Source organism: Aspergillus bombycis (genome assembly GCF_001792695.1).
Source record: "Aspergillus bombycis strain NRRL26010 chromosome Unknown contig00055, whole genome shotgun sequence".
NCBI lineage: Eukaryota > Fungi > Ascomycota > Eurotiomycetes > Eurotiales > Aspergillaceae > Aspergillus > Aspergillus bombycis.
The window spans coordinates 1-217091 of record NW_019170057.1 but is presented as its reverse complement, the minus strand read 5'-3'; the positions used below and the strand labels follow the sequence as shown (position 1 = coordinate 217091).

Below are 217091 nucleotides of genomic sequence, written 5' to 3'. Positions count from 1 at the left end.
GAGAGAAGAAGAGAGAGAGAAAGAGAGAGAGAGAGAGAGTGTGTGTGTGTGTCTTTAAATCTTGCTAGTCATTGTTGGTGGCTGGTTGTATAGAAAGCTAGTGAGTATTTTTATAGGATTATTTAATGCCATAAAACATATTGGTATCATTAGTTACTCTGGATATAACCAAATATAGCGCAGCAGCAAAGGGAAAGTTCAGTAGCAAAGAAGGGAAAAAAAAAAAAAGAAAAAACTTCTAGGATTGAATACTCTTAGATGTGGTTTGTATATAGCCGGTGTAAGGAATGAAGGGCGGATTGAATATGACTGAAATTGAACCCATTATCACATACTCTGTAAAATAGGCGCAAAAGCATGCTGAAGTACAGAGTACATTAATTTTTCGTAGCTTGTGGCCATGCAGACAGCGGTTGTTGACATATGTAGCAACATTCTACCATCGTTGGGTAGGTTGAATAACAGAAGAAAGCTTGCAGGGAAATTAACTGTCTGGTCCATATCAGTCGATGGAACATTCAATCTACCCAAGATCTGGTGTGGTAATTACCAGTATTAAACTAGACGGGCTTGATCATGACGAGGATCCGTTGAAATTTTAACATACCTACTGGATACTATGGTCAAGTTGCGTAGAGGGTAATATAGGGAATTGAAGTAAATGAACCTTCCTGCAATATGAAGCGCCTCAACTACTAGTACAGAGTAGTTTATACCTACATATATACCTAATTTACTACATCCGTACAGAATGTACATTCCTCGGAGGCCACAACAGGAGATAAGCAATTCCCGAATCCGCCTAGTCTACTTTACCGTAAGTAATGAAAATACACGTACCGCGACGAGCGTGTTTCGGATGAGCGCTTTAAGCAGTACAGCGGACGAACGACACGACGAAGACAAGACGAGACAGGCAAGAAGAGTTGGGCAAAGGGGGAAACGGACAGAAAGTGACCAGAGAGGAAAAATACTGGATCGGCCAACAACTATCCATCACCATCATCACCACCACCACCATCTCATCCGCCATCGTCACTCTTTCTTCCTTCCTCTCCTCCTCCTCCTCTTTCCCATCCTTTCCATCTCCATCTCCATCTCTCCGATCCATAACCAATCCGGAATCCCCATCTTCTCTTCCCCCAGCTCCATCCGCCGGCCCAGGCAAATTGATTACACCCACCACTCCTTGGCTGGGCCTGGCTTTTGGCGCATCCTCGCCTCATCGCCTCATCGCTTGACTGGTCTTCTTTTTCGGAAACCGCTGACCCGCTGCGAGGATTTGTCGGTTCACCACCAAGCACAAAGAGCCCTCTTAAGATTCCTGTGCACCCGGTAAGGCAATTTCCCCTTCCACTCCGTCTTCGTCCCTTTCCCTCATTCACCTTCGCAACTATAACACATCAGCGACCACCTACCTTCCTTTCCAACTCACCTCCCGATGCCTGAACACCTCGGATTAATTCTCAAAGCAGGTAGCGCCAAAAGCCTCAACCGGACAGACGCGTGATAGCTTCGCTTTTACATTTCGCAACACTACCTGGCCACTCGCGCATGGCCGGCGGTCGCCCATCGTGACAGTTTATGTTCATCTGACACGATCCTTCCTGCCTTCGTCTCTTCCACTCTTACCGTTGCCATTGTCAAGCGCTCGCCGCCGCGTTTTCGGCACACGCGGCCACCATGACGGGAGCTCCGCCATATAATCCCCAGTCCCCTACCCAGCAGCACCATTATCCTGGTTACTCTCCTCCAAACAAGAGCCGCCCCTTTTATCCCAACAATGACCAGTACCAGCAGCATCCTCCCCAGACGCCTCCTGCATTCCCTCCGCCGACCACCATGTCCCGGAGCCCTCACTATTCACATGCGTCTCCGTTACCGGCGACCCTCCCGCCATTGAACGGGAGTGCACCTCCGCCACATCCTCCGGATCCTTCGTCGCAGTTCCAGGCCCATTCGTCAGCCGGAACTCCCCAGTTTCCTCTTCCCCGGCCCTATTCTGGGTCCGTCTTATCGAGCAACGGCGCATCTCCTTACGGTCCCTCCACTCCGTCCCATGCCCATCCGACTGGCAGGCCCGAGGGCCATTTGCAACTCTCTCCAAACAAAGACACAGAATCATCCTATCTAGGCGGCACTGGTGTTGCTGGGTATCCGTCCTCTATCATGAGAGAACCAAAGCCGGCCTCCCCTCCAAAGGAAGCAGTACGTTTTTTTGTTCATATCGATTACACGTTCTACGCCGGATTAGAGAAGTCCTTTACTGATGTATGACCTTTTGCTGCTGCATGTAGAAGCCTGCCAGGGCTGCAGACCCCATGTCCTTCGCTAGTATTCTCTCAGGGCCGGCCGAAGAGCGCTCTCCTCCTAAACGACAATCCCCCCCACCAGAGACGACACCGGCACCTGTAACGTCAACACCACGAGAAGCAACGCAGCTTAGCCCGCCTCCGCCAGCTCATGTTCCTCCATCGCATCAGAGAGTGAAAGAGCAGGAGCAGGTATTACCCAGGCTGGAGAAAAAGCCGAGCTCGGAGAAACGCCGTCGCAACGCTGAGCAGGACAACAAAGCGCGTGAACCTTTGAGCGGTATTTCAACCAACGGTAGTCTTGAGCCAACCAAGGCGTCTACTCAACCATGGGCTTTCCTCAACCCCCGTAAGGCTCTGTCCGAACGGGAGACGGAAACCATCAACAAACTTATGGTGGAGATTGACAATGCGGAAAAGAGTGATGTGGAAGCCCCTGGGTTCGAAGAAGAGTACGAACAGTACAAATTGCAAAGTAAGAGACGGGCCTTGCATGCCTTGAAAGAGGAGGGCACAAAGCGCAAGGTACGCCGTTATTATTCACGTTTGCATGAAACACTCTACTTACGCAGGATGCAGCGTCGCCGAAATGTGTTCCTGACCAACCTTGGCAAATCTCTTGAGAAGCAGGCCTCTGCGGGAATGGACCGGTTTCGGATTGCCAACGAAGCCTCCGTCATCTCCGAAGTCCAAGCTAAAGAAATTCAGGATGAGAAGGAACGCAAGAAGGACATGCAGAGGAAGCGTCGTCGGGAAAATACGGTACGGTTGGAGATGCAGAAGAAGCTTGAGGCCGAGCGCAAAGCGAATAAGGCTCAGGACTCTGCCGAGAAAGCCAAGTTTTTGCGTGAAGCAGAACGAGCACAAAGGAAAATCAAGACCACCAAGCGAGCCCTGGAAGGTGTCACAGCGCCTGAAGAGATCGGTGAAGTCACACCGCTGGCACCAAACCTCGAAGGTGGCACGACCAGCTCCTTCCACATCGGCCGGAGCTCCCCCTCGAGGCGGAAATCGGGACGTGCAGGTCCTGTTACACGACCCAAGAAATCGAAGGAGCAAAAGCAAGCCGAGAAAGATGCAGCGGAGGCCGCCTATGCTGCCATGGAAAATGATGAGCCACTTCCTCTTGCGCCCAAAGAAGATCCGCGTAAGGAATCTCTCAAGAAGGAAGCTAAAGGCAGCCGCTCCAAGGAGAGTAGCCCTGCACCCCTGTCCGCCTACGAAACAAAAGGCTACAATCAGATTTATGAGCAAATCTGGCGAGATATTGCTCGTAAAGATATTCCCAAGGTCTACCGCATTAAAGCCCTCTCTCTCAGCACCCGCCAGGAGAATTTGCGCAAGACTGCTCAGCTAGCCAGTAAGCAGTCTCGTAAATGGCAGGAACGTACGAATAAGAGTATGAAGGATACCCAAGCCCGGGCCAAGCGGACAATGCGTGAGATGATGTCATTTTGGAAGCGCAACGAGCGTGAAGAGCGTGATCTACGCCGCCTTGCTGAAAGGCAGGAAATTGAGTCGGCCAAGAAAGCAGAAGCAGAGCGCGAAGCCAACCGCCAGAGACGCAAACTCAATTTCCTTATATCCCAAACCGAACTATACTCTCACTTCATTGGCCGCAAAATCAAGGGTGCCGAGGGAGACTCCGGTGAGGGATCGGATGAAACAATTCAATCCGGTAAAGATCAAGAACATGCTGTAGATCTGCCCCCCAGCGCTGCGGATGCTGGCGCTAAGGTGACCAACTTTGAGGACCTCGATTTTGACGCAGAAGATGAATCAGCTCTACGACAGGCAGCAATGGCCAACGCGCAGAATGCCGTTAAGGAGGCTCAAGACCGAGCGCGAGCCTTCAATGACGGACAAGATAATATGGCTGCTTTGGACGAGGGTGAATTGAACTTCCAGAACCCCACGAGTTTGGGTGACATTGAGATTTCGCAACCCTCCATGCTCACGGCGAAACTAAAGGAATATCAGCTGAAGGGTCTCAATTGGCTTGTCAACTTGTATGAACAAGGTATCAACGGTATCTTGGCCGATGAAATGGGTCTGGGAAAGACTATTCAATCTATCTCTGTTATGGCCTACCTCGCCGAAGTTCACAATATCTGGGGCCCATTTTTAGTTATTGCGCCCGCCTCGACCCTACACAATTGGCAGCAGGAAATTACCAAATTTGTTCCTGACATTAAAGTTCTTCCTTACTGGGGTTCAGCAAAAGACCGCAAGATTCTTCGCAAGTTCTGGGACCGCAAGCACATCACCTACACTAAGGAGTCCGAATTCCACGTGCTAGTGACATCCTACCAACTGGTGGTCCTCGATGCGCAGTACTTCCAAAAGGTTAAGTGGCAATATATGATTCTGGATGAAGCCCAGGCAATCAAATCTTCGCAAAGCTCCCGTTGGAAAAACCTCCTAGGGTTCCACTGTCGTAACCGTCTCCTCCTCACTGGTACGCCTATTCAGAATAACATGCAAGAGTTATGGGCTTTGCTCCACTTTATCATGCCCACTTTGTTTGATTCTCACGATGAGTTCAGCGAGTGGTTCTCCAAGGATATCGAGTCTCACGCTCAAAGTAACACCAAGTTGAATGAGGACCAGCTGAAGCGTCTCCATATGATCCTGAAACCCTTCATGCTTCGTCGTGTTAAGAAGCACGTTCAGCAGGAGCTTGGGGACAAGGTTGAGAAAGATGTCTTCTGCGATCTGACCTACCGTCAGCGAGCCTACTACACTAATCTGCGAAACCGCGTTAGCATCATGGATCTTATCGAGAAGGCTGCTATTGGCGATGAGGCCGACAGCACGACGTTGATGAACTTGGTCATGCAGTTCCGGAAGGTTTGTAATCATCCAGACCTGTTTGAACGCGCGGAAACGAAATCGCCCTTCTCTGTCGCACACTTTGCGGAAACGGCCTCCTTCGTCCGAGAAGGCCAAAACGTTGATGTCGGTTACTCGACACGTAACCTGATCGAATATCCTTTGCCACGCCTTCTATGCGGCTCTGACGGCCGTGTTGATGTAGCAGGACCCGGTAATCTACAGGCCGGTTTCCATGGCAAGTACCTGGCTCACTTGATGAACATCTTCGCCCCGGAGAATATCAAACATAGTGCCGCACACGATGGTACCTTCTCTTTCCTACGCTTTGTGGACACTTCCATAAATGAAGCGTACGAGCAGTCCCATCAGGGTATCTTTGAGCGGGCGATTCGCCAGCGCGGTAAATCCAACAGATTGTCTCGGCTCAACGTAGTCTATGATGACGATGAAACAACGATGGCATCCGTCCTTTCCCATACCATGTTCAACATCGTCCAACGTAACGACCAGCATGCTATTAACGATGTCACGACAGAGGGGCACATGCGGGAGCTAACGACCGTGGCGCAGTCCGTCTTTGAGCGTGAAGGTCTGGGCATTATTGAGCCTTGTGTCAGTCCCGCAGCGTCTGCGCCCCCGATTACCGTTTCGTCCTCCAGTCGAGCGCCTTTGAACGAAATGAATGATAGCCTATTCAATGTTTCAGTCCGCCATGCCTTATTCAGCACGCCTTCTAAACAGCTTGAACAACAGATTCTTGAAAGAAAGCTGGACCCTATTCCTTACTCACTTCCGCCGATGTTGCCGCAGCCAATATCCATCAAGGGGCGCTACACACACATTGAAGTGCCATCTATGCGTCGATTCGTTACAGATTCAGGTAAATTAGCCAAGCTGGACGAGCTCTTGCGAGAACTCAAAGCAGGCGGCCACCGTGTGCTACTCTACTTCCAAATGACACGCATGATTGATCTAATGGAAGAATACTTGACCTACCGCAATTATAAGTATTGTCGTCTGGACGGAAGTACGAAATTGGAAGACCGTCGCGACACGGTGGCAGATTTCCAGCAGCGTCCAGAGATCTTCGTCTTCCTTTTGTCTACTCGTGCCGGTGGTCTGGGTATCAACTTGACTGCAGCAGACACGGTTATCTTTTATGATTCGGACTGGAATCCTACCATTGACTCTCAAGCTATGGATCGCGCTCACCGTCTCGGCCAGACGAGACAGGTCACGGTATATCGTTTGATTACTCGCGGCACCATTGAGGAGCGTATTCGCAAGCGAGCTTTGCAGAAGGAGGAAGTGCAGCGTGTCGTCATCTCAGGCGGCGCAGCTGGTGGGGTTGACTTCAATACACGCAACCGCGAGAGCCGAACCAAGGACATTGCCATGTGGCTGGCAGATGATGAACAGGCGGAGCTTATTGAGCAAAAGGAGAAGGAAGCGCTGGATCGAGGCGAAGTGTTTGGCGCCAGTAAAGGCGGGAAGAAAGCTGCTCAGAAGAGAAAGAGAGATATCACGCTGGATGATATGTATCATGAAGGTATGTAGTAGATCTTAGAAAGGCTTTTGGTAAAGTTACTAACCGTGTCAATCTATAGGCGAAGGGAACTTTGACGATGCCAGTGCAAAGCCATCCGGAGCGGCCACTCCTGTGTCGACCGCGGAGAATTTAGGCACCCCATCATCTACGCCAGTTCCTAAGCGAGGACGTGGAAGGGGGACAGGGAAAGGCACGTCTAAAAGAGCCAAAACCACCAAGGAGCGATTACGTCTCATTGATGGTGACGGAGGCTTAGGGCCTAGCTGATTCAGTCTACATGATGCCTCAATAATTGACACGGCTGGTTATGGTCATGGCGTTCCGAGATTGCATTTCCTTCCTTCCCTTATTTTTCCTTTCTTTCGTTTTATTTCCCCTCCCCCCCCCCCCCCTAAAACCCTCTTTTTGATTCTTGTTATCGGACTCTTCTTGTGGGCAGCTTACGTTCTGCCTTGTATTAACAGCATATATTCCTGATTCCTGATGTACGAAGCGCTTTAAGAGACATTGAAGACGAGGGACGAAACCGGTGGTAATCAGCCAATAATAGCACCGAGAGGGAGACGAAAAAGTCCAGTACGAGTGTGTTGGAAATTGATGGCAAGATAGACATGTATTTGTTGTATTCGGGACTTATTCTTGGGCGGTGACGGTTGAGCCGGGTTACCTACTGCTGTGGCCACCTTGCGTCTGTATCTTATTAGGGCAATACTTCCCGTGATTGAAGGTTATCTCGGCGCAGGGCTCGTATCCGTACGCACTGGTACTGTCGTAAAGGCTGAAACGTAATGACCGAGTTAAGTCCGCCCGCCAATCACGGCGGAGGATATGGTAAGCCGAAAAGTCTCGCCGAAGTCCCCGTCTTGCTCTTACTGGAAGCGGCTTAGTCCCCAGCGCCCCCCTCGTCCTCAATCCATCAGCCCAGATTGACTCTTATTTCTCTCTCCCTCTTCGCCGCGGGTGACATATCCCTCTCCTTCTCTCTCTCTCTCTCTCTCTCTCAACATTTCCAACGTCGCTTCCTCTTGTGTATATCGTCAGTCTCGCTATCCATTGAAGCATCACTCATGGAGTCTCTTCTCCAGCAGTCTCGGGCGATGTGCCCGTTCCTCAAGCGCACATCTCCAACTTCTCTGCGTACCCTGGCAACCGCAACTCGGCCTAGCACTAGTTCCGGTGGAGGCACCATGTCTAACCTCCAGGTCATTGCCCGTCGCTGCCCTGTCATGAGCAAGGCTCTGGCCGTGCAGAGCGCTCGCATGGCCGGCACCAAAAGATTTACCTCATGCGCTGCCGGCATTACCGGTCTCGGCAACAAGCATTACCGGTCTCCTACTGGGAAGAGAGCATTGCACTCCACCTCCGGCAACGGCGCCAATGTGAGCGCTGAGATTTACAAGAACACCCAGCGTGATCCTACCGGTTTTTCGAAGATCAAAACCCCTTCCAATGCTACCGCCGCTACCGCTACTTCTGGCCCTCGTCCAGATGCCCCCGTGGCGAAGCCTTTCAACTACAATGCTTTCTACAATGCCGAATTGGAAAAGAAACACAAGGACAAATCATATCGCTATTTTAACAACATCAATCGTCTCGCTCAGGAGTTTCCCCGGGCTCACACTACATCTACCGAGGAACGTGTGACGGTATGGTGCTCGAATGATTATCTCGGTATGGGCCGCAACCCCGAGGTCCTGGCCACCATGCATAAAACGTTGGACACCTATGGAGCTGGTGCGGGAGGTACTCGCAACATCTCAGGTCATAATCAACATGCCGTGGGCCTGGAAAGCACCCTTGCTAAATTGCACGGCAAGGAGGGAGCATTAGTTTTCAGCTCATGCTTCGTGGCCAACGATGCTACCCTCGCAACCTTAGGTAGCAAGATGCCGGACTGCGTTATTCTGTCCGATAGCCTGAACCATGCATCGATGATTCAAGGCATTCGCCATTCAGGTGCCAAGAAAATGGTTTTCAAACATAATGATCTGGTCGACCTTGAGACCAAGTTAGCATCCCTACCTCTTCATGTCCCCAAGATCATTGCATTCGAATCAGTTTATAGCATGTGCGGATCTATTGCGCCAATTGAGAAGATATGTGATCTTGCAGACAAGTACGGTGCCATCACTTTCCTGGATGAAGTCCACGCTGTGGGAATGTACGGGCCTCATGGAGCAGGTGTGGCAGAACACCTTGACTATGACATCTATGCTTCCCAAGATACGACCAACCCGCGCAGTACGAAGGGAACCGTGATGGACCGTATCGATATCATCACCGGTACTCTGGGCAAGGCCTACGGATGTGTCGGGGGCTACATTGCTGGATCCGCTGCGATGATTGACACCATCCGCTCCCTCGCCCCCGGCTTCATCTTCACTACATCCTTGCCTCCCGCTACCATGGCTGGTGCAGACACTGCTATCCAGTACCAGGCTCGTCATCAGGGCGACCGCGTTCTGCAGCAGTTGCACACGCGCGCGGTCAAAGCAGCTTTCAAGGAGTTGGACATTCCTGTGATTCCAAACCCCTCTCATATCATTCCGCTCCTGGTTGGAGATGCCGAGGTTGCTAAGAAGGCCTCGGACAAGCTTCTGGAGGAGCATGGAATTTACGTACAAGCCATTAATTACCCAACCGTGCCTCGGGGTGAAGAGCGTCTCCGTATCACACCCACCCCTGGACACGTCAAGCAGCACCGCGACCACCTGGTGCAAGCCGTCCAAACCGTCTGGAACGAACTGGGCATCAAACGCACCAGCGATTGGGAAGCGCAAGGCGGTTTCGTCGGCGTGGGTGTCGAGAGCGCCGAGGCTGAGAACCAGCCCATTTGGAATGACGTTCAGCTGGGGCTGAAGGAAAACGAAGCCATTGAGGCTGCTGTGGAACGCGAGTTTGCCGAGGCCCCCATTCAGACCGCTACCCGTCCCGCCGCGGCTACCGCTTCAATCCCGGTGGGTGTGGCTGCCTGAAGTGGCTGCCCGCATGTGAGCTGAAATCGACGTGGAATCCTATATACACACACCATGATATAAATTCCACATCCACTCCTTTGCCCCTTGTTTGCCGCAGTGCGCAATATGGCTGGACGTAATTAGTATTTGGACTGTTAGTTAGAACCAGCCTGTCGTTACCGAGTGTCTTGGTTCGAAATGAAATCTGACATGCTGTCTATTCCTCATGCCACTTCATCCCATCCGTAACCTCAGGGCTTCATATACACTGCCCTGTTCTTGTAGTTGATATAGGTAGTCAGCCAAGCTTCGGGGATTTCGTAGTATTAACAAAAAGTACCCTAAACGCAGTGTCGAAGTATCACCTACTCCAATCTATATCCGAATCTCAGGCTACGTCAGGTCGCATCAATTGATTTCAACCTCTAGGTACCCTTAAAGATAACCTAGGATCATGATCCCGGCAAGACATCTAATTACAAGGTTTGAAGTAGAGGCATACATCATACGTATAACTCACAAGATGTCATGTTCCGACTCATGGTCTGGATAGCTACTTTCAAACAGGATGTAAAATCTTTGCTATTTTACGCATTTCTTATCGAGAATTGGTAAGAGTCACCTTTCCACGGATAGATAGATTCATTCACTTTACCAATACGTCACCATACTCTAACCTTCTCCATGTTACCTAAACCCTGGCATTGATCTTGACAGCATAAATTGATACTCAGTTTGTATGTATATTCATTTATATCGTAGGATGCTGGATAGAGACTTCGTGTATCCTTTGATTGATGTCCAAGTCGATATATATCGTTTGCGCATTGACAAGCCACACACCAATCAGATAGATCCAGTGAATAGCTACGCTCCTCGTCATTGAAAAAGGAAGCATGGGTTTGATACCTACTGGATTCGGTCCATTACAATCATAGTATCATAGAGTATACTATATGGGACAGAATCATGGTCGCGCAGATAACATCTGTAGAATCCGCTATCAATATAGTGTTTGGATAGTTCAACTTTGGACAATGGGGCGTGGACATAGGCAGACATATATATATGTATATGTATATAAAAAGAAACAAAAAAGACTTCCGTGTATTCCGCCAACTTACTCATTGATTGAACAAGATCACATTGTTTAGATTAGGGCTGGGTTCGCAGTTGAGTACAATATTTGCTTCCAGAGGGCGTTCATTCTATCGTTTCATTTCTCTATTACTATTTTCATCTTCTTGCTTTACTGATCTAAGGGAGTTTGGATTATGTTAGGGTGCGCATGGCTTTCTACAGGGAAACCATCTACGGGAGGTATACACAAACACCAATCAACTGAAAGAGTAGGTAGAAGAGGCACCTTTGGATAGTTCGTAATTTGATATTTATCCACAAAATAGTATGTACATATAGTACAACCTGAAACCGAACGCCAATCGCATCATGGGAAAGCTCAACGCAAATAGACTCTTTTGTGGTTTGTTCAATAGAAAAAAAAAGAGGCAATGGCCATTAGATTACCTCTTTCCACCACGGCTAACCCTGGGGAACTCAACGGGGACCCTCAATCTAGCCACGCGTCTAGCGTTGGCTTCGGCCTTACCGCCCTTGATACCCCATTTGGCGAATTCCGTTTCGCGTGGCTTGTCGACGCGACAGCCCAACTCGCGGAAATATTGCGTGATGACCGTGTTGTCCAGACGCAGATCGTCGCGCAGGTCGGACGGGTCCGTTGCCAGCTCGTTGGGGGCGTTTCCACCTTGAGAGCTGGAGCCGCCATCCTTGGCTGGCTGAGGTGGAATGTGTAGCGATAGGGCGCATATAGTGGTGTGCAGGAAGGTGATGTCGTTCTTGGTGAGGTGGGAGCTGTGGGGCGAATTTGCGGCGGATGGCGTCGATAACGGGGTCTGGGAGGGTTTCGACCGAGTCGGTTTTGGCACCAGTGGGGGAGGAGAGGATACGGCGAAGTTCATCGCGAGATGGAAGACGTTTGCTACCTGGCCCGGACGATTTGGAGTCCTTGCCCGAGCGGAGGGCGCGGGCAAGCTCGAGGAGGAGGAAGATAAAACGCAGGACTTGAAGCTGGGTGGCATTGGTTGAGTTGACGACTGCCTCCACCCGGCGAGACACATATCGTGAGGTGGTAGCCACGGCTTCTCCGGATTTCACGGTCTCCTGCCATTCGTTCACGCCCGGGAGCTGCTGGAGGGTGGACAGACCCCCTGGGACAAGCACATCTATCGGGTACACATCGGAAGGATGAGATGCTGCCAGACTGGCTTGAGGCAATGGTTTGTTGGCTTGAACCTGAGCCTGCACCGCAGCGGTCTTCGTAGCAATGTCGGTGGCGGAGTCGAGGGGCATGGACGAAAGAATAGCAGATTCTGCGGCGGAGGCAGCACCAGCAGGGGCATTGGACAGTTGGGCATTTTCGGCCATGGACTGCGCTGCCTTGCGAGATTGCTTGGTACCGAATGTATTGGTGAGTTCTGTGCGTTGGGCGCGCATCGTTTTCTGTTGGAATCTGTCAATAATCTATGCCCCGACGGTCATAGAGATAAGAACTTACCATCTCCTCGTTTTCACTCTCAATCTCCTCCTCCTCTTCATCTACAGCAGCCTTTGTTCTCCTCGCCGCTCCACGAAGAGTCACCTTCCGCACCTCAACAAATTGCCAGCTTTTCTTTTCGGGATCCACAACGGCGATGTAATGCTTCAGCTGTGAATCGGCGTCATCTTCGGCCTCGCGGCCCACGAAATCCATCTTAGGATGTTCCGAAGTCTGTAGAAGTAGTTCAGACGAGACAATGCCCTTGTTCCGTGTGGAGCGACCTGAATGAGAGCCATCTGCTCGGTCCCTGAGGTATGGTTTCAAATGAAGGTTTTGGGGCACGTTCACACCAGGGGTAGTTACTATAGCGGTGATTAATTTTCTGTACACCCTGATTGAGAGGGTAGTGCAGCAGCTGAAGAGCACATACTGATCACTGGAGCCAATTCACTATCGTCGCTGACCACGCTGGCCGCGAGAGGAGGCAGATCTTGAAATTCGAGAGCGGGCTTCTTACTCGGCCGTTCGTGGCCGTTCGAAGCGCGCTTGCGCTTCTTTTCTACCTTGTCAGAAGGCATGGCGATGTACTCAAAATTAAGCCTGCAGGGGGGCGAATAAAGTCAACTTTGCGTGGAGAACAGCTTCGTAAGACAATCAAATATAGATCAAGAAGCTCAAATAAAAAAAATTGCTGGGCGGGAACTAGGGGCAGAATGGGTCTCCGCACTCAAGGCGGAGAAGAAAGCATTGGATGATATCAAACGCACAAATCCACTGATAAAGTGGGATTTACATATCAAGAATTTACTGAGGATGAATCGCAAGAGAGCTACGCGAACACTTCATTTTCAAGATTCCAGGTGGCTTTGTGTCATTGCTTTCATTGCAAACTTTTTAATTTGTAATAAATTCTCGAGGACCTCTCCATGGCTCAGGGCTTGAACAGCAACTGTAGGCTACAGCACAAGCTCTAAGAAGAGCAATTGACCAGATCCCATAAGGAACCCAAAGGGTCAGTGGAGTAAAAACAAATAGTACATGAGAAACGTGACCATCAACTTCTTCCACGACCCCTCCAACCCCCACCAAACACATTCGCCCTCCGAGACGAAGGATACGCAGTGCGCATCCCTGTCTGGTCATCATTCGAAACCTTTAAATGAGCCCGAGAGATTGGATGTATGTTTTCGTTGAATGACGGACTCCAGATTCGAAAGGATATAGAGGATAGCAGACCAGCCAGGTCCCGTTAGAGTGGCTAAACCACGAAACGATCATAACAGGGAATCATCATCATGACGTCGTCGACTTTTGTCATGTTCAGCATTCAACTTGAGCACCGCATGGGGAACTGAGATGGATTGGGCGAGTCATTTATTTGCTGCGCACGTTGTTAGTCCAATTGTCCGGTAGGTCTAATCTCTTAGTTCGGAGATAACTCACCTGCGAGCACGCATCTTTCTGCGCTTACGCTTCAAACGACGAACGCGCTTCTTTCTCCACTTAGCTCTCATCTTCGTAGAGTGTTCGAGACTGTGAAGCGTTAGTTGATGTTCAAGGAAAGAGGCAACCAGGTGCCAGCCCGGGCTGTATACTCACACTTCTGCGAGGATGAGGAGATGGTTGAAAGAAAGACGGAGAGCAGCGGCCGGCCGAGCTTCTTGTGTGCGTCGTGGCTGACTCAGCATCCTGAGACGCTAAGGGTTCGCTAGTGCTGTCCCACCGTTGATTGGCTGGCCATCGGCTTACCGAGAGGGCATTATGTCATCTATCTATGGAATTTCATTTTCTCTCTGTTGCATATCCACTTTCAAATGTGATCAGTGGTTGTAAAAATATGAAAATTTTTCATTGTTCTTCAAAGAGAACAGAAGAAGATCACATATTTACCATCACCCACGCTTCTCTGTTATTTAGGTGCCTGACGTAGCCTTGCATCGATCCTGCCAATCGCTAAGAGCCATCTCAACATCTCTTTAGTATATTCAACTACTACCAAAGGACAACACTAATAGCTATAGCGATAGTTTAACGCCATATCGCCCAGTATCTCTTGTTCTTCGTCACTGTGTGTAGCCGTGCCATCGGCTATAGCCTGATCGCGGCGTCGATTGTCATACCAGACGGCTGCAAAGTAGCCTATGCAACAGGCCGCCGAAAAGCTAAGGAATGACACGCTGATGATATATCCTGGCCGGTATTCTGGTGCATCTTTTTTCAAGAAGGCATACGTCGATATGATACCACCAACTGCCGCCATGTTAGCTACGATGAACGAGATGAAGTCTCCCAGGTTCACTTACTATTTCCAAATCCAATTTGCCAAGCCGTTCCCACACTTCGCCTACGATGGCCTGATAGGTTCATCGCGAACCAGCAAACAATGACCGGCATTGCACTGTAACATCCACATGTAACCATGAACAAGGCGCCGTATTGAACATTTCGATAGGCCTGCCCGTGTACATTCAACAGGATTCCAAAGCCAGCCATGGCAATTAGCATGGGTACTATAGTAAAGGCAAAGCGATGTCTAGTTTTGTCCGAGAGAATGGCCACCAACATGGAAAATCCCCAAGCGGCTGCCCATGGTGGGATCGAATACAACTGAGTCTTGATTGCTAGAAACAAGGCTTAGTAGATTGCAAGGTGCACATAAATAGCAGGCAGACGTACCATCATAGCCATAACTTTTGATAATGGTTGGCGCGAAGTAGGCATATCCTGCGCATTGTTAGCAACCGTGCTCCTCATCAGTTGAAATACACGTTAGAAGCATATGTATCCGCCCTACCATATGCTGTGACAACCTGTCCGAAGTACATCAAACCACCGATGAATATCTTATCTGGAATACACGTTGAGCACCTCGAAGATTTTGGCATGCTCATAATGTCACTCACAGTCTTTGAAGACCTCCAATACTTCGCGCCAACCTATTTTAGCATCATGGCCGGCGCTCCCCGAGTCTCTGGCTAGTTTTGCCCGGATGAATTCGCGCTCTTCATCGGTGAGCCATTTGACCTCTTCGGGGAAGTCAGGGATAACAAAGAACCAGGCAAGCGAGACGACACAAGTAATCAGGCCTTCAACGATAAAGACCCAGCGCCAGCCTCGGTAGCCACGGATTCCATCCATCTTTCCAAGCCCGCTAGCCAGCAAGCCACCGAAGGCACCCGCAAGTGTGGTCGAACTAAAGAAGAAACTGAACCTCTTCTGTGCCTCACTCCGTTTGTACCACATTCCCAAGAGATAGAAACCTGCATACGACTGTTGGTCATCGTTATATCGAGGTGGAAATACGGAAATGACAGAACGTACAACCAGGGAACATGCCTGTCTCAAACATTCCTGAATAGGAGTTGTCAGGTGAGAAGTGTTATACTGACCAGAGGGTTGTCGACTCACCCAAAAACCACCGAGTCGTCATCAACCCGCCCCAATTAGAGACTAGGCCTTGACAGATCGTAACCAGACCGAATAAAAACATACATCCCGTCACTAAAGTAGCCATCAGCATTTCAGTCCATACCTCCTATCTACGGTATACCAAGAATACCTACACCATACATGGGGTCTCAGCTTCTTAAGCAAGATATTGGATGGGATTTCGAAAATGACATATGGAACGAAGAATATGGTCAGTGCAGTATTGTATTTTGTCCCGTCGACTATATTCAAGTCTTCCTGTAGACCGAGGACTGCCGCGTTGCTGATGTTCACGCTATTCGCAAAGGTTAAAGTAAGGTAGCTATGCAGTTGTGTTCATAGGGGAAGCCATCAGGCTCATACCGATCCAAGAATGCGAGCAGATACATAACACACAAACAAGGCATAAGGTGCCAATCTATTTTAGCCATAAGCTTGCGCTCCGTGGTATTCCTCAGCTGGGGAAGATCGGTCGGTTGCGCATCGACATGACCTTCGATCTTGTCCTCTTGTGGGGTGAGTTGCTCTGGTCGCGCGATTTGTAAGTCAGCATCATGATCATGGTAAGGTAAGCAGCTTTGCTCTCCATACCATTGAACCCCATGATCTATGTCTTTCAAGTACTCTTGAGTAACTGCTTATTGTGAATCCTTCTTCCTGGCCGGTTTCCCCAGGGAAGGATAGATAGAATACCGTTGTTCTCGCTTACCGCCGGGGGATAGAGCGGGCTGGCAAATGTGAACAAAGGGATACTCCTAGTATACAGTGACCTGTTGAAGTGCAGGAGAAAGGATTGAGAATATAAGCCACACATAATAGGAAAGAAACAAAAAGATGAAAGGGAAGGAGATTGAGAAAGTTTTGGCCAAGTCATTCGGTCCTGGTCATATCCGATAGACTAATCAAAGCCGGTCGATGCATATTTACTGCTCTTGTGCTCGGAAGGATTGTGAGTACGAGTCACTCGGTGGTCATGAGTACTACCTAACTACTACTACTACTAGTACTACTACCTTGAAAGCTCGAGTAAGCATGGCCAATTGAGATTGGCTGGATAAGTTCCTTGCATCCGGGGAGCTTAACTCTTCCATCTATGCCATGAGATCTATTACTAGGCCGAGCCACTTTGCGACCCCCGATCTCGGCCTGGATCGAATATGCATGTCAACCACATGGTACGAAATAATCTAAGATTTTCCTTCTTTCTTCCTCGATGGTATACGTTTTCATCCCTGAGACTACTGGAGATCGAGAAACCAACCCCAATATCACCCCCCATTGCCCTACTAAAGACACTAGACCCAAAGCTGCTTTCCCCGCAATTTAAAGGTCCGCTGGAGATAATTACATAAGCGACCTCCCCCACGCCAGTGAACTAACTAGCATCAGTAATCAAGGGGACTAGAACATCGGTGGAGTGAGTGTTCGGCATTTATAGGCATTATACGGAGTAGAGACTAAAATATTAACTAGGTATACTCCGCAGTAATCCGTATGTTACCGATGGAAAGTCTAAATGCTACTGTGGCCTTTGTTGCCCAGTGTTTAGTTTAAACTCTCGCGGCTGTAATTCCGCCATCCTGTTACTACCCGTACATATAGAGAGGAATTGCCTTACTTTCCTTGGCGATGGTATTGTCTGCTTCAGCTCACACTAAGTCTGTAGTTTGAGGGGATGTTCCCCCCCCCCCGCCTCCCCCCAACAATAGAGTCATATATTAGTCATTTGTATACTTAGCATGCCTATTCTACCATAACGTGGGTGCCACTGAAGTTAATAGGGACATCTCTAAAAACCATTCCCGGGGGTGAACACCACCGCCATAGAAAGCATAGCTTTCATGGAAATGCATGGAATATCATACAAGAACTACATCCACTCGGCATTATCCCAGACTGAGAAGGAGCACTCCGGATTGATAATGCCCGCCGCTATCGGAAAGAAAACTGCCTGCCTGGTTACGTAGCAGTCGATGGCTGCTCTTCCATTGCCTTTCCCCACGCCTTCTCAAATGCTGAATTCGCACCGGGCCCTGCGGTCGACGGCTGTTGAATCTGACTGCGGTCAAGTTCGTCATAATCCTCCTTCTCGATCACCACCGTGTCGGAACCGGGTGTCTCCTCTCCTGGAGACTCCATCTTCGTCCCGGACCCAACCAGCTCGAAATCAAAGTTAGAGCTATAAACCACAGCTGCGAAAGCTTCTAACTCTCGCACGCCTTGGTCCATCGCAGTTAGGTAAAGGTTTGGTGGGTTTGTACCATTACCAATCACATGTGCCTGCCGGGCTAAAACCGCCAAAACGTTGGCTAACTTTGCCTTTGGCTCAGAGCTATTAGCTCCCGGGACAACCGTGGCAACCGAAGTAAATGATTGGGGAACACTCCGTGAAGTTTGGGACGCCGACTTGAAGGCATCGGCGGTGCATTGCTGGATCAATGTCTGGAAGCATTCGTTATTTAAAAGCATTAAGACACGCGTAAAAGTTGGTGATTCGATCAGGTCGGCCGTCTCATCTAGTAGGTGTCGCAACGTAGTTGCAGTCTGGGAGTTGGCGAGCTCCGTCACTCCAAGGACACCGGACTCCTCTAGTAATTTATCCTCCTCTTCGCAAGGGGGGAGCAGATAAGACAGCCACTTCCTGTGTCTACAACAACGGTTAGCAAAAGTTCGGTTGGCTTTGGGTTGGGGAAGGAACGTGCTTTCTCTCCTCCTCAGTATGTCCCTCCACTCTCTTTCGGACCTCCAGGAATAGCTCAGACAACCTGGCCAACGAGACATCCTCCCGAGGGTTCAGGGGGCCAAAGACCTCTGTAACGGCAGTCTGTACCTCGTTCATCAACTGCTTCCAGCCTCGGTGAAGCAACCACCAACTAAAGGCAAGATATCGACGGTTGGTCTCAAAATCATTTCCTAAAGTCTGTGTGAGGTCATCATCGTCATGGTCCTCTAGTCTGATCGTCGAATCGTTGGCAGGGGGTGTCGCCATAGAGATTACGCTGGAAAGATAGTTCCGACGGCCGAGAAGGTTAAGTTGGATTCGCGTAAAGATTGTCAAAAGAGAAAGGGTATAGACTAGAGTGAAGGACCTGGTAATAGCTGTGACAAGCCAATGAGTTCCAAGTTCCGGGCGATAATGTGATTTGGGATGATGGCTTACAAGTGATTTTGACCTCGTTCCAAAGCTGTGTCTTATTCCGTTTCGGTCGCGCCTCGCCCTCGCCCTCAACGGAAGGTTCTCCCGTTTGGCTTGTGCGGACGAATCCATCACTCTGAAAGCTGGATAGGCTCCGACGGTCATCCTCCGGTAAGCTGGGGGATACAGAGCTTAGATCTGATCCGGTCCCTTCCCCGACGCTGAGCCGAGCTAACCTCTCTGCTCGCTTTCGTTGGAGCTCCTTCGTCAATTCCTCGACAGGAAGAGCGTCGACAATATCTTCTGCAGCAGTCGGTAAGAGAGCGAGAACGGTATAGGTGCAATCGGTTTGGTTTTGTTCGAAACGTCGCCGTAAACTGAAGATTGTAACATTCGAGCATGATACGTCAACTACCGTCTCCGAGCACACGAGCACACCCGACAAGCAAAGGGAGGTTACTCACTTCTCCCGAGCGATCCGGTCACTGCTCATACGTTCCCGTGCTTCTGAAATTTTGGAGAGCACATATTGTCCTGCGAGGTAACCGGCTCCGATCACGCCAGCCCCGATCGCGAGACCCTTGCGATTGCGCCGGAACCAGCGCCTAGTAGCACCGATCATGGTGGAGCGGTCGGAGGTAAGCGGATAATCTCTCTCAAGGATATAAGTCAATTCAGCTCATCATAAGGTATGAAGAGGTAAATAGCAAAGCAGGGGCAAGTTAATGTTGGAGAATATAAAAGGGGAGAGGAGGCGAAGAAGGACCGATCATCAATGACAACAACCGAGAGAGACGGTCGGGGAATGATAAAAGCATGGTCAACTGTCTGGCGCGGCCTCGGCTAAAGTTCGATAGCAACGTGAAATCATGGGGTGGTACAATGATAGGTTGTCGGGGACGTATTAAACTGGAGAAGAGTCTTGTTTTTCTTTGGATACCGCGTCAATATAATATGATACATATGAATGAATAAAATTATATAATCTATTATTTGGGAGGAACTTCATTTACTTTGATTGTATTCTCTGCCTTTTCTTGCAGACAAGTTCATTGTAGGTAGGGTCAACTTGACTCAGTAACGCTCAGGTACTCCAAAAGAGTTAAGGCACCGTTATCTTCCCGTCACTATCGGCGAGGGGCAACTCCTCCGCCGGAATGGTCACCGTCTCACTCCTGATCCACTGGTTCATTCTCTTCAACTCTTCTTCTGTCTACATACTCATATCCTACTCCTCGGCTGGTTGACGCACCTGAAATACCCCTAGAGAACCATGCATCCTCCGTGAACATCACAGTCAAGTATTTCATACAGCCCATGCCAATCTAGATAGCAACTCTTTACGTCCTTACGCCATCCGCATCCGACATCATCTTCTCCGCGCCACTCCTCGACTGCTCGAATCCCGGTGAGAAAGTGGTGACATCGCTCTGTGTTCACGGCCCAGCTCGCTGCGGTAGCTGGGTCGTCATCGGATACTCGCTATCATCAACGCATAGGGCAGCAAAAGGAGTACGGGATCCCCACCGTTCGTTTCAGATCCATCTCTCGCATCTCCAACACGAACGCGTTACGTTATGGAGCCCCGCAAAACCCCTCCGGAGTACTTCCTGGAGATCTTTGCAGACACCACCACCGTCCGGGACGTCTTAAAAGGTATATTAATTTCATTTGAGCATTTCTTGGATCTATCTTGTTGTTCGTTAATAACTCTTCTTGATATATGCGACTGACACCCCTTCTTCTCCTTCAGGTGTTCTCAACCTAATCTTCTTTCACCGTTACTTTCCCTCTATCCGACCGACTACCTTTGATGTCCTAGACTTTACTCTCCCCGCTATCAACGATGAAGATCTTGAGACGCTTATTGAGTCGCGCATCAGCGCCCTAGTCCGTCAGCACTCCTCGTCCGCTGCTAGCGCCCATGAAGGGGGCGGCGGTGTGCGCGGTCGGATCGCAGTAGAATTTTACGAGAAGAAGCGTAGGCGCTCCGGAATCTGGTTCGGCGGACTTGCTGGAAAAGGCGAGGAAGAGGTATGTTGGGAGGTGTGGAATCTGGATGTGACAATTGCCACTCCGCGGACAGAATCAGGTATGCATTTGCCACCTTAAAATCGGCCCATACATGCGCTCTGCAACTTGTACGAATGCATGTCAGTGCTAACTGCTCATACAGAACGCGCCAAGGTGCGCAAGGCAATGGAGAATATGCTTCAAAAAGCAGCCCTGAAGATTCTCGCCGTAGTGAACCGAGAAAAGGATCATATTCCGCCCATCACGACAAGTGATTCCAACCCATTCCCTTACAGGATTGTCCTAAACCCTCGGTCAGATGGCTGGCAGAATCGGTTTGGACTATACTGATACGAGAAACCATTACATCTGTAAGGTTTCGCTGGGTCACAATGCCCGCTCTCTTCTTTTTTCTTTCTTTTTTTCTCTCTTCTCAAAGCTACAAGCCGCTTGCATCCGTATCTGTACATCTGGAGTTGTGGAGTAACGGCTCGGTGCTAATTCAATGCCCCGACACTGGGAGTTTTCTGCAGCCTGTCTTCCCGTGTATTATTACGTTCCACTGGCTCATCGGGTTACTGGTCGAGATTCAACAAGCACAGATGCTAACATATCTTGCGGGGAAGAACCCAGTGTTGAAACAAATATAAATGGTGCTTTAGATTAACAAAGTGGCATCATCGCATCAAATACAACTATACCCGCATTCGTGGAAAGACGACGTGGTCCCCCCGTCTCACCTACTACGCAAAACAAAGCAAGCAATTCTACTAATCATGACAAAATACCAAGACAGCTAGAATGACCCAAAACCGTCTGACTCATGTCGAAGTGCCTTCTCACCTGACACTTTTCCTCGCCAGCGAATCTTCACTGGTTTCGTTATTTTCAAGTACCAAAACACCGAGGCCGACCTGGCTCATGGCAACGCAGAACACGCCGCGAATGCCGTATCACCTTGTACGGTCTGTTTACTGGGCCTTGGTAGCAGCATCAGCCTGGGCGCGGAGGTTGGCCGAGGTGTTTCCGCCAGCGAAGAAGCGGCCAAAGACAGGCTGGATGAAAGAGTGGAAGACGACTTGGGCACCGCTGGAAACTGGGTCAGCCCATATTCATAATCATGTTCATACAAGAAAATAATGAGGAGGCTTACTTGGTCTGGGGGAGAGCCATCCAGAGAACGAGGCCGAACTTGAAGATGTAGTAGAAGGCTAGGTAAATTGAAGATCAGCACATTGTTCCCAACAGTTGCGAAAGCCACCGTAATCGAAGAACAAAAAGGCACTACTTACGGAACCAGTAAGGAGCATAGACAGCACTCTCAATGACGGCGAAGAAGGCGTAAACAACCCAGTACTATCAGATTCACATGTCAATCAGTCACACTGATTCATAGAAGGAAACCCGTCACGTGCTCGGGACACGGCCTAGGTGCAAAGCGGTATAGATCAGAGGGAAAACAAGATCACAAGAACATACCGTCAACCACTACAGGAATCACGAAAGAGTCAGTATATTAGATCAGCGTCTAAGGTCGGGTGAGGAGTAAAATGTACCTGTGTGTCATCGGCCTTGCCAGCGGTGAACAATGCGTTGAGAGAGTAGTAGCCAGGGATGATGAAGCCAGCCAGGTTAACAAGGAATTCACCGGCGATGTTGAAGAAAACCAGGAAGGTGTAAACACCGACCAGACCCAGGATCACGTAGACCTTGGGGACGGAGGTCTGACGCTCAAGGTTGTTGAGGACAGGGTACTTGGAGAGCTGTGGAAAAACACACAAGAAATGTTTTGATTAGCCTTTCCTCGATCCAAATACAAAAAAAATAAAAATAAAAATAAAATAAAATAGGAAAACCATCAGCGGTCAATTCCCGCCAGTTCCACCAGATAAATTTAGTCAAAGAAGTCGGAAGCCAGGTTATCAACACAAAATCGTCGTTGACTCCGGACACAAGCAATCAATGCCGACGCATTTCTCTCATACGAATATCAACACGCACAAACAAGGACTCACCTCCTTGTCAAGCTGAGCAATAGCGTGCTGAGCACGATCCTGGAAGGTAGCCATTTTTGCTTGGGTTGAAAGAGTTGGACTGGTTCGTCGATTGAGGCTTACTCTCGGGGTGGGATGGAGGCTGACGGAAAGGTAGAAGAAGAGAAAAGACGGGTCGTCGTTATCAAGCTGAGGAAGTGAGACTTCGAGAGGACGATCTGGCGGTTACGGAGCGCAATGACCGCCATGACGACGGTGCGGTGTGTCACGTGATTGGTCATGACGTCGAGAAAACTGGAGGAGCTCTTCCGATACACGAATGACGTGACCAGGCTAAGCCACTAGGGTTTCATCTTTGCTCGTCGATTTGAGCAATAGTGCACATGTAAGTTCTGCTAATGCCAGAGACCGCATATTTGCACCTGCATCGTAGACGGTTTCTCAGAAACAATCTTCTCATCGCGTTAGTGATACACCTCGGTACTGTTACTGTACCTGTATTGTCATGTCACACTGTACATCTGCGATGACTAATACCGACAGCCTCAGGCTGTTGCCTTGAGCGCGAGATAAGCATTACAAAAAGCCCTAACGGAGTCGTAAACACGTAGTAGAATGTTCCAGTTACTACTCCATATAACTTTGAACTACTGCTGTGCCCTCCTAGTGCCGTTCTTCATCTGCACTGATTTATGGGTGAAACGTATACACAACCTTTTCAGGATGGAAGCGTACACCCATGGCCGAGCATATCTCAAGGAACTTAAAATCTCCTACATTCATCGAGCGTAAACTCAAACTCTTGGGAAGCGACACCCACACCCGGAAAGACAAGGTGGTCACTGTATCTGTATCGCTAACTTCACAAAGACAAAGTCCACCCCGACGCTCCTGTAAATGCCATCTACCGACCATTCCAGTCACACACGACTGGCTAAAGGGTCCATTTCCTCGCGAGGATCGCTGTGTGAGAACTCGGAATAACGACACGGGAAGGAATCCGCCTCTCAGTCAACAGCCCCGTAGGAAACAAATGAATGCTAACATCGGTCGACTCCGCCAGGCCGCAAGCTGCCATAGCCACGTCTGACACATTGTGTGAGTCAATGAGCTATTGCGCAACTTTCCGGCCTAGGCCGTCGTGTGATTTTAGTTGAACTCGCTCATCAGAGGGAGTAAAGTTCCCCCGAACTGTTTCCGTGCGTCTTTAGCTTAGCTACTTATTCAGGGCAGTAGCAATAGTTGCTACAATGATGCCAGTTTCCACCGTGGGGACACCGTGAGAATGGACGAGTACAGACCTATCGGCCCAAGGTTGGTGTAGAGATCAATCACGCGGCGCTCTGTAAGTGAGTATTCTCCTAAGCCACACCATATGAATAAGCTAGGAATGAAGTATGAGAGGTAGATTTCAGCGGTTTCTGTGTCAAAAATAGAGGGAAATGGGTGTTGTTTAAACTCGTACGACCAACGGCGGCTATATCCTTACTTTCGGACGAACAGATGCGACCGCCACTTACAAGTGATCGGTTTGCGTTGTACTGATGAACCAGATGACCACAGCGAGCACTTCTAGTGCTTCCTTGCGCCGATCTGATGTCGGCAGTATTGGGTGTTGCTTAGATACGTACGGTTTCTGTTACATGGATCCAATGATGAACCGCAAGGCAGGATATCGGTCACTGACAGCTGAGAAAACCTATTACACACAAGTTTAGATGTCCCCAATACGAGTCCCTAAATGTATCAATAGGATCGTTAGCTATGGGGAACCAGGGAAACTCATGGCATCAGGCTTTAACGTACATTACCTAGAGATTCCAAACAATTGGCTTGATCCTCTGTAATTTTCACTTTCTCTCAGCGCGCGTAGTAGTCAATGAGACCTCCCATCTCTGGTGCGTTACACTGACGATTGTTGGCTGCTCCTCACAGCTCAGGAACGTACTTAAGGACAGACCGGTGGAAGTGCACGTTGTCTTTTTCAATCAGGAAAAGGAATACAGTTGGTCAGCCCGTTGGTACCGAACATGGTATATCCATCGGCTATTCTTGTACTGGCCATAGCCTTTTGTATTCAATGGTGAAGTGTAGTAGAACTGAAATAATGAAGTCGGGTTTTGAACTGGGGATATCTGGAGGGCCATTGAGACCAGATAATCTTTAAGCACTGGATTTCAGGATCCAATGACAAAGAGAATATCCTTAATGAAGCGTATATGAGATCTATCTTTGGCTGCATTGAATTGTGGATTGTTAAGGACTGGTCGGGCAGTCACCTGCAGGGTAGGAGGGATATGAGGAGCGAACCATACATAGTCGCCAGCCAATTGAGAGTCTGTGATCGAATTGGCATCGGCAACTCTCGATAGCGAAGTATGCCAGCATTGCAGGTAGTATTCGTGTTTCGTGCCGCCTTGGCCGTCCCGGTTCGACGAAATATAGGCTAGGGTAACTAACTACCACTGGGCCCGTGTGGATAGGTGCATCTTCGTTTGTTAGGAGCTGGCCAGATAACCTCCATATAGTCAAATGTGAAGGCGTAAAGCGTCTGGAAACAAAACAGGGTTTGCAACTGGCTTAGGGATCCGTTTATCTTTCTAGAAAGAGCGGTCTGATTGCCAGCGCCAGATGGTCTTACCGCTTCTCATGCCACAACCCTACGACTCGGTGGTGCTTACTTAGTGCTTGGTGTAATGAGCGGGCGGTACTCGATAGTTAACACTAAGCGCATCGTGCCTGCGTCTGGTTTGTTCGCCTGTTGTCAAGCGGGGACTGGTCCTTTTTATGACGCCCAACTGATGTATGTGGTCCGCGTGTGCCAACCCCCGTCCACCCCATCGGGTTTCGACAGCAGTATAACCTGACACGGACTCTCCACAATCTCCTCAGGCAGTATTGGATCATATATGCGTTGCCGGTCTTCAGGTATTCTTTTCTCAATGGGCAAAGAGGATAGCTCGGCCTCTTCTGATTCCAGGACCAACTCTGCTACTTTGCAAAAGATCCCCATGTCCCACATCCCCTCCCTTCTACGATAATCTGATAAAATCTGTATGGCTTTCCGTCGAATGATGGGGTCACGACACTTCACCGCAGTGAACCACAATGGGGCGGTAATCCCAGATTCGAGGGAAAAACCAAACGCGGGAGAGGGCTTTTCCTGATCAGGGCCCAGGCGAACTACTTCCTCCGCAAGACGGATGATTGCTTCAAAATCTGAGCGGAAGTTGTCGAAGGCCATCTGATCTGTTGCGAAACAAGCTCGCAGCCATATCAGCGAGACTTGATGATGGAGTCGGAGTGTAAGGGGGGCACGCTTATCCAACGTTTTGGAGTTCCCCCGCCGCGCCATCAGCTTGTTTAATGCCATCGTCCAAGCATCGAACTCCTCCTTTATATCTTGCTGTTTCTGTCTCTGCTGTATTCTTGTAATTTCACTTGGTGTCGGGTTCTGAAGACTTAGACGCACGAATCTCAGGGCCTTATTCATCAGTCCGTCCAGGCAGAGTCTGGCTTCTTCAATGCTGGTGAATGAGATGTTCCCCTCTGTGGGAGGAGGAAGTGCGCTTTTATGACCAATGGTCAGGGGGACTAATGGTCGCCCAAAGAGAGATAGCTGCATATTTAACCGAAAGAATAAGTGGGATAGTTCTTGGTCAATATCCATGGACTGGAGAGTTGTATTGGCAAAATGCCCCCGTTTATGGAGGATGGTCACCCCTGCTGCTAGGTGGTTCAACGCCTGTTTATTGTTCCCTCGCACAATTTCTAGGCATACAAATATACCACATGTGACCAGCAATAAATCAACCGATTGGGATTTCGGTGTGGTGAGGTGCTTCATCAGATAATGAATGGCTTTATTGTACTGCTGGAGTACAAATTGCTCCGTAACTGCCGCGCTTTCCGCTGAGGGATTCAAGATGGTCCGCTCATGGGCAGCACTAAGTGCAGCGATAGCATGTCTAATAGTCGGTTCAGACTGGCTGAGCTGGGGTAGTTGAAAATTCCAAAGCTGAGGGCTGAAGAAGCCAGAAAGAGCCTGCGACGTCTGCGAGCAGAACAATTCTACATACTGCCGCTCTTCCCTGGTTCCCGGACGGAGGATCAGGCGATGGTCAGGACTCACCATTGACCAGGCGGGTCGCGATTGACGATGTACCACTTTCGTGGATAATTGGTACTGAGGAGAAGTGTTGTAGCCATCACACTTTCGGCCAGAGTTCTTACAATGGAGGCATTCCGGCTTCTCCTCGCCGCACTTGACATGCCGTATCCTAGGGTACGGTCAGTGGTGCATGAACGTGGGTGCAACGGACATATGCCCTCTTCGGTTGGGAGGAGAAACTAACTTGCAAGTTTGGCACCCTGTTCTTGACCTGGATGCTTTCGTTTTTCTATTCTGCATTGTCATAGTGTTGAGGGGACAGCAACTCAGACGGAGGGCTCGGGAACTGAAGTCATAGGTTGAAAGGGGGGCGGATGGATTCCAATGTAGCTGTTTATAGATGGGGCTAATGCATGGCTGTGCCACTATATAATTTAGGGTTGGCCACTCCCGGGCTGGTACATACATACGACAGAGTATTAATTATGGCTTGCAACCCGGTAAGATCGTTTTTACATTTCGCGCGCTCTTTTCATTCCAGTACGGTACATTCAATTGCCCATTAGTACAACTACATGTAGATGTACGACTACCATGGTCTCTGGTAGGATAAAAAACATGAAAGGTAAGGAAAAAAGAAGAAAAAGAAGAATCCAATTACAGCCGATCTCATCATCTGAGACAAATTTTGAAAGGGTAAGTCAAGTCTCTATAGTGATGGGAAGGTGATAACATCCCGGCACGACAGGCAAAGGTAATAGACAACAAAAAGTGAGATGACAAAATTTGTATCGGATCAGTTTATCGATCACCGGATACACAAGAGAAGAAGGCGGAGGTTAAATGTAAGGATAAACGAAAAGAAACCCATAAATGAAAACAAACGCTCGTCTTCAACAGAGCAGAGCATGCGCCATCAACCATCATCCATCACCAGGTCACATAACGCCGTCCAAAGCCGGATGGGTACATGTCAAGAAAAGATCAAAATAGCAAAGTGCGTTGTGGGGAAAAAGTTTCCCCCGTACGTAATGAACAGAGTCAAGCAAGCCAGGACGAAGGTTTATGCAAAGGTCACTCCTCAGTTATTCCGGTCTGTGGAGTTCCGTCGGCGGCTCCTGTGCTGTCCCGGTTACCACTGTTGAATGTAAGCTTTAGCTTTGGTTGACCAGGGGTTGTGACAGCGCTAGGAGTTTCGACGCTGGGGGTTGCCGCAAGAGACTGATCGAGACCAGCAGGCGCTCCCTGGTCATCATAGTTGGCAAATTGCGGGTAGCCCTCGGTCTCTCTCTTCAGTTCACTCAGGCATTTTGCCTACTCAACGTCAGTACTAGTCCATTCATATCACCGATCAACAGCGGCGACTTACCTCGATATCATTGGCATCTTGGAACAGGATGCTGCCATCTTCATTATAAGTTCGAGCATTTTGACAAAGGAGATGGATATCATTCCTGAAGTCCTTCAAATTCTGGTATTCGTCACGGTTGATCTTCTTTCGGATCATTTCCATAGCAATCGGGCTCTGGATGATCATGTAGTAGTCGGGGTATTGCGACTTCGGGGGCGGCTTCATGAATGGCTCAATTATAGACCGGGTCACTGGTCCATCTTCGCTATCGGAAGAGTCTGCTGGTAACTCCTGCTCCATGTCCATCAACGCTTGATATGTGTTGTTAAGTATGCGCTGCAGTATAGCGCGATCCTCTGGGTTCAAGGTCTCCACAGGCTTAGCCTGTCTACCCCTCTTACGTTTCGGCTGAGGAGTTTCTTCCACAAGCTCTTCTGCCTTGCGTTTCGGCGCAGGACCTCTGCGACCGCGTTTCTTAGGCTGTGGTGTTTCAGAGCTTTCACGAGACGGCTCAGGCGAAGAATCACCAACCTTCCGTTGACGTCGTTCCTTATTTACACGACGACGCTCGACTCTGGCCTCCTTTCTAGCGATGGCATCTTCGATTGTGTCATCGTCGGCATCCACGGCCATAAGCCATTGCTCCTCAGTGAGACCATCGTCGTACCGAGTAACCTTGCGCTCACGTGCGCCGCGACCTGCCATCTCAACCTCGACTTCATCAGTAACAGGATTCTCTTCAGAGACATAAATGTCTGGAAGTTCATCCTCTCCCATCAAGCGTGGCAGCGGGTGGCCAGGTCCGTAAGGGTCTCTTATTGGTCGTTCCTTGTCAAGACGCTGGAATACAACCAGTTCATCATCAGACCTTGCCATGATATCATTCAAATCATCATCATCCATTTCCTCCTGTTCATTAATCTGATCAGCAGCCTCGGCAGTTTCGAGGAGCGTCCGCAGTAAAGCTTCTCGTTCTTCATTGGTAGACTTGTTGTCGAACTTTCCTGCCTGAATGACCTTGCCATCCATGTCGAGCTTGAACTGTGCACGTTCAAGAATCTTCTCTTCCACAGAATTGGAACTAATCAAACGAAGGATACGAACTTCATTCTTTTGGCCAATACGATGCGCACGATCTTGAGCTTGCAGATCTTGGTGGGGGTTCCAGTCGGAATCGAAGATTATGACAGTGTCTGCAGATTGAAGGTTAAGACCGAGACCACCCGCACGTGTGGAGAGCAGGAAGCAGAAGTACTCCGAATTCTCTGCGTTGAAAAGTTTCAGGAGATCGGAACGGTCGTCAGACTTAGTGGAACCGTCAAGACGGAGATACTTCATTCCACGAAGGCGCAAGAAATCCTCCATAATGTTCATGATCTGAGTCATCTGGAAGAACATCAAGACGCGGTGACCAGTGGCCCGGAACTTGGGCAGGATCCTGTCCAGTAGTTCGAATTTACCTGACGTACGCCAAAGTAGATCATTGGTCCCTCGCCCAGGGTTCATTTGATCTTCTACAGGCTCAAAGACGAAAGGGTGGTTGCAAAGTTTCCTCAGCTGCATCAGCATGTTGCTCAGACCGCGCATGCCGGTCTTGCCTCCCTTTCCATCGCTAACAGCCATTTTGTTATGCGTAACAAGCTGCTTGTACAACTTGGCCTGCAAGGCAGAGAAACGGCACTTGATGACCCTTTCTTGTTTATCTGGTAGATCTTTCTCAACATCCTTCTTGAGACGCCTGAGCAAGAAGGGACGAAGGACCTTGTGCAGGCGGCGGATGACCAGCAACTGTTCTTCTTCGGACAACTCCATTCGATCCTGGCCTCCAGTGTTGGCGAATGGAGTATTAAACCACTCATCGAACGATTTCACAGATTTGAAGATGTTCGGCAGAACGAAATTCAGAAGTGCCCACAATTCTGGCAAATTGTTTTGCAAGGGAGTACCGGTCAGAATCAAACGATACCGGCTGGTGTAGTACTGTGAGAGAGTACTGCTCAGCTTTGACTGCGTGTTTTTCATGCGGTGGCCCTCATCGACGATCATGTGGTTCCACTTGACCTTACTCAAAATCGGTCGATCCTTGATAATGTATTCGTAGGTAGTCAATAAAACCTGGAAGTTACCCCAGCGAATCTGCTGCTGCTGCTGCTTACGCGCGTTCGGGGGGCCCTTGTAGACAATTCTCGCAACGGACGGGGCCCATTTCTCGAATTCCAAGTTCCAATTGGTGAGAGTACTGAGAGGCACAATGACAAGGAACGGGCCATTGTTCTTCTTCTTTTCAATGATGTACGTGATCAAACTAATGGTCTGAATGGTCTTTCCAAGACCCATCTCGTCTGCCAGGATACCATTGAGGTTGTTGTTATAAAGTGAGATCATCCATTGCAGTCCCTTCATCTGATATTCCTTGAGTGTGCCGCCAACAAGGATAGTAGGCTGCTCAAGGACAGCTTCTTTAATTCTATGGGCGACAGCATAGTAATCAATTTTGCGTCTTCCGCCAGCTTCGTCGTCAGTTCCGGACCCAACGTCTTCTTCCTCTTCTTCTTCTTCGTCGTAGAACTGATCATCCTCGCCATATCGTTCGGCCAGGCTACGTTGCTGTTCTCTAACCGAAGCGGCAAGCTGTTTAAGAAAATTGTCGGTCTGTTTGAGTAGGTGAGAGATACGTGAATCTTTGGCCTGTCCCAAAAGTTTCAAGTAGGTCTCCTCATCGTTAGCCTTAAGAGCCTGGAGACGTTGCTTGGCAGTTCGCTCGACACGCTTCTGCTCCTCACGCTCCATGTGCTGGTGGTGTTGAAGCATCATACGACCCAATTTCTGCATACGGGTGCGCTGTTGATTTGCAGCATTCTGAAGCTCAGCACCGTGGTTAAGGATGGCTTGGAGTTGATCGTATTGCTTCCTCTTCTCCCTGGTCTCACGAGCATCGCGCTGTTGTTTCTCTAACTTCTCAGTAATTCTAGCCTCGCGCAATGACTGCTTCTTCATACGGCGATGATTAGAGCGGTTCGCGGTCATTCCTAGATTATCGAAGTGAAACATCTCGTTCTGTATTTGTTTTCGGAACATCCGTTGCTTAGGAAGGAGATTGAGCATCTTGTATTCAATTAGGGCCTTCAACTTCAACGAATCATCACCTGTTGCGGTATCGCTCCGGCTTGTATCCCATACGCCGATATTAGCAGGCAGCTCAGCCAATTCCGCTTTCCGGGCGTTGATCTTATTATACAGAACCAGCTCTCTTTCCTCGCGCACCTGTTCCAAATCAATACCAGGTGGCATCAAGGCAGGGATGCGCGTACGATATGCGCGGGAAGCGTGGTCGGAAAAGCTAATGGTTTTGGGAACTGAATCATAAGGCGATTGAAATGTTTCATAGAAATCTTTGGATTGGGGGGAAGTCTCCGTCGTACTAGCAAGCTGTTCGGTCTTGTTTTGAGATACACTTTCCAGGACGTTCTCTGCTGCCGTCACATTGTCTGAGGGCGCGGGAGTTTGCTGTTTCTTAGATGCGAACAGCTGTTCCTGGACACGGGCTGGGATTGAGAGATTCTTCGACAGCCACTTGAAAGCGACGATCTGATTTCTAAGCGTAGCCAGCTGCTCAGCTGAAAAACTACCACTAGCAACAGGTGCTCCTTTCTGAGAGGCAGCCTGCCCTAGAGCTTGCTGCTGACTACCTGCTTGGGTAGAAGTGCCATCCTGAACGGCGCTGGTACCAGAAGACACTGAGTTCGTTCGACCTGCGTTGCCAATGACAAGGTTAGACTGTGATTCGAGCCAGTGCACGGATAAAGACTTAGGAGCGGCGGGCTTACCATTCACACCATTGGCGGCCACGGAGTCTGGACCGGTACCATTCATTTGCTGACGCTGTTGTGCCTGAAGCTGCTGTTGTGCGACTTGTCTCTGCTTCTGGAAAAACTGCTGTCGCTGAACGGCCGAAAGAAGGTGCTGGGCTTTCAAGAACTCGGGGTCATCATGACGGACACCTTGCTCTTGCATCTGCTTGTACTTCTATGCGAATGTCAGAGGGATCAATTGAAGTAGGCATTGCCAAACAATTGATAAGGGGGGGGAAAGAAGAAAACAAAACGAGAAGTAGGGGGTAGGAGCCTAGCGCGAAGGATTGACAAGACAACGTACCTGAAAAACCTCTTGAATATGCTGCTGCGTCAAATTTGGCGGCAGGCTCATGTTCCCAGTCGCCATGTTTGGTGCTGACTGAAGGGAAGCCATGTTTTAGCGCGTAGTTTTACTGTTCATAGGCGGAGTAAACACGTTGGGGTTGACCTAGATGCGACAAGATCCGCGACCAAGCAGCTAGGTAACACGTGGAAAGCGAGGGTAGTGATAGTGAACGATAATTCGCAGCTATAGGGCGATGAAGCGCGCCAATTTAGAGACGTGGAGGAGGAGCGGGAACCTTGTATCGATGGATGCGACTGATAGCGGCCTGTATCTGGACCTTGGCGACAAGTTTCGTGATGTTTTGGGATGGGAAGATACAGGGCGGTAGGCGACCGATCGGAAAGAATCAGTAATAAGGGAAGGGGGAGTTGCCCAACGCGATGCTAAATGGGTGATGGAGACCCCAAATGGAGGGGTCGCGCTGAAAAGGGCGCGTGGAAGGCCTGTATGGATGAAATGGAGATGGAGGGGACGGGGCTTTCGCGACTTTCCGTGCTGGTCGGGGAAACTGGCTGTGCTCAGCCTTTGCCTGTAACGAGGAGAGGTAGGCGGCGAGACGTTGGAAGAAGATTTCGTGCCGCCCGCACGTGATGTCGTGCTGACTCATCCGTCCGCCGGGTCGTATTCGGGTTTTGAGGAGGCAAATAGGAAGGCGCCGGTTAGTTGCTGGTTTGAGCTTCAGCTATCCTTAGTTTGGACTAGTTCATCACGTACCTAACAACAAACATATCAAGCTAACAGAGATGGCTTAGGTATTAGCAAGACCAGCAATAAAACAATTCTATACGGGAATAAAGTCGTGTATTTATATTACATGTTCATCCCTTGGTATACTTGCTAAATGGGCTTCTTGGCTCAATTTCAGAGTACTTCAGCTGCGGGCGTAACGCAGATTATATATAAAGTGAGACTTCCATTTGAATTCTTTTCTATGCTAGTCCAACCACATCTACAACACTCCATTACCAACTGAACCGAATGGCTATCAAACGAGCTCACGGGTGAGCAGCTAACTCGTAGATTAACTAGTTATCCAGAGGAATTCAATGCAAGCTAAGCTGTGATGTCGGGTCCTTGGGGTGAACTGATAACGATACCAACAGAGAAATATACTAGTATATATCACTCTTTCTGATCCCACTAGATCCCAGATGGATTCAACTCTCCCTTTACATCATATTGTTACCTCCTCACATTTATATACTAAAGCTTCGACATGGTTGGCACCGACAATCCGGTATATACGCTGAAGACATTTATGCACCAAATAGAGAATATAGTTTATCCTGAATATAAACAAAGGCTTCTTGAGAGCATCTCTGCACAAATACAAATACAAATGCCGCCGTATACTACTACATGCCAATGACTATCACGAATAGTAAACTGGTCATCTACTGCCACTCACCGCAGGCAAGCGGATGGCACCCATGATCTCAAAAGCCTCACATGATGAAATGCCGTGACACTCCATTGCGATATATCCCCCGCAACCCCCCAGAAGTCATAGGGATGATTAATGTGAGACGGCCCTATGCCTCGCCAGCACTGAGTATAGGTTTCTTCATAGGCGGCGGCGGTGGCGGCTTCTTCGCACGCGAAGGTGGAGGGGGTGGAGGTGCTTTTTTCTGTACCGCAGCCCCGTTCAATGTAGTCGAACTGCTTCTTCTCGTAACACCCCCGAATGATGATACTGGGGAATCAGATCGTCCCTGGTACATTCTATCGGGGCTAGTGCCAGATCGCGGGCTGGTGTCCTCAGACGGATCGGCGGCCATCCGAGTCAGGAGGCTGTTTCTGCCGGTAATAAAATTCTCGCTAGGCACTCTATATGGCCGAGGACTTGGGCTATACGCTTGTTCCTGTCGTAATTGTGCTGGACTTTCAAACGTCGAAGTCCTATTGAGGAAAGGTCTCTGCGGTACAGGCTCCGGGACATAGACTTCTCTCGGGTCCCCCACATCGGACGGAGACCTGCTTGACCGAATAATGGGGCGCAGATCTGCCGAGTTACTAAGTTCCTCATGCAGGGGTTCGTAGCGCTCCTGATACGAATGGGCTGTGCTAGCACGGGCACGACCAGGGCGCCGACCAGTCGAGCTTTGTATCTGTGATTGCCTGTCATAGAATAATTAACACAACTGAGAGACGTTTTCTTGCGTGGACAGTTACTCACCGGCCAGGCCATTCATTCTTGAGTTGGAGAAGCACTTCTCTGCACTTCTCGTGGTAGTTCAATTGCGCTTCCAAAAATGTTTCCAAATCTGCAATGCTCTCTACTTCGCCTTCTTTGATGTCCTGCATCCGCCGGTATACATCATCGTTGGCCTCCTCATATTTAGCCTTCTGGGTTCGAAGTTCTTCCTCTGCGCGAAAGTCCTCCTTCTTTGCCTTCTGCATTTTGGACAGCGAAGTGTCAAAAGCCAACCGCCGGCTGTCGAGTTTCCTACGAGCATTCTATATAATATATTAGACATGTCGTGGTGATATCTAAAAAAAAAAGAGTGAGGAATTTACCTGGTACTGTTTCATCTGCGCCAAGGACCGGTCCAGGGACTCAAGCCAGCTTGAGTTTGCCTCTGCGATATACGACTCCTGGAGGCGAGCAATGCGCTCCTCTGTCCGTCCGAACTCTGTGCAATAGAAATAAAATTGTTAGACACGTGGATTTCCGGTAGATCGAGGAAGGTCACGAGCGATAACGTACTTGTTAGGCAACGACCGTATTCGGAATTGGCGTCATAGTCCTCGCCATGGCTGACCATGCTAGTGCCCAAATGACCGATTGGCAATGTCTTCTCTTTGTCATCGCCTTCGCTGCGCTTCGAGACGGCTTTGACGTAGGCAATCATGGACTTATGAAGGCGATCAAGACCTTGTCGAAAAGTCAGCCATTTAACGAATCCTTTCGCCGTCGGTATATATCGGCGGACTCACCCTCGTTCCGCACGCCCATTTCTGTCTCCATGGCTTTGAAATCATCCGAGAGATTGGTTTTGACCTCACCACCCATCCTCTCCCCCGCCCATTGCTTGAAGCGATCAAACTTCCTGTTGACGTTCATGGTGACCGAATATAGTAGGTGATAGGATTAGACGATTGGAAGAGAGGCTTAAAAGAATTGGAGATAAAGCTAGATTGATCTGGCCAGCAGATTGGCAGAAAGAAAAGAAAAGAGAAAAGAGAAAAAAAAAAGACCGGCCGAGCGCAGATGGGCACGAGACGTTGAAAACGATCTTCCCTGAGGTGATCTATGAGTAGAATAGTGAAGAGAATATAGCAGGGTTCAATCGGTGCACAAAGACTTGGCCTGTAGTAGAAGAAAGGGGAAGGGAGACAGAGGGGGAAGGGGGGGAAGTGGAAGGTGGACAGAAAGGTTGCGAAACACCAAGTGGGTGATGCGCAGGTATTAAAGACCGATGGAATGTTAATACTACTATTTTACCAGTTATGACTCTCATGATTCAATGGCGGTAATTTATTTTTAGTTTGATCGATTTTGAATCCTCTATTTGTTTCAGTTCACCACCGACAAATTACAAAGAAATCGTTTTTTTTTTTACCCTTGATCGAGGACAACAATGCAAATAATCATGGTGAATCCGAGGGAGCAGAAACGCCACATGGATCACATTAGGTTGGCTTTGCCTTTACCGTACAATACCTTTCAGTCTCCACCGGGGTTCCCTCGTACTCGTATGTCTAGACCCTTGAGGGTAAAATAACATGGTAAGTGACTCTTGTATACTAATAAATTACATAGTCTCTTATTGTTATTAAAGGTGGGGACGTTTGTCCGTATGATTGGCGCCAATTGTTTAGCTTCAATGTTCATGTATCTGGCGAGGAAAGTTTGGTGTACCTGAAACCTTAGCCTGTTGGATGGATGGTTTGAAGTCTATTATTACATAGTATCTGCGACTAGAGTGTATCACACAATGAAGCCTCATAGGCCAGTTTTATTCAACTGCAACAAGTGACACGCGTTTTTGTGGGGCAAGGAGTGGAGATGTCGGGTACACAGTACTGCGTAGAATCTGCTGAGAGGGCCAGGCTTCAACCATGTTGCCACTGAACTATTTTCGGAACAGTGCAGAATCTCTGGTGTTTCTGCAGAACCTCTCTATACATGAAACTCCATTTGATGTTCTTCTGGGAAGAAGTCTAGAAGCCCTGGTGGGTTACACTTGCAGATCATAGTGCAAAAGTAATAAACAAGGCGAACTACTCCGTATTTGAGTGGGTAGATTTCATCTCAATACACAGTACACAAACTCCATACTTTTCAATACAACCTGCAATTCGCCTGTAATGTACATGTCGGGGTTGATGATCGGCGAAGCATATCAGTTCTCCAGAAGCACTGACACCATGGTGGCCCAGCTCTACCCATCGACTTCAGGTTGACCGTCTGACTCCTGAGGACACCTGGGAGAGTGGGTGGAGCGATTAGCCCATACTAAATCCAGGTTATTTAGTACATCTGTTCTCCTCCTACTTCAGTCTTTCTCCTTTTCCACGGATCAATGGACAGGTATTCGGCAGAACGAACATGGCCTAACCGCCGTCCTGGTTGCGCCAAGCGGGCTCCCTATGCAGGAGTTATCCAGTATCTCATGAGAGCCCTGCCCGTCAAGAAGCAAGCCACTAATTCAGGATGACATGACAGTTTCCACACCTGCGAGGTGAATGCCGCCGTCTAGGCGACTCGTTTGTTCGTGTTGCAATAGGGCATCACCAATATCTTGGCCTTGGTGTTCACCGGCACCAGCGGCATCTTCCTTGGGTAATGAGATGAAGTCGTCCATATATTGTACATCAAATTCAGACACATACTCAGCCTCCGCCGCTATCAAAGTATCAAAATCATTCCAGTTTATAGTATCTCCAGGATCAAACACATCATCACTCTCCAAGCCGCTGGATAAGAAAGGCTCATGGTCATCAGGGCCAACACCGCATGATTTCAACTCCGTAATATTTGTATTTCGGCTGCAGTCATCCAGGGGACCCAAAGAGGGGCCCTTGAGAATTGCAACAGCATACTGCCCGGGCGTGACGCCCACGAGCTTTTTGAACACCCGATGGAAGTGACTTGGTGTGAGGCATGCCTGACTAGCAAGCTCCCGCAGTGTCGGTTTGGAGCCGGTCGCTATCTCTGACTGGATGGTCTTACATGCCCTTTGTATCACTTGAACCTGAGGATTACCCGCCAGCAGGGATTGTGGTTTGCAGCGCTTACAGGGTCTGAAACCTGCGTTTTCGGCCTGCGAGGGCGTGTCGTAGAATCGGACATTTGCTCGCCGGGCGAGGCGAGCTGGACATGATGGCCGGCAATATATTTTGGTCGTTAACACAGCGTACACAAATGATTCGGCCGTGGAATCTCGGCGGACCACTGCCTGCCAGCGGGCAGTGGCGGACAGGGTCGGCGAGGCACAAGCGGGTAGACGAGGTAGCTTTAGGGGTAGACTCTCCTGATTCATCACGTATAATGTGTTATATGGCCCTGTCTAGGTTTATGGGAGGATGAGACAATTCATGGAGGACATTTGTTCGAAAAAAAGTCTGTCTCTGGGGAGGTACGGAGTACGCTTGGTTTATGAAGTGACATCCATATGGCGCCGCTGATTGGTCAATTTAATATCAATCCTTTTTTGCCTCAAGAAAGCTTCGGGCGTACAAACCATCCGCCATACTGAGTATAGCCGACGCCTCAAGGTACTTTATCGATTGGTTTCTGGGTTACAAGGTATTTTATATTGATTTTCTTCAGCTACGGCGGGAGGGGTAACATTGCTACAGATGTCGGCTTCTTTATGTCAAGGGAATACTCTGTACATTCCAACGAGATAACAAGAATTGGTCGAGCCATAATAATATATGTAGTGTATATATATAAGCACGCTTTTAGCCATTGGATATACCGAGGTACTCATTCGACACGCAAGTGCTAAAGACCAATGCGAAGTTATATACAATCCGGAATGCAGAGACCCCACGACTTGCTGTATCATTACCCCATGAATAACTACTCCGTAATAGCAGTGCCAAGGCCATACCATGGATGCACCTAATTGAATCTCGAACACAGCAATCATGGAACAACATGAACTACATAGTAGAAGCGCAACAAGTGGATCGTACCTAGTGCTCTCAGATAAACTGATGACAGATCCAACAAAGTGGAGCACTAGGCTGGCGGGTATATGAAACCTACAAGGATTGGACAAAGTATACAGAGTAAGCAATCAGTCCGCCATGAACAAACAAGGAAATATTCTTCATTTTTTGGTATTAACGAGTATTCATAATCTGTTTTTGGAAAAAGGCATGAGATGCACATAGAGACTCGACTTCTGCCCCCTCTTTTTGTTTTAATCATCAATGAAATTGTTGGCCACAACCTTATTTCGCTAAGGACGCGTGGTAGGTTATCCGCAGTCGCCTAAGTACATGTGCCTCATAGCAAAAGAGCATTTTGAACCCGTCACAAACAAAAAAACTCCACACCAGAAAACCCTTAGTCCTTGGTCTTCTGGGTACCACGGAGCAGACCAGTTCTCCGGGCAGCGATAAGACCGGCTTTTTGACCGTGGGCGGCGTAGCGGGAGATGGTAGAAGCCTTACCAATGTGCTGGTGGTTACCACCACCGTGAGGCTATAAAACAAATAGGTCAGAGAATAATGTTTTACAAGCAGAAGACAAGGATTCCTTACGTGATCAACGGGGTTCATGGCAACACCACGAGTCTTGGGCCAGGAGTTGCGCTTGACAGCGAACTTGTGCTTGGCACGAGAAGCCTCTGTAATGTGATATTAGCATTCCATTCCTATTTACCCCAATTTTTTTTGGCAAAATCGAGGTAATTAACAGGATCAAAGACATACTGAGCAAAGGCTTGTCGGTACGACCACCACCAGCAACGATACCGACCATACCACGAGAGGTGCTCTTCACAACCTTCTTGGCACCGCTGGGAAGCTTGATTCTGGTCTTGCCATCCTCAGGGTTGTGGCCAATGACGGTAACGTAGTTACCGGAGGTACGACCAAGAGCACCACGGTCACCAGACTTCTCCTCGACGTTGGTGACGACGGTACCCTCAGGGACGGAGGAAAGAGGGAGGACGTTGCCAACGGTCAGGGCGGCGTTCTTTCCGGCGTAGATGAACTGGCCAGTGTACATGCCCTCGTTGGCGATGAAGGTCTCGGTAACGTGCTTGAACTTGTAAGGGTGACGGAACTGGACCTTAGCGAGAGGAGCACCACGGCCGGGGTCGTGGATGATCTCCTTCACAACACCCCGGGTGTATCCATGGCGCTCAGCGAAGTCAAGGACACGGAACTGAGCAGGGGTCTTGTTGAGACGGGTGTTGGCCGCTGGAGGCGAAGTTGTTATCAGCAATTTTGATCTTGGGGAATTCGCTCAGAACTCTGCGGTCGCACTCACTGAAAATGGATCCACGACCCTTCCTCTGGTTGCGGATCACGCGACCCATGGCGACTTTCTAGATAGAGACCTGGAGGTTAGTATACAAGAAGAAAGACCCCTGCGACCCGGTGTGGGAGTTTATCAAGTGCTCGTACCTCAAATCGAAGATGGGCTTGTCGGGTTGGTGGTGAGAATTCGTCGGCGGAAGGGCTGTGTGGGCTTTAGGGCGCGGTCGCTAATCTAACCGAGCTGGGACTAGTGTCGCCGTGCGTCTCTCTCGCGCGGCTGTGGGTTTGGCGGCGCGGCTAACCGTCACATTAACCATGGACTTTAAGAAGAACCGAGCACCCTGACGGAGTAACAGTTCATGCGACCACCTAGGTGGTTGACTTGTTTGACAAGCGCAACTGGTACACAATCCAATATTCCAGTCAAAGGCTAGGCCTCCAATTTCTTAATTTGATCTTGTTTGGCTACTCTGTCAGCTGCACTCGGTAACCACTAAGCGTGTTGCAATCCACGACCTCCGCCAATCACATACCTACCTCTACGAGTATCTCGCGGTGAAACAGTCTTTTGATGATGGCTCTATCTACGGTGGTTCAGGATTCCTGTCATCGATTGACATTGCTGGGTAGTATTTCTGTTTGACTGCATTAATGGTCCCGACTTTTATTGCTTCATGCATGACTAAGTGAAGTCTAAATCGATAACTATGGTTTGACAAAAGCAATATACCCCTCAACAGTCTGAGAGGTTGTGAAAGAATACCATTCCCGAGTTTGGAGTACCACGCAGCCTTGGTTCAAAGCTACCACAACGCGGAAAGTTGTCTGATGATGCCCGAGACACTGCAACAGTGGTTGCTTGAATCAATCCTACACTGGCATCCGCTGCATAGGAAGAAAAAGCTATTGAACGAGTGGATCAATGAATCTGATATATCACTCGTGGTAATCGCTTTGATCCTTCCTCGGCATATCCCGGCCACAGTAAGGAACTAGCGCCGTGTTCATTGTCCAGCCTTCTGTACGGAGTAAACTAACGTTAGATGACAAGTTCTCAATGGGATCGCTCGTTGTTAGCTCTGTTTCAAAAAAAAAAAAAAACTGGTTCGTCATTTGGTCCTCCATAGTTCTCTATGAAATGATCATACGCTGTCTCATATAGCGTCTCAGGTTCGCATTATGAGGTCATCAATGCTCAATCCCCTGTTCAGTACTCTAGATGTAGCCCAGAATAAAATTGAATGTTAGAGAATACATTGCTGTGATCGGGTTGTGAGCATACCTTTATATTGGCGGCCATTGATGACGCCAGACAGGCCAGGCGCGTAAAAGCCGCGCTCCATTAATCGGCAGTAGTAGTGCAGTAGAACTTCTTGCGGCGCGCACTCGCCCACCGTTCCATTTCAACACAACCACTTCCAACTTCAGCAAACATGTCTAACATGTCACTTTCTGACTCAGATATCTCGTCGCTATCATCAGCGCCACCATCGGATGATGAATCTGCTCCCATGGCAGTTGATGAGCCTGTGGGCATCACCAAGTACTTCAAGAAGGAATCAGAATCTCCGCCGCCGAAACGGGCACCTTCACCACCACATGAATATGTTTTAGCAGATAATCCGGACATTGCAGTGAGTTCTCCATCAATTGCCAATCGTATAAAACCCCACACGTTTATATGACGCGTATATGGACTTGCGAACATGTTTGCTGACTAGTCGCAACCAAAAGTTCATTGTAATGTTCCGCGCGCGTTTTCATGATGTCTTCCCACGATCGACGCCACATTACGGACCACAAGACATTGAGAGAGGCGTTGCAGACTCGCCTCCCGGGGAGCACATTGAGAGGTTGCTGTGTGCATTGCTTGGCCTGGTGTTAAACAGGAAGAAGGACGTGGAGTATGGATACCACCTATCACGCAGTTCCCACTACACTACGAAGGGCGCATGCGAGCTCCCATTTATCTACAACCAGGATGTTCAAGGATAATGACAAAAGGCTGACTAGCTATCATAAATGCGCAGTCGACTTCATTACACACGCCCTCTGGAAGAAGCGATCCAAACACATGTGTCCCAGTGGCCCAAGGCTTGGCGGGGAAAGAACCCTCTTCACGGGGGTCGCACTTTCACAGGAATGGCCCTAGAAGAACGCGTACGTTCTGCGCAACTTTCATGAAATGCACTGGATAGCTAACACGCTTTAGTTACAATTACTGAAATCGCTGATCCTCTGGTCCCTTTCCTCCTCCGAAGCGGTTCAAGCAAAGATCAAAGAGTCATATAAGCAAGCACGACATGAAGACGACCTGAACCAACCACTTTCCGTTCAACCATGGGGTCGCGATGGCTTGAAACGTCGATATTGGCTTGTTGAAGGCTTAGATGACACCCACTTTAGGTTGTACCGTGAGAGCAACCCAGCGCTCAAGAATGTCACTTGGTGGAGCGTGGCAGGAACAATCCCCGAGTTGAAGGCCGTTGCGGACAAGCTAGACGAGGAGAAAAGCACGCATTCGAAGAAGCTCAGTGAGAAGATCAAGAATTCAGTTCCTCGCTTCGAGGGATCGGAAGAGGTAAGTTATGATCCTCCGCTGTTGTCTTACCCTTGCTCATTAGTTGTAAGAAACGTAAACGCAGAGACTACCGCATTGCGCGTAAAGCACAATTTTCTAGGCCCGAGCCTGGATTTTCCCTTTATGAAGGCCGTACCCGTGGAAAGAAACTGAAGTACACATACTCTGACGATGAGGATATCTTCTCCGATGGCTTGCCTTCGACTCGACGATCCACACGCAATACCTCAGGCATTTCTTCACCCGCAGAACCTGTGGGTCCCAGGTTTACAGCCAGTGGAAGGCAGATACGTTCGCGCGCAGGAGGACTGTATGGAGAAAGCTTGCTTAGTGGCCAGCGTGATGAGCAAGCTGATGCAGACGACTCGGGGAGGCCTCAGAGGATACGGTCTACCCGAGCAAATGGGTATACCGGCTACAACGTGGATGATGAAATGGATGAATCTGATGAGGGACACTCCAGCGGAAAGGAGTGGCGGGGCGGAGAGGAGGAAGAAGATAACGATTTCGAAGGCGACGATGAAGAAGAGTTGAGTGGTGACGAGTCGATAGTGAACGGAGAAAACCCGAGCCTGGTTGTGCAGCTCAGATACGGTAAGGGTAAGGTGCCGAGCAGCCCAAATGGCCCTAGTGACATGCTATCAGGGGGGAGCGTGGGGAGCAAACTGGAAATAGCGACTGAACCTGCGCCTCCGGAATATATACCATCCTCAGACGCAACGAAGCCAACCGTTTCTACGACAGGGGAGGATGAACCTCAGGGGAAAAAGACTGACCTCCGAAATGAGGCAAACGGCCAGCCCGAAGGAGGTGCTGAAGCTGTTCGGGTCACTATGAGCACCGGGTCGCATCCCTGTCAACCGGCGCCTGCTGCTGGTTCAAATGAGGGGGTTCAAAGCATTTGAAGCCATGTACGCCCAGGCGTTGAATGAGCGGCTATATTGATAGAGTTCATGCTGGAGCGTGTCTTCCCACTCAGGTTCTATTGTACACGCGGGCAAGACAATGAAGTCTCCTAAGGCGTTTATGTGGTGGTAATCTGTCTGGTTAGTCTCAGAGGAAAAGTCCGTGCTAGCTTGCAAGTACGTCGTGAGTTTTCGCGACTTCTAGATAGCAAGCTTGCCTTTATATGAATGTCCTACGATAATATCTTTACTAAGAGAAGAGCTCCATTGAAATGTCTACAAGAGTTTAACCAACTGTGCATAAATGTGCACCCGTGGGCTTAAGAAACATAAGATACAGATAGACCATCGAAGTGGTCTATATTCGTAACGCCGTGACCTGAACTCCCAAAATGCAACCAAAATACGGGAAAATCGCACTTTATTTTAATCAGTTACCGGCGTTTGAGAACTGAGTCTTATAGAACTGTAAAAACTCCGAGAATGTCAGCCTCAATCAGAATAGCTACGTTACCCGAGGCGAACACAGCTACACTATCAGATAACATGAATAGGGCAGGGAGTCACTCACGTCTTCTGCCTGCGCAGCAAGCTTACGGTCCTTCATTGACGGGAGGGGAGGGAGCTTCCAGTTATTTACTTCGTACCACCATCGTCGAATTCTGCTGCCCAATGTTTGGCCACTGAGAGACGCGTTGCGGTTCCAGAATCGCCAACCGGAGAGAGCGAGGGTCCAAAGGGTACCTTGGATCAGAGGGAGAAGAACCTAAAAAAGAACATAGGTGCATGAGCCTTGAGTTTTATGAGATCTTTCATTTCATTTCATTTCATTTTATTTTATTTTGTATTTATTTTAATAGTAGGTTGGATGGGGAGGTCATACCTGATCTCGAACGGTGATCCATGCAACACGACCCCAAGTCTCAGCACCACGTATGCTGGCCAGATAGCTTTGTTCGAAGCGCAAATCAGGCATTGGAGGAAGATTATGCCGTCTTGGAGCGGGTCTGATCATTCGATGGGGGTCCACGACGTCGGATGGGATGCTGCCAGCCTCGGATGGCGCATCTTCAACGACAGGCTTCTCCGAAGATGCGGTCGGAGGGTTGATGTCATGACTAGGGGATGGTTCCGGGTTGATGGAGGCCGTTTGAATGGCCTCAGCGATGCCTAAGGCTGGATCAGTCATTGTGGAAGGCGAATACTGTAAGTTATGTGATGATGACAGGAAAAGAGGCGTTTGCAGTATGGAGAGTTGTAGACGGACATCGGGGACTTCACTCTGCTGATGCGATGCAATACGCTCCGTACAGTACGGTACGGCATATGATCCAGATCTTCTTTCTGTTGCTGCCCCTCCGGACCATCATCCCCCACCTTTTCTTGCATTCTCACCCTCACCTTCTCCTCTTCTCCCTCCCCCTAGAGATTTTCTTTCTTGACCTTTTTATTTCTTCTCCACCCGTCTCTTCCACTCATCCTTTCTTTACAGGCACTTTCCCCAGTTGACATAAACGACAATGGCTGCCGCTCAAGGATACCCTTTTCTTTGCTTGGAGAACCCTCTCCTCGGTACGTGAGGACTATTATCCTACCTGGTTTGATAGAAACTGTGAAATTTGTGATTTGGGGGCAATGCTAATGCAAGGATTTTTCCGATTGTAATATACAGATATCCAAGCTGTTGGGTATGTTACAGATCTCGGCCAGTGAAAATATTGTTGAAATATAGTACAAGTACTGATACAGCATCATATAGTGATGCTGCTCTTCTCCAGAAGTATGGTCTGAAGGACAACGATGCTATTCTCGCTGAGGAGACGCACATGGGACTCTATGAGGAGCTGCTGCAGAATCATGATGCTAAGTTGATTGCCGGCGGTGCCGCCCAGAACACTGCCCGTGGCGCTCAGGTATGGTTTGAACTATATTTGGAATCTCTCTCTCTCTCTTCTTATTTCTTCTTCTTTTCTTCTTCTTTTTTTCTTTTTTTTGTTTTTCTTTTTTTGTTTTTGATACCCCGTATATTAACTATAATGTCACCCATTAGTACATTCTCCCCGACAACTCTGTTCTCTACATTGGATGTGTCGGCCGTGATAAGTATGCCGATATCCTGAAGGAGACTTGCACCAAGGCTGGTGTGCACACCGAGTACCGTGTGGATGATGCCCAGCCTACCGGCAAGTGCGGCGTGATCATCACTGGCCACAACCGTAGCATGTGCACCCACCTTGCTGCGGCTAATGAATACAAGCTTGAGCACCTTAAGCAGCCTCAAATTTGGTCTCTTGTTGAGAAGGCTCAGGTGTACTACGTTGGTGGCTATCACCTTACTGTGTGTGTGCCCGCTATCCAGGCTCTTGGCGAAGAGGCTGCTGCAAAGAACAAGGTATGCATTTGTGACGACTTACGGAATTCACCCTATGCAAATGTTCCTTTTCAATGGATTAGTACTAAATGTGCGCTCTTTCAGATCTTCATGCTCTCTCTTTCGGCCCCTTTCATCCCTGAGTTCTTCAAGGACCAGCTCGACAGTGTGCTGCCCTACACCGACTACACCTTCTGCAATGAGACTGAGGCTCGTGCTTACTCTAAGAGCCACCAATGGGGTACGGATGATGTCGTTGAGATCGCCAAGAAATTGGCTCAGCTGCCCAAGAAGAACACCAACCGCCCAAGAGTCGCCATTGTGACTCAGGGTACTCTGCCTACTGTAGCTGCTACCTTTAACTCCAACGGCGAAGTTGAGGTTAAGCAGTTCAGCGTCGTTGAGATTGCTAAGGACCGCATCAATGACACCAACGGTGCTGGGTAAGTGGGCCTTTTTCCATTGAAAACATACGCATGACTGATGTATCTTACAGTGATGCCTTCGCTGGTGGTTTCTGTGCTGGTGTTGTGCAAGGCAAGTCTCTTGAAGAGAGCATGGACATGGGCCAGTGGCTCGCCAGCCTTAGCATTCAAGAGTTGGGACCTTCGTAAGTAATTCCCTTATCACCCTTTGCGAGCCAATGCTTTTCACCAACACTAGCGGACGTCAATTACTGGCTAGTACATTCGGCGGATTGCACGTCACCTTTCTGAGAATATGGCTGTCTGACATAATGATTTAGTTTCCCCTTCCCCAAAAAGGCCTACGCTCCCACCAACCGGTCGTAAACTATTCACCTTTCTATCTATAACACTTGAACAGCGCTGCAAGGATAGCATGCAGCGACAAAGAACTCTCTTTCTCTTTAGGATTCAACCTTCTAATACCCACCTGTCTTTTGACTTAACGTCTTAGACTTCTTTCCATCAACATCTTCTTGAGAGTTGCGCTCCCATTACCTGATGATTTTACGTGATAGACAGGAGTTGCAGAGATGACGTTCTCAACAACGAGTTAATGATCCGCACATTCGGTTCGGTATACATATAAATAAATCTATTACCATCTTCAACGATCTATGCTTGAATTCAGCTCGCAAGACTGGACACCAAGTCTCGAGATATCGTTTCTAATGAATAGTCTCATTGGTACAGCTCTCTGACAGCTAAAAAGAAAGAGATAATCCAAATGAATCTGGGAACTGATAATTTGGCTCGTAATCCATATCCCGACTCTTCACCCCTATGACCAGAAGGCGATTTCACGAACCCATGAATCTGCAATATATGGTCTCCTTTCCGACTTCGCGAATAAGTTGTAGAGCGCTTATTGAATACAGCCTATCCCCAATATTTCTCTAGTGAACATGACTGTATCTTTAATACCAGTGGTCTAACAACAGCACGGCTAATGAGCCCACGCGGGAAATGTGATAGTGCACAAGCCTGCATACGAAAAGCAGGATTTGATATGCTATGAACTGGACTAACGGATGGGAGCAAAGGGAGATGCTGCATAATCTCGCCACTGCACTTCCGACGCTCACAAATCGGAGCCAGGGTACCAAAGCTCGCACCCGCGTTTCCTGCGCGTATGCCTCTGTCTCAAAAGACTCTCGGAGACTTGTTCCCCATACTCAGACCATCAAGAGATCGGTGTCACCCTCCATGTCCACAGGGAGGTGTTTGGCCAATAGCACCGTACTGGGTGGCAGATTTGCGACTGCCGCCAAATCCAGAGCTGGGGTAACCCGCGCCTGAGGAGAGCGTGTTAGCGAGGAACGCATCATTTGCCCACGAGGTATTTGCCAAGCCACTTGAAATGGGCTGGCTGGGTGCACCGAGGGGTGGCGGAGAGCTTGCAGCATCCAGTAGCCCTCTGTTGTCCCACCCCAAGCCAGAAAGACGGTGGTGCGAGGTGGGGTTTGACGAGGGTATCCACGAGGACATGGAACTGGATCCATTCAGAGGATTTTGCAGCTGAGATTGGTGCATTAGACTCTGACGAAGTATGAGATCGTTCACAGCTGAGTCCTGGGATAGGTGATGGCTTGGGTTACTGATGCTTCCTGGTATCAAATGACCGGAATGTTGAATTGGGTGTTTCCCAAGACCTGGTGGAGTCCTGGGAGAAGTTGCATCGCCAACTTCTGGTGAGAGGCCCATGTTCCATATGCTAGGGATACCAGGGAGGGAGGGTCGCGGTGCGTATGACTGTGATGATGGGACCCTGACTAGAGCAGCAGCATTTGCCATTGAGTGACCAAGCCCGGGTGGAGCGATGGGGGTCTGACGAACAGGAATGCTCTCTTCCCGGAATATTGAGTCCGCACTAGGATTGAAGATATGGTTGGAGCTGGGTTGCTCGTTGTTCCGTGGAAAGACGAGATGCTCCGGCAACGCTGGGGTATTTTCATAGCAGTCCGACTCAACCAAGCGCTCCACACCTTCAACAATGCGGTGCATACTGGCTGACATTGACGCTGACTGAGAACCCCCAAAAACACTTTTGGAATCGGTACCGGAAGTTGGATCTTGTGTTGTTCGTTGAATGTCCTCCCGTTCAATACTCGCCGAGGAAACCGTATGGTGATGGCCTGAGGGGCTGGCAAAGAATTGAGACGGAAGCCCTTCTTCCTTGTAAATGAATGTTTTTTTGTCACCATCGTCGACTAGAGCTATGGGAATTTTCTGAAGGTAGAGAACGTATTAGCAGCCGATTCTAATAGACAGAGGGAGCATATTGCTGCATACATTGCTCACAACCATATCTAACCCATCGATTACGAATTCTCGAATTCGATAAAGCATCTCCATGTTTGGGTGATTTCTCTCCACTCCTAGATCATTCATCAGAGGCTTTTGGCAACCACTTGTATCCAAATATCTACGCGATGTAGCCTCTTTATTTAGCGGCACAAAACACAGAGTCTCCTCATCTTCTTCCAAAAGGTAGTCTATCTCCGGAAGGAGGACTACATCGAACGTGGATGCGAGAAGAGTCAGGGTGTTGGCGTATATTTTCCAGAACTCTATTATTTGGACAGAAAGAGGAGTGTCTTTCTCCTCTTTATGAGCCACTAAAAGATGGTTCACTGTAAGTAGCCAAGAGCTGTAGTTTCGGAGAGCAGGCAAAACACGTCGTGCAACAGCGGTGATCTTGTCAGGACCATTCTTTCCATCTTTATTGTTTGATTCTTCGACCGCGAACCGCTCCACTTCAGCCAAAAGAATCTGAAGTAATGTAAAGAAGGTTTTCACATTGATACGCTGGAAAAAGAGGCGTGCATTTGACACGGACTCTTCTGAAACATAGGTTAAAAGCGGCTCTTGCAATCGTCATACTTGGAGACTTACCATTGGAGCGTGTCCTAGAAAAATCTTCTGCAGAGATATTGACTAGACAGAACTTCTGTAAGGTGCCCTCTAGGGAACGCTCCTTCAAATCAACAGCAAGTTGATTCAATACCTCATTTTCAAGCTCATCATGCTCGGGAAAATCCGTGCCTTTGTAACACTGAGCATGTAGATATACAAACCATGGAGCCAATGCTCTACCAGGAATACCAGCATCCTCGGGGCGAATCAGCTCTCTTTTAGCCCACAGGTTCCTAACCTTCCTAAACTCAATTTCTAGGTTGCCCTTAGCAGATGGATGAGGTTCCTGCGCGGCTAGTGCCCTGTAGAGGTGATAAGTAGCCCGCAAGTGGTTACCATCGGCGAGGGCAATGACAGCCAATTGATTGTGCGAGGCACCAGAGGCTGGATATATTACTGTGGCAAGGTCATAATAACCTATGGCCGGGCCCCAATTTCGGTCCTTGCCGACCAGTTCGGTTTCGCGGTAGCGTGAGAGATCGCCGAGACGGATAAGGGTCGCATGACATGACTGCAGAATACGTGTTCGAAGGTCCCCAGCCGGTTGTACCGTGGAATCCTCCGCAGATAAATCTAATACAAAGGTTTGACTGAGTAAGGGAGTTTACGAGGGAGAGGGCGGCATTGCTCACTGTCAAAGTTGAATTTTCTTGCAACGTTTTCAAGCTCCGGAATTCCCCCGAAATGCGACGACAATTGCTGGATGTATCCTCTATAGAACCGCTGACTTGTTTTGATAAATTCAAGATAATGTTTCTCAAGCTTTCGTCGCTCTACTGGTTTCTTCTTCTTTCCGTTTTGCTCGCGGAACTAAGTTGCATGTGTGGTAGGTTAGATGAGTCTGTTCGACAGAGATTCCCAAAGCCCGAGTACTCACGCGAGAGAGTAGTTTACGAAACCGATTGTTAATTTTGAGATGTGCATCCCAAAGGCGACTTTCCACGTCGATGGAGCGAGCGGCATCGAAGTCCCGGAGGATGGCATTCTGGCAAGCTGCGCGGAGTCTGCGATGGAGTGTTAGGATAATGCGCACGAGAGACGAATCATCTAGTAACTAGATGGAGATAAACTGACTCAGAGAGGTAATGCGAGATTTCAGCAAATGTAGGCTCCTTCTCGGCAAGGCTCTTCAGAAGCTCTCTTTCGATGTCGAGCGCAATCCTGTACATTGCGGTTCAGAAAGTCGGGTTCATTTCTTTTCTGAAGAATATATGAGAATACTGACTGCCACGTATTCTGAAACGCGGACGCCATGCTCAAGATGAGTGAAACGAAGCCCGTTGTCACTCCACCGTTGACTTCGCCCGTCAGATGGCTATGGCTGGCTGGAAGTCTGCGGGCGACGAGAGCAGTGAACGATCCATCAGTAGTATATACAGAACGGGTTGGTTGGCGCTGGTCGGAAGCAAAGGTCGTGAGTGACTGCACCGAGATGGGGGCGCCTAATGGGAATAGAACGAAGATAGGCTCCCACGCGCAGGAACGAAGGACGAGGGGTTGAAGCCGCTCGTTGCAAAGAAAATCCCAATATCACGGGAACTTCTGGACGGCGACCGAAAAAGACGGGCGTTGAATCGGATGAGATGTGGCTTTGTGGAGCGGTGATTGGCTTTGCTTGGCTGTGGCTGGTGTGTGTCCAGGAACCGATTACAGTACAATACAGGTCAAGACAGGACACAACGTAATGGTTCATTCATTACAGGCACTGTTTCGATGAGAGATTTCAATGAAATCAAGATCCTCTTCCTTCTTGAATGGTGACACCAGAAATCATACGAGCTTTGATTTATACAAACCAGAATAGAACTTATGATAATTACAATACGAATTAGGACGGAGATACTTGGCAGAGTTGGCGAGAACATCTCTTACATAGGTACCCAATGAGCCTTGCAGGAGACGCTTGCATAACATCCACCCAACCGGACGAGTGAACTATAAGAGCAATAGACAGCCAGCATGTCCAAGCGCTCCCGGAGCATCTCTAGATCCTCCTCTGTTGGCCAGCTTCCAGAGACCGGTTCAAGGCTCTCGTCGCCGGCATCTTCCATCACTTCTGTTGAACGACCCAGAAAACATCTATCCGACACCACCAATTCTGGGATAGAAGTAATGCATTGCTCACTGCCGCCGCATCGGGAGACACTCTCGTTCCCCTCATATGATGACTACGAAGTCCATTATAAACAAACGCATGTTAACAGATGCACAGCGTGTGGGAAGAACTTTCCCACTGACCGGTTCTTGAATCTGCATATCGAGGAGAACCATGATCCTTTGATTGCCGCAAAAAAAGACCGGGGAGAAAAGACTGTATGTTTCTATGATGTTGAGCAACTCGTTTTACAGCCCAAAGCTCTGGCTCACAATGCTCGGTCGGATATAGTACGGGTGTTTTATTGAAGATTGCGAGCGGAAATGCTCAACGCCGCAGAAACGCAGGATGCACTTGATAGATAAACATATGTTTCCCAAGGTAATTTGCTCGTGGGGAACTAAGTCGGTGTACAGTGTCTGACATGACCGAACCACAGACCTACAATTTTTACATAGTGAACGATGGTATAGACAAGCAGACCTCTATGCTGCGGCCTGTGAACTCGCACAGACGTCGAATTTCGGCAACTCCTACTTCCCCGCAGGAAGGTCGGCTTAGACACCGACAAAGCTCTCTATCTTATTCTAAACCGGTTCCTGGGCAGGACATGGTCCCTCAGCCACAAACGGGTGAATCGGAAATAGCTCAGCTCGAGAGGTCAATGTCTGCTTTGCGGTTTGTCCCAACGAGCGTTACAAAGGACCATGGTAGACGATCCAACTGATCAGAGGGGATCATATAACGAAGCAACGAATACGGGTCGCTAAAATATACGTGCTGAGACTAGTGAGTATATATAACAAGCCTATTTAATTCAAATTGAAAGACCTTCCGTAGCGTTACGCCATTATTGATAGAGACAAGCCTCTAAGGGCAGGCAAAAATAAACAAGGGAGAACATAAAGCGTGCAATCATCACTTTCTCAAGGGCGACTGAGGGCAAATGTAGGAGAAAGGGAAGCGAAAGGAAACAGATCATTGGTGTCAAAGCGTAATAATCATATCGCAACATTTTCAGCCTCTTTAACGAGAGAGCTTACATTTATATACATGATTAAGTGGTGAAGAGAATAAGTGATGAGGGGTATATAATAACATCACATATCATCCAAAGTATCACAAGGGTCAAGCTGCCATATCCCACTGGTACTGACTCGGGCAGCACCAACTCCTTTATTGCTGGCCAGGTTAGGAACAGGAGAAGGTATAATTGGCGAAGACAAGATGCCTTGTACTGGCTGGTATTCACCGAGAGACAACATCAGCCAATGGGCAAGTGGAGCAGGGAAACATGCGTTTTGTAGCTAACAGGGCATGTGCTATCGCGGATTAGCTACCAGCCCTGCTAAACGCTTGATTTCAACGCAAAATTCCCGAACGGCTAGCGCGTGTACTAAGCCAGATAGATCATCAGAGCTGCGTTTCCAGAAGATCTGCATAAGCTTCTAAGCTCGACCCGACCAGGTCCACTATCGCCCAGCTTGTATTCCCTTTGAAGGTCCTCGCCCATACTCGTACAATGGCAATGCTGAGTTGCTTTGCCTTGTAGGGATTAGCCAGAAATTCCACATCAGGTGCGCCTGGAGGATCAACGGCCATGTCAGTCTCATCCATCATACTCTTAATCCACAAGAGCAACTTCCGTTCATGCTCCGACAGTCTTTGTTCAGCCTGCGTCACCGGTATGGAAAGTAACCAACGACTTAGAAGAAATGCACATTCCAGGCTACAAAGGGAGTGCTGAATACTCCAGAAAAATGAATGGGTCCGCGCTACGAAGTCTATCCCGAGGCGAACCGGGATGGAAAGTGCGTGCGCAGAATGCAGTAAAGCCATGATGAGGCGCGGGCTCCGTGCTACAGGCGGAGATTCACCTAAAGCCCTGGCGATCTGAATCGGGTCTTGGGTAATGAGGCGGCGGCAGGGACCTAAATCAACGTGTAACCTGATATAGGCGAGCCCAAGAAGGGCAGTCGACGTGAATGCTATTGGGCCTGCCGGGTTTTGAGGGTCAATGCTCGATTCTGGAGTGCGCTTCCACAATGCTTTCCAAGCACTTAAAGAATTGTCCAAGGTGGGCAAGTCTTCCTGCCTCAGGCTAGTGCCTTGCATCATTGGTGCAGATAGACAAAGCTGGCGGGCAAAGAAAATTTGTTGGATAAGGGCATGTATGAGAATATAATTCCCAAGCGGTGATATGGGTGTCGATGAATTTGATAAATTGGACTTGACGAATAGCTTAGCGAAGGCTTCTTGGAATGAAACTTCCGGCCCATGTCGCGAACGCATGGCCCGCCGCCACTGGCTTGCATTGTTGGCTTTCCAAACGTCGTGTGAGCATGGCATGTTTAGTTTCAACTCTGCGTTCAGGATCAACGGGGGAATGTTGTACATGATAGAGTGTAAGTTAAAGAAGCAGTATACGATGAACTTTGTGCGCCTGTTGCCTTCTCTTCGTACCCAGTCTTCCCAGTTGTTGGGATCAGCACTAGGGGGTGGCTCAGTAAGTCCATGCTCTCTGATAAGTCGAGCCAGTGTGCTCTGAAGAGAAAGAATTTCCCGCAATAGTTCAGGATGTCTTTCCCAAGAAGCAAACACTGTGAGCAGCAAGAAGGTCCTGATTACTTCCATGTGAGCGTCCGAATCTTGGGGTGCGTAGCCCGAGGGCGAGTCGATCGGATGTGGGATGTGGTGTTGCTGAAACGGGCTATTGGCATTATTTGAAGCGGTAGAGGAGCCCCTCGAGTCGTGAAAACCGGATGGTGGAGAGACAAAATTCCACGAAGGGCATTGTACTTGCTTGCTGTCTCTTCTCTGGAGGCGTTGCAGAAGAATGGCTTTCGAGGCATGGAAAAGCTCGATCCCTCGATTGTTTTCAAACCGGTAATGAGATCCTGCGGCTGCTAATGCGAGAGTGAGCTCAGGGGAGCATTTTGCGACCGAGAGTGTCGGCACATGGAGGAATGGGAGGTGCTCATTTAGTCCGTTTATGTAGCCAGCAAAGAAGCGTGACAGAGCATGTCTCGATGGTGGAATGAAGCCCTTGGGGAGAATATAAGCAAATTCCTCAAGTTTTGAAAGAAAGACTTGGCGATCTGTATTCGAAATATCCCAAGCTGGACGCGGACCTTCATCACCAAATACAAGACGATCGTCAACGTCTTGCGGCTCTGGCTGTAGAGACGGTAGCCGAGATCCAAAATTAGAAAAGGACGGTGGCTCATCAACTGGGCCACGCGGGTCGCCCATCATATCTGCCCCAAGTCTTGCACTTTCGCGAATAGGTGGCTTTGAGTCAATTGGTATATTTGCCGTCAACATAGGCTCTTCCACCGACGAGAATACGCCAGAGTCCCAATCCGAGGAAAGGCCAACGCTTTCCAAGAAGACGGTAAAGTCTTGGACGGGGTCGCCTAGGTCTGTGAGATCCAGGAAAGAAGGCTCAACACCATAGTTGTCTGTGATTGCTCTCTCCGGAACCTGAGACAACGGCTGGGGAGGGCCTACGCTCTGTGAAGGCTTACGCATCGACTCGAGGCTTTCTTGCTGGCCCTCAAGAGCCACATGACTAGCAGCATGAGAGAGCAGATTTAGATCGTACCCCCAGGATGGGTTGAAATGAGTCGTTTCGACTATTGGAGGAGGTTGAACCTGCACCTCTGGTGGGGCCTGCGGAACTGGTTGTGTTTGTACTGGAACGGCATCTGCAAGCTCTAGCATGCGCGACTCTTGGTGGGTCGGTTGTATTATGGATGACGGGGTCTGAGGGACATCATGGTTGATATTGTTTCGATGTTCGCGATTGGCTGCTGCCTCTGCTGGATGAACTAGTCGCTCATGTCGTACGAGCAGATCGCTACAGACAAGTAAAGCCCGAGATTAGCGTTGATCAGTCGTGTTCGACAGGGAAAGTGTGTTCACCTTCTTGCAAAAGATTTGGAGCATATGTCACATGAAAAGGGTTTTTCTTTCGTATCTGTAGGTAAACAATTAACACAGTGCACATCGCAGAGGCAGATGCCAATTTGGGACGTCTTCAGGGTTACTCAACGTGTGCGGAGATGGCGTTGGAGATGCTCCAGACGCGCAAAAGACCTGCTGCAATATTCGCAAGACAGAGACTTCCGGTTGGCGGGAGTAGACTTCTTTCTCACTTTCCCAGGGGAAGTTTTCTCGTCCTCCATAGCGAATTGCCTTGGAATTGGAGCATTTGTCCTTTGATGGATAACCTGCGAGCGGGGAAGAAAAACTGTGGGGTTGTCATGAGGGGGTTTTGCGAGGGGGGTCACGTGGCTGCCGCGGACGTTGGACTCTTGTTGTCTGATCATCAAAGCCCTAAAGTCACCATTACCTTTTTAAGCTGTCTGGAAAGTAACTCGGTTAGGAGTCAGTGAAGTTTCCCGTGGGGGCTGGGATACATCACCAAATTGAGCTATAGATTCCGTGCGGTGGATTACGGAAGAATGAAGCCTTTGAACTATTTCGAGGACTGATTGAGGAGAGAGGAATAATACAATCGTGGTTGTCGGTACGTCTCTTGGGTAAGGATCGGAATACTAATGGACGCAGATACACTCCGCCCTCCCCACTGGTGCGGAGATATTTGCTTTTGATACAACCTTAGCATCATACACACAGTACGTCTCCTCACCAGTGACCAGAGGTACTCCTAACTATTTAAAGGAAAGAGGGGGTTTACTGGATCCAGTCAACGGGATTTATTCGACGTATACATTGTACATGTTGGCAAAATTAAAATAGTTTAATATCATACCATCCAACAATGGCTGGATTTTGATCATAGTTATAATAACGCAACGGGAGGGGGGGAAGTCCATTCTAGAGGAAATGTACGGTGTGCTGATCGTCTCATATAGAAACTCCAGTAGTAGTGTTAAAGAACGAAAAACGGGGAAGTACTGTAAAATAAATAAAAACAAGTTCCCAGTAAAAGAATCGGAAATTCGCATGCTTCGAAGGTGGAATGGGTGTTGGACTATTTTGTACACCAGTAAACGGATGATTGATCCATACTAGGTATTCATTTTCTTATCAAACAACTAAAACTATCTTTTGGCGTGCATTAGTTTGTCAAGCCGTTTTTTGGTTAAATACCTCCTGGACATGAACACTAGATCGTGCCCAATTTCTTAGTGTCGCTTTATTGCTCGCCACCTTTTCTATAAGCCACTCGGGGTTATAGCAAAGAAACTGGCCATGTCCGGTGTCAGCACTAAAACAAGTCCAAAATAATAGCAACAGCTTCCTGCTGGCTTTCGATTGTACACTGCTTTCAGCAGCATTTGCAATGCGATTTCGCCACTGCCTTAAATGCACCTCATTGTCCACTGCCCTGCCTATACGCCTGGCTCCCTGCCAATATTCTGCTTCTAATAGTATTTAGACTAATACGCAACTCATGTAGATTATACCTCAAGATCTTAGAGGTTCAGCGATTGAAGCTTTCTGGACCAGTACCTCCTTCCTGCTCACCAACCATGCCAGCTTACACTTTGGTCTTTGACGTAAACTTTTCGTCGCAAGAATCTTGTCATACTTTCTCTTGTCCTCTTTACTGTTGGATCAACTGTCGCTGTTGTATCGAAGAACCTTGCTACAGTATTCGTAGGACGAAATTTTCGGGGCTCTGTTGGTGGAGGTATCATCAGCTTAGCCGAGAACATCATTGCCGATCCCGTACCTTGACGTGAGCGAGGAGCATAGTTTGGTTGTCAAAGCGCCGTATGGACTATTGGATCAGTTACCGGACCAGTAATAGATGGCGCTTTCGTGGAGGCGGCTTCCTGGACTTAGATTCTCTGGATCAATCTTCTTACCCGTTGCATTGAATTGGTTACAGTTATCGCATTTTTAAACCTGAGGAAGATGCCTGGATATATTTTCTCAAGGATTTTCCAATTTGATTAGCTTGGCATTTTTCTTCCGACTGCTTCCAGTATGAGCTTTCTGTTGGCCATTTCTGGGGAACGTGACATCCCATGACCCTCTTGGTAAACTGTTGTACCTCTGGTGCTAGGAAGAGTTGGACTCACAAGCTTCATCCTCTACGAGGCTAAGATACCGCCGGACCCCATTCTTCGACTCGTTCATTTCCAGGCAGCATACAGCAATGATTAGTACCTGGGAACGTTTATTCACAGTGTTATACTATGGTGCCTCCTCCATTATCTTCTATTTTACTACAAGTACGCTTAAAGCTATAGTGCTATCACCCTAGGAGTCGCAACTTTCCGGGAGATATCCACTGTTGTCCCTGCGTGAAATGTGGTAGGTGGGGCATGTTAGCACGTCGGGTCGCTATCGATGGGCAATTTGGGGGGTTGGTTCATGAGGGTGCTTGGAATGGGCTTGCTCTATCTGCATAGTCCTCGCACAATGATACCTGAATGGATTTTCCTGAATCTGGTGCCGGGCTCAACCTGGGTATGCTCTACAGCAGTCTCGCTTGCTGGATACAAGCTGTGGTAGAGAAGGACAACACGTATGCAGCCTCGATATATATCTTCTCGTGCTCTTCTGAACAGAGTATAGGTGTCGCCATTAGGGGTGTGATCTTCGAGGTAAATTTTACATCAAATTGGCGGCCTACCCAGTACTTTGCGCAACAGGCCTCTAGCCTTGCACAAGAAGCGAACACGCTCGTTCAGATTATTAAATATATGAACTGACATTCCGGCAGCGTATCGTTATTACCGAGGACCAGTCTTAAGATGACTTGGGCGTTTATGACAGGGTCGGCATTTATTGGGCCCGTGACGAGCCTTTTCACAGAAGGACTGGATGCCAATGAGCAACAAGAACCGGAGCAATATATTGACGGAAAATGCGATCCGTTGCCATATTCTCCAGTGGTTTGAATGCGTTTGTACGGACACCTGGCATAATACTAGTATTATTGTTTCCTAACAAGGGAGTCGGCAGGGAACGTCCACACGTCCCGAAATCATGCAACTCTAAGACTAATTCGGTTTGACTCTCTTGGGGTTTATCTCGTTGTGGTGTCCGGCTCCGGAGTATATGCTGGCTTACACGAGGCAGCGAGTACCTCATGCTATTGCTGTGCTAATCTGCATATAAAACTACCTCACTGACATAGGTAAGGTGTCTAATTAGTAAGGCAAATCTAGATGATTATTACTACGACATGAAGGCCCTTTGAAATGGATGTTAATTTTTATCAGGTAATTACATACTCTGCACTAGATCGCTTCACTCGAAGCCAGAGATTAGAAGATAGCTATCAGTGTTGTAGGAATAAATGACGAAGTTCTCCGCATCTGCTGTTGGCTTGTTACAAAACCCCACCAAAAACAACACCAGACCAATTGTACCACACCCACCAGGATAGGAATACACTCTCTAACATCCAACCGATATTAAAGATTGCTTTAAAGGACGCGCCTTATAATGGAGCCAGCAGTCGTCAGCTGGTTTCACACTGCTTACTTTTAGATCAGTCGCCTCAGGTAAATCCCACTGAATCTGAACATATACCTGAGATAACTAGAGCTGACCTGCCTGAATGAGGAATCACATTGTTCTCTGCGGATAAATGTGTTACTACTAGTAGTTACTGTACTGTTTCTATTGTGTTTCTTTCTATCTGATGTGGTAGTGCCGCTTTTACAAATCAGGAGTAGCCCGAATTTGTGGGTAGACATAATTAGATACTGGTGTGTGCGCGGAGCAGTTGATGATGGAACCTACCAATGAACCCCAGGATCTGACCTACTGATGTATGGAATGTTGTTAGTATTGTAGTAATTAATCAATACTTTCTTGCCTGTCTATACAGTTACTAGAAGAATATTGGAAGAAGCAGCCAAACTTGTAACACATTCAGTCTCAACCAAAAGGGGTACACAAGAAAAAAAAATATAACGATAGACAATAATTAAGCAATTGCTCGGCTATTCACTGATTGAAGGGTCACAGAAACCATGGAACCAGAGTAGAAGCGACAGCGTAAACCACCTAAGAATAGTGCGAAAGTTGGATGCCGCCACTAAACCGGGAAAGGGTAAGAAGCCTAAGGCTCGGAAGGAGAACAGCTGATGGCCCGTTGTTTCAGATCGGGGCCCCTGACAGCCTATCATCCGGCGCGGCGTGTTTGAGGAGATCCCACACAGTACGCATGTCGGAGGAGCCCATCGTTCCCCCCCCCCCCTCCGATCGGGCCCAGACAGATACCAAGTCTGTAACGAGACTAGACGGTTTTAGATACCAGCAAAAACCTTAAGGTGAGCGAGCACGGCAACAGTTGTTGCTTTCCTCCCTCTCCACCACGTCCCCTTCGCCATCTGGTTCCCAAAGGGATCACCGGTTACTGTCCATCGCCCTTCTCTGACCCTCAAGCGCCATCCCACCTCCTCTCACCTTTTCTTCCCCTCTTATCATCCGTCCGTTAGCGGGAGCGTTATCGCTGATAACCTCCGATCGTGCACTCGGACGTAGGCTCGGACGAGAGTGTTGATCCCGTGTGTTTGGTTGCGATTCGCGGTACAGTCGCTGTTTTGTTGACCTTGGTACGAACCCATTTCCCGTGTTTGGACCCTCATCTCGTTTTCTTCTATATTTGGAAATCTATACTCGCTTGATCCTTATCTTCGTCTGTCATACCCCTTTTAGGAAATTGATGGAGCTAATATGTACCTGGAACCCTGCAGGCTGCTCTGTATCATGCATTAGACTATTCTGGATGTCTGTTGGGACTTGACGTTTCCACAACGCCGCACGAGCCAATTCCTCGCCAGTTACACAGGGGGAAAGGATAAGGGGTGACAGTTGCTTGCAGACGTGATCTATAGTTATCGCCGGACGGTTGGGACGAGGCTCCAAGGTTGCTTCCCCCCTTCAATCATGCTGGCAAAGACTACGTACTCTTCTCCACTGGGGATGTCCACATCCCAGACACCAACAACATCTTACCACTCTGGACCATCCCAGAAAGCAATCTTTACAACCCATCAGGATGGGATGTCATTCACGAGCCCCACGGAGTCGGAGTTCTCGGAGGCACAGGATGGACTTGAGGCAGTCAGGTACGTTGTTCATGCGCCGTTGAGAGAAGAAGATCGCAGGAAGCTGACTCCTCGATAGGTCTTGGGACGAGAAGCAGGTCATAACATGGTTACATAGCATCAAGTGTGGGCAATATGAATCCTTGTTCAAAGGTAGCTCTTGGATCCCACTTATGTTATAGTCACGCACTATAAACAGACGCTGACAGCATATAGCGAACAACTTCAATGGCAACAATCTTATCGAGTGTGACCAGAAGATTCTGCAAGAGATGGGTATTAAAAAAGTCGGTGATCGGGTACGCATATTCGTCGCTATCAAGCAGCTCAGGAACAAATCGGTTGCCAACCGAAAACAAAGGAACATTGTAGGTTACTGTATTGCGAGTTAGGAGCTTTTTGCTGATCCGATGTAGGATCAGTTGGCCGCGCTTGAGTCAGCATATACACCCGCCTCATCCCAATCTAGTCGTCCCTCCATTGGCCGCCAGCCGACTTTGAATAATCGTCGTTTCTCTCACACCGCCGATAATGCCCATGGCTACAAACCACCGTCACGGCCAGGATCGCCCTTGCGGGCCCAACGTTATGTCGCTAGCCCGATGGAGAGCACTCGTAAGGAACAAGGGCAAGGCTACTTCGGTCACAACTCCTCTGGTAGTTCCGGTGCCAGTCGAAACCCACCGACCCCTAACGAGGCGCAAAGGAGTCATTTGAGACAAAACCCTAGCATTGATGGTCTGACAATGGGGTCTCTTCCCCCAAACTCGCCTGTTATTAGAATAATCTATACTGGCGGACAAACCAAAGTATTGAACATCAAATATTGCAAGTCGGCTGATGATATCATAGCGTGTGTGCTCAAGAAGCTGCAACTTCCCGAGCATCAATATCGGAACTACTGCTTCTATGTGCTAGATGGCCTAGAGCCAGACCCGTCAAATTGCAGGAGGCTGGCGGATCATGAGCTTATGGAGATTTGCGAAAGCAACCACAAATCCGAGCGTGGCCGCCTAATACTACGGAAGATTCATGCTGGAGAGCCAGACACGGACGAGCTTCGGCGTGCCTCTCAACTCGCCATTGATGAAAGCCAAGCGACACATATCAATGCCCTGAATAGCTCAAATCCACGCACACAGTTCAAGATTCAACAACTCACCGGCGAACCGTGGCATAATATAAAACAACCGATTTCCCCCATGTCTGCTCGGCATCAGAATTCGAGTGAGCATGATTTGCAGCAAGTGCTGAATACGGAGCGACACGCCGTATCCAAATTACGCTCGTTCTTTGGTGCTCGACCACCTAGCGAGATGATTATCCACGAGATCACATCTTACTTCCCTAGTCACCACCGGGAAGATATTGAGAAGACCATGCGCATGTCAATTCGGAGGTCGCAGCGCTTGAGCCGTGCAGCAAGTCGATTGAGTGTCGTTAGCAATACAAGTTACGCATCCAGCTTAAGAGATGCACCCCCTATCCCCAGTATTGCAGATACCTGGCTTAATACTGGTGCTCAGCCCACTCGCGCTTCGAGGCCTCTTTCAGTTTCCAAGTTCAGCCTTCCTCAAGCAACGTATAGAGATTCTATCGCATCAAGCTCCCTTCAACCGCTTCAGGAAGAGTCCCCCATTGAGCCAAATCGCAAATCATACGTTTCTTTCGATAGTGGTTCCGATGATCCCAGTACATCTCGTCAGAGCCTCGTGGATGAGAATGCAAGTGTTGCTGCAACTGACGGAGGCTCACTGAATGAACGACTGAGCGTTCTAGTTGCTGAAGATGGTGAAGAGGAAGACGATGGTCTTAATGACTTCCTCGCTGGAAACAACTTCGCGCCTAAGAATTGGATGAAAGGCTCTTTGATTGGTGAAGGATCTTTTGGAAGTGTGTTTTTGGCCTTGCATGCGATCACTGGAGAGCTTATGGCGGTCAAACAAGTTGAGATACCATCGGCAACCAAAGGCACAGAATTCGACAAACGGAAGAACAGCATGGTTACCGCGCTTAAACATGAAATTGAACTCCTACAAGGGCTTCACCACCCAAATATTGTCCAGTATCTCGGTACCGCTGCTGATGACCAGTATTTGAACATTTTCCTGGAATACGTTCCCGGTGGATCTATTGCTACAATGCTCAAGCAATACAACACTTTCCAAGAACCTCTAATCAAGAATTTTGTACGACAGATACTGGCAGGTCTCTCGTACCTGCACAGCCGTGATATTATACATCGTGACATCAAGGGTGCAAACATTCTTGTGGACAACAAAGGTGGTATCAAGATCTCGGATTTCGGTATTTCCAAACGGGTGGAAGCTTCTACAGTCCTTGGTTCTCGGGCCAGTGGCACAGGAGGTGGTCATCTACACCGACCGTCGCTGCAGGGTAGCGTATATTGGATGGCACCTGAAGTTGTTCGACAGACCGCCCACACCAAGAAAGCAGACATTTGGAGCTTAGGGTGCCTGGTCGTGGAGATGTTTATAGGCGCTCACCCTTTCCCTGACTGCAGCCAGCTGCAGGCCATTTTCGCTATTGGCAGCAACAAAGCCAGACCGCCTGCGCCAGAGCATGCAAGCAAGGATGCTGTTGCATTCCTAGACATGACATTCCAAGTTGACTATGAGCAACGGCCGAGTGCTGACGAGCTTTTGAAGTGTCAGTTCCTCGCCACGCCAATTGCATGAAGCCAGTCCGGCTGGATGTGAAAAGCAAAAAAAAGAAAAGAAAAAAAATATTTTGCAATGTCTGATCGAGATTGAGGAATACCCCAGGCTTATATGCCGCTAAGCATTTTGAGATTTTAAGATCTATGAATTTTGAATGCTTGTGCTTTATTATCATTCTTTGGTTACTTCACCACTCCCCAGTATCACAGACTTTCTGGACATTCAATTCTCTGGGTTACCCCAACCAGCCCAGTTATAATTTCATTGTCGACATGATGAAATGATGTTGTATAGAACTGAACATAAAGTGTTCTCAATTCACGAACTTCAACTATTCTATTCTTGTGTTTTAATAAGCGGGGTTCTGTCCTGGCAGATCTGAGGGATCTTAATGATATACATATATATGTTCACTGTTTTAGAGATATCAAGGACGTTCAATCCAGTCCACAAGTGAGGAGGTAGGTGTCTAATACAATATTTGAATGGTCAAACGACCAACCAGAGCGGATGGGATAATGTGCAATAAAAGTTCTAATATTATAGAGCATATTTTACATGAATTTAACGAGTCAACAAAACTTCCATGTTACATATTCAATGCCAAGACAACGAAGATGAGAGTACAAACATTCGCTCGGGTGTACAGGGCTGGCCTTTGTCAAGCGTTGATTAAATCTTGTAGATTTCCCCAGAATATGGGTATCATTGAGGCTCCTTTAGTCAACCATCTTTCCGTAGAAAGGGATACCCATGGCACTGAGGAGAAGCCGGGCATCCTTGTCCGTCTTGGCTGAGGTGTGGATGGTAATATGACAACCGGGGATCATCTTCGGGGGATACCTAAAGATCGAACGTACGTTAGCCAAATGTCTTGCGCGGCCCTTCTCCGGTACTGGCGTCGTGGTAAGACTCACATATCATAGTTCACCTCGATCTCAGGGAACAGAGCCACGTTCTCAGGCTCAAGGCCAAAAGTGATGTTTCCACTGCTGTCACCACTGCTACCCTTGACACCCTCCCAATCCTTGATCCTGGGCATAACAACATCAACCAACTTTCCAAAGAAGTGCAACATATCTTCACCACGAAGCTCCGCCTTCACAGCAACGGTATCTCTGCCAGGTGCAATACTCCAGGTGGCCACGCTGGTCTTCGATTTGAAGGTTTCCACTCGAGCGTTGGAGATAGCCTGAACAGCCATTCCTGCAACATGCAACCATGACGAATTCTCCTGGGCTGCCTGCTTGACGTAACTGTGAATGGTAATGCGTTCTAGCTGGGGGACATTGTTGAAATTGATCGGCTTCCGGAGAAGGCGGAGGACATCACCTCCTCGGGGTCCACGGAGCGGCCTATTCTTGTGGTATGGAGAGCTATCATCCCATGAGCGAAGACGGGGGGCCTTAGTTGGTGGTTTAAAACCCGGGGGGTTGTGAACATAGCAGAGGGTGAGGATGTCGGACGCGACGGTGGACTGGTATGTTTGCTCTACTCGGGGAAGAGAGAAAGGGCCCGGAACGTAGAGTCGGGAAGAGGGATCGGATGGGGGAGGGGGCTGGTGAGGGTGTAGGGGACCGCGATCATATTTGGGAGAACGAAATTGATAACTGGAAGTTAATGGTTAGAGACGAGCGTTGACCGGAAGGTTCGATCCGGATCGCGATATGGTCGAGGTAAACTCACCGACTGCGTGGCAGTTGCTTCTTCCGTGCCTTGGTCCTTGCAATTGGATCGAATGACTTCACAGTAGCCCCAGAAAGCGTTGTCGAAGTCAGAGAAGTCACCGATTCAAGTTCATTGAGGTCGGCCGGCGCCGCCTTCGACGAGGCTTGGTCGGAGACATTGCGCCGCAAGTAGAAGCCCTGTGGGCGAGCGGTGGGCACAAATGCCCGTGGCAATGACCTTGCCAGGTATCTGGATGGCTCACTAGCAGCCATTGTGGTCTACAAAGGGACGTTGTCGCTGTAGACTAGTTCAGACCGGGCATCCCAAAAATTGTTTTCCGGATCGGAGACACATCGACTTCGGGACATGGTCACGTGAACACGATAAAGCTGCCTGAAGGGTCTGGCGGCCATGTCAGGCAACGAACAAAAGCTCCGCAGAAAGAAAGGCAGCGGGAGGATCCACATGTGATCAGCTTCAATCATCCCCGCGCCAAACCCAGCAAGCTAGGCATCCATAACTTTAGATCGCTGCCGATCCGGTGCCAAAGTCATGGGCTATTGACTTTAGGGCTTCGCAGCACTTTTGCTTCCCTAGACTGACCGCTGTCGCCTGCTGGATCTGGCGCTCTATTCGAATCGCTCTCGTGTCACCACATGTGATGTCACTGGACGATTTCAGCTGAAGCCTAGTATACGCAATTTCCTCGACTCACATCAGATCCCAGTCAGAAGAACTAGACACATGATATGTCTAGTAACCTTACTAAGAATTGCTCTCACACGCTTCATGGAAATATTAGAGCCTGAATTAATACTTTCCTCATGTCGACGTATATCTAACTCTCATTCCGCGACACCTGTCTCCTGCTCTGAACCCTAATCAGCAAAAGCCACATTATAGCGTACAAAATGAGCGGCATTCACAGGTTTCTCACTAGGCGCGAGCGAAATAGCAGATATGGAAAGAAAGACGAGGTACAGCGCAACCCAAGATCGCTTAGAAGAAGTCTTCGATAAGCCTAGTTTCGCTAATATTGCTTTCTTGCAGTCTTCGAATATTCTTTCTCGTCCCCTTTTCCGTGGCTTCTTTTCGTCGACCCAAGCACCGGTAGATGCAGACGAGGAAAAAAAGAAGGTGAGAAAGGTAGCCTCTAGGTGCATGACCTATGCAGTGGAGCTTATGAAAGCAGGTCAAGCTCCTTGAGCGTCGCATTGCGCAGCTCGGTATCACCAATCTTGAAGAGGAGCACTTTGGCTATGCTCTACAATCATCACATGCCCAGGGAGATGTAGACAGAGCATTTGACTTGCTGCTACTTCTCGAGGACTCTATAGAAGGAATCATAAGGGGTTATACGCCAAGGACGAAGCTTCTGGGAGCAGAGAATCGCCAAGGAGTTACCTGCTATCTAGATGCACTTCTTTTTGCGATGTTTGCTCGTTTAGATTGCTTTGAAGCTATCCTATACAAATCCTTCAATGACGAGCCTCGTCGAAAACTTGTCATACTGTTAAGGCTCTGGGTCAACATGCTGCGGTCAGGAAAACTTATAACAACGGATATTGTACGTGCGCTGTTTCTGGTTACACTGCAATGAGAAGAGACACTGACGGAATGCTTGAAGACCAAACACCTGCAGGATGCACTAGCTGAATGTGGCTGGGAAGATGCTGCCAAGCTACGCCAGCAGGATACATCGGAAGCGTTCACATTTATTACGGGAACGCTGGAGTTACCCCTTCTTACTCTAAAAATGGACATCTATCATACGGGAAAGGAAGATGCGAGCGATGACCACAAGTTTGTTAATGAAAGATTACTAGAGGTTGCGATACCGGAGCCTCATGATGGAAACACCGTCACACTCGAGGATTGTTTGGAATCATACTTCAACAATCGTATAGAAGTGAAACGACACCTTGAACGGCGTAACACTGTGGGGTCTACTAAATCAGTAGATTCACTATCGAAGGGTTTCACGACGCACGTTGAGACAGTGGAAATTAGTCCATCCCCTTCGACATCCCCGACAACCTTATCACCTCCTCGACTTGATGAAGTGACCCCAATCTCGTCAGTGACGGAATCAAGTGGCTCAAACACACCTAAGCCCAGACGAAGCAGCATCGTTCAAGAACGTTTTATTCCTGACTCAGAAGGCGATGGAAACGTGACATCACAACGAAGAGGCTCATATCGGAAAGAGGTCATGATGCCCGCATGGCAGTTCTTTAGTTTGATACGTAAGTCCTACTGTTAGTTCCTTATACTCGCGGGTGATAACATGGATCTAGCTTGGTATACGGATAATACGCCGACCAATGATGCACAGGTTGCAGCACATTTTTCATCAAAAAGACCAATACTGGGAATGTGCCTAAAGCGTTATTCTATGTTACCAAATGGTAAAGCCATCCGACTTAATACCTTCATTGATATACCAACCGAGATTGGACTGCCTCATTTTATCCAAGATGATAACTTGGATGAAGAGGGTCCGATATACGGGAATTTTAAGCTGTCCTTGCAGGCAATGATTTGCCATAGAGGCAACTCGGTTGACTCAGGGCATTACATTGCTATTGTCAGGGGCACTAGTGCTGGTGCTCCCCCGACCAGTTCTCATAGCTCGGAGACGGCTTTTTCAGATACGCCCCAATATTGGATGCGATTTGATGACTTGGCTGCGGAGCGTGTGACTTTAGTTGATATTGAACGAGCCTTGAAGCACGAGTCGCCGTATCTTCTGTTTTACCAAATCCTGCCGGTCAATGAAGATGCTGCGGCGGTCAATCTCCCAGACACGGCGCCTTCTTCTGAAATGTCAGATGATGCTCAGGAAATAGACCCTTCGGCAATATCCCAGAAACTAAGCACCTCGGGAAGTGATCTTCCTGAAAGCTGCCGTACGGAGGGATTCCGCTCGAACAGGCCAAGCTTTGAAATCACCGCTCCGGATAATGCAGAAATCCTGCCTCTGGAGCAGAATGACAGAAAACATAGTGTGGCTTTCTCCGACGCAGTTGAGTCGAATGCCTCTGGAGGACTTCAGGTACGAACGGTTCCATCGACGTCACCGAGACTTGCCCCAAAAGACGATGATAGAGGGAGGAACTCCTTCTCATTTTCTCGGCATACCTCGAGGAACCGGAGAAGCGCACCTGGCAGTCGTGCGGGGAGCCAAACGAGCGAAAGCAGAATTAGTGCTACATTCTCACGGTTCACCGGTCGACGCAGCAGGGATAAAGTCAACAGCGATGGCTTCTCGACTGAGGACGATGAATTTGCCGTTGAGAATATGCCGCCAGGCGAGGGGGCTATGTCGGCTATGTCCGTAAGCAGTGAAAGCAACGAGAAAAGTCCTACACGCGGAAAGGAAAGCACCAAAAACAAAGGGAAGTCCAAGGAGAAGAGGATTGGGCGAAAGCTGGAGCGGGAGTGCTCTGTAATGTGAACGATGCATCTTTGACAGTTCCATGATTAATGCTTTTCATGACCCTACACTTCTAGAGAGAGGCACTTGATACCCAGCCACTTGTCTTATTATTTATCTCAGCTACGCAAATCGGGGGGGAGGGGGGAGTTGTTACTGTGTATAGACTACGAGCAAATACATTAGAAATAGATGATAGGGGTGGGATTCTGTATAACAAGGAGCCTGTATGTTGTACGGTGCATTGAACTTATCTGTGGTAGACTGGTCTACAGTAGGTAACTGGTTGTGCTAGTTATAAGAAATGCTTCATTATGATAGAACAAAAATAGGATGTGTGCCTCAGGCAAGCGAAAGTCATGCCAAGGCATCAACAGCTGTCTAGCTTCCCCATCCCGCCCTATCGGTATCAATTGTCAGTCAACAGCTTGACACAAGCTCTTCTAGCAACTGCTCGACCCTCTTTCTCGGGGAACCCGCTATGATATAGCGCCTTTTGTCACTATTAGCGCATCATGGCGCTGGATGCATCAAACGGTTATGTTGCTCCCAGCAACTTAACTGAAACCCCCGACTCCGCACTCTTCGATGTCCGACGTGTCCAGCTTCAGTTCCCGCTCGCTGCGGATTTCGTCGCTGCGCAAGTTGCGAACAATGTACTCATTCTGGCTCTCGCAACCAATCGTATTCTTAGAATTGACCTGGAAGCTCCCGAAGATATAGACGGTATGTTGTGCCCTGTGACTCGCTGAATCTCCAAGTCCCCGCCTCGTTGCGATGTTAATACGACCTTTCTAGATATCGACCTTCCAAAGAAATCCTCGGAAATAGGAGTTATTCGTCGCATGTTCCTGGACCCTTCCGCATCCCACTTGATAATTACCACCACCCTTGGTGAGAACTACTATCTCCACACCCAGTCGAGGCAACCCAAGCCACTGTCGCGGTTGAAGGGAGTTTCAATTGAGAGTATTGCCTGGAACCCATCGCTTCCGACGGCTTCTACCAGGGAGATACTTCTAGGAACTACAGATGGCCATATCTATGAGGCTTATATCGAGCCCTCCACCGAGTTCTATCGCCGCGAGGAAAGATATGTCACCACTGTTTATAAAGTGCCGGAGGCTTCGCCGGTGACAGGACTTTGGGCGGAGTTGGTTCAAACTCAGTCGGAGCAGAGGCGCGTGCTGATAGCGACCCATAGCAAGTTAATATATGTCCTAGGGCGGACAGGAAGACATGGAAGAGAAGGTGGAGGCTCCATATACATCGATCTCTTCCAACGAGAAACACCCTTAGTGTATGAGGCACAAAAGGCTTCAAACGCTGCACCTTCAGCCCTGGCCATATCACCAAACGCTGCGGATGGTAACCATGCGAAGGAGTTTGCGTGGCTTAGCTCTCAAGGTGTATATCATGGCCAGCTTCCATACTCTTCTGAGAAAGTGAACCAACCATTTGAGACAGCGAATATGCTTCCGCGGTCATTTTTCCCAGCTACTGAGTCTGCACGAGGAGGTAAAAGGCTTATTCAGAATCCTATTACTGCTATGACGCTTTCGCAATGGCATATTCTAGCCCTCGTCGAGGGTAGGGTTATTGCCGTGAACCGCATGAACGAAGAGATTGTTTATGACCAGGCCGTACTGGAACCGGCACAGAGTACGCTGGGTCTCTTGGCAGACTCTACACAACATACCTACTGGTTATTCACCAATCAAGAAATCTTCGAGATCGCAGTCGAGGATGAGGACAGAGATATCTGGAAGGTGTTTCTGCAGAAGCAAATGTTTGATGAAGCCCTTCATTACGCACGCTCCAGCACACAAAAGGATGTGGTTTCCACTGCTTCAGGTGACTTTCTTGCTAGCAAAGGCCGATATCAGGAGGCGGCCAAAGTCTGGGGTAAGAGTAGCAAGGGGTTTGAGGAGGTCTGTTTGACTCTGATTAATGGCGGGGAGCACGACGCTTTGCGGAAGTACCTTCTTGGCCAATTATCAACCTACAAAAAATCGTCGTCAATGCAGCGGGTAATGGTTGCAAGCTGGTTGGTAGAGGTGTTCATGACCAAGCTGAACTCCTTGGACGATAACATCGCCACCAGCGCGGAAGTGACGGAGGGAACAAGCACTGAAGATATCAAAGGCCAACTCAGTGGTGTCCGTTCTGAGTTTCAGGAGTTCGTCACTAAGTATAAGTCGGACCTCGATAAAAAGACGGTGTATGGCATAATCAGTAGTCACGGTCGGGAAGAGGAGCTGCTATATTTCGCCACAGCCGTCAGCGACCACAATTATGTGCTTTCTTACTGGATCCAACGCGAGAAATGGCCAGAGGCTCTGAATGTTCTCCAGAGACAAAGTGACCCTGACGTGTTCTACAAATACAGCAGTGTGCTTATGACCCATGCAGCTACTGGTTTGGTTGATATCTTGATGCGGCAGACGAACCTTGACCCCGAGAAACTTATACCTGCTCTGTTGAACTACAATAAAATGTCAAATGTTCCGCTTAACCAGAACCAAGCTGTCCGATACCTCAATTTCATCATCGTCAACCACCCAAAACCCTCACCCGCAGTGCATAACACACTCATATCAATCCATGCTTTGAGTATCTCCTCCTCAGAAGCAGGGCTCTTAACCTATCTTCAGTCACAAGCATCATCTCCACCCCCTTATGATGCGGATTTTGCCCTTCGTCTTTGTATTCAACACCAGCGCTTTCAGTCATGCATCCATATCTACAGCGCTATGGGACAGTATCTCCAAGCAGTAGAGCTGGCTCTGCAGCATGAAGATATTGAGCTAGCAGCTATCATTGCTGACAGACCGGAGGGGAATGATAAGCTTCGGAAGAAATTATGGCTCCTCGTGGCCGAGAAGAAGATCCAACAACCTGGAACCGGCATTAAAGATGCCATTGAGTTCCTTCGTCGATGCGAACTCCTCCGCATCGAAGACTTGATTCCGTTCTTTCCAGACTTTGTTGTCATCGATGATTTCAAGGATGAGATATGCAGTGCTCTGGAAGATTACTCTCGGCATATTGATGCCTTGCGCCAGGAAATGGATAACTCAGCACATACAGCGCGACAGATCCGAACCGAAATTGCGGCTTTGGATATGCGCTACGCCATCGTGGAACCCGGAGAAAAGTGTTGGCTTTGTTCACTACCAGTTCTGAGTCGGCAATTCTTCGTTTTCCCATGTCAACACGCCTTCCATAGCGACTGCTTGGGAAAGGAGGTGCTCGAGGGGGCCGGTGGCAAAAGGAAGTATATACGGGATCTGCAAGCGCAGCTAAACAACAGTGACATAAGTTCCTCTCGACGGGAGGAGATAGTCAAAGAACTAGATGGGTTGATAGCAGAGGCTTGGTAAATACCTACCCCCACCAGACAGGACGAGCAATGTGCAGCTAACTCAGGGATAGTATCCTCTGCGGAGACCATGCGCTCAAACATATCGATAAGCCATTCATAACGGCCAATGACGCTGCAGACGATTGGGCATTGTGAGAGCAATGTTTCCATGTAATTCCCACCTCTGTTATCGTTTTATTCATGAGTTATATCCTGGAGTGTTGCTCTTTCCGATTTGATGGGCGTCATTCCACCGACTTCCGTATGAAAGAATACGTTATGTTTATACCACTGCCTTACAAGTTATTAGAATATATCCCACCCCAACCCAGAAGTCCGCTTATACGTACGTAATCCAGACATTGACATTGAACATTACCCAATACTCTATATAAGTAGAAAGAAAACAACAGACGATAGTTTACATGACAAGCAACCAAGCAACCACCCAAACCTCCCACAACCAAGATAGTAAACCACCAGGAGGAAAAAAAAAAGACTGAATAAAAAGGACAGAGGACGGCAGTCATCATAAAAGCCTCAAAAGCTCCAAATCCTTCGCAACAGCAGGACTAAAAGGCGCACAATCTTCCAAGAACTGCAGCATTTCCTGACTCCAGCGCTCCCAGTCCGGGGGCAGCGTACTGCGGAGACGGGGATCCGGGGAATGCGAGATACAATAGAAGAGGAGGACCTGGCCGAAGAACCTACATCAAATCAGGTTTGCTGGTCTACTTTGACGCAACTGGATGATGATCCAAGAAGAAAGTTGGAGAGGGGGGGAAGGGAAGGAACATACTGGGAACAAAAGGCAAACTTGATCGGAATACAGCTTTTCATGTTCTGGAAGATGCCGCCGACGACGGGCCAGTTCATGGCGTTTTGGAGGCCGCTGCGGACTTGCTCGAGATCGTCTTCCGAGAGGGAGGCGGGGATGCGGAGGGCTTTGTAGAGGTATGGACGGCCGATGTGGAATTTGGCGATCTTGAAGCGGCCGCGGAGCATTGCTTCTGAGACGGCAGTTGCGGGGGAGAGCGGCCGGTTAGGGTCTAGAGGGAGGGGGGAGATGGGGGTTGACGGCGATGTGATGGGGGTTGTGGTGGCGTTATTGGGGTTTACTGGGGTGGCTGCATGGGTATCTTGGAATTGGATGGCGGGTGGGAGGTTGAGACGCCATTGCTCGAGTTGGTGGTGGAGCTCTGCGTTGATAGCTGGGAGAGGGAAGGTCCCTGAGTCGGCTGTTGTGCACTGTTAGTTTTGATAATGGACTCGGGGCCTGAGTGGTGTGTGGCTCACAGTAGAAGTACAATGAATGGCGGATGCGAGTGAGGATGATGCGGTGGGCGACCTGCGCGAGGAAATGGTATTGAAAGAAGGAGTCGTCTAGCTCTTGTGAGGCGGATCGAGGGGGTACCAAGCCAACGGTTTCGAAGCTGATGAATTTTGGAATGGGCACGAATTCCTCGAGTCGGGCTAGGCCGCTGGGAGGCAGATGCAGTTCTTGCACGAGGATGGTTTCGTTCATTAAGCAGTTCCAGTATACGCGGGATTTCATATCACCCTCCCATTCATCGAAATTGACGTCGTGGCTAGAGGTTTTCGTCAGTAAAGCGCAGAGTGAAGATATAAACCCAATGGACTCACTTGGTCAGCATTTGGAGACAGCACGTAGCAGCGCGGTGAATCATAGCCCACGCATCCATCGGACGGAGGATTTGGCTGTAATAGACCCTATGTATCTAGTTAGCCAATAACCCGGGGTGGTAAAGAAAATGGGTCACGTACGATGACAGCATATAGAATTGACAGCTCTGAAGGTCGTTATCACACATCAAGAAGCCAATGCGTCGACGGGCCTCATTGAAGAAACGTAGGCCCAACGGCTCCTCATGGATCACTGCCATCCAGTCTGGCGGCTCAAAACGATTGCTCCGTGTGCCGGGTAGCGGATAATTCCCTTCTTGATGAGCTTGAACAGCATGACAGCCCAATGCTAAAATGTTTAAAACCAGGCAGCTTTCTATTGTGTAGCCGAATCCGCTCTCAATTGCTGCCCAGATTGTGAATGCAAAGTAGAAATTCTTATCCATAATTGGGGTGAAAGGATTGAATGTGGCAAAAAATGCATCAGAGAGACCTTTGATCATTGCCAGCGGAAGTGCCTCTAGCCAGTCATCACCAGCCTGCGGAGGATATGGGCAAATGTACATTGGGAGCTGAGGCCTTTTGACCTCCATGTCGATAACATAGTTCTTCCCTAGCCTTTCATGGGCTTCGAGTAATCTCTTGGGGAGAATATCCCGGGCCCCTGGCCAGAGAATCACCCCATGTTGGCTGAAGGAGATTGATACTAGCCCGTTCGAGTTTGTGACCTTTTGATGCTCATCAAACTCAAAATCGTCGTGTTCTATAGCGTCAGGAGTAAGGCCTTGTGCCAGGGGGTTCGGAACAGACGGTCGGACGTTGATAATCTGACTGCTGCGGCCTGGGGTGCTCGTATCTAATGGGCTATCAATAGTTCGAGGAATGGGCCTCTGCCGTGACTGTAAATCATTACAGATGGATGACGGAAGACTTTCTAGTTTGGTCTCCATTCGATGGAGAGTGCTCATGATCAAGCTGAGTGAGTGGTCTCGTCTGCGACACGTTAGTAACATGCAATTGATAACTGATATGCTACTGAAGTTACGTACTTGGACGATTTGCGTTCGTTGTAGACGCACTCTAAGCCGAGGGACTTGCACAGACCACATTTTGGTCGGGATTCGTCGCATCGGGTCTTTTTGAGCCTGCATGTTTCGCATGCCTATTGTACGGGGTTAAATGGGGAACGTGAAAATGACAAATGGAGGCGTCAAGGAGGACTTACGACTGTGGCAATAAAATTCCGAGGCTTTTTGCTCGAGGCTGCCGACTGTGGCTGGTCCTGCGTGGGTGAGAGGAGGTCATTGATAGGTAATAAACCATTATGACTGTTATCGATATGCTCCGGCGGCTGCGAGCCACCGGGAGAGAATGACTCTTGGTATGAGCGCTTGCTCATTGTGCATGATTGGGCAGGAGGAATAGCCTCAATCGAGGATTACGGCATGAACCCCGGAAGCCAGATCATAATTTCGAGGCCAGAGATGAATCTGATATCCCGATCTTTTCCCATGATTGACTGATTCATTGGGAATTTCTGCCGGAGTGGAGGCGCCGAACTCCGGCGGGCCAATCACCGGCGGGTCATGTGATGTTATCAATGCTTATCGTTATTTTAAGGCGGGTTTTCGAAAAAAGATTAGATCCCAATCACCCGTTCCTTCTCGGATGCAGGTACATTCTTCAGAAAGCCCCTCGCCCCCTGCTCTATGACGCCGTCAACGTCTAGACCAGGGGCACTGGACAGGCCCTCTCGAGGGAGGTGTGTGAAAATATTTTGCGACACGGAAATGGAAATTGCGGCGCCAATACTAATAGAAAAGCCAATCGCCGCCATAACCAACGGGGATATCATGGTCCAGTTCGATAGTTATGTATTTGTTTAATCTTAATTCTAGTTTCTGTTTTAGGAGAAGATACCACCATACGACTATATTCTCGTGTATCATGGAATTGTTTAGATATTTCCCCCTCTCTGCGCCAGGAACTCATAATACCGTGGTGCACACCGTCTCCTCCACTTCTTTCCCCAAATATACACTGCCATGCCCGCCACCAACGACAGCACCACGCAGATACCGTAGAACAAGAACAAATACCCCATCCCCACAGCATTTAGAAACGGCTGCGTCGTCTCTGAGATGGTAAAATTGATGAAGGAACTGCATATAGCAAGAATGACAACAATTTCTCCACCCACACCGGGGAAGCACTCCATTGCGTACGCCGTTGCCTGCCATCACGGGTTATTAGGTATAATAGGGCGATGAAATACCACAGAACTTACAGTAGAGGTAGCAGCCACTTGCTGCGCAATCATGCTTCCAATGCCCACTGCAATTGTGATCCGGTGTGAGCCTGTCTCAGCTCCCCAGCCATATATCTCGTACCCCAGTCCGGCATAGATGAAGCATGGGACGAGTGCCCACAAGCGCATTTCGGGCTCTTTGATACCGTCGTTTCGCCGGGCGAGGTAGATCACGATCTTGTCACCCAGAACACTTGTGAGGTAGCCGATGACACTACCAACTAGGGCGGAGATGTACACGAGACCCGTCTGACCATCAGTGAAGTTGTATGGAGGAGCCGATAGCGTTTCCGAGATGGTGTTGTTGGTGACAATACCCGAAGTACAGCCAAATGCAAAGATAACAGCAGCCTGGAGTGTATTGTTAGCAACCGTGTTCAAAGCCAACTGTGCGCCAAGCCACACTATCGAACCAGGTACATACGATGACGATGTTGGGGAATCTCAACAAGAAGAATGGTCGTTTAAAGTACATCCAATATGACGTATGATCTTGCGGATAGTAAACCCACAGCCTGAGCTTCTCCCGAAACGTCCGCTTAGGGAATTGAGAAGGTCCCGGTGTATTCGTAGCTGTACCTTCTTCAACACTGACATTATCTGCGATGGCTGGCTCTTTTTCCTTCCTGGTCCCTGTCCCATCCCCTGTGGCAGCATCTGCCTGGGCTAGTGTTGTAGCCTTGTTTGTGGGAAGTGTCGGGGTGGAGGTGAAGAGAAACCGGGGAAACAGTGTTTCCTCGAAAGTGAAGAAGAAGGCGACGATTAAAATGCCTTCAGCAATGGACACAACCCATTGTGCCCAGCGCCAGCCCGGTCCATCAGAGATATAGCCACCAGCCACCAGCCCGATGATCGAACCTAGCTGCTGAGCAAAAATGTAAACCCCTAGCATACGGCCGCGTTGGTGGTCGAAGAATAGATCAAAGACAACAAGCTGAATGGCTGCTTCGTAGGCCGAGGTCCCAAGTCCGTTGAGAATGTTGCTACCGAACCATTCCCCTGCTGTATGGAAGGCACCCATCCAGAGCGACGAGCCAATGCAGAGCAGCAATGTCGCGAGGAAGCAGAATCGCCGGCCAATCTTCATGGCGGCGGGGATCCAGAAGATGTTGACCAGACCTAGTAATAAATAGTTGAGGGCACCGCCGCCGTTCATGATGGTCATCGTTGATCCGGTCATTTCTACAATGGTCGTGTAGGCGTCGCCGGTGTTGTTCTCACCAAATGAGAAAACGCAAGCATAGATCGAGATAAGGAGAAGATGCCAGTATTTCTTCCATCTCGACCAGTTCAGCGGGTCACCCTCGCAGGCCGTTGGATGTGGCAACAAGATGATATCCGAGCCATCGTGAGCGAGATCCAAATTATGCTGGGTGTCAACTAGTAGCTCTGTGCCTGGCACGTCAAGGTCTCGGTCTTGGGAGAACAGCATTGTGAAGGATCGCAAAGCGGAGGAACTGAGTGCTGTGACTTGGTGACTGCATTATCATTGAGAGCATTGGGTCTTTATACTTAGGATAATTAGTATAGGCTTCATCGAGATATTACCAAAACGCCTGGTCATCTACTATTCATTATCTGTTATCCACAGTCTGATAACGGTGATAAGTGGAGCGCATCGAGTATGATGATCTACCCCAGGTTCGACGTTCGTGTCATAGTGGGGTGTGTGAGTAGAGGAGAAGGCCTATTAGGATAGATACCATATTGAAATGCCTCTTCGGTCTTCTGAGTCCAGGCAGGTCCAAGCGATAGATCGGTTATCGCCATGGGATTTGGGTGTTCTAGTGTTGGCCGGGAAATCCCGCTGAAATGACACGATGTGGACCTTAGTGCTGCATTGCCGTTCACACTAATCCACGCCATCATCGCTCAGGGAAAGGAGATAGTTACGTGATTTGTTGCTTATTGTGCTAAGCATCAGCAAACCTGGGACAAGAATTCTTCGCGTCGACCTTCCATGACCTGTACTCCATAAGTTATCTCCATAAGTTATCTCCATATCTGATGCTTGATAACCATGTCTCGGTCACCTGTAATTATTAAAAGCTATGACATTGAAACGTAGAAAATCGTTTATGTACTTGTAAGGCTACAAATCAAGAGTACATAGATTTGAGATAGGACTAAACTCATACTATGTCGTTTATGTGAGTCTATCTTGACTGCTGGGCTAGAGTGCTCTTGTTACCACACTCAACGGAAGCTTTATTATATGATACTATTAGCTTAGTCTAGCATTATAGAGAATTGGCCAGTAAAAGTCTTGCTAATAGCTTATACAGACCAAGGTATGGTCGATTTCATCAAGTCTCTAGTTCTTGAAGACAAAATAGGACCTTAAGGGGAAAAAAGAAGAAGAAGAGGAAGAAGAAGAAAGAGAAAACCTAATGGGGGGCCGACTGCAATGTAATAGGAGTGTATATACAGAGTACAGAGTAGCCTTTACCAGCCATTTCTGAGTGGCCATTCTCCCAAGCCCCAAGTCAGCCACTGGCACAATTACTAATCTATAACAAAACATCTGATTTCGGCTCTTTCGCGAATGTAATATGCGATCATGAGTAATCAATGATTGATAATACAATGTCAGATTCCCAATGCTTCTATACAGATACATCTATCGCGAATAGCAATATAGTTGAGCAAGTGCTGGTATCTCTTCAGCGAGACTGACATGATTCACGTGGGAATGATTCTGCGACAGGAAAGCGGTGAATGGAGGGACTGTTCCGAGTATCTGCGTTTTATGGACGCCACTCACTCAAGAGCTACATTGACCCAGCTTGATGCGTCAAGTCAAAGTAAGTAGGTAGTAGTTGGTCTTGCCAGCAGACGTGGCTGGCTCTGGAATATAATGTCACACGGGCATCATCCAGGCGAGCAGGAGGACGTCAACTCGCTCATGGTGAGTGACTTGGGAGATGACGGTCAGTCTAAATCTGCCAACAGAAAACAAGAGCCGTTGACTTACTGTTTTCTATAGTCAGCTTGACCTTGGATCCCAGCTTGTTTGACTTCTCTTTCTCGTATATGCCCACGTCATCTGAGCTGTGTCCTGCCAATCCATTGGAGATCGATCAACAACTTGATCAACACTTAGTATCACTGCCCACTGTTCTAGATCATGGTCTGGACAGGGAAAATCAACTAGTGTCATCTGAGGATGACTTTATTGACAGAACTGCGTGGCTATCTACTGGCTCAGACCTCCAACAACTATCCAGTGCTCTTCCCGATGTCTCGTCAAACACCATGGCCGACGGCACTTCGGCGACTGAGCCAGGCGTCAGTGCCCAGGAATCTGAGCGTGCTAAGCCAGGTTTCAGCCAAGGCATATCTGAACAGCCCAACATACTCATCGCTGCTCGTACTGGTCTCCCCCGGCGCAGGAGCCGCTATTTGACCCGACGGCAGGATCAACAGAGCGGCCCGATTGTTATTCCAAATGCGAATGCAATGGGTCCCATGGAGAGATGGCGTGAATCTCCACCAGAGGATGAGCCGGCGTCTATATCAGCTATTCTGGACGCGTTGAAAAAAACACCAACCCAGCGATCGACTCAGAAGAGCAGCCGCCCGGCTACACAAAACACAGGGCACAATGCGTTCCGCCATTATAGGCGAGCTCCGTCCGCCACAAGCGGCGAATCTAGTGGCTCATCAAATGCGTCTTTCGGCTCTGCCCTATCACACTCTCCTTCAGACGACCCTTTAAGCCGTATCTCTAAAAGCCGGGCCGGCAAAAATACCGTGCGGGCACGAGAAAAAACCGATAAGCCTCGGCGATTTTGTTGTACGTTCTGTTGTGATAAATTTAGGAGCAGATATGACTGGGCTCGGCATGAGAAATCACTCCATCTGAATTTGGAGGCGTGGTATTGCGCTCCCCATGGGACCACCGTCTTTTCAAGAGTGACAGGAAGAAAGCACTGCGCGTTTTGTAACGCACTAGATCCTAGTGCAGCACACCTCGATCGGCATAACCATAATGTATGCCATGGTGACTCTGGCAAGCCCCGCTCCTTTCGTCGCAAAGATCACCTAGTGCAACACCTGCGCCTCATGCATAATATCGACACTTTGCCTCTCATCAACGATTGGAAGATTTCACATTCTGCTGTCCCGTCCCGTTGCGGCTTCTGTGAGCACAGTATGGATACTTGGGAACAACGGGTCGACCACTTGGCTGAACACTTCCGCAAAAATGCGACAATGAAAGACTGGAAAGGTGACCACGGGTTTCCACCCTCCATTGCTGCCCAGGTTACGAACTCTTTACCCCCTTATCTGATAGCCGAGGAGTCTCAGAGTCTGATACCATTTTCTGCAACCAATACACACGTCCAGGACCATTTTGCGCAGATCTCGTCGCGCGCTCATTATCTTACGGAAGAACAGAAAGCGAATCCGGACAAAGTTGTCGAAGATGTCCAAGCAGAGGCAGCCGCTAAGCCAAACATTTCCATGTCGGAGCTCAGCTCCTTTACACAAGTTCTTACACTACATTTAAGTCGCTATGCCCAAGAGAAAATAACGCAGGGCGTCATGCCTACAGACGATATGTTTCAACAGGAAGCCAGACGAGTACTTTACGATTCCGAGGACTCATGGAATCAGACTATCGCTGATAACCCGGAATGGCTTTCCGCATTTCGAAATCTACACTGTGCGGAGAGGAACAAGATCGAGCCCAGGTCTGGAGGGGTAGAATCGGGAGATCACCACCTGGAAGACATCCCTCAGACTGGTATGGGGCGATGAATTGACTTGCTCGCCTTTCACTAAAATACTGTGCTATGTTAAGTGCAAACTATACACTGTACTTACCTGCTGTTGTCGTCCTCCCTTCTTCCTCTTACCCTTCCGTTGTATCCGTCACGCCTGGATTGACCAACTGTAACTTTCCTTCTGCAGTTCTCTAAATCCCAAAGAAATTTGTCGATCCTGCTTCTGTGACCTGGTCATCAGGCCCAAATAGCCACAAAAATTGACCGCAGCTCTCTGTATTCGCTTGTTGCTAGAGAGGGCTGTGAACTCATAGTTTTTCAGTGGCTTTGCAGACCCTGACCCGTCTGGCCAGTCCTGGACCTGTCAATGGCACTTGTAAGTAAGCGGAGACCTTGGCCGGCTGATATAGCTGGATTTGAGGAGGGCTTGAGGCATGGCCAGTACGAGATGATGACACACACAATAACCCCTTGAGGAGCTTGAAGGCCTAAGATGCCATCCATACTCACACGGGTTGGCCGGATGTAAAGCAAGGAACCTGCATGATTCCAAGGCAACCATATATGTCCGTCCAGTACATATAACAGTTTCTCGGGCTCAAAACCAGGTAGAGAAATTCAGATGGCGGGGATGGAATAGATATCGCTTCCCATCCTGATGCTGCAGACCATCGCGCGCCAATCATGCTACCCGTGAATATCTTGTGGGTAGCTAATTCTGAATCATCGTTTGTAGGGACTGACTTGATTTCATCGGTTCAGGCGACTTGGAGTTCCAAAGCGTCAAGTTTGTTGAGGCTAGGTGGGCGAGAAGGCTAGCCATTAGTCAACCGGGGAACTGACGGGGGTGGAACTCGTTGAGAGACATCCTCAGTAGGAAGAGGCGAGAATCTGGTTTATAGTGATCGCGAATCTATAACACAGAAACCAATTAAGAAATACTTGCGCATAACAAACCCTCTCAATGAAAAAAAAAATCTATGCTGTATACTAGTGACACTTTGGGGAGGGTCCAAAAAGGCATAGCCAACAACATGCTTAAATCGCTATCCTTCATCTCCCGGGTTGCCATTGAGTGACGAAAACTCTCCAGCTCTGCTGGTAGGACCACATTTTTGTGTGTCAACCGTGACTAGGAAGATACAGCAGAAGATGAAAAGGGCGTCCAAGGCAAGGCAAGGCGTAAGGCGCAAGGCGGCGATAGAAAATTTACGCCAACTCAAAACGTGATTGGCACAGGTGCCACTTCGCCTCTACCATGAAACCACTGAGAATTAGTGGACGGCTTCCAATCTGACATAAATTCTCTCCTAAGCGCAGAGATGGATGCCGAAGCTGTTATTCCGAGAGGCGTAGGGCGTAGGGCGCGGCCGGCACATTCTGCTTCGGGAAACCGACCCGACTTGAAGTTCTTGAAGACAGTCCTATACAGCCTATGCACACCCTATGGGCTTTGATGATTGTATATATAGATTATACGCCTGAATCGGCATTCAGCTAGTCTGCCGAACGGAATGTCTGAAACATCGAGTTCGCTATCATTCCACTCTCGATGCGATTGTTTCGTATCAAGCACGGGCTCATGACATCGCCTTTATCACGTCGAGTCTCAAAGATCAACCTCTCAATGACACGATCCTTTTCTATGCCTCATTCAGAGTCATCACCAAGGGTCCATGTCCTCGGACTTGGAAGTATCGGCACCTTTGCCGCCCATAGTCTGTCCGAAATCCCCAGCAGGCCTTCCGTCACACTCCTCCTCCATCGCGAATCGCTACTAGGCGGATTCCAGGAGAACGGAAACCAAATCCAACTCACAACACGCGAAGGATCCCAAATCGGGCACAGCGGCTATGATCTGGAGGTATACCGGGAAAAGGGATGGTATCCCGAGCCTCCATCACCATCCTCAGAAGCCATAAGCACCAACATCACCCACCTCATCATCAGCGTCAAAGCAACACAAACCGTTTCAGCGCTACAGCCCCTCAAGCACCGCCTAGACGATAACTCTACCATCCTATTCCTCCAAAACGGCAGCGGCATGATCGACGAAGTCAACGAAGCATTGTTCCCGAACCCGGAGACGCGACCAAACTACATCATAGGAGTCATCTCACACGGCGTAACGCTCAACCGACCGTTCAACGTCACGCACACTGGCTTCGCAGCGATGTCCTTGGGGCTGGTTCCTCGCTCCCAAGAAGCACCCCATTCCCGGGAGTCTTCATGTTCATACCTCCTCGATAATCTCCCCCTCTCGCCCCGGCTAAACGCAACATCATACCCCTACACAGAAGTCTTACAGATCCAGCTCGAGAAATTGGCCGTCAATGCCTTCTGTAACCCTCTCTGTGCCTTGAATGATGCGAAGAATGGCTTCCTTTTCACCATCCCCGAGACACGGAGGGAGATTCTCACGGAGATCTCGGATGTCGTGCTTGCGTTACCGGAATTGAGGGGTGTTGCGGGTGTAAAGGAGCGGTTTGCTGTGGATAGATTGGAGGCGACAGTGAATGCGATTTTGACTAAGACTGCTGAGACGACGTGTTCGATGGTGTGGGATTTGAGGGCTGGACGTGAGACGGAGGTGAGGTTCATTAATGGGTATTGGGTGAGGAGGGGGAGGGAGGTTGGGGTGAGGACGCCGGTGAATGAGTACCTGGTGGAGGAGGTGACGAAAAGGAGTCAGTCGTAGATAATTGAAATAAATTTGGTATTTCGAAAGCCTTCCTTCTTGTAAATGGTTGTTGATCTAAGTTATCCGTGCTACAGCCAGCAGGGCTTAACAGCTAAGGCGGACATACCCTCATCTGTTACGCCGTTTCGTTTGGACTTTTCAGCGGAGTGACTATCAGTCTAGCCAGAGGCATGCTTCCCATGTATGTTAAATAGAGGGTTAGGAGGGGGTATGAATTGATGGGTATGAATTGGCTTTGGCACGTTTGATAAAATCCCGCTTTCAGGAACTATCCGGAAGTATAACGTTAGTGAATACTAGGGACTCACCGGTTTTAGGCATTTGCGTTACTTTTGTGATCTCCCGAGGTATCTGCGTGGGACGGTCTTCGAACTGTCAGATAAAAATAGAAGTTGAGGTTTAATATAGACAGTTAGGGTATTTATACCCACATGGTCTCCAACCTCCCAACTGAGTGAGCGTCCAGACAACGCTGGGGACGATGCGATTGAATGAAGCCACGGATAAACAGAAGGGTGTTTATCATTTACCAAAGAAATCGCCTAGGCTTGCACTCTATCATACACCCCACGATATATCAATGTCATCTACGCTGCCTTGAACTGGTGTTCTCAGTGAAGCACCTGTATGAAGTGTCTTATCCAGGTGAAATAAGATCTTCTTCGACAATAATAGTGCACTCGATCATACGCACTAGTTAGTATATATTGTTAGCATGTTCGATCTCAGCTCGAAGTTGGATGGAGGAAACCGCATACGGAAACCCAGCAGATATCTTTTCTCCTGCTTGCTCTAATCCTTTCTTCATTATCTAGTCAATACGCTTTGTGCGTGCTATGTTCCTCCCTGGATGGGTTCCCTAGAAAGTGCAAGGGCCCAAGATCCTTCTTCTGTTCACTGCTATGAAGAGGATTAGAATAGGACATGGTACAATTCAATGCTCATAGTTAGCGCTTCCATCATCAACAGATGGAGGCATCAACTGACTAGCTTCCATCGTTGGGCTTGACGGCTTCACTCTACGTTTGTCGTTTCCTTCTTTTCTTTAATTGTTTCCGTCAGTTGAGAACAGTAGTCAAAAGTAGCATTTACTCTCTTCCAGATGTGTGTAGGTGAGAATGGAACTATTGTCGCTTTGTGTGCGAACGTGTGTATACAAGGAAACCCTGCGACAAGAAATATATCTTCAAGGATACCATGGATAACTTCTAGACTATTTGGCATCGCCGTGATAGTAGTTGAAACTGTGCTACATACGATATATACAAGAAGTCGATATACATTCTCCCGTTTCCCTCGAGTAGTAAAGCCCTACAGCCTACAGGTCTATGCAAGCCGCAGACGCAGACTCTGGAGATTTACCCCTCCGAACTACATTCAAAATGAGACGAATCACTTTCCCCAACGAGCCCTCCTCAGAGCACCACACATTGCTCCGGGAAGGACACGTAGCAGCATATCGGTACCGAGTATCTTTCAATTGGCGTGGTACTGTAATCAACCAACCGATCATGCAGCATGGGAAAAAAACGTACATGTTGGATATATTTTACCCGTAGTACCAGACTAGTTCTACAGACAACGTTGGTATCAAATCGAGTTGGGAATTCTGCTGACGCTGCATATGTACTTCTACATTCTACAATCCCCAACGCACAACCCGATTAAAAATAGAAAGACAGCGAGAAAAAGGAAATCCCAGAATCTCAATGAACAGGGCGCTTAACGTTCCCGTTATGCAGACTTCTCAAAGGGATGCACTAAAAGGTTCTAGCTGGGGATCAGGTCCCCACCGCGTATGCAGCGTCAGCAACACACAAGCAAACACCATAGCCAGTGGGACGCACACCCAGCGGTAAAAGGCTGCCTTAGCTCCAGGGCTGCATGTCGCTGGAAACAGGCAGTTCGGGGGATATTCCTTGGTATGTGCATTACATTCTGGTGATGGGATGTACATACAGTGCACTGTGTACTGTGCAAGCCAGGCGCTAATGCACAGCCCACTAGAGATTCTAAGACATGGAAAGGAGAGAGAGGCTAACGACAGCAGGATGCGGCAAAACGGTTTGAAGGCAGACAGTGAGGTAGGCGCACGGTAGTGGGGTAGGTCATTGGAGGCCCCATCGATGATGGAATCAAGCGATTCTATGCAGGGGGGGGGGTTGGGCGTATCGCTGGGAATCAAGATCGGTGCAATTGGGATCGAGTCAAACGCGACAAGGACCCCCCTCATCCTCCCCCCCCTTTGTCTGGACTTTGAGCATGTTTCATAATGGTGATCTAATGGTGATTCTAGAAGATGGCGACAACTTGATAGGTGGTCTCGTGACCATGGTTGAGGCATTTCCCTCTGGCAAGAGATATGTCTACAAACTCAATTACCCCGACAAATATATAATCTAGAATGGTACTAGTACACTAGTCTCGATAGTCGGGGGTGGCAAACTGCTCTTTGAATAATTCTACGATCTCCCCCTCAAACCCCGGTGTACATACATAATACAGGGTACATGCAGAGGTGGCCGGTAAGGGGGCAAAAGACCACTTACATATGATATGCGCGGTAGATGATCTGTACCGATGTGCCGTGTAGACGCACATCTTCTGTGGGGATCTTTTGTAAGCGCCACAGAGTCACAGACAGATGGGCGGTTTTATAGTTTTTGTTGCATGAAATTTTGGCAGTTTTTTGCTCATGAGGGGTAAGAGAGATTCGTAATTCTCGCAGTTGTTGATGAAAGTGTCTCAAAAGAGATGCCAGGGTGGAACAGGTTTCCGATTAGGGATTTGTAGGGGGTGTCCCCCCTATCGACGAAGGCGTACGGGGGAATCGAGATGGCGAACACTCCCTCTTGTACCGGGGTCCATGGTCACTAGTAGTAGTAGTACTAGTCCCACCCCACGTATAGGGAAAGACAAAGACCATGCGATTGAGGGATCACAGACCAAATAATCAGACTACAAATTGACTTCCTCATGGAAGTTGGTCATGTGCCCCGTAAAATCTGGGGAACTCAAAGTGGAGCTCCATTACCTCAGCCACGTACGGTAACTATCGGTAAACTCGGTAATTTTACCCAGAGCCGATGCGTCGGGGAAACGAGTCTCAAGTCAACTAACTGGAGTTATTGAAGTCTCAAACCAGGGAGGTTTCCAGACGCGCCTTTCGTCTTGTCGGAGGAATTGTGAACATAACCAAGCCTCCGGGAAGATCGTGCGGGGTAAATAAAGTAGTGATACTTCTTCGACTCAAAGAGGTAACGAGTGTCACGGATGGACCAACATTAGTTGGTTGATCCCTGAATGTTATATCTGATGGATGTACTTTGTTGATGTTGCCAGCCTGGCAATGGCTGGTGATCTCACCTGGTTGGTGGGTTCTCTATCATTTCCCACCCCCCCCTCCTCTTCAGATTAGATGATTGCTGGGATTAATCAACTGAGATAGGGAACGTTATCCATACATGCCCCGTCTCTGATATCATCAAAGCGTTGCTTATCACTACCTACTATCTATCTACCGTCATAACCGGCGATAAGAGTCCTCCACCCCAAAAGAATGAAGAGAGTCCATCTCCAGTTATTAGAGTTGGAACTGATAGCAACCGATTAGGTTCCTATCTCAACATTGTTGTTGGGTCCAATGCTGCTATCACCATGGGAATCGTTGTTACACTAGTCTACGAGATTCCGTCCAAATCTAAGCAGCTCATTCACGCCAATTAGGGGAGTTTAACCCTTAATCCATGAAAGGGTAATCATCCACATCTGCCACCGATTTGTGATGATGAGGTGGCCAGATTACACAGTGAGCTCATTGTAGAACGAACGAGACGGATGGAAAGAACGGAAGATATCCCCGCAGGTCAATCCAGAACTCAACTCAATCGAAGGTCAAAGAACACCTGTTATAAATCTTTTCCCTCAGGAGCGTCACGAGTCCAAGTCGTAGGAACTAGCAGCAAGCAGTAGTGTTGATGAGAGAGTACTGGTACTTCGTTGGGTTGACCAACAACAACCGGTCCTCGGAAGGGATGTTGGGGACCTTTGCGAGGATCGATCGCGTGATCCTCGCCGGGGCATGACCTGAGGCCAATCGAGTTCGGCCGGATGGGGTAGAACCATTATCCTTGAGGACCCGTGGACGATGCCGCCGCCCCCCCCGACCCTTGACCAATTCATAGTTGAAGTCTTTGATGAAGTGCATACAGGCAGTTGAGACACGCAACCACCTCCTGCAAGGACAAACCTTACAGACACACTCGACGAGGCGGTCAAGCGGCTGCAGCGTTTTCTTCGCCCTCACCGCCAAACATGTCGGCTGGCATGTTCCTTAGTCACCTCGTAGGATGGAGTAAGTAAGCATGCCATGCCAGCCACGGGGTCGCTGGTCGAAACGTCAATCTCCCTCGAGGCCGGGCATTCGTGTCATTCGAGCTGTGCTACATCATACGTTCATCTCCCCATTCCCCTTCCCCGCCTCCTGTCCTAATACTGCGTAGATACTCCATCCTGAAACGTGAGGACACACAATCAACTCCCCGCAAAACTGGGTCAAGAAGTCCTTCCAGTTGCCCAAGTCATTATCTACTCACGGGAGAAGCTCTCCCGCGTGCAGGGGCGGTTGGGTCGCGACTCTTCCGCCGGCCAAAACAGAGAACGTATGTATGTGTGGTTCATTCATCGGCTTTTCCCTGGGACCAAGATCCGATGAACCATGAACATGTCAAACCTTCTAAACCTCAGACAGAGAATTGATCTGAAAAATTAGACCTAATAGAGCTACCAAAAGTGTCCAGGCATTGAATGATAAACAGAAAAAATTAAGAAAAAAGAAAAGAAATCAAAATAAACTCAAAGGGAGGCACAGGTACATCCGTAGTACACATTATTCATCATCATCTGCACCACCATTCGAAAAACTAAATCTGCAACCATTTCATCTTCCCCATACACGCTATCCACAATGATCATCACCCAAGCTGCCCCGGGATTTTGCTTTCTTTCTTTTTTCCTTGTCGAGGGAGTGTATGCTGCCATTATTGGCCACCAGGCCACCAAGTTGTGCTGGCGTCATGCAGCCTGGGAATAGTGCCAACTCGGCCATTCGTCATTGGCCCCGATCGGCATTAGCGGCAGCGTGAGGATCCGAAAATGGAGTAGCGTTACCGCCACCGTTGCTCCGCCTTCGGGGCGAGGCAAAACCGAAAATGGAAGCAATGATGATGATGTATCATTCATCATCACCCATGTGGAGTATCTCCCGTTACGCATTTCCAATCCCCTTCGCAGCCGAGGACGGAGGAGGAAAGGAACCTCAATCCGATAGGGTCCTGGGCGTTCTCATTACCCAAGGTCTTCTATTTTTTGTCACTGGTCCCGGTGGGTAGTATTGCTATGAATGGCATCAGGAACTGACCACTGCACTGCATAAGGATGGAGACGGAGGGGGGAGGAGGACCCTGGTCTGGACCTGCAGGTACTTGACCTTTAGTCGGCACAGGACGGACCACGTCCCATGCTGCTTCGATGCCCGGGCGGCAGCCTGTAATATCTGTCCTACTAGTGCGTAGTATTATCTCCCGAATTGCTCCCCATCTGCCTTATTGATGCAATTAGGTAGCGGCTATAGCACACATGTCGTATTAACTTTGGACAGGCTGGAACTTATGCCACGCTATGTCCCGTGCTAAGTCTTTAATTTTTCAATTAAGAACTCATAAACTTTGACTAGCGCATCAAAAGTCGCATGGGTTGTAGTACTGCACAGTAGGTCGATATGTTATCAATGCTCATCATATTGGGTTAGATAAAATATTCGGCAACGATCACTCGGGCAATTGAGTAGTTCGCAGGAATGACGGAACGAGCTTCATTTTGATGCAATTCTAAATGCCAGCCGTCATGACAGCGGGTGGATTGTAAGGACAACAATGAGGAACGGGAATGAATGCCTTGTTACAAAGGCAGCCAGGAATGGTCTTCCATCATCAAGAATTAAGAATATTACTAATAACCAATTTCGTTGGGATTCTTCGTCATCTCTGACGCGATCGGAAATAATTGAACTGAAAAATTGGTAATTTACTGGATGTAACAAATGTCGGAGCCAGACATACCATACCTTTTTCTCTTACAATGGCATGGGAAGAGAGGGGTGGGAAGGGACACCAAGCAAAGACGAGAAGGGAAGATAAGTCCTCAACCATGACAACGAAAGTGATGATGATGATGATGATGATAGTCTTCAGATAACTGGGAAACATTTGGGGGGATGCAGCGATATCCGTTCTGCCATCAGAAGTATGATTCATTCAGGGGGGTGTGGAGCCTATGCGCCGGAAACAGTCTAGCCGCGTCTTCTGCTCGACCTGCATCCATCGAAAAGGTTGGTGGGCCGACGGAGATCGCACGTATCGTTACCACGAGGTACTGGAAGGACCTTTTCTCTACTGCTGGGCAGCATTGGCATTGGGGGGAACTTGGCAGTACCTTATTGTTGGGGGGAGCCTTCGGCCGCGGTATTGGTACGGTAACGAATGGGAGTCATTGGCTGATCGGACTCCACCGTGTGAGTCCGACTACCCAGTCAGCAAAAGCGCTCCGTCAGGTTCTCGCTCGTTCGCCCAGTTTCTGGCAGGGAGTGGATTGGCCTGCCCTCCACCCTCCTACTGAGAAGTAAAAGGTTCCGACTGCGACCGGTCCCCATTTGACTGACTGTTTCGCCCCCCCCCTCTGGTTATCATCCGGACCTCCTTATCCATCCATCCCTATCGCTCCTGCTGTCAACTTGATCCGCTCACCTCGACTCACTCATCACCGTCTACCTATACCTACCGAACCATCTTCCTCTTTTCCTCCTTCCCTTCCTCTTCCTCTCTCCTATCATCCGTCTTTCCTCTCCTCCTTCATCTCTGCTTCCCGCCCGTCTCTCCTCTGCACATTGCTCTTTCTCTCTTCTCCATCGTCCCCAACACAGCTTCCGTCGCCACCCGTTATCGCCAATCTCCCCCAGTGTCCTCGGACGTCCCTACTCGCCTCATCGTTGCAGCAAGAGCACATTAGGTTTCAAAGCTTCAGACTATATCAGCGTCAGCTCCTAATTCGATCTACTGCCCAAGTTTCCTGCCTCAGTCCAACCCAACTCGATATTGTAGTGCCACTGTCCTGTGCCTGCCCTTCCGAACACCTCGGGTGACTCATTCTCAAGCCAACGTGTAAGGTCACTTCGGACCCACGACTCTCTCCAATCTACCGACCGAAGTACTGCTACGTTTCATCTTACATACATTGAGACTACGTGTGAGGGCGTCGACTTGCAAAGACTCAGATCGACGACTTCGTTGTCCTAGACTCCACCGTTCGCAACCTGAGCCGGTTGCTGGTATTCGGTTCTTCAATTTGCCCAACCTAGGGAAATCTGAAGACGCCTGGTACCAGTTGTCCTGAGCTTCAGAGCCTCTATATATCAATCTCCTGCCAATCCAGGATTATTTCGTCGCTCAGTCAACCTATGAGTCTATAGCGTCATACCTCATTTCGACCCCTCCTCCCCCCTGAGTCACGACCGCCCTTGCCCTTCAACCTGGTGTTCGAAGGTCTTTAATAACGACAACTGTTTATACATCTGGCATTTACGATATCACGCAGCGTTTTAATTTGCTCTTGCTCTTCTTCTTTGCTTCCATCTTCCATCTCATTTGATTCGTTCTCTCGTCCATCCGCCGGACGTCTTTCTCTTCAACACACTCTCTTTATCGCCATACTTAGTTGACTTTCGGCTGTCGCCCACATCACTGAAACGATATACAGATGAACCCATAACGGTCTCTACCACTTTCCTAGCGTTGTCAATTTCCTTTGGGTTTCTTTGACTTGCGCTCTGCGCTGACTCGTCCTCGTCTATTTCCTTTTGTCTCGTCTCATATTTATATGATCTGCTAAACCGACACTCCATTGTTCGATTATCTTATACTCAAATTCTCTTTTCCATTTTTTGATCTCTTCTCTTGGGTTTTCTCCATCACGATTCGTTGGGCCGGCATTGCAATTCTTGACTCTTGGTTCGCATCGTTCTATCCAATTTTTGTTGCCCGCCCGCTCTGTTGAAATCTCGTCCCGCGAGACAGGTCTTTTCTGCCGACAGACCTGCAGTGGAGTTTCCTTCTAACCCCCGACCACTTTTCGGCTGCTTCGATCATCACTCGACCATGTCGTACCTCCCTAACAGCTTCGTTGAGGGGCAGCTCCTGGATGGGCGCTTCCGCACCGTTGCTCCCCTGAATCATGGCTCTTTTGGCATGGTCTTCCTCGCATATGATATGAAGACTGGCCAGGATGTTGCTGTCAAATGCATGGTGAAAGGGGCTATGCCTGATGATCGTTTCGATGAGCTCTTCTGCCATCGTCGTCTCGGATATCATCCGAACATTGTCAACCTCATTCACTCGTTCGAGACGGAGACCCACATGTATCTCGTCTTGGAATATTGTGCGAATGGCGATCTTTACGAGGCAATCAGACTCAACCGTGGTCCCTTGGAAACCGAACATGTACGGGATTTCATGCTGCAATTATTGAGCGCTGTCGAGTTCATGCATGCCAAAGGTTTATATCATCGTGACATCAAGCCTGAGAATATCTTCTTGATGCAGGATGGTTGCATGAAATTGGGCGACTTAGGCCTAGCAACGGGTGAAGCCTGGTGCTACGAGGCCTGCGTTGGAAGCGACCGTTACATGGCACCTGAGCAATACGACCCGGCTACCACAGGATACTCTCCTGCCAAGGCTGATATCTGGGCCGTTGGTATCTGCTTGCTCAATGTCCTTTTCGCTCGGAACCCCTTCGCAACGCCAACCGAATCCGATATCTTGTTCGCCGACTATGTTCGGGACCGCCAATCTCTGTTCGACATCTTCCCGAACATGTCTCAAGATACTTTTGAGATCCTGCGACTTGCACTGGCCATCGACCCTAACAAGCGCTCGCTCTCTGGCATCCGTGACGCGATCCTCCGAACTGTCACCTTTACCATTGATGACGAGGGTCTCGATGACTTCTGCACGGATGACCGTGAAATGGTACCTGCCAGCGCCAATCGCGAGCCTCTTCGCACCCCCTCGATCCAGAGCCCCTTCGTCAACCAAGGCGACTCGTTCCCTTGGGCCAAGGCCCTACAGTGCAGTCCCCCCCAGGATATCCGGAAGTTATCCTCAATTCCCGACGACAGCTACGACGAGGATCTCTTCCCCCCATCGGAGACGGCTGGTACTTCCTGGTTTTCTGTTCACCAGGGTACTCCGTCCATGGCTTCTGTTATGGAGTCTGCTTTGGGTGACTCGTATCGCTCGATCGCGTTCAAAAAGATTGAGCCCCGCTTCCCGCCCCTGTCCGACCCTGTCACCATCACAGGGTCTTTGCCCAGCCAACCACCCAAGCCCCTGCCTTCCCTTTCCATGGTCTTTGGTAAGAAGAAGGAAGAACAAATTTCCAAGAGCTGGAGTGACCTGTGGGATGAGGACGAGGAACTGGAAACCGAAGAGACTGCGTTGCAGCAACGACGCGAGCAGAACTCTCGTAGCTGGAGCCATGACAGCAGTAGTCCTGAGCTCGTTGGCCCTTCAAGCGTTCTTCAGGATGTGACTACATCATTGCTCAATATCCAGTTACAGGACGAGGCAGTTCCCACCGTCGAGGCCCGCGCCATTCCCGTGAAGCCACTCCACGACGAGAACACCACGTCTAAGTCAGCACCTACTTCTCCGCAAAGCTCATCGAAGAAGTCGAACCTAGACAAATGGGCCGCTTTGGGTGACCGTCGACGGAAGTACAAGCCGGCCGAAGTGCCATTCAAACAGAAGAAGTTTTTGAACAACATGGCCTGGCGGAAAGATTGGGGTCTGGGCTCGTCAGGATTCGACTATGGATCCTGGGCGAAAAAGGAACCCATCTCGCCAGAACGTCGCCGTCGCCCGTTCCTGGAGAAGGGGTGGCGTCGCGACGCTGTGGAGTCCTCTAAGCCGGCTAATGGCTATGATGGAAGCATCGACGAAGACCTTGACCTGGTTGGTGGCTGGCACGACCTCCACCTCTAAGAGCCAATAATGCTATTACTCTTGTCTGCGCCCCGCGCCTCTCACATCGTGTTGCCCTATAGAATCTAATTACATCACGACCAAGAAACTACCGACTACCTCACCTTTTTGATTGCTCTGTGTTCTTTGCGTTTTTTCTTTTTTTCCTTTTTTTTTTTTTTTTTTCTAAACTCTTCAAACCAATTTTGCATTTCTCCACTCCGTCATGTTGCGCCGGGCCCTGCGTCGACATGACTTTATTTCTCAGGCTTTTATAGACACTTTGTGTGTGACAAACAAGCGGCCCAATATGTTCTTTGTTTCTTTTTCTTTTTTTTACTCCTGTATAATATAACTACTGGTGGTGGCAAGCAGTTCAAAAGTGACTCATCACCTGACAACCGGAAGGTTTTTGGGGAGTCTTTACGCTTGTTTGATTTTGCTATTCTTTTTCTTCGACTTTCAAACTGTTCGAATATTAAATTTCTCAACAAAATGGTTCAATGTGATGGTGATAGGACGGCGGCGCAAAGGCAGAAGCAATATGACGGGAAAGGGTGCTCTTCAACGACAAATCCGAGAAAGAAAGCCTACGAGAGACGGGATGTCCATCTTTCTGCGCTCATTTCCCGGTCTTACCCAGGTGGATGATGTACTGGACTGGATTCTTTGTACTGTAGTTTAGCTGGGGATAGCGGAATGGGTGTGAAGTGAACGATGATCTACATCATGGTGGAAATACAAACCCAAAAGTGATTCTCGTGGACTTATCTGTTACGGGTGTTCGTAGTAGCGATTTCATGTCAGTTCCAGTGTACTCGGACGAGGTGGACCTCGTGTGATCGTAGTACTCCGTACAATTAGTGTAATTTCATTCCCCCAACGATCGGCGGTGACGCGAGGCGGTCACGAGCGCTACAGACAGACCGCCGATGCGCAGATGTCACTTCTCATGCTTCTCCAACATCTCTCTCGACAGGATTTTTCTTTTGTATTGTTGTATTCGACCTTGCGAATGCACGGGATAACCTGCTTGGTATTCCAAGTCCCTTGTGCAATTGCCAGTTGTCCTTTTGCCTCCCCACCGTCCGGACACAGGATCTAAGATTAACGCCGATACGCTCGGGACTTTTTTACCTTTCCTTGCGCTCAGTTGACGATAGGAAATTGCCACAGTTGTAATATCGCCCGGACCATGCATCCGCAACTCATTACCAGTATAGCCAACTAAACGCCGTGACTCACCCGTCGTACTATCGAAACAACGATCAAACTACAAGTGTGCGCGATGGTGGTCCCCACGTGGGCAGCAGCGGCATGGACATCCCTGACGACAGCGTTGATCCTCCCTGGGATCCCGGGTGCTGCAGCTGAGAGTAAGGAAGCGATATGCCTAGCAAGGCACTGGAACGAGGTGGAAGCGGATTTTATTCAATGGCCCGTCTGTGTCGAATCGCAATGGGAGCGAACCGCCCCCAGGATCACTCAGGACGCGACGAGATCCCCTGACCAGATCCTTTCGGTGACCATTTCGGAGGGAGCGTCGAGTACAACTACAATTCCTGCCCCTAGTGGACAACCTGACCATGAACTTGACACTGACTCTCCACTCGACAACTCAAACTTCCTCTCGTTCGAAGATTGGAAAAAGCAAAACCTGGCGAAGGTGGGCCAGTCGGCAGAGAATGTCCGCGGACACAGGCACGCGGGTGGGAAAGACGACCGGCGGAGGCCCACGGGGATCAATAATGCTTTGGATTCGTTGGGAGAGGATGCTGAGATTGAGCTTGACTTTGGTGGTTTCGGCGCTGATGCGTCCGACGCGGCGAAGCCTACATCTTGGGGAGCAAGTCTGCCTACAGCCGGTATAACTGGTGCGGGTGCTGTGACTGGCGCAGGAGATGCGGAGACCTCTATGTCTGCCGATCTGCGGAAGGCTGCCTCGCGTGGGAAGGATGCCGGCACGACTTGCAAGGAACGGTTCAATTATGCATCATTTGATTGTGCAGCAACCGTGCTGAAGACGAATCCTGAATGTAAAGGGTCATCATCGGTCTTAGTTGAGAACAAGGATAGCTATATGCTCAATGAATGCCGCGCAAAGAACAAATTTCTCATTCTGGAATTGTGCGACGACATTCTGGTTGATACTGTCGTTCTTGCCAACTACGAGTTCTTCAGTTCTATCTTCCATACCTTCCGTGTGAGCGTCGCTGATCGGTATCCGGCCAAGACCGACCAATGGAGGGAATTAGGTGTCTACGAAGCGCGTAATACCCGCGAGATTCAAGCCTTTGCAGTCGAAAATCCGCTCATTTGGGCTCGATATGTGAAAATTGAGTTCTTGACACACTATGGGAATGAGTTCTACTGCCCTCTCAGTTTGGTCAGAATCCATGGAACGACCATGCTGGAAGAATATAAACACGACGGTGAGACTAATCGTGCCGACGAGGAGGTCGCTGCAGAGGCGCTGGAGCCGAGTCCCCTCCCTGTCAAGCCTGAAGTGAGAGACGTCGCACAGCAGCCTCCAGCTACTGTGGCCGTCCCTGATGAACCTGCCAACGAGCCAACAGTTATCATCGAGGCGCAGGGATCCTGTTCCTATCAGGGTATGGAGGTTATCACACTTCTACAGCAGGGCGTTTCCACCCCCGTGGATACTTGTGATATACGTACCGCACCGACTGGAGCCGGGCATGATGCGGTGAACCAGTCGACCGAGGGCCGCCCAAAGGCGAATGAAGAAGCTACTCCAAGTACAGAAGCTTCCGCGCCTGTGTCTCAGGTTGACCCCTCGGATAAGGGCTCGGTGGGCGCTCAGAAAGTAACGGGGCCTCCCGGTGCGAGTCCAGATTCGGCCTCCTCTATGACACAAGGTACAGAAACGGTGCGACAGGATGCGGCACATGAGTCCGACATTAAGTCGGCCAGTTCCCCTAAGGAAGAGTCCAGCATACCCTCGGAATCGGTGCGGCCTTCTGGGACGCAGCCACCGTCGTCGAACCCTACCACCCAAGAGTCTTTCTTCAAGTCCGTCAATAAACGGCTCCAGATGCTAGAGTCCAACTCGACTCTATCGTTGTTGTATATTGAAGAGCAGTCTCGGATCCTACGGGATGCGTTTAGCAAGGTTGAGAAACGCCAGCTGGCCAAAACCTCCACGTTCTTGGAGAACTTGAATGTGACTGTTTTGAACGAGCTGAGGCAGTTCCGTGAACAATACGATCAGGTATGGAAAAGCGTTGCCCTGGAATTCGAGCACCAGCGCATCCAGTACCATCAAGAGATCCACTCGATCAGTGCCCAGCTCGGGGTTCTAGCCGATGAGTTGGTGTTTCAGAAGCGAGTGTCCGTGATTCAGAGTATCATGATTCTCTTCTGCTTCGCTCTTGTCCTCTTTTCGCGCGTTCCGGTGGGCACGTACATTGATATTCCGCGTGTGCAGAATATGATGAATCGCTCCTATAGCCTGCGCTCATCGTCGCCAATATTTTTCGGCTCTCCTTCGGCAAGCCCAAGTTCGACGCGACCTACGTCGTCATACCGGCCCACGGGGCGCCATCGGCGGAATATGTCGGAAGACTCACAGGAAGAACCACTCAGTCCGACCGTTGCATATTCCCCCCCGACACCTACGTCCGACCCGTCTAGCCCTGACGAGGTGGACAAAGGGCCAGCTCCTTGTCTAGATACTGTCAACATGCCGGACCTAGCACCGCCCCACTTCCGGTCGCACAGCAGTCCCCCGGTACTCAACCCCGCCGATGAGGAAAGTCCGAGCGAAGAGAGCCCGATATCGTATGAATCACGGGGTTCTTCCGACTATGACTCCCCAGGTTCTACTGAGAGCAGCGAGCCGATTTTGGCGAGCAACAGCAGCATGCGACAACAAGGATGAATATGCGCTGAGTACACACAACCAGCCCTTTTGACTTTTTTTTTTCTTAATTGATGACATTCTACGTGACCCTACGGTATCCGAGTCGCGTCATCTCCGACGGTCATTGTTCACCGGCCCATGTCACTGACGTCACCCGGGAGAAATTGATTTAGTTCTCGAGTGACTATTTATTCCTTGGCGGAACAGCTGGCCTGCTGCCGGTGTGACGGTTGTCCGGGAGATATGGAAGCCCTCTTTCTTTGAGGAATTTGCCTCTTGAAGTATGATTGTTTATCGGCATGGGCAATGGTCGCTTGGAATGATGGGCGCCCGTAACAGTGGCGGAGAGAACTAATGTGGTTGTATTATAGGACAAGAACGGGGTGTATGTTCATTCTCCGGTGGACGGTGAAACTGTAATGAGTGAGAAACTCCTGTAATTAGAGGAACACAGCTAATGATCCTAATGACTGAACGAAGCAATGAACGGAGATATGATACGGATGTGTACTGTGTAGAGGGAGAAATGAAGATGATGTAAAATTCGGGCGGTTGCCATGACAACAATCAACAACGCGGCTTTTTCGCTTTTGCAGCCAATTTCTTCCGCTTCTTATCCAATTTCATCCCTCGCTGAAACCATTCAAAATCCACCTCAAGACGAAGCTACAGAAACCATTCTCGCTGTCTGTTCCACAGAAACATAAACGAATAATCTCTACTTCACACAACTACAATGGAGTCTCCTTCGCATCCTCTTGCTGATCGCTCTACCAACACTCATCTGGTCAACACCGAGAAGGCCAACGAGCTCAAGGCTGCCCCCGCCAAGATCGAATCAATGGAATACCACCGACAAGTACTCCAGGGCAAGTTGGAGAGCGGAGACAAGTGAGTGGATTGGATTGGATCGTTGCACGGGAAGAGGTGATAGACTAACACGCGTTCCAGGCAACAGGCTAGCTATGTATCGCCCTCGGATGACATTATGAGCCCATGCTCCAAGAAACTGAGCGACTTGAAGGGCAAGCGCTTCAAGAAGTACGTCCACTGCCTTATTGCCTCTGGTCATCTACTGTTTCCTGTTTCGATGTTGGATTTGGTGAATCTGATATGCTGACATGAATGACCTGTGCTGCAGCGCTGGCAAGCCCCAATCACTATTCGCCAAGCTGGGCAAGAAGAACTTCGAGCAATCTGCTGCAAACCATAATGCCAGCAATGAGGCCGAGATGCCGAAGTAATCGACGTTCCAGAATCCCTTGCACCTCATGCGCCGGCCGCATGGGTCTTGTGTGGATGATACCTGGATAAGGTTGTCGGTTGTTTCTCGCTCGGTTCGGTGTTTGCAGGACTGGTTCTTGATTTCTCTTCTACTTGATTTTCTCTCTCTGGGCAATTGGGGTTTATTATTTTTTGGGAATTAAGGGTCTTGGGATGGCTTGGGACTACTGTGTCATTGTTACGGTCATAAATTGGTTTTAATTGCGTAAGGGACTTTGACGGATGAAGCCCGATGAAATGTGATGTGATGAGTCAGAAGAATGATTGAGATGTTCCGGATGACGGTGCTGTGTAGCTGCCCTTGCTTGTATTTATATGTAACTCCATACGCTGGGTGCGCAGGATTAGATATTCGGTTCTGAGCCGAGGTCCAACCGCCAAAGTTCGGCATCTTCTCCGCTCCACAGCTTCTCCGCAATTCACAACTACTCGTATGATTGACGCTTCTCATTCCTTTATAATCTCTGTCCCGACTGGTCTTTTCTCTCTGGATCATTCTCCTACCCCATATATCTTTGAAGCTTGATTTCATAGTAAAACAGCAAAAACATCATGTCTGCCTCTGCACGAATTCCCCCAATTGCCCAACCGTTCGTCAGTGAACGGGCCAAGAAGACTCTGGACCAGGTATACCATCTCCAACCCTCTCGGGCCATCCTCGTTTCAAGCTTAATACTCATCTCGCAACACCCATCTAGGTCGAACAATTCGTCGAAAAAGAATGTATTCCCGCCGAAAAGCTCTTCCAGGCCCAGCTGGGTGAAGGTGATCAACGATGGGCCACCTACCCAGCCGTCATGGAAGACCTCAAGACCAAGCGCGCCAGCAAGGCCTGTGGAACATGTTCCTGCCCAAGAACCACTTCTCCCAGGGCGCTGGATTCAGCAACCTCGAATACGGTCTGATGGCCGAGTATTTGGGTAAGAGCAAGTTGGCCTCCGAGGTATAGATTCCCCCCCAACAACCCCTCCTTCTCTACGAAGGGATTATCCGCGCGACAACGTGCTGATGAGAGGCGATCACTACTATAGGCTACGAATAACGCCGCCCCAGACACTGGCAACATGGAAGTCATCGCCAAGTATGGCAACGAAGCACAGAAGCAGCAGTGGCTGGCACCCTTGCTGGACGGCAAAATTCGCTCGGCCTTCCTCATGACAGAGCCCGAGGTGGCCTCTAGCGATGCGACGAACATCCAGTTGAACATCCGCCGCGAGGGCAACCAATATGTCCTCAATGGATCAGTCAGTCCCCCCCTCCGGGGTCACGTATACCACCAACCTACGACTCGAATCACTAACAAGACTCTCTAGAAATGGTGGTCCTCTGGCGCAGGTGACCCCCGCTGCAGTATCTACCTCGTAATGGGCAAATCGGACCCAACCAACAAGGACCCCTACCGCCAACAATCCGTCATCCTCGTGCCCGCCGACACCCCCGGAATCACCGTGCACCGTATGCTTTCGGTCTATGGCTACGACGATGCCCCCCATGGACACGGCCACATTAGCTTCAAGGATGTGCGCGTCCCCGTCTCCAACATTGTCCTCGGCGAAGGCCGTGGCTTCGAAATCATCCAGGGCCGTCTGGGTCCCGGCCGCATCCACCATGCGATGCGCACGATCGGGGCCGCTGAGAAGGCGATCGAGTGGCTCATCGCACGGATCAACGACGATCGTAAGCAGACCTTTGGTAAGAGTTTGTCTTCCCATGGTGTCATCCTCGAGTGGCTGGCGAAGTCCCGGATTGAGGTCGACGCCGCTAGACTCATTGTCCTGAATGCCGCGATCAAGATCGACCAGGGTGACGCCAAGTCTGCCCTCAAGGAGATTGCCCAGGCGAAGGTACTCGTTCCGCAGACCGCGCTGACGGTCATTGACCGTGCCGTGCAGGCGTATGGTGCCGCCGGTGTGTGCCAGGATACGCCGTTGGCGAACCTGTGGGCCATGATCCGGACGTTGCGGATTGCCGATGGTCCGGATGAGGTGCACTTGCAGCAGCTCGGCAAGAGGGAGAACCGGGTCCGCAAGGATGCTGTTATTGAGAAGTTGAACTGGCAGCGGGCTGAGGGGGAGCGATTGTTGGCTGCTAGTGGGCTTAAGCTGAAGAGTCATTTGTAAATGGGATGATTTCATTTGTCTGCAGCGAATACTTGGATAGAAACAATTACTACTCCACACAGAATGAATAAATTACGTATCTGGAAGATTATCACGGTGAAATTGATTTCATTTAATATGAACGGTCATGATTCATGAACATCAACATCAACATCAACACCAACCCTACATACATAAAAAGGAAACCGAGATCATAAGAACTTTTCTAAATGCAACCAAACCAAAGCGTAACCCGAACCTATTCATTAACCACAGGCAAACATGAACCCACTCGCCCGCGAGTCAGATCAGAGATGGATCAGTAATCATCATCCTCAGTAACGGCGCGCTTCTTCTTCGCCTGCTTCTTGTTGCCCTTGAAATGCTTCTTGGAGCTACTGCCTCGGACCTCGGTCACGTCGATTCCGCGTTCCAGGGCGACCATCAGCCGCTCCTTACGGCCGGTCAGCTGTTGGCGCATCTGCTGGCCTTGTTCGGTGTACGGGGCGTTGAAGGGGAGGGTGAGACGGCCGGCGGAACCCTTCGAGGCGTCGCCGAAGAAGCCGGTATCGAGGTTGCGGGAGCGGGTGCCTTGTACGGGTTGCTTGGGCAGAGAGAGGATGTCGGCGTCGAGGTCCTCAGCCGTTTGCTCTGCTTGCATCGTCTTGGCGAGCTGTTCTTGTCGCCTCGCGGGGAGGTGGGCCATGTCGTAGAGTTCGACGTTGAACTCATTGGGGTCAAGGGGAGTTTGGCCCTCTGGCACTGGGGGTGGGTGGCAGAAGAGGAGTTTGCCATTGACGTAGTCCTTCAGGACGTATCGGGCAGCGCGGGATTCATCAGGCTGGCCCAGACCTTGAGTGGAAAAGCCACGGGCGCGGGCATAGGCGCGCAGAAGCTCGCTGCCGGTGGGGATGCCTGTGCCGCCTTCTTCGATGGGGCGGGTATGGATGGTGACTCCGTAGACGTTCTCAAGGAAATGCTTGGGAACGCGCTGGGCGATGATGGTTGCTGGGCCGGTGAATTCACGCTGCTGGTCGATGGGCAGGACACCGTTGACAACCAGGTCGGCCTTGGTCGTGGCGAAGTTGGGGAAAACCAGACCGGGGCAATCACAGAGCATGATCTCCGGCGAGAGGTAAAGAGTCTGGAAGTGCTTCGTCTTACCGGGCGTAGCGGAAACGGAGACCTTCTTGGCTCCGAGAAGGGCGTTGATTGTACTGGATTTACCGACGTTAGGGTAACCGACAAGACCAATGACGGTCTTGTGCTTGCGCGGGTTCTCTGGGTCGTCGTTTTCGGGAAGAGTATCGGGCGTGTTGGAAAGGAAGAGTTCTTCGAGTTCATCAACGTCGAGAATTTCCGTCCTCCGGGATTTGCTCGAGCCGGGAAGTTTCAATCCTCCATCATGCTCCTCCTGTGGCGCCTCAGTCGGCTGTTCTTCGATTGTTGTCTCCGCTAGCTTCTCCGCCACCTCTTCATCGTCGCTGTCGCCTTGCTCCGCAAGCTCTGCTTCAATTTTCTCCTTCGCTAGCTGGGCCGAAAAGAACCGGAAGCTGATGTTATTACGCTCGAAGTAGTCTGCCCAGGCTTCTCGTTGCTTCTCAGTAAGCATATCTGCCTTGTTGACGAGTAGAAGGTTCTCTTTCTTGGGATCAATCTCCTTCACGTAAGACTCAAGATCCTCCGACCGGAAATGTAACGGGTTCCGAGCATCGACAATTTGCACGACTAGATCAGACCGTTCAATGACACGCCAAAGCTGTCGCCAGACTTCCAAGTTCCGCTCAAACGGTGTCATCAACAGATCGTGATTCTCCTGGAGCTCAGCCAGGCCTCTGCGCCAGCTCAAGAAACTCTCTCTCTCCATAACATCGAGCTGTTGCCGCGTCGTCGTCGAATCCCACTTCGGTCGTCTCGGAACAGTCAGTCGTCCTCTGTTCTTCTGGTGCTTCTTCACCGCCGATTTCTCCTCGGAGGCGGACAGGAGATAAGGGTTCTTCTGATCGGCGTGAATAATCTTAACATTGTTCATCTTCTCGGCGGTAAAATCGGTGCCCGCCAGTTCAGCGGTGCTCAGGAACTCGTCTAGAGCGGCTTGTTCCGTGATACTGCGCATCTTCACCCAGGCAGCATCCTCCTTGGCATTGGTGATGTATGTCTCTCCGTTCATGTCCTTCCGTGCGACGGCTTGATTGTGCGAGGCTTTCTTCATGTTCGACGCTTTTCCCTTTCCGAAACGATCCTTCATGAGGCTGTTGCCCAGCCCCACGGAGTTTTTGGACTTTGCGAGAACCATGGTGACTGTGTGGTGAAGTGACTCGACTTACAGTACACCAAAATTGAAATAAAACCTTCCGATGGTGGAGTGGAAGGGAAAAAGAGGAAAAAGGAGGGGATATGGAGGGGAAATGCGAAGAAGAGGCAAAGCGACGGAGAGAATTATTAATTTTGTTCCATTTGGCGATGATCCATCGCCCAATCAGGCAAGCCCCGTCGATAAGATAAGAATGGCTGACTCAGCACTTTTTTTCCCTTGTTGTTGATTGAAACAAGAGAAGCATGTCAGTAAATATATACCGCATAAGCATGATACTGCGCAGGAGAGAGTCGATAGCCAGGACTAATCATGTACCAATTGATTCGTGTCGTGCCAGGTCCTCTCCATCCCCCACGTCGCTGCCTGAGGACGACCAGTTGGGCACCCCGATAAGCTCTCACGTGACGCTATCACATCCCACTTTGACAATTTTTTTGCTCCCAAGGTCCATACAATATCAACCCACTAAGGCTGAAAATCTGATTTCCTGCTGTTCACACCGATCGAAATCGCCAAAATGCCTCCCCGCAAGCAGTGGATGTATGTGGCTTTCCACACCGGGCTCATTTAACGTCCAGTGGCTAACAGAATTCAAATAGCGATAAAAAGAATGCAACCACATACCAACTCTTCCACCGATCCCAAAATGACCCCCTGATCCACGACGCCTCAGCCGATGACCGTGTTCTGGCCCCCGTGTCAGGCCCAGCAGCAGGTAGCTCTACATTCGAAGCCCGCGGCAAGAAGCTCTCGGATCTAGCCAGTGAATTTGGGACCGAGCCCGTCCGGAGAAACGAAGGTGAAGCTGCGAACTACGGTATTTTCTACGATGACTCCAAATATGATTACATGCAACATTTGCGCGAGCTGGGCACCGGCGCCGGCGATTCGTATTTTGTGGAGGCCAAGAGCAAGGACAAGGGCAAAGCTAAGGGCATGAAGCTGGAAGATGCTCTGCGACAAGTCACTCTGGACGATGCGAGAAGCGAGTATGGGCCCGGAAGCGTCTATGGATCTGATATGCGTTCGACTGCCTCATCCTATGTCCGGCAACCGACCTACCAGGACCAGCAAAATGTGCCCGATGCGATTGCGGGATTCCAGCCTGATATGGATCCCCGTTTGCGGGAAGTATTGGAGGCTCTTGAGGATGAGGAATTTGTTGACGAAAACGACGAGGACGATGTGTTTGGCAAATTAACTTCTCAGGCGGAGGAGATTGACCAGGGTGATTGGGAGGACACGTTGTTTGACGAGGAAGATGATGACGGATGGGAGTCTGATGCCACTGAGAAGGCCCCTGTGCAGCCCAGCAAAACCGACTACAAACCACCGCAGAGGAGCGAATTTGCCCAGAATGAACACCAGGACGCTGATTCAGGTGAACTGCCCGATCACGATGCGCCAGCTCCAGATTTGCACCCCGAGGACCAAGGATGGATGCGCGAGTTTGCTAAGTTCAAAAAGGAGGGTAAAGTGAAGCCTGCGCCGGCAGCACCGCCCAGTATTATGCCCTCAGAGCAACAAAGCACCCTTGCCTCCACGGTCTTCACAGTAGGCGGTACCCCCATCCGCAGAAAGAAGCGTAAAGGTGCACTTACCAACCCTTCGGCCTACTCCATGACTTCTTCCGCTCTGGCCCGGACGGAAGGCCATCGGCTGTTGGATGACCGGTTTGACCGGGTGGAGGCACTCTACGCTCTGGACGAGGAAGATGAGTACGATGATAGCATGTCCATGGTCAGCGGTATGACCGGTATGACCGGCATGACCGGCTTCTCGACCGCGTCATCGCAGGCCCCCAGCCTGATCGACGCGAACGGAGTGGCTGTGGCCCCCCGCCATGATTTCAACGAGGTCATGGATGATTTCCTTGCAGGCTGGGATGGCAACACAGGCGCTCAAGTGAAGCGAAAGGGTGCCAAGGCAAAGAGAGGCAAGAATGGTAACGAAGCAATTGGAATCAGAATGTTGGACGAGATCCGACAAGGATTGGGTCCCGCCAAGATGCCAGGAAAAGCTTCTGGACGGGCGTAATGCTTCAACGAATTGTGATGATACCTTTCGATTTCTTTAGAATACGGTTTCTGGCGTCCCGGTCTCAATGCCCTTATGTTGCATGATAGATGTCCTTTTCTTGGCTAGTTAAAAGTTTTCCAACTACCGCATAGTACTCGGTTACTTGGTAGGAATCAATCAACCTTCTGAAACGTCTTCTTTGTTTATCACCCTATGTTCACAAGCACATAACACCATAGATCTCAACCTTTAAAGTGGGTGAACGCACTGGATCCTGCTATCTTCACGCTCAACTCGGCGACACTCTTCGTGCTCATATCTCCCTTAGCTATGGTTGCCCCCAGGTCCTTCGACACCCACGTCCGGAATTCCATTTCAATCAACGAATCCACTCCGTTTTCACGGATCGAGCAGGACGGATCAATGTCACTTTCAGACACGCTAAGAATTGTTGATAGCCTCTTCCGAATGCCGTTCAAAACAACATCCGCCGCTTCGACCTCGGTGCGCGCGGCTGCTAGCAAGGCTTGGACATGGTACTGATCCGTCTTGGAACCTTGCACCTCCTCATTAGAAATAGTACCTTGTAAGTGCATGAACATTGGGTACTGGAGATGCCTTGGGGCCGGGATGCCTCGTTTCTCATAATCTGACTGGGTGGACAGGCCGCAGACCAACTGGCAAGTCGTCTCTGTTAGCACGCGTCGAGGATCGAGGAGGTAATCGATTATGGCGAGCATTTGATCCTCACGGTGATGGTTGGCGATTTTCATGGTATGCCTGACGTATTCCTTGTTTTCAGCCATGAAGCCAACGGACACAACAGCTCCAAGATCGACGCTTGCACCGGGAAGCCCGCGCGATATACGGTGTCTCGCTAGGGCATCCTGGAATGTATTGCCCGCGTTGTAGTTGGCTTGACTTCGGTTGCCAACCACGCCGGCAACAGAGGATAGCATAACGAAAAATTGGAGGTCTTTAGACGGTAGAATGCTGTGGAGATTCCAGGATCCGTTAACCTTTGACTTTATGGACGTGCGCCATTCGTTATAGGTCATATTTTCAAATGCACTATCTGCCCAAGATACCGAGCAGTTGATACATCCGCGTATAGGAGGGTAGTTCGCTTGGATTTCCTTCACCGTGGCCCCTAGCCTCTGTTCATCTGCGATATCGCAGCAGAAGACATGGGGCTGGCAGTCCATGCTCTGTAGCGTGGATATCATCTCTCCCGCTGCTGAGCTCAGTCCATGAGAGCGGCTCAAGAAGATAAGGTGTTTCCCGCCTTTAGACGCCATCCAGTAAGCAATGCTGCGTCCGATGCCTCCAAGTCCACCCGCCAGGATGTACGATCCGTTGGAGTCCAGTTCAAACGGACTCTCTGGCTCTGGCAAGACAGGAATCTGCTCATCACTCGGCACGCAAACAATCTTTCCCACACTCTGCCCGAGCTGAAGCGAGCGTAGTCCTGCTTGGATATTGCTATACGTGTATTTAGTCACTGGCTGAGGCTGCCGAATCTTGCCCTCGCTCCATAACTTTCCTAGCTCATCATAGAGCTTCACAAATACTTGGGGCCGATGTTTGGCAACGGTGAGCAAGTCTACGCTCGCAAAGACCGCATTCTTTAAGAATGGCTCCATATCGAGCTTTCCACCAGTTTGGATATCCCGCTTTCCAATTTCAATGAATCTGCCAAACGGAGCAATGCAGTCCCATGACTGACGAAGAGCCTCCCCGGAAAGAGAGTTGAGAATTACATCAACACCGCCCGGTGCCAGCTTTTTGATACCTGCAGCGAATGCCATGTCACGACTGGAGAAGATATGGTCTTCTGGAATATTGTACTCCTTCATAAGGAGCTCCTTCTTCTCCGCAGTGGAGACGGTGGTAAACACCTCTGCGCCGACGAATTGTGCGTATTGTATGGCCGCCTGGCCCACGCCGCCGGCGCCTGCATGTATAAGGACGGACTCTCCTTCTTCTAACCTGACAACGTTCTTCAGAGAGTATATCACGGTCGTGTAGATAACAGGCATACTAGCTGCCTGTTCGAAGTCGAATTCGTCCGGAATCCGCATGGCCAGGCTTTCATCGGCTCTGCCCAATGTCCGGAAAGCACCCACGTAGCGAGGGTCGCCAAAGTATGCAACTCGGTCTCCTACATTGAACTTACCGACCGCTGAGCCGACTCGCGTAATCACGCCAGCTGCTTCGCCGCCAATAGTTGCCTGTGGGAGCTCGCCCATCACCGTCAATAGATCCCGGAAGTTGATCCCAACAGCGCGGATTTCGACCTCGATATCCGAAGGGTTGAGGGGCTGTGACATGTCGCCGTCAGTCACCCAGTGTAGGCTGTCCAGGCCCCCAGGCTGGCCTATTTGAAGTTTAATAGGTCGTACCATGCCCGGCCATTTGGAGGGTACTGGCTCAGGCTCTGAGAACTGGGAGGAGATCGCTTCGGTGGCGTCGACATTGTCAACGACCCGGTTCGTGTGGATCTGGCCATCGACAAGTTTATACTCCGCATTCACACGCTCTATTCGCCCACCCACGTTGATGAATTGATATTGATATATATCGGATATAGCGCGAAGTATCTGGTCTGCAGGGCTTCCTTGAGCGTCAACCGCTACTGTGACCAGGTTGAGATCCTGAGAATCACGCTCCCACCGCAGGGTCCGTATTAAACCAGCAGCCATGCTATTTCTCGGGTCTTCTGCTCCTGTGACCCATATCATCCGGGCGCAGGTTGACAAAATATGTTTCACTTGTGCAAAGCTATTTTCATCCAAATCCCCGAGGATCGGCGAGTAGAGCTCCAGGAGGGAAATGCACACGACCCCGTTGAGGTTAGTATCGAGAAGCTGGCTAGGGTGAAGCATAGCACAATTGGGAATGCCCGTTTGTTTGTTGAAATAGTCCTGTAGTAAGGCCCCAACACTTCCACCCTCCGGCTCCGTACAAATTATCATGACTGTGGAGCTGTTGGCCATCAAAGGTGGCTGGACGGCAGTTGAGAGCATGATTCCGAGCTTATTGAACTCTGGATAGTGCGAGCTCGAAATGCTGACATCTACGCCCGAGAATCCTGAACCGCACAGATAAGTATGCCACTGTTCTTTGGAGATATAGGGGCACCACTCCCTTTCCCGCTCCTGGCCAAGCCACCACCCAGGCAGCGCACTGAAGGAGATGTTGCTGTAGACGGTTTCCTGCCGGACGCCTTCGAGGAACAGCAGCTTGCCACCGGGCCTCAACAGGTGATGCATGTTTTTTAGAGTTTGCTGAATGTTGGCAGTCGCATGAAGGACATTGCTCGCAACAATCATGTCGTAGGATGCCGCTGTGAAGCCCTGAGAGACGGGATCAACCCCGAGATCCAACTTTTTATAATTGAGTATGCGACTCCACTCCGCGAGACGATCCTTGGCTTTCTCAAAGAAGCTCGGGGATACATCTGTGAAGTCGTAGGAGGCAATACAGTTCCCTTCTATCTCGCCATCCGCGTTCACAGGGTGTAGGGACTTCAAAACGCGGGACGTGAATCCGCCAGTACCTGCGCCAACCTCTAAGACCTTGAGATTGGAAAATGTGAATCGCATGGAAGACATCAGCTGCTCGAACTGCTCGGGGATCGGCCCCATTTCCATGTCCGAGTCGTAGTATCGGGCCATCAGGTCGTCCTGTCCAAACATGACGTACAAAGGGTCCGATTGCTCTTGCAAGAAGGATGCGATACAAGACCCCATTCGCACTAAAACAGCCCCGTTCAGATCGCGACCCGCGACTCGGTCATAAAGCTCGCGTTTCAGTAGACGGTCGTTGGCGTATTTTTGCCACTGCTCGAATGTGACGTGAGGTATCGAGCCACTAGCAACATCCGCGACCATGCGCTTTATCAGCTCATGAAACTTTAGCAGGTGGCTGGGTGTTGTTTCAGGTAATTTATATGTCTTTAAATCTGTTAGGGCATCGGCGGCTAAGAGGGTAGCTGCCAGCTGGAGTTCAGTGAACCAGAGCTTTTCGCTCTCGTAAACCGACAGATCCGGGTTCGGCTGGCCCAACACCAAGTTGGAGGCAAAGCTTGCGTCGGCACCCCATTTGATAGAGTGGCACAGCTGCTTCTCATTGGCATTGTCTGTCTTCGACTGGAAGGGTGTTAAGCGAACTCCTGCCAATGTGATAAGGCCGGTCTTCCCATCTAGATCCCACACCCTTCCGTCGAAGGTATACGTATCATGAGCCAGTAAAGACGCGTTACCGGAACATTGCAGGCTCCCTTGAGCTGGCATAGAAGCCGATATCCACAGGTCTTTGATAAACGCCGGGACGCTGCCTCGTCTTAGCAAACCATTGCCAGTGTAGTCACAGATGGCCGCGATCCCAGCCTGGAGCGTTGCGTCGAGCGTAGCCGGATGGATCAAATGCGGGTGAGTATAGCCCTTTGGCATGGCCACAGCAACATCAGGGATGTTGATCTTGCCGGCCATAACTCCAGCACCCTGGCCTCCAATCTTCACGTCTGACATATTGCGGAACAGCGGGCCGAACTTGATGCCAACTGAATCCAGATTATCGCATACTCTGACAAAATCCATGGGCCTCCGACACAGATCCGCTTGTTTCTGCGCCAGGTCCCAGGTCTCAAGCTTGTATGTATCTTCGCGGCCGCGAGTGACGGGGCTAGGTGAGCCTTTCAACTCCGCGGATACGTAGCCTGAACAGTTTTCGGTCCATTCGTCATTGTCAAAGTCGTATGAACTGACCGTGAACTTGTTCCAGATGGAGGATGTCGATACGTTGGATTCATCCATTGGCGACAGGGAGAAGAAGGTTTCCACCCCATCTTTGTTATCAGGGACAATCAGCATTGATTTCAGCGCTACATCTCGGACATGGAATCCGTTGAGGGGGACACCGTTCATGATTTGTCGGGTAGCCTCGATGGCCATCACGATATAGCCTGCACCGGGAAAGACTATGTTCTCGGCAACCTTCACAATACTTAGACATGGATACTAAACGGGCCCACTAGGAAGAGGACTTACCACATGGTCTCTCAGCCACGGCATCTCGGTCACCCGGAGATAATGTTTCCAGGACCACCGTAGCGGGCTGGAATCTGGAGATGGTGCGCCCAGCAGGTCATGCTGGGGCAAGGGTCTGAAACGTATAGCACGAGTGAGTCGGCTCTCATAGAGACTTTTCTCCTCATGCTTGAACGGGTAAGGTGGGAAGTCTACCAGCAATTTTGGGCTTCGCTGGGCGGCTTCACTGCCTAAATTCACCCTACACAAGTTGACCTGTACTCCACGGACGGCCAGTGCCCCAATCGTGTGCAACATAGTCTTTGCCGTATTATCGTTGCGATTCATAGTCGCTCGATATGCAATTGATCCCTGTCCCATCAGGGTTTCCTTCACTGCACTTTGAAGCGCGCCGTGAGGCCCAAGCTCCAGGACTTCATCGGGAGCAGACCCATCACGGGCGAGACACATGGATTGTAGTGCTGTTGTGAACTTCACCGCAGAAATCAGGTTGTTCACCCAATATTCGCTCTGGATTCGGTCGTCCATCACCTCACTCCCAGCTGAGGTAGACAACATACGGACACTTGCGTTCTGGCTTAGGTAGGATCCTTGCGGAGCTTCCCGCAGAGCATTCGCATAACCTTCGGCAATATCTAACATATGAGGGGAGTGATAAGCACTGGGGGTTTTCAGTCGACGGGCAAATACGCCTTTCTCCTCCAACGTGCTCTGCAGGGCAGTTATCAAGGTCTCGTCTCCGGAAACAGTGTGGTTTTTGGGACTGTTAAAACACGCTACCACCAAATCTCCAGACATCTTGTCGTGGATTTGTTCCAGATACGCCTGCAGGGTCACACCGTCCAATCCAACGGCAAGCATCGCCCCTTTCGTCTTCCTGGGGATATGTGAGGTCAGACGTCCGCGTTCATATGCGACATGCCATGCAGCCTCGCGGGAAATCTTCCCGGCGCAGTAGGCAGCTGCTATTTCTCCAGAGGAATGCCCAACAACGCTAACGGGATGGATATTCCAACTGTGCAATAGATCGACCAAGGCCACCTGAATGGCTGTGCAACAACCTTGGGATATGACAGCCTCGTGCATTCTCGAGTCAGCTTTATCCTTGAGGATTTCATCTGATGCAGATAGTTAGTTGACTGCGTGTCTGGATATAGGCTATGAAGCTTACCAATGATTGACCATTCACAGCCAAGTGACGACTTTAGGTACGCGGTGGCAGAGTTGAGAGATTCCCGAAACACGGAGAACGGCAACAGTTGCTGGCCCATCCCGGGGTACTGGGCACCCTGTCCGGTGAAGATAAAGCCAATCTTCGGTGGTTTCTGTGCGCTGATCGCAGGTGGGAGGCCTGTGTCTGATTCCAACTGCGCTTCAAGTTCCTTCAGTGACCCTGCGAGCAGGTAACTGTTCCATCGAAAGTGGGACCTTCTCTCCGAGAGCGTGAACGCCACGTCGCGGAGTGTCTGGGTCTGATCTCGGTTTGAGGAATGGGCATGGTGCTTGATGTACTGGAGAAGTTCAGCCGAGATCCGCTTAGGCGCGTCCTGGTCGAACCCGGAGAAGAGAAGAAGCTTAGGGGTCTCTCTATCGCTTGCACTTGCGTCCTCCTGTTGAACATCCGGTGTTTTAGCATCGACTCGTGAATTTACCAACCGAGTGACCTCCTCGATTGTAGGCGTAGCTGGCCGCGTGTTATGGTTCCCAGTCAGAGCTTGACTCTGGAGAAAATGGTATGCATCGTCCAGAATACAGTGAGCATTGGTTCCACTCAACCCGAAACAATTCACTGACACACGTCGAGGACCAGACGCAGGCCACGGCAGAACCTCCGTTGGAAAACGGACCTTCCACTCATCCATATGAATGTGGGGGTTAACCTTCTCGAAGTTAACATTCGGCGGAATGACACCAGACTCCAGGATCAAGATTGCTTTGATAATCCCCGATATCCCCGATCCTCCTTCAACATGGCCAATGTTGGGTTTCAACGCTCCGACGTAGATCGGCTGCGCGCGGTCGACGGAGCCAAAAGCCTGAACGATGGAGCGTACTTCAATGGGATCACCGGCAGTCGTGCCGGTGCCGTGGGACTCGACGTAGAGAGTCTCGGCAGGGTCCAACCTGGCAGATGCGTATATACTCCGGATGAGGCGCTCTTGGGCATCGCCGCTGGGGTAGGTTAGACCGGGGGTGCGGCCATCGTGGTTCAAGGCCGTGGCGCGAATTACGGCCCTGATTGTGTCGCCGTCAGCAAGAGCTTTGTCCAGTGACTTCACGATCACGGTACCAACTCCCTCTCCTCTGGAATATCCGTTCGCTCGATGGTCGAATGTGAAACACTTTCCGTCAGGGCTGAGGAATCCTGAATAGCTCATTCCTTGGATATGGTTCAGGGCACCGAAGACGTTTACTCCGCTGACAATTGCCTAGTAGCCCGACATCAGTGATGTTCCATGCTGGCAAGTAGAAGTAGAGAATGCGAAAGAAAGACAGTGATGGACATGAGTCGGTAGGAAGAAGATACTGGTAGTGGGAATAATCAAACGCAAGCAAGTCGTACCATATCACTGTCCCCAGTTAGGACGCTTTGGTTCGCCAGATGAAAGGCAACCATTGAGCTCGAGCATGCAGTATCGACCGTCAAGCTCGGGCCTCTAAAATCATAGAACCAGCTCACTCTCCCAGATATCATGGAGCTTTCCGATCCCGTGGGCCGATGTTTCAAAGCGATATCGGGGTCGGTGTTCAACCGATCCCTGTGGTCGTGGTTGAACCCACTAACGAAGACGGATGTATTAGACGACACAGCCTTATCCATTGGGATACCAGCTGAAAGCAAGTAGTCATTGGATATTAGCATCTGGCGCAAATATTTACCCCTGGGTCAAACAGACGTACCATTCTCAAGTGCATGATACACATTTTCCATCACCAGTCGCTGCTGAGGGTCGAGGCTTGCAACCTCGGTTTTGTTCACATTGAAAAACGCCGCATCAAACGCGTTTGGGTCCTCTGCCAGGAAATGTGCACCTTTCGCATGGATCTGATCTCTAAAGTTAGGATGACTGTGCTTTCTTCGTGGAGGAATCGGGCTCACGAACCGTTCCAGCATGCTCTGGATCTGGATGATAGTAACCATCGAGATTCAGTCTATCCTTCGGAAACGCAGTCATAGACTGACGCGCCTTGAGAAGGAATTCCCAGAAATTCTCCACATTGGTCGCCTCCTGGGAGAATTTGGCAGCGAACCCGATGATAGCGAGCGGTTTGGGGCCGGAATCCGACATTGTTGCTTTATTTGTCAGAATTCAGCGTCGTTGGGAAAGGAATGAAGGATTAAACAGAGGAAACAGCACCCCTTTATGAACTATGCGTTTCACCACAGGTAGAGACAGAGATAGCGACACGACAGTAGATCAATACTCCAGGACTGAGGTCTGCATGGTGGGGTTAAGGTAGTAGCTGGAATGCTTCTTCCACCATGCATCGCGCTGTAGGCGGGGTATTGCACACACGTATGTGATTAATGTGATAGACCAGCTTGACGAGACGAATCAGCGATGTATTACACACTGCTTTCTTCTTTTTCTGCGACGTGCAGAACTTGGTCCGCAAGCCAGACCAATTGGCTAGGGGCCAGTTGGCGGTGCAGACACCTGCAGCAGGAGCAGAATTTGAGAAACTGTTCGTTGGCGGTATGCTGCCCGATCGAGCAGGGGTAGCTCTCCATATTAACGCTTTTTCTACCTTACTTCACTTCGATATCATCATCCTCTTGAAGAACCCTACCGGCAGGTGTTAGGAGAACAGGGAGTACAATGGGGTGTGAGGTTAAGATTCCAACTGGGACACGTCCATCGGGCCTCAATCGAGTGAAGGCATAAAATTGCATGCATGTTGGGTGTTTTCCTTGACTAAAGAACTCTACCATTGACATAAGGCTGCTACTGTATGGCTGGACAAATTAACTCTGCTTATACATTCTGTAGCACCAGCATCCCTTGCGTAATCTAGCTTCCTGATACTTGATTCCATTTCTACACGGGCCCTGTAGATAACGTGAAGTAGTAGTTGCATCTTCTTCGCAGAGTCCAATACCTTCAAGGATGATAGTGATTATAGAAAGATTACGGGCTGTCAGCATAACAGTCCACCTCTAGCAGGTAGCAAAAGTTCACTTTATGGGGCTACATAGCCGCACCCTGGCAGAGGAATCTCACACATACACGCTCTTTTTCCAACCCTAACTACCAAGATCTACTAGGCTGTCTACAGCCAGCCTTGTATTATCTTTCTATGCTGGTGATGGGCAGTATAATACTGAAAGAAATATGTATCTAAGAAAGCTGTACTATAATGTATAATGACTCCCAAATCAGGCAGAATTAGCATGCCGTGTACCACATAATGGCACAAAATATTAAGCTCTGGCAGTGCGAACTTATCATTTATATAATTAACAGTAAAGAGAAGTTGACTATATCGGAAATAGCCAAAATTGTGAATTATAGGCAGTATTGGATCACAAATATTTACAAGAATATACAGCTATTCGATACCGCCAGATCTCCCCCAGTTTATACCGGCCGGCTCCCAAGTATTACTTGTCCGATACTTGATACACTTTTTAACTACCTTGTTAAGAAACCAGATCTATATATATTAATAGAATAGCTGTCTTTTACTGCAACAAATTTCATACATCACCATCTACATTCAGCATTAAACGAGCACCTGCCCGAAAAAATTGAACCAAGAAAAGAAAAGAAAAAAGAATACTTAGCAGAAAGCAAAAGAACAGAACCCAATCGTCAAGAAAAGGTACCACCACGGTGTGGAACTGGAAGGTTTTTCTGTTTAGGAATTATCTCTCTTCGCCTCCTTTCTTCTATCCCCAAGTTTGTCCAGTTAACATAGAGACAGATGTCGTCGGGGAACACCGTGATAGAGGCACTAGGTTCAGATACCTTCTTATTGAAAGGCTGGTCTTCAGGAGCGGGACATTCTGGCTCGGGCCACGCCTCTTCTTGAATGGGATAGTCTGGTTCAGGGGGCTGTTCTTCAGGGACAGGGTAGTCAGCTAAAGGCTCAACTGTAGGGTTTCACTCAGTTAGCGGCTTACTCTAATAGCTATCTCTGGAGCATTTGATTTAGTTACCTTCCTGTGAGATTATCTGTTTGTTTTGGCTTCTCTGAACTTCAAAACGAAGCGAGGATATGGCCTCCATGTAGATCCCAGCCATCATCCTCATCAACTCGATATCAAAGGGGCGATCCTCCCCAACTCCCCGGTGAATCCCATCACATATAAATATCGCTTCATCGAGCACAAACGGTTTCTTAAGCTTTGTGTAGATATAGTCACGCAACCAGTCTCTGTTATCTGGGAGCTTTTGAAAGGATCATTCGGGCGGCCTCCAGCACATCGACAATGGGAATTGACTCGCCGGGAATTCGGGTATACTTCCTAGCAATTATTTCGAGACCATATATCCCACAGGCCATGGCAGCACGGTACCCTTGGATACTCCTTCGAAATTCTCTTGACAAATCTTGTATCCCCGGGGTCGGAGTCGGCTGAAGAGTTTCATACTTCCCCGTATATGAAAAGTGGACAATGGTATGTCCAATGTCCTCGTCGATATGCGAAAGGGTACTTACTTCTCGGACGGAAACTAGAGTTGCTTTGCAGTCGAGGATAACAATCACTGAGATAGCCCTTTAAGGTAGGATACTCCTTCCGTCCAATGCAAAGTGTTGTGATAGGACGTTCGTACACACTACAGTCCTTACGATAACTCTGGCGGGTTGTAATCAATGACCGAGTACTTAGGCAGACCCAGGACCTTTTGAACACCGCTCTTCTTGCGGGAGTTTTTCTTTGACGGTGCCGTTGTCGGTGTGGATCGATGACAGTGATCCTACAGATAACTAGCAACGTCAGAGGCAAGCGTTGAGGAAATCTAAGGGGGGATACTGACTATGTATTTGAATTTACATCCCTGGAAAGGAGGAGAAATGCAAGGATACGTATACGAGGCATGACGTGTCTAGCCTGGGTTCCAGTCACTGCTGGCACGCTGCATACAAGAATACTAAGTATTGGGTTGGGGTTGCAAGGGTAGTCGGCGACATGCATATCCTAAGTACTTAAGGCGGGGTAAATGGAAAATAAAAAAGATGCTAGAATATCCATAGGAGTGATGAGTTTAGCAGTAAGCGCAGGTGGAGTAGATACAGCCAGTACCGTATAGCTTTATCAAATTCTGTTTGACTTGGATAGCCCCCGGAATGTCCCATATCTCTGTGGTATACGCCTCCTGTGCGACAGGCTGGTCATTGCCTTCCATCTAGACCCAAGGCGAATGTCGTGTTACCCGGGGATGATCCCGCGGTCTTCCAAGCAGCCTCTAATCATCAACTGAGGCACCAGAGCTGAGCTGGGATATGCAGTGTGCCACATTAGGTCTATGTCGGGCTGATTTAGCGTTACCACTGGCCAAGCGTTCTTGTTCGCTTGTGACTCCTATGGGTAGATAAATATGTTGTTATGCATCTGATTCATCTAGTGCAGATAGTCGTTGGGTATGGACGATAGGGCTTCCCATCTGCTCAGATCAACTTCAGCTAGCTATGCTGGTCAGGAGAAAGTACATTCAAGCCTGTTAGGTCATAAGCAAATGGGTAGATATGTCGTGGAACGGTCAGTGGAACACCCAAGCTCTTCTAGAGACAAGTGTGTACAAGCTCCCCCACTATCGATATATAATATGACTCGGAGTTCGTATAATGTGAGTCAAGTGAGTGAAATCGTTGACTTCAAGTGGGACCGACGGTATACTAAGACTAATCCAGGAAAAGGATGATATTTGTCTGACGGTTATTTAATAGTAATCGAAATAGGAGACAAGACAATAACAGCCCTATGTATTATGAATTCTCGTAATTTGACGTTTCGTGGACATGTGTCTGTTGGTCTCATCTCTTTGATTTGTGTTCTTTCGTTTTCTTCCGTTATTTCCCTGATTTCTGTATGTTTGTCTCGTGCTAGCAACGTTAAGGTCCTATTAGACTATGTAAAGGGAAGGAAACGCTATTAATTAAACTTATTAAAGGGCGTAATGACGGGTTTAGGGCAGAGCAAAAAAGGAATGACTCGTCCCCGAGCCGGAATAGCCGGCGACCTGTTGGTTATAAGGATTTCCATCACAGCCCAACTAGACCATCGGGGGTCAAGAGAAACTGTACTGCTTGCTATTTAAGTGTCTAGGGAGTATGACTGGCGCGTTCGGGGTAAAGCAAGCCAGCAACCTGTTAGTTATCCAAGTAGGCATCGGGGTTAGAGATACTCCAGCACCTTGGTAGAGCTTCCCTATTCACATCCACCACACCTAACATAATCCTCCAGATTCTAGTACAAAGTATTTATAAATTAAATGGTATCGGTCAATACAACCATAACTACTCCATTGGCAATATAGATGTCCTGAGTCCTGACTACAAAGTACAACCCAATCTAAATTGTAACCTCCACATTACGTTGATTAATACATTCCACTAAAGACACAAAGCCCTCAAACACTACCCCATATACCCACTATCCGATTAAACATGAGTCAATGTATACCATGCAATTCGTATCCGACGCACTCTGACTCAACACCACTCAATGCCCGTATCTCTACTTGTACCAGGTGAACTGACGCCTCGGGGATAAATCGACAATGTCTCCCTCAACCAGTTCCTCGAGCATCTCATCCCATACGCAGTTATAGTCTACGTCAGCTGCCCATGTGAAGGTAAGACCTGTCTTTTCCTTGGACTTTGGATACATTCGCCGGCGTACCAATGATGATACATATTCACTCGCCGAAATGACTCTGCTGCAGGGCTTAAGTGCAGTGTGTGTATGATTTACTAGATTTGTCTGATTCAATGTCTGTTGTGCTTCTTTTGGTCTTGGGGTTGTTCGGGTACGATTATCAAGGGCTAACTTTGGGAACAGTGATCTTGAGAATATCTTACTGGGTTACTTCTTTTGAGGAATGAATGTAGTATTTTCATACTAAGATAGTACTGGATATTGACAATAGTGTCTAGATTTAAGTGTTATTGTCTTCTGGATTTTACTCCATGGTGTAGTATCAAGCTCAATGCCAACCCTAAATATATATCTACCCATTTCCGACAAACAAGGATTTAGAAAACACTCCCCACAAAAAAAAAAACAAAAACAACCAAACACCCTCTCTGAACCACCCTATGTCTCTCCGTTACAAACACCGAACCCCCATCGTCTCGGGTGGTGAGTCGACCCCCAAAGATGCATGAGGAGAAATAGCGGGGGAAGTTGCGGGTGGGTCAGAAAACGAGGGCAATCCGTCCTATCGCCAGAAAGCCCGGGAGCCGTTGGATGGAATTAGCCCACGATAAGAGATGCAGGATTGGATGGAACACGACATGATTGGTCTTGACAAGCGAAGCATTGCCGAGCAGGGACTCTTGAATCATTAATTATATAAGATACCTGACGACACCTAGTTAATGACCTCGTGTTGCAACTTGCGCTCCAATTGACTACTACTACTACTACTACTACTACTACTACTACTGTCGAGACAAAATGCACGTTCAAGAGTATCAGTATCGCCTGATCGAGAGCGTTCAGACGGCGCTCGAGAAATATGATGCTGAGTTGAAGAGGATCAATCACCAGGTTAGTGAATTCTACAATTTCTACTCCGTTAATTCTACTATTACTATTAGTAGTGGTTGTAATGGTAGTATCTTGCCCGGCAGCAGTTCTGACGGTACCCAGATCTGGTCAAACCCCGAACTAGGCTACGAAGAATACAAAGCCCACGACCACATCTGCGCACTCTTCGAAAGCCTCAAATCAGAAGGCTACCAAGTCCGTCGCAGCGCCTATGGACTCGAAACCGCCCTGGAAGTCGAATACACGCATGGCAGCGGCGGGCGCGTGGTCGCCTTCAACGCCGAATACGACGCGCTCCCGGGCATCGGACACGCGTGCGGCCACAACCTCATCGCGACCAGCTCGATCGCCGCGTTCATCGCGACCTGCGAGGCCCTGAAGGCCCAGTATCCCGATGGGCCGGGGTACACGGTGCGGCTGCTGGGCACGCCGGCGGAAGAATCCGGCGGGGGCAAGGTGCAAATGTTAGACCATGGCGCGTACAAGGACGTGGACGCTTGTCTGATGGTGCATCCCATGCCGATGGTGCCGGACGACCCGGAGCTGCTGAGCGTGGCGACGGTGCTGCCGGGTGGGTTTCTCGCTAACGATAAGGTCACGGTGACCTTCACTGGCAAGCCGGCGCATGCGGCTGCGGCGCCGTGGGAGGGTGTGAATGCGCTGGACGCGGTGGTGGCGGCGTACGTCAATATTTCTCTCCTGCGACAGCAGATCCTGCCGACGCAGAGGATCCATGGGGTCATTGCCCACGGGGGAGATCGCCCGAATGTGATTCCCATGTCGGCGTCCGTGGACTATTATATCCGCTCGCCCAGTCTCAAGACCCTGAAGCCGTTGACCCAAAAGGTGGTCAAGTGCTTCGAGGCTGCGGCGACTGCCACCGGGTGCAAGGTGGAGTTTGATTGGTATGCTATGCTCAGGGGCCCCGGGAAGGACATCACTAACAGTGAAGAATAGGGGCATCTCGTACGCGGATCTGAAGACCAATACGCCCATCTGTGAGAACTACGTTACTGCCATGCGCGCAATGGGCCACCATACGATTTTTGATAACTCGGGGAAGAAGGGAATCCTTGCTGGGGCGTCGACGGATATGGGTTCGTATTGCAAGGGTCTTGATTCGGCTCTAGGGACCACTACTGACATTGTCGTGCAGGTAACGTCACCTATGCGGTGCCCGGCTTTCATGGAATGTTCACCATCCCCGCTGAGGGAGTGAATCATACACCGCAGTTTACGAATGGCGCTGGATCGCCGGAGGGGTATAAGCGTAGTCTTGCCTGTGCCGCTGGCATGGCGGTTGTTGCATGCCAAATCTTGGTGGATGATCAAGTTGCCGCGCAGGTGAAGAAGGACTTTGAAAAGGATGAATAAGTTTGGTCAAGGTAGGAGATGGTTCTTAGTGGATATGGGTCACGTAATGAATTCGCAGTAATATCAGATTTCTCAGGATCTTCATCTTCTCAGTAAATCCTAACATGATATAATTAATACCCAAGTCTCCGGATATTACACTCTGTTCAGAAAGACATAGATTGGACTCCAGCATTCACAAGTGCGACATAGGAATACAATCAAAAAGAGTAAAAACATCAGTAGCCCAGTACTTGCATCTATCATTTCTTAACCAGATCCCCATAACCAGAGACACATCCTAATCGCACTACAATCCTACCAATCCACCACAACCCCAGACTCCAACTTAACAAGTAATCCAATTAGACCGCTGAGCGGCAATCTAGCCCCAAGTACAATCTGTTACTTTCCAAACGAAAACCCCAGCCCCTCACGTAGGATAGAACTAAGACGAACATAAGCCAGACCCCAAATCTCCCTACTTCCCACCCTGCCCAGGGAGTCAGGGTAGCACCAACCCCCCCCCCGAAGCAGTAAGAGAGCAAGCAGTCGAGAACCGAACCGCCACCACGTCAAGCCAATGCTTGGGCACCACGATCCCGATCGTGCGTGCCATGCAGGCGGGATCCACCCCAGAAAATATTCTCCGATGACAGGTCCGATGGATAGGTCTGGATGCATTCTCCGGGTGCTTCGTGGTTGGATTGTCGATTTTTGGATCCGGTATGTTCCGGGTTGTTGTATCTATCTATTTACCTATCATATAGAACCAGAATAGGGATGAGGTATACATGAGGGTTAAGTGAGTGGTGAGTAGATAGTTAGTGTACTGGCGGGGAAGATCCATCGACCATCGTCACCGGAGCCACGTAGTCCCGTTCGTGATCACCATGATCTGCGAACGGGGTTCCCCTGGAGAGTTATGGACTCATGGAGAGAAAGGGACGCATCTAGTGAACCATAGTAGATGTGAGCTGGCCCCGGAATTGCGGGAGGTAGGCCCGATCCCTACCGATCCGACTCGTGAAGATCAGATAACCCCAGATATGTACTGGCAATAGAGGAAACGGCCTGGCCAGAACAGGGACTACTGTATTTAGGACATCCGCCACATCCGGGCGACTAGTGGATACATCTATCTAGATAACCAGAATGACCCACGAGAGGATCTTGATCCAATCCAAACACCCAAGTCAGGCATGCACTCTTTTACTACTACTGATATATTCGGGAATATCCGGATATAGATCTAGACCTAGCACCACCACCACTACTGGATAGAAACAAAACACAAGTACCCAAAATAAAGCACACCGAAGTACATCCCAACCAACATCCCAACACCACCGCCCAAAAGGGAACCTTCGAGAATCCTTCCAGAACCAGCCCAGAAGACGGCAAGTCTTGGCGGGGCCAAACAACCCCTCATCGGGGCGATGCATCTCAGTCGATTTCCAGACTGCCTTGTCATAGGATAAGGCTGGAGGGGGTAGCCAGACTTGGCGCCACACGCGACTCGTATACACATCCAGTTAGTTTAATTTGTTCATTTTAGCTCTTCATGGATTTTCTTTTCTTTTCTTTCATTTATTTATTTATTTATGTATTTATTTATTTTTAATTCTGTTTTATGCTGGGGTGGATCTAGCCTCTAGGGTAATGTAAGGGTAATGTAGGCCGTAGGAGGAAGCTAGGATCAGTGATGTTCGTTCGGGTTTCTTGCCTGTTTGATTTTTTTATCGTCGTCGTGCTACTTTACTATCGTGGTAAGATCTACGCGTGTTCCTGTCTAGGTTATATTACATTTACATAAAATATATACTGTGTATAGATAGATTCTAACCAGACTACTGTATCCACCAGAATCACACCGTAGACAAAACCCTAACATCTATGATAAAACAACATCCCAGAATGGACGATGCCAAAGCTTGACCTCCAGAAACACGCCCCTCCGGTCTCTCTTTAACCTGACTCGTTTTGACTTTCTGATCCATGGGTCTAGGCTTGCCTTTGAGTTTAAAGTGACAGGAAGGTTTACGATGGACATGGTTCCGACATGAGGTGGTGTCTGTATGTCTCCGATTCTGGGGTTCCTGGGGAATGAAACTTTTTTACTTTGATGTGTCGGGTGACCGTGGGGTTGAGGTGGGTTATACAGTAGACTATACATGTTCGATTTATGAGCTGGTCATTGCGTCTACGATTGCTTTGTTGGGGGGGGGGAAGCAGGGAAGAGGCAACGGGTATGTTATCATCTTTTTTTTTCTTTTTTTTTTTTTAACAAAAAATCTAAAAAAAAAAAAAAAAGTTAGAGAAGAATTATTGGCCAATTTGTCCTAGAGCATACATCATTTACATCACTGGAACAGCACATACATACAGTGAACTTCCCAAAACCGGGAACATTACACACCTGATGAGATCAGACACCAACTTGATAGAACGATAGATCAGACCCCGTATCGGAAAAAGGAAAAAACACCAAGACCCGAATAAGGCGCCAAGCAACCCATGGAACCAGCCATGTCGCAATCCATCTGGAGGATCAGTAGTGAGGGAGTCCGAGGAGAAAGAGAGAGAATTTACCCGGGGTCGGTGGGGGAGTACTCCGTCTGACAGATGGGGCACTTGTAGCGGCCATAGGTGAACCATGACGCAAGACAGGAAGCGTGGAAAGCGTGGTTACACTGGTTAAGAACGAGGACACCGCGGTCGCCGTCGCGGTACCGGTACCGCGTCCGATCTGACTCGAGCAGGGGGGGAGTGTCAGCGTCAGGGGTCAGCGTGTCGTGACGGTGGAGAGCGGTGGTCGAGCGTGAATGAGGAAGGATGCAGGCGGGTTCTGGAGAGGACGGCAGCGTGTCTTGCGAAGACGACGGCACGACGAGCGTCGAAAGGCAGATGGAACTGGCAGACAGCAGAGAAACAAATCAGAGAGCGTGAAAACAGACGAAACGGGTCCGGATGAGAACGGCCAAGGCCACTAGTGCCAGCCCTGTCCCCGCATCTCCAGGGCCAAGACTCCCGGCGTGCTCCAACAGTGGGATGCGCAACCCTACCAGGTTTCCTGAGCGTAGTGTCGCGGCTGTTGTGGTTCCCCATTTTCCGATCGGGCCAACTCTTCCAGCCATCGTTCCACCGTCACCTGTCGCATGCACCCATTGGCCTGAAGCAGCTGCACTTCACTGGCTCGTCTGGCCGCCGCTCGTCGTCGGTGATGCCACATAATCAGTCTGTCCTGGATGGTCAACCGTTTGCTGGTACTTGACAGGGAAAGGTGACAAAAACAAAAAAACAAAGTATATCTCGAGGTGGATGGATGAAGAAGTAGAGCATGCGAAGAGACCCAACAGCCAACACCGGTAGATGACCAGTCCCAATCGAAATGCATGGAAGATTCTCTCCTGCAGCGGGGATCAGGGATGCGACGAATGAACTCACATAGGAACCAAGCTAATGGCGCCAAAGATCAGCACCGCTCCGACCACGACACCGGCGATTTCAGCGCCGGGCGGATCACCCGCCATAGCACGAGCGACACGACGGTGGTGATGTCTCGTGTCAATACGAGAACGACCGCCAGGCGCAACTAACTGGCGACAGATCCAATAAGATGTATCACTCGCGGAGGATCGGATAGGTCGGCTCGAACAGCGGCGTCGGGAGTCGCATAGGGCCGGTCAGCACAACGATAAGAGTCGTGGAGTGGGGGGAGAGGGGGGGGTCAGGGGGACGAGTAACCAGTCAGAGAGAACGAGGAAGAAGTATTTTTGGCCGATTCTCAGAGCGATGGGGGCTGCATTTCAAGCGGCGACTGGCTCTCAGACCCCCTCCCAGTTGCGTCTGGCCAAGACTGACCAAGCGTGCAGAGAAGCCGAGGCGGGAAATAACCCAAGAGGTGCCAAGCCTCCCGCGCCCCGGAACGCGCTTGGCATTCCGCTGGGTCGACGAGGGTCTGGCCAGTCATTTGCCTCTGCCCAGCGTTAAGCGACTCTCACGTGGCGACGGCATTGGTCGAATGCGTCATAGTCCAACCGCCGTTTGCCTCCAAACCCAAGGTTATGCGCCAAGACCCGCGTGCTGTTTTTAACCCTCATTGGCGCTTGGCTTTTTTCTCGCCAGTTTACGATAATCCAAGGGCATCCATGCCAAGAGATGAACCTTTGTTCGCGTCATTCACCATGAACAACATAACATATAAACCCGACAATCCCCCCCCGGCCTGATCCAGAATGGAAAAGAACGAAAAGGCTAAACCCTCCCCTCCTCAATTCCTCCCCGATCCATCACTACTCCCGTTCACGGTGTATCTCTACCTGGCGTAGGTGTATGGACTCGCATTGCCTGGAGGATACAATCTATATGGAGCCTCCCTAAGGACAAGCCCCACTATTAGATTCTATCACGTCACACAACCCTTCCCTCAACCCATTAAACACAACTACAACTGCACATAGACACACACCACACTATGTCTCACGACGAGAAGAAGGCTGATACGGCTCAGCCGTTATCACAACCTGCCCACGCCCTCTCCTACACGGCCACCCTCCAAGAGCTCTCAGTGAACTCGGAGGAAGGTCTCACAACGGCGGACGCCAAGAACCGTCTCAGTCAGTATGGCCCCAATCAGCTGGAAGGCGGAGAAGGGGTCTCCCTCATTAAGATTGTCATTCGACAGATTGCCAATGCAATGATGCTGGTACGTGGATCTCCCTCTACACACGCGCTTGGGGACAGTGGACTAATTCTGGACAACAATTGTAGGTTCTCATCATTGCAATGGCAGTGAGTTTTGGTATTCAATCGTGGATCGAGGGCGGTGTCATCAGTGCCGTCATCGCGCTCAACATCATTGTCGGTGTATACCAAGACTATGCAGCGGAAAAAACCATGGATTCCCTGCGCTCCTTGAGTTCCCCCACCGGTGTGGTGACTCGCGACGGCAAAACCAATACCATCCCGGCCACTGAGATCGTTCCCGGAGATATGGTCGAGCTGAAAGTGGGCGACACAGTCCCCGCGGACCTTAGGTATGTAACCAGCCAGAAAGATGACCAATAATCCCCGCTAATCGCGTCTGCAGGCTCGTTGATGCCATGAATTTCGAAACCGACGAAGCGCTGTTAACCGGTGAATCCTTGCCGGTACAAAAGGAGGTCGACGCCGTGTTCGACCCGGATACCGGCCCGGGTGATCGCCTGAATATCGCTTATAGTTCATCGACCGTGACCCGGGGCCGCGCCCGTGGTGTGGTGGTGGGAACCGGAATGAGGACAGAAATTGGTGCGATCGCGGCTGCCCTCCACGCCGGGGACTCCAAGAGACGGCCCGTCAAGCGTGGCCCCCAGGGCGAGACCAAGAAGCGCTGGTATGTGGAGGCCTGGACCCTGACCTGCACGGATGCCGTCGGTCGCTTCTTGGGTATCAACGTCGGCACCCCTTTACAAAGGAAGCTGTCTAAGCTGGCCTTGCTGCTCTTCGCAATTGCCGTGGTTTTCGCTATCGTGGTCATGGGTGCAAATGAGATGCGGAATGATAAGGAAGTCATCATCTACGCTGTGGCAACTGGCCTTGCTATGATTCCTGCTTGTCTAGTGGTGGTCTTGACTATTACTATGGCGGTAGGCACCAAGCAGATGGTACAAAGAAATGTCATTGTCCGAAAGCTTGACTCCTTAGAAGCTCTCGGCGCTGTGACTAACATTTGCTCAGACAAAACCGGAACGCTTACTCAAGGTCGCATGGTTGCCAAAAGGGCTTGGCTCCCATCGCTGGGTACATACTCCGTGGGATCCTCTAGCGATCCGTTGAACCCCCAGGAAGGAGACTTGAGCCTGCTACCTCAACCCCCGGTTGAGCTCCAACGTGACACACAAGGAGAGCCTCGGGACCCTCAAGATCTACTGAAGGATAACCAGGTGCTGGAAAACTATCTCAATGTCGCGGCAATGGCCAACCTCGCCCATGTCCACAAGTCGGAGAATGATGAGTGGCAGGCACGTGGCGAACCCACGGATATCGCCATCCAGGTGTTCGCGTCTCGCTTCAACTGGGGCCGTGATCGCTGGACCAAGGGCGACAAGCCGGTTTGGACCCAGAAAGCCGAGTATCCGTTCGATTCAACCGTGAAGAAAATGTCGGTGATTTTCGCCCAAGGTGACCGCGAGATGATTTTCACCAAAGGTGCCGTCGAACGTGTGGTGGACTCTTGCACGTCAGTCATTTGGACTGCTGGCTCTAGCCCCGTTCCCCTGGATGGAAGCATGAAAGAAGAGATCCTGCAGAACATGGAAGCTCTGGCCAAGGAAGGCCTCCGAGTGCTTTGCCTCGCTTGCCGGGAGAATAAGACCCCCACCGACGCAGAAGCAGTTCCCCCAAGAGACGAGGTAGAGAAAGATCTCACTTTCTGCGGTCTCATCGGTCTTTATGACCCCCCTCGTCCCGAAACTGCTGGAGCCATTGAAGAGTGTTACCGCGCGGGAATTGCTGTGCACATGGTGACAGGTGACCACCCCGGTACAGCGCGTGCGATTGCAGCACAGGTCGGTATCATCCCTGCAAACATGGACAGCGTCGCAAAGGATGTGGCGGATGCAATGGTAATGACGGCCAGCCAGTTCGACAAATTGACCGAGGACGAGATTGATGATCTCCCTACTCTCCCATTGGTTATTGCTCGCTGCGCACCTCACACGAAGGTCCGCATGATTGATGCGTTGCATCGTCGTGGCCGGTACGCGGCAATGACGGGTGACGGTGTCAACGACTCACCGTCTCTCAAGCGGGCCGATGTTGGTATTGCCATGGGACAGGCAGGTTCTGATGTGGCTAAGGATGCCTCAGAACTGGTTCTGATGGATGACAATTTCGCCTCTATCATCAATGGAATTGAAGAGGGCCGTCGTATTTTCGATAACATTCAGAAATTCGTCCTGCATTTGTTGGCCGAAAACGTTGGACTCGCGCTCACTCTGCTCATTGGTCTGGTCTTCAAGGATGTCAACGGACAGTCCGTATTTCCCATTGCGCCCGTCGAAATTCTCTGGATTATTATGATCACCTCCGGTCTCCCTGATATGGGATTGGGAATGGAGATCGCGGCACCTGATATCATGAACCGCCCGCCCCAGAGTGTATGTATTCCCTTTACCTCTCTCAGTCTCGTGCACGTTGCTAACACGTATAATAGAAACAAGGTATCTTCACATGGGAAGTCATTGTGGACACTCTTGTATATGGTGTCTGGATGGCTGCGCTGTGCTTGTCATCCTTCTCCCTAGTGATGTACGGATGGGGCGATGGCGACCTCGGAAGTGGCTGCAACACTGGCTACAACGGCAGCGACCACTATGATGGCAACTGTGACACGGTGTTCCGTGCTCGTGCAACAACATTCGTTTGCATGACCTGGTTCGCGCTCTTCCTAGCGTGGGAGCAGATTGACATGCGGCGCAGTTTCTTCCGGATGCAGCCTGATTCGAAGAGATACTTTACCCAGTGGATGTTTGATGTCTGGCGCAACAAGTTCCTTTTCACCGGTATCATGATCGGATTTATCACCACCTTCCCGATTCTTTATATCCCTGTCATCAACCATGTGGTGTTCAAGCACACCGGCATCTCCTGGGAATGGGGAGTGGTGTTCGTGGAGGCGATCCTGTTCTTCATGGGTGTTGAGGCGTGGAAGTGGTGCAAGCGCATCTTTTTCCGGCGCCAGGCGTACCGTCACAAGGACGAGGGCGAGAAGAAACTCCCCAACGACTTCAGCCGGTACACCACGATGAGCCGGTCTGATACCCAAGCAACCAGCATATTGAAGACCGAAAAGTCCATGGTTTAAATAGACGATGCCATGACTTCGTTGCACATTTGAACCCGGGCGAGCCCATCTTGTCCCGGGCGTTTAGATTCCCATTTTCGATTTCCAACATTTATCTTCATCTGTCGGTCTGCCTAACTAGACCATCGCAAAGTTATCGTGGCATCACCTTGCGTTAATGATTAATGTTATCCCTGCGAGACGTGATCATGAGTTGGGTGCACATACTTAATGAGCATAGTTTATAGATAAATACCACTTTTTTTTTTTCTCTGTTCAATCGGGATGTCCTTTTGTAGGAACAGTGAGTAGAACCTTAGTCTGTCGTGGCGTATATCAAGTGAAATGGAAATAAATGAGCATCATCTGCGGCAATGCCTAGTTAGTCCACTTCAAGATACATGTTAGTCACTGAGCAAAAGCGGTGATCTGGGAATACCAGCCACCGGAGACAGAATAGAATGCCCTGTAGATCAGGCTCGAGCGAGTCGGAAGGGCGTGTAGGGAAATAAAACCGGGCGGAGGGCGGAAGGACCATGACCCTTAAGTACGCCAGGGAGGGGGAAAACACAGCACCAGCCTCATGTGATAGCTATTAGGCAACCGTCATTGTTTGGGTGATACAGACCAGAGCAATTGCACCGCTGTCCGCATCATAGATACTTGCCAAGGGATTTCCAAGACATGGGCAGAGCTCGGGGTCGAATCAATTCTACGGGTGGAGGGGACCAGACATCTATAGCGGTCGATCGAACGATTTCTATTGGATCATAATAATGCCTCATAGGATTGACTCATACGAGGAGGGCGCATAGAGTGATTTGATAATCTCAGATGTGGGAGGGGTAAAACAACAACTATTTACGAACTCGCGGCGGCCGGCGCAGCGGATACATTTTCCGACGGAGCAGGTGCCTTCGAGATGGCGGCATCGGCGTCCTTCTCGAAACTCTTCATGGGGTAGAAGCCCCACCGCTCAAACATTTCGCGATCTTCATCCCAACCATTGCAATCGGTCGTCAACATCTTCTCGCCGGTAAAGACAGCGTTCGCACCGGCCATGAAGCACTGAACTTGTTGTTCCTCGGAAAGTGAGATGCGGCCCGCAGCCAAGCGGACGATCGTGGCGGGGAGGACGATACGGGCCGTCGCGATGGTCCGGAGAAGCTTGTCAAAGGAGATCATCTTGCGTTCACCCAGAGGGGTGCCCGGGATGGGAACCAGAGCGTTGACGGGGAAGGATTCCGGGTGGGAAGGGAGCGAGGAAACCGTGTGGATGAGACCGATACGGTCGGAGTCCGCCTCGCCGAGACCCAGGATACCGCCGGAGCAAACATTGATTCCAGCGTCACGGACATGAGAGAGGGTCTTCAAGCGCTCATCGTACGATCGGGTGGTGATAATAGTGGGGTAGAACTCCCGGGACGTGTCCAGGTTATGGTTGTAAGCCGTCAGGCCGGCATCCTTCAGCTCCTTGGCTTGGTTCTCGTCAATCATGCCCAGGGTTACGCAGACCTCCATACCCATTTCGCGGACGCCAGACACCATCTGCTTGACATTCTTGAGACTTGTCTTGCGACCGCGCATGTCGCGCCAGGCCGCACCCATGCAGAAGCGGGTGCTTCCATTCGCTTTGGCAATGCGGGCGGCTTTCAGCACATCGTCCACGGGACTCATCTTCGTCGCTTTCAAGCCGGTGTTGTGACGCGACGATTGAGCACAGTAGGAACAATCCTCACTACATCCTCCGGTCTTAATGTTCATCAAGGTACACATCTGAATGGCGGATGGGTCATGGAATCGACGGTGAATGGCAGCCTGGTTTGGGATGAGTAAACTAGCTTCTAAGATCGTGGTGTCATATGGCAAGAACAATCAAAAGCAAACAATATCCCACGGGACGTAGGCTGGAAAACGAAACCACATACCGCAGCGTAGGTTAGCTGGTTCAACGGGGTCTCATAGATCTGCTGGACCTCTTCGCGGGTCCATGTGGTCCGGGGCACCGTTGCGGCCGTTGCCTCTTGCAGAGCTACCGGGATTCTGCTGGCAATTGAAGCCGCACTGGGGGAGGACTGGACGGTGCCATAGGACCTTCGTAGGATGATCCGAGGAACGGACCGAGGGAGTAGTGACATGGTGATGGTAATGTAGTGCAGAAGGAGAGATGCAAGTCCAATGGGGGAGCGGAAGAAAGGTAGTACTTAGGTTAGAGGGAACACAAAAGCACCATGACAGCTCCCAAGAAGAATTAAGGCCAATGACGCCAAGGGACGGTGAAGAAAAGACCACAACCTCGGGAAAGGACCAAACAGACGAAAAGTGGGTGAGAGGGGTAGATTAGGTAGGAGTCAGATCGTGCTCACCGGCGGGGGGAGGGCCAGAGCTTACTGCACAGTGTTATTCCGGAGTAAATTGGTTTGTTAGTGTGTTAGTGTGTTAGTAGTTTGTTCGTTGTTGATTGTTACTACCTGCTATTACTCACAGTGGGGAGAAAGTCTAATCATTCACCCAGTCAGCGACCACCTGATGCAAAGCAAGCTGTGGCTCAGGAACAGAATGGTTCATTTTCCCTCTGCTATTCGTGGGGTGGTTGTGTTGACCCCAACGAGGGGTTCAACCCATGGACAAACAATCTTTTGGTAGATGGTTGAAGAATCCGTATCGTCATCATCATCATCACCACCGCCGCCGCCGCCATTGTTCAATCACTGCCGCGGTGGTTCCTTGATCGGGAGGTTGAAGACCATGCCCACTTTGGCTTTCCCGCCAAGGAGAGATTCTGGAATGACCAACTGTTGAGGGGTCAATGGATCGTTGACGGAGGCTGTGGATTAAACGCGCAGATCCAGCGGGCGAGTTACGTATTGGTGGGAGGATCCCCACCAGCCGGAGGACGATGGTTAACAGGACTAGTTACGGAGATACTACTACTACTATCATATCATCATCATCGGGAGAAAGGAAACATGGACGGCTGCCTGAGGATCCCTTTCCATCTTCCGGAATGACTTTCCCGTGACCTCCATCGGGGGCCTGCCAGCCGTCACGTGTCCCGTGCAGGCCAATCAGGCTGCCACCTTTGCGGCCCTCGGGCCGTCGGTGAACGAAAACCCGCACGGATTGGGAGAATTCCAAACATAGCGAAGGTTAACTTGGTTGGAGTCACCGGGAAAGCCCATTGAGCACGATGACACTCCCGTTCCAAGGTTAAAATGATCGCCCGTTAGCCAGGCACTCCAACCCTCCGATCTCTCCCTCCTTGAATTAAGTACTCACACGGTCATGTTGTCATGGCATGACCAACAATCGAGAATAGGTACTCAAATAATACTGAGGGGAATTGGTCCAAATGCTACTATAATATATATCCCTTCCGCGTTCAAGGTACTTCGTCCAGAGTGTGTCCACCTGCTTTCCGGAGTAGAATGACTAGGACTCCGTGGTACCCGATAATAACCGTACAAGAATAAGCACTGAAAAATTCAATTTCCCCGACAGAAAGTAAACCGTACGGTGGTCCTTTGGTTCGCTGAAAACAGTATAACTCGTTAATCTCATTTAGGGCCTTTTTTCCCTGTCTCGTCTCCCCTTTTGACTTTTGGTCAGGGGTGTTAGCGGCAATGTATCCGATGTACAGTAAATTACACAGGCATTGTTACTACAAGAGCGCCTCCCGCAGCAACCCCTCGATGGAGCGTAGCGCCTCCGGTTGAGAAGTAACACTCGACATGAGGTACAGAACGTTTCCGAGAACACGCGAGTGCACATTAAACTTTCCGTCGCTCGTCGATAACCGCTGCTGTAAACCTCTGGCGGCTGTCGAGGTGTAGCCTATTTGCGCGGTGGAGACGTCACATGTTAGCCCGGAGCGCGCTGAACGGGGATGGAACAGCATGGATGACTTACCTCCTCCCTGCACGTCTTTCAGCGAGATACTGAGCACCGTTCCAATCGCGAACACGCCATCTACTGATGGCGCATGGGATAGATCACTGACCAGACCATGAGACCAGACACTCCAGATATTAGAGCTGTCCCGCGCACTCAGGGTCGCAGGGGTGTCTGACAAGGTTGGCCTCCAGTCCTGGCGGTACCCATCCCAGGACCCACTGTCTTCCATCCGCATCATGGTCTGCAGCGAATCCACTGCCACCTGGCAGCCCACAGCATGTGCCGTGTAGCTGTGTCCATGGAGTAAAGCATCGCTCTTCTCCGGACTCGAAAATGCCTGGAAGATTTCATTGCTGGCCATCGTGGTACATAGAGGAAGAAGACCACCAGTCAGAAGTTTCGCGTTTACAGCGATGTCGGAGTCGACCTGGAGGAATGAGGCCGAGGATGTACGGCCAAGACGGTAAAGACCGGTGAACACCTCGTCGAAGATAACGGGGAGACCAGACCAGGAGGTGGCCACTGGGTGATCCTTGGCAGAGTTAGCCCCACTTGCGTCAAACAGCTCAGGATGGCCGCGGACAACGTCGACGAGACACCGTTGGAACAGAGGGTCACTAAACAAGCCCGTTAGTCATGGATCTTAAATGACCGTACATATCGATACTGACCAAAACAGCATGCCGCCAGCACCTAGAATGATGGGCTCCATGATAAGGGAACCAAATTTCATCCCTTGCTGCTGAACCAGATCCTGGATAGTATGTCGAATATAGTCCCTGTAGCGCTTTCCCGCAGCCGATTGCAGCCGTTCCTCCATATCAAAAATGTCATTGAGGGACGAGAACTCGAGGCCTGAGCCTAGTGATTCTTGAAGGTTCTCGGGAATGTCGACCTTCCACATTCCTTGGGACATTTTCACTTGCGGGAAATCAAACCAGTACCCTCGGCCGCGATACCATTCGACTTTCTTGTTGTAAGTGGAAGGCTCTGAGCAGTCCATGACGCCAATCGTGTCGCCATGATAGCTTCCCTTGAGACCGAGGATACTGATCTGCTCCTGGCTGGCATCCCATCCGTACCGGTCGCATGCCGCCCGGAGACCCATCTTCACAGCGACCTCCATGCCGGTACTTCCATTATCGGTGTAAAACACCTTCCGGAAGCGAGGGTTGCCGATACTCTTGAGCAAGAGTTCTGCCAACGACAAAGCGGGCTCATGTATATTTCCGGGAAACATTACATGTCCGTACCGTCCAGCGGCATATGCAGCCGACAAAGCCAAGCTCGGGTTGCCATGACCCAAACCTTGCGTCCACCAGGATGCAGATCCGTCAAATGTTGCGCGCAGCTTGCTTTCATGGTGGGACTGGTCCGATTCCACAAACGTTTGAAAGTAGTCATCATAGGCAGAATCAATCGGTGTGATATCCTTGGCCTCCATGCCATGATGCTGCGTGAATGGATACCAGATGGTGTCATGTGCCCGGCTGGCCATCGATTCCAGCCGGTCGATCCTTTCCGCGTTCTTAGCCGATAACTGTTCCAATAAGCTCGCAACATCCGTTTCCTGTGCAACACGACCATAGTATGTGGTCATGGCTTCCTCATCCCGCGCCAAGGAATCTACATCTTGCACTGACGGCTTCGGAGGGGGCGACGGCAGTGGAACGAGAGGAATAGCCTTTTTCTGGAAATAGTTCTGTAAGTATTCATGGTTCTTGTAGTACTCATCGCGAAACAGTAAAACCGAGTGGATGTCGTAGCCCCGAAGCAAAAGCGACTCGTAGGCCGAGATAGACGAAGAGATACCACCCAATCGGGAATCTGCGACTAGGACAATTGGTAGCCGCAGTGGGCGATAGAGGTCTGCCTGTGAATTGCCATTGGGGCCGGGGGAATGGACACCACCGGCCGTTTCTACTAGGGCAAAATTGACCCCGCTGCCCGCCCAGTCAGACAGGGTCTTGTGGACAGAGGCCACGATATCATCATCTCGAGGGATCTGCCGAGTGTTAGTGTTTTGGTACCTCATGTCAGAGGGAATGGTTTCCGTACAGTAAATTTCTTCTGCTGAGCCGCGATATGCGGACTGACGGGCTCGTCGAATTGGTAGAGACACTTAGTCAATGTACCCGCCGCATGGCGTTGGATATGTCTAAGATCATGGATCAGTATGTGTGTAACTAGACAGATTGAACTAGCGGGTTGGCAAGATGGATTCAGCCCACGCACCGATCATCTGCGTCATCCAATGGCCCCGTTGAGACGGGTTTTAGAAAGGCCGTCTGATCCTGGGACTTTTGGCGCTGGACCGCGTTACAGAGAACGGTCGAGACAATTGTTTTTCCCACATCAGTGTTGGCGCCGTAAACCTGATGGGCGCGAAGGGAACGCCAGAGGGCAGCTCCCACTGGAGACATCACAGTCAGAGCCGGTAGATGGTACTAGTAAGCACACATCGAATGATCGAGAATTAAGAAGAGAAGTGAGAGAGAGGAGGCGAAGGAATCAGTAATATTAATAATAACGACGATAACAGTCAGAAAAATAAAAATAGTATTGCGTACTTGGAGTACAGCCTACTACTTCATAGTCAGAGATACGAGAGGAGTAAGAGATCCAGAACGAACGGACTGGGTTGAATTGGCCCGAGGTATTCAGGCAGCCGGGGAGGGAGCCACACTCTCCAGGCATTCAGGCAGCCCGCCGCGGTCCCCCCCCCACCGGTTGGCCCTCAACGGCCTGTCTTGTGGATATTCACTCTTTTTTTTTTTTTTTTTGTTTTTTTTTTAATCTGTTTATTTTTGTTTTGGTATTTTCTTTTTCCCCCCTTCCCGCGCTTCAACATTTCTCGTCTGCATCCAATCCCAATTTTTTAGGAGAGATCTTCTTTATTCTAGCGGGTCGCCTTATACTTTTACCTTCAATGTGTCAAAACTCAAAACAGCCTGCATCGTACCCTAGGTATCTTTTTCCCCCATAGTTAGCAACTGGTCTACCGAGCCAAAACTTCTGATGAATTGAATCATGTCTGGTATTATGGATGGGTCAGGAATGGTTCCTATAAATATACCTCGATTACAAAATTAGTACAGACTATAGTATCACGATCTTACATTGTAACGAATTATGTTCTCATTGCACGAAATTACGTGGGATAATCAAGAAATAATCAAGAGCAAAAAAGGTTTTCAGTCTTCACACGGAGCAAGCCACCAAATGACGGGAAACAGCAGCTCCACTCTTTTGGCGCAGTTCATTGTGAACATCCCCGTCTCCACGTCTCCGGTGTGAAGGATGATAATGCCCGCAATCCCCTCTATCCGGAGGGGAGGCACCATGCCTATAAGAGTACCCTCTGTCGTGCCTCTTTCCCTCTTGGGTGTGGTAAATCATTTAGTGCCCCTGGCTGCCAGACCCAACCTTGGACCTCGTCACAATGGATGTCTCCTCCCCCAAGTCCCTGCGTGACTCACTGCGTCAGGCTTTACACCGGAGAGAACTGAAATCGGCTCGTCGAAGGCTCACAGTGCTCCCTCAGACGTCGGTGGACTTCTCGTCCAACGACTTCTTGTCACTATCAACGTCGCCAGAATATCGAGCCCGGTTACTAGATCACCTGCAACAGGCACCGCCGCTCTACCCCTTTGCCAGTGGAGGCTCCCGGCTCCTGGATGGCAATTCAACGTATGCCGAGGAGCTTGAGAGCTTCATCGCCGATTTCCATGCTGCCCCCAGTGGACTGCTGTTCAACTCGGGTTTCGACGCCAATGTCGGCGTCTTATCCTGCATTCCTCAGCCAGGAGATCTGATTGTACATGACGAGCTGATCCACGCAAGTGCACGGGAGGGCATGCGTTTGTCCCGAGCAGGCAAACGGGTTCAATTCGCGCACAGCTCACCCGAGAGCCTGGAAGCTGTCCTACAATCAGAGTTGGACGCCGATCCCAAGATCCAAGATGGCTCCCGAAATGTCTTTATCGTGGTTGAATCCGTCTATAGCATGGACGGGGACATCGCGCCGATCCGCGAATTCATCCAGGTTGTCGATCGTCTGCTGCCGAGGGGAAACGGCTATTTTATCGTGGACGAAGCGCATGCTACGGGTACATTCGGTCCACGTGGGGCTGGGGTCGTTCAGGAACTGGGCGTGGAGGAGCGGATATTTATCCGCGTTCATACATTCGGCAAAGCCTTAGCAAGTCATGGTGGTATGCGATCAAAACGACTCCATTTGATATATATGTCCCTGACAGTTCTTCAGCGATCGTATTGTGCTGCTCCGATACCCGAGATTATCTGATCAACTATGCGCGAAGCCTGATCTACACAACGGCGTTGGGCTTCCCGTTCTTGGCCTCCATCCGCACCGCATATGAATTGCTGTCCGAAGGGATCACACAACCTGTGAGTCGTCGCATGTATACACTGATCCCCAGAGGCATTGGACTGACATCGACAGCTTCAACACAAACTTCAACAATTGATCTTATACCTGCGGACCAGATTAGAAGACCTCGGCACCTGGGACCCAGCAGTGTTCGAAGTAGATCACTTCCCGAGATCCCCCATCTTTTCTCTGCGCAGCCCCTTGCCTCGTCAGCTGGCGGCAGCGTGTCAGAAGGAAGGGTATACCGTACGTGCAATCATGGCACCTACCGTTCCTGCAGGAAAGGAACGGGTCCGGGTGTGTCTTCATACGGGTAATACGATGGAGGAAATCGACGGGTTTGTCGACACCATCCAATTATGGCTGAACCGAATGACGGAGAAAAAGGCTGCACGGCTATGAAGGCCGAAGAAGGTTTAATGCCTGTTGATTATGCTTTTGTATTGATTACGATGTGAGTCTGTAAAAGTTGTATTTTGTATATAGTTGGACTGAGGGTAAGTGATACAAGAGCAGCGCAGACTATCAACCCGGGAGCAGTAAGACCAGAAACAGTAAGAAAACAAGAAAAGGAACTAGTGAAGTAAAAAAAGAAAACATGAACAAAGAATGTCGAGCCGGCTCTCGTATGATCAAGACAATTCAATAAACCCAAAATTCGCTACAAGTCGGACATTTCGGGTGCAAATTCCCAGACGTCTCAATCCACCGATCCATACACTCTCCATGATAATTCGTGCCACAGTGACGCCGACACCACACCCACAGATCATCGTCATATACCGTCTCGTAAAGCTCCTTCTCAGCCGCAGTGTACTCCCTCGCTGACCCGCCCGTCACGTCAACGAAAAACCCTAGTAGACAGATCCCACACTCGTCCTCAACCGCCCTTGGCGCCACCATCCCCGAGACAGCGCTCGTATTCAAGGCCTGAGCAGCCTGATCCAAGCTCGAGCTGGAGCGCACCGACTCCTCACTCACAGAGCTGGCGGTCGGCTCTTCATGGTGGCATGGTCTTGGAACCTCTCCCTGTGGACGCCACTCCTCCGCTGACGCTTGCTGTGCCTGCTCCACCGGTCCATGCACCACGTCCGAGTGGAGGGCACCACTAGCCTCAGCTCCCGGTTGCCCCTGCACAAGCCTATTCTCATTGCTGGCCACATCAGTAGTAGTCGTAGAATCACGCCGACCAAGCGAGTACCTCCACACCTGGAATGCCCACTTTCGAGCCAGTCGATACCACTGAGACTGATGGGATTGAGTACACAGCAGCAGAGTAGACCAACCCACTAAGATGCCGCTGATATCCCGACCCTCGTTGAAATACCTGCTACTTGTATTGAGTAATCTAGGGGCTGCTGCGCGGGTGACGGGGCTGATTGTGTTTTTGCAGCGGTAGACACGAGAAATGCTGAACTCCAGACACTGATACTCTGGCGGGGGGTGCATGTTTAGGATTTCGCTGAGTTGGTGCTGCAAGGTGGCTTGTGGGGACATTTTACCATGTTATCCCCCTTCTTTTGTCTTCTTTTGCGGGGGAGGCTCGGATGGGAGTCAAGAACAGCTGGCTGGTGGGGTGGAGGTGATGGGAGGGGGCTACTGATGATATATTCATGTGTTTTGTAAGAGTTACCATGGTTTTAGGTCGGTGAACGCTCATTGTTATGCCATAGTGAGGGTCTGGATGAGCAATGAATGACTGGCCCGTACGGTCAGGGTTATTCATGAATCGTGATATTCCTTTGAACACCACCATCGGCTACTGGTGAGGTATATATATATATAATGGCCTTTTAAGATAGTGTGATCGCTACTAAAGAACACCAAGCCAGCTACCTAGATATAAGCAGTAGTACTTGTTCGTAGTTGGTCAAGAAACAGTTGATGATATCACCCGCGATATACAATCACGACCCCTCCCAAGCCCCTCATTTGAATCATCAACCCAGCCGATCGGCACCAAACCCATTAAGCCATCCACAACACCAAATATGGAAGAAGAAAATATTCTCATTGTCGGCGCCGGTATCTTTGGCGTCAGTACCGCCTATCACCTAGCATGTAGCAGTTCCAACCCTTCTCGGATCACGCTTTTGGACCGCGGCGCCCCTCCGTCCACGCCGGCCGCATCAACGGATATCAACAAGATCATTCGCGCGGACTACTCCAACCCACTGTATATGAGTCTGGGGTTTGAAGCCATCGAGGCCTGGAAGTCCCTCCCGTTTTTCCAGGACGCGGGTGTCTATCATCAGTCCGGATGGATTGCGATGGATGAGAGAGGCAGTGATCTGCCCCTCCGTATTAGGAAGAACTTTTCGGAGAGTGGTCGTGAGGACGTGATCGTCGACATGACTGAGGAAGAGATAAAAAGTCGTTGGGGTGGACTGCTTCAGAGAACAGATTGCAGTCCGTTTGGGTCATACTATTTCAATCCCTCGGCGGGATGGGTGGATGCCGGCAAGGCATTGGCCATCATGGCTAACGAGGCCGTGAAGATGGGCGTCAAATATGAAATCGGCGAGGCACGTAGGGTTGTCCGCGGAGAAGACGGGGTGCAGGCAATTGAGACAGATACTGGTGCAGTTTTCAAAGCAGACAAGATCCTCCTAGCAACGGGAGCATGGACAAGCCAGTTAATGTCTTCCATTGAAGATGAGCTGGCACTGCCTGACGGGGAGCGAGTAGAGAACCAGGCATCTGCTGCCGGTGTTTGCGTTGCTCATTTTCAGCTTTCGGAAGCGGAGAAAGAGGCATACTCACAGCTACCGGTGTTTGTATACGGCGGACAAGGTTTGTTAAAACCGAACGATTGAACGCACATATGCTGAGAGCGAATAGGGGAAGTAATACCTCCAACGGATTCAGGGATTCTCAAGTTCACCTTTGCGACGTCCGTCAAAAATATGACCAGCACAGCTTCTGGCTATGAGATATCCGTCCCTGTTCCAGACCAGATTAATGCTCCACCGGGTCTCCAGGAAGACTCGATCAATCTGATTCGGCCACGTTTACCTCAGATTCTGGACGGTGACCGCAAGCCTGATTATTATCGACTGTGCTGGGACTCGATTACTCCCGACCAACAGCCACTCATCACTAGACACCCAAACCTTAGTCTTTCGAACGTGTACTTCGCGATAGGGGGCTCATTCCATTGTTATAAATTTCTCCCGACAATCGGGAAGTATGTGGTCAATGTGCTGAATGGTGTAAGCAACGGCCGGCAGAAGGATCAGGCCTGGGCGTGGAAGCCAACCCACGGAAGCAAGAGAGGAGTGCATGAGAAGCTGGTGCCAACGAGAGTTTTTCGAGACTTTACATGAGTTAAAGATCGTCTTTCACTCATGGGTTAGGGCCTTGGTTGAAGATGTAGGCTTCGCTGTTATTGGTAGTTAGCATACAGGGAATCGAGCAAGGCATAAGATGTCATTACGGTCAGGATACATCGAACAAGTTGAGGGTGCATGCAACTATACACCAATCTCACCGGCTACCTGGTTTTCCCGCTCCGGTGGAATTCACCATCTATAACATGTCTTGTTTCTAGAGGAATCATTATTAGCCAATAACACTCAGCGGCCTGTTTACAGAAGGTAAAGCTGACTGTAAGCCCTTGCCGACCTTGGTCTTTCTTTCCTTTCCTTTGTTGTGACATGCGTGATGGACCAAACCAACAATCACATTGCTTATCACAGCGACCTCTAGGACTGAAAGAACCACTAATTCATAAAGACTGATTCTTCGTCAAGAGAGGTCAGCAGCTTGCTGTTCAAGCAGAGCTGTTGGCCACTAAAGTTCGTGTCCTTCAATGAGGCCAGAATACATCGTCTCGGTATTATCCCTGTAGGCTTACTCTCATCCTCAAGTCCAGCGACAGGGGCAAAACTATTGACGTCCAATTTTGGTGAGCTTAGTGCTTCCTACGTCAGGCCCGCTCTTTGTCCCTATTTAAGGACCCGGAGTGGCGATAAACCGATCGAAATGGATGACGGCGAGCATTTCTGCAATATTTGTGGAGGACCACTGTCCAGAAACTTCGTCCAGCATTCTACCTATGACCCATATCTTACTGCCGAAAACGACACTTATGTATGAAGCAAGAGTCCAAAGTTAACCAACGGCGATTCCAGCATCTGACAATATCTGCAGTGGCTTGGATTGACCAGGATCGTGCGTGCCAATGTTCATGATGGAGAGGACTCAGACGAAGAAGGCGCATACTATATTAGTATGATGGTGAGTATACCCCATTGGAGCTACTTGTAGTCGGACTCTCAAACGTCACGATGTGTATACTAAGCAAATTAAGGGAACATACGAATACGAGCCGTCGCGTATCTTTCGAACAAATTTAAATGGGCCTGAAAATGAGCTCGAGTTCGCCGCGTGGGATGAGGGGTTCGTCGTCCACAACGCGTGCTTTATGATGCTTCTTGAAATCGGTATGGGTGATAAACACATGACCACAATGGGACGCGAGATATTTCTCCGAATGCAGATGCGCATGCCCATGAGCAATGGCACCGTTATCAACTGGGGTGATTGCTACTATGGCGGCACCGGACCGTTCCAGGGACATAGGTGGATGGCTCTAGATGGATACGAGGTGTGTATGATCAATAATACTTTCTGCTCAAGCCATTAACCGGATTCGAGTGGCTTGTTACAAACCCCGACTATGAACCGGACTTCTCTGAGCTCCTGGAAGACGCAAGGCGCGACGGTCCAGAGGAGATCAATGCGAAGTTGTGGGACGAAGCAAAAGACTACGAATATGTTGATCCATTCTGGCGCTTCCCAGTTGAACTGCGTCACGAGATTCTGCACCTTCTCCCATCTGAGTCGCTCTTCGATATCCTGCGAGCGAGCCCGGCCTTTTGTACAGCCAGCACTGCCTTTTCAAACAAGTATTGGTACTCCGTGATTGAGGACAGGATGCCCTGGATGGAGCACACTGCGCTCAGCAAGATACTGTCCGAGATGGAGAGCCCAATGGACTATAAGAGTCTCGCAGCACGGCTGATTGAGGTTACTGTCACTCCTGATGACAGGAACGGACCGTGGGACGAGTATCTAGGTCTGCAGAACCGCCGTAGAATTATGCTGTGCATTGATCGCATTCTTGATGACATTGAAGACTCTGTTGCAAGCGAAGACAACCACGAAGGCGTCTCAACACAGATACTAAGCCTCTCCAGCTTTCGAGCGGTGACGTTCTCGTGGGATGTCTCAATTAATAAGAAAAATACAGACGTCTATATCAGACCCGCGATTGACAATCCGCCCAGTCCTAAGAATGTCAAAGTGTATTTTGGGCCGGACGGCGACATGGTTGGTATAGAGTTCTTTCTGGAAGGAGATAAGTCCGGTCGTCTCGTGGGTTATCAAACCAACTCGCTTCAGAGTGTGTCGTTTCCAAAGGATATGGTCATAAACGGCTTCGTCATATCGCTTGGTCCGATGCGTCAGTCCCGCACAAACTATACGATACAGGGCATTGCAATAATAGCAGATGGCGACTACCACCGTCCTTATGCCAGGCTCGGTCATTGGACCAATAATGACCTTGTTCACGTCCTATGCGCAAGGACCATCGAAACGTTGGTTGGTTTCAGTGCGCAATACTGCGTTCGTATAAACCAATGGTAGATTACCGCACAGCAATTGCTTACTCAACCTAGGAAGCCCATATCGTTCAGTTCGGTATAATCGTCGCGGATCTAGCTGCAGCCTCCCCGGGATTCGTGTGGGATATGGAAGTAGACCTGCTGGGGACTACTCGCTGGATCGGCAATTGGCCATCGCCTGACAATGAGCCTGCGAGACTCATGCCGAGCCCGAAGCAATTCAGCACTAGGACCCAGGCCCCCGTACAGTTCCTTGACTTCTGTTTCCGTACAATCGACTGCATCGAGGCATTCTTCCCTTTCGGCCAGGGCAAAGCAATCGGCGGCTTGCTCTTCAAGTTTACCGACGGGATTCAGAAGCTAGTCGGTAAAGCTGAGAACGATAAATCTATCTCAGAATTTGCATGTAACGAAGTCACTTTTAACCCGGGCAATGAGCAGAGAATCACCGGCGTGGCTATTAATTGCACTGATAAACGTCTGGGGCACCCCGAGCCTTGTGGAGTAAACAGCATCGTGGTAGGTAACGAGTCATATCCGCTGCATTTCCCATTCCCATTTTTTTTAATTTAATTTCTTAGGTACCATCTTTTCTTGTGCATCACTAACACCTCTCTTCAACAGTTCATTACAGAGCCGAAATCGAATAATATGATACTGGGATATCGAAGATTTCGGTCTCCGGGCGGCTACGACCTCCTCAAGGGCCCGTACGAATACTACGATACGGAGCGTCCCACGGTTGGAATGCAGTTCATCTTCTCACAGGGAGTGATCACCCAGCTAGGCCTCATGCACTAGGCAGCGACATATCCTCTACAGACAATCTACCGAACGAACGCTATCAAACACGCCACCAAGGAAGAGACGGAATTGTGCGAGGCAAAGAAAATACAATAGGGCCAGGAGATCAGAAATTACACACCAATACTTACTGTGGATATGATGAAGACATAATATGGGACAGGTAGCTGACATCGTGGATCAAGTGACGCTTTTGTATACCGTACATACAGCTCACTTAGATAGATAGTTGGAATGAAACCCGTCGTTGAAACAGCTTACCCATCAACTAATAAGCGTAGTATAACACCGATTCATCATTACTCTGACGGATTTTCCTATTTGCCCGCATAAGCCATATCTTCATCGCCCAGGCACTGGCCGCGCAAGCAAGCGAGAACGCAGCGCTCGAGGACATCGCCATCGTATACCTAGGCTCATCGGATGAAGGCCAAAGATACTACAACCATCAGCACAACCGATCCAGTATAGCCCAGTAACCATGGCAAATGGAGAAAAGACAGAACATACCGGAGTCCAAACAAACGAAGCATTGGCAATCGTATTCACGATCGCCAACGACGAAGCCTTCTTCTCCTTAGTCTGCCCACAGGTACTACTCACCCAGCCCAGCACGATACTATTAACCGCATAAGTGCCGATAGCGAAGACCACCATGGCGAAATATCGCGCCCCAGTGTTCAACGTCGCACAACCCAGCACGAACCCGAAGATGGCAATCGCCTTGGCGACAGTGATATGCCAAGTCCTCTCATTAAGCCTGCCGGAGCTCCACGACCAGAACACCGAGACAAGACCGGCAATCAAGTACGGGGGGCAGGTCAGCACGAGCGTAATGGTTGTCGAGAAGCCTAGCGTCTCGACGGCTGTGGGGAAGAAGTTCTTGAAGCCGTTTGCAGCAAGGTGCATGTGCTGCATGAAGGCGAAGAGCCACAGTTTCGGGTCGCGGGCGGCGTCCTTGAGGCCGCTGAAGGTACTGGTTTGGTGACGCGCGCCGACGGTATCTGCTACGATGCGTTCGTGGGCGAGTGTTCTTTCTTCTTCTGTCAGCCAGCGCGTGACGAGCGGATCGTCGGGGAGTGTGAAGATCGATAAGACGGCAATGAGGAAGGTGACGGCGCCTTGCAGGATGAAGAGCCATTTCCAGCCACTGAGCCCGGCCAGGTCATCCATGCCGTGGAAGATGCCTGCTGCGATGAGGCCGGCAAAGGCGGTTGCGAGGATGTTGCCTGTGTACAGAATGGAGATGCGAGTTGCGATTTCCTTCCGTGTATAGAAGATTGACAGCATATATAGAGCTCCTATGTATGGTCAATTATGTCTCGGTGGAATGGCCAAGGGATGAATGTGGGCCTACCTGGGTAGTATGGTGCCTCTGTCATATCGTTAGCAAACAGTCTAATAAGGTAGCTATATTGGGGATATGTAAAAAACATACCAGTAACACCGAGAAAGAACCTGACTAGCAGCAGTCCCTTGAAGTCTTTCGCAACAGCCGTAAGAGCGCTAACAACAGCCCACAGCGCCATACATCCAGACATATACCACGATGGCCTCACCCTAGTGATCAACATATCTACACACGAGGTCAGCCTACAATCTCATCTATTACATCATCCGAAAACGACTCACTGCTCGGAATCTGTCCCAGAAGATATCCCACGAACAAGATGGAAACACAAGTCTGGTACTCTGACGAGGACAAGTTCAGATCCTCCTCGAGGTCATTCAACCGCGCCAAGGCGATCGCATTGCGGTCAAGGTAGTTGAGCCAGTACATCAGCCACAGCGTCGGCATGATCCATGTGTCCAGTTTGCGGACCAGACGAATCTCCACGGGGTCTGTTTTCTTCCGCGCACCGGAGTAGTCACCCTGGTGCTGTGGCGATTTGACACCATCTTGGTCCAGCGTGTACTCCCGGTGGACGGTGTCGGGCTTTTCGTCTGTGTCTGGGAGAGGGTGTTTCTCTGGGTTTGACATATTGTCAGGGTGGCTATTGCGGGGAACAGGTAGGAAGAAATGAATCTGGAAAGAGGAAGGACATTGCCAGTTGATCATGGACAGGGCTTTTATACCTACCTACTTTATCTCCAGACACGACGACGACGAAAGCCACATCGCAGATCCCACTTGGAGCAGCTTTGAGAATCAATCGCGGGGTTACATCCAGAAAAGCCAAGAGCGGTGATATCTACCTCCATGGGGTTAGCAAAATGCTACAACGGCCTATACCAACAAGAAGGCCGCGTGTGTCCGAAGACGTAGGCTGAGATCGGCAAACTCTGTCCGAATATACCTCATACCCATAAGGTCAGATTGTAGCAAAACAAGAAGATGCCGAGAGCATCATCTGGATTTTACTATCAGTTGCATCATAGTCTACTTTGTCAAGATGTGCCACGAGGTAAGCCGTGGGGGTGTCGGAGGGAGCCCCATCAACGTGTTTTTCCCCAGAGTCCCAAGCTTTGCACTGCCTCCCCCAGTCTTGGCTATGTGTCTTTTATCATCTCCGCCGCCAGACACGGCCGCTGTTTAGGGAGAGTGCAAGGCCGCCAACTCGCCCTTGGCGTGAACTTGGCAAATAGGACGACAGTCAGCAATGGTGCTCGGCCGTCTAAGCACGAGTCAGGATTAGGTTCGGCAACGCGGGGACAAGATTGTATGTGCTTGGCAGAGTATATGAGGTGTCTTGGGCTATATTCCTATTATTATTGGCCGGAGTTATCATGTCCGGCAAATGTTAAATAGGAGAATGTGTTGGCCGAGACGGAGATTGTATGCCCGGGGTACTATCATATTAGTCATTTACAGTCCCGACTGGCGAGGTGGGATTTCCTACATATAATATAAGATGGACAGTGATGTGGCCTATATAGGCTGAAGTCACTAATTGTGGCAGTAGTCCTAGCCATGGCGATCTTTGCAGGACAGTACGTGGTATAAAGATGTCACTTAGTACCTAATGTGGGCCCTGGAAACTTGGGCTTGGTCTTAACGTAAGGTAAGAAGAATGGCTACTATTCTGCGTCCTGTGTCAATATATGAGCGTTATATAGCTTTTCTTAATGCTGAAGTGAAAAAAAGCCCAAACACCCATCCTTTTGGGTCTTTGACTAAGATAGCTTGCCCCCAGATCACATCATGGACTGCAGACATCACACACATCACGCCACCATCTAAGTAGACAATCACCTACCTAGCCATTGGCATTTCAACGGATGGATTTCAAACTCGTTACATTGTTATATCGGCATATTGGATTCACGCCCAAGTCATCAGCTGGAGCAAAAAGGCTCCGCGGAGTATCTCGCCACTCGGCATGTGTTACCATCGGGACTGCCAGGATGAACCATGTCCAGGTCTATGATTAGTGATACTAACGGACCCTGTATAGTGCCCTGGATCGGCTGTGACGGTCTTGAGTGTATTGTTAGGACTGCTAAACAGGTTGACCCCCCCCCCCCCCCCCCCCACTTCCACCTACCAGTCGGGCCGAGTTATTGCCGATAGCCAACGTTTAGGGCTAAACTTGTTGACTCATTGGGATTCCCCACTCACTTTCAGTGGGACGTGAACCGCGAACAAACATGAAAATGTTGGGAAACAAACAAGAAGGGATCATGGTGAATCCTCGTAAGAGTTCTTGGGGGTTGCTCATTCTTCATCGTGCATAGGAATGTGGGGAACTGCATTAACGTTCAGACCCAGTTTTCCACGTCAGCACCAACCACTCAGCATCGTCTGGTGTTCTATAGCAAACCCGAGGCCTTGGGGCAATCTCCCAAAAGGTCACCTCTCTCCTGGCGAGTACCAGGGTAGATGGCTTGTTTAGAATAATTGTTTCCGGACAGTCGAGGCCTTATCTATGGGGAAGGAGCATGGAGATGTTAACGTGGCCATCGTATTCGGCGTCGTGGCAACTCTCCTCTCGGCATAGTACGTTGATGGAAAAACCGAGGTCAAGGTGGACCCCGCATTTTATGCCTTAGTTAGTGAGCTTCCACCAGCTATGCATTACTTTTGCCTTGTTGTTATGTCGAAGATCGGCGCCGTTCATATATAGGGGGGGGGGCATTGCGGAGCAACCGAGGGACATTGAATACCGGCTATAATGTACCGGCTAAGGCATACAAGATCGTCAGAATCTCCGCATTTTTATCAACTCTTCTATATACCTACTCTGCTTCGGTAGGTCATAAGTATCACCTTCCATAGTTCACTAGAGCAGATACAAACATGAGCCTCGGTGCGTATGAGGATGAGTCTGATCGATATCTTCCATACTAACAAACATCCATAGCAGCTGCAGTCGCCGGTGGAGCGACATTGGCGGCGTACCTCAACGCCAAATTTCACATCTCCAAGGATGTCCGCGGCATCTTGAATGTCCGACGGAGTGAGCGCGAGTATGCGCGCGCCGTCTCCCAGAAGCAAGGCAACATCTGGTTTTTCTTCAAGGAAACCGCTACTCGATATCCCGATATGGCCTGCATTTGGACGCGGGAGCGATCATACACATATCGCGAGACCATCGCATTCGCTAATCAATATGCGCACTTCTTTTTATCAAAAGGCGTGAAGAAAGGTGATCTTGTGGCCTTTTATTTGCAAAACCGGGCCGAGTTCATCTTCGCGTGGCTCGGGTTGTGGAGTATTGGATGCGCGCCGGCCGCGATCAACTATAACTTGTCGGGCGATGCATTGCTGCATTGTTTGAAGATCAGTGGCGCGAAGCTGGTGCTGGTGGATGACGACAATGAGTGCCTTACCCGCATAGATGAGTGTAAATCCACGATCGAGGGTGACCTCGGCATGGAACTCGTTACTGTAGATCTCACGTTTACTACTACGGTGCTATCACGATTTCCCACAGAGGTTGCTGAGAATGGCCGTCTGGCATTGAACATGAATGGCGAGTACCCGGCTATTCTGCTCTATACATCCGGCACTACAGGCATGCCGAAAGGTTGCGCCTTCACCATGTCCCGGATATATACCACGGTTCTTCTACGCTCTGGCGGCATGGTGGCCGACAAACCAGGCCCCGACGGCGATCGTTGGTATAGCTGCATGCCCCTCTACCATGGCACTTCGGCAATTGCCATGATCAACTGTGTGGTGAGCGGAAGGGGCATTGGGCTGGGCAAGAAATTCAGTGTGCGGCAATTCTGGAGTGACATCAGGGACTCTGAATCGACATTTTTCGTGTATGTCGGAGAGGCAGCGCGTTATCTACTCGCTGCACCACCGTCCCCTGATGATCGAAACCACCGGGTGCGTTGTATGTACGGCAACGGTCTGCGTCCGGATGTGTGGGACAAGTTCCGAGATCGCTTTGGCGTACCAGAAGTGGGAGAGTTTTTCAACAGCACAGAAGGCATCTTCGCGTTGTTCAACTACAACACTGGCCCGTTTACGACCGGCAGCGTGGGCCACCACGGACTGATCATGCGCTTGCTGCTGAACAACGTATTCATTCCGGTTGCCATTGACCCGAATACAGGCGATGTCCTCCGGGATCCTAAAACGGGTTTCGTCGTGCGAGCCCCTTACGAGACGGGCGGCGAAATCATCGTGAACGTTCCAAGCCAAGAGGCTTTCCAGGGCTACTGGAAGAATGAAGATGCGACTTCAAAGAAGTTCTTGCGCGATGTGTTCCGGAAGGGCGATATCTACTATCGATCTGGTGACGCTTTGCGCCGTCAATCTGATGGCAGGTGGTATTTCCTGGATCGCTTAGGAGATACGTTCCGGTGGAAGAGTGAGAATGTGTAAGTGATGTTAACACTGACCTAGTTGGGTAAACTGAGCTGACTGTGGCCAAGTGCTACCGCTGAAGTTGCAGAAGTTCTCGGTCAATATCCCGGCATTCTTGAGGCTAATGTCTACGGCGTCACTGTTCCACACCACGAAGGCCGGGCGGGCTGCGCTGCCCTTCAAATCAACCCGGAGCTAAGGCCAACTTCAACTTTCAAGAACTCGCCAGATTCGCTCGTTCTCGGCTCCCCAAGTACGCTGTCCCGGTGTTCCTGCGCATTGTGGAGAGCTCGACCCATATCCATAATCATAAACAGAACAAAGTGCCGCTGCGAGACGAAGGGGTCGACCCAGATAAGACTGGGACTAAGGTCACGGAGGGCAAGGCAGATCAGTTCTACTGGCTGCCTCCAGGGGATCTGTCATATAAGCCGTTTGGACGGGGCGATTGGGAGGTACTACAGAGTGGAAAGGCTCGGCTATAGAAGGCTTGAGTATAGAGGCGATATATTCGTCAATGAGTACATGAATATCAAATCTTCCTATATAATCTACAGAAGTTTAGATGAATTGTCTCATCTCGGTATGAACCTATCCAGTTAGAAATCCCTCCCATCCTTCCAAGGCCTGTCGACACTGCTGTTCATACAACGCCAGGCCACCCGGAAAATTCAAATGCTCTCGCTTCTTGCCGGGTATATTGGCTCCCATGTACACGAGTCCGCCTTTGGCACCAAGGTCATATCCGTAATCTGATTCACCAACGCTTTCCACTTCTGCTCCGCTTCGGCGGTGGGCTCAACGTATGATAATCCGCTCCTGTCGATCTTCTGAATTGCATCAATGACCCACTGGCCTTGGAGCTCAATGGACACCGGGCCATTGCTCAGTGCTGTGGGTCCGTGTACCCCGTAAATCCAGAACATATTCGGATAACCATGGCTCGCCATGCCCAAGTACGTGTGGACTCCATCCTTCCACTCCTCAGCCAGTGGCTTACCGTCCGTGCTTAGAAGGCCCATATTCGTGATGGGACCAGTGACGGCGTCAAAACCGGTAGCGACGGCAATAGCATCGACAGGGTAATGGTTCCCATCGCTGGTAGCGATACCGGTAGGTTTAACCTCAGCGATCTCGACTGCACGGAGATTGACAATATCCACGTTCGATCGATTGAACTGCTCAAAATAGTCCTGCTCTAGCGATGAACGCTTTGTCGCAAACGGATGAAACGGCTCCAACGGAGCTAGAAGATCCTTTTTCCTAAGATCAACAATCCTCTCGCGTGTCTTCTTCGCCCAGAAATTATATAATTCACGATTCGCCTTCTCATCAAGCAGTATATCCGAGTAGTTGTCTAGAATAAACGAAAAGCCACCCTTCTTCCAGTTCGTTTCGAACAACACCTCCCGCTCCGCAGGTGAAGCATCGAATAATTTCGTCGGTAGGAAATCCTCCAGGTTTCCACTAAATGTTTTCGTTCTGTCTTCGAAGACCTGTGGGTAGCGGGAACGGATCCCTGCCTGCTGCTCCGCCGTATAAGTTTCCTGGCCCATGGGAAGAGCCAGATTTGGCGTTCGTTGGAAAACAGTCAGGGTGTCTGCTTCCTTGGCCCATTCCTGGATGAGCTGAACGCCGCTGGAGCCAGTTCCAATGACAGCGACTTTCTTCCCTTTCACATACACGCCCTCCCGCGGCCAGGCCGAGGAATGATAAACGTCCCCCCGGAAAGTATCCAGACCAGGGAAATCAGGTACATAGGGCTTCGTCGACGTCCCCACGCAAGGTAAAAAGAACCGCGCAGTGACGGTTTTCGAATTCTCAGTCTGTACCTTCCACTGGGCGGTGCTCCGATCAAACTGTGCTCCAACCACTCTTGTTTCGAACTCGACATCTTTCTTGATAGTGAGCACTTTATCAAGATGTTGGAAATATGCCTGCAACTCCTCCCGGCCGGGAAACCTTTCCTTCCAGTCCCAGTCCTGCCATGCTTCCGGGATAGACAGCTGGTAGATAAAGCTCTCTGTATCGACGCGGGCACCGGGGTAGGTGTTCCAGTACCATACTCCACCAAGGTCTGGCGCGGTCTCATAGATCTTGCATTTATATCCTAACTTGCGAAGCTGGTGCAAGAGGAAGATCCCGGAGAACCCGGCGCCGACGATGAGGATATCGTAATCGGGTGTGGGGTGGGATTGCGTCATTTCTGTCTCTCAAGATATATGTGGCCAGTTAAACGAGAAAAGAGGATTATTGGGAAAGTTAAGTAAGTCGTAGCAAGTGCTTGCGTCTCTTATGTACTCTTTATACCTTGACGTTTTCGGCGACGGGTGTTAGGCCCCCGATGGGCCCTCTTTTTCCCCACCAATTATTCAAAGCTGTCCTTTTTAACTCCCATAATTTGTGTCGTTGTTGGATGTGTATAGCGCAACGACTGACCACGTTGGGCGATCAATACCATGGGGAGAAAGAAGAGAGGGCTCATTCTGGGGTCTCGAGCGCTGTGTAGATCCTTTTCTGAATGGCTTAGCCAGCTAAGAATAAGCACTAGTCAAGCATCTCCACAAGACAAGCGAACCAGCCAATGAAATCACCTGTCTGGCGGTCCAAATATCACTACTCGCATGGTCAAGGTGTCTAAACTTATCTTTTACGAGGCTTTGTTATGTTTGGGAACTTAGGGTTGGTTGCTCAGGATCAGGTGCGATGAAGGCATTTCTAAGGCAATCAATCCCATTTGTCAGCAAGTCCCACCTTTGTGTTTTATAGTACTCGCTCTAAATGCTTTAAAGAAGTAGTATATACCATTCACGTTTGATCTGCTACCTACTCAACTCTATTAAACTCCTCAATCACACTCCTCGGTTCCCAGTACTCCCCCAACTTCGTCCACTCCATATCCAATCCAAACCCCTGCGGACCACCAATACTCAGTCCCTTTTTTGTCGTCCAGAGTGGATGCGCTGCCATAGCAATCACATTGACTTTGAGGCCATATCGGAGTTCCTGCGATCCAATCGCCTCACCATCCTGTCCCAGTATCGAAATCAAATCAGGGACAGAACAGATAACTTCTTGCTTGGATTCGTCTTCTGGACCATCAGGGTCTGTATAAGCGGCATAGAGGAACTCATTCTGGAAGGGAATGACCAAGCAGCGACTCTCCTCCAGCACACCAACACCACAGCTAGAAGAAATAGTAGTCTCCCGTTCGTCGCTACTAAGAGGCGCAAGCAGACAATAACCCATTGTGTAGCCACGGCTAACATCTCGTTTGACGTCGGTGACCTTGCCAGTGTAGAGGAGCTTTCCGGGCGAGGTGTCGAACTATGCAGGTCAGTATAAATCCGGTACCCAAGTAGAGGCACGGGGAATGGGATATGTACAATAGCTTGAATCATGTCTGTCTTTGATTGCCGAGCACGATACACGGCTCTCCCAATGTACCACGCCTGAGAGATGGTGTTTGGTATGATGTATTTCTTAGTCTCAGCGCCGGTAAGGGGAGCAGTCGATAGGGCGACCTTATTTCCCAGATCGACGCATTGACTTCGTGCCATTGTTTCGGCGCGACGGCTGCTTTCGGCGTGCTGCTGAGATTAGAATACGGGTGTATGTGCGGATATGTGTAGGGTCCATCGTACTAGAATGATCGATACATTCCCTCTGCCGTCTGCGACAGCGCAGGGAGTAGCGGAGAGTCCATAGACGTATGGCGTACCTAGAATGTGAGCACAGATGGCGTCAACGTCACGGCATTGAGTCAAGCAACTCACAGTGTTCCAGCGTTGGATATGCCCTCCCCATCAAGTCCCCATCCACCACCGGAATATCGTATATCACGCCGGAGGGGAATGCCGATAAACCGTTCCCGCCTCCAATCTCGTCTGTGACGATGGCATGGAAGTCCTTCTTGCCGGTAATGCGCACGCAGCTTTCAATAGCGAGGGCCAATTCTGTTCCTGCCGAGAGACGCTCGCTGGATACGCTAGGGGCACCGAACCACGAGCCCATGACACATATATCCGAGTCTCTTAAGCTTGCAGGCTTGACGACCCGCATGTTTCCCGCGTATCCCGGACATTGAAGAAACTGGAGGCAGTGGAGGTATTGTATCCGGGAGGGTCCACCACCGCCTGTTCCTAGCACTCCTGTGCCGGCGGCCATAAACTCTAGGTCGACGGGAGATATGTACCACGTGTTGTTGCGAACGTCGGGTTTATATGTATCCAAATCGATCTGGAGGGATGGCTTCGCAGTGAAATGGGCTGCCTCACGCGGTGTATCCGTCTGTATGGACTCTTCCTCGTTTGCTTCAATATGGTCATATATATTCTCCTGGAATGCCTCGGGCCGTGGCGCTTGATTATCAACATCCAGGGGAGTAAGGCTCCCAATCGCCTTGATCACAAGCCGTGTCGCCTTATTTGTAGCATAGGCAAGAGGGATCTTCTCGATTGTAGCAATCCTAACCCCTTCCTTTTCTGCTCCACGAGCCATAGCTGCATCAATCGCCCGTTGTTTCGCTGCCTCGAGCACCTGCTTCTCATCACGACCCTCCAGTAACTCTATCACATCTATCTCCCCGGCTACCTTAGCAATAGCCGCACCAACAGCATTCGCAGAGTCATGATGCGGCGGTATGATGCACTCCGCGACACCATTCAAAGCATCCATATGAACGACCGAGCCACCCCCGACAAGCAACAGCACAACCGGCTGGTTGGAGATCTTCATGCCATCAATAGCACGTTCGAGGATCTTCCGAATCTGTTGGCGCGCTTTCGTGACAATCTGCGCAGGAATGTCTTTTACCTTCTCCCGGTCCCCAATCTCGGCCCTTCCAGATGCTGTCACGATATCCGTTGCAGTCAGCACATCACCACCAAACACCCTGGCGCGGCTAGTCAGAGAATGGCCAACGGACTCGGGCCCAACCCTGACAGCCCCGGTGTGTCCATCCACGCCCACACGGCTGCCACCACCGAGCCCAACCGACAGAACCTCAGGCATTGAGAACGCAGTGCGCACGCCTCCAACCTCCACGAAATTCGGTGCCTGACGCGGCAAACCTGATGGAAGCAGCGCGCATACGTCCGTCGTCGTCCCACCGATGTCAACGACCAGCACCTGCTGATCCGACGGTTTCGCCGAACCACCCCGATCCAAGGAGGCAAGGAAGGCAGCACCGGTCATACTATTCGTTGGTCCACTGGCGAAGGTCTTGATCGGCAATTCAGCGCCGTGGCTGTGTCAGTCAAGGTGCCATCATTCTGGGTAAGATACAGCGGGCAACACAGTTGCAGTTTGGCCATTGCGCTGCAAAACGCTCGTACCGTTTTCCGGGCGAAGCTGAGAATAGAGGCATTGAGGATAGTCGCGTTTTCTCTCTCCAGGAAGCCGATGCGACCGATCGCATGCGAACAGACGATGGATAGCGAGGGATCGAAGCCGAGCATCAGCTTCTTACAGGTCTCTTCGTGGATCCCACTGTGATCCAATGGAGAAAACACGCCCAGGAGAGCGACCATCTTGATGCCTGCATCTTGAATGCTCTGCACAGTAGCTCTAATCTGTTCTACATTCAATGGTGCGATTTCGCGCCCGTCGATTTCAAGACCTGGGACTATCATTTACCCGCCCAGATATAAGAATCAAGACACGATACTCACCACCATCCAAGTAAAGCACCGGACCGCCCATGATTCCCTTCAAATCGGATGGGAACTCCGCGAAAGGCGGCACCTGTTTCGTAAAAGGACCACAAAGCCGCACGACAGCGACTTGACTCAAGCGACTCGAGTCAGCCTGAACGACCGCATTGACGAAATGCGTCGTGCCGATCGCGACACTAACAACATCCTGCCTATCGACGTGGGACTGTTCCAATACATCCTGGATGGCGGCATATATACCAGACGTCACGTCCGCGGTCGTAGGGGTTTTGGTGGAAGCGCACACGCCGCGCGAGGGAGCGTCAGTAGCGAGGATATCGATGATCGCAGCGTCGGTATTAGTTCCGCCAACATCGACGCCGACGCGGTACTTGGTCATTTTGATCTGGGGTGAACCTTGCAGACAGTGTCGATTGACTGGTATTCGCTATGGCGTGCTTACGAGTACTCTCGGAATCTTCCGCTTGAGGGCGTCTACCATTCGCTGTTCCAGTCGGAGGGTATTCTTCCTGTCGAGTAACCGGCACATGCACCTCTATTCAGAATAAACAGGTTGCCATGCAGTTAATGGCTGGAGGGAGAGAGGTTAAACGGGCTGGTGGTCGAGTGGCGCTTCGATTAGGGCGCGGGGAATCGGGTGACCCCTCACGAGAGGCATGCAGATGGAAATAAGATGAAAGTCCCAGTAGTAGTCTATATATGATTGGTTAGGTGCATATTTTGGGGAATTACAGTAGACTTTCATATGGAAGCTTCTTGGAAATAGCACGGTGCCTACGGTCTAGTAGTATTATTATATATACATCTAAGAAATCTGGCGAGAAGCACATGTTGTATCTCAACAGGTGCTTGTTACGATGTCCTCACGATGGTTAGGGGGTAGAAAGGGAAAGGAAAAAGAAAAATATGTAAACTGGAGGAAGAACAAACCAGGCAGGGGAGGAAGGGACAATATGTCATATATTGGCTGACTGCTGAGTTCTTCAGAGGCGACCATAATATGGCTGTTCGCGACACCACCCACACGCCCTCAGTATCCAGAAGGTTTCGCACTTGACCGACCAGTTCCTGTCTAAGAACTTCCATGTGCCGTGACATTCCCTCGGTGTCTTGATCTGTGCTGCAGCCCTGATACTGGTGCCTCCTCATGCAAAAGGTTGTCTCGGATGCAAGGAGCATGATAATATAGCGAATCACAACTGCACAGACATGGGCCTCACCCTTGTTTGCTTCCTGCAAGTGGACACCGAGATTCTGTCTTTATTTCGCTGTGTAACAGATGCGCGTCTCAATCACGAGAAGACTCCAATTGAGCATTCCTCCCACGCTGACAACCCCTCGTCTCTATTCCGGGATTATTTATATCTACCTGGACTACCACCATAGAGATACCAGGTATTCCTGTATATCCTTTGATAGACATGGGGAACGCTATTCTTAAATACCTCGAGGTACCTCATGAGGGAGCAAACATCCCCAGCCGATGGATCAACGATGACATTAAGCCTGTCGAAGCAGGTCGGAGAACCTGGAATTTCTGGACGTTCCATAACTTTTGTATGCTCATTTGGCTTTGCAGAGAGGAAACACTCTGACGAACAAGGTGTTCTGGCCAGCTCCAACATCTCAGTCTACATGATAGGCAGTTCGTTGATTGCGATGGGATTAACTTGGCGTCAGTCGCTGGCTGCAATCGTCGTTGGCAATATAATTGCAGTCGGGCTACTTGTGATAAACTCATTACCGGGAATGTTCTACCATAGTAAGTCCACAGCCCTTGTGGCGAGCAGGACTGACATCCCTAGTCGGGTTTCCTTTGGTTAATAGGTATGTCTGGGGCCTATACGGCAGTCTATTTGTTCTGTGGAACCGGATTTTGCTCTCCATCGGTGAATTGCTCATCCCCACTGGTGTCGCTAGAGCTCGACTAACATCTAATCCATAGTTTGGTGTAGGTCTCTCATTGTCGGTGCCGACCGCAGCTAACTCATCATGCATATTAGATGCGGTTCAAGCATGGATTGGCGGTGAATGCATCTACGTCTCTCTGCGCGCAATCTGGCCATCTCTCGAAAGCCGAATTCCAAATCAGATGCCTCAGTCCACCGGAATGACCACGGCACAGTTTGTAGCGTACGTTATCTTCATGGTACTCTCCCTGCCAGTGCTGCATATCCGTCCCCACAAACTGCAGAGATTCTTCTACATCTCGGCAGCCACGATCCTAGTATTTGAGATCGTTATCCTCATCTGGGCACTGGTCAGCATGGGCAACAGCGGGTTTGGCAGTACGATCTCAGAGCCCAGAGCTGGTGGCTCGGGATGGAAGATTGCCTTTGGCATCGTGAGTACTATAGGCGGCGCAGCTGCTGGAATCCTCAATCAGAATGATTATACACGGTTTGCGCGAACACCTCGTGAGGCAATCCTCGGACAACTCGTCAGCTTTCCGTTTTATAGCATCCTATGTGCGACCGTCGGTATTCTGGTCACGGCAGCGACGCAGAATCGCTATGGCAAGCCGCTGTGGAATTTGCCCACCCTGCTCGGCGCCATCATGGACAATGGGGGTTCCCGCTCCAGAGTAGCAGTCTTCTTTGGGGGAGCTGCGTTGAGTGTGTCGCAGATGGGGTTGAATGTGCCAGCGAACGCACTAGCGGGAGGTTAGAATTCCTGGTTATTGCTAACATGTTCTTGTCCCGCTAACTTGTGCGCAATGATAGGGTTTGACATGGCGGCTACATTTCCGCGATATATAAACCTTCGTCGCGGCGCCTATATCACGGTCCTGGTATCGATCGCATGCAACCCGTGGAAGCTGGTCAACACGGCTACCATATTCTTAGCCGTGCTCAGTAGTTACTCGATCTTTCTGGGACCCATGGTAGGCTCAATGATAGCGTCTTATTTCGCTGTGATGCGGCGCAAGATCAAGGTAGAGGACTTGTTTCCTTGCCACGAGGACAATAGAGGTATCTACTGGTACACATACGGGGTGAATTGGCGGGCTCCAGTGGCGGTTAGCCATTTTCCAATACGTGGGATATGTACAATTAGGCTGACGACCGCAGTGGCTTTGTGGAATGGTTCCTTCACTCCCTGGGTTTGTGGCCCATGTCGATCCTACCGTGGCCATTCCCGTGGGGTTGTCGCGGATTTACTACATTTGCTTCCTCACGGGCACGGCAATTAGTGCCGCGGTCTTCACGGCATTGCACTATGTCTTTCCGGCACCTGTCGTGAATCATTTCGTCGAGAAAGCGCCGTCGCCGGGACTGTTGATGCCGGAATATCGATTGCGGTGGGACCGTGGGGAGGATTCGGTGTATGAGATTGTAGACTAAGCGAAACCGTGAGTAGCACGAGGCATTTTTTCATTTGGCTGGACTCAACTTCTGATCAACTGATAATTAACTTATATTGCACTATAACATGAATTACTCCGGAGTACATACGCTATTGGACGTTGGAGGCTCGACCACGGCGGGTTTCCTCGCACGTTTAGCCGAAGAAGTTGTTAGCTCCACCGCGTCCTTTAGGTTACAGTAGTTCATCTCCGGTGGATATTGGACACCCAATAGCATGAGTGTGACCCATCAGAAGGTTTTACCTGAATCAGGAACTAGATTTTAGGAGTAGCCGTTGCCTTAGACCGGTCAGTAATAGCGGTCCACTCTCTTTTATGTGTGAGGGATCATAAAGGTGCAACGCGCCCCCGGCTTGCCTTTGCATTCCATCCCTGTACCCCTCGACAACAACCAAAATGTTCGGTCAAGCTACCGGGTTGTCGCTCTTGACAGGCCTCCTGGCCGTAGCTTCTGCGAAAGCCGACTCCAACTGTCGCTGCTTCCCCGGTGATTCTTGCTGGCCGACCCAGGATGTCTGGGCCAAATTCAACGAGTCGGTTGACGGCCGCCTGGTAGCCACGGTGCCTCTGGGTACACCATGCCATGACCCCAGTTACAACGCTGCCGAATGCAAGACGCTGAGCGAGCAGTGGACGAACCCGGAGCTTCAGTAAGTCTACACCCTGTATCAATCGCTGAAGCGCTTCTGCTAATGCCGGTAGCTATGAAACCTCCTCGTCGATTATGGCTCCTTGGTACACTAATGGAACCTGCGATCCCTTCCACCCCGAATCGAAGCCCTGCACCCTCGGCAACTACGTGGTTTACGCTGTTGACGTGGCGAAGCCGCGCATGTCGCTTCGGCTCTGAAGTTCGCGAAGGAGCACAACATCCGTGTGGTTCCCCGTAATACCGGCCACGATTACAATGGCAAGTCCACCGGAGCCGGTGCGCTGGCCATCTGGATGCACCATCTTAAGGACATTGAGATCAAGGACTACAAGGACAAGCACTACCAAGGCAAGGCCATCAAGATGGGCGCGGGGTGCAAGGCGGCGAGGCGTACGCGGCCGGTGACGAGGCGGGTCTTCAGGTGGTGGGCGGCGAATGTCCCACCGTAGGAATTTCAGGAGGTTACTCCCAGGGTGGAGGCCATTCGGCCCTGTCCTCGCGCTATGGACTTGGTGCCGACCAGGCGCTCGAGTGGGAGGTGATTGATGGCGAGGGTAACTTCATTACTGCCACTCGCGACAACGAGTACTCCGACCTCTTCTGGGCCCTCAGCGGCGGCGGCGGCGGTACCTATGGCATCGTTTGGTCGCTGACCTCCAAGGCGCATACTGCCACGCCTGTGTCGGGTTACAACTTGACCTTCACCAATGATGGCATCTCCCAGGATACCTTCTACGAGGCGGTATCGCTCTGGCAGACCGTCCTGCCCTCCGTCGTGGACGCCGGTGCCATGTCCGTCTGGATGTTCACCAACACCAGCTTCGCCATCACGCCGTTGACCGGTCCCAACATCCCGGTTGCGGACCTGGTGGCGCTGGTGAAGCCCTTTACCGACGGGCTGACCAAGCTGGGAATCAAATATACGACCTTCTCACAGCAGTTCGACACCTACCTGGAGGAATTCACGGCCATGCAGGGCGCGATCGCGGTGGGCACCGCGCAGTATGGTGGATGGCTGATCCCCCGGTCGGTGGTGGAAAACAACAACGACGGACTGACCGCCGCATACAGACACATCACCGAGGATGGTGCCACCTTTATCGGCGTGGGCCTGAATGTCTCCAAGGCGTTAGTGGGGGATGTGGACAACGCGGTGCTGCCCGCCTGGCGCGAGACCCTGATCCACACCACCCTCACCACCCCCTGGAAGTGGGATGCGCGTGCTGAAATGCTCGCGGAGCAGGACAAGATGACCAATGATTATATCCCGGCCTTGACCAAGGTCGCGCCGAACTCTGGGGCGTACCTGAACGAGGCCGACTTCCGCCAACCCAACTGGCAGAAGTATTTCTACGGCGACAACTACGCTACCTTGCGCAAGATTAAGGCTAAATACGACCCGGCCAATCTCTTCTACGCCACTACCGCTGTCGGGGCGGATGAGTGGACCGTTCGTGAAGATGGTCGGTTGTGCAGTGTCTAAGTCGGGGGGAGCAACAGGAGTGGCGGAATTTTTCACGGAAACTGTAAATAGACTAGAACAGGGCTATAAAGTTATTTAGATTGACAATCATCCACGGTCTCTCTTCACCATTCCTTGGGAAACCAATGCGTGGAGTCCAATGGCGGCGTTTCACCGGACTTTCTCCGCTAGTGGATACAGTGGAGCCAGATAGTGCTATGCTTAGGGTCAATTGCAACGTTAATCAACAAATCCTTTTCGGTCAAGGTTACTGCGTAATATCCCGTTGGTTTTATTGATTGCATAACCGAAAAGCAATGCCGCAGTTTGTCTCCGATCAATGGTTTTTGGCCCCAAAAACTGGTCAATGCCATGTGGAGACCAGAAGGAGGGAGCAGCGGTTCCCAATATCAGGCCAGATTCCTGAAGGCAGAAGGATTGAGCATGAGAAGCTGGACCTCGGCTCCGGCATTTCTCGGAGGACGGAGCCTGCAGGAAGTCCGTTAATATATGCGTTTTGTAACCCGCGGAACCATTTCCCAAAGCAAACGCATTTGGCAAGTCAACCGCAGTCACACTGCGCTGGTGGCGCCTGTCGGGGGGTGTTTTCAAAGCTTATCCAGGGCAAGGGTTGCCCTCTTCCATGGGCGCTGCGCTTATCCTGCCCTTGCATACGTAGTCCAGCAAATAGATTCCCGTCTAAACCATGGTTGCAGTTCGCCTTAGATCCCCATCTCAGATGAGACACTGTGCAGATCGGCGCACTGCCATCTACCATCCATGGTTGTGATCTTGGTTCAGGCCCTTCCCTCTTGGCGGCTGGCATCTGCGCAAGGGCACAAGCAATCATCCGATTTCGTTGCTTAGTGCATCACGTCAGAATCCACCTTTTCTCTCCACACCAACTGCTGCCTATTACCTGATTGGGAGCTTCTCATCACGTGTGCGCATCGGGATATTGTCGGTTGTCTTCGAATGTCTCGCAGCCGCAAAATTCAGTTCCTCTTTAGCCAAGGCTTTCCAGGACTGAGCCCTCATTTAGCAAGGCCCTTGGTCCGTATTTCAGGATCCTGGCCGTTCTGGGCACACCATACACGGACTGCTGTGTCCCGATGGACGGCCAGCTTGAGATTCATGACTTGTGCTGGAAAGTAGAATAATAGCTTCCTCTTTGTCTCTCTATTGTAGTCAATGCTTATACTCCGTAGTCAGATCCCATATCATCCACGTGGGTGCCGCCGGAAATAGGGTCAACACAGTCACGGGAAGCAATTTATATGTAACGAATTTACGCCGGAGTAATCCGAGCCTGCAATCCCAGGCCACTATTTGGCACCATTAATCAATATGCAGTGGAACAGATTATTATGCGACCCATAGCCCCATACACCGGTCAAACTTAGAATCAGGGGCCCATCCTGCAGAATACCAACCTTCAGGGCGTTCACACGGGCCCCCTTGATTTTTCCAGAAGACTGGCTCAGCTGGAGTTGCAGCTGCAGGGAGGGGGCACAATTAGTATGCCTCGTGGTGGAGAGGTCAATTCCTGGTGGCGTTCTTCTGCAACTAGTTACTGCAGAGTGAGATTGTTATTGATCCTTGGTAGGAAATGAGAAGGAAAAATTGAATTTACTCCGTAGAACTACCGCTTCGCTTTAGAATGTGCAAGCTTGATGTCTCCCTGGCGTCTTTATTCCCCCGGCCTAGCCCCCAATCTGCAATTGACATGAGTAGCTGAGCTGTGCCACTGCTCCAACACCATGGGCTGGGTGTACAACCTCGAAACGCCCGATCCACACAGCGAAATCTCCCAGGTCATTGCCGTAGTGCTGGTGTTTACGATCGCGGCCCTCCTGGCGGTTGCCCTGCGGTTCTACATCCGAATCCACACAAAGAGAGCATTATGGCTGGATGACTATGCCGCGCTGTACAGTGCGATCATGATCGCCGGGTACTGTGCCTCTAGCATAACTCGTGAGTGCGCTTCCAGTGCGGTTGGAGGAAGACTGGATCCCTAACTGCTACAGAAACGCGATGGGGCCTGGGTCTTCATGCAGAGTATTTCCCCACGGCCAATGTGAAGCAATTCAGTAAGGTATGTCTTGGTTTTTCTGACTGCGCATCCGGGCCATGTATAGGCGCTCTAACGTCTGCTTGCCCAGATACAATATGCTGGCGGCCCGCTATACTCGATGTCCCTGCTAGGGTTCAAGGTCTCGCTCCTGGCGTCGTACCTCCGCATCGGTGGATTTGTGAAGATGTATCGAACCATCATTGTCGTTGCGATTGCCGCCGTAGTGGTCAATCAAGTGATCTTCACTTTCCTGTTCATCTTCCCTTGCAAACCTGTATGGCATTGAGTTCACTACACCAGTAAGCAATGATATTGACGGGTCCACAGATCGCAATACAATGGGATCCTACCATCCACGGGACTTGCATCAACACCCTCAAGTCATACTATGGTGCGTATAAACAGAACTCACCTGGCTGATAGTTAGCTAACACCGTGCAGCTCTCGCAGGTTCGCAGTCTCGGCTACACCATCCATTGTCCAATTCTAACGAACCCAGGAACCAGTCTAGGGTTTGACCTCGTCATCATCGCCCTCCCTCTCCCAGTGCTGTGGAACCTGCAGCTCGGAAAACGCCAAAAGGTACTCACTTTCGCTCATCTACCGCAAGAGTCGACTGACCTAACCTCCACCTCTCCAGATCGCTCTCTGCTGCGTATTCGCCATCGGCTTCTTCGTAACGATCATCCAGATCATCCGCATCTTCACCATCGCGCGACTAAAGACCTACACGGACAGCAAGCCCGTTATTCTATGGTCAATCGTCGAGATCAGCCTAGCAGTGCGTCCACCCCCCCCCCCCCAAACCCCATACTCCACCCCCAAGACTAACATCCCATAAACAACCGCAAAGGTAATAATCGCCTGTGTCCCAACCTACGGCCCCTACTTCCGCGTCTTCGTCTCAACTATCAGCTCCTACCGCCGGCGCCCCACCGGACAAGACTATCCCCTGACATCAGGGAATCGGCAAACGAGCCGGAAAATCGGGCTCAGCAGTCTTGGCCGCGACGAACCCCGATTCGATATCCCCGAGGGCCCTCGACCATACGATAACAGCACGCCGCATACGACGACAATCTCGTCGTCGAAAGTGACCGCGGATAACGACTCCGAAGAGCATATCCTGGGCAACGCTCAGGGCATGTTTGCCAGCGTAGCCGACCAGGAGAGGGGCATTCATAAGGTTATGGAGGTTACGGTGGAGAGGAATTGATATTGATTTGGGGATCTAATCTTGGGTCTGCGTTTTGTATGTCTATGGGCAGCATTGCTGGAGTCATTGGGTTTCGGTTGTAGGGTTTGGTATGGGTTTATGATGGCATTGTATATTATTTTTGGTGGATATATTGTGCAATAGACTTTTCTTTGTGTATTATACGAGCTGGTAGTCTGTGGGGGTGGTGTTTTGGGACTTCCTGGCAAGGAGATGCTGGTGAAGTGAAGGTGGGGATTGGCTTTCGGTATCTTGTGGGACGTGACTTGTGCTGGATAGATAGAATGAGGCACGATATCGGTGTCAATTCGTATTTCAGTTGAATGGTCTCGAGAATATCTACGGTCAAACGAACTCGGCCGGCGCTGAGCCCATTTATAGCTCCCCACAGCAGAGCTTAACGCACCATTGAGGCAAGAAGCAGCATGACCACATCACAGCTACCAATAGCAATCATAGAACTTTATCATTCTTCAATAGAACCCAAGACAACTTCATTATGTCATAGAAGCCAGACAGAAAGTCTAACCAGTGGCGTTGTCGTCCTCCTACCAAGACAGGCATAATGCAGATCAGGTACCCACAATGCAAGCCATTTTCTGCAGAGGGCCTCGTAAAAGTGGAAGCCCGTTGCATCAAAGGCTTAATTAGATACCCCTGTACATCAAACCGAGGCCACTCTAGTTCTGGGCCTGGGCGCAGTACATCCCTGCTCAATCGGGCGCACTTTGGGTCGAGCAGGTGGCGACATTTGTCTGAGTAGCAAACAAGTAGGTGAATGAACCAATCTGACCTGAGGAGTGTGCGTATTGCCAGGCTTTTATGTTGTCTGCAGCTGCTGTGCCACATGATGTCGAGATGTTGCTGTGACTTCATGGTATAGGATGCTCTGCAAGGCGTGCTCGTAGCAATGGCTACCCCGCTATATCAGCCCTTATATAGATGGTAGGAAGTTTGCTATAGCATATCATCGGACCTTCGTGTTTATCTTAGAATCGAAAGTCGTTGTTGTCCCCCGGGATATGATGGCCTCACTACCCAGCGTTGCAGCAATCGTTAACGGGGCCAACCTGAATCCAAGCAACATACCCCAGGTCGAGGTCCTCTTCGCCCAGTTTGCCAGTCTCTCGCCCGCCGAAAAAGACAACGAGCGCGGATCCTTCGTGGACAAAGTGTTCCCGCTCTTCTTCGGCGAAAATGCCGTGGTAGACGGTTCCAGTGCATACGAAGCTCAGCGCCAAGTCCCATGGTACGATACCTGCTACACAAAACTTCAGCTATATTTCTAGCCTAATGTTTACCTTCCCAGGTCGAGCAATTGCTGGCTGCGACCGCAGGTAGTGGTGCTCCCCACGTCCGCCCAGCAGGTCGGAACGACATTATCTCTTTGTCGGTTTCTCGGCATCAAGTTTTCCATTCGCGGGGGCGGGCATTCGCCAAGCATAGGATGGAATAGTAATGATGGAGCGTGGTGATTTCCCTGGCTGCGTTTGACCACCTGAAACTTTCAGAAGACAAATTGACCGCAGATCTCGGGGCTGGCCTGAGATGGATGCACGTCTACAAGGCCCTTGATCCGTATGACCTGGCTGTGGCTGGTGGGAGGTTCCCGATGGTAGGTGTATCGGGTCTGCTTCTGGGGGGTGGTCTATCATTTCGACACGGAGTGAGTGGAATCGGTGCGATGGGGCTATCCAACTACGAGGTAGGTTCTATGAACCTGATAACCTTGCCACCCATTTCTAAGATGAGATAGGTTGTGCTTGCCAATGCCGAGATAGTAAATGCCAACGCAAAGGAAAACAGCGACTTATTCTGGGCGCTGAAGGGCGGGGGCTGTAATTTCGGTATGGATATTGACCTACCACCCCCATTTATATCGTTATTGATTCTGACCTGGCCAAAGGAATCGTGACCAAGATGGAGATGGAAACAGTGCCTGCAAAGATCTGGTCACAGGCCAGGGTGTATGCGCCATCCGTCACCACGGTCCTGTTACAGGCCCCCATGAAGCACCATGAGGCAATAGAACGCGATAACAAGTCCTCTCTGATCTGGATTGGTAATGACCAAGGCATCATACTTGTCTCATGCTACTGCGACCCCGTCGATACGCTTCCGGCTGTCTTCGAGCCATTTGACAATATCCCGTTTGCTTCCCAGAGGCTGGCCCGGGGCGTATACTCGACGTACGAGCTTTTGGGTGTGATAGAGGGTCTTGCTGTTCCTGGACATGTTTGGTTCGTTTTCTCTGTCTAGCTGTAACAGAAGAATGCTAATGGCCAAAGCCATGATTTCCGATCCATGACCAGCCAGCCATCGCTGGAGGTCTACGAAGCTGCCGAGAGAGTACGCGTGGAGCAAACCGACGCACTGAGCGATGTCGAAGGACTCAGGCTATCGAGCATAATCCAACCGATATCCTCAATAGGCATCAAGCAAAGTCAGAGAGTCGGCGGAAATCCACTAGGGCTGGAGGAGGTCGGCCAGCAGTGTATGTCACCTCTGCCTCAGCGTATAATACTTGCTAATGAACTCAGGGTTTCTGGTGATGGCCGATTGGAATAACCCTGTAGATGGAGACCGTGTGCGCCAAGCTATGCGTCGCATAGGAGACGCCGCTGAGGCGACTGCAAAAGCCAACGGGACGTATCTTCCCTACCAGTATTGCAATTATGCCGCGCGGGATCAGGATCCATTGGCTAGTTATGGGACTGAGAATGTGGCGAGGTTGAAGGCTGTTTCCTCCAAGTATGACCCTGATGGTGTGTTTCAGACGCTGCAGCGTGGCGGATGGTTGCTTTCTAGGTGTTCTACTGAATAAATATGTGACTGATATTAAATCGGTATTTATTGAGCAATTTTTCAAAACACGTCAACCTCAGATACAACTATAAGATAGCTGTAAAAGATGTAGACGTCTATTCACTACTGCCGGTGTGCAAGTCGTGGTATAGTACTAGTCTAAGAAGAGACACTTGCTATCAAGGGCCAGCTATATGATGGATGGTCAAGATAAAGTGTTGATCTACACAATTGAATGTCAACCAAACTCCATATGGCGGTGTCTGTACGAGAATTTCTCAAAGTCCTCTCTCTAAAGGTAACATGATGAATTATCCTACACTATACAGCTATACATTTATGGTGAGGAAAGGGTACACCATCACATAATTTTTGACTATCTGAGCCAGAGGAAGAAGGAAACTAATCTACGTAACACATAAATCACCAAGAGTACAGATGATGCAGTCCATATCAATGTAGGTATCCCCCTATTCCTTTCACGCCATTTGTCAAGAATGGTCAGGCAACCCTAAAGACTTCCTGGCTACAGCATCCCAGAGCACCAACACACAGACAATACAGGATCTTCATCCCCAGTGGAACTCACAATGTGATCAAGACAGAGCGAGAGCCAATGACTAACAGCAAAGTCAGCGGAAGAACACTGCGATATCCAGACATGCCATTATGTGTCATGTCATTCCTCTACTTTTGCATGGTAGAGGGGCTTTCCTCTCTGTTGCCCGTTCAAGTTATAGCGCGAATAACATATATATCCTTACTCTTTAAGGCAATCCTTGCTACCACCGTCAAGGGGTTTGCTCTCTTCCTTTCCGTTTCCTACCGTGTGCTATCAGGTATGGTCTGGACCGGGGGGGGGGGGGGGGGGGGGGTCGTCTTGGTTCTCGTAAACGCGGACAGACGGGACTTGAAGTAGTAGACTAGCATGCGCCAGACTGTCTGTCGATCCAAGAAAAAAAAATCTTCAAAAAACATACAACAGGAGGGATTCGCTGGTGGTCACCCACCCAACTACTAACCTCCCGGCGTGTGGCTTAAGTACGGCTGAGCGGACGGGAAGCCCTGTTCTCCACACCCTATGGTCGTATGTACTGGTATCATCGAAGTAGTGAGTTATATAGTGCGAGACAGGTAGGTGCGATAGTGTCATGGCGGGCTCAGGTATAGCTATATATGGTGTGATCCAGGCGATAAGACCTAAGGTCTGAGTATTAAGACCTGTTGTCCTATCTGAATGCGCTTGCCTAGACACAGGCTAGCCTCGATTCATCGTACCATCCGCAATCTGGGTACGTCTCGTTCTGGTTACATGTCCGTACCTCGCCCATAGCAAATATATACACAATGAACAATGCGAGAGCCCATGGTGTGAGGTACATAATCGGTTGACCGTTGTATATAGACCAGCCAGTAAACACCACGATATATCATCAATACAAAGCGAGATGATGATCCTAGCCTCAGTATGCAAGCTAATATCGAAAATATAAACTGGATCATATTCAACCGGCCCCCTAGTTACCTTGCAAGTGGCTTTCGGCTCAATCTCCTGCATGTCATACGGCCAACCATATTGCTGAAGAGATTTCTCGATTTTGGGATACTTTTGGGGTACTGTTAATATTATATCAAGTTCCTAGCTGTTTTAGCAACGGAGAATGGCCCACTATCTCATGATAGTGTTTTGTATAATATATGGTTATTTCTTGACCCACTAGGACAATCAATGGCTGCAATCGAGAGTAAGGACACCGCCCACCTTACGCACAGACATCTGTAAAAAAGATGGAGACCAAGACAGAGGGAGACCCATTACGACCACCGAGATCCCCTCGACCATCTACACAGTCAGTGGGCCGGGGCTGGACTCTACCAACGTACAATGCCATTCTATTGAAGGTTGCCAGCAGATGTGCCGCAACGATGAACATCCAAGCTCCAAAAGGCTCCACAGATCGCCGTCCACCATTGCCTCAATAGGCTTGGTCTCCGCAAATAAGCAATTTGGCTCATCCAGAAACCAAGTCCGAGCTGCGTATATTCCTTCTCGAAACCCGATCTACGCAGTAATGCAGGTACGTACGTATGCTCTCCTCTTGTTTCACGATGGACTGGGTCTGAGGAGCCCCCACATCAGACTAAATCATCTAGAATCTATGTATCATGGTCCACCCTGAACGCGCGTTCAGAATGAAACTCGGGGCATTATACAGTGAGCCACGACTGCAATTTACTCAAGTTCTAGATCACCGGGTTAGAATGCCAGGAAAAGGTAATTTCCGGCTCTTCAAACGGCTCCTTATAATCGGGGGCAGTTGCACTCCCAGATGTCTTCATACATCGTCAACTTGCTGCGTCCTTTCCACGGACTAATAACCCTGACGAACGTCAGATCACCCAATTCAACATGAAATGGTCCATCCTCCCTCTGGCAGGGCTGGTCGCCGGTGTATACGCAGCAAAGAACTGTACCGTGGCGCGCTTGACTGAGCTGCTGCCCGAAAATTCAACAGTCTTCTATGCCAGCGAATACCCAGCTCACTACAACTTCACCCCACCAGTTAGCCTGAACTATGGCTCAACTTCCAGCCCCATGGGTATCAGCGCCTATGAGCTCCCTGTTGCTGCATGCATTGCCCAAGCGAACATCACCCTGCCAAACAACACCCAGCACAGTGTTGGCTTCGTGCTACCGGACGACTGGAACGGCCGCTTCCTCGCCAACGGCAACGGTGAGTTTTCCGGCTCGGTCGGCTGGAGCTCTATCATCTCTGTCTCCTGGTACGGCTTTGCCGTCGTTTCGTCTGATCTTGGCCACGAGGGAAACAACGGTAGCTTCGGCTATCATAACGAACAGGCTCTGCAGAACTGGGGCCACGTTGCCCTCCACAATGCCGTCGTGAATGGCAAGGCCTTAACGGAGGGCTACTATGGGAACGAAATCTCTTACTCTTACTACCGTGGCTGCTCAGCCGGTGGTAAGCAGGGTCTGAAGGAAGTCGAAGAATATCCCGACGACTTCGATGGAGTCATTGCTGGTGCTCCCGCGTGGTGGACCTCCCATCAGCAGCTCTGGAACGTCCTAACAGCCATCTGGAACCTCCCCGAAACAGCAGACTATCACGTCACAAGTGAGCAGATGTCTGCGGTTGCCGCCGAGATCCTCAAGCAGTGCGATCCCCAGGACGGTGTGAAGGACAATATCCTCCAGAACCCCTTCGGCTGTGTCTTCGATATCACCACCCTTGCTTGTAACTCGACTTCTAGCAACGAGACTTGCCTTACATCCCCGCAAATCGGCACCGTCAACAAGCTCTTCAACCCCTGGGTCGACGCAAACGACACCCTCATTTTCCCCGGGTACACTCTTGGCACCGAAGTTGGTGCCCCGTCCCTCGACGCAGACTTCGTCACCTACATCCAATACATGCTCCAGCTTGGCGGCGACTGGACCTGGGAGGACTGGAACAGCCAGGAACTGATCGCGCTCTCTGAGACGATCAACCCCGGGAATGCGACCGCCGACAACTTCGACATCTCCCCCTTCTACGAAAAGGGCGGCAAACTGATCCATTATCACGGGTACTCGGATCCGAGTATCGCAACGGGCTCCTCATTCTACTTCTTCAACCACGTTGTGGAGGCCCTCAAGCCGAAGGGGATCCCGGTTGATTCATTCTATCGTTTCTTCCCCGTGCCGGGTATGGAGCACTGCACGTTCTCGCCGGCGGATCAGAACGCCCCGTACTATTTCAACGGTGCTGACCAAAGTGGCTCGCTGAGTGGCGGTACCTACTGGGGTGTGCCTGGGTTCAATGACTCAAAGCATGACATTGTTCTCGCGATCATGGACTGGGTGGAGAATGGCACCGCGCCGGATTATCTTATCCCTACCAAGTGGTGGAACGATGATCCTGCTGGCGGTGTCGAGATTCAAAGACCGATCTGTCCTTATCCCCAGCTCGCGCTGTACAATGGTACTGGTAACACTAGCCTTCCGGAGAACTGGCACTGTGGGACCTTGTACTAGGTTGTGAGTGGTATGTCCGCTCCATTGGTCTTATGTGGTTGATTTAAAGTGATAGAAAGATTGGTAGCGGATGCAAGGTCAACTATCGCGCCTGTTTTCATGGTCCATATTGTATGTATGACTTCCATCGCTAGCTGCGTGGGTGAATCGTAATTAGATGTACATTGTAAAATAAAGAAGTACATAATACTCCACACTGAGAAAAGCATGCTCTGCCCGGGATGCCATTCCTGCTTTGCCAGAAATTCCACGATATGGTTGCACGTACTTGGTTCAATCTGAAGAAGCCATATTCGCTTGGGATGACCATAGGCCAGTCCAGGACAGTGCTGAAGGAGTAAGTTCGATATTTGCGCGATAATTAGCCGTTACCCTAACTATGCAATTCTATAGCCCATCGCCGCTGTGTATGTCATAGGACAGGCCTTCACCAAATCCCTATCGCGAGAGACGCGCCAGGAAGTGGCCCCTCAGCCAGTACATCTAGAAACCGGGGAACTATATCTTCATATATCGCCGACTCATCCTCTCCGTGGTCACACGGGGCCATCTTAACCAAAAATACATCTCCCCAATAGTGGCGGTGGCCACCATCTCCCATATCGCTGATCCAGGCGGGAACAGACTGGTTTTCCGGTAGATCGTCGAGGGCCCAGGAGTAGAAGACGTAGTAAGCTCCCGTGCAAGAAGAATGCTGCTGCTGCAGAACATGAAAGTGTTCAGGTAGTAAATGCCGTTGCCGGAGATGAAGCAGCTGCCGGGGTTTAAGATCCCGACGTAGAAGCACTTCCCAAAGATCATGCTTTAGCCGAAGATAATGTGATCGCTGAATATGACTATCTAACTTCAAATCAAGTCTGTGCAGGTCGCGATATTCCCAGGAGTTGCCCACATTCCAATAGGGGCGTAGGTCAGGAACACGGATAAGAAAGCTGTCCCTGGATGTATCGTCATTAATCGTAGTGAGGGGGAGGAGATGAGCAGGAGTGCCGTCGGCTGGTATCCTGACTCCAGTAACCGTGACAGGTGGAGGACTTGGCGATGGCTCCTCTTTCCAACCAAGGAAGGACCAGATCGAAGCGAACATTATGAAGGTCTGTGTAGGTGTAAGATAACGAGATGAATGGAAGGGGGGACGGTGTTTGTTGTTAATTGTTATGCATGGTTTGAGCCACACTACGCCACAGAGACAGCCCTGATTACCTGACGCTCGCGCAGTTCCCAGTCAGCAGATGGACAATGCTGTCTTTCTGTCTGAGAGATCGTCGACAGATGAATAGTAAGGTATATCAGATGCTAAGATTCCTAATGTAGAAAAAAAGCCTTCCTACTTAGAACAGCAACCCAATTCTACGCCAAATACCAATTTAACCGCCCTGGAGGAGACCATCTCCTCTCCCTAATTCGAATGAACGTCCATCGCACTTTCGTCAGTAACATAGTGGCTCTCGATATTACGTGGGAATGGATGGAAGATGAGTATATATCTCCGTTCCCCATGGCAAGGCCCGGGGCTGACGTTGCCACTCTTCCAGGGAGATTATGGCCCACTGAACTCCAGTGCAGCAATGTCCACCATACCTAGATTGACTTGTTCCCTTGTCCAGTCATGAGGAATATCCTTGTTCGGACAGGAAATGACTGGGATGCTGAAGAGTTATGCACCGATCTCATGGGGCTCTGGGATGTACCTCAACCGGACCTTTGGCATTACCTGTCTAGAGCAAGCCTGCTGATCCACGAAATTGGGAAATTACTGAAGGGGTGGAGTTGAGTTATGCAAGCCTGTGTGGATTTGATGTGGTCAACGAGTTATTGGCGAGCAAGACCTTTGCTTCCGATAGCTGCTATATACAGCCAGCAAGGGAAAGGCTTTCTACAGGGTCAAACGGATTAGTTCGAATAACATGGCAAAGGGGTTGGAGCACCGAGCAAAATAGTAAAGTCATGTTGTTATGCCTAGTAAACTCTCGAAAAAGAACGGCTACTCGCCTTCCTCGGTTCTAGATAACTACCATGTACCTTGCCGATACCTTCTTTGTCACTTGTAAGGAAGGTAGGCCATGAGATAGGCTCAAAGTATGACCAATAGCCTTCATATTCCTGCGAAATTCGTCTAGCACTTTACGACTATCTGGTACAAGGCTGGCCCCAGTCCTTGAACGCTGCCGTTATTTGGAATAAGTGCAAAAAAATGTCGTCAATATATCAAGCAATGAGCCGTAGAACTAAGAATAATTTGGAATACTCCGTTGGGAAAGAAAGAGGAATGGAGCCTCGCTACAGAATACAACCTCGGTTAAGACAGAAGCGGAGGATGAAAATCGTAGACTCTGGGGCACTAACGAAGATGGACCCGATCACTATCACCATCGTGCCCGTTCATCCCTAGATGAGTTTCCTATCCTCGTACATGGAGGTTGAAATCTAGTCTTGCAGTATGGCCACCGTCGGAATACCTCGTGGAGGCTGCAGAATAGGGTGGTTAATTAGCACCCTGCTTGATAGCCAGTTGATGCGGGGCAGGGCAAGTCTAGGCCAATACTATCAACCAGGGTCTGCAGTGCGTATTTGCCCTCAACACGTTGCTCATTGTGGATAGACCTACTCAAAATACACTGCTATGGTGCGTCGGGAGAATTCCGAAGTGGTACACAGCAACCAGGAACCGCATATGTGCTCCCCTTCGGAGATGGCCCCGACGTGGCTTTCGCAAGTGACTACAATCGCAGGCCCTGAGAATCATTACTCGGTTTGCAGGACAACACATGATCCTCTGCAAGAGCGTGGCATGAATATTGGCCAGCAACCCTCCAACTCGGTGGTACGTCCGAAGGGCCAGTCCACCTGATGATGGAGAAGAGTCTCCAATATGGCAGCTCGTCAAGTTCTCCAACTTCGGCCTCCGAAGCAAGATATAAGTAGCTCCTCTACGACCAGTCAAGAAATCCCAACCCAGTTCAATCACTCTCATACCTATATTCAAAATGGATATCCTCGACCGCAAGCCCTACAACCATGCCATCCACACCAGCCCCTCCAACGACCTCCGCCTAGTGCAATCAGATATCCCCGAGATCCAACCCGATGAGTGTCTCGTCCACGTCCGCGCCACTGGCATCTGTGGCTCCGACGTACACTTCTGGAAACATGGCCACATCGGCGACATGGTCGTAACAGGGGACAACGGCCTTGGCCATGAGAGTGCCGGAGTAGTTCTCAAAGTCGGCAAGGACGTGACTCGGTTCAAGCCCGGTAAGTCGACTATCTAACCAACCCCCCCCCCGTTTACCACCAACCATAGAAAGCTCTTACATACTAACGAAACCAAAACAGGTGACAAAGTCGCCATGGAATGCGGTATCCCCTGCTCCAAACCGACCTGCTACTTCTGCCGCACAGGCCAGTACAACGCCTGCCCGGACGTGGTCTTCTTCTCCACGCCACCTCACCACGGCACTCTCCGACGATACCACGCCCACCCCGAGGCATGGCTGCACCATCTTCCCGACAACATCTCCTTCGAAGAAGGCGCCCTTCTGGAACCCTTAACCGTCGCCCTAGCAGGCATCGACCGATCCGGCCTCCGCCTCGCCGATCCCCTGGTGATCTGCGGCGCAGGCCCCATCGGTCTGGTCACTCTGCTCGCCGCCAACGCAGCGGGCGCAGAGCCCATCGTCATCACAGATCTGGACGAAGGCCGTCTAGCAAAGGCAAAGGAACTAGTTCCCCGCGTCCGGCCAGTGAAGGTCACAAGAGAGGACACGCCCAAGGCTCTCGCCGGCAGAATCATCGAGACTCTAGGGCAAGAGGCAAAGTTGGTTATTGAATGCACGGGCGTGGAGTCTAGCATCCATGCCGGCATATATGTAAGATATCCCCCTTTCTCCTCTCCGTCTTCGCAGCATTCAAACCAGATAACCTGACTGATCTGGCAACCAGTCCACCCGATTCGGTGGCTCTGTCTTCGTGATCGGCGTCGGCAAGGATTTCCAATCCATCCCTTTCATGCATCTCTCTGCGAAGGAAATCGATCTCCGCTGGCAGTACAGATATCACGATATCTACCCGAAGGCGATTAGTCTGGTGGCAGCAGGAATCATTGATTTGAAACCGTTGGTTTCGCATCGGTACGCGTTGGAGGACGGGATCAAGGCGTTTGAAACGGCGAGTAACCCTGCTTCGAAGGCTATTAAGGTGCAGATTTTGGATGATTAGATTTGCTTTTAATGGATGGTGGCGTGTGTAATAGAGTGGGAGTTGGAGTGGTTGGGGGTGTACAAAAATGGAGATGTCCTTAGTTCTGTTTCTGCTTTTTTTTGTGTGTGTTTTCACTACTGTGGACGTTATATCCGTGCAGGAAATGCATAACTCGGTACATGGATTTATAATTTGGATGTTTGGCATAGCTGTAGGCGTATATGCTGTCTTCTAGGCCTTAGAGCTGGATGCATCCACCGGTGGTGGAATGTTCTTGACCAATTGTTTGGCCGTTACGTAGACCTGCCAGAGAGAATTGGAGAGTTCATACAGCAAGAAGTACCTCTCTGGGTGTTTTAGAAATGCATAATCTTAGGATATGTGAGTATTCACGCCGTAGGGCTAGAAGTAAGGCGACGAGAGCAGCACTGTCTTATATCAACGCCAAGTTCTACAAATACCAGATGAATGTCGGAGCCATTATTTTAGTACCGGAGCCACAAACAATTAACATACTGAATACCCTTCGGCGTAAAGCTCGTCTAAATTTATAAGATATATATTGTAGAAGTCATTGCAATATGGGACAAGTTATTTTAACAACATCAAGTATATAGCATGCCACCATTCGCACAGATCACATCCCCAGTGACCCATCTGGATCTTTCCTCCGCCAGGAATGTAATAATATCTGCGATATCCTGAGTAGTGCCGCATCGCTGACCAGCAGGTACCTTCTTATTCTGCTCCTCCATCCTGGCGAGATGGACTGGTCCGGCAGCCTGGTACATGTCGGTATCGACAGGGCCCGGGTTCACGGCATTGACTGTGACCCCATACTTGTGGCCCAACTCGGTAGCCCATACGCGGGTGAGACCCTCGACAGCGGCTTTGGTGGCAGCGTACACAGACTGTGTTGGGTAGCCGCCTCTCGCGGAGATAGAAGAGAGATTGATGATGCGGCCGCCGCGAGGGATGTAAGGCAGAACGGCCTGGGTCATGAAGACCACGGCGCGGACGTTGATATCCATCAGCTGGTTATAGCTTTCAAGCGTTACTTCTTCCAGCGGTCTGTTGTCGCCTGCTCCGGCGTTGTTGACGAGTATGTCGATCTGTGTGGTTTGGAAGGCAGACAAAACCGCGGAAACAAGGGTCGCTGGGGCCTGGGTATCAGCCAGGTCCGCTTGTATACCGAATGCCTCGTGGCCGTCATTCTGTAAAGACTCGACAAGGGAGTCTGCAGCTGTACGCGATGATGGGGAAACATAGTTGAATGCGACCTGTTCTTCGTCAGAAATCCATTAATGAACAAAATGGTGAAACGTAGTTACATACCTTTGCTCCTTGTTCGCTTAAAGCACGAACTATTCCAGCGCCGATTCCTCTCGCCCCGCCTGTGACTAGGGCAATCTTTCCTTTGAGAGACATGGTGTTTAGGGCTTGCGGTGTTCTTTGTTGAACTTATGGTTCGCTTTGGTAGGTCGTACTTGAGGTTCGAACAAGTAGAAAATTAAATACTTATACTCCTGCCCTTACCGATTATTCATGAGGGGTCCATCGGTCCAAACCAGTAGACCTTCCACCCACTGTATGCGACTTTCAGACGCAAGAGGCGTGATAAAGATCCACATAGAATAATGTTTCTCGCTGCTATCTCCGAGCAGCTGATGTACAATTGGGTGTCCCTCAGTGGAGAACGGGCTCGGAGGTATCGCCGAAGCCGAACAACACACAACGTGGGGAAGTATATGATGTTCTTCAACATATCACCTGAGAACTACTCCTCACCCCGGATGGCTTCACCCCAGAATTCGTAGAATAATTCAAATTGGTGAGTTTATGTATCGCACGAGAAAGTGACCAGGTCAGGGAAGGTCAAAATGTGGCCACTCCGATAACGAAACAAACCAATACACCCACCCGCCGGACATGATCCCTCGACGACTCGGGAAATGGATCCATGATATGTATACAAACTAGCTGCGCGGCTGTTTGGGTACGACCAAGGAGTGATGGGCATCATTGTCACTGACCATTTGCGCTATATGCATGTATCTTAGCTGGCCCGTCCGAGAAGTGCATGCTGCAGTATCGACGTGCCCGCATCCGCAAGTTGCTGGCTGAGCCTAGGATCTCTAGATGATTAGTGGCTAGAAAGTGGAGACACAGATCGTGGCCAAGTCGGGAGTTCATGCATTAAGCGCATGGTGATCACATTGGCATCCAGGGGCTCGTTCCTGAATGTCCTTCTGGGCCCTCGAAGAAATTTTGAATCATGAAGCCTCCCGCTGCGTCCAGAAGCTCCGCATTAGACATGCCTTGTGGATACCACGTAAAGCTATCCTCTAGCCCCATCGATAACGGGTTGTATATTGCTTGGTTTTGAGTACCGGGCGGGGGAGCCCAGAGGGCACGAGAAGTGCGTGACAAGGCCGTTGTTGGGTTCGGGCTAGTATTTTGAGTTAAGTCACCACCATGGCCTTGTTCTATTGTGTGTTAGTTGTGAGCCCTTGATAACCGTGGCAAAATAGGAACGGGAGACGGGATAGGTATCCTCACCGAGGAGCTTCTGTAACACATTCCGTGCGCGGAAGGCCATGTCATGCGATGATCCAAGGCTCTCAAGGCAATCTACAGCCTGTTGGAGATGTTCCTTCCATGACGGAGACATAGTATGGGTGGGGCTGTAGATATAACAAGTGGCCTGCACAAAGCTCGCTGTGATTAACCAATATGTCGCATACCACGCCAGACCCCTTTTCCTACTATCTGTATGGTTGAGGAATCCACATATAGACGTGACACATTCGTCAGCTGCCGCGAGGCACGACTTGATCGGGCCCTCCGATGTACTGATGGCTGATCGTGTAGCTATCGCCTCGAATAAAAAGGGCCGGTTCAGCACGATACGCAAGTGAAACGACCTCCATATAAGGACCCTCTTCGGTAACTCCAAGTGCGGTTCCAGATTGACATCTTGGTTGAAATATGGGGGCAGGTCCTTCCACCAATTCCCAATACTCTCTTCGAGCTTTATAGCTTTCTCATATCTTGGAATGTGGTGTGTGAGAAGCTCCACCTGAACGGCATTTGCAATCTTAGCTAGCTTCACTTGAGCAATAAGAGCCGATGTGATGGTGGGCCCAGGCTTGCACTCAGGCAAATGCTCCATGTCGACCGCAATATCCTGGTCATCCAGGTTTGACGGGAGGCGGATGTTCACTCCGACTAAGGAAACTGCAGGCCTTCCTAGAGTCAACTGAGCCCCGGAAACGAAGACAAACAGTGTCCACCAAACGCGTCGGCGGATCTCCATGGTGAAAGGCGACGTGCTTGGCATGCCGAATTCGCGGTGCAAGCCGATAGCAAGAGCCATGCTGAAGCCGATGCCGATAAGGATAAACCCTGCGTTAGGCTTGTTTCTTTTTTGCAGATAATTAGCCATTATAACAATGGCTTGCACGTAGCTCAAAGACCCTTTCTCGAGGACATCCATTGTTAAGTGTCTACGCGCTTCCTTGTAAAAAGGGATGTCACATTTAGTCGCATTCGAATCGCCCACGAATGCACCGATGGCGAGAACTGTGTTATATAATAGCGGCCACGAGCCGTCCCGTGGTTTAGCCAGGGCACCTATAATCGCTTAGTAAATACGATATGTCAGCCTCGTGAACAAGGTTTACCTGATATTCGCGCACGAAAAGTCCCTTCATGTAAGATAGGATATGCGGGATGGTAGAGAGCGAAGTAGTCATCAATATAATGGCTAACTGTAGCCATTGATTGAGATCGTGCCGCAGGAAAATCATCCTCATCCAATGATGAGGGCGTGTTCACGCTGTTCAGTGGAAGGTACAGGGGAAGAGACTGCAGAAATTTCAAGGCAGCTATACCAGACTGCGGTCCTGTATATCCAGCCTTGTGCGGATCAGCAGTTAAGAAGCCCATACCGTCGATCGAGTTATCGAAGTCTTGAGATTCGTCAAATTCATAGTCTTCTGCGTTGCTGTGTTCGGTGAAGTTTGTTGGGAGTTGCTCAGTATGGTGTTCCACCTCAGTAGTCACCTTACTCTCCTGGCTTGGGTCTACCGGAGCTACCTGGCGGCTCTCTCGTACAGTTCGAAGTGCTTCTTGCAGATCAACTGTCGGAAGATACGTCCTCCAGGCCTTTTCCATGTCCTCCCGAAGTTGTTCATATTCCTGAAGACGCCTTAGGTAGGTTATGTAAGTAAAAATATTCCCACCATTTAAAAACCGCAGGCCGAGTAATATAAGTGAAACCCGCAGCAGATAGCCTCACCTTTGCAGTGACGATAATTTTTGCGACGGGGACGAGTATCGGCATGCTTTTGCATCTCTGACGCAGTTGGAGCAAGTATCATCGCCGGAACATCGAACTTTCCGCCGTTTACACTCATCGCACGCAAATGTTTTGCGTAATATTCGACGAGCTCTAACTGTATCACTCATCTTGCCGACGTACATGTATTCATTGAATGTGACATATTGGATCGGTCAATTGTTCGGAGGGACGAGGCGACACGGACACGGACATCGTGCGGGAAGCCGATTCCGAGCTAACCCCTTTCAGGCTAGTCCGTCTTCTCTCCACGGGGTGTCTGCCTTAGGCAGCAAGGAGCCAAAGTCAACTACAAATTGGGGCCATTCCACCAGAGAAAAATGTACAAGAGGTCTATCTATGTACCTTCATGGGTCTAGGTTTGTCGACTCAGGTGTCTACTCCACTGCCAATTTCAAGTCATATTTGATTCAGGAACTGTTTATTCAGGATATGTCGCTCAACGCATATCCTTTAGAGACAAGGCCCCGCCTCCCAACCTGGACTTAGATCAACTATAATCCTAGTTGTATTGAGAGCCATTGGCCAAAAGTAAAAAGAATGAAGAAGATTATCCCCAATTCATCACAGAGTATCGTTGGCTTTAAAGCTTGAACGTCAAGGACGTCATGAGAGGGCAACTATGAGTGGCTTCTGACCAAGGATGAACCTGGGGACAGTGCTCATCACCAGCAGCGCAACTGATAGAGGGGCAGTCATTGGATGAAGGCTGAATGGAAAAGCCACGCGTAGTAAACTCAGAGGGTAGGTGGAGGTCAGCACATGAGACATCCCAATAGACCTTGTCGCCGCTCATTTCATACTCGAACTGTATGACATCGTTTGCTTCTAGGTCAGGCTTTGTTGACACCTTGACGGCAATGCGGCCCCCTTTAGCATTCACACGCCATATTTCTTCGTAGGTGCCACCCCCAGCAGGAAGCGTGTTCATGCTGCCTTCTTTATCGGCCACGGACCAGACGTAGATTGGGGCGGGCAGACTATTGACAATCTTGACGCCTCCGATACTGCGAGGTGAAATGTCATCGACGGGTTGACTGAGTACGGTGGAGAGGAAGGTCATAAAGACGGCAAAAGCGGCGAAGAGCAACATTTTTGTGGAAGATAGGTGCACGGCTGTTTTCGCTATGAAATCAATCACGATGGTGTTCAGTAGCACCTTTGTTTCGCAGATCCTAAAGAAGGTAGATGAGAAGACTTTCAGTTAACAGGCTCTAGAGGTACTTTATATCCCATTAGAGGCCATTCCCCCGTAGTGAATTTATCAGCTATTTGGGATGGATAGTCACATGCCCAGCCCTAAAGCTCCCGTCATCAGCCCCCACTGGGTCATCTTGAATATCCTGCAATTTAAGATCTACTACATATTCACTGCAGGCCTCTACGTGGAACCTTGTGCAATAGGTAAGGTTCCATTAGCTTCATTCAATCCCTCAATATGAGCCAGCGGAAGCTCTACCCGAGGACACCTGGTGAAACGATGCCTGAACACGGTGTGGACTATATCAGCCTTCATCTTTGTTGCCACAAACAAAGAAGCCATGTGGGGTTGAAACCTTCCAATATCTTTGACAAAAGGAAGGTTATTTCGTGTGTCAATGGCTTCTAATGTACAATCAATCATATTGTAGTATAAGGGTACCTAAAACAGTGGCGTCCTAAAGGTGCATATGAGGATGTTAATTGTTTAGCAAGAATAACTGGTTTACCCTCCGATAATAGGTGACTATGAAATCATCATTTCTGCTTTGCCCTCTCCCTCCCAATTTCATTGAGCCTCATATCTATCAACTGGAACGTTCTTCGACATGAGCCCCGTATTGCTCTCAGTCGGCAAGTCCAGTTCCTTCTCGATGTAACCCACATAGGTAATGCTGTTAACAACTGGGCCTGTAATAAGAGTAATATCACCATTCACCAAGTCACTTATACGGCCGGCGGTCTCTTCGATCATAGCCCATCGGCTCAGTGTCGACAACACCTCCACTGCAATTACCTCTCCTTCTGCTGGCACTATTATTGGAGTTACTGTGACAACATCGCTCAGTTCTACTCGACAAAGCAAGGACGGCTTTTTAGAAAGACGGACACTGGTAGTCGCTGCAGATGCGAAAAGGTTGCTCGCTGTGTTGTCCATAAAGATTGTCTCTTCGGCCGACCATCCTAGTGTTTCTCGAATCGCCTCACTTGTATGAGCCCATCAATAAAAAGCCGATAAAGACTACAGCTGAGATTAACCTACAGTCAGAAATGGCCACATAAGCTCTGTAACTGTGCTGTTTCGTTTACAACATGACTGTATCGCCAGGATTGGATTGTGTTGTACAGTAACCATCATAACTATTGTACCTTTTTTTTTTTGAGTGAATCTCTACGTCAAGCTGGGGTGCGAGCTGTTTGCTACTACTGAACGAATGACTGACCATTTCGGGAATCCATATTTGAATTCATATTCGAATCCATGATGTGTTCACCCATCAGTGCTCAAAACATGTAAAATTATATTCTTTGGGAAAGACTTTAATCATAATAGATATGGCGGCACTTCTATGATTTTATATGTAATTCTTTCGATACTGGTATCTCTTTCTGTATATAGTATGTGGTTCACTAGGTTCATACTCGTATACGACAATGCTGAAGTGTATCCGAATATATAAACGTAGGGCGAACTATTGACGATTGGTCTCCCGCAAGGTTCCTCATAGGAATTACTTACCCATGATCAAGTCGAGAAGTGTAGAAAGATCTTTGAAATCGCAACTTAAACAGTACTCAACGCCAAATTACCGGCAAAGCTCCGAGAAAAGCCCCCCTGCCAGCCGATGAAATAGTATTTACGCCAAGGTTGACGGCCTCTATACGTGAATTCGTGTCATTGGCGAAAAATAAAACCAGAAAATCCGATATAGTTCTATTCTCTAAAAGTCTATCTGGCGTCTATGCAATTGGGCATATGGCTAGATGCAGGGAAACTAATCCCAGCAAACAAGAGAACAAAGGCTAAACGTCAACAAAGAAAGAACATACGTTCATTGCGGATATCAAGATACGCTATCATTCAAACATGTTTTACACGCAGAGATTGGAATTCGTCAGTTATTTCTTCAGGCCCAGGAGGTTGATACTCTTCGGGCGCTCAATGGGCAGGCCGAGGGCACGGTCCCAGATGAGCTGGACGAGAGGGCCCAGAGCACGGCTGACACCGAAGGTGACGGTGTAGTAGAGGGGCTGCTGGAATCCATAGTGGTAGAAGAGCACACCAGAGGCGGCATCAACATTGGGGTGGGGGTTCTTGGTCTAGTATCGTTAGCATAGGTGGTTTGAGAATGACCGAGATGATCATTTACCTTTCCATGTTCCGTAAGAACGCCAGGGGCAATCTCGGAGTTCTTCTTGACCAATTGGAAGACAGGGTTGGCCAAAACATCAGGGCGAGTGGCAGCAAAGTCCATGAGGGCCTCGAAACGGGGGTCAGGCTTGCGGAGGACACCATGGCCGTAGCCAGGGACGACCCGACCCGACTTCAGGGTGTCCCAGAGGTAGGTACGGACATCCTCATCAGTGAACTTGGTTCCGATCTTCTCCTGCATGGACAGAATCCATCGCAGGACTTCCTGGGCAGCAAGACCGTGCAGAGGTCCGGCAAGACCCAAGAGACCCGCGCTGTAACTCAGGAAGGGGTCGCTCAGGGCGCTTCCAACCAAGTGGGTCGCGTGGGCGGACACATTACCGCCCTCGTGGTCACCGTGGAGAGCCAGGTACAGACGCAGCAAATCATGGAAGTCCTGGTTCTGCTGGCCACCTTTGCCGAGCAGCTCCGCGAAGTTGTACGACCAATCCTGGTTCACGTCGAGAGATTGGGTGCCGACGGTGTCGATCTCGTTGGGGCGGAAGACCAAGGCAGCGACACGGGGGATCTTGGCGAGCAAAGAGATGCTGTCATCGAATGTGGGCTCCCAGTAATCGGCCTTGTTCAGACCCTTCTCATAGGCCTTGGCGAACTGCGACTCCGTGTTCAGGGCAGCGACGGCGATCGAGAGCTGCGTCATGGGGTGCATGTCGCGGGGGAAGGACTTAATGAGGTCCAGGATGGGCTGGGGGAGGTGGGACTTCTCAGCCAGTTCGCGCGAAAAGGCGCGCACCTGGCTGGTGGAAGGGACCTGTCCCGTGAGGAGGAGCCAGAACATGGCTTCGGGCAACATCTCGGTGCCGGAGGTACCCTTGGGCAGCTCCTTCTGACAATCCTTGATGGTCTTGCCGTGGAAGCGGATTCCCTCCTCGGGATCGAGGACCGAGCCCTCCCAGAGCATCGACTTGAGACCACGCATACCACCAATAACATTGGCAACCTTGACCTCACCAATCACATCGTCCCCACGTTGTTTCACCTGCTGGAAGAGTTCACGTTTGGCGGGGATGACCGACTTGAGGGTGGACTTCAGATCGGGCTCCGCCGTCGCATAAGATCTGCGAGAGGTATACTGAGCCAATAAACGCGAAGACTGTCACAGTGGCCAGATTTAGTTTCTGCATTAGGGTGATACCCATTGCGACCGGGGACTAACCTGAGCCAGCTTGGTAGCATGGCGAGTGGTTCGCATGGACATGGCCATGGTGTATTTATTTATTTATTTGTAAAGAAAAGGCCCGTAGAATTACACTCAACACAGGAAACCAGAACAGGTTTTTGTGCCGAAGCCTATCAGGGAGGACGATGGGAGTTTTTAAATCTCAGGGTGAAGATATACAAGGAAGAGAAAGAACAGCGAAAGGAGGGAGCACGAATTATACGCCGAGGGTCTCCCTTGCACCGCAGCCCGATTTGGACGCACGGTTGGCCGCGGAGGAACGGTGAAGGTGACGACGAGGTACCGAGGCAATCCCCCGGCTGCATGCGGAGAGAACCAACCCCCATTCCTACAATTTAATTACTTAAGAGGTTAAATCACACCACTTCTCCCTCACGGTCGGATGGAAGGATGTAGTAATTGCTAGTAATAAATAACTCTACCATTCTATAATCAGAGAGAGCAAAAATACATCATTATTCTACACTGTTGATCTGTTTTGATATTTATTTGTTGTTCTTATTACCGAGGGTCGGGTATTCCTCCTTGCAAGGGATGTGATAGACCATATGCTTCGGGATAAGCTGATAGTTGATCATCGGCATACGAGATGATTGTCTAATTCAGTGTAGGTGGGATAAGAGAGACCTGCAAACTACACCGGGCAAAGAGGTCTATAGAGGTGTTCCAGAATGCAAGAGAAAGAGTATATAAATGCCGCTGGTCCTCGCCCAGAGGGTTGAATGTAAGATACCTGGTGTATTGAATGTTTGGATGAGAAACCAAAACCCCGTCCCGTCACATATCCGCGGGTTGGCGGATCCGGCGTGCGGGGTAACCCCGATGTGGAATAGCCTGCCTCGGGGTGAAATGGATCTCTCTGCCTGAGGCATGAATGCCAAGGGAGCACCGCCACAGCCGGCACCTGGCTAGACCCTTACCAGCCATACTTGCCTCAGGCACCGGTCAGCCACCCGGGCTGAGCCAACAATCAAAACCCATGCGAAGGCGGTGTATTCTGATTGGTGCAAACCCTGGCCCCTGCGCCTCAGGCAGAGATTTTCACCCGCGCCCAATCACAAGGGAACTTATCAGTGGCCCAAAAAAAAATAATCGCCGCCCCGCCATCATTATCAGTGATCTTTCCAGTTCAGCCTGGATTTTCTTCCTTCTTCCTCTTGTCTCTTCACTCTCCCCTCTTTCCTTTCTCTTGTTCATATACCCTGTTGTTTGTGTTGAAGACGGACCCTCGCTCTGAGGCCGATCTGACCGTTGGATTTTCATCAAAAAGTTTTGAATTTCGTGTAGATTTCTTTGTTACTTTTCTTTTCTCCTTTTTGTGGCATTTTCAATTTTTCCACCAGACGACGCCGCTTTAGTGGCTTACAGATTTAGTGCAAAGGTCGAAGCGAAGGCACACTCTCCGGTGAGAGACGCACGGCATTTTGATATCGCCCCATATTCAATAGAATGCCTCATTCCGAAAATACAATCATGGCTACCGCTGTTTCCAAGACTCCATCTACCGTCCCTCCAACTCCGGAGGAGATTTCGTCCCTGTTCAACACTATCTTCACCGCAGAGACCTCCCAGCAGTCTCTTGATGCCTCCTACGCCTTGACCAACTTGTTGATTCAAAGTGTCGGCTGCCTTGGCTTTCAGAAATATGACGTCTTGTCACAAGTCAAGAAGGCGGCGAGTGATAAGAAGAATGGCGCCCTCCGTGAGAGTGCCATGCTGATCCTCGGCGCCCTGTTCGAACGTTTCCCCCGCGAACATCCTCTGAGCGAAGTTGTGTTCCTCCTCCAAGATGGTGGCGTTCTTGGTATTGCCCTCGATGCGTTGGCCGACAAAGGCGCAGTCGTGCGCGATTCCGCTCAGTATGCAATCGATGCCTTGTTTGCCTGTCTCAAGCCTGAATCCATGGCCAATGGTCTCTTGCCTGCCCTTTCTGCTTATCTCAGTCGCGGCACTGGTAAGTGGCAGGGCTTTGTCGGCGCATACTCCCTGGTCGAGAAGATGGCCGTCAAGGCGCAAATGGGTAATGGAACTATGGAGGAAGAACGTGAGAAGGATATACTGCGCGAGGCCATGGGCAAGACTCTGAAAGATTTGATTCCTCTGGTGGAGTCCGGCATGCACGATCTGAAGGCTGAAGTGGCTAAGCGGGCTTGCAAGGCCATGAACGCGGTGACCACCCTCTTGTCCAACGATGATGTTGCCCCTCGTATTCCTCTTTTGATCAAGACCATGGAGCAGCCGTCTGAGAAGACACTACAGGATGCCATCCATGCCTTGTCGCAAACTACTTTCGTCGCCATTGTTACCTCGCCTGTCCTGGCCTTGCTCACTCCTTTGCTCGAGCGCTCCTTGAACGCCCCGACAACGCCCCAAGAGACTTTGCGCCGCACGGTCGTGGTCGTGGAAAACTTGACAAAACTCGTGCACGATCCCTCTGAGGCACGTACGTTCTTGCCCAAGCTCATCCCCGGTGTACAGGCTGTCAAGGACCGTGCTTCTTTGCCAGAAGTCCGAGAGCTTGCCACCCGCGCATTGAACGTGATGGAGAAGGCTATGAGCGACAGCAATGTTCACGCTGGATCGGTCACCAAGACCACTCCGGATGAGGTTCTCGCCGTCTTGGATGCCCAGATCCAGGCCAACGGCGGCCTTGCTGTGCCCGAGGCGCATACGCTTTTCGAGCTCGGTAAGACGTACATCGCAGAGATGGTTCGGGAGGATGTGAACTGCCGCATGCACGACCGCATCCCTGTCTGTGTCGCACCCTACCTGCGCGGTTTGCTCCCGGAGGATAAACATGATGCTGTCGCCTCCGCTCTCCAGGCACATTTTATCGAGAAGGACCACCGCAAGTTTGGTAAGCCCGAACCCGACGATCCCAATGAGGTCGAGATTGTCAACGCCAACTTCTCCCTCGCCTACGGTGGAATGCTTCTTCTCAACCACACCAACCTCCGCTTGCTGAAGGGTCATCGTTATGGCCTGTGTGGTCGCAATGGAGCTGGCAAGTCCACTCTCATGCGCAGTATCGCCAACGAAAAGCTGGAGGGCTTCCCACCGCAGGATGTTGTTCGAACCTGCTTTGTGGAGCATAACCAGGGTGAGGATGCTGACCTGAGCATCATCGAATACGTCTCCAAGAACCCCAAGATTGCAGAGGCTGGCCAGGAGCACATCAGCCAGGTGCTTCTCGAATTCGGCTTCACGGATGGCCCCGAGGGCCGCCAGTCGCAGCGTGTTGGGTCGCTGTCGGGTGGTTGGAAGATGAAGCTTGCGTTGGCCCGTGCCATGCTTATGAAGGCGGATGTTCTACTCCTGGACGAACCCACTAACCACTTGGACGTTGCCAATGTGAAGTGGTTGCAAGAATACCTCAAGAAGCACACTGACATCACCAGTTTGATTGTCAGTCACGACTCCGGGTTCTTGGACGAAGTCTGCACGGATATTTACCACTATGAAGGCAAGAAGCTGGTCTGCTACAAGGGTAACCTGGCTGCTTTCGTCAAGCAGAAGCCCGAGGCAAAGAGCTATTACACTTTGTCCGCCAGCGCTGTTCAATTCAAGTTCCCTCCCCCTGGTATTCTGTCCGGCATCAAGTCCCAGACCCGTGCCATCCTCCGGATGACCAACTGTTCCTACACCTATCCCGGTGCCCCCAAGCCATCCCTGACCGACGCATCGCTCACCCTGACCCTGTCGTCCCGTGTTGCCATCATTGGAGGAAACGGTGCTGGTAAATCTACTTTCATCAAGATGCTTACGGGAGAGACGATTCCCCAAACCGGCAAAGTTGAGAAACACCCCAACCTTCGTATCGGTTATATCAAGCAGCACGCTCTCGAGCACGTGGAGATGCATTTGGAGAAGACCCCTAGCCAGTATCTCCAGTGGCGTTATGCTAACGGTGACGACCGCGAAGTCTACTTGAAGCAGACCCGCGTTCTCACCGAAGAGGATAAGGCTCAGCTGGAGAAACCGGTCGACCTTAAGGATGGCAGGGGCCCCCGTCGCATTGAGGCCCTTATGGGTCGGCAAAAGTGGAAGAAGTCGTTCCAGTACGAAGTGTAAGTTATCGCTACCTGCTTGTCTCCGCGCGCCGCCGCTAACAGATACCATAGTAAATGGATTGGTCTCCTTCCCAAGCATAACACCATGATTTCTCGTGAGACCTTGCTCGAACTTGGATTCTTCAAGCTGGTTCAGGAATTCGATGATCACGAGGCTTCTCGCGAAGGTCTCGGGTTCAGAAACCTGGAACCTCCTGAGATCTCGAAGCACTTCGAGGATGTTGGTTTGGATCCCGAGATCGCCAATCACAACCAAATCTCTGGTCTCTCTGGTGGTCAAAAGGTGAAGGTTGTGTTGGCCGGAGCCATGTGGAACAACCCCCACTTGCTCGTGCTGGACGAACCCACTAACTTCTTGGACCGTGACTCTTTGGGTGGTTTGGCTGTGGCTATCCGTGACTTCAAGGGTGGTGTGGTCATGATTTCTCACAACGAGGAATTCGTGGGTGCGCTCTGCCCCGAGCAGCTTCATGTCGCTGATGGACGCATTGTTGCCCGTACCAACACGGGCGTTTCGCTCGATCGGTTCGAAGACAGTGCGGCTAATTCGCCTCAGGCCGGCACCGCCGTCAACTCAACGGCCACCAGTGCGGCTGCTTCGGCTGCTGCTTCGGCCGTCAACTCTGGCGCCGAAGAACAGGGCGAACTCAAGTTCAAGGCTAGGAAGAAGAAGAAGATGACCCGTGCCCAGCTGAAGGAACGGGAGGCTCGTCGTCGTCTCCGTCATCTTGAGTGGCTCAATAGCCCCAAGGGTACCCCCAGGCCTCCGGATACTGATGACGAGGCTTAGTAAATATTCGTTGTTTATACCATTTTTCTGGACTCTGTTCGCTGCATGGGCAGTGTGATGATTTGTCTGTTTTGGTCATTACGATAGACGGCTCGGCGTTTGCTTTTGTTCTTGCTCCATATATTCCGGCGGTTTGCTTTCATAGATGACAATCTTACTTAGAAAAGTCAGAGATTTTCTTTTAGCAATCGACATAATTGCACCGTTGTCTATCTATATGTACTGTATATGTGGGGAGTTCTGCTTTTCCACCTCTAGGAACGCGTAGCATTGCCGTTTGCGCAACTCTCGACCGTAGTCACTGTAGTAACACAACATTGATTTATCGAGCGCACCCTGAACTACAGACCCCGGAAGATAATATTTAATTAAGATCATGCTAAAATAATAACAATGTTTGGTGTGCAACAGCGTAAGTTTTCTACACATTGAGTACGAAGTTAGGGCAGGCGCGACACCGCATCAAGATGCCTAGCCTCATCCAGATACGTCTTTGACGCCCCAGCGAGCGTTCAAGCCCTAATATCTAACACAATAGGTGCTTATCATGATAGGTCGTTTGGGATACTCAAATCAAGACAAGCCACGATCAATATCATGTGGACATCTCCATTTGACGAAAGGGACCTCAATGCTCAGCCACGAATGGGTGGCGTTCGTGACATCATCCATCACAACCTTGTCTTCCATGCAACACACATAGTCAAATCCTGCGTGCATGGATCATGACGAATAAGATGTAGATACTCAGTGCCCGAGGTGGCGCAGTCTCATCCCATAGCTCACATTGGCTAGCTTCTTATCCTCTAGGATTGGGCTATACGAGTTGCAATCTATGGCTCGAGCGCTGTGATCTTACACCCCCAACATCAGGCAACAAAGTATTAGACTCATCCTTTACGGCGAAGGAGTCTTACCTCAGCGAATATAAGAACATAGCAGCCTTGCCTATTTCTCCACCGATCTTTCTCCAGGTCGTTAGACTTACGTCAGCACAACTAACTAACTACCTCTCCTCACACAGGCATAACTAATACCCATCTCAATCTAACAATGACCTGCTTCAGAATGCGCGACGAACCCCCCGCCTACGAAGAAGCCGCGGGCTCCAGCTCGACCGCCATCCCAGGCGACAACAAGACACAGTTGCAAGATGAGGATCAGCGGTCGCAATACGGGCTGATTTCAATTTCGGGGTACGACCGTATTCGTCTCATACGCTTCCCAGAGTCTATTGTCGCGCTTGTATCGGAGACACTCCAGAAACACTGGCCCAAGGGCATCCAAAATGTAAAGGCGTACTACGAGAGCACGGAGTTCAAGCTGCGTGGAAACCCCTTTGAACACGGCAATGATGATGAGAAGGTTGCGTTGCGGAACGCTATATTAGGGCTTCTGGATGCTCTTGCAAGAGAGGGTTGGGGTGTTCACCCTGCTGCCGGGGGGTTGGGGCGCATAGGGAATTATAAGTCGTTTGGGCAGAAGGGTATGTTTATTTTTGTTTCGTTGAATGTCTTTCTTTATTTGCGTTGTTGGATTTTGTTTTGTTTTGTTTATTTCTTTCATTTTCATGCTGCTACTCGAGCTACTCTGGGATAAACCTTCCCTACAGTAGACAAGCTGACAGATTGCACAGATAGCTTGATATTCAAGCGCCAAGACCCACAGCAGCTCTCTTGGATGTGCATCTCCTTTGACGCCGATGACCTCATGCACCTTATCAACGCGCCTCCCGAGTTGGCCCTATCCCTGGTTGCAGTCTTTGGGGACCGGATCAAGAATTGTAATCAGGATCTTGTGAGCGGGAACTTCGAGGTCAAGTTCCAAAGAAAGCTATGGGCTAAGTCGTCGGACGAAGGAGCGGTGCTGAGTCGAGTGGCCATACTAGATGTGCTTCAGTGTCTGGAGGGCCAGGGGTTCAGGTTGTGTTCAAGCTTGGATATCGATTATGGCAACGGGGGTGAGTTGTATAAGAGTAGTGGGGAGACATGGTTTTGTTGTCGGTGAGAGGTTGGCGATGTGTATGACTGTTATGGATTTCTTTGGGTATATAATTAACATAGTATGAATGTCGTGCTTTCAAAGATACCTGGACTGTCCTATTCCCATCAGCAAAGAGGTCAGCAGAAGAGTCATTCTATGCCTTACTCGGAGAATGCCAACCGCCTGAGAAACTATATGTCTGGTCTGGTAGCCCAGTAGTAATTCCCACACATCTGTAGGCACTGATAGTCTCGAAGATGATATTAAAAACAGGGTATGCGACTGGCTCTCGAGTGAAACTTCCTGCTTGAACGATGGATATGATGATCACCGCTAGAGCAAGCCATGTCGTATGCTAACTGGACGTGGAGCTACTGTTTAATAAAGTAAAGACGGCCAGAAGGAACGGTCCTTGCCGATTTTTCTTGTTGGTAATCTAAGCCATGAGAGTTCTGGGCCATATTTCGGCTTTTATCCACTCTTTATGCTTACAGAGAACCTCTTACAGGCGAGCCAATGTCGGAATAACAGATTCCTCGGATGATGAGTTTCGGCCATTCAAGTCATGTCATTTGATGCGCCTCTCGTAAGTAGATGAAGTTTAAACACAACATGGCTAAATCAATATCAGCCACCATGTGAACTTCGTCTAACAATACTAACAGTAGTATATACTGTTACTCTCACAAACCTACTTCTCTATTCATCCCATTAGTCAAGATGAAGGTTATTATTATAATAGTAGCCTCAATGGTTCTGGCCCTCCTTTCACCTCCAGATTTGGCTGGAACCTCAACCTCAGCTCGCACACGAAACAAGGTTTGATCCCACTCATCGCATCTTGTACTGTTGTGCGCTGTTGTTAGATCATCTGCGAGAGCATTATTGAGGGATTACTGGATTCGGTGGTATATGCATATCAAAAGGGTAACAGCCAGAAATGGGTCGGGTTTACCGACTCTATCTGATCCATTGGGTCTGAGCCTAGTCAAATACTTCCACTGATACTTTCTTATCCTCAATATAGTTTACGGGAATCTTGCTTTTGGTCCGGAGGTACCGACGACGAATAGGGTCGGTGTGTGGCCGGACTACAACTCCGGGGTTTTATGAGCTAGTATACTGTCTTACTAGTACTACTATAATGCGTCCTTGACGCTTGATGGTACATACATAAGCCAATCGCATTGTTGGTACGACTTGGGTCTTTCCAACTGTGGAACATGCATACCTGATTCAAGGTGACGCCAGCACTTGACGTTCTTTATCGTGATTACATCGTGGGATAGTTTGATGAACTGGATGACAAACTTAGCGATTCTACAAGTCAATTAACTAGTTCAATAACCCCAGCGCAGCATTGACTTTGTGTACTCAGTACGACATGTGTGTCCTAAAGCAAAGCATCTCACGTAGTAGTATGTGCAAGGTCATGAAGGCCAAAACCCGTAACAGCCAGGACACAGGTCAACAGAATAGCATGGAAAAGGCTCCCCAACCCATTTACCAAGTCAGCACAAGTCAAATAATCATCAATGTTCGTTGCTAAATGTCTAAAAACTATATTACTTTTATTGAACCCATTCTTCACGCCTCCTCAGGCCAATTATCATAACCAAAGGTGTCCTTCATGTTCACAAATCGGAAATGCCTTCCCTCGGCAACATCATTAATAGCCTTAAACTCCTCATCCGACAACTCGACCGATTTGAAGTTCGACTCAATTCTCGCCGGGTTCGAGCTCTTCGGCAGAACCACATAGCCTCTCTTCAAGCCCCAGGCGATCAGAATCTGCGCCAAAGTAGAGCCCTTCTGCTTGGCAATCGCATTCAACGTCGGGTTCTCCGACACCTTCTCGCCCGTCCTCGGGACCTGATTCTGAGACCCAAGGGGCGAATACGCCTCAACCACGATGCCGTTCTTCTGGCAGTAGTTGACGAGCTCGGTGTTAGGCAGGAAGGGGTGCACCTCGATCTGGTTAACTTGAGGCTTCACCTTGGCAATCTTGTTGAGATGCTCAAGACCTTCGATACGCCAGTTGGACACGCCGATGGCGCGGGCTTTGCCGGATTCGTAGATCTTCTCCATCGCACGCCAGGTTTCTTCGGGATTTTTTGTCAATTCCTGAAGGATGATGTACTATTCATTCATACTGTTAGTAACATTATCGGGGAAGTCTGGATATCGTGATTACCGTACCTTTCCATCCGGTCCCAGCTTCGGCTGATGATTCTCGTCCTTCTCGGCAGCAATGGGCCAATGCACCAGATACAGATCCACGTAGTCCAATTGCAGGTTCTTCAACGAATCCTCCACCGACCACAGCACGTCGTCATACCGATGCAGATGGTTCCACACCTTCGTCGTAACGAACAGATCCTCCCGCTTCACGGACGGGTTCTCTTTCAGGAAATCTTGAATCGCCTGTCCCACCTCGTCCTCATTGGCATAGAACCAGGCACACTCGAGGTGTCGGTAGCCGACTTTCAGCGCGTGGCGCACGGCCTTGTAAGTCTCGCCTTTGGAGCCTTCGTTAGCGAAGGTGCCGAAGCCGACACCGGGGATGGTGACGCCGTTGCTTGTTTTGAAGGATACGCCGGAGGACATTCTGCTAACTGTGATGATGGGTTCAGAGTGCGAGCGAATAGCAATGCTTGTGTAGTTGGAATTCCATTCCGGGGTGACACCATATTTTAAAGCCCAGCACGAAAACAAATCCATTCATGACCTCATGGCTGACGAGGCGAGCATTTCGTCATTGGCTCCAGTCCGGTTGGTTCCAGTCTTCGGTGTGCACCGAGTGGATTCATACCGAAGCGATCATTGGAACCGTGCCGGGTGTAGGGCTCCACCCTTGTTTAAAGCTGGAAGCTTGACGCACTGGCAGCATCGGATTTAACAGATGCTGGAATTAACAGCTGTGCTGAAAACGCACAATTGCAAGGAATGCGTTATTCGTTGTTTGTGTCCACTCTGCTCCACACGCCCGAGCGCCACAAATCCTGTAGGGCTCGGAGTTACAAGCGCGTCCTTGGGCAACGCTGTGCTGACTCTTAAGCTGTTAGGCTTTTGGTCAAAACGTGTGTTAAATCATATCGGTATGATATAAACATAATTTACCTATAAGACCATTGGCTACACAACGTCAGCTTTGATTAATATTGTATGACCCCGTAACTAACTAGTTAACTAGTTGCGCAGCTCAAGTATATTAATCAGCGATGTCTTACGGTCTCAGCCTGAGGCAGGAGACATCACATCCGGTCATGTGATCAGGTTAGTCCCAACAAAAAACAAAGGCCACAGTAAAGCCCCCTGAAAGACGCCATGATTGGGTATCGGAATGGAAATGTAGAATCCCAGTTGCTTTCTGACCCCTACACACCAGCTAAGTAATCAGTTGGTCAGGGATGGGATCGACAGCTCTATTGACATATCAAAAGTAAGCTTTGTGAGTATCCTAGCGAGATATATGTTTTTTCCCACAACCCTTCATATTCTCATATTCGTTCTGGTTATTTCTTTCCCCCACGTCAAAAGTACCCCTGATTCAAACCCCCCCCATTGAACTTAATGTACTCTGTAAATGACTCCTGAAGCACAGACCTCAGAGTTTGTATCTATCTCACCGTAATCAATCTCGGTTGGCACACCCGTGCCCCCTTGCTTGATCTAGCGAGCCCTAATCCCAGCCAGATATGCTTTATGACAGGCCCGAGCTAGCCATAGACTATTTTCTCAGCCTTAGATGGCTTCCCCGGAAGTCTTCCTCCGGAAGCCACAGACCTAAAAATGGTGTGTTGGAACTTAGAATGCCGTCCCAAGGCCCAAGCCCGCGGGACGCTTGGAAGCCACGCCCTACACCCACACACCACTAATGGATATAGTTTCTGGTTGAATAATGATTCCGTGGACGATCTAGTGTAACCTGACACAGGGTTGTTTCGTTATGGAGTCGTCTAGTGAGCACTAACGATGTCGTTGGTAATGTTTGGGAATCTTCGTGTGATAGATCTACTGGGGAGGAGGGAGAATAGTAAATCCGATTGTGATGCATGGACTAAAAAAAAAACTTCGTTTCGCCTGGAGGGGAATTCCATAACATGTGTTGGACCTAATCGGCTTTCGGCTCTTTTCCGGGCTTTTCCTGAGGTCTACTCGATCGCGAAGGAGTCTGCACCGGCGGATAAATACTCCTCTGCCAATTATTCCGCAATCAATTGGGAGGAATACGGAGAATATTCCTGTGCATTATCCATTTTTTGGTGAAAATGACCACGAGCCTAGGAGAAATTCCCTAGCGGCGATCCACGCCTCATGCAATGAACTTGGGAAATCTATGGAGGGCGAAGGATTTACTAGGGACCTTCGGAAGCTTGTCTGGGAGGACTGACACATCGTAGTTATCAGCTAAGTTACCTACATAACTAGGTTTGGATCGAGTGAGTCCCCTCCACCAATCAACCATACTCGACCCTCGGATACCCTACGTCAGGTTGCTCTCCCTTCGGCCCAGATTGACAAGCAGGCATGGATCGGCGTACTCGACAGCGTGAGCCGTTTCCTAGACTTTCTTCTCGACTTGTTCATAGCTAACGGAAATCTCGTCCGTCCTTTCGATGCCTGTAACGTCCCCAAGGATATGCTCGTTGCTAACGTTGCTGGTGTTGTAGTTTCCAGCAGGTGCCCGGAGGGAACCGCCAATCGTTTCAACGGTGGAAGGGTCAAGACCGGATTTCGAAAGTCTACCGTACTTGCGACCGCTACCGTACAATGGTAGTTTGTAGGAAGTGTTGCCAGAGCTGCCTTCGTCCTTTGTGCCGTACCTAATGCGAACGTAGAGAGGACGGAGGACGGGAATCGTCGAGCACATGATCGTAACGCAACTTTCGGTTGCGGACCAGATGAGCATTGGCACGGTATCATCTTCGAGTTGGGTCAGCTCTACCATCCTGAACGGGACGAAGAGAACGTACAGATGTATTCGGATGCGTTCAGGCCGGCCAGAGCCACGGTGCGAACGATACCACATACTCCAGCGCTGGAGTCTTCATGTCAGACATGGGTCCAAAGCAGCGGGGCTTTCCAGGCTTACAAGATTCCAAGACTGAGACCGCAGGCAACGGTGATCTTCTCCTTTTGCTTCATGTTGAGATCCCAGACAATGAACCATGGAAGAATCGCAAAGGAGAAGTCCGCAGCGACGAACCACGCTGGAACGAGGGTTAGGCTTTTTCATTCATGAACCCACGTTAAGGGCAAGATCATGCAGCACTCACATCCAACCGTGTAGCCCACCTTGGAAAAGTCGAGCCAGCAGGTTCCTTCCAGAGTTGGGTTCCAAGTCTTTTGGACTGGAAAACACTGTATCACAACGGTGATGCTGGCGAACAGCGTGATAATGGTGGTGATCGCAAGACAACCCCAGATAAAATAAATCTGAATTTTATTGCGCACAATTCGTAGGAGGAAGGTGCCAACGGCCCATTTACCAACCCCAATGACCATGATACCAGCCACCTGGCTGAACACTTCATACATGGTAGCTTTGGAATAGGTAACTGGATCGCCGACATCCGCAAACAGTTGCCCTACGCCGTAGTGGGTTCCTATGCTGACAAAAATGGTGTAAAGGATGTGAAGTATCTGCCGCACGTCAGCCTTCGCCCAAGTAGCTGGGTATTCCGGTTTGGTCCCTCACCAATGCAAGTACGACCATATAATCATCAAGGCCGATCGAATTCAGAATGTGTTTTCGCGTATAGAGCCTTAGCCCTACGAAGACAGCAAAAATCACGACCTCTACCCAAAGGACCGCATTGGTCATGGGCCCTAAACCTCCGTATGCGCTCATGTCGAAGATGGCCACAGTAGATTCACAAATAAGAGTGAAAGAAAGGTCATTGGGGTGAGAGAAGGAAGAAAAGTTTCCTCCCCAAGACGAGACGATGCGGCCATTCGTGTAGTATTAGTATGGAAGGGATTATGACCTGTAGATTGAGCGACACCATCTTGCTGCTACTGCTCCTCAGCCAAAGTACGCCAGGATCTGAGCATGGCGGCCTCTAATGTATTAGTATGAAAGGGGATATGACCTGTACTGCGGGCGACATCGTTTTCCGCTGCCGATCTAAAGTCAAAGAACGCCAAGAAATCGGCATAGGTGCACCGTAGCGTTGCAGGATGAACATAATTACTCAGGACCCGAGTGACAGAGCGGCCCAGGCGATCCGGCGAACTGACCCCCTGCATGTTGCCATCGGTGCCTAGACTGGTGGTGGCGTGGCCCATACATGCAGCGATCTTTCCTGAATGGGCTTAACCACATACATTAGCACATTGGGCCGTCCTTGGGAAGTGTACAAAACGATGATCCTGCGAGCTCTCTTAACCTATCTAACGACGAAGGTTTCCAATTATTTTCCGTACTAACGGTTCAGACGCAGGAAATCTTGAACTCTTGTGGGGCATTGGTCGTTAGTGCTGAGGGGTTCACCCCGCTGGCTTCATCAGAGATTCGACACTTGGCCCTAGCGCTGCTAGCGAAATGGGAACCGTCGGCCCATATATACCGTCGCCCACCTCGTCCGCCGGGCCTGGTGCAACTTGATCATATATTCCTTCCTTGGTACCCCGAAATCCAAATCAGAAAGGTCAACATGCGGTCTCAGATCCTAGAAACCATTGCTGCTCTAGATGCAGTTAAGCCTGAGGCCTTTGGCGGAAACGAAGTGGAACGCCTACAAGTGCGCGCTGCAGCCCGTCGACTGCTTGCTCGAGTGGAAACGCCCTATGAGCGCGCCTGGGGCTTCTGCTTTGAACACCCTGTTGTCTTTGCCGCTCTGCAAACATGCATTAACGTGGGTCTTTGGAAGTCCTGGACAAGTGCTGGAGGGGGTGAGAAGACTATCCACGAGTTGGTAGAGTTCACCACCCCCACCGTTGATACAAACCTGCTGCGTAAGCCTTGAACCTCATGTTAGCATGATTCCATAAGGCTCACTGGAGGCGTACAGGTCGGCTCTTCCGCTTGCTAGCAGCCTTCAACGTAGTTGAGGAAACTGCAGAAGACACATTCAAACCGACTGCGTTCTCGTACGCTATCGGTGACGAGAGTACCAAAGTTCGTGCCTCGCTTCAAGCAGCGTAAGCATGCCTGTCCGGTCATCGGTCCATATGCTGTTCTGACGCGTTGACCAGAACATATCAATATATTGCGGCTGGCCATAACTTGCCGGCCTATCTGGCCAAGATCTCTTATAAGGAGCCTACGGACGTTGATCTGAATAATTACACGGGCGTTGATCCGGACGGCCTTACCTTCTTCGGGCGATTGCAGAAAAGTCCCGCGTATTTTGACGCTTTCACCGGCCATATGGAAGCCTGGACAGCATGGAAGACCCCATGGACTAAGGTTTACGATACCACCGCCCTACTCGATGGTGCCAAGCTGGACGATGGCTCTCCATTCGTGGTTGATCTTGGTGGAAACACCGGGACGGACATATCCCACGTCCTTGCCAAGCATCCGGACATCCCTGCTGGATCGCTCGTTTTGCAAGACCTTCCCGAGGTGATTGCCACTGTTCGGCTCGATGAGAAGATCACAGCTATGGCTCATGACTTTTTCTTCCCCCAGCCTGTGAAAGGTGAGAGACACTCTGGACTAGAAATGCAGGTGTGCCCTACTGAAACCAGAACCGCAGGGAGCCGTGCTTACTATCTGCACGCCGTTCTCCATGACTGGCCAGATGACAAAGCGAAGCAACTGCTTGTGAACACCAGAAATGCAATGGTAAAGGGCTACTCCAAGCTCCTCATCTACGACATCGTTCTTCCGCCAATAGGAGCAAGCATCAGCCAAACCACAATGGACGTGGAGATGATGTCGTTACTGTCGGCTTCCGAACGGACGCAAGGTGCGTGGGAGAAGCTGTTAACCGATGCTGGCTTCAAGATTATCAACTTTTGGCCTGACCCTCAAGAGTATGAGATGATCATTGAAGCCGAGGTGGCATAGATTCCGGACTTCACTCAGCTTGAGAATACAAGTAGAAAGGCAACTAAGGTGCGACATTTCAGATTGAGTTGAATGATAATACCTAATTTGATCTCAAATGCATATAGTCAAAAAGGCTTTTGTGGCAAGGGGCTGCACACCAGTGTAGTGTACGTACTAGGTCTGTATTATGAAATATGTCACCGCGATCTGCGATATGGATCTTGGGCTTCACTGCCCTAGTATGTTTAGGATGACTGAGTAGGCTAGCGGCAGGTAATTTCGACTTCATGAGGTCCGGAATAGACGATGCCTGCTACACTATGGGCTGGCTGGAGGTATTAAATAGATCTTCTATTGCATCTGCCATTAGAAAATAAAGACCTTCCTCGACAAGTATGATATAAGCAGAAACATGCGGATCTAGTGGGCCAAGTTCTTAGGAGCAGGGGTAGCTGGGCCCTCGGGGGTGACGTATGCCTGTCATGCAATCAGCTACCCTCCTCAGCAAGTTCGTAATCTCAAAATCACGTACCTTGGACATTCCACCGTCAACAACAAAATCGTGACCGTTGACGAAGCTGCTTTCGTCGCTGGCAAGGAAAACAACTGCATGCGCCTGTTCAATGGCCTCACCGAATCGTCCGGTCGGGAAGTGCACCTCACGACGGAACCGCTTAGGCTTATCATCGCCCAGCCAGTCTTGCAGGAGCGGGGTACTGTCACCGTCAACATAATGATCAGTCAAGCTCCATGCTAATGCAAAACGTACTTTAGCGGGGCGGGGCACAGTGCATTGAAGCGGAAGCCCTCCCGAGCATGCACAATGGCCAGTTCACGGGTCAGGGCCAGCACCGCGCCCTTGCTGGCAGTGTACGCCAGCTGAGGAGTGGCACTGCCCACTAAGGCAACTACACTAGCAGTGTTGATAATGCTACCCTTAGTCTTCTTGTGACGACGGAGACTGAGTACGGCATGCTTGCATCCAAACCATACCCCCTTCATGTTGATGTTCTGTGTCAAATCCCAAATCTTCTCTGGCGTGTCCACGGCATCAGCATCGTCGGCGTGCATAATACCCGCGTTATTGAAGATCACGTCGGTTCCGCCCCAGCTGTCTTGAGACTCTACCATCGCTTGTACCTCGGACTCCTTGGAAACATCACACTTGAAGGTTTCGACTCGTGCGGCATTGGGAACAACCTCCTTCACTTTGGTGAGAGCTTTCTCGAGGGCAGAGGCAGAGATGTCCGCCATGAGGACGTTGGCACCTTCGCGGGCGAAGAGGATACTAGTCTCGAGACCGATTCCTCTGCACTATATTAGTACGTCGCTGAAAGGAATTGCCTTCAGGGAACTCACCCTGCAGCGCCAGTAATTATAGCATTCTTGCCTTGAAGACGGCCCACTGAAGTAGCCATTGTGTCGTATTCCTGCCGGCAAGCAATGATCAGTGAGTGGTTATCCTCGGCGGGAAGAACGGACTCCAGGATGATGTCATCAACGAGATGCAAGACTCACGTTTAGGGTGGGTGATAACTTGGTGGACAACAGGTTACAGTCCCAATTCGACTATGGTTAGTTGAGTAGAACGAGTCAATATTGGTTCGCAAAGGATAGGTTTCTATCAATTGAAGAAGCAGCCGGTGACAACACACCACAAAACGCGGGGCACCGTTATTGTTATTATCTAAGCTATGGTGGAAACCGTGGAATCAAGTGACATCAAGTGACTCGATAAACTGATAACGAGGGACGGAAGAGTAGAGGATTTTCCTGGTGTCATCTTCCTTCCAGAACGACACTGATGAAGAGCTCAATGTCCCGACCAGACTTTCCGGTCATACTGGGCACTTCCATACGAACAAACATTATTAAAATGCAAATGGACAAGGGGGAAGGACACAATTTGTCTCCTGGGCGGTCATTTGATCCGCTGACGATAAGGCGCCGATAACAGATGACCCGCTGTGGCTCCTTCGCTCCGCCGCCCGCACCCTTCTTGAACCGTGACTCTCCCTTGATTGTAGGTTCATGCCTTCCCACTATTTCCATTCTTAAATTCGAACTGACATCGCTTCGCTGCTAGCACCAATATGGGCTCCATGTCTTCCCCCGAAGTCACACTCGACAATGTCGCCGAGGTCCTGCAACAAGATACCCGGGTCAAGTTAGCCGGCGTGGATGTCGATGGGATGCTTCGCGGGAAGCTCGTCTCCAAGAAAAAGTTCCTTTCGATCGTGTCGGAAGGCTTTGGATTCTGCTCAGTGATATTCGGGTGGGACATGCACGATCAGACATATTTCAAGGAGTTGGCCATCAGTAACAAGGAGAACGGCTATCGGGATATTGTTGCCATTCCAGACCTGAGCAGCTTCCGTCGCATTCCCTGGGAGAACAACGTCCCGTTCTTCCTCGTTAGCTTTCACGATCCCGATACTCGGGAGCCCGTGTGTGCATGCCCTCGAGGTCTGGTGAAGACCGCACTTGGCAAGGCTGAGGCGGCCGGGTATCGGGCGATGGCAGGGGGTGCGCAAACTCGCCGCATCCTCCTTTGAGATATGGACATGCTGACTTCCTTCAGCGGAGTATGAATTTTATCAATTTCGTGTACCGGAATCACATCCATCTCCCGAGCGCAGCGCGTCTTCCACGGCGACCTTTTTGAGAGAGAATCCCGTTGAAGCATTACCTTCCCTAACCGAGGGAATGTTCGGATACAGTTTAACCCGCCCTATTCATAATCAGGATTATTATTATGGCATTTTCGATGCGTGCGAGCAATTTAAATGCGACATTGAAGGATGGCATACAGAAAGTGGGCCCGGTGTGTTTGAAGCTGTGAGTACTCTACCCGGGGGTGGAACCCACCAATGCTGACGTTGTCAGGCGCTACAATTCGGAGAAGCCAAGGAGATGGCAGATAAAGCAGGACTATTCAAGTAAGCCATTCATAGGACCGATCTGAGCCATATTAACTGCGACACAGGTATGTCGTCAAATCGATTGGAACCAAGCACGGTATCACACCCACTTTCATGGCAAAACCCCGACAGGGATTGCCTGGTAATAGTGGCCACATGCATATCTCGCTCGTTACCAGTGATGGAAAGAATGCTTTTCTGCGCGATACCCCAGACCCATCTCCACCCTACCCCGATGTCGCCTATCTCTCCGACTTGGGCAGATACTTCTTAGCGGGCGTTCTCACAGGTCTCCCGGATATTATGCCTATGTTTGCGCCGACCGTCAACTCTTACAAACGGCTTGTGGAGAATTTCTGGGCCCCCGTCACGGTTTCGTGGGGCCTGGAGCATCGGGCGGCCTCTATTCGATTGATTACACCGCCGACAGGCAGCCCGAAGGCCACCCGGCTAGAAGTGCGAGTTCCCGGAGCAGATGCCAATCCGCATTATGTCATGGCGGCTATTGTCGCATTGGGATGGCGGGGCGTGGAGAAGAAGCTGGAGATCCCAGTGCCCCCGCTATCTAAAGGTGAGGAGATGGGGGGTGGGAGCGACCAGGGGGTGCGTCTGGCCAAGTCCCTCAAGGAAGCTGTCGCCGCGTTTACGCGCAAGGGCAGTGTCGCACGGGAGGTGTTTGGGGATGCTTTCGTCGACCATTTTGGCGGCACCCGGGAACATGAAGTGCGCCTGTGGGAAGAGGCCGTCACCGATTGGTATGTTTGAGCGTTTGCATTGATCTAGTCTTCGTGGTGTACTGACCAGTCTCTAGGGAGGTGCGGCGATATATTGAAACGGTCTAGACTTAGCCCCGGCTGGCGGATATGACATGGAGTTATTAGATACCAATGAATTCATTTAGCGTTGTCTGTGCTCTGCAGAGCTCAGAAATCTCGGGTAGACTTTTAGATCAACCAGAGCACCGCAGTATCTGACTGCCCGTGTCATCCCGATGCTTGGACTCCCGACAACCGGGATCTGGTGAAGATGATGATTCACAAGCTACAACATCACATGCTCAGGAGGATCACATGCCATTCTCTCCAGTTAGGCGAAGGGACCAACAATCCATTGCAGTCCCAAACACAGGTTACTCCGTAGGATAACAGTATAGCCGTATAGTTGAGAACTACTCCCTCGCACTTTGATTTCTGATCCGGTTGTCGCCCTGTTACCCCTCGCGTTGATAGACCGAACCAAAAGATCTATAATTTCCACCGTTGCGAACCAGTAGCGTTGGGGCAATTAGGTTATCTTATCGGAGCGTGACCACATCGGAATCAATCGGTCGCCTGAGGCCAGACTTGCTTTTCGTGGTTGCAACAAATCATGGTGACGCTCGGGAGGGCCGCGGTTGTGAGTGGAAGACTCGGATGTGCGGGGAGTCTATTATCCTTATCCCTCGGCAGTTCCTGCGAACAAGTGAGTAGCGTCGAAAACTGTATCAAACCGTACCGTCGTGGTCATGATCGACTGGGACTTGGTACGAACGGATGGCCGTCGAATTAGCACATCACGTCGATTCCTGCCCGGTCGCAGTAGCGAGGCGGATATAAGTATCGAGTTGTAGTCATCGTGTGTTCTAATATTGATAAAGAGCTTATCGGTATACGGCGGCCCCCGGGTGAGGGGATCGAATCGGACGTGGGGAATGTCGGCCGAGAGCGACGGACAGGCCTGGTCGCGTATCGGTATTACCAGTCACAATACCGACTCTCCGCGGCAAAGTCACGGGATGGCGCTGGAAGCTCCCAAACGGCATCCCGATTAGGAAGTTTCCGCTCATCCACGCCGATATCGATATGCGACGGGGGCCACTGACTGGTTCCGGGCCCATCGCAGGTCCATTCAGAATCGAAGGGCAATTCAGAGCTTCTGGAGCATGCTGAATTACAATACCCTGCGTTACCGTTCACAATGTAGCTCCTGCCTATCAGGTTGAACCCAGAGTTCCCATCAGCCGCGGTTGTCCATGGTTCTGACGTAGTGCTGCTCCATTGCTCCAGCCGATTGTACTTATATACCCGTTGGTCGTACCTCGGACGCTTCCTATTTCTTCTCTTTGTCTGTTTCCAATTTGTCTTCGTACACTTGTTCGTTAGCTACATCCTGAGACAAGAACAAGGATTGCCATCATGAGTCAAATCGACGTGCAGCTCAAGGATGTCGCCATCCTGGGCGCCATCCCCAACGACGCCCGCAAGATCCTCACCAAGGAAGCGTGCGCCTTCCTGGCCATCCTCCACCGCACCTTCAACCCAACCCGTAAAGCTCTTCTCCAGCGCCGTATCGATCGCCAGGCCGAGCTTGACAAGGGTCACCTCCTCGACTTCCTCCCAGAGACCAAGCACATCCGTGAGAATGACGCCTGGAAGGGTGCTCCTCCCGCGCCCGGTCTCGTCGACCGTCGTGTTGAAATTACCGGCCCCACGGACCGGAAGATGGTGGTGAATGCGCTGAACGCCGATGTGTGGACCTACATGGCGGATTTTGAGGGTATGTTCTTCGCGGGGACCTCCTGGTGGAAGAAACGCTGACGGTGGTGGACACAGACTCGAGCGCCCCGACCTGGGAGAACATGATTAACGGTCAGGTCAACCTGTACGATGCCATCCGTCGCCAGATCGACTTCAAGCAGGGCAGCAAGGAATACAAGCTGCGCACCGACCGCACCCTCCCGACTTTGATCGCCCGTGCCCGTGGCTGGCACCTGGACGAGAAGCACTTCACCGTCAACGGAGAGCCGATCTCCGGTAGTTTGTTCGACTTCGGTCTCTACTTCTTCCACAACGCCAAGGAGCTGGTGGCTCGCGGGTTCGGGCCTTACTTCTATCTTCCCAAGATGGAGTCCCACCTGGAGGCCAGACTGTGGAACGACGTCTTCAACCTGGCTCAGGACTACATCGGCATGCCCCGCGGAACCATCCGTGGTACGGTCTTGATTGAGACCATCAGCGCGGCCTTCGAGATGGATGAGATCATCTACGAACTCCGTGAACACAGCTCGGGACTGAACTGCGGTCGCTGGGACTACATCTTCTCCTTCATCAAGAAATTCCGCAAGCACCCCAACTTTGTCCTTCCCGATCGCTCGGACGTCACCATGACTGTGCCCTTCATGGATGCCTATGTGAGACTGTTGATCAAGACCTGCCACCGTCGTGGAGTTCACGCTATGGTAAGCATCCCCAGTACGCCAATCCATGCGCAAAGCATGCTAATTGAAACAGGGTGGTATGGCCGCTCAGATCCCCATCAAGGACAATCAGGCTGCCAACGACAAGGCTATGGAGAGTGTGCGCGCCGACAAGCTGCGTGAGGTTCGTGCTGGTCACGACGGTACCTGGGTGGCGCACCCGGCTCTCGCCGCGATCGCCTCCGACGTATTCAACAAGCACATGCCCACTCCCAACCAGCTCTTCGTGCGCCGTGAGGACGCCCATGTTACCGCCAACGATCTCTTGAACACCAACGTGCCTGGCAAGATCACCGAGGAGGGCATCCGGAAGAACCTGAACATCGGTCTTTCGTACATGGAAGGCTGGCTCCGTGGAGTCGGCTGTATTCCGATCAACTACCTGATGGTGCGTTTCCTTCCCCTTTTCTACAGGCCCGTAAGGAATATCAGACTAACCCCGAATAGGAGGACGCTGCCACCGCCGAAGTGTCTCGTAGTCAGCTCTGGCAATGGACCCACCACGGCGTCATCACATCCGAGGGCAAGAAGGTCGACAAGGCCTATGCGCTGCGCTTGTTGAAGGAGCAGGCCGACAGCCTGGCGGAGAAGGGCCCCAAGGGCAACAAGTACCAGTTGGCAGCCCGCTACTTCGCCGGCCAGGTGACGGGCGAGGATTATGCGGATTTCTTGACCAGCTTGTTGTACAACGAGATTTCCTCAGCGGGCCAGGTGTCCAAGCTGTAATTGCGTTATGATTTGTATGACTATACCATGGAGCATTTGATTTTTTTTTTAATTTCCTTTGTCTAGTTCCAAATGAGCATCAGGGTTATCTGCATCAGTGTTGTTCGTCATGCCCTCTCTGGGTGAAACCTACCAGTATGATAGTTTTAGGACCTAGTTCAATCACATAATTAAAATGAACAATATGAAAAGGAACGAGTAATTAGATATTAGAAATGCCTAGTCTGAATGATGGGTTAATGACTTAGTACTCATACTAGCACTAGCGTAGTGGAAGGGTACGCATTTATTGAGTTTTAGCAGTCATTTTGGACAGCAGGTTTCACGGTATAAATAATATTGTTTACTTTATCATTCAAGAGTCTGACCCAAAGCAGCGGCTTAGAAGCGGTCTAAGGTAAGAATTCGAGGTACCAAAAGTCTATCATGCTATTGAAGCGATACAGAGCATCTTCGGGCCTTGTTCCTTAGGGCCGTTGAACTAAGCCATCTACATCTAGCGTCACGATTATGATTGTACGAGTACACCGCTAACAGCAGATAAAATTTATAATCAACGATGAGGATGAATCAGAACAACTTGAAACGTTATCCTCTTAACCCGATGGCCCTTTAAAACGCGCGGCAGAGCCTCCCATCCTCCTGCTCCGTCCATCCCTCACTTCCTACACAATGACGACACCAGAGCAGACCCTCTGGATCATACTTCTGCTTAATCGCCTGGAGTCTGGCATAGCCAGAGCCGAAAAAGGACCACTGCCAATTCGGCTCGTTTGCGTTGGCCTACATAAGGAATATACTCATCAGCGACAAATGCATACTCTAGTAGATAGACACCTGGTCGTCTCACCTCATTGAAGTAAGCACCTGTATCAGGCGCCAGCTGTCGCAAAGCATAACCTTTCTGGTACGTCATATTATGGACTACCTGGTCAGCCACAGGGGGAGGTAGGGATTCGTCCCAGCTTTGCGACGTGATGATATGCACAACAGCGTCTCGCCAGGCAGGGTTAAGAGCATTGTCGACGGGCGTCCTGCTGCCGGTCATGGTTCCAGAGATCGAAGGAGTCGAGACTCCATCCTATGTGGTTGTCGTCTCAGCTGAAAGTCTTCACAAAAGCGGAGTGGAAGGTAATTACTCACGTTCACAGGCCCCGAGGAGATCGCCTCTAGAGTCTCAGCAAATAATTCAATATCATCTCTGACTACCCTCTGAGGGATAAACCGCGATGCTCTGGCGCTTTGCTTCGTGCCTACTGATTCGATAGCGGGCATCATCTTGACCAGGTCATACCACGGCAATGTTGCAACCGGCGTGAGGTTCGAGGTAGCTGTTGCATTGGAGGCAGCAAAGAACCTTCGCATGGGTGCAAGAAGCTCATCCACTGTTCCATTCGTAGCGTCATAGAGGAGCAAAGCACCCTGCAGTGCCAGAGAGTCTCCACCCATCGTATAGTACCCATGAACGCCGGCTTCCTGCAAGAGGTCCAGGTACCCGTGGGCCCGGGCAACAAATCTATACCAGCTCGAAGAACGAGTCCCATTCTTGGCTGTCATTGACAGATCGATGAGGGTCACCGATGGCATTGGGTACGCTTTCAGGGTAACACTCAGAATAACCCCAAATGTCCCTCCACCGCCTCCGCGGATGGCCCAGAAGAGATCTTCATTTTGGCAAGCATTAGCCATTGCCACTTCACCTCCAGGCGTGACGATGACCGCCTCGATGATATTGTCAGCGCCCATCCCGTAATTGCCGGTCGCCAGGCCATGGCCACCACCCGTTGCCCAGCCCACGACACCAACATCCTGTTCATTCTTGTGAGCTTGGAGTTCTCTCCGAGGAGGACTGATTGTGTTTCTTACAGCATTGGTTCCGCCCACTGCGATGGCGTCGTGCTTCGACATCGCTTTGAATAGCTCTCCGTCTTGCACGCCTGCGCCGAGGGTGACTGCCATTTGAGTTTCGTTTACTCCTATTTGAGTCGCGCATGATTGAGGCTGGAACGTCTCATGGAATTGGATCTGCTTTAGGTTATGGGTCCAGATCCTAAAAGAAACGTTAACCATGTGTATTTCCCTCATTAAATGGGCGAGCGTCACGCACGATAAGCTTCCATGAGCCGTACTAAAGCAAGTTAAGTTAGCCAATCTGAAGCAGACAGCAAGCAGAGGGAGGTATCAAGATAGAATATCCCAATGTACAAACTATAGTAAACGTACCTTCTTTCCGAACCATGTCCAGTGTTTTTGATATTCAGCCGCAGGTTCCACCGCCGAGCAAACTTCAGCGCAGCTTTTACATGCCCAGACTCCGTTGCGTTGACAACATATGGGGGATAGCTGCCAATTGAACAACCCTTCTCGCCGGCCCGGGTATTACCTGTGAGACTGGTTCCGTTTGGATAGATGGGGTTGCAGCTGTTATTCGCCCACATGGGGTCATCGATACTGGCCGGATCAGCAGAATGAAACGCGGAGCTTGTCCAATTCGCGAGAACAGCATTGCAGGCTTCGGCGTTATAGACCGACTCGGTTTGGTAGCATACTGCAGCTAGGGGGACGGTGCGAATAAGGTGACCTGAGATTGTCTCGTCGAGGGAGGCCCAGTCTGCGTCGGATGGCCAGCAGGGTTCAGATGGTGACTAGGCCGTGTAAGAATTTTCCATGCGTGAGTGGTGGTGAGAGAGGGGATTCCTTACGCATTTGCATTCTAGTGCGGTGCTCAGCTGGCAAGCTGCCAGGACTAGGGCGAAGAGATGGAGCATGATGGGTGATGATGGTTGAAGCATTCGCCATTGGATAAGGGGGCTATTTATGCTTGAACGCGTCTGCCTGAGGGAGATCGATACTGCCCATGACCTCATACATACTATTGGAACTGTTTTCTCACAGACCCATCTTTATTGTCGGATACTACTAGTATATCTCTGCTTGGGTCGAAGCGGGCCCTTCGCCAGAAAGGGAAAAGTGTTTGCTAGAGCCCGAATACGAATAAGTTCCATATCCGGTAACCCCACCATTAAGCCCTAAGAATGAGTTGAATAACTTGTCTAAGCTTAAGCGTCATCAGAGAACGATCGTGTATCCCGTTCGCTCTATGCTTATTTCTAGAATTGGAAGTTATGGCATGTTATACGAGAACGGTTGCTGCTGATTTGCAGCATATAGGCAAACTGTCGCCATATACCAATTATTGCATCGGCGATGTCTATTGACTATACTATGTCTAACTTCTCTGACCTATGTTCCGATTACCCTTGATCATGAGCACCCAGCATGGTTATCGGCCTGTGGCCAACGGCACGCAGATTGTTGTCTATGAGTATCAGCCTAATAAAGCCGCAGGACTCGTATTTGTCGCTCTTTTTGGCGCCGTGACCGTTGCCTACATTGGCTATAGTCTTATCTCCTTACGCACGTGGCACTTCATTTCCTTTCTCCTAGGCGGCATATGTACGTGATTTTGATATATACCCCCGGCATATCACAAAAGTCGGTGTTTAACCTCGACCAGTCTCAGGCGAAGCTCCGGGTACTACGGCCGCGCCGCCTCAGCCAGCGACGCCGCCAGGACAGGTCCCTTCGTCCTCCAAACCATCCTCCTCCTTGTCGTGGCCCCGCTACTAGCAGCCACAATCTACATGACAGCCGGCCGAACACATTGCGCTGGACAGGCAACGTCACTCCTGGGTTAGCCCACGCTGGATGACGAAGCCCTACGTGTTCGTCGACATTGCTTGTATCCTGACCCAGTTCATGGGCGCCGGGCTCATGACATCAGGAGATCCGAGTAAAACGGCAGAAAGCAGGGCACTGACCGTTGTTGGTCTGCTCACACAGCTTGTCGCCGTGGCCGCTTTCATATTCTCTCCTGTGGCTATGTACATGACAGGCTTCGGTTGGCGGGCCTTGCTGTCACAGTGACACATCCATGGGAGCGTGTCTTTGTTGCTATTGAGATTGCGACCGTGTTGCTGCTTGTCCGAAGCGTCGTACGGGAGTTCGAATATCTGCAGGGAAGTGGCAGGTTTGTGGTTTCTCATGAGATCTTTCTGTATGTCTTTGATGCAATGCTTATGTGGATCATGATGGCGTTGCTTTTGGTCTTTCATTCTCGGCGAGTCGTGCAGAAGATGGGCCGGTTAAAGGATGATAACGTATGGGATGATGGGGCATGTTCTGCTGGTGAATCGAATATCGGGATGAAAAAGCGCTCTCTCTGTGGATTATTCCTGTCTGCCTAGTATTTTCTTCTTTTGAAAATCTCCGCCTGCATTGCGTTCCCAGATGATGATACACCAGGCGCCTGCCTTGAATATCGAGTGCAGTGCAATCCATGACAACCAATCTCTGAATAAAAGGACCAATAGCAGCAGAGTCAATAAGAGCTTGTGTGCAGTAAGAATCTACCAAGTATACTAGTATGCGCACCAGGCAACCTCTTTAAACATGTTAGGGTACGGTAGCGGCTATGCCCGAAATGGAATCGTGGACCCATCGCAACTGTGACTGAGCTGCCACACTTTTCAACAAGTGAACCTTTCCAAGCCCTGGGCCTTGTTCACAATATTCTTCCCCTCCAGTCCTTTTCCGTGAAGTATCCTGCTTATAGACGATGGAGGCGAGGGCGGACTCCAAACGGATAATACGTTCCCGCCGATCTCATCGGAAATCCCGTAACGGATGTGGGAATTGTAAGCGGCGCAGAATAAAAGTAAGTGCTTAAAGAGTGCCGAATCCTGGCTGTGGGGTGGGATGCGAATACGACAACTGCCAGATAGATTCCCAAAGATATACTAACAATCTCTAGTGCGATGAAGTCCACCCGGCATGCGGGCAGTGCACTAGCCACGACGTTGATTGCGACTTCACGATCCCACAGTCTGCTCCATCAGAAATAACATCCACAGGTTCCATCAGAACCCCTGGAGTGGAACTCACAACGCCCTCATCACATCATAGCATTGTCTTTATATCATCCTCCAAGACGGATTTCAAATTACCGAAAAGAAGATATCAGCGGCGACCAACGACCACGAAAGAGACAGCCAAGGTAGCGGTCCCTCCTACGCCTACTAAGACTACTTTCCCGCTCAACACGACTGACCTAGAGCTGTTCCATCATTATTTATCGGTTACCTCGCCGACCTTGGCAGATGATGACGCGGGAATGCATGCACTCCAGGTAGCTGTCCCGGAATTAGGGTTTCGCTTCCATTATATCTTGCATCTGGCTCTGGCCTTTGCGAGCTACCATATGGCTCGGTTGCCGGGCATGGGTGCGCCACATGGACGCATCTTGGAAGGCGATCGTCACTATAACACTGCTCTCACCCAAGTGAGCGCCTCGATAGCTGGACTAAACGAAAGCACATGTCACGCGGTGTATGGCAGCGCGGTATTGATCTGCTTATGCTCGCTAGCCAAAGGACCCCGAGAGGGGGAATATCTTGCCTTCGGTGATTCCGACTGTGCCGAATGGCTGACTCTACTGCGAGGAATCCGATCTATAACTGAAGTGTCGCGAGACCTTTTCTACATAGACCCGGTGTCCAGTCCCAGTTCGGAAACCAGAGAGAGATTGCTCCACGGCAACCCGCGGATATGTCATGAACACTCGTGGCCCGAATGGAAAGTGCGCCTCAAAGAGTGCGAGCGATTGATTGAGACAGAATACTATACTGCCGGTGACGGTATTCAGCCTGCTGTATACGTACACGTCCTCACTTGTCTAACCAACGCCTTTCATTATGTTTACAGGAAAATAGATGTCGGTAGGGGCGAGCGATGCGCTAAAACATTCCAGTGGCTTTACCAGCTCCCCGAGGCGTTTGTGTTTGATCTTCAACAGCGAAAGTGGCCTGCCTTGCTTCTACTATCGCACTTCCTGGTCCTGCTGCAGCAGCTGAATTCTTATTGGTTTGTAGAGGGCTGGCCTGAACATGTGATGGGTGAGATCTACCGGTCCTTCAATGCGCAACAACGGGTCTGGCTGCAGTGGCCGGCTGGTCAGATTGGATGGTGTCCACCAACCACGGCGGATGATGCTTAGTGCGTCATGGTGATTTGTGTTATAGACACTCATCCGGATCTGGTTGAAGTGCTTGGGTTGTTGAATCGCTGAGGCCGCGCACGACTCGGCTGTTCGAATAACGCAAGCAATCCAGGTAAGATAATTGAGGCTTTCTTGTCAAGCTGAGCTCCCATGCAAGCAATCAACAGAAGAGCGCAGGTTGCCATCAGTCATCGCTCGTGCTGTGGCTCGGCGTGCTCAAAAATAGCAAGAGGCAAGAAACCTCAGGCGGAGAAGAGAACTCGAAAGGCCGGACAATTAGCTATCAGGAAATCCCAAGAACAAACTAAACAGGTTAAGGATCCCCAGATGCGAGGTGATCCGGGGAGGGTCCTCGAAGAGATGACGGGCGCTCAACAACAACACTACCATGTTATCCAAAAAGAAAAGAAAGGTCGGCAAACATAGACCGGCAAGAAACGCGGGATCAATTGCTTCTGAAGGAGATCTCCAGGTCTTGCTCGACGACGGTCTAAGATACAATGGGCATAGTAGTCACTAGTAGTAGTTGTTAGTATTCAGGGTCCAACATGCACCAGACCCAATTAGCCCACACTAGGACAAAATAAGTAAGGCTGCGGATGACCCAAAGGAGTAAGCGTGATGCCTCCGACGCTTGTAACTGCTTTCCCCGGCTTCTCTCTTCCTCTTTTCCCCAATACTTTCGTGATACTTTCCACAAGAATACCTGACAATGCGACATCTTCGTCTAATACAATGACACGTCGCAATGAAACGGACCAAGCGGATCGGCCCTCATGGCGTAAGCTCCGACCTGGCCGCCCTCTGATTGGCCCATTCCGGGTCTGGGCCGTTTGGTGGCACTGAACAATCATTACTATTTCTGGTTTTACACACTGCACGGCATTTCTCCTTTTCCTCGAACGTGTGGAGGTGAAGCACTGACGACCCGTCAACGCCGGCTTCCTTTTTTTCTTCTTAGACTCGTTTATCCATGCTTCCTCGCGCGTAAACATCATGCCGCCTCCCCCTTTCCGGGACACACCATCGTCCGCCAAGAGCTCTCAGCGGTACACTCCATTGCACGAATCGATCCCCGAAGAGCTCCACGATAAAGAATATGGCTCGGATGCCGACTCCCTTCCCTTCTCCGACCCATCGGAGGGCGAGGACGACTCCGACATTAAACTCCGTCGTGTAGATCGCAACGGAGCCCGCAGTAATCAAGCCGCCGCCGCCGCCTATGTGCCCGTCGTGCGAAAGTCTGGCGACGTCGAAGCGTATCTGGACAGTATAACCGAGGCAGAGCAGGAGTTGCTCTCGGCAAGTCGACAATATGACATAGAGGATGACGATGACGACGATTCGGACGGATACGGGGTCGGGGTAAAAAGGGGCCAGAGCCAGGGCTTACTACAACGGACAGGCGGTCGTCGGACAGGTTGGCAGACGGTCTATTACTCGAAATATTGGTGGCGCGTATTGATCGGCGTCGTGGTGGTCTTGGTCCTCCTGGTGTTGATATTCCTGAGCCTTGCGAGGTCGAGGCAGGTTGGGGAGGACTTGGATTATGTATGTTGTCTTACTGTCGTCTATAAAATGATCGCGGGAGGTAAGGCGGGGTGTGCTGACAAGTCATAGTCAATGATTCCGGCGGAATCATGGTTTCCTACTCCGCGGGGCGGGACCTTAAAGGAATGGGAAGCGGATTATCAGAAAGCGGCGTTGTTGGTTGGCAGCATGACCCTCATCGACAAGGTGAATATCACGACTGGGACCGGTTGGAAAATGGGCCTCTGTGTGGGTAATACGGGTATGTCTTTGGTATACCCTTGTGTGCCCAACCGTTTACTTACATGCGTAGGGCCGGCCGAATCCGTTCACTTCCCCTCCCTATGTTTACAAGACGGACCGATGGGAATACGATACGCGGATCACATTTCAGCCTTTCCGCCTGGTTTGACTACGGGAGCCACCTGGAATCGCGACCTAATCCGGGAACGAGGGATTGCGCTGGGGTTGGAGGCACGCTTGAAGGGCGTCAATGTCCTTCTCGGACCGTCAATGGGACCTCTCGGAATGATGCCCGCAGGTGGACGAAACTGGGAGGCTTTCGGTTCTGACCCCGTGCTGCAAGGAGTTGCTGCGGCGGAGACGATTAAGGGCATTCAGAGCAATGGCGTCATGGCTACCGCCAAACACTTCGTGATGAACGAGCAGGAACACTTTCGACAACCCTTTGAGTGGGGAATTCCGACCGCGCTGTCATCTAACGTTGGCGATCGTGCCTTGCACGAGGTGTTTGCATGGCCTTTTGCGGAGAGTATCCGCGCGGACGTCGCCAGCGTCATGTGCGCATACCAGATGGTGAACAACAGCCACGCCTGCGAAAACAGCAAACTCCTGAACGGTATCCTCAAGGACGAGCTGGGGTTCCAAGGCTTTGTGCAGTCCGACTGGCTGGCTCAGCGATCGGGCATCAACAGCGCATTGGGTGGGCTCGACATGAGCATGCCCGGCGACGGCTTGCACTGGGCGGACGGAAAGTCCCTGTGGGGCAGCGAACTGACGCGTGCTGTGCTGAACACGTCGGTCCCCATGGAGCGACTGAACGACATGGTGACTCGTATCGTGGCGGCATGGTACCATCTCGGACAGGACCAATGGGAACGGCCATCGCCAGACGGTGAGGGCGGTCCCAACTTTTCCTCGTGGACGGATGACCAAACCGGTTGGTGGCAACACGCTAGTGCCGAGGCAAACGATCTGGCTGGAGGATGGGGTGTTGTGAACAAGTACGTGGATGCTGGCGCAGGACACGGGGACATCGCGAGAAAAGTAGCAGCAGAAGGCATCGTCCTCGTGAAGAATAACAATAACACCCTGCCGCTGTCTCGTAACCCCCCTAGTCCTTACCGCATTGGAATCTACGGTGACGATGCTGGCCCGGCCTTAGGACCGAATGCGTGCCCTGATCGTGGATGCAGTCAGGGCACATTGGCGTCGGGTTGGGGCAGTGGGACAGTGGAATTTCCTTTCCTTGTGAGTCCCCTGGAGGCTTTGCAGGATGCCTGGGAAGCCGACGTCGAGATAACTCCATATCTGCAGAATATGGTGATGCCAGTGGATGTCCAAGATAAAGACTTGTGCCTCGTGTTCGCCAACGCAAACTCCGGCGAGGGATATATCTCTGCTGGGGGCATTCACGGTGATCGTTACGATTTATTCTTGCAGAAGGGAGGCGACACCCTGATTCAAGCTGTAGCTAAAAGCTGTCGGGGCCCGACAGTGGCGATTGTTCACGCCGTTGGTCCGGTCGTCGTGGAGTCATGGATTGATCTCCCAGGCGTGGATGCGGTGCTCTTTGCCCATCTGCCCGGTCAAGAAAGCGGCAATGCACTAGTGGATGTCCTGTTTGGCGACGTTGACGCGAGCGGACGACTGCCGTATACGGTTGGAAAGAGCCTGGAGGACTACGGACCAGGGGCACAAGTGCTATATGAGAACAATGCAACGGTACCGCAAGTTGACTTCTTGGACGCACTGTACATTGACTACCGGTACTTTGACAAATTTAACATTACGCCACGATATGAGTTCGGCTTCGGTCTCTCCTACACCACTTTCGAGTTGTCTAGGCTGTCCATTAAGTCGATGCAATGGAAGTCCCGGCTGCCCAAGTCGCGACCGCAAGACCAGGCTTCCCCGCCAGAGTATGATACTCGTCCACCCGTAAACGAAAACGTGCTGTTCCCGGAAGGTTTCCACGCGCTGGCCAAGTACATCTATTCGTATCTGCCATCGCTGGACGGTACGGCCGCAGCAAATTATACACACTACCCCGACGGTTACGACTTGCCACAACGGCCGTCTGAAGCCGGTGGTGGCCTTGGTGGAAATCCGTCGCTATATGAAAAAATGGCTAAAGTACAAGTGCAAGTGGCGAACACGGGCACCCGCGCTGGCCAGACCGTGGTCCAAGCCTACGTGTCATTCCCATCGGACGTGGTGGAAGATGGCGACTTAATAGAGGTGCCGCTAGACGACCAGGGGGAGAGGGTGACCTTTGTGCGCGACAAAGAGCGGGTCGAATTTCCGGACAGGGTGCTCCGCAACTTCACCAAGGTTGCTCTGGAGCCGGGCGAGAAGAAGACGGTTGAAATGACCCTAAGTCGCAAGGATCTCAGTTACTGGAGCACTCGCCAACAGAATTGGGTCATGCCGGACGGCGACTTTCAAATCTGGGTCGGCCAGAGCTCGCGGGATCTGCCCTTGCACGGCAAGTACTGAAACCGATGCCCCTTCGTTTTTACCTTGTACGGTAAGCGTCATACGTTGTAATTAACTTTATTTCTGCACATAAGATAGATATATATAGAGCAGGCTGCACAGCCGTGAAACATGAGATCATCGGCAATGGAGGAGCCACAGATGCCTCCACAAGGACCCTTCTTCCTTCCCTCTCAGCCACGCGCTAGTCGCACCGGGAAACGGTCAAGACCCTGAGTCGTGGCCAGTGATAATCCGTCGGAGATTACCCACAGGGCCGGCCGATATCCTTCAGACGTGCCGATCGGGCCGATCATTGCTGTTAACCGCAGTTTCTGACGGCAAATTCCTGTCCGATGTGGGTATTGTCTCACATAGATGCTGGCCACATGCGAAAATTATCGCTGCAAAATATGCACCTAGCGTAGCAGCCATGATAACGAAAGACCGAATTTTCTAGATCCCAAGTCCCCGTATAAATAATTCCCTGCCACCCCCTCCCTATCCATCATCTCCTAAATCTATAACATCTATCGTTAAGACCAACCACTTCGGATATAAACAAAAACAATACCATTCAGTCACCATGAAGTTCCTCGCCATCTCCTCCCTCCTTGCCGCAGTCTCTGCTCTCCCTTCCGTCCCTGCCCCCAAGGCTCACAATGAGCCCAATGCCTTCGGTGTCGTCGCCGCTCGTTCGGGCTCTCCCGTCCACTTCCTCACCCTGAACGCCGCCGGCTCCCACTTCTACCTCGGCGGAAAGGCCTCCACCTACTGCCCTGAGAACGTCGAGAAGCTGGGTGCCTGCCCCCCGGGCAAGGAGACTGTTCTCCTGGGCGACAAGTACCTGGTAGGTTCTTCCTCAATCCCGTATCAACCAATAAAACAACCACTGACTCGAAATCCAGAACGTCGCTGTCCCCGGCGGCCAGAGCATCTACGTCGACCCCAAGGGCGCTCTCTCCTTCACCACCCCACACTCCGGCTACACTCCCCCCGGCTCCTCGACTGAGGGCTTCGCCTACAAGGCTGGCAAGAACGGCACCCTCGGCAGCTGGACCTACAAGAACGGCTTCATGGCCTGCCCCACCACCAACAGCACCATCGTGCCCGGTAACCCCAAGTGGCAGGTCTTCGCTGCCTCCAGCAACGCCACCGTCCCCACCGGCACGTCCGGGACTGCCTCGGCTTCTCCGCCGTTGCTGCGCCTTCCAACGGATCCGTCGCTGCCTGGGAGTACATCTAAGCTTGCTCTAAGCATGTTCCTCCTTTGATACCCCTCGGCGAGTAGCAGAACCAAACATACTCGAATGGTATATACGATCCCAAGACAACGAAAGATCCAGGGATATTCGACGCACACCATGTGAAATAACGTACTGGAGTCGAGGATTATGTATTATACGCTTTTTGTTCTGTGAATATGAAATCCGAACTTACTTAATATCTAATACAACACCGTGCATCCAACACCCTTACCTTAAGAATCCAACAAGTAAAAGCAAAATGCAATCCCATTAATCAGCATAATCCTCCCCCTCCACCTCCAGATGTCTCGTATCCTGACCCCTAAACCGCCTCTTCCCCCTGGCCACCCAATCGGCCGCAATAATCGCGCCGACAACGGCATACACCACACAAACATAATTCATATCTGTATTCTCGTTAGTACATTCCACAACACAATTCAACCCAACCCACCCCCCACAAAAGACTCCCCCTAAAAAGACAAAGAACAGAAAAGAAACGTACTGCCAGGAGTAACCGGATAAACGCTCGGAAACGAATAAACGACCAAACAAAAGGCGGTCCAAAATAACACCACCCAGTTACAGAACCACCCGACCTTCCCCAACCAAAAGGTCCATGGGGGATATTCCGCCTGCCCTTGTAGAGCAGGGCGATCACGGGCACGACATAGCTGGAGTACAGCAGAACGATACACGCCGAGACCATGCTATTGAACGCGGTGGAGGAGCCGAGGTAGAGGAGGCCTAGTAATGAGACGACGGTGCAGCTGACGACGTGGGCGTTGAAGGGGACGTCGAGGACGGGGTGGATCTTGGCCAGAAAGCGGGAGAAGGGGAGGCCGTTATCGCGGGCGAAGGACCAGCAGAGCCGGGACTGCCATGTGTGGCAGGCGATTTGGCAGCCGATCCCTGTGACTAGGATTAGGGATTCGAGGGCTATTGCGCCGGGTTTGCTTTGCAGGGCTTGGTGGAAGAGGGCGAGGATGGGGACGCCGGTGGGCGTGGAGGTGATTAGGGCCAGGTCGTGGACGCTGAAGAACATGGCGATGCAGTAGAACCAGGAGGTGATGAAGCCGATGGCGACGGTGGAGAGGATGGCGATGGGGATGGAGCGTTCGGGACGTGAGACTTCTTCGGCCAGGTGGGTGGCGGAGTCGAGGCAGGCGAAGACCCAGTTGGGGTTGATGAGGCCGACCAGGAAGGCGAGGCCGTCGGAGGGCCAGCCAGTCGAGTTAACGAAGTTGGTGAAGACGAACTGGGCGTTGGCGTGCGTGGGTGCGGCCGCGGGTACGGTGATGAGGATCACGGTGAAGGAGATGAGTGAGATGTAGAGCGTTGCGGTGGCTACGGTGGGGAGGGCTTTGCCGACGCAGTTAAAGAGGAAGGCGAAGAGGTTGATGGCTTCGTAGGCGACTACGGAGTGCCAGGGCTTGGGGACGCTGTGGGTTGGTTAGAAGGGTGTTTTGGGG

General features: G+C 50.3%; 67 protein-coding genes across 67 annotated transcripts; 34 read left to right on the top strand and 33 right to left on the bottom strand.

Annotated features, from left to right (window-relative positions):
- Nucleotides 1–1683: 1683 nt before the first annotated feature.
- Nucleotides 1684–6963, top strand: ino80 (chromatin-remodeling ATPase INO80; the record flags this gene model as incomplete). Its single annotated transcript, XM_022534114.1, has 4 exons — nt 1684–2208; nt 2298–2837; nt 2892–6696; nt 6755–6963. 4 exons carry the CDS (start codon nt 1684–1686, stop codon nt 6961–6963), a joined length of 5079 nt encoding a protein of 1692 aa, XP_022388157.1.
- Nucleotides 6964–7763: 800 nt separating this feature from the next.
- On the top strand, nt 7764–9671 carry hemA (5-aminolevulinic acid synthase HemA; the record flags this gene model as incomplete). The annotated part of the gene is made up of 1 exon (XM_022534113.1): nt 7764–9671. The coding sequence occupies one exon, from the start codon at nt 7764–7766 to the stop codon at nt 9669–9671; it is 1908 nt and encodes a 635-aa protein (XP_022388156.1).
- A 1505-nt stretch (nt 9672–11176) lies between these two features.
- Nucleotides 11177–12788, bottom strand: ABOM_006983 (DNA-directed RNA polymerase I subunit RPA49; the record flags this gene model as incomplete). Its single annotated transcript, XM_022534112.1, has 4 exons — nt 11177–11509; nt 11562–12173; nt 12229–12572; nt 12641–12788. 4 exons carry the CDS (start codon nt 12786–12788, stop codon nt 11177–11179), a joined length of 1437 nt encoding a protein of 478 aa, XP_022388161.1.
- Nucleotides 12789–13649: 861 nt separating this feature from the next.
- On the bottom strand, nt 13650–13898 carry ABOM_006982 (uncharacterized protein; the record flags this gene model as incomplete). Its single annotated transcript, XM_022534111.1, has 2 exons — nt 13650–13743; nt 13810–13898. The coding sequence occupies 2 exons, from the start codon at nt 13896–13898 to the stop codon at nt 13650–13652; spliced, it is 183 nt and encodes a 60-aa protein (XP_022388160.1).
- Nucleotides 13899–14218: 320 nt separating this feature from the next.
- Nucleotides 14219–16243, bottom strand: ABOM_006981 (putative MFS transporter; the record flags this gene model as incomplete). Its single annotated transcript, XM_022534110.1, has 10 exons — nt 14219–14460; nt 14514–14831; nt 14887–14934; nt 15005–15058; nt 15114–15470; nt 15532–15561; nt 15619–15711; nt 15774–15934; nt 16003–16165; nt 16231–16243. 10 exons carry the CDS (start codon nt 16241–16243, stop codon nt 14219–14221), a joined length of 1479 nt encoding a protein of 492 aa, XP_022388159.1.
- A 1355-nt stretch (nt 16244–17598) lies between these two features.
- Nucleotides 17599–19397, bottom strand: ABOM_006980 (peroxisomal biogenesis factor 3; the record flags this gene model as incomplete). The annotated part of the gene is made up of 4 exons (XM_022534109.1): nt 17599–18276; nt 18338–18738; nt 18800–19152; nt 19240–19397. 4 exons carry the CDS (start codon nt 19395–19397, stop codon nt 17599–17601), a joined length of 1590 nt encoding a protein of 529 aa, XP_022388158.1.
- Nucleotides 19398–20352: 955 nt separating this feature from the next.
- ABOM_006979 (autophagy-related protein 101) lies at nt 20353–21139 on the top strand (the record flags this gene model as incomplete). The annotated part of the gene is made up of 3 exons (XM_022534108.1): nt 20353–20431; nt 20529–20867; nt 20952–21139. 3 exons carry the CDS (start codon nt 20353–20355, stop codon nt 21137–21139), a joined length of 606 nt encoding a protein of 201 aa, XP_022388171.1.
- Nucleotides 21140–21759: 620 nt separating this feature from the next.
- Nucleotides 21760–22857, bottom strand: yop1 (putative membrane biogenesis protein (Yop1); the record flags this gene model as incomplete). The annotated part of the gene is made up of 5 exons (XM_022534107.1): nt 21760–21877; nt 21942–21999; nt 22081–22144; nt 22345–22551; nt 22804–22857. The coding sequence occupies 5 exons, from the start codon at nt 22855–22857 to the stop codon at nt 21760–21762; spliced, it is 501 nt and encodes a 166-aa protein (XP_022388172.1).
- Nucleotides 22858–27967: 5110 nt separating this feature from the next.
- ABOM_006977 (putative RSC complex subunit (Sth1)) lies at nt 27968–32492 on the bottom strand (the record flags this gene model as incomplete). Its single annotated transcript, XM_022534106.1, has 3 exons — nt 27968–28207; nt 28263–32270; nt 32400–32492. 3 exons carry the CDS (start codon nt 32490–32492, stop codon nt 27968–27970), a joined length of 4341 nt encoding a protein of 1446 aa, XP_022388175.1.
- A 1484-nt stretch (nt 32493–33976) lies between these two features.
- On the bottom strand, nt 33977–35508 carry ABOM_006976 (BAR domain protein; the record flags this gene model as incomplete). The annotated part of the gene is made up of 5 exons (XM_022534105.1): nt 33977–34562; nt 34621–34901; nt 34962–35077; nt 35152–35319; nt 35382–35508. The coding sequence occupies 5 exons, from the start codon at nt 35506–35508 to the stop codon at nt 33977–33979; spliced, it is 1278 nt and encodes a 425-aa protein (XP_022388176.1).
- Nucleotides 35509–37096: 1588 nt separating this feature from the next.
- mpt (putative DNA repair and transcription factor Ada) lies at nt 37097–37930 on the bottom strand (the record flags this gene model as incomplete). Its single annotated transcript, XM_022534104.1, has 1 exon — nt 37097–37930. The coding sequence occupies one exon, from the start codon at nt 37928–37930 to the stop codon at nt 37097–37099; it is 834 nt and encodes a 277-aa protein (XP_022388173.1).
- Nucleotides 37931–38967: 1037 nt separating this feature from the next.
- Nucleotides 38968–39946, bottom strand: ABOM_006974 (60S ribosomal protein uL2; the record flags this gene model as incomplete). Its single annotated transcript, XM_022534103.1, has 4 exons — nt 38968–39105; nt 39165–39250; nt 39336–39827; nt 39898–39946. The coding sequence occupies 4 exons, from the start codon at nt 39944–39946 to the stop codon at nt 38968–38970; spliced, it is 765 nt and encodes a 254-aa protein (XP_022388174.1).
- A 1374-nt stretch (nt 39947–41320) lies between these two features.
- Nucleotides 41321–43373, top strand: ABOM_006973 (uncharacterized protein; the record flags this gene model as incomplete). Its single annotated transcript, XM_022534102.1, has 5 exons — nt 41321–41521; nt 41622–41791; nt 41918–42047; nt 42100–42468; nt 42519–43373. 5 exons carry the CDS (start codon nt 41321–41323, stop codon nt 43371–43373), a joined length of 1725 nt encoding a protein of 574 aa, XP_022388179.1.
- A 430-nt stretch (nt 43374–43803) lies between these two features.
- On the bottom strand, nt 43804–44562 carry ABOM_006972 (DUF1770 domain-containing protein; the record flags this gene model as incomplete). Its single annotated transcript, XM_022534101.1, has 3 exons — nt 43804–43839; nt 43945–44139; nt 44257–44562. 3 exons carry the CDS (start codon nt 44560–44562, stop codon nt 43804–43806), a joined length of 537 nt encoding a protein of 178 aa, XP_022388180.1.
- A 331-nt stretch (nt 44563–44893) lies between these two features.
- Nucleotides 44894–46535, top strand: ABOM_006971 (adenosine kinase; the record flags this gene model as incomplete). The annotated part of the gene is made up of 7 exons (XM_022534100.1): nt 44894–44945; nt 45046–45061; nt 45133–45286; nt 45424–45765; nt 45850–46187; nt 46241–46354; nt 46490–46535. The coding sequence occupies 7 exons, from the start codon at nt 44894–44896 to the stop codon at nt 46533–46535; spliced, it is 1062 nt and encodes a 353-aa protein (XP_022388177.1).
- Nucleotides 46536–47405: 870 nt separating this feature from the next.
- Nucleotides 47406–50293, bottom strand: ABOM_006970 (uncharacterized protein; the record flags this gene model as incomplete). Its single annotated transcript, XM_022534099.1, has 6 exons — nt 47406–48437; nt 48501–49051; nt 49104–49697; nt 49757–49934; nt 50002–50128; nt 50199–50293. The coding sequence occupies 6 exons, from the start codon at nt 50291–50293 to the stop codon at nt 47406–47408; spliced, it is 2577 nt and encodes an 858-aa protein (XP_022388178.1).
- Nucleotides 50294–52632: 2339 nt separating this feature from the next.
- On the bottom strand, nt 52633–54942 carry ABOM_006969 (fungal specific transcription factor domain-containing protein; the record flags this gene model as incomplete). Its single annotated transcript, XM_022534098.1, has 1 exon — nt 52633–54942. One exon carries the CDS (start codon nt 54940–54942, stop codon nt 52633–52635), a length of 2310 nt encoding a protein of 769 aa, XP_022388145.1.
- Nucleotides 54943–60102: 5160 nt separating this feature from the next.
- On the top strand, nt 60103–62962 carry ABOM_006968 (STE11 family mitogen-activated protein kinase kinase kinase; the record flags this gene model as incomplete). The annotated part of the gene is made up of 4 exons (XM_022534097.1): nt 60103–60284; nt 60343–60416; nt 60480–60631; nt 60680–62962. The coding sequence occupies 4 exons, from the start codon at nt 60103–60105 to the stop codon at nt 62960–62962; spliced, it is 2691 nt and encodes an 896-aa protein (XP_022388144.1).
- A 701-nt stretch (nt 62963–63663) lies between these two features.
- Nucleotides 63664–64890, bottom strand: ABOM_006967 (mitochondrial 54S ribosomal protein uL5m; the record flags this gene model as incomplete). The annotated part of the gene is made up of 3 exons (XM_022534096.1): nt 63664–63787; nt 63862–64554; nt 64631–64890. Coding segments are annotated over 3 exons (1077 nt in total), but the record flags the coding sequence as incomplete, so codon positions are not given.
- Nucleotides 64891–66827: 1937 nt separating this feature from the next.
- Nucleotides 66828–71568, top strand: ABOM_006966 (vacuolar protein sorting protein DigA; the record flags this gene model as incomplete). The annotated part of the gene is made up of 7 exons (XM_022534095.1): nt 66828–66858; nt 67264–67667; nt 67721–67785; nt 67853–68065; nt 68602–68774; nt 68847–71325; nt 71484–71568. The coding sequence occupies 7 exons, from the start codon at nt 66828–66830 to the stop codon at nt 71566–71568; spliced, it is 3450 nt and encodes a 1149-aa protein (XP_022388140.1).
- Nucleotides 71569–71941: 373 nt separating this feature from the next.
- Nucleotides 71942–74455, bottom strand: ABOM_006965 (putative C6 finger domain protein; the record flags this gene model as incomplete). Its single annotated transcript, XM_022534094.1, has 7 exons — nt 71942–72119; nt 72212–72650; nt 72709–73001; nt 73057–73143; nt 73198–74049; nt 74106–74218; nt 74282–74455. The coding sequence occupies 7 exons, from the start codon at nt 74453–74455 to the stop codon at nt 71942–71944; spliced, it is 2136 nt and encodes a 711-aa protein (XP_022388143.1).
- A 558-nt stretch (nt 74456–75013) lies between these two features.
- Nucleotides 75014–76796, bottom strand: ABOM_006964 (MFS transporter; the record flags this gene model as incomplete). The annotated part of the gene is made up of 3 exons (XM_022534093.1): nt 75014–75289; nt 75344–75715; nt 75789–76796. 3 exons carry the CDS (start codon nt 76794–76796, stop codon nt 75014–75016), a joined length of 1656 nt encoding a protein of 551 aa, XP_022388142.1.
- Nucleotides 76797–78221: 1425 nt separating this feature from the next.
- Nucleotides 78222–80128, top strand: ABOM_006963 (uncharacterized protein; the record flags this gene model as incomplete). The annotated part of the gene is made up of 2 exons (XM_022534092.1): nt 78222–78294; nt 78351–80128. The coding sequence occupies 2 exons, from the start codon at nt 78222–78224 to the stop codon at nt 80126–80128; spliced, it is 1851 nt and encodes a 616-aa protein (XP_022388137.1).
- A 1611-nt stretch (nt 80129–81739) lies between these two features.
- On the top strand, nt 81740–82792 carry ABOM_006962 (ketopantoate reductase family protein; the record flags this gene model as incomplete). Its single annotated transcript, XM_022534091.1, has 1 exon — nt 81740–82792. The coding sequence occupies one exon, from the start codon at nt 81740–81742 to the stop codon at nt 82790–82792; it is 1053 nt and encodes a 350-aa protein (XP_022388136.1).
- Nucleotides 82793–91005: 8213 nt separating this feature from the next.
- Nucleotides 91006–92892, top strand: ABOM_006961 (putative serine/threonine protein kinase; the record flags this gene model as incomplete). The annotated part of the gene is made up of 1 exon (XM_022534090.1): nt 91006–92892. The coding sequence occupies one exon, from the start codon at nt 91006–91008 to the stop codon at nt 92890–92892; it is 1887 nt and encodes a 628-aa protein (XP_022388139.1).
- Nucleotides 92893–94159: 1267 nt separating this feature from the next.
- On the top strand, nt 94160–96772 carry ABOM_006960 (Sad1/UNC domain protein; the record flags this gene model as incomplete). Its single annotated transcript, XM_022534089.1, has 1 exon — nt 94160–96772. One exon carries the CDS (start codon nt 94160–94162, stop codon nt 96770–96772), a length of 2613 nt encoding a protein of 870 aa, XP_022388138.1.
- Nucleotides 96773–97490: 718 nt separating this feature from the next.
- Nucleotides 97491–97998, top strand: ABOM_006959 (Spo12 family protein; the record flags this gene model as incomplete). Its single annotated transcript, XM_022534088.1, has 3 exons — nt 97491–97645; nt 97706–97795; nt 97896–97998. 3 exons carry the CDS (start codon nt 97491–97493, stop codon nt 97996–97998), a joined length of 348 nt encoding a protein of 115 aa, XP_022388192.1.
- A 592-nt stretch (nt 97999–98590) lies between these two features.
- On the top strand, nt 98591–100158 carry ABOM_006958 (acyl-CoA dehydrogenase family protein; the record flags this gene model as incomplete). Its single annotated transcript, XM_022534087.1, has 5 exons — nt 98591–98665; nt 98737–98803; nt 98857–98981; nt 99070–99282; nt 99352–100158. The coding sequence occupies 5 exons, from the start codon at nt 98591–98593 to the stop codon at nt 100156–100158; spliced, it is 1287 nt and encodes a 428-aa protein (XP_022388162.1).
- Nucleotides 100159–100456: 298 nt separating this feature from the next.
- On the bottom strand, nt 100457–102433 carry ABOM_006957 (ribosome biogenesis GTPase LSG1; the record flags this gene model as incomplete). Its single annotated transcript, XM_022534086.1, has 1 exon — nt 100457–102433. One exon carries the CDS (start codon nt 102431–102433, stop codon nt 100457–100459), a length of 1977 nt encoding a protein of 658 aa, XP_022388167.1.
- Nucleotides 102434–102971: 538 nt separating this feature from the next.
- On the top strand, nt 102972–104491 carry ABOM_006956 (ribosome biogenesis protein LTV1; the record flags this gene model as incomplete). The annotated part of the gene is made up of 2 exons (XM_022534085.1): nt 102972–102994; nt 103054–104491. The coding sequence occupies 2 exons, from the start codon at nt 102972–102974 to the stop codon at nt 104489–104491; spliced, it is 1461 nt and encodes a 486-aa protein (XP_022388168.1).
- A 224-nt stretch (nt 104492–104715) lies between these two features.
- ABOM_006955 (type I polyketide synthase) lies at nt 104716–112814 on the bottom strand (the record flags this gene model as incomplete). Its single annotated transcript, XM_022534084.1, has 6 exons — nt 104716–109470; nt 109525–110642; nt 110696–111953; nt 112088–112356; nt 112426–112570; nt 112629–112814. The coding sequence occupies 6 exons, from the start codon at nt 112812–112814 to the stop codon at nt 104716–104718; spliced, it is 7731 nt and encodes a 2576-aa protein (XP_022388169.1).
- A 5336-nt stretch (nt 112815–118150) lies between these two features.
- Nucleotides 118151–119617, top strand: ABOM_006954 (M20 family metallopeptidase; the record flags this gene model as incomplete). Its single annotated transcript, XM_022534083.1, has 3 exons — nt 118151–119148; nt 119201–119340; nt 119400–119617. 3 exons carry the CDS (start codon nt 118151–118153, stop codon nt 119615–119617), a joined length of 1356 nt encoding a protein of 451 aa, XP_022388170.1.
- A 2567-nt stretch (nt 119618–122184) lies between these two features.
- On the bottom strand, nt 122185–123129 carry ABOM_006953 (RING finger protein; the record flags this gene model as incomplete). The annotated part of the gene is made up of 3 exons (XM_022534082.1): nt 122185–122509; nt 122662–122835; nt 123044–123129. The coding sequence occupies 3 exons, from the start codon at nt 123127–123129 to the stop codon at nt 122185–122187; spliced, it is 585 nt and encodes a 194-aa protein (XP_022388163.1).
- A 944-nt stretch (nt 123130–124073) lies between these two features.
- On the top strand, nt 124074–127445 carry ABOM_006952 (cation-translocating P-type ATPase; the record flags this gene model as incomplete). The annotated part of the gene is made up of 4 exons (XM_022534081.1): nt 124074–124304; nt 124370–124635; nt 124689–126738; nt 126795–127445. The coding sequence occupies 4 exons, from the start codon at nt 124074–124076 to the stop codon at nt 127443–127445; spliced, it is 3198 nt and encodes a 1065-aa protein (XP_022388164.1).
- An 840-nt stretch (nt 127446–128285) lies between these two features.
- Nucleotides 128286–129562, bottom strand: ABOM_006951 (biotin synthase; the record flags this gene model as incomplete). The annotated part of the gene is made up of 2 exons (XM_022534080.1): nt 128286–129242; nt 129353–129562. The coding sequence occupies 2 exons, from the start codon at nt 129560–129562 to the stop codon at nt 128286–128288; spliced, it is 1167 nt and encodes a 388-aa protein (XP_022388165.1).
- Nucleotides 129563–131085: 1523 nt separating this feature from the next.
- bioDA (adenosylmethionine-8-amino-7-oxononanoate aminotransferase) lies at nt 131086–133741 on the bottom strand (the record flags this gene model as incomplete). Its single annotated transcript, XM_022534079.1, has 5 exons — nt 131086–131258; nt 131334–131935; nt 131990–133323; nt 133377–133476; nt 133554–133741. The coding sequence occupies 5 exons, from the start codon at nt 133739–133741 to the stop codon at nt 131086–131088; spliced, it is 2397 nt and encodes a 798-aa protein (XP_022388166.1).
- A 1019-nt stretch (nt 133742–134760) lies between these two features.
- On the top strand, nt 134761–136113 carry ABOM_006949 (aminotransferase class I/II-fold pyridoxal phosphate-dependent enzyme; the record flags this gene model as incomplete). Its single annotated transcript, XM_022534078.1, has 3 exons — nt 134761–135532; nt 135586–135728; nt 135784–136113. The coding sequence occupies 3 exons, from the start codon at nt 134761–134763 to the stop codon at nt 136111–136113; spliced, it is 1245 nt and encodes a 414-aa protein (XP_022388127.1).
- Nucleotides 136114–136353: 240 nt separating this feature from the next.
- ABOM_006948 (uncharacterized protein) lies at nt 136354–137208 on the bottom strand (the record flags this gene model as incomplete). Its single annotated transcript, XM_022534077.1, has 1 exon — nt 136354–137208. The coding sequence occupies one exon, from the start codon at nt 137206–137208 to the stop codon at nt 136354–136356; it is 855 nt and encodes a 284-aa protein (XP_022388126.1).
- A 494-nt stretch (nt 137209–137702) lies between these two features.
- Nucleotides 137703–139037, top strand: ABOM_006947 (NAD(P)/FAD-dependent oxidoreductase; the record flags this gene model as incomplete). The annotated part of the gene is made up of 2 exons (XM_022534076.1): nt 137703–138504; nt 138553–139037. The coding sequence occupies 2 exons, from the start codon at nt 137703–137705 to the stop codon at nt 139035–139037; spliced, it is 1287 nt and encodes a 428-aa protein (XP_022388135.1).
- Nucleotides 139038–139695: 658 nt separating this feature from the next.
- ABOM_006946 (uncharacterized protein) lies at nt 139696–142142 on the top strand (the record flags this gene model as incomplete). Its single annotated transcript, XM_022534075.1, has 6 exons — nt 139696–139803; nt 139864–139950; nt 140024–140320; nt 140371–141342; nt 141396–141860; nt 141966–142142. The coding sequence occupies 6 exons, from the start codon at nt 139696–139698 to the stop codon at nt 142140–142142; spliced, it is 2106 nt and encodes a 701-aa protein (XP_022388134.1).
- Nucleotides 142143–142413: 271 nt separating this feature from the next.
- On the bottom strand, nt 142414–144126 carry ABOM_006945 (MFS transporter; the record flags this gene model as incomplete). Its single annotated transcript, XM_022534074.1, has 5 exons — nt 142414–142584; nt 142656–143446; nt 143503–143520; nt 143584–143721; nt 143778–144126. 5 exons carry the CDS (start codon nt 144124–144126, stop codon nt 142414–142416), a joined length of 1467 nt encoding a protein of 488 aa, XP_022388133.1.
- A 2256-nt stretch (nt 144127–146382) lies between these two features.
- Nucleotides 146383–148388, top strand: ABOM_006944 (putative very-long-chain acyl-CoA synthetase family protein (CefD1); the record flags this gene model as incomplete). The annotated part of the gene is made up of 4 exons (XM_022534073.1): nt 146383–146392; nt 146447–147917; nt 147972–148156; nt 148228–148388. The coding sequence occupies 4 exons, from the start codon at nt 146383–146385 to the stop codon at nt 148386–148388; spliced, it is 1827 nt and encodes a 608-aa protein (XP_022388132.1).
- A 186-nt stretch (nt 148389–148574) lies between these two features.
- ABOM_006943 (flavin-containing monooxygenase) lies at nt 148575–150107 on the bottom strand (the record flags this gene model as incomplete). The annotated part of the gene is made up of 1 exon (XM_022534072.1): nt 148575–150107. The coding sequence occupies one exon, from the start codon at nt 150105–150107 to the stop codon at nt 148575–148577; it is 1533 nt and encodes a 510-aa protein (XP_022388131.1).
- Nucleotides 150108–150729: 622 nt separating this feature from the next.
- Nucleotides 150730–153957, bottom strand: ABOM_006942 (hydantoinase/oxoprolinase; the record flags this gene model as incomplete). The annotated part of the gene is made up of 6 exons (XM_022534071.1): nt 150730–151230; nt 151290–151493; nt 151548–151624; nt 151680–153151; nt 153202–153523; nt 153576–153957. 6 exons carry the CDS (start codon nt 153955–153957, stop codon nt 150730–150732), a joined length of 2958 nt encoding a protein of 985 aa, XP_022388130.1.
- A 1042-nt stretch (nt 153958–154999) lies between these two features.
- ABOM_006941 (nucleobase cation symporter-1 family protein) lies at nt 155000–156922 on the top strand (the record flags this gene model as incomplete). Its single annotated transcript, XM_022534070.1, has 7 exons — nt 155000–155096; nt 155158–155340; nt 155384–155467; nt 155524–155529; nt 155582–156241; nt 156302–156597; nt 156650–156922. The coding sequence occupies 7 exons, from the start codon at nt 155000–155002 to the stop codon at nt 156920–156922; spliced, it is 1599 nt and encodes a 532-aa protein (XP_022388129.1).
- A 419-nt stretch (nt 156923–157341) lies between these two features.
- ABOM_006940 (FAD binding domain protein) lies at nt 157342–159080 on the top strand (the record flags this gene model as incomplete). Its single annotated transcript, XM_022534069.1, has 4 exons — nt 157342–157595; nt 157648–157747; nt 157798–157987; nt 158047–159080. 4 exons carry the CDS (start codon nt 157342–157344, stop codon nt 159078–159080), a joined length of 1578 nt encoding a protein of 525 aa, XP_022388128.1.
- A 1739-nt stretch (nt 159081–160819) lies between these two features.
- On the top strand, nt 160820–162349 carry ABOM_006939 (putative integral membrane protein (Pth11); the record flags this gene model as incomplete). Its single annotated transcript, XM_022534068.1, has 8 exons — nt 160820–161033; nt 161087–161154; nt 161222–161407; nt 161461–161524; nt 161575–161583; nt 161633–161715; nt 161774–161914; nt 161987–162349. The coding sequence occupies 8 exons, from the start codon at nt 160820–160822 to the stop codon at nt 162347–162349; spliced, it is 1128 nt and encodes a 375-aa protein (XP_022388182.1).
- A 1022-nt stretch (nt 162350–163371) lies between these two features.
- On the top strand, nt 163372–165173 carry ABOM_006938 (uncharacterized protein; the record flags this gene model as incomplete). Its single annotated transcript, XM_022534067.1, has 6 exons — nt 163372–163598; nt 163659–163686; nt 164106–164196; nt 164256–164589; nt 164638–164843; nt 164890–165173. The coding sequence occupies 6 exons, from the start codon at nt 163372–163374 to the stop codon at nt 165171–165173; spliced, it is 1170 nt and encodes a 389-aa protein (XP_022388183.1).
- Nucleotides 165174–167564: 2391 nt separating this feature from the next.
- Nucleotides 167565–169187, top strand: ABOM_006937 (uncharacterized protein; the record flags this gene model as incomplete). The annotated part of the gene is made up of 1 exon (XM_022534066.1): nt 167565–169187. One exon carries the CDS (start codon nt 167565–167567, stop codon nt 169185–169187), a length of 1623 nt encoding a protein of 540 aa, XP_022388190.1.
- A 2987-nt stretch (nt 169188–172174) lies between these two features.
- ABOM_006936 (NAD(P)-dependent alcohol dehydrogenase) lies at nt 172175–173405 on the top strand (the record flags this gene model as incomplete). The annotated part of the gene is made up of 3 exons (XM_022534065.1): nt 172175–172442; nt 172524–173056; nt 173130–173405. 3 exons carry the CDS (start codon nt 172175–172177, stop codon nt 173403–173405), a joined length of 1077 nt encoding a protein of 358 aa, XP_022388191.1.
- Nucleotides 173406–173992: 587 nt separating this feature from the next.
- On the bottom strand, nt 173993–174815 carry ABOM_006935 (SDR family NAD(P)-dependent oxidoreductase; the record flags this gene model as incomplete). Its single annotated transcript, XM_022534064.1, has 2 exons — nt 173993–174667; nt 174723–174815. 2 exons carry the CDS (start codon nt 174813–174815, stop codon nt 173993–173995), a joined length of 768 nt encoding a protein of 255 aa, XP_022388188.1.
- Nucleotides 174816–175598: 783 nt separating this feature from the next.
- ABOM_006934 (putative C6 transcription factor) lies at nt 175599–177857 on the bottom strand (the record flags this gene model as incomplete). Its single annotated transcript, XM_022534063.1, has 4 exons — nt 175599–175873; nt 175947–177020; nt 177071–177597; nt 177688–177857. The coding sequence occupies 4 exons, from the start codon at nt 177855–177857 to the stop codon at nt 175599–175601; spliced, it is 2046 nt and encodes a 681-aa protein (XP_022388189.1).
- Nucleotides 177858–178330: 473 nt separating this feature from the next.
- Nucleotides 178331–178840, bottom strand: ABOM_006933 (putative C6 transcription factor; the record flags this gene model as incomplete). The annotated part of the gene is made up of 1 exon (XM_022534062.1): nt 178331–178840. One exon carries the CDS (start codon nt 178838–178840, stop codon nt 178331–178333), a length of 510 nt encoding a protein of 169 aa, XP_022388186.1.
- Nucleotides 178841–180846: 2006 nt separating this feature from the next.
- Nucleotides 180847–182363, bottom strand: mcsA (putative citrate synthase Cit1; the record flags this gene model as incomplete). Its single annotated transcript, XM_022534061.1, has 3 exons — nt 180847–181047; nt 181098–182252; nt 182316–182363. 3 exons carry the CDS (start codon nt 182361–182363, stop codon nt 180847–180849), a joined length of 1404 nt encoding a protein of 467 aa, XP_022388187.1.
- Nucleotides 182364–183812: 1449 nt separating this feature from the next.
- Nucleotides 183813–187199, top strand: ABOM_006931 (putative mRNA-nucleus export ATPase (Elf1); the record flags this gene model as incomplete). The annotated part of the gene is made up of 2 exons (XM_022534060.1): nt 183813–186406; nt 186461–187199. The coding sequence occupies 2 exons, from the start codon at nt 183813–183815 to the stop codon at nt 187197–187199; spliced, it is 3333 nt and encodes a 1110-aa protein (XP_022388184.1).
- A 1053-nt stretch (nt 187200–188252) lies between these two features.
- ABOM_006930 (uncharacterized protein) lies at nt 188253–189206 on the top strand (the record flags this gene model as incomplete). Its single annotated transcript, XM_022534059.1, has 2 exons — nt 188253–188685; nt 188836–189206. 2 exons carry the CDS (start codon nt 188253–188255, stop codon nt 189204–189206), a joined length of 804 nt encoding a protein of 267 aa, XP_022388185.1.
- Nucleotides 189207–190769: 1563 nt separating this feature from the next.
- ABOM_006929 (reductase-like protein) lies at nt 190770–191789 on the bottom strand (the record flags this gene model as incomplete). Its single annotated transcript, XM_022534058.1, has 2 exons — nt 190770–191321; nt 191382–191789. 2 exons carry the CDS (start codon nt 191787–191789, stop codon nt 190770–190772), a joined length of 960 nt encoding a protein of 319 aa, XP_022388147.1.
- A 1957-nt stretch (nt 191790–193746) lies between these two features.
- Nucleotides 193747–195036, bottom strand: ABOM_006928 (uncharacterized protein; the record flags this gene model as incomplete). Its single annotated transcript, XM_022534057.1, has 5 exons — nt 193747–194108; nt 194159–194223; nt 194278–194395; nt 194462–194828; nt 194884–195036. 5 exons carry the CDS (start codon nt 195034–195036, stop codon nt 193747–193749), a joined length of 1065 nt encoding a protein of 354 aa, XP_022388146.1.
- An 805-nt stretch (nt 195037–195841) lies between these two features.
- Nucleotides 195842–197202, top strand: ABOM_006927 (O-methyltransferase; the record flags this gene model as incomplete). Its single annotated transcript, XM_022534056.1, has 3 exons — nt 195842–196142; nt 196199–196328; nt 196383–197202. 3 exons carry the CDS (start codon nt 195842–195844, stop codon nt 197200–197202), a joined length of 1251 nt encoding a protein of 416 aa, XP_022388149.1.
- Nucleotides 197203–197604: 402 nt separating this feature from the next.
- Nucleotides 197605–198602, bottom strand: ABOM_006926 (putative short-chain dehydrogenase/reductase family protein; the record flags this gene model as incomplete). Its single annotated transcript, XM_022534055.1, has 4 exons — nt 197605–197661; nt 197717–197900; nt 197954–198493; nt 198544–198602. The coding sequence occupies 4 exons, from the start codon at nt 198600–198602 to the stop codon at nt 197605–197607; spliced, it is 840 nt and encodes a 279-aa protein (XP_022388148.1).
- A 675-nt stretch (nt 198603–199277) lies between these two features.
- On the top strand, nt 199278–200947 carry ABOM_006925 (glutamine synthetase family protein; the record flags this gene model as incomplete). The annotated part of the gene is made up of 5 exons (XM_022534054.1): nt 199278–199710; nt 199766–200022; nt 200071–200123; nt 200171–200860; nt 200917–200947. The coding sequence occupies 5 exons, from the start codon at nt 199278–199280 to the stop codon at nt 200945–200947; spliced, it is 1464 nt and encodes a 487-aa protein (XP_022388151.1).
- A 1332-nt stretch (nt 200948–202279) lies between these two features.
- On the top strand, nt 202280–204066 carry ABOM_006924 (malate synthase; the record flags this gene model as incomplete). The annotated part of the gene is made up of 4 exons (XM_022534053.1): nt 202280–202640; nt 202697–203322; nt 203375–203728; nt 203788–204066. 4 exons carry the CDS (start codon nt 202280–202282, stop codon nt 204064–204066), a joined length of 1620 nt encoding a protein of 539 aa, XP_022388150.1.
- Nucleotides 204067–204678: 612 nt separating this feature from the next.
- Nucleotides 204679–206834, bottom strand: ABOM_006923 (FAD-dependent oxidoreductase; the record flags this gene model as incomplete). Its single annotated transcript, XM_022534052.1, has 7 exons — nt 204679–204849; nt 204917–205147; nt 205210–205875; nt 205933–206116; nt 206174–206194; nt 206290–206711; nt 206769–206834. The coding sequence occupies 7 exons, from the start codon at nt 206832–206834 to the stop codon at nt 204679–204681; spliced, it is 1761 nt and encodes a 586-aa protein (XP_022388153.1).
- A 498-nt stretch (nt 206835–207332) lies between these two features.
- ABOM_006922 (C6 transcription factor) lies at nt 207333–210121 on the top strand (the record flags this gene model as incomplete). The annotated part of the gene is made up of 4 exons (XM_022534051.1): nt 207333–207526; nt 207584–207759; nt 207910–208226; nt 208880–210121. The coding sequence occupies 4 exons, from the start codon at nt 207333–207335 to the stop codon at nt 210119–210121; spliced, it is 1929 nt and encodes a 642-aa protein (XP_022388152.1).
- A 999-nt stretch (nt 210122–211120) lies between these two features.
- On the top strand, nt 211121–214393 carry ABOM_006921 (beta-glucosidase; the record flags this gene model as incomplete). The annotated part of the gene is made up of 3 exons (XM_022534050.1): nt 211121–211675; nt 211745–211916; nt 211968–214393. 3 exons carry the CDS (start codon nt 211121–211123, stop codon nt 214391–214393), a joined length of 3153 nt encoding a protein of 1050 aa, XP_022388155.1.
- A 565-nt stretch (nt 214394–214958) lies between these two features.
- On the top strand, nt 214959–215646 carry ABOM_006920 (putative IgE-binding protein; the record flags this gene model as incomplete). Its single annotated transcript, XM_022534049.1, has 2 exons — nt 214959–215222; nt 215281–215646. 2 exons carry the CDS (start codon nt 214959–214961, stop codon nt 215644–215646), a joined length of 630 nt encoding a protein of 209 aa, XP_022388154.1.
- Nucleotides 215647–215889: 243 nt separating this feature from the next.
- Nucleotides 215890–217060, bottom strand: ABOM_006919 (choline transport protein; the record flags this gene model as incomplete). The annotated part of the gene is made up of 2 exons (XM_022534048.1): nt 215890–216026; nt 216229–217060. Coding segments are annotated over 2 exons (969 nt in total), but the record flags the coding sequence as incomplete, so codon positions are not given.
- Between the last annotated feature and the right edge of the window lie 31 nt (nt 217061–217091).